General features: G+C 38.7%; 1 protein-coding gene and 1 long non-coding RNA gene across 3 annotated transcripts; both read right to left on the reverse strand.

Annotated features, from left to right (window-relative positions):
• Window positions 1-34,146: 34,146 nt before the first annotated feature.
• On the reverse strand, window positions 34,147-202,026 carry ZEB1 (zinc finger E-box binding homeobox 1). Of its 2 annotated transcripts, none has more exons than XM_037837942.1 (9): window positions 201,947-202,026; window positions 90,068-90,268; window positions 61,527-61,586; window positions 54,653-54,814; window positions 50,785-50,987; window positions 46,875-46,980; window positions 40,789-42,596; window positions 38,757-38,937; window positions 34,147-36,690 (listed from the first exon to the last, which is right to left on the reverse strand). In XM_037837942.1, the coding sequence occupies exons 1-9, from the start codon at window positions 202,002-202,004 to the stop codon at window positions 36,071-36,073; spliced, it is 3,399 nt and encodes a 1,132-aa protein (XP_037693870.1). In that variant the 5' UTR covers window positions 202,005-202,026; the 3' UTR covers window positions 34,147-36,070. The 2 variants fall into 2 exon arrangements, with proteins under 2 accessions (XP_037693870.1, XP_037693869.1); XM_037837941.1 differs by having other exon boundaries at window positions 61,527-61,589.
• LOC119535564 lies at window positions 125,173-160,953 on the reverse strand. Its single transcript, XR_005217207.1, has 3 exons — window positions 157,777-160,953; window positions 147,125-147,266; window positions 125,173-127,512 (listed from the first exon to the last, which is right to left on the reverse strand). It is a non-coding gene; the product is annotated as an uncharacterized LOC119535564 (long non-coding RNA).
• Window positions 202,027-288,358: the final 86,332 nt, after the last annotated feature.

Consider the following 288,358-nt stretch of genomic DNA (forward strand, 5'->3'; position numbering starts at 1 on the left):
CTTTGAGCAAATGGCTTTTCCTGCGGCCCAACACCTCATTCCCATACACCTCCCCTTTGCTACTAAGGAGCTTATATTTAGCTGTTGTTTTTCTCACATTTGGGGAAGTGCTGACTTCATGCCCTTCGGGTTGACAACAGGCCAAGAGCTGTCTTGGATATTTTGCTCAGCAACTCAGGAAGCTGTTGCATCTAAGAATATTTCTGCATGTGGAAAAGGAGGGAAATAAAGCCCTCTAGGATGTCCCTGGATTGTGGGGTAAGAGCAGCAGCCTATCTTATTCTTTTGGATAATCAGATTGTGGGTTCCCTGAGCAGGGGTGAATCCCCAGCACCATGCAGGGCCTGGCTCAGAGAAGGTGCTAGATGAATATTACTGGGCAAATGCAGAGGCACTGGGCTCACAGACCCCTGGACTAGCAGTGATTGGGCCCAGGAACCCAACGCATTTTGTGGGTGGGCACCCTGGGGCAGTGGCCAGCTGGAGAAGGGGTTCCCTACAGCACTGCCTCTGAAAGCTTGCACCACCTGCATGCTTGCCCCTGGCTTCCCAGTGCTGGATATGCAGGACGAGGAGGCTGCGTTTTCCACCAGGTGACGGGGATCAGGGAAGGCCGTGCCCCAGGGGAGGCCCTGTGTGTTTTGGGGTGATGGGCCAGAAAACTCAGGTCCTCTTCATTTTTGTGGGGCCAGCTCTGCTCCAGGTGATTTTAATCCCACTGACTCCAGCAACAGTAACAGTTGTCAAGATAAACAAGTAACAGAGGAAGCTGGGACCCCCGCCCCCCGGCCAGGATCTCGGCTCTAGCTTTGGGGGGATGGCCCTGAGGGAGATGGTCAGGGCCTGGTGGAGGTAGGTGGAGGCTGGGAGCTCACGAAGGGCTCTTGGGGTTGCTGGGCACCTGGGAGATGAGCACAGCTATTGGTTATCTGTAATTAAATTGAGCTAATTTCATTCTGTGGCACCGAGCTGGGGAATCAGAAAAAATGTTATTATTTATACTGTTTTGTGTCAGTGTCATCATGGCGCAGCTGGAGCGGGAAGAAAGGGCATTTTTGAGATGTTCCTTGTCCCTTAAACAGATTGCGTCCTGTTCCTTCAGCATTAGAGCTAATCTAAGGTCTGCAGGAGCTGATGCAGACGAAACAGTCCATGTCTATAATAATTGCACAGACAGACGGGAAAGTGCTTGTTTTCAAGATAAATCTAAGAACTGAGTGTGCAAGGGCTGAGATCAGACCAGCACGAGCCCCCTGGGGCCCCTGTCAGCCTCTGCTGATCACCCAGCTCGGCGGTTCCTCTTTCTAGGGTCGCCCCAGAGGGGAAACGACTGACAGAAACGGAGAAACCAACCCCCGGCAGCATGTTCTCGTTTTGGTCAGTGTCTCCAAGGAGCCGTGTGAATGCAGGCAGCCCCCAGGGACATGGCTGGAGAAAAGTCAGAGTTCATAAAAGGCGACCCCACAGCTCTTCTCAAGGTGAGTGTCTGAGACACAAGCGGGCTGCGGCCTTCACTCTGTGGCGTCAAATGTGGACAAACTCGGTCAACTCTTCGAGAGTTATGAGAGAGAGGCTGTCAAAACAAAACGAAGAGGGAGAGGCTCCTGCTGGTGGGCCCAAGGCCTGGCGGTGTGACATGCGGCCTGTCCCTGCGTGACTCCTTCTTCTGCCTTCAGCCTTCTCAGAAATCCCTCTCTTCTTCACCTGAAGCAACTCGGGGTCTTCCTCGAGGGAAAAGCCAGTCTCCACGCCCAAGCGCCCCTCGAACCCGAGGCCTGGTGCAGGCCTGGGAGAGCAGCTGGTAGCGGCCCAGGGTGGTGGCGTGTGCCCAGCCGCCCTGCCTGGGTTCCCGCCCCTCCGGCTCTCCACAGCGGCAGATGTGGCTGCTTCCCCACAGGCTGGGGAGTTTCCAAAAGCCCTCCTTCATGATGGCCTGGCCTTGAGGGATGGACAACGCTGAGTGTGCACCCACGGCAAGCACGGCACAGTTTTCACGGCACACCTACTGGGAAGCTCGGGGGGTTGCGGCACTTTGGGGGTCCAGACCGTAGAGGTGAATGAGCCAACAGGAAAATAGCCCACGCCTGTGGGGGGCCGGCTCGGATGCCCAGGACCCAACATGGCATCTCTGTGGCGTGTCCCTGCCTGGACCACCTCGGTCCCGTGCAATGGCACCTGCGCGTGTCGTGGGAAACGACGGACACCGGTGAAGCCCCTGCCTCTTCCCAGCATGGCCGCAGCGCAGCCCCAGCGCAAGCCGGGCTCGGAACCCCTCCACTCTCCCTGGCCCAGAGCCCAGTTTCACAGAAACGCACAGTGTGTGACTGGGAAGGACCTCACAGAGGATGTTCTATTTCCCTCATGGCACATAATTTGTAAATTGCCTGCTTTCATTTACTTGTAAAGATTATCAGTCACAGATGGGGCTGCTGAGGCCTGCAGAGGTTTAAGTGACTTATTGATGGTCACATGCTGACCCCTACCCCCATGACGGCCACACGCTGATCCCCATGACAGTCGCATGCTGACCCCCCCATGACAGTCCCATGTTGACCACGCCCCGTAACGGTCACACACTGACACCCCCGTGATGGTCACATGCTGACCCCCATGACGGTCACACGCTGACCCCCATGACAGTCGCACGCTGACCCCACCATGATGGTTACACGCTGACCCCCCCCGTGACAGTCACATGCTGACCCCTACCCCCATGACGGTCACACTCTGACCCCCATGACAGTCACATGCTGACCCTCCCGTGATGGTCACTCGTTGACCCCCACTGTGACAGCAGTCACACGCTGACCCCCGTGACGGTCACACACTGACCCCCCCCATGACGGTCACATGCTGACCCCCTCCCCCCATGACAGTCGCATGCTGACCCCCCCATGACAGTCCCATGTTGACCACGCCCCGTAATGGTCACACACTGACACCCCCGTGATGGTCACATGCTGACCCCCATGACGGTCACACGCTGACCCCCATGACAGTCGCACGCTGACCCCACCATGATGGTTACACGCTGACCCCCCCCGTGACAGTCACATGCTGACCCCTACCCCCATGACGGTCACACTCTGACCCCCATGACAGTCACATGCTGACCCTCCCGTGATGGTCACTCGTTGACCCCCACTGTGACAGCAGTCACACGCTGACCCCCGTGACGGTCACACACTGACCCCCCCCATGACGGTCACATGCTGACCCCCTCCCCCCATGACAGTCTCATGCTGACCCCCCCATGACAGTCCCATGTTGACCACGCCCCGTAATGGTCACACACTGACACCCCCGTGATGGTCACATGCTGACCCCCATGACGGTCACACGCTGACCCCCATGACAGTCGCACGCTGACCCCACCATGATGGTTACACGCTGACCCCCCCCCGTGACAGTCACATGCTGACCCCTACCCCCATGACGGTCACACTCTGACCCCCATGACAGTCACATGCTGACCCTCCCGTGATGGTCACTCGTTGACCCCCACTGTGACAGCAGTCACACGCTGACCCCCGTGACGGTCACACACTGACCCCCCCCCATGACGGTCACATGCTGACCCCCTCCCCCCATGACAGTCGCACGCTGACCCCACCATGATGGTTACACGCTGACCCCCCCCGTGACAGTCACATGCTGACCCCTACCCCCATGACGGTCACACTCTGACCCCCATGACAGTCACATGCTGACCCTCCCGTGATGGTCACTCGTTGACCCCCACTGTGACAGCAGTCACACGCTGACCCCCGTGACGGTCACACACTGACCCCCCCCATGATGGTCACATGCTGACCCCCTCCCCCCCATGACAGTCACATGCTGACCCCCACCCCTGCCATGCCCTATTGTCTTCCGTCATCCCAGGGCCTTGCAGCAAGCCAGCCTCCCACCCACCACTGAGTGCAAAGAGAAGTCCCCGCATTATGACTCATCAGGTGATTTCGTTAAAAAATCCCCCGCGGCTTTTTCGTGCAAGGGATCTGACGGCCCGGATACCCACGGCCCCTGCACACCCTCGCTCACAGACAGACAACCCTGGGGCTTTCTCCAGCGGCGCCAGTAGAACCCCTGCATCCTGGGTTCCTCCTCTTCCCATGGGCCTCCCTCAGAAGCTCTACAGACACAAAGACAGGATGCCTGGGACCATGCTCCCACGTGAGGCTTTCGGGGAAGAGGCAGGTTCCTGGGGCTCCCCCCGGCAGGTGTCCACAAGCCCGGGCATCCTCTCCCCGCCCCAGTGCGTGGCTGTCACCAGCTCCCCAGGGCTGGCCTGCATGTAGCTGGGCCTCAGCGAGTCACCTGCCTCCAGGAAGGCGGCACTAAGTCGGCGTGGGCAGGGCGTCTGCCTATTCTTCAGACCTGTCCAGCGAGCAGCTGCTGTCATCTGGGGACACAGTTGAGAGATGCTGGGTGGTGGCCCCACTGCCTGATGGCTTTTGGATCTGGCAGTGCAAAAGCGGCATGGGTGACAGCTGAGGGGCGTGTAAGGGCCCCGAGACGCCCAGAGGGGGCACCTAGATGGGCCCTGCCTTGGCAGGGTGGGGAGGAGCAGGGGCTGGGGTAGGAGCACTTCAGGCCCAGGGATTCGGGCCCTTCGGGTGTGACAATCAGCTGGAGGGGCAGGCGGGTCCAGCGGGAGCCTCGGCCCAGGGGTGTGGGTTTGTACTTCATCTGGACAGGGACACCCAGGCTTTCTCGTCCTTGTCCTTGGTGGAGCTGCGGGTCTGCAGTTGCTGTGGATGTCTCCTGTGGAGCGCTAAAGCCCTCGACTCTGGGTTAGAGCGAAGGAAAGCAGAGTCGCTCCCCCAGTGTACCCCACAGCCGGGGACTCCAGCCCCCCTCGCCCCGCAGGAGGAGTGCTGCTTTCTGGCCCAGGTGCTCCGGTCTATGAAACTGAGTGGCCTCGGAGGAGGCCAAGGGAACCTTTTAAATTGCATGATACTGGAGAGATCTGGCTCCTTTTAGTGGGTGACCCCAAAAGGGATGGGAACCTTTTTTTTTTTTTTTCATTTTTATTGAGATTGTTCAGATACCATACAATTATCCAAAGATCCAAAGTGTACAATCACTTGCCCCTTGGTACCCTCATACAGCTGTGCAACCATCACACTTAATTTTTGTTCAATTTTTAGAAACTTTTCATTACTCCAGACAAGAAATAAAGTGAAAGATGAAAAAAGAAAAAAAGAAAAGGAAACTCTAGTCCTCCCCTATCCCTTACCAACCCCCCTCAATTGTTGGCTCCTAGTATTGATATAGTACGTTTGTTACTGTTTATGAAAAAATGTTGAAATACTACTAACTGTAGTATATAGTTTGTAATAGGTATATAGTTCTTTCCTATATGCCCCTCTATTATTAACTTCTAATTGTATTGTCATACATTTGTTCTGGTTCATGGAAGTGATTTCTAGTATTTGTACAGTTGTTCATGGACATTGCCCACCATAGGATTCAGTTTTATACATTCCCATCTTTTGACCTCCAACTTTCCTTCTGGTGACATATATGACTCTGAGCTTCCCCTTTCCACCTCATTCACACACCATTCGGCGCTGTTAGTTATTCTCACATCTTGCTACCAACACCCCTGTTCATTTCCAGACATTTAAGTTCATCCTAATTGAACATTCTGCTCATACTAAGCAACCACTCCCCATTCTTAAGCCTCGTCCTATATCTTGGTACCTTATATTTCATGTCTATGAGTTTACATATTATAATTAGTTCCTATCAGTGAGACCCTGCAATAATTGTCCTAATGTGTCTGGCTTATTTCACTCAGTATATTGCCCTCGAGGTTTCGTCATCAACCCATTTTTTTTTTAATATGGTTTTGTTCACGCACCATAGATTCCATCCCAAGTAAATAATCGATGGTTTTCTGTATGGTCGTATATTTATGTGTTCACCACCTTCACCACTATCTATATAAGAGCATCTACATTTCTTCCACAAGGCAGGAGGGAGAGTCAAAGAAGGTAGAGAGGCAAAAGAAAGAGGAAAAAAAATGACAGCTAGGAAGCAGCAAAAGGAAAAATAACCTTAAATCAAAGTAGAATAAAAAATCAGACAATACCACCAATGTCAAGTGTCTAACATGCCTCCCCTATCCCCCCCTCTTATCTGCATTCACCTTGGTATATCACCTTTGTTACATTAAAGGAAGCATAATACAATGATTCTATTAGTTACAGTCTCTAGTTTATGCTGATTGCATCCCTCCCCCAGTGCCTCCCCATTTTTAACACCTTGCAAGGTTGACATTTGCTTGTTCTCCTTTGTAAAAGAACATATTTGTACATTTTATCACAATTGTTGAATACTCTAGATTTCACCAAGTTACACAGTCCCAGTCGTTATCTTTCCTCCTTTCTTGTGGTGTCTCACATGCTCCCCACCTTCCTCTCTCAACCGTATTCATAGTTACCTTTGTTCAGTGTACTTACATTGTTGTGCTACCATCTCCCAAAAATTGTGTTCCAAACTACACACTCCTGTCTTCTATCACCCTGTAGTGCTCCCTTTAGTATTTCCTGTAGGGCAGGTGTCTTGTTCATAAAGTCTCTCATTGTCTGTTTGCCAGAAAATATTTTGAGCTCTCCCTCATATTTGAAGGACAGCTTTGCTGGATACAGGATTCTTGGTTGGCAGTTTTTCTCTTTCAGTAACTTAAATATATCACACCACTTCCTTCTTGCCTCCATGGTTTCTGCTGAGAGATCCGCACATAGTCTTATTAAGCTTCCTTTGTATGTAATGGATCGCTTTTCTCTTGCTGCTTTCAGGATTCTCTCTTTGTCTTTGACATTTGATAATCTGAATATTAAGTGTCTTGGCGTAGGCCTATTCATATCTCTTCTGTTTGGAGTACGCTGCGCTTCTTGGATCTGTAATTTTATGTCTTTCATAAGAGATGGGAAATTTTCATTAATTATTTCCTCTATGATTGCTTCTGCCCCCTTTCCCTTCTCTTCTCCTTCTGGGACACCAGTGATACGTACATTATTGTACTTTGTTTCATTCTTGAGTTCCCGGAGGCGTTGCTCATATTTTTTCATTCTTTTCTCCATCTGCTCCTTTGCATGTAGGCTTTCAGGTATTTTGTTCTCCAGTTCCTGAGTGTTTTCTTCTGCCTCTTGAGATCTGCTGTTGTATGTTTCCATTGTGTCTTTCATCTCTTGTGTTGTGCCTTTCATTTCCATAGATTCTACTAGTTGTTTTTTTGAACTTTTGATTTCTGCCGTATACATGCCCAGTGCTTCCTTTACAGCCTCTATCTCTTTTGTGATATCTTCTCTAAACTTTTTGAATTGATTTAGCATTAGTTGTTTAAATTCCTGTATCTCAGTTGAAGTGTACGTTTGTTCCTTTGACTGGGCCATAACTTTGTTTTTCTTAGTGTAGGTTGTAATTTTCTGTTGTCTAGGCATGGTTTCCTTGGTTATCCAAATCAGGTTTTCCCAGACCAGAACTGGCTCAGGTCCCAGAGGGAAGAAATATTCAGTATCTGGTTTCCCTGAGGGTGTGTCTTAGAAAATTGCTCCACCCTTTGATGCATCGGGTCACTGTGCTTTTCTGCCCAGCAGGTGATGCCTGTTAGCCTATAATTCTTGACTGGTGTGAGGAGGTATGGCCGTGTTCCCCCAGGCTCTGGGGTCTGGTTCTGAATGGAAAGGGCCCCACCCCTTTCCTCCTAGAGAAGACAGACCCCCCAGGTGGAGGTCATTAGCATTTCAATGGTCTCGCTCTCTGCTTGTGCTGTCTCCACCCTTCCCAGAGTCACAGCCCTGGAAACTGAAAATGACTGGGGCTTTCTCCACTGAGCCAAAAAAGAAACAGATAGTCCCCTTCAGACCCAGTCCAAGGTGACCCTCCGGATCTCCCAGGTCAGTCGTCACCCAAAGCCTCTGTCTGTTTTTTGGGGATGCGTACCTGTAGTGAGCAGTTCACACTCGCTGAGCTATATTCGCTTGCTGGGAGAGAGCTTCTCTCTGGCACCACGCGGCTCTGCAGCTCAGGCTATGGGGGAGGGGGTCTCACGACTTGGTTCCGCAGGTTTTACTTACAGATTTTATGCTGTGTTCTCGGGCATTCCTCCCAATTCAGGTTGGTGTATGATGAGTGGATGGTCTCGTTTTTCCCCCTTAGTTATTCTGGATTATTTACTAGTTGTTTCTGTTTTTTTGTAGTTGTTCCAGGGGGACTACTTAGCTTCCACTCCTCTCTATGCCGCCATCTTGCCTGAGTCCTATGGGGAACCTTTTGTGACCAGTGGCCTGGTGTCTGCAGCCTCTGGGATGGCTTTTGGTACCAGGCAATATGCCGAGGCTGAGGTGGGGTTGGTGGAGAGGCTGTGGCCCAGCTGGAGGGACAGAGACCCCTTAACTCTGGGCGGAGCAGAGGCTTACCTATTTGATGAGCTCAGATGCCTCCTCCCTCAGTCCTGAAATTGTGAAATTAGAGGTTCTTAACCGGGATTAAGACTCCTTTCCCCAATAAAGAGAACATTTCTTCACTCTTATCAGATGCCTGCAGTCTGGAGTGGGTGAGCTTGGGTGACACTTTCCAAGAAGTGGCTCCCTGTGTGCAGTGGTGCTGGGTACAGAGGGAAGCAGGTGGGGGGCCACCAAGGGGTTGGGGACAGGAAGCAAAGTCCTGGTATGTGGGCCCAGAATTCCATTGGCCTCATGATCTGGCTGAGCTGGCGGGTTCTCAGCTTCACGGAGCCACGATGGGAAGGTGTCCGGGCCCGCCACAATGCCTGCCTGCACCCTGGGCACAGCTGGAGACTCCAAAGATTGCCAAGTGCCTCCAAGGAAACCGCATGCAGTCCTCTACTGGGCGACAGGCCTGAAAACTCTTCCTTAAATTGGTTGCTCTGAGCTCGCAATGCAATTCCCTGTGGAAACCATGCTCTGCTTGGTGGTGACATAGCTTCTTGGTAGGTCAAGAAGCATGACAAAAGCGGGAGGTGGCTGCAAATGAAGCTTGACTGACTCGCTCAGAGAGAGGTGGGAGCTGGGGACCCCCCTGGAGAAAGCCTGGGCCACAGAGAAGCGAGAGGGAAAAAGGAAAGGGCCGCCTCCATGTGCGCATTAGAGAGGGGGGAGGGGACAGGTGGAGGGGGGAGCCACACCCTCACAGCACACCTGGAGGACGGAAGTCAGCAAGGGCAGAGGCCGACACTACCGGGAGGGCACAAGGGAGAGGCTGGCAGTTCCCAGGATTGTGGGAGGCAGGTGTCTGCCCTTCAAGGGTTCTAATATGATAGATTTTTTAAAAAATATTTTTTCCTTTCTTAATGCAATTTTACTGAGATATATTCACACACCATACCATCCAGCCAAAGTATTCAGTCAGTGGCTTACAGTATCATCACATAGTTGTGCAATCATCACCAAGTCTTTTTTTTAATTTTAAGAAAAATTAACCCTTTTTAGTCTGCAGTTCTGAAGGTTTGTATATATACAGTTGTGAACCATCATCCCAATCAAGATATAGAACAATTCTATCATCCCCCCAAATTTCCCTGAGCCACCTTTTAGTCTACCCTTCTCCCCATCATGAGTCCCTGGAAATGACTGATGTTTTCTGTCTCTGTAGTTTTATCATTTCCAGAATGACATCTATATGAAAGCGTATAGTCCATAGCTTTGGAGCCTGGCCTCCTTCAGATGGTATGGTGCTTTGAGATTCATCCATGTGTGTGTATCAGCAATTTGTTCCTTTTTTCTATTTGGTTATTATTCCATTGTATGGATGAACCACAGTTCAGCTTGTCCTCTGTTGAGAGACATTTGGGTTGTTTCCAGTGTTTGATGATTACAGATAAAGCCTCTATTTGCGTACAGGTTGTTGCATTAGAATAGGTTTTCATTCACTTGGATAAGTTCCTAGGAGTGAGATTATGGGTCATATGGTAAGTGTATGTTCAATTTATAAGAAACTGCCAAACTGTTTTCAAAGTGGCTGAACCATTTTGCATCCCCACTGGCAATATATGAGAGTTCCAGTTGCTCCATATCCTTGTCAGCATTTGGTACTGTCAGTTTTTCCCCCATTCTAAAAAGTGTGTAGTGGTTCCCAGTATCTCATCTTGGCTTTAATCTGTGATTTCCTAATAATGATGCTAAGCATCTTTTCATATGCCCATTTGCCATCTGTATATCTTCTTTGGTGAACTATCTGTTCAAGGACTTGCCCATTTTTATTGGGCTATTTGATTTGTGAGTTTGGGGAGTATTATTAATTAGTCTCTGCATAAGTCCTTTACCAAATATATGATTTTCAAATATTTTCTCCCAGTCTATGGCTTGTCTTTTCATTCTCTTAGGGATGACCTTTGAAGAGCAAAAGTTTTAAATTTTAATGAAGTCCAATTTATCCATCTTTTTTTCTTTTTCTTTTATGAATCAGCCCTTTGGCATCACATCTAAGAAAACTTGGCCTATGCCAAGGTCACAAAAACCTCCTATGTTTTCTTCTAGAAGTTTTATAGTTTTAGGATTTGCACTGATGGTCTTCATGCATTCAACAATTACTTAGTGATGATGGAGAGAAACCAGTTTTCTTTTAACAAAAAATTGTCCACAGTTATGATCATTTTAAAAACGTGTAGACCCAAGGGCTTGAATTTGTCCATGTCCCTTAATGACAGGGCAACTCTGCTTTCAGCATATCTGTCAGACGACGCTGCAGCAGGCCTCCAAGCTCGAGTACAAAGTGTTGAGTTAATTCTATTCTTCAATTTTTGGTACTTTCATCATCAGTCCATGCAAATCCCTTCTCTTGATTTATTTAGTTTTCCACCTTTATCCACAATCCTAACTCCCAATTCCTGCATACAGTCCACATACCTGAATGTATTTGAAATATGCCCGGGTATGTACAGTGTGGTTATAAAGGTTTACAGTGAAACCTATAAACATAAACCTACACAGAAAATGGTTTATTGATATTACATTATGATACATGATATGCTCAATATATTGTCCCTCATTAGCAGAGCATAGTTCAATGCAAAATGACAAGGAGTGTAAAGCATTAAAGAGGCAGCATTTCATCAATCCCTGCCCATGTGTCCGTGATGTGCTGGCTCTGATTCTTGGTGTCTGATTTATATGGTATAGGCCTGTGCCTTTAGGGTTTCCAGGCCGGAGTAATCCAGATGGCTCAGTACATAAAAAATAAAGTCAAATATTTTCCATGTTTTCAGATTGTATGGCCACTCTATACATGCATCTTTGTAAAATATATAGATTTATATAGATTTATGTGTCACTTTTCACTCAACTCTGTGTAGTTAAGATTAACTTATGCCGCTGTCTGCACACTTAGTTTGTGGCTTGTAATACTGCGTAGCATTCGACACTATGCATTCCACGTTGTTTCTTATCTATTCCCATAGTAATAAATACCTGGATTTCTGGGCTTCCTGATACAATGCTGTGAACAGCCTTGCACATGTCACCAGAAGGGCCTGCGTGAGAGTTTCTCTGAGTGACGTACACAGAGGTGGGACTCCTGTGGCAATGGAAAGGGCATATTTGATTTCACTGGCATCAGCAAGGTGGCTGCACTAGTTAACTCTCTCATTGTAGTGCATGCGGGGTCCTGTTTCTCCACATTCTCCCCATCACTTGATTTTATCTGCCATATTTTTTTTCCTTAATCTGATAAATGGTATCTCATTTTTATTTGCATTTTCTTGATTAGTTGTGAGTTTGTGCATTGCTTCATCTATTCCCTAGCCATTTGGATTTCTCATCTGTAAAGTGCCTATTTATATTCTTTTTCCCAAATGTTTTTATAGGTTTTCCTCTTTTTTTTTCTTGATGATTTCCAGAGCTTTCTTATATATTCTACACAATAATCCTATTAAAGTTTTAGATACTGAAAATACATTGTCCTTGTCTGTTACATGTTGATTAACTCTGATTATGGTGTCTTTTATGATAAAAAATCTTTAGTGGTACGTAGTCAAATATGTCAAATTTTTTTTTTACCTTATGGTTTATTATTATGGGGCCTTGTTTAAGAAGTCCTTTTCCATCCCTGGAGCACAAAGATATTCTCTTACGTTTTCTTCCATTAGCCTTTTAGTTGTTATTTCCAAATTCAATAGTCTTTAATCCCTCTGGAATTAATTTTTGTAAACAACATAAATAAGAATCCAGTTTTTCTTCCAGGTGGTGAATCAGTTTTCTCAACACCACCTACTAAATAATCTTTCCTTTCCCTATTAATTTGCGGTGACAACTGTGTTGTATATCAAGTTTATGGATGCATATGTATACACTTCTGAGCTCTCTTTCCCGCTCTTTGTCTATTGGTATGTTCTTGCACCACTACCACATTTTTATTTCTATGGTTTTGAATTGTTTCACTATCCCGTAGGATGGGTTTCCCCTCTTTTTTAGGGGCACTGATGATGAAAGCATACCATAAAGGGACTTTACTACTTCTGCACTTTTATTTTTCCATAAACATTTTATACTAAGGTCTTTGAACTCCACAAAAAAATCTACCTGGAATTTTGTTAGGTATTGACTTCAATCAATAGATTAATATGTGAATAATTGATTTCTTTACAATGTTAAGTCCTCCAATCCATGAACATAGTACATCTCACCATTCATATCTTCTTTTGCATCAATTAATAATACTTAATTTGCTTCTTATGCATTACGTATTAGATTAATTACTAGGTATGTGATAGTTTTTGTTACTATTGTGAATAGTATCTTATTGTCTACTATGTTTCTAAGTTGGCTATTACAGGTCAATAATACTATTAATTTTTGTGAGTTGATATCATATCTTACAATACTGATGAACTCTCTCATTAGTTATAATGATTCATCTATTGATTTCCTACGTAGATTATCAAATCTGCAAATAAAGACAGTTTTATCTCTCCTCTTCCAATTCTTAAACCTCTTAGTTTCTTTTCTTACCTTATGATTGTCAGCACCTACAGATTTATATTAAGTTGCAATGGTGATGGTAGGTGTGCCATTTGGGATGTTTTATGTCCCCCAAAATGCCATGTTCTTTAATGCATTCTTGTGGAGGCAGATGTATTAGTGTTGATTAAGTTGGACTCATTGGATTAAGTTGTTTCCATGGAGATATGACCCCCCAACTATAGGTGATAACTCTGATTGGATTATTTCCAAGGAGGTGTGGCCCCACCCATTCAGTGTGGGTCTTAATTAAATCACTGCAGAGCTTGGTTCTGCAGCCAAGAGGAACATTTTGAAGATGGCCTTTGAAAGTAGATTTTTGCTACTCCAGAGTTCGCCCAGGAGAAACTAAAAGAACACCCCCAGATGCCTACAGAGAAACTTCCTGGAAGGAAGCCATTTTGAAACACAACCTGGGAGCAAAGGAAGAAGACACCAGCTATGTGCCTTCCCAGCCAAAGGAGGTGTTGCAAATGCCATTGGCCATCCTTCAGTGAAGGTACCCTATTGTTGATGTCTTATTTTGGACACTTCATGGCCTTAAGACTGTAACTTTGTAACCAAATAAACCCCCTTTGTAAAAGCCAATTCATTTCTGGTATTTTGCATTCTGGCAGCATCAGCAAACAGGAACAGTAGGCATCCTTGCTATTTCAAATCTTTTATGAAATATTTAGGTTTTTGTATAGTTTTCATTGATTGATTGCTTGTATGTTGATTCTTTGGAATATAAATTTTGTCTTATTTTGACAAAATTTTTGAAAGGTTTTTTTTAAAAACTATCAATGGGAGTTGATTGTTACCCAGTACTTTTCTACATCTATTCTCATGATCACATGACTTTTTTTTTTTTTTTCTTTTAGGTCTTAATGTGGTGAATTACATTGATTGGTTTTCTGGTGCTAAACCATTCTTGAATTTTTAGGACAAATCTTTCTTGATGATGAAGCATTATCATCCAATAACCACTGAACTTGTTTTAGCTAATGTTTTGTTTAGGTTCTCATGCCTATATTCTTCATAAGTACTAAGAATCTTTAGTTTCCTTGTACTCTTCTTATCCAATTTTAGAATCCACCATACAAGAGGGATTATCTTGTATATGGCAGGTATTACCTATTCCGTGAAACTTTGGTAGAATCCACCCATAATACCCTTTGGTTCTGAGTACTTTTTGGAAACTTTGACTCAATTTCCCTAATTCTTATTGTTCTGTTTGATGTTTCCCTTTCTTCTTGGGTCATTTTATATTTTTTCCAGAAATTTATTCATTTTGTCTAGATTTTATATTTTTGTTAATGCTGAGTTTTTCCTAATATTTTTATTATTGTTATATCTCTGTTGTGTTGTAGCTATGTCTTCCTTTAAATTCAGCATTTCTTTGATTTGTATCATATCTTTTTTTCTTGAGCAATTGTATAGAAATTAGTCCACCTGATTAGACATATTCCTCTTCTAATTAGTTTCTACCAGCCAAAGCAGAGCTAATGTTCTTTTAAAAATTAGCAAAGCCTTTCCCACTTTTTGCTAACTCCTGTTCTCTGTTTTCTTTTGGAACTTTCCAAACCAGACAACTTGTTGAGAGCCATATGAAAGAGTTTAAACTGTAAACATTAAATGTAATTTTGTGTATTATACACTAGCAAGGATACACAAGATCCCTCATCTCAGGGAGATTAGGGTCCAGGGGAAATTAGGCAACTATCAAATAATGATTACATAAAAATTACAACTGTGGCGAGTTCTAAGGATTGGGGCAGGGCTCTGAGCAGCTATAGGGAAGCACCGGTTCAACTGGGATAGTCAGGGAAGGTTTCTGAGTAAGTGACAGGAGTTCATCAGGTGAGGAGAAGGAACGACATTCTCTCTACAGGGAAAAGCAAGGGTCCTGGGGCAGGGAGCCAGTGTGACTGGGTGAAGAAAGAATAAACAAATGCATTTAGGGCCTCGTGCAGGGAAGGGTCTCTCTTTGATATTGTACTGAACCAGTGAGGCTGGTTGTTTATTTAGACAGAGAAATGTTGAGAAAAAGCCCTAGGTTCTAAACTAAAAGTATCTGCATTCAAGTTGGATTAGCCAAGATATAAATCTCATTTGCATCCTAACAAGGACGACTGCTAAAATGTATTTTAATAAATAAACAGATCCTCAGGAAATATTTTTCTCTAACTTTCCACAAGTTCCATAACAAGGGTTAGCTTTGGAACAGTTTGAAATTGTTCCTCTGTTAATTTGAAATAATTAAGACCCAAAATGTTGAAGTTTAAATTTTAAATGAATCTTCGGGATAATATAATCCGAGGGAACATGTTAGATCTGGAATGAAATTTGTTCAGATTTCCCATTGTGGAGTATTGAGGATTAATATACTTTCAACTTACAGAAGAGTATTTGTCCTGTATCTAATCTGAGTGAAAAGGTGCTGATCAGGAAATTTTTAAATCTGCAAAAATAAGCCTTCCGCAAGAGAACAAACTCAGCAGCAAGGCGTGAAGATGCTTCCCCTGCCCCACTGAGGGGGTGGTGTGCAGCTACCCACACTTATGTCTGGACTGTGCGGTATTTTGCCAGCTTCTTTGGCTTAAAGATAATACCCATGTGCATTAAATATCTCCTGAAGTGAACAAGCCTCAGGTTTGCTAAAAGGATATGAATTTTAGCAGCCCCAAAGATGTGACTGTAGGTTACAAATCTGAGACAAAAGAAGAGAGAGAAAATAGAGCAAGAAATTGAGGGGGTGTGATTTATAGTAACCATTGCAAAGAAGGTGATGCCAAATAATTTGTTCATCTAATAGGGTTTTAATAGATTCTTTCTCACGACACTGGTTGCAAACGAGAACATTAAGCCCGACAGAAGCCTGTTATGACTGTGGATTTAGTAATGTGACAAACAAATTGCCTGGGTTATAAAACTTGAGATGGCCTCATTTTGTTTTGCAGCATATGGAATTCTTCTTTGCAAATCATTATGAATACAGAATGTCTTTCTAATTAAAACTAGACATTCTCTGACACCATGTATTCATCATTTCTTGGCACAGAAACCTTCATGGTGTCATTTGATAAAGTCCAGTTATCTTGGCCTGAAATATGACTCCCCCATGACCTTCCTTCCTGCTTCCACCCCCTTCAGGCCCCTATAGAAACCTGAGGGACGAACAGCCCACGCACCTTCTCTGAGGTTTCTCCCAACTCCCTAACTCTGCAGCTTATAAAACGCTGCCCAGAGAGGCCTTCCTTTCCTTTCTTCCTTCTCAGCCTGCTGCAAACTTGGCAAGGCCTCTAGACTCAGCTCAGATGCCCCAGGCCTCCTGGAAGTTTTACCTGGTCTTCCTCATTATGCTACCCAAATCGAGTTCCTTGGAACATCACTCCTATGATCCAACTGGGGTTCTGCTTCCTGGAGAATCACAAAATAAAAATAGCTCTGTAAATGCTCTGAGGAGCCTCCCATAAAGACCTCTTTAGAGGGTTGCTTAGCTCAGCACTTCCTAAACTTATTTGACCACAGAACTTTCATTTTTTTCTCTTCAAATAACATTAACCCCCCCAGAGCACACTTTGAGAAATGGTCCCCCACTGCACTGTGATCTTCATTCTCCCATCTTTATTTATTCATCCACTTAGTCAACAAATATTTATTGATCAACTACTAGATACAGAGCGGGATATAAAAATGAGCAGACGTAGTGCCTTGTGGGAAGCTTAGAGTCCAGGAGGACAAACAGGATGGCAATGGTAGTCCTAGTAGGATGCATTACCTGTCATGAGCGAGATACTGAGAGAATGCTACGGAGTTCAGAAGAAAAACATTTCAACCTAGTGAAATGTAATGGTTTGGGCCCTTTGAGAAGTAGATACCAAGGCAGGATTAAATGGGCAAGGATTTTATTAGAAGAAACTTCCTTGATGAAATGGTGTGGAAGCTGAGAAAGACTGGGAGGGCCATCCATCCACCAGGCAAGAGCGACACTGGGGGGTAGCAGGAAAGAGGAAAGAGGGCAGGGTGAAGTGCTGTCCCCAGGAAAAGGTGGCAGGGCCGTGGCCAGTCCTCGAGACAAAGCCAGCCATCGGAGCTGTCCTGAGTCTCCCGAGAATGACCAGCCTCGGTATTTCACTGTCCAGGAGAGGCCCTGGGCGGGGTGGCCTTGGAGAGCCCAGTGGGCTGGAGGGTGATTTGTCCCCGGGGTTGAAGGTCTACCAGCAGCTTTCTCATGGCTCAAGGGAATCAGGGGAGACTTGTAGGGGAGCTGGTGTCTGTGCTTGGTGTGGCACTAGAACATGGGGACAGGGGAGCAGAATGTTCCAGGTAAAAGGAACAGCAAAAACAGAAGCAGGAAAGTATGGGGCTGTCTACGGACAATCAGGACTATCTCAGCTGCTACACGGATTCTGTAGTCGGGCAGCCTGGGTCGATACCCCAGCTGCCCCACTAACTCGGCATCTTAGTTTTCCAGAGCTGCTATGACAAATACCACACAATGGGTTGGCTTAACAACAAGAATTTATTGGCTTTTGGTTTTAGAGGCCAGAAGTTCCAAATCAAGTTGTTAGCAAGGCCATGCTTTGTCTGGTGTCTGCAGCCTCCTGGTGCTGGTTTGCCTGCAGTCCTTGGGGTTCCTTGACTTGCCTCTCTGCCTCTGTCACATGGCCATGTATTTGATCTCCTCCTGTGACTTTTTATGACTTCTGGCTTCTTGCTTCTGACTGTCTGGTTTCTGACTACATCTGAATTTCCTCTCTGTAAGGCCACCAGGAATACAGATTAAGCCCTACCCTGATTCAAACTGGCCACACCTCAACTAGTAACATCTTCGGAAGGTCCTATTTCCAAAGGGGCTCACACCCATGGAAACATGGGTTAAGATGAAGAACATGTCTTTTGTTGGGGGATGTGACTCAGCCAACCACGCTTGGGTAAGTCACTTAAACATCTCTTTGTCCTTATCTTTAAACTGGGAATATCTTCAAAACAGGCAGTGGCCAAACATGAATGGGGAGCTATAATCAGAGCTGTACCTAAGGAAGATTAATCGGGCAGCGTGTGTGAAATAAATACTAAGGAGAGGAAATCTTTTATTTATTGGGCACCTACCACATGCAGCATATGCTCAAAACACTTGTATACACATTTTCTCGTTCGATCCTCATGAAGGAGCATACTAAGTGAAGACTCTAAGGAGTGATTCCTAACATTACAAGGCTTAAACCTATGTCAGTCTGGCTGGAGGGAACCAGAAGTTACTTTGCAATAGTCAGGATGAGAGGTTGTGGGATTAGAAAGATGTGCATGGTATATAAGCGTGGGGAAGAAAGGAGTAGCCCCTTCTGGTGCCCCCCCCCCCATGCTGCTCTTCTCTCTGTGCAGACCAGTCTCCTGTGGTAGCTGAGACACCTTGCACATCCCGTATCCTTTACCACGCTGGCCTCACGATAGGGAACAGAGCTACCATTCAGCCCAAACAATGTGCCCGACCCAGTTCTATGTGCTTTATCTTCATGAACTCACTCAACTCTTGCAACAGCCCTGGAGGTGGGTGCTGCTAATACCTGAAGAAGAAACAGAAGCTCTGAGATGTTCACGACTTGTCCAAGATCATGGAGCTAGCACCAATTGATTGTCTAAGCTGGGGCATGGACACGGCAGGTTGGTTCTCTGCTCTTACCACCAGGTATCCTGCCTTCCAACTCGGTTCCAACACATACTGCATGAACTAAATGGTAGCTTTACTATCTGGTCAGTCTTGGTCTCTACCTTGTTTTTAACTTGTTTTATTGTTTGTGTCTGTAACTAAAATAATAGAGCCTATGGCAATCAGAAAAATGAAAACTGCTGTTCTTTCCTCTGAAAGGGAAAATAAGATGATTTTGTCACCCAGAGATATTCCACTGGGGAGAGGCTCCATGGCAGAGTGACTTCTTCAATGCCTGCTCCCTGATTCTAAGATTTTTGTTCTGGGCAACTAGGTGGATGGTGGTGGCTTTTACTGAGATGGGGATAGCTGGGGGAGAAACATGTTGGGGTAAGAGTAGGGGAATCAAGAGTTGTTTTGGACCTGGTTAAGTTTAAGATGTCTTTTGGCCATCCAAGTGGAGTTATCTAGCAAGTGGTTGGATACATGAGCCTGGAGTTCAGGTCTAGAGCGATACCTAGACAGAACAGGTGGTTAATTAACCAGAAAACCAGAGAGAGACCTAGAACAGAGTCCTGGGGTGTTCCAGCATTTCGAGGTCAGGTAGAGGAAGAGGAGCAGCAAATGCAAAAGAAAAATACCTATCACTAGTAAGTGACTATAGTAGGAATGAAGGGGTAAACCAGTTAATGTTATACAGTTTAAGATTACTAACTTAGGTGAGTCCAGGTGAGATGATTAAGCAGCATTAGCTGATTAAAATCATTCAAAAAGGTGACTACCTCTAAGCATCTTCCAATGTGGGAGAGAAGAACTACCAACACGTTAGAATTGCCCTATAAAGTAAGATCGTGTGATAAGAAATAATGAGCCTGTATCTAGTAAGAAGCAATACAAATAGAGTTGACTAAATGTTCTGCTAAACTATTAGGCTGGGACCAGAACAAAACAAAATCAAACAAACAAGGAAACAAAACTCCTAAACAGTTCATAACTGCTATTCCTTCTTCCCTGAAATTTGAAGCCAAATCATTCTTTTAGCATCAGTTCGTTTTTCCTCTCATCGGGGGATTAGAAATGTAAATATTGTTATAATGCAATAGTGCATCATCACCAGACCCCCAAACTGTGTTCCAGGGAGAACATCCTCTGTTCATATTTTGTAATTTTGTGACTCACCTTGATCAGTCATTTAGGAAGAGAAAGAACCCCTACTGTAAGTCCTTCATAATTTTCTATGTCTTCTTTTTTCTTATTTTTGGAGCAAGAATGGATTTGAGAATCCAATGATTTCTAGCTAGCAAATCTTGTCTCATTTCTCTTTTAGTAGGCCACTGCATATAGGCTAGATTTCTTCTGAAATACAATGACTACCTCAATGAAGGAAAGAAGTATATTACAAGCTTGTTTTGTTTATCATCACTCCCCACATGACACATGCCAGAGTGAAGCAATCTTGGCATTTAGCTTTCTCCATTAGTGATTTCTAGAGAGAGACTTAGGTCAAATAGTCAGCTTATGTGAGGGCCACACATTTTCCTGCTTGTCATCTCGTTCACTCAGTTTCATGAGATATTTTGGAGATGTCAGGCAATTTAAGGGTACTCGCTTCCTGCATGATTTGTTTTATGTTCTCCTACCCTGTTATTCAATTCTTAGGAATGTATACTGACACCCAGCACTGATCTCTATAACCTTCCAGTACTGACCTTGATGCCTGGTGTTTTGGTTTGCTAAAGCTGCTGGAATGCAATATACCAGAAATGGATTTTTTCAATGAGGTTTTAGGTTGCAAATTTACAGTTCTCAGGCCATGAAAATGTCCAAATTAAAGCATCAAGTGGAACATACCTTCTCTGAGGAAAGGTTGCTGGCATCCGGGGTTCCTCTGTCACGTGGGAAGGTACATGGCACCGTCTGCTGGTCCTTTTCTCCTGGTTTTGGTTTCAAGGGCTGTCTCCAAAATGTCTCTGGGCATTACTCTCTCAGCTCCTGTGGGTCCTTGCTTGTTTCTCCAGGGGCGTTTCTACGTTCTCTCTTTCCATGAGCTCTCTTAAAGGACTCCAGAAAAGGATTAAGACCCAACTTGAATGGGCTGGGTCACATCTCCATGGAAACAACCTAACCATAATGTCCCTCCCACAATAGGTCTGCCCCCACAGGGATGGATCAACAGAACTTGGCCTTTTGTGGGGGTACATAACAGCTCCAAACCAGCATACCTGGTGAGGACTCTATATTTCTATTTTGTTCAGCTTCTTTTTGCCTAGCTGAATCCAAGACAAGATTTTTTTTTCCCTGTGGGACTAAGAGACGTCCTTATCACTTGTTAGTTGTCAAACACAGTGTATGTTTGTGTTTATTCAAGGCTTAGAGGTCTACACGTAATTCTTTCCCAAGTGTACACATATTTTCCTAGATCTCACCTGTCTTTTAACACATCTCTGAGAAGTAGGTCAGACCAGGTAATTTCCCATCATTTAAGACAATGGAGGATAAAATTACTGACCAAAAGCCTCACTAATTGACACCAACACTAGATCCATGATTTGTTTTCATTGAGATTCATGGCCATTAGATGGGACTGTTTGTGCCTAATTCATAGGATTTCTGATGACTTTATATCGATGACCCTGGACACTTGCTAGGAGTTTATTTTGAGAAGTGGAGCTGAAAAACAATAATATCTTATGGTGCTAATATTAAATAGGACATAGACTACCATCATTAAAAATTAATTCGGCTCTTGAATTAAGGGTTTTCTTAAAATTACCATATTTCTAAAATACTGCTCTTTTGTCAAATGTTCAACCATCTTGGCTGAATGTGGAGAATCCTGTCCTCCCAGGCCTGCTTTAGTAGTCTGGGTGTTCAGAGCTTGGCAGGTGTTCTTGGATCTGGGCCAGTCTAGGGCAGGTCTAGAATGTTTGCCTAGAAAGATGGTTCTAGAACGTGGCTCTGCTCTGTGGTGGCACCACAGGAGGTCCTGGGCTTGCCTTCTACCCCTTCCCTTCAAATCAAGCTTCTCTGCCTCTAAGTGTTACGTGTTGAGTTTCCATTCTGCTTTTAAAAACATTTGAAAACCATTGCCCTCAAGTAGAACAAAACCTTTGGTCTAGTTGCAGAACTGACTTACCTTTCTGGACATTCTCTGGATTAGAGACGACATGAAGCCAAAACCACAGGTCTAGTTTTCAGAAATAGAACAACACAGCATTTGTGAAGATCCTGATGATTTTAAAAAATCTAACTTTTAATTTTCCTTGAATATGCCTGCATTTAAGAGATTCTGCCCTTCTTATTTTCTAATATTCTAAGACTGAAAGAAAAAATCAACCTAACAGAAATATTGAGTTACTCCACAAAAACTATGGCAACAAAACTCAAATACATAATTTTAACAGAAAACCAGTGCATGTGCTTTTGGTCTGCTTTCCATGAATAAAGGAAATAAGGGTTATGTGAAGTTGACATCAAAAAGGATAATTCTGCTCTGAAATAATAATAATAATTATTCTGATCCAGTATAACCATTCCTATAGTCCACATATTACATTGAATTAATTCTATTTTACTATAGCCTAAAAGCACTAAAAGCAGGTGTAGTTAGAATGTCTATTTTAGCCAAAATAAAATCCCAACAAATTATACTCATAAAATGCTTAATTTTGAGCAATGACACTTTTTAAGGGTAAACTGAAATGTAAATCAGAGTCATTAAATGAGAAAACTCATTGTATGGAATTATTATTTATAAACAAGTTTGAAGTTGGGAATGTTCTTCCAAGAATTAACTTCAGTTTTAGAATAAGTGATCTGCCTCATTTTGAGCTAAGAAAATGAGATAATATTTTGTAAAATAGCATTTGTACTTGTTTTCTTAGAGCAGGGGAGCTTCAGCTTTCTTTTAGTTTCAGAGCCTGAGTTCATTTTTTTGTCTTAATTCACTCTATTTTTTTTTAAATCAGCTTTGTTGAGCAATACCTTGCATGCAATAAAACATCAATTTAAGTGCCCAATTCAATGAGTTTTGACAAATTTATATACCTGTTACCACAACCGCAATCATTTCCTTCATCCCCAAAACATTCATTTGTTGCCCCTTTGCACTCAATCTTATTTCAAGTCTTTGAGTGGACATATGTTTTCATTTATCTTGGGTAAATACCAAGGAGTAGGATTAAGTATGCATTTAACTTTATAAGACACTATTTTCCAAAGTGGTACCATTTAAAATTCCCACCAGCAGTGTAGGAAAGTAACAGTTGCTCCACAGCCTCACCAACACTTGGTATTACTGTCAGTCTTTTAAATGTTAACTATTCTAGTGGGTGTTTAATGGAAGTGCTCTGTGATTTTAATTTGCTATTGGGGATGGAATCATGTCCTCCATTAAGACACATTCAAATCTTAGTCCACGTTCCTGGGGGTGGGTATGAAATCATTTGCAAATAGGACTGTTGACGTTGTTACTATTTCTTAAGGTGTAGACTCATTTGTGAATAGGATCTTTGAAGATTCTATTTAGATGAGGCCAAATTGAATCCGGGCCCGCCTTCATCTACATGGCTGGAGCCTTTATAAGGCAGAGGTAATTCAGATGGAGTCACGCAGAAGCCAGAGGTTTACCTGTTTAAAATGTACAATTCCATGGTACATTCCTAGAGTTGTGCAACCATCACCGTGATCTAATTTAGAACATTTTCATCTCTCCAAACCCATCAGCAGTCACACTACCCATCCCCATTCTCTTCCCATCTCAGCTCTAGGGAGCCACTAGTTTACACTCTGTTGTCTCTAGATCTTCCTGCTGGACATTTCATCTAACTGGAGTCATACAAGATGTAGTCTTTTGTGATGATTTTTTCACTTTGCATAATGTTTTCAGGGTTCATCCATGTTGTAGTTATGTACAGTACATTTTTATTGCCAAATAACATTTCGCCATATGGATATACCACATTTTGTTTATCAGCTGATGTACATTTCGGTTTCCACTTTCTGGCTACTGTGATTAATGCAGCTATGAATGTACATGTTTTTGTGTGGACATATATTTTCATTTCTCTTGGTTTGAAAATACTTTCTTCCAGTCTGTGTTTTCCCTTTTGATTTTTTTAACAGGGTCTTTTGAAGAGCAAAAGTTTTAATTTTGATGAAGTCCAATTCATTGAACCTTTTCTTATGTGACTCATGCTTTTTGAGTATTATCTATGAAATCTTAGCCTAACCCAAGGTCACAAAAATTTTGTTTTCTTCCAGTAGCTATATTTTAGCTGTTATATTTAGTTCTATAATCTATTTTGAATCAATTTCTGTTTACGGAATGAGGTAAGGCCCAAGTTCATTTTCTTGCATATGGCTATCGGAAAGTTCCTGCACCACTTTTTGAAAAGGATATCCTCTCACCATTGGATTATCCTGAGAGCTTTGATGGAAATCAGTTGACTTATGTAGGTCTTGTTCTTGACTCTTATTCTTGTTTCTTTGATCTATGTATCTATCCTCATGCCAATACCAACCTGTCTTGACTTCGGAAGATTTATACTAAGTCTAGAAATCATGTAGTTAATAAACCTTTGTCCTTCTTTTCCAAAATTGTTTTGCCTACTTGAAATCTTCACATTTCTATATAAACATAGAATCAGCCTGTCAATTTAGACAAATAAATATCTGTGATTTAGTTTGGGATTGCACTGACTCATCAGAAAAATTGATGGATAATTTGCCACTTAGTGACACTGAATATTTTGATCCTTGAACACAGTGTATCTTTCCTTTGTTCATCTTTCTTTCAGCAATGTTCTGTAGTTTTCAGTGCATAGGTTTTTCATATATTTTGTTAAATTTATCCCCAAGAATATCATATTTTTCATGGCACTTGTATTAGTTTCCTAGGGCTATGGTAATGTATTAACACAATCTAGGTGGCTTAAAACAATGGAGATGTATTCTCTCACAGTTCAGGCGGCTAGAGGTCCAAAAGCAAGGTGTCGGCAAGGTCATGACCTCTCTGATGGCTCTAGGGAAGCATCCTTTCTTTACTCTTCTTGGCTTCCTGTGGTGGTCAGCAATCCTTGGCTTGTAGCTACCTAACTCCATTCTATGCCTCTGTCTCTACTCTTCTCATAAAGACACAAGTCATATTAGATTAAGGGTCCATCCACCCTACTCTTAGCATGTCCTCATCATTGCTAATTACATTTTCAATGACCCTATTTCCACATAAGTTCTGGAAATATTTTGAGGTACTGGGGGTTAGGGCTTCAACATACCTTTTTTTGGGAACACAGTTTAACCCACAATAGGACTGCAATTTTAAAAAATTTAAATTTCAAATTTTCATTTTTACTACATAATAGTATTTGATTACTTTTCATAATGACCTTGTATCCTGTAACAAGGATAATTGAGCTCACTTTTTCTAGTTGCTTTCTCTGGGTAATTCTTTATGCATTTTACAAAGACAACCACATCATCTGCAAATAGACGGTTTTTCTTCTTGTTTGCTCTCCCCTAGCTTTCTTTTTTCTTGCCTTGTTTCACTGGGTAAAACCTCCAGTACAATGTTTAATGCAAATGTGAGAGCAGACATTTTTGCCTTGTTCCTAATTTTAGGAGGAAATTATTTACTCTTCCACATTTGAGTATAATGTTAGCTTTAGGTTTCTTACAGATGTCATTTATCAGGTTGAAGAAGTTCCCTTATAGTCCTAGGTTGCTGGTAACTTTTATCGCATCATGGTATTTAAGTTTGTCAGATGCTTCTTCTGAACCTATTGAGATGATTGTTTTTTTTTTCCTTCTAGTCTGTTAATCTGGTGAGTTTCATTGATTTTTGAATGTTAAACCAACCTTGCATTCCTGGGATGAATCCCACTTGGTCATAACGTGTGGTTTTTTTTTTTTTTTTTTTTTTCATATACTGTTCAAATTGATTTGCTAATATTTTGCTAAGGAGTTTTTTTTAATCTGTGCTCATGATATAACTTTTCCTCTCTTGTAATGTCATTGTCTTGTTTGACATCAGGGTAATTCTAGCTTCACCAACTGAGGTGGAAAGTGTTTCCTTCTTTTCTATTTTCTGGTTGAGTTTGTGTAGAATTGGTATAATTTCTTTTTTTTTTTTTGAATTTTATTTTGAAATAAATTCAAACTTACAGGTACAGTTGCAAAAACAATACAAACCCCATACACAGAACTCCAGCATACCCCAACTCCCCTCCACTGCTACCCCAGATCGACCAACTTTAACATCCTGTCACTCTACCGTTTCTTTCTTTCCCTCCCTCCCTATCTATCATCCATCATCTATTGCTCTGTCTTCTGAACATGTGAGAGCAAGCTGCACACATCCTTGAACAAACAATATAATTCACATATACATTTCCCATGAACAAGAACATTCGTTTATGCAATCACGTTAAGCGCAGCTAAGAAGTTCAAGAAATTCAACATTGATACAAAGCTTCCATTCTATATTTCATTTTTTTCTTATGTCCCAACTGTGTCCCTTTGAGCCTCCTCTCCTCCATCCTCAGATCCCATCCAGAATCATCCTTGGCATTTAATTGTCATTATCTATTTAGACTGTCTTTTTTTTCCAGTTGTGGAAACAAATATACAGCATAAATCTTCCCATTCCAACCCCTCCCAAGCATTCCATTAATGGGATTAATCATATTCACAATGTTGCAATGCCATCACATTCCCACCATCCATTACTAGAAATTTCCCCTCACCCCAAACAGAAACCCTACACTCATTGCTTATTAACTCCCCAATGCCCTTCCCCCACTTCTCGTAACCTGTACTCTACTTTTTATCTCTACGATCATATTCTCTGATACTTTCCTTGTGTTTACCATGGGGCTTAAATTTAACATCTTAAATCTATAACAATCTTGCTTTCTTTGATACCAACTTAACTTCAATAGGACACATAAACTATGTTCCTATACTCCTCCATTCCCCCACTATTATGCAGTTCTTGTCAAAAAGTACATATTTTATATTGAGTCCAAAACCACTGATTCATCATTATACTTTGTCTTTTAGATCCTGTAGGAAGTAAATAGTGGAGTTACAAATAAAAAATAAAGTAGTATTGGTATTTATATTTACCATGTGATCTTTACTGGAAATCCTTATTTCCTCATGTGGTTTCAGTCAATTGTTTAGTGTCCCTTCCTTTCAGCCTACACAATTTCCTTTAGCATTTCTTATAGGACTGATCTACTGGTGATGAAGTCCCTCAGCTTTTGATTATCTTGGAATGTTTTCATCTCTCCCTCATTTTTAACCTCCAGGTGTTTGTGAATCTTCTAAATCTCTGATGGTTATTGACTTCTATTTGTATTCCATTGTGGTCAGAGAATGTGCTTTGAATAAATTCAAATTTTTTTTTTAATTTATTGAGGCTTGTTTTATGTCCCAGCATATGGTCTATTCTGGAGAAAGTTCCATGATCACTAGAGAAGAATGTGTATCCTCGTGATTTGGGATGTAATGTTCTATATATGTCTGTTAAATTGCTCTATCTCTCTCTCTCTTTTCTTTGTTTCTCCATTGGTAGGGCTCCCTTTGGTATCTGAAGTAGGGCAGGTCTTTTATTAGCAAAATCTCTAAGCATTTGTTTGTGCAAAATTTAAGCTCTCCCTCAAATTTGAAGGAGAGCTTTGCTGGATAAAGTATTCTTGGTTGGAAATTTTTCTCTCTCAGAATTTTAAATATGTCATGCCACTGCCTTCTCACCTCCATGGTGGCCGCTGAGTAGTCACTACTTAGTCTTATGTTGTTTCCTTTGTATGTGGTGAATTGCTTTTCTCTTGCAGCTTTCAGAACTTGCTCCTTCTCTTCAGTATTTGACAGTCTGATCAGAATATGTCTTGGAGTGGATTTATTTGGATTTATTCTATTTGGAGTTTGCTGGGCATTTATGCTTTGTGTATTTATATTGTGTAGAAGGTTTGGGAATTTTTCCTTTGAATACTCTTTCCCTTTACCCTTCTCTTCCCCTTCTGGGACACCAATGAGTCTTAAATTTGGACATTTGATTTTATCTATTTTATCCCTGAGATCCATTTCAATTTTTTTTCATTTTTTTCTCCATTCTTTCTTTTGTTCTTTCATTTTCCGTTCTGTGTTTCTTGAGGTTGCTGAGTCATTGTTCAGCTGCCTCTAGTCTTATACTATGAGTATCCAGACTCTTCTTAATTTGGTCAACAGTTTCTTTTATTTCCATAAGATCATCTATTTTTTTATTTACTCTTGCAATTTCTTCTTTATGCTCTTCTAGGGTCTTCTTCATGTCCTTTATATCCTGTGCCATGCTCTTCTTCATGTCCTTTATATCCTGTGCCATGCTGTCATTGTTTGTCTTTAGTTCTTTGATTAATTGCTCCAAGTACTGTGTCTCCTCTGACCTTTTGATTTGGGTGTTTGGGATTGAGTTCTCCATATCATCTGGTTTTATCATATGCTTTAAAATTTTCTGTTGTTTTTGGCCTCTTGGCATTTGCTTTACTTGACAGGGTCCTTTTAGATATGAAGGATTATTGAAACACCAATCTCTAATTTGTCAGATCTACAGCTTTATGGCGTACACTTTCTCTAACTAAGCAGCAGATGGCATCCACAAGTCACCTATTCCCCTCAAGTCAGTTCTCCCCAACTTTGTCTTTGTGGTGTGCAGGGGTCTGATTCTTGTGGGGTTCAATTGGTGCACCAAGTTTGGGTGTGTTGGTGCTGTCTGCCCTGAATGTGGGGCGTGTGTCTGAGCAGTTAGGGAGGCAGGGCAGCTTTAATAATCAAATCTCCCAGGTGTTCCTAGAGAGTTAAGGCTGTTCCAAGAGTCTAAACCTTCAGTTTGGCCTCACCACCGATTGTCTCTGCTGCTGACCCACAAGTCTTTGGTATTGGAGTATGGTCCCTGGGATTTCTGAGTGGGTCCCTCTTCCCAGCCATGTCCTTCTTAGGGCTCTGCTGAGGGACAGCTGTGCTACACTGCAAGTGTGTGCTGAACCTCAAGGGAAGTTCTGGGCCGCTGGGCTGTGCAGGGTTGTTCCCAGTGTGCTTTAAGGATGGCTGAATGGAGTATTTTAATTTCCCCCTTTTCACACAGCTCCGCCTTCCCAGCTCCGGGACAATTAGCTGTGGGTGCCCTAAAGGCTATTGTCCACGCCCGATATTGTGGTGTGTGCTTGCGTTTCTGGAAACACTTTCTGTCACACTGGGTCCCTTGGTGCGTCTCTGGGCTGTGGCGCCTGTGCCCGCTGTGAAGATGGCTGCAAGGGGCATGGTTTTTTACCCTTTTTGCTAACCCCTATCTTCCTCGCTCTGAGACAATTAGCAGCGGGTGTACAAAAGGCTATATTCCACGGCAGATATTGAGGCGTTCACACAGCCCATTGCTGCTGTGCTTCACTGTGTGGTTCTCAGTCGTATCTGCAGCTGCTTTTGTTTTTTTTTTTAAAAAGAACTAGTCTGCCTCCAAATGCCAACCCATGGTTTCCCCACACAGCAACGCGGCCGCCAGACATGCAGCCAGCTCACTCACTCGTTTCCGAATGCAGACTCCCGGTTTCACCAACTGCACAGTCCCTGTGGATTAAGCAGACCTTGTCCAGCTGGTGCCTCACTGGAACTGGTGTTCTGGGTCATTTTCTGGCTTTTATCTAGTATTTTTCATTGAGGTGTTTTTTTGCCCTGTCTCACCTGGCCACCATCTTAGGTTCTGCCTAATTTCTTCTTTCAGTGCTTGGAAGAATCCACTACTGAAAACATCTGGGCTTTATGGGAAGTTTTTTTGTTTTGTTTTGTTTTGTTTTTTAAATTAGAGCAGTTGTATGTTTACAGAAATAATATGCAGAAAGTACTGAGTTTCCATTTACCCCATTCTCACACACAGACTTTACCTTATTGTTAACATTGTGCTTTAGTGCAGTAACTGTTAGAATTCATGAAACAATATTATAATTTTACTAGTAATTTTAGCCTACTGTTTACATTAGGGTCCACTCTGTGTTATACAGTTCTATGGTTTGGTTTTGTGTGTGTGTGTGTGTGTGTGTGATAATGTATATAAGACCTAAAATTACCCTTTTTATACCTTTTTGAATATAAAATTCAGTGGTGTTGATTACATATGCAAACTTGTGTCTCCATCCCCATTATCCATTGCCAACACGTTTCCATCAAGCCAAACAGAAACTCCATGCCAATTAAACATTAACTCCCCATGCCCTCCCCCCAGTGACCCCTGGTAACCTGAATTCTAGTTTCTGACTTAATGACTATGCATATTCTTCTTATTTCATATAAGTGAGATCACAGTATTTGCCCATTTTGTCTGACTTATTTCACTCAACATGATGTCCCCAAGGTTCATCCATGTTGTAGCATGCATCAAAACTTCATTTCTTTCCACAGCTGAATTATATTCCATTGTATGTATGCAACACATTTTGTTTATCCATTCATCTGTTGATGGATACTTGGTTTGCGTCCACCTTTTGGAAACTGTGAATGAAACTGCTATGAACAATAGTGTGCAAATATCTGTTCTTGTATCTGCTTTCAATTCTTTTCGGTATATACACCTAGAAGTGGGATTTCAGGGTCATATGGCAATTCTATGCTTAACTTTCTGAGGAATGGCCAAACTTTTCCATAGTGGCTCCACCATTTTACATTCCCACCAACAATGTTCAAGTGTTCCTAATTTTCCACATCTTCTCCAACAATTATTTTCCATTTTTAAAACAGTAATCATTCTAGTGGGTGTGAGATAGTATCTCATTGTGATTTTGATTTGCATTTCCATGATAGCTAATGACTTTGGGCGTGGTTTCATGTTTATTGTCCACTTGTGTATCTTCTTTGGAGAAATGTCTATTCAAATCTTTTTCACATTTTTTGATTGGCTCATGGATCTTTTTGCTGTTGTGCTGTAGATGTTCTTTATATATTTTGGATATTAAACCCTTATCAGATATATGGTTTCCAGTTTTCTCCCATTCTGAAGGTTGTCTTTGTACTTTCTTGATAAAATACTTTGCTGCACAAAAATTTTAAATTTTGATGAAGTTTCATTTATCTATTTTTGTCGTTGTTGCTATTGCTTTGGTGTAAAGTAAGAAATTGCCGCCTAACACAAGGTCCTGAAGATGTTTCCCTGTTTCCTTCTAGGAGTTTTATCATGTTATTTCTTACAAATAGGTATTTGATCCATTTTGAGTTAAAATTTGTATATACTGTGAGGTAGGGATCCACCTCCATTCCTTTGGATATCACTACCCAGAACTCCCAGCACCATTTGTTGAAGAGACCATTCTTTTCCCACTGAGTGAACTTGGCACTTTGTTGAAGGTTAGTTGGCCAAATGTATGGGGGTTTATTTCTGAACTCTCAAACTTGATTACATTGGTCTTTATGTCTGCTCTTGTGCTTGTACCATGCTGTTTTGATTACGATAGCCTCTTAACAAGTTTCAATTTCAGGAAGTGTGAGTCCTCCAGCTTTGTTCTTCTTTTTCAAGATGTTTTTGGCTATTTGGGGTCCCTTAATTTTCCATATGAATTTGAGGATTAGCTTTTCCATTTCTGCAAAGAAAGCTGTTGAAATTTTGATTAGGATTGTGCTGAATCTATAAATCACTTTGGGTAGAATTGACTTCTCACCAAGATATAGTCCAATCCATGAACACAGAAGGACCTTCCATTTATTTAGGTCTTCTTTGACTTCTTTCAGCAATGTTTCGTAGTTATCCATGTACAAGTAACTTAACACTGTTGGTTAAATTTATTCCTAGATAATTGAATGTTTTAGTTATTATTATAAATGGAATTTTTCTCTTGATTTCCTCTTAGGATTAATTTCTAATAGATAGAAACACCACTTATTTTTTGCACATTGTTCTTGTACCCCGCCGATTCATTTATTAGCTCTGGTAGTTTTGCTGTGGAATATTCAGGATTCTCTATGTATGGGATCATGTCATCTGAAAATAGGGAGAGTTTTTGTCTTCCTTTCCTATCTGGATGCCTTTTATTTCCTTTTCTTGCCTAACTCCTCTGGCTAGAACTTCCAACACAAAGTTGAATAACAGTGGTGACAGTGGGCATCCTTGTTTTGTTCCTGATTTTAGGGGGGAAGCTTTCAGTCTTTTGCCATTGAGTATGATGTTAGCTGTGGGTTTTTGTTTTGTTTGTTTGTGTTTTTCTACATGCCCTTTATCATGTTAAGGATGTCTCCTTCTATTCCTAGTTTTCTAAGTGATTTTATCAGGTATGTGTGCTGCATTTAGTCAAATGTCTGTTCTGTACCAATTGAGATGTAACTTTATCAGCATAAAGTTGTTCATAGTATTTCCTTATTATCCTTCTACTATCTGTAGAATATTTAAGGATGTCCCCTCTTTCTTTTTGATATGGTAATTTGGGCCCCCCTCCATGTTTTTCTCCTTATCAGGCTAGAGATTTATTATTTTTATCGATATTTTGAAAACATCAGATACTTATTTCATTGATTTTCTCTGATTGTTTTTCTGTTTTCTTATGTTATTGATTTGTTTCTTCCAGGCTGCTTGCTTTGGGTTTAATATTGTTTTTCTTTTCTAGTTTCTTAAGGTGGAAGCTTAGATGATTGGTTTGAGTCCTCTGTTCTTTTCTAATAAAGCATTTAATGCTACAGGTTTTCTTATGTTCACTGCTTTAGCTGTATCCTACAAGTTTTGATATGTTGCATTTTCATTTTCACTTAGTTCATCAATTTTCTAATTTCCCTTGTGATTTTCTTTTATCCATGGATTACTTAAAAATGTGTTGTCTACTTTCCAGTAATTGGGGAATTTTCCAGATAGATTTGTTACTGCCTTCTAGTTTAAGAAACTCTGTTTTCAGTCCTTTAAAATTTGTGATTTGCATAATGGCCAAGAATACGGTCTCTTCATGAATGTCCCACGTGTACCTGGGGGAAAGAATGTGTTTTCTGGTCTTGTTGGGTAACAGGGTGTTTTCATTCAGTGGAAAAGGGAGCTCTGATATTTTTTGATTTTTTTCTTTTATTTCAGAGACAAATTACTTATTTTGATTGTCCTAATATGTACTTCCAAAATCTTAAGAGGTGAAATCTGTTCTAAGTTTAAATTTCCATATTAACTTAATCATTGTACTTTAATAGTACACCTTAAAAGGCTAATTTCTTTTCCACCCTCCTATAAACTGACATTTTCTGTTCATAATTCCTAAGGCCTAGCCTGAGTTTCCATGTAGATAGCACAGGCTGTTCTTACATGAGATGTGCTACAGGCTCGCTGAGAGCATGGGTCTTGGAGTCAGGTAGGCCTGTGCTCAAATCCTCATTCTGCTGCCTGACATGTTGGTATCCACAGACACATGGTCTTTATTTATACTTTTTAAGCTTTTGTGAAAATTAACTTTCATCACTAGTGAAGTGCCTGTGTGAGGCACAAGTAAATAACACAAGGCTGTGGTTGTTGTGTGATTTGAGGGATACTGGGAAGGGCCCACCCACATTTTCCTCTTCAGAACTTTCCTGATAAAACCCAAATTCCTGTGTCAGCCATTTATCCATGTGCATCAACACTACCCTCTGAACTCTCCATTATAAATGGTTAGTGTGAACACCTCCAAGAAGGGTTACCGATTCTTGTTTCCTAATTCCACGGAGTGAATCTGTTTATGGTGGCTGTTCCCCATGACAGAAGGGACTAGGCAAAGTGACAGTGCCGAGCACCTAGGAGTGGAGGTGGGTCCTCACCCAGAGAGCGCCCACACCTCCCTGGGACAGGCATGTCCACGGGCCCTGGGTGCCTGTGCCGTGTACCACAAGGCTAAGTACCAAGAAGACGCCTACAAGTAAACGCTCAATAAATCAGAACAATGAGGCAACAGAAAAAGATGGATCATTTATTACTAGTCTATTATGACTATTGATGAATAGGTCCTGAATAAGCACAGTATTAAACTATTGGGCTCACTTAACACATATTTTGGGATTGGAAGCAACAACAGCAGTGAGAACACAGCTGAGCTCTGTTAACGCGCATGTGGTTTTCACTCCATCACTCTGCTGCATGTCCCAGGGCCAGCACTCTGCTAGGTGCCGGGGAGGAAGAGTGGCGATGGCAGACAAGGACCCTGTCCCTAACGCAGGGGGAGAAATAGAAACAACCGATAAGAGCCATGAGGAGACAGGTGTGGGTGCTCCAGGAGCATGGAGGCCAGGCAGCTGCACCCAGGCTCCCGAGGCATGAGGGGGCAGGAGTGGGGCGGACGGGCTTCAGGAAGAGGAGGCCTGCAGGTGCCAACCCTGGGCTTCCTGTAGACATTCCACCACAGGAAACCCCGGGACCTTGCACTGCTGGTGAAGGCCTAAAACATTTGGTTTGTTACCCAAACTCAGCCCAAAGTGCATCAAGCGCAGGACGAGAGGACAATACCCCGCATCACAGAGTTTTCCAAAGACAATCTTGACAACGACTAGAAGAATGACAGCAGGTCAGGCTTGTTGATGCATTTTATTGTGAGATGGGGGAGTCTGGTAAAAAACTAGAAAATGACCATGGTGTAACAAGGAACTTAAAAATGAAGAGTCAGATTTGTAACTTACATACATGAATACAGGAACAAATTGGCACAAAAATGTTAAACGTTGTTCCCAACACTGTTTATATAAGGTTATCCTAATTTGGCTCACTAAGGAAATGAGAGTTTTATGGTTAGGCTAATCTCTTAATAAAACTGCAGATCATCATGCTATTAGTCACTCAGTGAATTTCAAAATTTAAGGGTTTTATATTAAAAACTGGGTAAAGGTAAAATGATTGATTGTAGTTGTAAAACTAATACATTCCCATTTAAATTCTGTTCTACACACCAAGGCAAGTATAAATGTTAACATAACACTGTTAAATCAAATCTCAATGCAAGAGAACCAATTGCATCTCTACTTTAAATCTTATCAACTTTCCAAATTTTCATACTAAAATATATTATTGTATTAATACAAACTACCGTATTATACACTACACTGTGTAATAAATAAAGAAATATAAAAATAAGACACATAAATATAAAAGTTTTCTAAAACTAAAAGTACATATGTCAGTAAGAAGGGTATTAATACTGCCAGGTTTGAAGACATACAGTACAAAAATGTTGCACAGAGCTATAACTAAAAGAAACAAAGTAATACTGACAGGTAAAAATCAGCTAATGTTGTTAATACATTGGGTCCATAATAACTAACATTTGGAAACAATTATGCGCCAAATGACAATGACATGTCCATGTCTGAAATGCAAGTACGTGGAGAAAGCAGATTAGGAAATTTCCCTTTCATTTCTGTAGAGAAATTCCAAAAGTCAATTAACACAAAATGTATACTGAGGAATTAAAGGATGAAATGTCCCAGTGTTTCGGTTTCTCTGACGGAGTCAGTGGTTTTAAGTTTTATTTTGGAATTTTGAGACGACAAACAAATCAACAAATGCTAGTTATTGTAGGCCACACATTGAACAGAGGCAGCGAAGGGCCTTGAAAATACTGATAAATGGCACTTACAGCACACAGGTCTTGCTTAAGGCCAAAGGAGATACAAAGCTTCATATCATGTCCTTCATGTGTGTCACCACGTACTCAAACACAATTACAAACACTGATTCCGACGACTCTGCTGTCCTTACCAGTTTGCACAGTTAGTCCCTGCAATCAGAACTCAATTGACCATCTCTTGAACTACATTTTAAACCACATGAGTAAGAAACTTCAGTTCTTCTACCGGCTGCTTTCTTAAGGCTAACAATACACTTTAAATGATAATATGCTCTACTATGACACCTAAATATTATAAATCACTACCTTCTAGATTGAATTTATAAAAGGTAGTTAGCACGGTTTGAACTGCATTATACTTCTCTGTGAAGGGAATTTTGTAGTGCAGAAGTTCTCACATTTTTAAAAACATAATAAAATACTGAAGCGGATTTAGCATATGTTTACCAATAAAAAAATTATAAAATCTCTCCCAATTGTACAGCTCAAGAATAAACCAACAAAAGTGATAATTAATACTGATAAAATGAAACAATGCCAGATGCTTATCTAGTTAATCAGTTTCCTTTAACCTGTTAAATCTTTGCTTTCTGAGTCGCTAAAGATTTCTAATCTGCTTTATCTTACAAACTTGTTCCTAACTTTGAAAACTGCATGAAAAACTACTAGGTCTGAGGTTCAGGCACACCCGGATTTTTTTTTTTTTGTGGGTTTTTTTTTTTCGTATTTTGTATTTTTTTAAATTTTTACTTTACACAGTAGTGAACAGAAATCACAGTATACAGGTTACTGTGTTTTCGTGAAAAGCATGTATAACATAGAACAAACTTCATTACCAATTAGAATTTATTTTCCTTCTAGAAAAACTATTAGGTTTCATTCGTTTTCTCTTCAGACACTTGCCCACTACTCCCGCTCCCTTCCTCTTCCAGGCTGCTCGCCTGACTCACCGCTCCGCCATCCTTCAGGGCACCTTCCGCTTCCGTTCCTTCCGCCTCCGCCCCCTGCCCCCCCGCCTCCTCCCCCTCCTCCCCCCCCTCCTCCTCCCCCCCCTCCTCCTCCCCCTCCTCCTCCTCGTCCTCCGCCTCCTCCCCTCGGGGTCTGCCGCACTCCTTTTCCTCCCGCAGTTCTTCCGCCTCCTTCCCCTCCTCCTCCTCCTCCTTGTCGCTGTCCTCCTCCTCCCTGGCCAGGCTCTCCCGCTCGTCCGAGTCGGCCTGCGAGGGCGAGGCGCGGGCGGCCGCCAGCCCCTCCACCAGCCCCTCGCTGCCCGCCTCGTCCTGCTCGGCGCCGTCGCGCTCCTCGGCTTCCCTCTTGCAGTAGGAGTAGCGATGGTTCATGTGCTGAGAGTACGACCCGGAGTGTGAGAAACGCTTTCCACATTTGTCACATTGATAGGGCTTTTCTCCAGAATGCAGTCGCATGTGTTCGATCAAATGATGTTTGTGTTTGAAGGCCTTTTTACAGATTCCACATTCGTGAGGTCTTTTCCCTACAAAGTAAAAGAAGAGCTATGAAGCAAAATGGTGGTAGCTTGCAAGGCTTTGGGGGCATGCCAGGTTGTGGAAAGGCTAAGGTTATGGCTTCGTTTACTAAAAACCGCCTCGTCCCTACCTGTGCATAAGACAGTATTACGGTTTGCCGTTTGTATGAAAAAACTTAGCGTACATGCCTGGCTTTGCAGAAAAGGCCAAGGGGGATGAGCTGCGAGTGGGATGCTGCAGATGCAGGCGCTGTGGCAGCCAGGAGGGGACAGGAGGGCGAGGCTCTGGCGAGAGAGCACAGAAGAAGGTGGGCCCGGAGCAGGCTCCTCAGACTCGTTCCTTTCATTATCACCCCTCCTTAAGGAACTTCAACAGGCAATTTTTTTTTATTACAGCCTCCTCCCCTGCAATGACATCTGAGTGCCTCCAATCCTTTGTTTATCTGTGTAGGTTCCATGGTCCTTTGGGGAACCACAAGCCATCGTAACAGCTGAGCGTTTCCGGCCCCTTGGAGGCAGTATGGGCCCCACTGTGAACACGTGGGCTGGAGAAACGCTGCTGCCCCGGACCTTCCAGGAACCATCCAGTGCCAGCATCCCCATGCCAGGAGCACCCACAGAGGCAGACACCGTAAAAATTAGTTTTAGGCATGGCGCCGTTCCCACATAGGGATTTTGGCATTTGCTAATTATTTAATTCTGGTCCAAATTGGAAAGAGACCTCTGTAAAAACAACCAAATATGTGACAAAGGGCTTGTTTGGAGGGGCGTGACTCTCTTTTATGTAATACTGGTTTTTAACTCCAAGAACTGCCCACATGTCACTGCCTGTACCTGTGAATTACAGGCTGAAGGTGACAAAAAGGGCTTCCTGTCCTTTCTCAAAAGAGTATGAGATGAATTAAAATGGTTGCTAAGAATATGAAAGAGCAACGTGGATACTGGCGGTGCCATGGCTGCTGGTGGGGCAGGAGAAGGGAGTAGGGTATGGCGTTCACCACAAGCCCGAGCCCTTAGGTCATATCAGCCTTCCTCAGACAGCTGTGGTGTGCTGGTGCCAGACCCCACGGGTGGAGCAACCCCAATGCTCCCTCTTTTGGAAATTCTGCAAGCCGGTTAACCTCACCTTGCTAGATTGAGGTCAGGAATCTGCAAACATGCCACAGGAATCTGCAAACACTACAATTCAGGGCTCCCCTACCCCCCAAATAATCAGTTTTTCTGGTTTCCCAGCACACGACTGGATAGGAGTCAGGCCATTGTAGCATAGCAGGAGAGCAGCCACAAACAATATGTGAATAAATGGGTGTGGCAGTGTTCCAATAAACTTTATTTAAGGACACTGAAATTTGACTTACGAATGATTTTTACATGTCATAAATACTATTCTTTGAAAAAAATTTTCAATCAGTTAGAAATGCCAAAGCCATTCTTAGCTCAGAGGATGTGCAAAAACAGGTGGAGGCCCACAACTGGCCTGGGCCATAGTTTGCTGAGTTGCCTAGCTGGAAGGGATCTTAGAATCATCTAGTCCAACCTCTTAGGCAGAACTTCCTTGTACATCTCTCAGAAGACTTGTCTAAAACTGTGAAGTGGCCAAGCACCCGTGACTTCCCAGGGCAGCAGGCTGTCTTCTCACCAGGCAGTTTTTGCTGTTAATTAAGCCAGATCTCCTCTCCCTGTAACCTCAGGCCCATGGTCCCACATTTTGGGTGCTACATTTTTAATAATAGAGCAAAAGCTTACATTTACCTTTCTATTGACTTCTTTGTATTTCTGACATATATTTAACTATCAGGAATATAGAAATAAGGGTGACTAGAAGAACTGCTATGCCAGCTTGAAGGAATCAGTCATGAAAGGGACAGGAGAGCAGAAAAACAAAACCAAAATCATGGGGCTTAAACACCAGAGAGAAGAGTACAGACAGGTGAAAGTGGCAAAGTCAGAGAAGTGGGAAACCAAAGATTATCATTCTGATATAAACACTTCACTTTTTAACCTAGCACTTTTTCTAAATATCACATCATAGACACCTTTAAAAAGGACAATAAGTTTGTGATTCATTGCCATACCTGTGTGTTCATATTTATGTCTCAATAATGAGCTACTCTTTTGGAATATCTTATCACACAAATCACAAGCATACATTCCATTTTCTGTCTTCCGCATTTTCTTTTTGGGTGGTGTGGAATCAGAGTCATTCTGATCCTCCACGTTTGATACTCCTTCTGAGCTAGTGTCTTGCCTTTCATCCTAAAGGAAAAAGGGAGTAAGGATATTTAACTTGAAATGAGATACAAGAGATATAAATGAAAGGACGGGCTAAAGAAATACTTTGATTTATACTTTTGGCAATTGACCCCTCAAGCACATTGCACATCACAGCAGATGTGCTCGGGGTGGGGGGGCTGGGGGGCTGGGGCGGACGGAAGTGAGGCGTGGGCAACTCCATCACAACTATCGCAACGGCAGGCGCTCCACGCATACTGAAAGGGAAGGACACCAAAAGGAAAGAATGTTTCATGTAGTGACAACATTTCCTTGGTTCCATATGAATCACCACTTCATGAGAAATTGGCTGAATTCCTAACTACATCATTCTCTTTCATTTTTTCATTCTGGGTTTCACAGATTAATTAAGACCATTTTTTATAAGTGATCTTTAAATTGTATCCTTCATGGTATCCTTGAAAAGACAGAGGTTTGCACTAACACTTTTCTAAGGAGCAAGATGGGAACACAATGCAGGAGGGTCTAATGTTTCTCAACACGAACAGTGGCTGGTCAAAAACAATCTCTAGAATTACAGTGGAATAAAATCTTCAGGCAGTCTCTGGGAGATAATTTTGGGCAAGAGGGCTCTTTTGCATGTAGGACAGGGAGCCTGCAGTAGAATTGGGTCTAAGATCCCTGGGTCTTTTCTAGAGTCTTCCATTCTATTGCTTTTAAACAACTAAATTTTCTGTAAGTTCAAAGGTTTTCCCCAACATTGCTTATGGCTTGGCAAAGCACAAGCGGTGTTGCCACTGTACAGGTTTGTGAGCCGTCAACAGGAGCTAGAATAACTTGATGATGCTTTCACTGTTCCTCGGTCTAGTCATGAGTAAGTGAACAGCTGAGAGTGGGTCTTTCGCTAGTCAAAGATGTGAACAGTGTTCCATACAGTATAAATTTAGAAGAATTCACTGGTCGTGGGAAAGATTTTTTCAAGAATAACCACAATCAGAGGAAACCCAATTAGTAGCAATATTTAAGGAAAGAAAAGTAACAAATACATATATGAGCAGGAATTGTAATTATTGTAGCTACACTTATAGCAGATATTTGCATGAAAGATCAAACTTATCTCCAGTATTCACTTGATTCAATCATAAATTGGTGGGAAAGAGAGAGATCAAGCTTAGTGACATACGGAAGAAGCCTGGGAATAAGCCACAACAGCCACACAACACGGCTCTACTCAAAACTGTCATGGGTTTTTGGGGAAAGTGCATAAATCTATTCACAGCTGTATTTTCTCATATATATTAATCATGATGAAAAACTTTAATTTTTACAGCTTGTAAAATGATCAGGGTAAATTCACTAGATGACTTTCTGTATACTTAATTATTGTTTGTTTAATTAAAGCCTTTTATGAACAGAGGTGTTACCATATAAAATGTGATCACTAAATCTGCCTGGTGTGAAATGCCTGTGACTGGGAACATATTTTCATTTATTAATGTTCATAATCAAGGCAAAACCTATTTATTAATTTTGGGAATATAACTGTAAAAAAAAAAACAGAAAGCCAATTAGTGAGTTTTCCAATTCCCCCCCCCCCCCTTTTCTGTTTCCAGCTTCATACCTCCATGTCTTTAGTGGAGGCTTAAAAATCATTTTTTTGCAGAAGTAACACTTTAAACTTCAGCTGATTACTGTACCTTGGATTAATAAGCCAAAGATGTTATGCCACCAAAGTTAAAGCGAAAATTGACGTACTTCCTTTGAAAAATGCCAGTTTGTAACAACCTGTGTGGCTCTACAGCAACTGGTTTTTATGAGAAAAACGACAGTCCACTCGCCCTTCACCAGGCAGACCCAGCTCGGGGCGCTGCTTACCTGGGTTCCGTTTGGCTGGACCACTTTCAGGGGCGGCTCGGGGACGGCAGGGCTGACGGTGGTGGAGTAGGTGTAGGCCACCTGGGGAATCAGGATGGTCTGCTTATTGGCAGCAAGGGCACGCAGGCACGGGACACTGTTCTGGTCAGCGATGGCCACGATGGTGGGCAGCTGGGCAGTGACGGCAGGGATGGCGATGTTGATGGGGTTGGCACTTGGTGGGATGACACTGACAACTGGTTCTGAGTCTGTAATGCCAGTGTCCTTCTGGGGCTCCTTTTTTGCACAAGACAAGTTCAAGGGTTCTTCCTGGACAGAATAAACACTGTTCTGGTAAACACTAGTGATCGTTGACCTTTCCAATAACTCCCCCTGTTGCTTTGGTAGTGAAAGGTCGAGAGGTTCGACTTGTGGCTCCTCCTGTGCACCCTCTGCTGTGTACGAGAAACCCTGTGTACTTCTGGATGAAGAAAGGTTTAGTGGCGATGGGGAGGGTGTACTACTTCTGGAGCCATTGATGGCTGACCCCACTGGTAGCACTGGAGATGTAGTCATCTTCTGAGGACTCTGTGGATTTGTTGTGCTGTCTTGGGGTTCACTTGCATTTGTGGATTGAGGCTGGTCATTGTTCTTTGCAGGAACACTCCCTTTGCCTGATTCAGGAGAAGACGGCTCAGAAGACTGCACTACGATTTGTCCAGCTTGCATCTTTTCAAACCACTTCTTTACTACGTCCAGGGGTAGGTTTACTGAATCGGCAATTTTTGAGAGCTCCTCTGCACTGGGCTGTGCATTCAAAGCATAATAGGCTTTTAGAAGAGACAAAAGGTTCTTTAAAGGTGGCTGACTGGGAGACAAACTGCCGTCGCCAGTACCTGCTGAGACTGAGGACTCGGGCCTCTCGGCTTCCGGGGCAGCTGGCTGGGGAGGCTGAGCGGGCTGCTCTAGGTCATAGTGCTTTAACTCTGGAAGCGCACGGAGGTCTCCTGGACAGTCGTCACACAGAAGGCAAGTGCTATCATTCGCTCCCCCTTCAAAGCTTTTGTCCTTTTCAGATTTAACAGTAAGATCTTCTGGTAATTTTTCACTTTTGCAACTGTTGGTGGGGACAGGATTTTCTTTTTTTAAATTTTGAGGAACAACTTGAAGTTGGCTAGGCTGCTCAAGACTGTAGTTGATGATAATTTTGGTTGTTCCATCTTGATCAACCAACGGAAGACTGATAGCTGAAATAACAGAATGGCCGCCTTGCTGTATGGCTGAAGCACTGATTGTTTCTTGTTCTTTGGATGCAAGATTGGCTTGATTATTCTCCAAAACTTGCCTTATTACATTACTATCTACTGCCACTTTAAGTACATTCTGAATATCGCTTAAGTTGATACTTATGGGAGACACCAAACCAACCGTTGGCAGGACGACAGCTTGCACCACACCCTGAGAACTGGTTGCCTGTAATGGGGCACCACCGCTAAAAACCCCATTTTGCAAAGGGGTTGAACAGTTGATTCCTGAAGCAACCACTATGGGTTTGAATTCATAATCCACAGGCTCAGTTTTAATTTGGTTTACAGAAAGTTGTTCTTGAAGGGGTTTATTCTCTATCTTCTGCCGTATCTGTGGTCGTGTGGGACTGCCCGGGGATGCCGACAGAGACGGCGAGGAACACTGGGGCGTTTTGAGTCCTGTCCGTGGTCGCCCATTCACAGGCATCAAGCTGATGCATTTCTTGCTGCTTATGTGTGAGCTATAGGAACCAGAATGGGAAAAACGTTTCTTGCAGTTTGGGCATTCGTATGGCTTCTCTCCTAGATGAAAAAATTTTATTTGCTGAATTATTATATATACATTTTTTATGGATCCATGTTTTCCCAAAAACAAGCACTATCAATTTAAAAAGAGGCTACTAGGTATGTGTGTGATATAATTTTACTTAGAATAATCATTTTAAGTTGAAAACCTAAATAGGTGTTAAAAGCTTAGTAAAAGCTTGGTGTGAATTACATATGCTAATCGGTCAAGACATCTTCTTAGCATGTGTATATACTGTTTCTGCCTATCTTTATAACTTAAGTTATTCTTAAGTACCCAAAATAGTTATATCCTAGTCCTTCAAGGCATTTTTCTTACCTTTTTTCACCAAACCATATAATTTTCTATATTTCACTCTATCCAACCAGCTGTAGGAGAAATTAATATTAGGGGAAAAAAAAGTAGGTAAAATCTCCTTAAGACTTTACAAGACTGAATATTCATCCCTGACTGATAAATGTCCCATATCCATAAAGTTTCCTTGAAAGGGTCTCTCCTAAAAGAAAACTTTAAATATAAGGCAATATTATAAGCTTTGGCTGATTCATATGCACTCCTGGACACAAAAGGCAATGTTCTAGTAAGTGTGCAAAGCATCTTGGAGTTTCAATTTTACTGTCGGAAGACAATTGAAAACACTTTTATATTAAAACATGGATTATATTATGGAGAAAAATGCAACATTTATGTAAATTGGTGGGGAAACAGCCACAACCTCAAAGAAGCTTCCGGTTTGTGGAGGCCTCCTCCGAGCTGCTTCTCCAGACTCTCCCTGGCCACTGGGGGTACTCTGGCAGACAATGTTGAGAAGCACTGAGCTAAAGAGAATATTCTTGTACAAGCCTAGTTTTCTTCGCTTCTGCTTTAATTGGTAGTTACAGTTCATTCATTTATAACTGATAGGTTACAGACTAGAAGCTCCAATAGGGTGGGACCTTTCAGTCTTATCTGCCATTTACCCCAAGCACCCAACACAATGCAGGCCACAAGGATGCTCAGCAAACATTTTTCAGATGAATGAACAGCTAATTGCAAAATTAGGAAATGTGGTGATGCTGATTTAATATACTCAGTATCAAAATAAAGCTCTTTCCTTTCCCTTTTCTGTGAACTGAAATGAAAGCAGTGAGAAAGTCAACGTGAGCTCTGTTGGTCATGTAACTTCAGGGCTGTACAGTTGAAAAAAAATGAATTCTGTTTTCTGAGAAATGTGGTCTAGCCTTACCATTATTTGGGGTATCAGAAATTAGAATTGGAAGGGATGTAAGAAGTCCTCTATACAGCCTTCTTTCCAATGAAGAGTTGATTTGCTATCATCCTTGATGCAAGCTAGCTGCTGCCTAAACTCCCTTCGCGAAAGGGAGGTGACTCCTGCTGGAGAGCACCATGGAAGACGACCCTTCTGTTCCACCGGTTCAGTTCAAACACAACAGGGTCCAAACTCTGGCTCTGCCACATGCTATTTTCTTACCCTCCCAAGCCTCAGCATTTTTTCATGAGTAAATGTAGATACACCCTCACTGGGTTGGAGAGGGCGTTATCTGAGGTAACAGAGTAAAACTCAGTCTGGTCGCAGTAAATGCAAGTGATTTTTTAAAAAACTGCTTCTACTGAGACAGAGGTTGACACTAAACCAGTCTGCTTCCTCTCAGGGCCACTTCCCTATGCCGGTGCTAGTCTGACCTCTCTTCTAGACGCCCGACTTTTAAATTCAGGAAGAGCTATTACGTGCACCCTCAGTCTTCCCTCTGTGTAGGTTAAACACACCTCCAAGCATTCGTCAGAGGACATGGTTTTCAGAACCCTGGCTCATTTGTTAGCCCACCTGTGGACACTCTCCAGTTTATCAATATCTTTCAAACTGGGATGCCTGGAATAGGAGTCAACACTCAAAACATATTAGATAAAAATTTCCAATGGGAAAAAAAACAAAGAATATGTTCTAGTATATCTCTATTTAAAAATTCTTGTTGATTTGATACCATTTTTAGGTGAGCCTGATGCTTGTTCTCTTGCTAGAGACACTAGGAGGTTAAGGGTCCATAACATAGACTATTATACCTACAAACTGGGGGATAGAGCACAGAGGTAAGGCAATGGCTGACAGGAGGTAGTGGCAACGGTGAAGGACCAGTGGTTTTTTTTTTTAATTTTTAATCTACTGTGGACCAATATTTTCTAAAATATATTAAAAAGTCATAGCAATGTTTTGGTACAATAGTTTCTAAATGTCCACTCTCAATTTCTCCATTTACCTCCTTGACAACAAGTAACAAATGGTTTGCAGATGGGGTGCACCAGTCCTGGGATGACTTCAGAGCCGTGAGGGACCCCCTTGCATGCTTTTTCTGCATGCACTTTGGTGAAAAATCATTGGCTTCTATTGAAGAATTGTGTTAATTCTCTGCTGTGTTATTTTAAGGATATTACTGAGGATGACATGCATTTTGCTCTTACCTCTTTATGATGCTCTAAGGAACAACTTTCTCTATGAACTTGAATAATTGTACTGTTTCTAGCAACCAATTCTTTTTACTTGCAGACTCTCTGGGCCTTGTTCCTGATTGTAGTTTTCCCATTTCCTGAAGTTTGGAGCCTAATTTGTGGTCCACTTCTGGCACATGCATGGGATTTCATAGCACTGGTTTTTCACTTTGACCTCATGCTTGTCTTGCTTTCTTAACCTCTCCTCTGTTTTATGTATTTTAAAATTAAAATGTCTTGTTATACTAAATATATATATGAGCCTCATATTAAATAATTTTAAGAACAAGACAGCTATAAATAAATAATGGATGGACACTGGGTGTCCTGATTTAGGTCCATGATCTGGCCTAAATTTGCACTAGCTTGTAAAGCTGCAGCAGCCAGCCGTTAACTCCTATGAAGCTCTTGGCCAACTACAACCCTAGAACTTTTCTCTAAGTACTGCAGATAGTGACCCCCTACTTACTACTGAGGGAGACCCATGTCTGAATATCAATGCAGGATTTTATCTTATCTTCCTTCTTCTACCCTAATATTTCAAAAAATCTTGAACAATTCCAAATTGTCTCTGGTATGAAGGTAGGTTATTAAAAATATATTATTGATGAAAACTCTTCAATAGCACAGGATCTAAGAAATAGGATCCTATGGTAGTCTGCAAAAGACAACCTCTACTTTCTAGGGGTGAAAATAAATAAACGTGTTTTTTTTTGTAAAATGTTGGTTTGAATATTTTTAAGTGGTAACTTCATCATTATTTAACTCTCAATGAGCAGCACCATAAAACTTTTAAAAATGCATTTCTAAACTAAAATGATCACAAAGCCACCCAACTGTACTTTTCTGTAGGATAGTATGTTCGTAAATATAAATGCCAACACAACATTTTCACAAAATAAACAATGTGTAAACTCCTACAATTCCCTATTCAAAAGTTAACATTTTTTCATTTAAATTATTTAAATCTAAAATAATGCATATCAGCACTAACCAGGAGATGAACAGATTTCATAGTTCAGTGCGGGAGGCCACTAACTTTTCTTTAAAAGCTTTTGTTTGAGTAGAGCCTCTAAAGAAATGCAAACACAGCTCTGTTTATCATAAATTCATAAAAGAGATATAATACCTTTAACATACAATGATATTCACTTTGTAATTAATGATTTTGGAATTGAAGACGTGGAACAGAAAAGTAAAGAAGATGGGGTGGGGGAGTGGGGAACTAACACTAGTCAGTTAACACTAGTTGGTTCTCTCTCCCCTCAGGTTGCCTCTCCATCCCCCACGTCCATCCCCCATTCTCGTCTCTCAAGTTCCATTTCTATTTCTCTCATTTAAAGACTACCTTTACCTCCTTATTTCCGGGCAAATTGTACCTCTATTGCCCTTTTTCATTCCCTTAATTCTGCAAAAGGGCAAGAAAATTAACATTCATCAGAAAGCGGAAGTATTTTTAGGTTGTACTTCATGCTATATTATCTTCTGATTATGAAAGCTGGAGTGTGTCATATTATTTTAACTTGATATTACTTTATATACTTTTCCAGCCCTAACTTCACCCAAACCCATGGCTTTAAACAGCATGTATATGGTGATAACACCCAGATTTCTATCTCTGATAAGATGCCCATAAAACACCATTTATATAGAAAATTTTCTCCATATTAGTCTTTATCCTAAAAGAAAAGCAATTTCTGATTATGTGGATAGATCACATGTTATAATTGATTCATTTGTTATCACAACATGCTATGATATTCAGGGTGGAAAAGAAAGCAGATATTTACCACTGTGGATTCTTAGGTGCTCTTTTAGGTGGTGCTTGTATTTGAAAGCTTTTCCACATTCAGTGCACTTGAATTTACGATTACCTCCTGACTGCGTCACGTGCCTCTGTAAGAAAGAAATGGTATTTTATTTAGAAAGCAAAAGAGCTTTAGAAATAAAGAACATCCTGCTAAGAGTAATGCTTTATGTATGCTTGATGATTATTTTGTTTCTTATTTAAGGTCTTAGACTGTACAAGTTACAACAACCTAACACCTAGAATTATTACCAAAAAGGATGATGATACTGGGAATGGAATTTTGATTTAGAGAAAAAGCTCCATTTCTGATTTGAAGCATGAATATCATAATTTGTTAAGCAATCTAGTATTTAGCAAAAGTAAAGAAACATATATATGTCAGGAATTCAGAGATTATCTAATCTGCACTCTCATCTATAGAATAAGAAACCAAGGCCAAGACAATTTGGTAATCTGTCTAAAGTCCAGTCACCCAATAGGATGAAATCCCCTCCCCTCAGGCCAGGCTTTTTCCAGTTCTTTATCCTGTCTTTTCCATGTGTGACAGTTCTAAAATGCACTTTGGTCTGGTGACTTTCAAAAATACTTCCATCTTTTCCAGCCAAATGTGGATTGTTAAAATAGCTTTGTGTCTGGTTTATCAAATTCCTATTTTAATATATTTTGAAATGTATTCTGCATATTATTTTTAGGTTATTCTTGTGAAAGCACTGCTTTAATTGTATGAACCACTGCTCAGAAACCTCCAAAGGATCTCTGTTAATCCCCGAATCAAGATTTTAAATGTACAGATCCCCAGCTGATAGTTCCTGAGTCTGTAGGCTTGTTCTTTACCAGTTCTCCATAACTCTGTGCTTCAGTGATTAGAGAGCATTTCTTAACCCCACGTCTCGTCTCTATCTCCTTGCTCGGCTTTATACTAGCTCTTATTCCTTGGCTATTATTTCCCTAATTCTCCTTGAAAGGCTTAACTCTCATCCTAGTTGCTTCCTGCTCTCACCCCAGCTGGAAACCCCCTTTCTTTGTATTTCATACAGGAAGGAAAGCGATTGAAGATCTACTGGGTATCAGGCCCTACTTCACCCAAACCCATGGCTTTAAACAGCATATATTTGGTGGTAACACCCAGATCTCTATCTCTGGATCTCTCCCCTCGACTCCGGGCTGTTATGGCTAACTGCTCGCTTGATATCGCCAGCTGGAAGTCCAGTAAGTATCTGAAATCAGCACAGTCACACTGAACTCTTAACTTTCCCCCAGCAAATCAGCTCCTCCTCTAGTCTCGTTTTTGTGCCTAGCACCCTCATCTATTTGGTTACCGCTCAGATTCCAAACTCTAGAGTATGTCTTTGCTCCTGCCCTTCTCTCACACCTGTGCCCACCCTGTCTGTAGTCCACCTGAATTTACTCCGAATCCAACCATTCCCCGCTGTCATGTTCACTAGCACCTCCGCCCTGGATTATGGCAACAGCCTCTATATAGTCGCCTGTCCTCACGGTTGTCTCCTTAGGTCTATTCTCCACCAAACAGCCAGTGTTCTTTAAAAATAAAAGGCAAAATATGTGACACCTTCTCTTAAAATTCTCCAGAGGCTTCCCCACCTCACTTTAGACTTCAGTCCAAAGCCTTTACTGAGGCCACACAGCAGCCGGAACCGACCGGGCCCTACCTCTCTCCCACCACACCTGGCCTCCGTGCTCTTCTCAGAGAATGCCAGGGAGCTGCCTGCCTCGGGGCCTTTTCAGGTTCCCTCCCTTCTGCCTGGAACACCCTTCGCACAAGATCCCACACCTGGCTCCTTCAATTAATTCAGGTCTCAGTTCAGATAGATGTCTCAGCTTCAAAGAAGCTTCCCTACCCTGTGAGAACAGCTGCTCCCTTCACCTGTCCCTTAACCCTGCTTTATTTTTCTGCATATCACCTGTTTTTATATTTTATATTTATAGTACCTATTAATGTATGCTCTGTAAAGACAGAGACTTTGCTTGTCTTTTTCATTTTTGTGCCTTTAGCACCTGGAACAGGGCCAGACACAAATATATGTTGAATGGATAAATTATTAAGACATGGAAATGCTGCTCATCTATTACTTGTGGGTATAATTTTCAAGGACCTGCAAGATAGACATTTTATTCTCTGGTCTGCAACCTAGCAACAACTAAATTGTTCCCAATACCTCCCAATGGGATGTCTTCACATTGGTCCCCACATTTATCACAGATCCTTCCTGACCTTGTAAGTGCCTTGATCACACATTTTACATATAAAATCTACCTCCTTTGCACCTGTCAGGAGAATTATCATTAAAGTGGCTTTTATATTCATTGGAGATCTTGCTGTTTGTTTTTATAAAAGGCATCTCCTGCTTTCACCACCAGGTCTATCTGTCCTTTGATTAGGGCTCTTGGTGTAAAGAGGACATGGTGGCAGCAGGTGGAGGATGGGCCTGCTTCCGAATGGCTCAAGAATAAGCTCTGTCCCAAGGCTTGTTTGCACTGTGGTCACATCAGGACACTAAGCTGGAGAAAGCTCTCTTCTCTGCAGCACCCGATAAGACTTGGCATTGGAGCAAATGGTAAACAGGCAGTGCTTGCCTCCAGTAGTCCCTTCTTGGCACCAGTGTCTCCCTTCTCTTGGTGCCCTCTCCCCATTGCAGTTGCTCCTTCACGGACTTGACCATTAGCCCACCGTAAGGGGATCTTGGTCCTGTTCTCACTGATTGCCACCCTCTCCCCCATTATCTTGTTCTTTTGTGACTGCTGTTGCCCAAGTCCTGAAAAGATAGGCTGGCTCTACTCTATCACTCCGTTTGTCTTCACATTTGTGGTGTGCTTTAGGTACTGCCTTAACAGAGTCCAGCCTGTTCTCATGGCATATGCGCCTTACATCAGGCCTGTGCACAGGGGGGGTCCTCAAACATTCAGGAAAGCAATCCTCACAACCCCTTGGCATAAGACACTGGACATGACCCAGTGCAGCACGGACCCTGGCATACCCATGCAGGCGACCATGTAGTTGAGTTTGATTGCTTTCAATTTGATTGTTAACACTCTGCCCCTGACATTTATTAATAGAGCTCTAAAATTAGGGCATAAACCCTGGCTTTAAACATAAAAATTAGGGCATAAACCCTGGCTTTAAACATGATTAAAATTATGTTTACAGTTATCAGGGCCTTGTAAAATAAGGACAGCTGGCAAAAGCTTATTTGACTTTAATCCTTAAGCATACATGCAGCCAATAGTTTAACTGTAGATGGAAATTACACAATAGTCTTGGTTTATACTCCTAGAAATCAGGGCAAAATGACAGAAGTAGAATAAACCATATGCAAATTGCACCCACAGGAAAAAAACTGGTTTAGAAGAATCTAACCCTTAGATTCTTAGAGGAGCAACTTCCCTTATTGGAGGAAAGAATCCACAGTAGTTTACGCTAAGAATAAATAAAGGAATCACTGGGTCACATAAAGCTAAACTTTGTTATAAATTTGATTTTCTCCTCAAATTGGCCAGTATTAAGTCATGTGGCTTATGTAACCAATATTAATTTCTCCTACAAATCACATTAAACATTTTAGGAGAATGTATTTTGAAATTTACTAAACTTAAGAGAAATATTTGTTACAGTTAGGCAAAATAATTAAATTAAGATGAAAAGGATGTTACCCGAAAAAGAAAAAAAAAACATTCTAAAATAATGTTCATGTGTGCTTTTTAACTCAGAAATAATCAGATAATTCAAATAATCACTTTCATTTTTATAAGGCTATAAACAAGATACTGTCTAGTACATGATTTTAATTTTTAAGTATATTAAAACCTTAATCCTCTGTGAAGGTTGGGTTCTCAAAATTTGCCAAGTTAGTGAATTCAGCAAATTCACTTACTTGATCTCTTCCTGATTTATGTGATGTCATGTGACGTTCAAGCTGGGTTCTGTATGCAAAGGTGTAACTGCACAGTGAGCAACTAAAGTTATCTTCATTCTTTTCATGGCGATATTTAATGTGTTCTTTCAGAGAGGTAAAGCGTTTGTAGCCTCTATCACAGTACGGGCAGGTGAGTAACTGGGAAAATGCATCTGGCGTTCCTGTAAAAGAAAGATCATATATTTTAAACTTAAAACATGCAGAAAATATTACCAAAGCTATCACTGAGTCCCTGTGCTATTTTCCAGACACAGCGCAACCCACTTTAAATTCAATCCTCGAAACAATGCAATTATACTCTATTTTATCAAAGAGAAAACGTGAGGCTTGGAAAAGCTAATGAACTTCAAGTCACACAGTCAGTAAATGATGAAGCCAGGATTCAAATGTGCGATGTCTGACTTTGGAGCCCATGTCCTTTTCACTAAACCATAATTCTTCCTTTCCTTTGTATGGTTAACTAGATGAAGAAAACAAAAGTAAAATTAAGAAGGTAGGTTACATTTATAAATGAACACATATTGAAAAGGAGATTGTCCTCCCCAGTAGAATCTTTCCACTGGTACCAACGTCATCATTAAATGTGCGTTCCTTTGAATTTGAAAATGACACTGTAAACTTATTGTCAGTCAAAGAGTAATGTACCAGTAATGTACAATAATATACACAGACCATTTCCTAGACCCCCTTACCATTGGGTCTGGCCACAGGATTGTGTGCAGACCAAAAGAATACATGTGTGTGCTGGGGGATTGGGGGTGGGGGCAGTTCTAGGCTTGGCCCAGAGAGGCCTCCTGTGCACAATCTTCAGGTTTCTTCCCCTGATGAAATGCACTGACAAGTTTTCTGTATGATTGTACATGTATGACTCCAGGAAAGCTTTCAGACAATAAAGGCATTCTGGATAAACTGGAGTCCACTAGATGAACTTTATTTTTACACACAGAACCATCTTAAGCCTGACAATCTAAAATGTGATACTTTGCCAATTCATATTATTTAACTAAGAGTAGTTTTCCATACTTATTTTCTCAAAGCTGAAGTTTCTGAGTGTCATCTTCCTATAAACATCATCTCTACCTTCATTTTGAATTCCTAATAGAAAACCAGAAAAGTTCATAATAATCTCCAAATGCTCTGTAAACATACATCATTTTTATGGAAATTCAAGTACATATAAATTCTATGTCTTGCACAAGGACTGGCCTGCAAATAATAGACCGAGCACCTGACTCCTAATAGTTAAATACTTTGAAATATGTATTAAGTATATGAATAAAACCAAACAACCAATATCTCCAGAGTTCATGGTGACATCTTTAGTTATCAGCTAGCAAGGCAACTTGAACCAGAGACTCTTCTGTTGGGGATAACTCTAACATGACCCTCTTTTCGGGGAATAGATTAACCCACTTGAGGAAATATTTTGGAAATCATATTATGTTTTGCCCAGTATGAAATTTCCTATTTGTACAGACAAGTGGGGAATCAACACCTGGGAGCATCTCCTTGCCAGTCTGTCTTGTCCATCTTACTTGCTATAGCTTGTTACAATGGCAAAAATCAAAATCAACCATTGTGGGTGTTTTATTACTGGCACCATGATATAGCATGATTTCCATTAATCAGCTGCTTCTACTCCACACTGTCATAAAGCTGTCTGCTCTCATTATGCTCCGCTTCCTTCTTCACTTTCATGATTAATTCCTACATTTTATAAAGTACTAATAATTTTGAAAAATATTTTAACAGCAAGTTATTATTTTCATAAATCAGTATCTATTGAATTTTCTCTAACATATGGGGAATGAATTCATTCTTTGAGTCCACAAGCATAAAATAATGAAAAGTAAGAATGAATACTGGCATAGTAGGCAAGTTACAGAATGAGCAATTTTAAAAATTAACAGCAAAATTTTTTCTATTTTTGAAAAATATTGGATTTTTTTTTTTAAATACCATTGTTTCATAACGAAACTGTATTATGTAGGGAAAAATGTTTCTTCTAGAATTCCTACAAAAAACTTAAGGTGGCTTTTCAATACTTCCAAAATGCCAACCTAAGTTTGACCATTTCTTGAACTGGCTATAATTTCTTTTTGTATTTATGACCACGGATATGCTTGTTTTTTCAAAACAAAGTTCCTTACTTTTTGTATCCTAGTATTTCCTTTGGTAAGTGGCAGAACATTTCAGACTGATAGTACTACTTAATATAAAACCTTTAGGATATCTCATTTATTTGTTCCCTACTGGGTTCAGAATTTGTATTTTTCAACCTGCTGATGTAGAGTTTACCCGTTCACAATTTGTGAGCAAAAAGTCCTTGGCAACCTCAATGTATAAAACAAGATTGTGGGAGACAATGTTTAATCTACTCAGAAGTTTAAAACAAGAGCTTCCGAAGATAATCACTATTTGTATGTAAATAGATGTTACTAGTGTGACAGAATGCTTAACTTTGAAATACTTATGAGCAGTTAAATTATATATCTGAAACTAATGAATATTTGAATTAAAACCATAGCCCATAATTCAGACTTTTTTACTAATTCAGAATGGTCAGCTCAGCGTTTTTTTTTTTTTTGGTGAGATTTTACTGTATTGATTTATACTGACTTACATTGCAAAGCTTAACCTTACCAGATGCAACCCATGCAATGGAAACTTTCCTTAGTTTTCATTGTTTTCTTTCATTGAGATGTTTTGAAAGTCTTTTGTCACATAAAAATTTATATATATATATTTTTAAATTTCTTTCATTTCTATTGTAACCTACTGCTTCTTCAGGTGAAATGATGACACATTTGTTTTGAAACAAAAAGAAAAGACAACTTAGAAATTAAAGTGAAATGGCAGGGCCTTACAGCATTAGGATGCCAAAAATTACTGACTCTCCAAATATGCAAGTAGATCAACAGACCCCTGATATTTCAGCTGAAATTCTGTTTCCCTGATAATTTGCCTTCTTCAGAAACGTCTTCTTTCAGCACACTGGAACAAACTGTTCTAGCAGTGCCCTACTCCCATTTCCTCTGCACCCATTTAGTTACAGAAAATTCTATCTATCCTGGAGTCAACTTGTTTCTGCTCTTTTTCACAGCTGATTCCGGATTAAAGGAAGATATAGTTGACCCTTTGCAATTGAATTTATTTTGTTTTCTACTTCACCCTTTACAATTTCCTTAAAAAAACTTAAAAGTCGATTGATTATTTGAATATCAAGCTAAATCTATCCATCAGAATGGGAACCCTGGCAAACTCAAACCAGATTCTGAATCATAATACTTCAAGTATCCTTAAACATTTTAACTAACTCCCTAATTCTTGGTGCAGATCCCTCAAAATTTCTGAACACATTATTACTGCATTTTCCCACTCTTTATACACTGACTATTCACATCAGAATGAACTAAAGCAGATACAGGAAAACTTTTGTCTCCAAATTAGTACATTTAGAACCAGACAACCAAGTTTTGCTTGCTCCAAGAATAGTGGGAAAGAATCCAAGGGAAGTCAGGGTCCCCCTAGGCTCCGCTTCTACTGTCTGCTGCCCTGTGAGTGACTGGAAACTGGTGTCCAGACACTGCCCTGAGCATTTCACTTGCAGTGCAGGCATTGCCCTTGCCTGTGGGATCAGCCGTGATCTCATAATGCTCTACTGTTATCAAGGTCAAGGCCCTGTAATTCAAGAGGTTACTCTCTATGGGCACTTGTGACTAATGTTGGTTCCCAAAAGTGGTCCTAATAGTAAAACCGGGGCCCACAGATATAAAGAACAGTCCTTTGGTGATGAAAAGACAAACAACCGTCAAGCTCCACTTACCGTTTTCATCGTGACCGCTGGCTTCGGGCGTGCCCTGCCGCTGGTCCTCGTCAGGTGCCTCAGGATAAATGACAGCAGTGTCTTGTTGTTGTAGGAACTCTTCAACATTAGGATCATGGTTTTGTTCATTTTCTGCATCTGAGTCACATTCGTCATCTTTTACTAAAAGAAATGCATACTTCATAAAAAGCAATTTCACCACCAAGTCTTTACAAAGCTTTGCTAAATAAGGAAGTGTTTATCTTGAGAGAACACGACTGAATTGTAGGAAATATTTGCTGAAAACTAAAAATTAAAATTCACTCATTTTGTTGCAATCTATTAAGTCCTTTTGTTTTATAAATTCAAAGTGCTAAAGACATCTTGAAATTCTGACAATATTTCTTTAAGCTTTAGAGCCATACTTCTATTCCACTTCATAATGAACAAGATGTAGAGATGGTAAGAGTAGACCAGCTTCTTAATTTCCCAATCAATGGTAAAGCAAAGGAAAACAGGAAACCTTAGTTCTCAATGATCACCTTCCCAGTGATAAATAAAAATTTAGTAGGACCAAAATTGAGGCACACATGCTAAGCCCCATGCCAGCAAACCAAAAACCTAGGCTAGTTTCTACTTCCTATAAATGCCCAGTTTGCCTAAAAAACCAAATTTAAATACAGCCCATCAGTTATCACCAGCCTCATTCCTGAGTAACCACCTGCTCCCCACTTTGTAAGACCCTCCTAAGTAAAATGGAAACTTAATGTCAGCCAATTAGAACATTTCCACATTCACCCCATATAAGCTTTCAGTTTCCACCCCCGTGATGGATTAGAGCTCCTTCTGCTTTCTGAATTGGATGCTCCCCAATTTCATGGATCACTCAATAAAGCTGTGCGATCCTTAATTGCACACAATAAAAAATGTATTAAAAAAACACTTCTTTGAAATTTGCTCTATAGCTACTTATTAAATTGTACTTTGAAAGTTATCACCTTTCTATATATATCTTATATTTCACAATAAGTAAATCACTGAAATTGTGGTACTGTAACCCATAACATTCTTTGAAATTTGCTCTCTAACTACTTGTTAAATTTCACTTGGAAAGTTATCACTTCTATGTATATATGTTATATTCCACAATAAAAACACATTAAATGAGATATTATTCTCATAAGAACCACTCTGAAGTTCAGCTCAATTATGTTATTTCTTAGACAACAACTCTAATAATTATCTACAGTTGGAAAGATGTAAGAGTCAAAAGGTTATCAAATTGATAAAAACTTCTTCTTCCTACCTCTGGTATTCAAAAACATACAAGGCTATTCCTTCTCTCTTTCTGCTGGATAAATGTTTAATGGTGGGGTTAAGGAGGAGGTGTTTTTCTTGAGTTAGAAAGATTCAAAAGGTAACAGAATGTTTTCACTTTGAGGAGCAGCAGAGTGCTGCCGAGTGTGTAAACAAGGTGATCCCATTGGCTCCCTGCACACCACACCACCCAACCCCTTCCCCGGGCTCCAGAGGGAGGGGTTCCACTCCAACTAGCATGGCTTTCTCTGGCTCCTGGGTCTTCATGCTGACTTCTTTATAAAAATATAACAGCCAGTGACTCTGCACTGAGCTGTCAGTTCTAAATTTGTCAAACACCACTTCCCAGCAGCCTGAAATTGGGCCAAATGAAAATGGTGATGTATGGGCATCCTTTGGTTCAACAGTTAATAAAACAACCTTGCTAAGTCTCCTGCACAGTAGTGGTAATTGAGCTCCTTACAGTGGCTGCTGTTTAAAACCTCAAAGTCAGTGATACGTAATAACGGTGATACATAATTTTTTTCTCCTTTTCAACACAGCCAATAGCTACCAATTATTTAGCATCTGCTTTATGCTGAGAACTGTATTACCTAATTCATGCCAGTAGTCACGAAACTGGGGCTTGTGGATGCCGGGGTATGTACAGACTTTAAAAGTAAAGTGGGTTTAAGGGAATCATTTTCCATGTTCTTAACTTCCACATATACTCTCTCTCAGCACTCTGAAGCCCCCCATCCCCTTTTTCACAGTATCCTTTGCTCTCACTTTCTCAAAAGAAAGGAAAAGACAAAAGACAAATCCACACATATGCACACATCCAGAACAATAACATGGTGCATTGCCTTGAGTGTAAAATCCTCCTGGGAGCCAAAGGAGAAAAAGTCAAATTAGTGTTTGGGGAAAACTTTTATTGATTAATCAAGGCAACATCCATCCACTAAAGGCCTTCCAGTCTTCCTGGTTTATAATAAGGATTCTATTAAGGTGAAAGCATGACAACTGAGGTGGGATGATCTGAAATGAGCTATAAAATAATGTGCCCAGAGGGCATGAGGGCAATTTTCTTCTAATGACCTCACTGTTCCATCACCTAATTATTACTGAGAAACTCCCTGCTCTTCAGGAGGCCTGGTGAGAGCAAAGCAGAGGGCAACTCAATAATTATTCCCAGGATTTGTCATTAGCTGAAAAATAAGCATTTTTTGAACAGCTAAAGCAGTATATTGAGTCTTTACAATGCAACTGCAATATATTCTAGGAATCATATTTTCCAAGTTAAACTAGATAAAACTTATGAATGAAACATAATTTATGTGATTTCTTAGAGAGTCCATGTAATTTGAATTGACAAAGTCATTAAAACTTATTTTTATCAAATTAAATTACAAATATGTATTCTAAATAAACACTCTCTACCTTACAAAATGCTTATACTTTCCTACATCCAAGTTACAATTTAAAATACACATATGCTAGTTGCTGGGATGAAGAGTATTTAACAATATACATTTTTCAGAATTACATATTCTGTATTTTGTATGTAAATATCATTTCTTCAATAAGTTATACACTTACCTATACATTGATTCGAAATGTACTAATTTGGAGACAAAGAGTTTCTACAGCTTATAAAAATTTTATTAGATATGTATATCATCTTAATTCTGACTTTACTATTTGGTAATCTATTTTTATGAGTTTATAATTTATATATTCCTCATTGAAGAAATTTTATAAAATTTCTCAAAATGTGTGTGGACACATTAATTTGAATGGAAAAATGAAGTTAGGGTTTTTCCTGACAGAAAGTCTGATTTGGATGATTGACATGACGGTGATAGCTAGCTTTGCTAGTTAGGTTATAAGGGAGAAATTTTCTAGAAACTGAATGAACAAAATCTTTATCTCTGAGGTACTGATTGAAATATAGGTAGTATATGAGATAAGATAAAAGGATTTTTATAAAAAAATGCAATGGCAAAGTTCTCAAATTACTAATATTTCAATTTCCCCAATCATTTCTGAATATAATAAATTAAACAAGGTGACTCCAAGTGAGAAAAAAACAAATTACAAGAATACTTTAATAAGTATTGTAAAGCCTTTCTGGTATGATTCCCCCAAAAATGAGGGGATGAATAATTCTAACGACTGAGAAACACATCCTTTTGCTAATTGGATGACTGGAATTTTTTTGCTTCAACAAAACTGAAGGAGTGCTTTGAACTGTCACCTGACAGGACAGTAAAAATATTTACATTGATAGACTGACCATAGGTTTTTGGCATATAATTCTAAGGATGTGCAAAGAATCAAGCAACTCAGCTATAACAAAACTTTTATTTCAACTTTTAATTTATGAGAATGTTATCTCAGTGCTTACATCTATAAACAAAAAATAGAATTAAAGATGAACACTTTTCCTTTTAGAAATAAGTAATGTTAAAACTTTGTATGTTAAGTAACTGAAAAATAATTTGGCTCCTTTAATCTCATTTCCAATAATTGATTCTTTAATAATTATTTATTAAAATTTGTAACATATTTATGTTGTAATCAGAAATATACTACTAATAATTACAATGATAAATCAATCCATGGCATTTAAAAAAATATTTAGGTACCTTGTGGTTCCTGGAAATTAAAAAGAAACTTAAATTTCAACTTAAATGTATACTTTGGTTGCAAAGACATGACAGTTGATCAAAAAATGTCTTCATACAAGAAATATATATTTTATTAACATAAAATTCTGTAAAGTATGCAGAATGGAAGTAAGAGTTCAAGGAATAAACACTATGAAATAACATTTCTGACTCCCTTAAAGAAGAGCTTATTCATATTTTAAAAAAATGAATGGTAGGAATTAAAACATATGGATTTCACTGAATACTTGTAGGAGAGTGATGTTAAAATGCCAGCATTTTTAATATGTCAGAAATTAAATTCTTTGTAACCACTTACAATTAAAATGAAAAAGTTTAGAAGTCCGTTAAAAAATTTGTGAGACAGTACATAATCAGTTTACCTGCTATAAAATCTGGATGATAAAAACAGTCCCTCTTAGGGTTTTTGTGAGAGTTTAATTAATACAGTAATCTGGTCAGTACTACACCCGGCAGATATTAAGTGATTTTCTTAAGGTAGTCCTAGTATCAAGGGTCTGATACCAAATCCTGTGCTCTTTCCCCTAAACTATGCTGTCTCCATGAGTCAGCATTTGCCAAGCCCAGTTTTAAGCTGAGACCAGAAATTCTGCAGTTTCACCCATCAAATTGAAAGTGTTGAGAAATGCGCACCCACGAAAGCAATTATAAAGCAGATTCCCAAATCTTAAGACTGATAAACTTCGTACTTAAACATAACAGAGATACACAAATCCACAGAAACATGTAATGTTAATTTTGTTTTATTTTAGGTATGATGAAACTCAGAACCAATTTTAAAAGTATAGATTCTAGGATTATAATCACAAATTAGAGAGCGCTAGTACAAACAGACAAACATTTAGTATAAAGACTAAATTTTTTTATGTAGCCATGAATATTTTTCTATCCAGAGTAAGTACCCTCAAGCCTCCTCCTATTTTTATCCTCCATTTTTGAAACTTTGTAATACTACTAACTATACAAACAAAAAAGGGATGCCCAGAAGGAACAAAAGATGTTTTGGGTGAATTTTCACTCTGAATACTAAGCTCAGAGAACAGTTCTCTTAACAACTTCATGAATTGCAAAAGGAAGTTGCTATAGAAAGAGTCTGACAAAGTTCTAAACTAATGATGGTGACCTCTGTACAATGTTTTGTTTACTTTGTTAGCACATTATACTCTAGAAGTCAACGAAGTAAATAAAGCAGAGGCAAAACATAATTTTAAGGCTTAATTGTTTAAAAGTCCCAATCCTTCCAATCTCCATCCTTCTTTCCTTAAAGTCATACTTATTGGAGCGTTATTAAAATAAATTCGTACTTCTTATTCCCCACATTCCAGGGAAATACCGCAGCACGGATCTTCTTGGGGTAGGGGAAACACTAAATTTCAGCCGCAACTTTGGTTAATGACAAGGTTACTCTACTTTCCAGATGTGACCTTTTTTTTTTTTTTAGGGAATTTATGTACTACCCAGTCCTTTAAACAGAAAGAAATCATTTATTTATGTAGGGAAGAATAAAATGTGAGCTAAAATAAAGTAAATTTGGGACTGTGAATGGCTTTTTGATATTTCGTCAGAAGGGCAAATGGTCTGGTAATATATTTAAGAATTTACTAGGTAAAACAGTAATAAACAGCATTCTTCTGCATTCTTAAACACTAGTGTGTTACTAATAACAAAAATCCAGTTTAAATATTTTACATAATCTGTAGGATAGCATGACAAATATTTGACAACTAGCATATCTGAATATATTATTCATGCAAGTTATATATAACCAAGAGAAAGGCAGAATATAAAAACTTAGACAGTAGGCACCATAAATTATCTACTCCATTATTATTTAATTAATTTGGAATGCATCTTTAATAACAGCACAAAGATTTACTCTTTGTTTTATGGAACTACCTAGGAGTGCTAATATTTATATTATAGACAAAATCTATTTTTGACACTTATCACCATGAACCACACTCATAATCAAAATAATTTGTTAAGGCTTTATGGAATATTCCTGCAAAAGAAAAAGACCTATAAATGTTAAATCAAAGAAGAAAAGAAAGAAAATTTAATTAAAATTAATGACAAAAGTATCTACTTTATGATTGAATATATATAACACAATTATACTACTTTCAAATAGGGTATTTTGAGGGAATGTTTTAATAATTTGGGATTCATTTTTAAAGTTTGCATTTTAACAGTTCTAGCTGCCTTATGCAACATCATTAAAAGGTCCTGATAGCACCATACTTAAGATCTGGATTTAAGTTTTCCACTTACTCTTTTGCTTCTTAAATTTGATCTGAATCCATTATAGAGGAGTAGATTTAAGTCTCAGGGAGCATGCACTTTTAGTCACCTAGAAGCAAATTTCCTTGTTTACTACAATTCAACTTCACTTTGGCCTTTTCCAATCAGGGAAATTTCAAGTAAAACTTCTGAGTCTCTTGCTTGTTGTGACATCAATATTCATAATTCTTATCTGGTTTATAGACAACCTATGATTTTTGTCTATCTTTCTCTCTTCTGCTTTCTGTCTTGTGGGCAATGCAAAGCAGACTCTGGTAATTAATAATGAAACTCAAAATAGATTTGCATTTCTATAACTTTAGTAAAAGATTTACTAGAAGTTCAAATCATCACTCAAGCACTTATTTTTTGGATTATCTGTAGCTTATATATATTACCCTTATAGAATGGAAAATATGCTATATTATGAATCTTTAAGTTTATATTACTTTAAATGTAAATTTCTGACTTTTAACATAGCACCCTATATGTCTAGGTACTTAAACATTCAAGAAGGGCAAGATAAAAGAGGAAGAAAAAGACTAAATTCAGGACTCACAAATGCAAAAACCAGTGTCACAAGAGTTTACTCAAAGACTACAGTAAGAAGGAAAATGTCGAGAGAGTACCTGCACATCCCACTTCATCTGCTTGAGCTTCAGGCCCCAGGATTTCTTGTCCTTCCTTTCCTGCTGAAATACACATTCCAAAGAACAAAGGATTAAAACAGATCCATGTGTCATAAACATTTTAACTTTTAAAAATATTAAAATACAACTTTCAGTAGAGATTTAACTTGTGCTTTTTTCTTTTATAAGGATGGCAATGTGTCCTTGAAAATTAAAGCTTTTTAAAGCAATTAGGTAGATGGGTTTACCAAACTCACAAACATGTCCTAGAGAAGCAAAATCAGTGCAGGTTTATATATGATCTTGGAACTACACATATTTTGGAATTATAAGAGTCCTGGGACTTTAGTATTTTTTAGGAGAGGAGTTCTACCTATAGCTGGTAGGATTCTTTTCTCATCTCTAAGTTCTGTGCTAGATGTTTTATAAACTTTTTTCCTTTAACCTTTAAAACAACATATTGTGTAAGTTAAAAATAAAATACAACAACACTTGAAGCTTGGAGAGGTTAGGAAAGCTGCCCAAGGACAACCAGCTGTTAGGTGAGGGAAGTGGAATTTGAAGGTCTGAATGGCTCCAAAGCCCACTTTCCAGCACACCCTTGGTTGTCTGACTTGAGGACCAGAAAACTAGAAAGAAGACTGGGCCAAATTTCATTGTGCCCAGAGTAAAAACTTAAAGCACTATACTTTTTCCTTCACTCTATTCATTATACTAACTACTGATAAAAGGTAATAAACCATATAACTGATACTGAAAAATATTCTTAAATGTCTATTCCCCTGCCCTACCACTTCTATGTCCAAAGTGGGCTAACTGTAGAATTCTATACAGAAGAGGTTCCAAGTAAATATTTTGGCATATAAATAAATTCTTACTTTTTTTGGCAAGCAGAAAGTGAGCTTTATAAATTCAGCTACACTTTCTTTATTATGATAGTTTATTAAGAACATGTGCATTTTTGAAAGACATGAAAGAGTTAAAAATTGCTCTCTTTAAACTAGTAGGAGAGTATGTATCATAATTATGATCAGAATACTTATAGCTACCTCATACTAAACACAGCGTAGTTATCTGCATCCAAATCAAATTCCATTAAGTATGTCAACCAAAAATCTTGATTTAGATTTCTCCCAAGCTTGACTGTCAGATTGAGAACTAGAGCACTAATCAAGCAAAATCCATGCATATGAGTTAAAGCACGTTATTTCTTTAAGTGTCTTGGATTATTGAGTGGATTTATTCAGCAATTTTCTTTTTCATTAATTTTTACATTAGTACTTCAAGTTGATCACTATATGAAAAATAATTAAAATATGCATAAATCTCTTTAGATCCACATAGAAACATTATAATTTAAATAATCCTTTCAAGAAAATAAGAGAGGAACACTTCTCAACTCATTTCATGTGGCCAGCATGAGCCTGATACCAAAACCAGACAATTTTAATTCAAAAAAGAGAAAGCTATAGACCAATAACCCTCATGAATACTGATACAAAAATGTTCAGCTAAATATTAGCAATTGAATCCAGCAATATATAAAAAGACAACGACCAAGCAGGTTTACCCAGAAAATCCAAGGCTGGTTCAAGACTGATGAAAACCCATCAGTGCCCTCCACCATATTAACTGGCTTAAAAAGCAAAACCACATGATTATAGCAATTGGTGCAGAAAAAGCATTTGATAAAGGGCATCTACAATAAACTTACAATTAACATTACACTTAAAGGTAAAAGACTGAATGCTTTCTCCCTATGATTAGAAACAAGGGATGTCCATTCTCACCACTTCTATTTAACATCTTGCAACAAATCAATAAAAAGAAATAAAAGGCATAGAGATTGCAAAGGAAGAAATAAAACTTCCCCAAGTGCAAAGGACAAGACTGTCTATCCAGAAAATCCCAAGGAATTTACACAAAAATTTCTAAAACTAGTAAATCCACAGGATACAAGGTCAACACATAAATATCAATCATACTGCAAATATATCGTCAATTAATAATCTGAAACAAAAAATACCATTGACATTATGCTCCTCCCCCCTAAAAGACATTCTCTGATATAAATCTAACAAAACAATTACATGATCTGTGTCCTGAACCTACAAAATGCTGATGTCAGAAATCAAAGACCTAAATAAATAGAGAAACATACCATGTTCATGAATTGTAAGACTCAAAATAATGTAGATGTTAGTTTTCCCCAAATTGATCTATAGATTTAATACAATTTAAATAAAATTCCCAGAAGGATTTTAAAAATATATAGACAAGATTATTCTAAAATTTATGCAGAAAGGCAAAGGAATTAGTAATAGTCAAAACAATTTGGGGAAAAAATAAAGCTGGAGGAGTCACATTAATCAATTTTGAGACTTACTATAAAGCCACAGTAATCAACATCATGTGGTATTGACAAAGGGGCAGGCACATAGATCAATGGAACAAAACAGAGTCCAGAAATAGGCCCAAACAAATAGGAACAATTAATTTTTGACAAAGGTGCAAAGGCAATTAAAAATTAAAAAGATAGGTTTTTCAACAAATGGTTGTGGCACAATCAGACATGCAGATCCAAAGATGAACTTTACCTTAACCAGACTCACACCTTATATAAAAATTAACTCAAAATGGATCAAGGGAACTAATGTAAGATTGAAGAAAATATAGGAGAAAATCCTGGTGACCTGGTATTGGACAAAGAGTTCTTGGACATGACACCAAAAGCATGACCCATAAAAGGAAAAACTGATAAACTGGAATTCATCAAAATTAAAAACTTTTGTTCTGTTGGAAAGGAGAATGAAAAGACAAACTAGAGACTGAGAGAAAATATTTATGAATCACAAATATGAACAACTCTTAAAACTTAATAATAAAACAAATAACCCAATTAGGAAATGCACAAAAGATGTGAACAGATACTTCACCAAAGATACACAGATGGTAAATAAGCCATTAGGGAAATGCAAATGAAAACCATGATGTTACTACACACCTATTAGAATTGTGAAAGTAAAAAATACTGACAAAATCAAATGGTTGTGAGACTGTTGAGAAAATGGATCTCTCTCACATTGCTGGAGGAATGTAAAATGGTACAGCCCTCTGGGAAAGTGTCTGGCAGTTTCTTACAACGTTAAACATACTGTTATCATATGACTTAACAATCCTACTCTTAGGGATTTGCCCTAGAGAAGTGAAAATTTCTGTTCACAAAAAACATGAATACTAATATTTATAGCAGCTTTATTCATAATCTCCCCAAACTGGAAATAATCCGTATCTCCTTTGATAGGTGAATGGATAAAGAAACTGTGGTACATCCACAAAATGGAATCATGCTCATCAATAGAAAGGGAGAAATTATTGATGCATGCAACAACTTGGATGAACCACAAGGGCGTTATGTTGAGTGAAAGAAGCCAGAAACTATGTTTCACACTTTACGATTCCATTCATGTGACACTCTTGAAAAGACAAAACCATAATGTCAGAGAACAGATCAAGGCTGCCAGCGGTTGTGGTGCAGGAAGGTGTGATCACAAAGAGGTAGCCCGAGGGCGTTCTTTGGTGATGGAACTGTTTTGTAGCCTGACTGTGGTGGTAGTTGTAGGAACACATGTACAGGTATACGTGCATGTGTGTGTATGTGTGTGTGCTTATATATGAATGTATATGTGTGTGTTACAGCTCAGAGAACTGTTCTTCACCAACAAAATAGTCCATTTTAACTATGTTAAATTAAAAAAGAAAGATACCTGAGTTATAACACAGAAAAACAATATGATATTTACTTTTCTGGGTGCTATCTAATTCTATAAGTGGAAATGTGAAGAATTAATAGGGGTGTTCATAAATTTTTAAAACCATTTTAATGTTTCATCTCAGTTATTTGAGAAACCAATTGATAGTAATATATAATGTTTTTGCATTTAATCAATTCATAGAGTAATAGGAAAATCAAATTCAGCAATCCTGTGAGTACTTCTTTAGGAAAAGGAATAAGGAGGCGGCGGATCAGAACAAAGGCTTCAGTCAATTTGGTGTAGGGTAAGACCCTGGCGGAACCCTGGGAGAGTGACCTGCTCCCTCTTCGAGTTTCCACATCTGCAAACCTAGGACGGTACCTGCCGGGACTGCTGTGAAGACTGAGTGAGAATGTACCGAAAGTACTCAGCCCAGTGCCTCCCTAGCACAAAGCAAATGCTCAATAAGTAACGGCCATTACTATGGATTTGAGAAAGATATCCTACTGTTTGGAGACTCCCACAATTATCTTTATTACATGTAGTATGTGGAGATCATCTTGTCTCAAACATTTTTACCTCAAATTAACTCACTAAATTTTAAGAGCAAGTAAAAGTGGATTGCCCGTAAGGTGGATGCTTTAATTAACTAATGAATCCATTCATCCATTTGCCCACTCACTGTCTGAGAGCCAACCAGAAATTGGCCTAGGTGCTAAAATGCACAACTGAAAAGACTTCACTACCAACATTCTAGAACCTAGTTTAATGGAGAGACACACAAAGATAATCACACTAATACAAGTGCTACAACAGAGATATGTGCCCCTGAATTGTAGGATCACCTAATTACTTTCTCTTTTTCTAATAAGGTTCTGAAGGAACTAAGGTAACAAACATGACATATGTTCTTACTACAACAGGAATATCAAGGAAGTAAAATAAGCAAAGTAAATAACATGCATTTTCAATCACCAATACACCTGCATTATCATGCCTTTTATCTCTGAGCCAGCAAGAAAAAAATTCATTTACCTAAAAGACTATATATAGGGCTTGCTAAGCATTTTTACCCCTCACTAGTCAAGCAAATTGTCAAAAGCCCCAAATCAAAAGCTCCTTCAGGATTCTTGGTGATACAGAAGTTAATGGCCTGGCTTCCAGAGTTTGCCTGGGTTAAACCCCAGATGACACTTATTGGCAGCATCTCTTGGACAAGTTACTTAATGTTCCTCAGTTTCCTCATCCATAAAACAGGGTTATGGTATTGTGAGGATTAGATGAACTAATATCTGCAAAACATCGTTTAGAACATAGCTTGACACACAGAGAGTGCTCTGTATATAAAATAATAGCTACTATTATTATTAAAATTGGTCAGTGTATGTGGGTGAGTTTTTGCCACAGGGTGTATGTGATAGAATAATGCCCCCCCCCCCCAAGGATGTCCACAGACTAGCCCTTGAACCTGAGAATATGTAATCTTAAATGGCTAGGAACTTTGCAGAGGTGATTAAGATCTGATTACAGACTTTGAGATGGGGAGATTATCCTGGATTATATGAATGGGCCAATTAATCACAAAGGAGGAGGCAGAAGAGTGAGTTCCAGAGATGAAACAGAAGTAAGAGACAGTCGAAGCTCAAGAGGGAATTGCTGTTGCTGCCTTTAAAGACGGAGAAAGGGTCTCTTGTGCCAAGGAATGTGGGTGCCCTCCAGGAGCAGGGAACAGTCCTTCCTGACAGTCAGCAGGGAAACAGGGACCTTGGTCTCACAACCACAAGGAACTGAATCCTGCCAACAACTTGAAAGAGCAAGAAACAGCCGCTCCCCTAGAACCTCCAGAAATAAGGCAGCCCTGCCAACACTTTGATTTCAGCCCACCAAGACCTGGGTCAGACTTCTGACCTACAAAACTCTAAGAAAACAAATTTGTGTTGTTTAACCTGCTAAGTGTGTGGAAATTTGTTATGACAGCAATAGAAAACTAATATAGGTGGTTAATCTTTAGAGTAGAGAGAAGAATGAGGATCACAGCTATTTGCTGGCTAGATAAGGAGACTGCTGTGCAAAACTCAATAATTGTTTCCCATTTGGTACTTCAGTCTCATCATATAACAGGAATCAGAAAACCCCCAATCGCCTGGATCCTAGCCTTGTTGAAGGCTGTGGGAAATTCAAAGGAGCAGATGATCTAACTGCCCTCAAGGTGCTCCTAAGTCCAGGGGGTATGTACCTTGCCTATGAAAATCACAGATCTGAGAAAAGCTCATTTTAAAATATAAAAATGAAACATAAAAATATAAATAAGAGAAGTAACTGTGAAATGTAAAAGTAGAAATTTAAAATAAAATTAAAAATTGGAGATTGAAAATCAAATAGAAGGGGAAAGGAAGATGAAACAGAAAAGAGTTCAGGGCTTAACAGAAGTACCACATGATAAGGGATTTCTATGAATGGGTGTTGATACTGGTATGAAATTATCTCCCTACTATTCTGTGTAATTCATGTATGGATATATTTAAAGTATATATTTCTGTTGTATACCTATAAGAAAAAGGAAGCCACAAGGCATACATTGGGTTTGGAAACCTGGCTTTCCCATTTATTTAATGTGGTTCCATTTATTTAATCATTAAATTAATTATTTATTATGTCCCATTTATTTAATTTTGGGAAGATATTTATCCTCTCCAAGAATCTGCTTACTTATTTGTAAAATGGAGCTAATACCTATCTCATATAGCTGTTATAAGAATGAAAAGAAATAATAAATGGGAAAACAGCAGTAAGCCTGGTACAAGTACACTTAGCAGGTATTACGGGTTGAATTGCATCCTCCCAAAAGACATGTTCAAGTCCTAAGCCCTGGTCCTGATTTGTAAATAGGGTCTTTAAAGGCGTCATTAGTTAAGATGAGGCCAAACTGGTGTCCTTAGAAGAACGGGAGAACTGGACACAGACACGGGGAGAACACTGTGTGAAGACTGAGGCAGAGGTGAAGTTCAAGGATCTGGGAAACCACCAGAACCCAGGAAGAGACAAGGAAGGGTTCTCCCCTTTAGACTCTGGCTTCTAGCCTCCAGAACTTTGAGCCAATAAATTTCTGTTGTTTTAGCCACCAAGTTTGCAGTATTTTCTTATAGAAGCCCTAGGAAACTAAGATAGTAAGTATTCTTTTTCTTAGCCAATAAGTAAGAATTGGGAATGCAACTGGATGTTCATGTATACTGTCAGCCTTCCAAGTCCTCTCATTGGTTTTAGCAAAGAGGCATGTCTCTCAAAACCCAAAACAGAACCGAATAAAAAAGTCCTAATGAAAGCTGGAATTAGCCTGGATGATCCTTGCCCTCAAAGTGCAAGCCATTGAAAGCAGCTCTGAAATGGTGGGAAGTGATCTGCACCTACAAGAGGGGGCAGAACAGGAGGAGATACAGGAACTTGCCTGAGTCCTCTGGGGCTGGACGTCAGTCGTTCTATTAGACAGGCTAAGCCACGGGGCCAGAGATCTAAGATCAGTCCTATGGCAAGATGTAAGCTGAATTATTACTATGCTTCAGTATTACTCCTTTTTTTCCTATTACTATTTGTTAAGAAAAGCATTTCTGAAAATTTCAACTTTTTTTCAGGTATATTAATGGAACTCAAGAAAAGGTTGGTTTGCTTCATTTAAATCAGAATTCTTTTCTGACTTTTAAATTTGAAGCGATTTTAAACTTACAGAAAAGCTGTAGGAGGAGGACAGAGTACCTTAGCCCAGCCCAGCTCCCACTACGGAGAAGAGCTTACATAATCCTAGTACTATTGTGGAATACATGAAATTAACATTAATACAACACTATAGTTAATTTATAGACCTTATTTGAATTTCATCAGTTTTCCCACTACTGTCCTTTTTTCCTGGTTCAGGATCCAATTCAGGATCTCACAGTGCATTTGGTTTGCATGTCTTCACAGTCTCCTCTGATATTTGTCAAGGCAATTTGTCAGCTTTTTACAAGTTGCTTTAGCCTTTTTTTTTTTTTTTTTTTCAAATGACCCTGACATTGACTGATGCATGTGAAGAGTATTGGTCAGTTATTTTATAGGATGGCCACCAATTTGGGTTTCTCTGATGTTTTCTAATGATAGACTGAAGTTTGGCATTTTGAGGAGTATCACTGATGTGATGTTGTGCCCTTGTCAATGTATCATACCAGGGGCACATGATGTCAATAAGTCAGTTACTGAGATGTAATAACCTTGATCTTTTGGTTAGGGTAGTGTCTGCCAGGTGTCTTCACACTACTTAGTATTTATCTCTTTGTAATTAATAAATATCTTGTGGGGAAATACTTTGAGATTATGCAACTATCCTTTTTTTAATAATTATTCTTTCACCTACTATTTTTAGCATACATTAACAGTTCTTGCCTGTACCAGTTACTGTTGTGTTCATCTAATGGTGACTGTCGATTTTCCGAGTTACTTAATTTATAATTGGAATAATACTATAAAGAGGAACTGCTCCTTCTCCACAGTGTGTATTTATTTATTTATGTATTTATTTATTTACTTATTATATCAATATGGGCTCATGGATATTTATTTTATTTTATGGATTATAATCCAACACTACTATCATTACTCGTTTTGTTTCTAAAACAACATTTGGCCACTGGGAAATCTTTTTGACATGCCCTCATCTTTTTTTTTTTTTTTAAGCACTTTTATACTTAACTGGTAAAAGATACTTCTGTCTCAGCTCTGCAATCAAGCATTTCTAGCAAGGAACCTTGTTACCCTTCATTAGAGAACAGCAATTAAACTGCAGATCTGGGCACTAGTTGTGCTCATTGTTACTGGGTGTCCTTTCTTCTGTGCCTTCTCAGCAGAGCTAGGAAACATACATACATACAATGACACCTGTATATGCCCCATCTATATTTCTGCATCCATCTATTTTTACATATATTAAGAACCACGAGTTTATATTGATGACTTCAATTCTACCTGAACACCATAGGGTTCATTCTAGACTTCTGGCATTCCCTTATTTGTAACTTCTTTCTCTAACTGTGAGAAACGTGAGCCTCTTTATCCCTAGGGTATTTACTTATTTTTTTCAATTTTATGCCCCCCAGTCCTGTAGACGTTCAAGTCCTAACCCCCAGTCCTGCAGATGGGAACTCATTTCTATATAGGATCTTTGAAAGTCAGGGTGAGCCTTGATCCAGTGTGACTAAAGTCTTCATAAAAGAAAGAAAATCTAGATAGACACGGACGACTGAGGAGGAGACGGAAGGAGAAGATGGCCATGTGACGGAGGCAGAGACTGAGTATGAACTGCCAAAAAGCCTCCACCAGAACACTACTGACTTCAGAGAAAGCATGGTCTTGCCAATTCCTTGATTTTGGACTTCCAGCCTCCAAAGCAGTGAGAAACTAAATTCCTGTTGTTTAAGCCAAGTAGCCTGTGGTATTTGTTTTAGCAGCCCTGGCAAATTAAGACAACACGTAAAGTCACTTCAGAATAACACACATACTTCTGTGAGAAATACATTCATTGAGGAAAACTAGGAACAGGGTAGTAGGCTTGGGGGTACTGAAACTTCTCTGTTTACACTTCTGGGATAGCTTCCCTCTACAACCATGGTAATGTTTCCTATACACAAGATATAAATAATAATTTAAATCACCCAATAGATGGGGAGAAGACAAAATGGAATGCAAAGAGTATCAAGCGAACCTAACTGTATTACAAATGGATTACATAACATATTGAAAGGAGTAGAGAAGAAAAGAAATAACCTAAGTAACTTTGGAAAACAATATTTTGACTATATACTATAAGGCTAAAAACAAATATAACTGTGAACACTGTACTCTAGGTAAAAAATTTATTTTCTTGGGATTTTTAAAGAGGAAATGTACAAGTGAGGTTCAGCATGGGGGGTGCTGGGGACTGGATCATGTCCCCCACAAATAGCATGTTCAGGTGCCAACCCTTGGTCCTGAGGGTGTGACCCATTTGTAAAGAAGATCTTGGAAGATGTTATTAGTTAGAGTGTGCCCAAATTGAATAAGGATGGATCTTAATCCAATATGGCTGAAGTTCTTAATAAACAAAAGAAATTGGACATGGAAAGAGAGGCCAAGGGAGCAGCCAGAAGCCGCAAGACAAGGAATCCAGAAGAGAAAGGAGAGGCCACCACTGAATGCACTCCATGTGACAGAAAAGCCAAGGGACTTCAGAGACAAGGCCAGCCAGAAGATATAGACCTGAGGAAGAAGGAAGCTTCTGGCCTCTGAAACCATGAGCCCATAAATTCCTGTTGTGAAATCAACCTATTCTATGGCATTGGTTTCAGCAGCCAGGAAACTAAAACAGAGGAAAGCCCAACCCCCTTAATTCATGGCCTCTCTTGGAAGTGCTTAAATATTAGTGCTGTGTTTAGTGCAAATGGAAATGAATTCCCTTATAAGTAGATCTAAGTGAAACTCTGAGGATTGTCTGGCTCAGCTTTTTCATTCTACAGAGGCAAAAGTGGAAGTCAACAGATTCAGAACTAGAAGCCATGTGCTAAAATTTTTCTACATCACACTCCATTTCTGATTGAAAGAGGTCCAAAGAGGAGGATGAACTGAATCTTCAGGAATGAATATGATTTGATTCACTGCTTAGTTATATAGTGATTGATGCATTCTTTGCACAGATTACTTATCATATTCTAACCTATATCCCAAAAGTCTTATTACTATGGACTATAAAATCAGAGCTGTAAATATTTTTTTATCATAGAGAATTTCCCAATGCCTTGGCAGTTTTGTAAACATGTAAACTTCTGTAGAGTTCAATAAACTTCTTGTGAGAAAAATCTTGAAGAAACTATTACTTTGGACAATTTTTTAAACTCAATATAAAGACATTAAAGAAGTTTCTAATATGTTAAACCAATGTTTTATATTAGATTGGTTTTATATCTTTTGCTTTTAACTGAAAGTATGAGGGGCCTGTGAAACAGGTGTCTCAAAAGTAAGGGTGTATATATTAAAAAAAGGTTTAATTGAAACAAGCACGAGAGTTTCTGGCTGACCCACAAGAAGCCTTTGCAAGATGGGTGTAGATATGTTGGAACACTGCCGAGTTACTCTTCTTCCCTACAAAGAAGACTTAAAGTTGACAGCATTTTAAGAGAAGATGACTGAATTACCCTGTAAATTTTGTTATTTTGGGTTTTGAATATGTCCTAGTTTACTCAATGCCCACAATAAAAATATTGTTTCTTCTATACAACCTTTCTTTAAAGAACTTGATCCTGATTTGCGATGTTATTCACAGATAAGAATAGTTTTTTGAAGATACGTATTACATACCAAACTTTCAATAGCGTATTAGATTTCCAAAATCATCTAGACCTAAGATTTATTCTAGCCTACAGATCTGTGAATGTCTGGTTCATGTGCTGGTCTCCAGAACAGCTGAATGTCACTGAATAAACATGTCACTCCCGTGTTTAGTATTCGCCCTTTTGCTTTAAGTGCTTCTAAATCTTTAAAATAATGATTGGGCATACATGGTGTGATCCCCCTTAGCCAAGCAACTTTAAAGGCCCTTTGCCTCACTATCTCTTGCTCATCTTCAACTAACTAGACAGAAAACTCTTCACTGGGCAACTGGCCTTCTAACTTCCTTCTGAAAATCTAAGTTGCAGCTCTTCTTGCTTCTCATCAAAACATTATTTATCTCTTCTTTTAATAGCAGAAAATTTTACATATCCCTGTCTTCTGCAACTTATAATAGTGATATGATAAAGATATTTCCAACATTTTTTTTTCCCATTGGGTAGCAGTTCATTATCAGGATGCACAAAACAGTAAGGAACACAGGAAGAGCTGCACAGACAAGTCTCAAGAAAAAACAGAACCTGAAGAGAAGTATAAACCCAGTGGAGTGCTACCAAGTAAGCTGTTTCCCCCTTTAGAAGAAGCTTCTCTTGTAACTAAAGTTCTCTGTTTCTGCTTCAAGATCAGGTTGATTTGGTCAACCATCTCCAGTTTGACAACACTAGTTTTTCAAATTCAGCCATGAGGATCATCTTGAGGAGTGATGAATGGATTCAAGGATAGAGGTTCTTTCTAAACTTTCATTTGAATGTATGACTAAGGAACACTTACTGGTAACCAACTAAATAAATTACTACCAGTTATCAACCTTGGTATTCATAAATTAAAATTAATTTGCTGAGGATTCTGAATCAGCATTTTAGCAAGAAGTTTGGGTTGCTTTGCATCACTGGGCAATGTTGCAAATCTTTTGCTATGCTCATTTTCACAAAGATACTTTAAACTCTAGCAATGGGAAAGGATTCTTTTATCTGGTAGAATGCCAGAATTATCTTGAGCTTTTGTGGTTTTCAGTGGCTACTACTGATTTTTTATTTTGGTCAAAATTGCTTACTAAAGGGACCCAGTTTTGGTCCGGTCCAGTTGGTCAGGCAAGATCGTATTAAAAATAATGTGACACACTTGAACCTTTAATCTATTTTTTAATTGGAGGTGGTGGTGGTGGTAAAAGCCTAGCATTAACACTTTATATGGGTTTACAAATGTAGCCTATTCCTGAAAGGAACGAATCTTCAAATGGAAGTTTTTTTTCTTTATAAGCAGTTAGAAAGTTACAATTTTCAGTGCCTGAGAACGTTGTCTATAAAATTCATAGCATACTGCATGTTAAACAAAATGGCTCAAATGAAAATAGTTATCTTAAGGTAGGATTTAGTGTGTAACTCTAACATCCTTTGACTTTGGTATCAAATTTACCAAAAGACTTGGGCAAATATAACTTTTGGGGTAGGTTGCACACAATGTAAGTTAGAAAGTGTTGATGTTTATTACACAATTCATTCACTACCCATACTTATATATATTTTTGCTTCAACTATCAAACATTATTTAGAAAACTCAAGACGATAGTCATTCTATTGCATATGCCCATAATTTTACTTTTTCTATTGTTCTTTCTTCTTTCCTGTTGTTCTAAGATTTCTTTCTTTTAACATTTCCTTTCTGTTTAAAGAACTTCCTGTAGCTATTTGTTTAGGGTATGTCTGTTGGTGACAAATGCTCTTAGCTTTCCTTCATCTGAGAATGTCCCGATTTCCCTTTTGTTCTTGAAGGATATTTTCTGTGTATTACAGAATTGTGGGTTTTTCAGCTTTTGAAAAATGTTAAACCATTTCCTTCTGGACTGCATGGTTTCTCATGAGAAATCAGCTGCCATTCAAATTGTTTTCCTTTACAGGTATGGTATTGTGTCTCTCTCGCTGCATCCGAAATTTTTTCTTTGTCTTTAGTTTCCAGAAGTTTGACTATGATGTGTCATGGTGTGGATTTCTGTGGGTTTATCCTGTTTGGGGTTCACTCAGCTTCTTGAATCTGTTTACGTCTTTTGCCAAATATTGGAAATTTTCAGCCATTATTTCCTTGAATACTTTTGTCAGCCCCACCTTCTTTCTTTTTTTCCTTCTGGGACTCCAACAGCATAGATGTTAGCTCCCTATGGGTCCCTGGGTCTCTGTCCATTTTTTTTTTTTTCAGTCTATTTTCTCCCTGTTGTTCAGATTGGGTAATATCTATTGTTCTATCTTCAAGTTCACTGACTCTTTCCTACGTTCTCTCTATTCTGCTACTGAGCCCATCTATTGAGTTTTTAATTTTAGTTATGTTTCACAGTTTAAACATTTCCATTTGGTGATTTTTTTATATTTTCTATTTCTTTGATGAGTTTGTTTTTTTATTTAGTTTCAAGACTGTAATTGCTCACTGGAGTAATTGTGATGGCTGCTTTAAAGCTTTGCCATAGAATTCTAACCTGTGCATCATCTCAATGTGGGCATCTATCAACTGTCTTTTCTAATTCAAGTTGGTTCTTAGATTGGTAAGTGCTTCTCATTTGAAACATGTACATTTCTGTTATGTTAGGAGACATAGGTCTTAGACACTTGGGCCTGTTTTAGCAGGCCTCCTCTGACACTCTTCTGGTGGAGGACAGCAGGCCTCCTCTCATTACTGGCAAGTAGGGTTGGGAGTCCAGGTTCCCCACTCAGCCTTCATTTCCCACCTGGGAAGAGAGGCTGCTCATTACTACTAGGAAGGGATGCCTTGTTTCTGCTCCCCATGTGGCTTCCACTGACACCATGGGGTGTGTGGGTAACCTTGTCACCACTGGGCGGGAGTGAAGGTCTTGACTGTTCACTGGGAAGGGAGAGGGAGAACACCTTGTTATTGCCAGGTGGGGCTGGAAGTCCCGGCTTCCCATATGGTCTCTACAGACACTATGGAGCAAGGGGGAGACCCTTGTTCCACTTGGTGGAGATGAAAGTCCCAGCTCCGTACGTGGCCTTGTCTGACACTGTGGTAGGGGGTGGAGGTGCCTCATTTCAGCCTGGCGAGGCAAAAGTCTAGGTTCCCCACATGGCCTTTGTTGGAGCGATGGGAGTGAGCTGCTGTTTATCTGTAGTGTGTGGCTGGAGTGGAGCAAGCATAGACTGGAAGTCTTCTGTCTTACTAAGCTGTCCCGTTTCTGGTCCTATCACTGGAGAGAGCAGGGTTTACTTGAGGATTTTGCATGTGTGTTTTGTGTGTTCCTGTTATACAGCATCCAACTTCAGATATATGAGGCCAAAAGAAACCCCAGGGAACTCACTGCCACATTCGTTTAGGTTCAGAGGTCCCTAGCCTGTCTGCCTTCTTCTCTCCTCCTTTCAGAGTCTTCTTATGTTTGTTTTAGATACACTATCTAGGGTTGTTAGCTGCACTGAGCGGGAGGATTAGGGAAAAGTACATCTACTCCATCTTCCCAGAAGCAGAAATCTCTACGGTTCTTTTTTAAACCAGTGATAAAGGATTAAGTGATTCACTTATTTTACTACTTCCTAGAGGCAATATACATGGGCCAAGAAAACACTGCAATCTTTCCGAGTTGGCTGCATTCTCTAATCATGTTTATATAAGAAATGTTTCTTAAGCAAAGAAAGAAAAGTATGACACACAGGGAGTCTTCAGGTAGCTCATATTTTAAAAGTGTATTTACAAAGAGTAGAAAGAATGTCACACAAACAAGGATAAATCTAAGAGTTTAAACCCTGTAATGTTCAAATAGTGTCAGAAAAATTAAAATTGAAAGGGAAATGAGGCTCTCAAAATGCCTAAAGAAAGCAAGGAAGGGCAAGATGATTTTGAGATTGACGGTATAACTGCTGAAAGTTAAAAAATGAGAAGGGAAAATGTCTAACTCATTCATTCATTTGTAGAAGACTTCTTAAACATCTAATAGCTATTGGGCATTAGTGGTAAAAGATAAAGAGTTCAGTGAGATGTAATCTCTGCCCTCAGGGATTTTTTTAGTCTAGTGGAACAGTGTGATAGTAAGCAATCACAATACAGTGTGAAAAACCTATGAACAAGCTATGAACGATGGGAGCTTTGTATTCCACTTACTCTCTGTGTCTGAAGAGGTCAGGCAATGGCTCACTGAAAAGGAAGAGAAGGACAGGACAGGCAAGGAGGAAGAGGATATGCAAAGGTTTAGAGGAATCAGAAGGTATGGACAAGGGAAGTGGTGCAAGATCAAGTACGGGAAGACAATGCTGGGCTGGATTCTAAGGGTCCTTGTCTACCCATCATGCTAAAAATTTGTCTACAAATCTTGTAGGCTACCAGGAACTAGAAGAATTTGTTCAGTTCTTCCCTGCCAGGAATTATGATGCTGAAGAAGCAAAAGGGAGAACCAAAAACCAGAATAGATCATCTACCGTACAAAAATAGTTTGTCTCCTGGCTCATATAAATTAGAGTTCAGATAATATTACAGCCTTTGAGCATAAAGCACTGACCTGGTTATGATCTTTGAGAAACAGTGGATACTGAGAGAGAAGGATAAATGCCATTCCAATTTGCAAATTCTACCTTCAACCTCCTGAAAATGACAGACTAGAGATACTTAAATTCTATCCTGAGATTGTTTTCTAGAATAGATTATAAAGGTATTGTTTCTGTGCACTAAAGAAGAAAAACCACCTATCACTAGCATCCAGCATAGATTCACTGAAAGAAAAAAAGTCATATAAACCAGCTTCATATACATTTTTTGAAAATAGTACTAGACAAGTGAGTCTGGAAAAATTGGTGACCCTAGTATAGCTGGGCTTCATTAAAGAATCTGACATGATCTCCTATGGTATTTATTCTTGAAGACATCAATGGATTCAAAAGTAGTTCAATAAATTTACTTTAAAAGTGGTGGTTTACTGATGACAATGGAAGGAAGTTTGTATCATGCAACTAGTTCTGTCCTTGTCCCTACTCATCACAGCTTTGGATGAAGGAGGGAAATAGACATGATGGCTGGCAAAATCAGATTCTAAAACAGATACAAGTGGAACTGGTTCTAACAAAATAGTGAATAATAATAAATGTCTCATAATTAGACCCCCCAAACCTAACCATAAAATGAAAAAACTCTGGAATCATCCCAAACCCCTCTTTCTTTCACAATCCAGATCTAATCCATCAGCAAATTCTACTGACTCTACTGTCAGAATTTGATCCCTTCACAATATTTCTTCTGCTATCACCCTGATCCAAGCCATTATACATTATACCTTTATGCCCTTATACTTTATATGCCTATATGCCATGTCTATTTCTTAACAATAGGGATGTATTAATGTTAACATTAATACAATACACTGATCTAATCTATCATTTGTATTCTCATTTTGTCAGCTGACCCAAGAATGGACTTTAAGGCTTTTTTTCTCCTTCACAGGAATATCTTCAGGGTAAATTCCTAAAAGGAGGACTGCTGAATTGAAGGGTAAATGCATATTTAGTTTTGTTAGATACTACTAAATTTCCCTCTCAGTGTTTCTATCATTTTACATTCCCATCAGCGAAGTATGAGAAGGCCTGTTTTCCAACAGCCTGACCAACAAAGTGTGTTGTCAAACTTGTGAATAGTTCTGACAATCTGATGGCCATTTTGGTATATTTTTATTTTGCATATCTCTTATCATAAGTGTAGTTGAACATCTTTTCAATATACTTAAAGGCCATTTTTGTATCTCTTTTTTGTGTCCATGTCTTTTGCTCACCTTTCTACAGGTCTTGGTCTTTTCCCCTTCAAGTTTTACAAGTTCTTTATAAATTAGGGACTTCTACTGTGCCTGCCCAGGATTTCATTGATGCCATCAGCCAGTGACTGCTCTCTGTCATCAATTCTTCACTAGTCAATTGATAACTTTTATTTTGGCTTTTCAGTTTCTTTCCATACCTTTAAAACTAAGGGGTGTATAAAGGGGAAAGATGACTTCATTTTAATTTATAAGTTGATGGAACACAAAAACACACATCCAAACCTGGTGGATAAAAACTATGTAGCACTAGAATTACAGGACTTTGAGCAGGATGCTGAAACTGGATGGAACTCTGGAGACAGAAATGTGTTTATTCTTTGTATTCTTTGGGTGGGAAGAGGGCTGTAAATGGGTGTTCTGGTGTCTAGAGGGTGGACTGTGGTGGAAACTGCAAATTGTTCATCAAAACCCATGTCCTCATCTTCTTAGGCACACTGATAGAGGTGATCTTGAACAGCGAAAGAACATTAATGGACAAACTGGTAAAATCCAAATGTCTGGAGTTTATATTTTAAAATGTATTGAGGGTGGAGCAAGATGGTGGCATAGAGAGGTGTGGTTAGTTAGTCCTCTAGAGCATCTGATAAATAACCAGGAACCACTAGTAAATAATCTGGAACAACTGTTGGGAGACATCCATGAATGGACACACATTGTACACCAGCCTGGAATGGGTGCAGTGGCTGAGACTGTTGTACAGAACAATATGTAAGGTTCTGTAAACCTGGAGCTGAAGCCCCCCCCCCGCCCCCGACAGGGCAGGCCAAGCTGAAATACTGCCATGTGGGAAAAAGAAACAGATTACAGGGAAAGTAACTCAACCAAGCTCCAATTGCAGTTTTAATTAACACATATGGACTACTGAATACAAACTATAAGCATGGAGCAGGGAGGGAAGCAGATTCCTTCCAGCAGGAGGCAGAGCTGATGGGAAAAAATACATAAATAAATAAAAACAGAGACTTTCCAGAATACAGGAAGACGGCTGTGTCCCAAGAAAACTGAGGGACTGGGGACTGGCTCTGAAAAGGGGCTTTTGCTCTTTTCCCATTTTTTTTTTCCTCTCATTCTAAGCAGCCCATTAGAGGAAGCCTCAGGCATCTTCAATTCCCTGCTGACCCAGGCAAAGGTGGAGTTAAGAGAGCCAGAAAGACAAGGGAAGAATTCAAATGGTGAAGATAACTCCCTTGGGGGCATATCTTCCTTAAGAAAAGGGGCGATGGAACCAGCTCACGTGGCTGCCCTCCCTCAGAGAATTCAGACCTCAGGGCCTGGGGGAAAACAAACAAACAAACCAGAAACAACTTAAAGTTGGCTTCTGACACTCTCTGCCCCTTACCAGGTCAGGGTCCACTATGAATTAAAGGGACCACACATCTTTACACTGGTGGGAGATGCGGGCTGACAAGCACCATCTGCTGGGCTGGATAGGGAAAGCATCGAGTCTAGAGGCCTCACAGGAAAGTCTGTCCATCTTCTAGGACCCACCCTCAGGGAAACCTAATTCTGAATACACAGCCTCCTCCTGAGACCTGAGCCCCTGTGGTCTGGGAAAATCTTCTTGGGGCATTCAAGGAAATCAGATGCCTAGGAAAAAAAATCACACTAGGAAAAACGAAGATATGGCCTAGTCAAAGGAACAAACTTACACTTCAACTGAGATATAGGAATTGAAACAACTAATTATTAATCAAACAAATCTCCTAAATCAATTTAAAAATCAATTAAAAAATCAATTCAACAAGTTGAGGGAAGATATGGCAAAAGAGATGAGGGATATAAAGACGACATTGGGCGAAAACAAGGAAGAAATCGAAAGCTTGAAAAAAAAACTGGCAGAACTTATGAGAATGAAAAGCACAATCCAAGAAATGAAGGACACAATGGTGACATACAGCAGATTTCAAGAGGCAGAAGAAAAGATTCATGCACTGGGGAACAGGACATCTGAAACTCTACACACAAAAGAACAGATGGGGAAAAGGATGGAGAGATATAAGCAATGTCTCAGGGAACTGAGTGACAACAAGAAGTGCATGAATGTATGTGTCATAGTTGTCCCAGAAGAAGAGAAGGGAAAAGGGGCAGAGGCAATAATGGAGGAAAAAGTCACTGAAAATTTCCTATCTCTCATGAAAGACATAAAATTACAGATCCAAGAAGCGCAGTGTACCCCAAACAGAATAGATCTGAATAGACTTACGCCCAAGACACTTAATAATCAGAATATCAAATGTCAAAGACAAAGAGAGAATTCTGGAAGCAACAGGAGAAAAGCAATCCATCACATACAAGGGAAGATCAATAAGACTATATGCAGATTTTTCAGTAGAAACTATGGAGGCAAGAAGGCAGTGGTATGGATATATTTAAGATACTGAAAGAGAAAAACCACCAACCAAGAATTTTGTATCTGGCAAAACTGTCTAGTATTTCCTGTAGAGCAGGTATCTTGTTCACAAACTCGCTCATTATCTTTCTGTCTGAGAATATTGTAAACTCTTCCTCATATTTAAAAAAGGGAGCACCACAGACAGGAAAAGACAGGAGAGAGAGGTTTGCAGCACAATGTCATGAGATGGTAGCACCATAATATAAGTACGTTGAACAAAGATGACTGTGAGTACGGTTGAAAGAGAAAGGTTAGGGGCATGTAGGACACCAGAAGGAAAGATAAGAAGATGAAGACTGGAACTGTGTGGCTTAGTAAAACCTAGACTGGTCAAGGATTGTGATAAAATGTACAAGTATGTTTTTGTATGAGGGAGAACAAACGAGTGTCAACTTTGCAAGGTGTTAAAAAGGGGGTGGTTTTGGGGGAAAACACAATCAATGCGGACTAGAGTCTACAGTTAACAGTAACTAATATTGCAGTATGTTTTCTTTAATTGTAACAAGGGCAACACACCAAGGCTAAATGCCTATAGGAGGGGGACATAAGGGAGGGGTATGGTATTCTTGGCATTAGTGATTTTGTCTAACTTTTTATTTTATCCTTGTGTGGCTTTTTAGTTGCCATTTTTCTTTCTTTTTCTCTTTCTTCTGTCTTTTTACTTTTTTTTGCCTCTTCCTCTTTCTTTGTGGCTGTACTTTATCTTAATTTTACTTTTCCTTTTACCTTTTTATTATTCTTTTGTTTCAATTCTTTCTCTGAGAAATGTATATATAAGTGCTAATTGTGGTGAATGCACAACTATATGATGAACTTTAAACAATTCATTGAACACTGTGGATGATTGTAGAGTATTTGAATATATCCTTATAAAATTGCAGGGAAAAAAATAAACAGAGGGACATGAGTTCTGGAGAGAACTTGGAGCGAGAGATGTATGTATTCACTGTTGGTGGGGAAGTAGAATGGTGTAGACTATCTGGAGGACAGTACGGTGGTTCCACAAGAAGCTAAGTATGTGGGTGTCACAAGGTCCTGCAACCCCACTATGGGGTATATGCTTGGAAGATCTGAGAGCAGGGACACGAACAGGCATTTGCACACTGGTGTTTATGGCAGCAGTATTCATGCTTTGCAACGGACAGAGGTCTCGAGGGGTACAATGATGAACAGAATGGTGAACTGTGGGGTATGCATACAGTAGAATATTGAGCAGCTACAAGAAGGAATGAAGCTGTGAGGCACTCAACTAGGTGAATGGATCTTCAGTACAGCATTTTGAGTGAAGCACATCAGAAATGAGAGGACAAACATTAATGCCTCACTAATATGGACTTACGACAATGTGTAAACTCTGAGAATTGAATTTTAGGGCACACCTTATCAGGGGAATGCTTACTGTAATGGTCCCTAGATTATAAGCTCTTATAGCAGTCACATCGATTCCTGAGTTGTAATGGCTATCTCTAAATCCTGAGATATTGAGCTCCTTGCATATAACCTAGTCAGTCTCTGGAACTTTGGGTATCTGTGTGACATTCGAAACCTGGAGTTAGAGCTTGGCAGCTATGAATGTCAGTATTACCCCATAAGGCAACTGCTGAGAAAGCTGAAAAAGATTTCAGACTTCAATTAGAGACATGAATTAAGAGGACATGGTTAGGACTAAGGAAAATCAGGCCCAAGGGTAAAGGACAATACTGCCTGGGTTTTAAAATACAACTTTTGTGAGAGACCAAGGGAGGAGATGTTTATCTGATGCAGGATCTATATTTTCTGTAGCACTAGATAATTTAACCTGCATGATCAGTTTGTTTGAACACCATAGGTGCATGGAGCTGTGAAAGTGAAGTGGGACTTGATGAGTTTGTACAGGTTAGGGTGAAATCCCGAGACATCCCAGAGTGATACAGGCAGAGAGCAAAAGTGTATTTGCGGGCCCCTGAGGAACTGGGGAGAAATGCGGAAATGCTGGACTTCTCCTCCTGGGTTATTGCAGATTTTACCGCAAACATTGAGGACTGCCAATTTAGTGGGCACCAGCCCTCAATCTGAGGGCTTTCCCTTGTGAGGCTAGTTGCTACAAGGGAGAAGCTAAGCCTACTTATAATTGTGCCTAGGAATCCCCCCCAGAAAGCCTGTGTTGCTCAGATGCAGTCCCTCTCTCTGTAAGTCCACTCAGCAGGTAAACTCACTGCCCTCCTCCCTATGTCAGACATGACTCCCAAGGGTGTAAATCCCCCTGGCAATGCAGGGAACGACTCCTGGGGATGAGTCTGGACCCAGCACTGTGGGACTGAGAGGATCTTCTTGACCAAAAGGGGGAAGAGAGATGAAATAAAATAAGGTTCCTGTGGCTGATAAATTTGAAACGGAGTTGAGAGGACACTCTGGAGGGTATTCTTATGCACTATATAGGTATCCCCTTTTAGTTTTTAGTGTGTTGGAATGGCTGGAGTGAAATACCTGAAGCCGTCTAACTGCAAACCAGTGACCTGGATTCTTGAAGACTATTATATAACTTTGTAGCTTGCACAGTGTGACTGTGTGATTTTGAAAACCTTGTGGCTTGCACTCCATTTATCCAATGTATGGATGAATGAGTAGAAAAATGGGGACAAAAATTAGATGAAGAATAGGGTGGGATGCAGGGGATGGAAAGATCTAGGTGTTCTTGCTTGCTTTTATTTTTATCTTGGAGTAAGGAAAAGGCTCAAAAACTGATTCTGGTGATGAACGCAGAAATGTATGATGGTGCTGTGAATAATCGATTGTTCACTGTGGATGACTTAGGGTGGGTGAATATATCTCAATAAAACTATATTAAAAAAGTAAATGAAAAAATGGGGGGGAGGAAAGGGGATGTTTTGGAAACTTTTTATTTTATTTTTTTATTTTATTTTTTGGAGTAATGAAAATGTTCAAAGATTGTGGCAATGAATGCACAACTATATGATGATACTGTGAACAACTGATGGCACACTCTGAATGATTGTATGTTATGTGAATGTATCTCAATAAAATTGCATTTAAAAATGTATTGAGTTTTGGAATCCATAAACATGATATATTTCTCCATTTATCAAGGTATTCCCTAATGTCTCAAATAAAGGTTTATATTTTTTTTCATGTGGTCTTAAATATCTATTTCCATTTTATAACTGTTACTGATATACAAAAATATCTTTGAACTTAGTAAAATGATTTGTATCCAGTAAACTTATCAAAGTCTCTGATTCTAATAAATTATTTGTAGATTCCCTTTTATGTACACAATTGTATCATCTTTAAGTAATTTATTTTTAGTTTTGCTTCCAATCCCTACCTTTTATTTCTTTTTTTTTCTCTTTATTGTCTTATTGCACTGGGTAGTATCTCCAATAAAAGGCTGATGAAACTTCCTTGCCTTACTCTAATCTTAAAGCAAAAGCTTTTAACATTTTATCATTAAGTATGATGTTTGCAATAGATTTCTCATAGCCATACTTTATTAGTTTAAGGGAATACTCTCTATTCCTAGTTTGTTAGCTTGTATTATGAATGGCTACTGAATTTTTCTGTGTTTATTGAAATGAATTTCATTGTTCTCCTAAAGTCTGTTAAAGTGGTATTTAAATTAACTTTTAAATGTTACTCTGACCTTGTATTCCACACACATACACATGCATACATATATTGCATAGCTAGTGTCATAGACTCTGTATCTGTGTTCTGAGTGAGACTGTAATTTTCCTTTCTTGTACTTAACCTGGTTTGGTATTAAGGTTATGCCAGTCTCGTTTAAAGAGTTGGGGAATCTTCCTTCTTATGCCAGTCTTTGAAATAATTGCCAAGACCGGAATTATTGGTTCCCTGAATGTTTAATAGAACTTATAAGTGATGTCATCTGAGCTAGTTTTTCTTTGTAGAAGTATGTTTCTTTGTAGGAATACATGGAAGTACATATTTCTTTGTAGGACTATACTTTGAGGAGTATACACACGTATGTTTATGTCTGTGCATATAAATATACAGATAATCATACAGAAAATGTGTACAGTTCTATGAACTTTAAGTCACGTAGAGATTCATGTGATCACCACCACAGTCAGGATATAGAAGGGTCATCAACCCAGAGAGCTCCCTAGTGCTATCCTTGTGCAACATACATCACACCCTTCTCGTATGTCCAGCCCCTGGCAACTACTCATCTGTTCTCTATCACTATAGTTTTTTCTTTCTGAGAATGTTAAATAAATATAATTACACAGTATCCTACAGTGCTGGCTTCTTTCACTCAGAATAATGCCTTTGAGAGTCATCCAAGTTGTGTGTATTAGCTTAAAATTGGCTTGTTCCTTTATGTTGATGAGCAATATCCATTGTATGGGTGTACCAGTTTATCATTTCACTTGCTGAAGGACATTTGGGTTGTTTCCAGTTTTATGAGTAGAACTTCTATAAACATTAGTATATACATTTTTGTGTGAATATATGTTTTCATTTCTCTAGGGCAATCCCACCTACGAGAGATTGCTGTGTCATATAGTGTGTGTTTAACTTTTAAGAAACTGTCAAACTGTTTTCCAGAGTGATTGGACCATTTTGATTCCCACCAGCAATGTATAAGAGTTTCAGTTGCTCTACAGCTTCACCAGCTCTTTATGGACATACTTTTGACCACCAACTCAATGTCATTAGTGGTTAAAGGAAAATTTGTCTTCTTGGGCTAGTTTGGATTAAGAATTTCTAGTATTTTGCCTACATTTTCAAATTTATTGGCATAAAGATGTTCACAATATCTTGTATTAAATTGTCAATGTCTGTAGCATCACATCTATAGTTATGTCCTCTTTTTCTTTCTGATTTTGGATCTCTGCACCTTTTTTATCTTGATAAATATCATCAAGATTTGTTATAAAGTTTTTAAAGAATAAAGTATTGCCTATGTTGACTGTTTATATTATAGTTTATTTTCTATTTTACAACTTCTTGAGACAGATGCTTAGATGATTAACTTTTAGCCTTTCAGTTTTTCTAAAATATGTACTTAAGGCTCTAAACTTTACTACAAAAAATTTACTTTACATCCTACACATTTTGATATGTAATATTTTCATTATTATTCAGTTAAAAATATTTCTTCCTTTTCACTATGATTTATTTATTGATCCATGGGTAGTCAAAAGTGAGTTTCTTAAAATTTCCAAGTACAATTTTCTGTGTCTTATTATCTCTAGCTTAATTGTATGGGGTTCAAGAACATGCTCTGCATGATTTTTATTCTTTGAAATTGGTTGAGATTAATTTTATAACCCTGAATATGTTCAATATTTATAAATATTACATATAGCTTGAAAAGAGTATTTATTTTGCTCTTACTGAGTACACAGTTTTTAAGTACGTCTATATATCTCATGGATATTCTCAAATCTTCTATAGCCTCATTGGTTTTATGTGATTACTCTATAAATGACTAAGAGAAGTGTGTTAAATCTCCCACTATGATTGCGGATTTGTCTTTTCCTTTTTGTAGACTGCCTATTTTTCGTTATATATTTTTAAGGCTTGTTATTAGTTGCAAACACATTTAAAAGAGTATCTTATTAATGATTTGCATTTTTCAATGTATAAAATGATTCTATTCTTCTATAACAATGCTTTTAGCCTTAAATTCTTTTGTCTAGAATGAATTTAACTACACCTGCTTTCTTTTGGTTAGTACTTTCATGGGACATACCACGTGTTTGCTTATTTTTGCCCACATATTTTCCATTTTCTTTGCTCTTTTCACACCTTAGACTATCTATCAAGGATTTCTTCCCTCATGCCTAAAACACGTCCTTTAAATTTTGCTTTAGTAAGTGTCAACTGATAACAAATTCTCTGTTTTTATCATCTGAAAATTGTCTGAAGCCATAATTTCATTCTCTTTCATAAAAGATACTTTGCTAGGTATCGGAATTCTACATTAGCAGACATCTTTCTACTATTTTCTGGCTTCCATCGTCGTACCTGAGAATTCAGTTGTCAGTCAGTCACTAACTTAATCTGCCTTTTTTCTGACGTACTTTTAAGATTTTATCTTTGCCTAGGATGTTCTGCAATTTTACCATAAAGTGACCAGGGATAGATTTACTTAATTAATTCTGAAAAATCCGCAGCCACTATCTCTTCAAATATTGTTACTTCCTTATTCCCACTTATTCTGGAATGAGACATACATTGGATGCTCTGGCTCTACGCTTTATGCCATTTAAAACTTTTTTTCGTGTTTTTCCATTTCTGTCTCTCTAAGTTGCATTCAGTTTAATAATTTCTTGTTTTCCAATTCATGAATGCTCTCTTTAGCTCTGTTTAATTTGCTGTTAAACTTGGCCTTTGAATTCTGAATTTTTATTATTCTATTTTTTCATTTTTAGAAATTCCATTTGTTTCTTCTTAAAATCTGTTGGTTATATTTTATTCTATCATAGCAAGTTTGTTTTTATTTTTTTTAAACACAATAAACACTCATTTTATAATTTGTATCAGATAACTAGTAATTGCAGTCTTTATGGGTCAGTTTCTGCTTCCTATTGCTTCTGGTAATTATCATTCATGTTGCCTTCTTCTTGATAAATTATTTGGAACACTTCTATGTGCTAGGATGAAGGTACTGTACATTCTTCCAAAAAGCCTTGTGTTTGTTTCTGCCTGGTACCTATGGGTATTAGCGGTTCTACTTTAAACTAAATTATAGCTTGTAATTTATCAGACTATCCAGTAATGTGAATTTGGCCAGCAAACCAGGATACCACCACTTGTAACTGTTTCTCCTCAGAGACAATCCTCCATTCCCCATCCCCTGGCCACAATAACTGCTTGTGAGAGGGTCTGATTGTAGTTGAACTTTATATTATGGTATAATCCATACTGGGGAGGATCCACTATTAAATGTTCTTTGGTGGTCCTGGGCTTTGCTTCCTCTCAGAGATCTGAAAACCATATCTTACTTTACCCTGGTTAGGCAATGTCTTCAGGGTCAAAGACTCTTTTATGCTCTGCTCTGGTTATCAATATGGGTTGCTTTCTTGATTTAGATTTTGAACTGTTATTGTCTTACTATATAACTGACAAGCTTTCAAGAAGATTTAATTATGCTTAAATTCAGCATTACTAGTTGTTTTCAGTTGGAGGGTTAGTCCAAATAACCTCTCCTCTTCATTGAGAACCTCTTCATTGATTTATCATCTTTCTTTATCCTTTCATCTCTCTCATTCTTCTTGTTTCCTTCTTTTCCAGACCAATCATTTCCTTATTACTTCCATCTTAAGACTTTGGACCAATCACACTCAAGGACAATTCTGGCCATGGACAGAAAATATATAGACTCCTAGGTCCAAAAAAGTTCTGCATTAAAGTCCAGCATTAAAGTTTAACAGGGTAATAACTCTGTCATTAACTAGTTGTGATAATAAATAAGCAAGTTAACTTCTCTGGCTTCTAGTTTTCAGAAACCTGGCAATTATTTCAGTCCATCCTTCTCAGTTATCTTCCATATCAACATCAAGTCAACCAAATCTTAATATATTCTACTGCCTGCATTTCTTTCAAATCTCACCCATTTATCCCATCCCAAGGGCCACTGATCTCATTCAAAAGCTCTTGTCACTGCCTGAATTATCACAGTTTCCCTATTGAAGGCACTAATAACCACCACTAGACTCTCTGCCTCTAAAATTCTTTCTCCATATTGCTACCAGACTATTTCTAAAATACAAACTGAAGATGTTCTTCACATAGTTTCCAGGATAAAGTTCAAATTTCTTGATTTAGCACACAGAGCCCTTCATACTCTTTCCCTTGTTTACTTCTCTAATCTCCTTTTCTGCAAACACCCTTTGTTTAAGCCTCTGTGGCTTCATGCATGCTTCACCTTCTGTCTGAAGTACTTCTATTCCTTTTCCGTTGTCTAATTAACCTCTTCTGGTTCTTTAGAACTCAGCACCAGCACTGTCTCACTCATCTCCATCAAACTAAAATGTATTTGTTTTATTTACCTCTCTCCTCTAATAAGCTATAAACAATGTTCATAAGAGACAGTCTTATCCCAGTTTGTAATTCCAATCCTGCTGACTTTGCTGAATGGACAAGTGAATTGTGCTATAAAATGAGGATGCTGATTATATAATTTCAAAAGTCCCTTGTTAGTTATAAGCTTTGTCATATTGGAGAAATCTTAACTACTGTTGCCTTGTGCTTTATCATTTGGACTTTTATCTCAGCTTCTACATTTGATTATCCAGATTCTCTAACCTGCATGTCTGATCTGTTTCCCCAGATCTTCTAGCCTTAGCTTTGATATCTTGTTTAGTTGACCTCCCTGAGCCTGAACTCTTATTCGCACTTCTCCTTTGGCAGACCATGGATTTGATCTGTTTTTGGTCCTCTTTGCCATTGCCAATCCCTGGGTTCCTGACCCCCAACCCCTCTAATTCACAGGACTTGCCATTTCTACATCCTTCTATTCTGACACCACTGTTGCATAAGTCCTGGCAAGACAGGCTAAATAATCTTATTATTAGAAAAAGTTGACAGAAGAATTTTAGAGCTGTAAGAAAAGACTATTGTCCAATTTCTCCATTGACACATGAGGAAGAGGGATCAAATGCTCAGAATTTACTCATTGAAAGGGCAGTCAATAGAGGGTCTCCTTACTTCCCCTACTCCTTCCATCAAACCATGCTTCACTTCGGCAAAAGTAAAAACTACTTGAGTAAAAAGTTAAAGCAAGTGAAAGATCAAAAATTCTGAAAACAAACATTACTTACTGGATATAGTGTACAGAAAGGCTTACAAACACTAAAAATAATCCCATGATTTATGTTTTGCCCAGTGAATTGTTATGATTTTACTGCACCAAAATACACTTTTTTGGTTTCTAAGAAGAATCTTCATGAGGGCATATGAAATTAAATGTCGGTTCAATTATACCAACAGTACATAGAAAGCTTTAAGATCTTGGTCAGAAAAATCAATTAAAATTTAATATATTATAAAGCATTATACAAATGGTCAACATAACTTTCACTATTCTGCTCCATAATCCACTCCTAAGTGGAAAACACCTTCTACTGCTTAACAGACAAATAAACTGCTGTTCATGTCAAAGTTTTCATTCAATTTATCTTTTTAGTTAATTCATATTTTTAAAATGAATCAAAAGAATGGCATAGTGCAAAGAACCTGCACTCACCCTCATCCTCCCAGCAGCTCTGCGTGCCACCTTCCCTCTCGCTGCCCCCTGGTAACACTGTCTGGTCTGCTGGCAGGTCATCTTCTGGCACACCACCTTCACCATCTGCTGCATCTGTAACACTTTCTTCCTCCACAATATGGAGTTTGTCTTCATCATCTGAATCTGAATTTGCTTCTACCACAGTATTATAATTTGTCACTGTAATACAAACAAGAAACAAATCATCAAAACTGGCTGGTGTAAAAACCAGGTCATATACCTCAGAAAAACAGAAACTAAAAAAGGGTACTTAAAACAGATTGTAACTCAGCAATCTTTTCTTTTAGACCATAATATGCAAACAACAAATTTACTTGCTGACACACACACATACATAGCACTTACTAGGCACTAAATGGCCAAAATGGCAACTGGTAATAGCAACACTTACTGAGCATTTACTGTATGTACCAGTGCTTTGTAAACAGTAACTCATTTACTCCTTACAACAACCTTACAACACCCCTATGAAATAAACTACCTACCTACCATCTATTATGTATATCCCTGCTGTACAGATGTGGAAACCAAGGCACAGACAGGGTAAGAAACTTGTCCAAGATCATACATGTAGGAAGTGGCAGGGCCAGGATTTTAACTCCAGGAGTCTCGTTCCATATTCTGTGTTCTTAAACCCTACATTAAAATCCTCTCTCATCATAATGAACTTATTCTATGTAATATTGCTTAGGTAGAATTAGGCCTTCAAATCTTTAAAAGCATTACAATTTAAGAAAAGAGGTCATCTCTCATGATAAAATAGAATTACATCATCAAATTCACAAAGGGATTTTCAAGTGGTCTGCTGGGCTAATGCATTTCATACTAATCTCTCCATCCCACCTTGGCTTTATGATTTAAGTAATGTTTTCATGTGGTCTGCCATTCTGAAAAATAATCGGCATTTAGGAGCATTCAAATGGGCACCTGTTCCATAATTTTTAATGAAATTCAGTCAAATTTAACATCAGCATTACAAAAATATATAATTATCCTGAATGACTTCTATGCCTCATAGAACCATGAGCATTAGTTGAGAATAAAATTCTCTATAACAAAGAGTCCAATATAATCAATATTTTCCTTCAGAGTCCTTGTAATAATCACTCTAAATGGGGTACATTATTTAGTACCTCATTGGGTGTGGTCGCTGGAATGCCTCTTCTCAATTATTTGCAGGGTGATTCTTACTTGCTAAAATAAGACTAAGAAGGGAGAAAAGGGAGGCTTTGCTTTGCTTAGATAATTAAGCAATAATTATTTCCAGTTATTTTTTTCACTGCTTCCTTAGATTTTCTAACCACTTTTGCCTGAAGATAATCACCCACACACTTAAAAAAATATACACACATATCTTCCCCACCCCACTCTGCACATAAATACACCCACTCTTGAGAACCTGAAAAAAAAACTATATTCTGAAGGATGGTTGTATATGTCAGTGACCAAATACCTCCACCCAAACTGCTTTTATAGAGCTTGGGAAGACCTCTCTTCCCGAAAGGGAACCTGAGTTAGCATTCTGCTCACCTTAGGGACTGCTCCTTATCTTGTGTCAGAAGTAAACAGCAAGTCTTGTTGTGTTATTAATGCTTTAGTGTGAGTACATTTTTTCCAGATCTTTTCAAAAGAGCAAATGGTTTTCTCTCTTTTATTATAAAACTACAACATGTTCATTTAAAAAAAAGTTCGGACAATGCAAACCATATAAAGTAAGTAAAAGTCCCCTATTTTTCCTTTCTCCACTAACTCTCTAAAGGAATTTATTACTTCTCTTCACTGGTTGGCATGATACTAGTCACTTTATATATTTTACTCTAATTGCAACACGGACTCTCACCTTATACATATATATATATATATATCTTATATTTAATATAAATCCTATGCCACCCATATATAGATATATATGTCTATATTCAAAAACACACGTATGAGGTCACATTATACTTTCTGTTTTACCACTTAGTTGTTTGCCAAATAACATATCTTGGAGCCCTTTCTATATCAGTATATACTCTAACCAATTACCTGTTGATAAATTTAGTGTCTTTACAGTATTTAGGTATTAGCAACAATGTTATAATATTCTTGTAAATACACCTTTGAGTATTTGTTAAACAAATTTGTCAGATTAGCAGAGAGAGAATTGCTGAGTCAAAAGGAAAACTTATTAAGTAAACACATACTCTTAAATTGCTCTTCAGGAGTTCTTATTTAAATTTTCACAAATATTATCTAAGCAAGTTTGTTCAATATATTAACACAGCAAAGGAAAAAAAAAACTCCCTCTAAAATAGTAAAGGGAAAATACATGTCAATATGGAAACGGGGAATTCCTTTAATCCAGCCACACCCTGAGCAGAATGAACTGTGCGTGTGAGTAAGGGAAATGATTCTCAAAGGGGGATCCACAGTTGACCACAAAGGTTTCATGATGGGCCTTTAACTGGTAGGAAGATGGAAATACATATATAAGTTAAATTTTAATTAAATTTTTTTTCGAATGGGGACCCTTACTGGCAAAGGATGCACAATGCTATTGATTTTCATTTTTACCTACAAAGGCTTGTGATTAATAATCTACTAAATGATTTAGTCCTCTAAAGTAAGTATTTATATACTGTAAGGTAAAATTAGAACACAAGTAGATTACTGAGGATTAATCAATTCTGTAGTCCACTAGATATGGCCCCCAAGCAAGGTTTGGCCTACTGCAAAACTCTTTCTCTGCTTGGGCATGGATGGATAGTTGAAATTCCTATTTTATGAAGAGGCTGTAGTGCTTCTTCTGTGTCTTGAGGTGGCCATGGTTTTACACTGATGCTAATCTTGCCTTTTAATGATATAATATTGTAGTTTCACTTTAATATTATCCTTTAACTATTTGTAGGTTGCTTGGTTAACCCCAGAGTAGATATTTAACACATTTGCATCTAGAGTATTTGGGGCTTGAAAATTTTGCAGTTATTAGGCTTTAAGGTATATATGCATAATGGCTCAAATATCTGCTTGTCTGCATCACAGTTTTCACTGTTTTGGTTTTTTTTTTCCCCTTTTACTGTGGCCCAAAGTGCTCTTCAAGAATACCCGCCACTTTCCAGGACCCTAGCAAAACTCCGGCCTGACCCAGTATAAGCTGCCACTGTGATAAAGGCGTTTATTAGCCAAATATCCAAAACACAGGGACTGCATATCATTTATAGCTACCTTGTGAATTTTCCCAAAGCATAAAACTAGAAAAACCTACAAAGCATCTTACTGGCTAAGATGGCAAGGCCAATGACTATTTTCCTCAGCTTCCCATGGTCTTCTGCTTCGCAGTCACTTAACTGACAGAAAGAGCAGTGAAAACTGCTTCTACTGAATATTGTGACTGAGCTAATAGGTGCTCCTGTGTTTCAGGATCCACCTTCTGTCTCTGGATCTACAGAGCTAAGTTTAAAACAAGAGCCCTAGCACCAAAAGCATAAAGAATTATGCAGGTCTTTGATAAATTCTAATAGCTAATACGAGTTGCCAGCTATCCCAATTGTCTATCTATCTCCATTGCCATACCTCAATATTGTTTAACCTTTGTTTAAAAATACAATAAATTACAGTTTGTCCAAAGTGTGGTATGTTCCTAACAATCAGTTTATCCAAACTTCATCAAGACTCATGGTTCTGAGTCTTAATTAAAATGATAAAATATCAAGAAAGCAAGAATAAATGAAAATAGAAAGGTAAATATAGTTTTAAAAATCTTAACTTATACAATATGAATTTAAATTTTAATTGAAAAAGGTAACATTTCAGTGCGTCCTTACCGTCAGTGGTTGAGAACACACTGATTTTTTGGTGGTAGTTCTTGTTGTTGTTATTTGCCAACACTAGTGCAGAATATAACAGTACCCACTGCACAGGGCTGTTGTGAGGAGCTAATGATTTAATATATGGCTAGGGCTTACTGGCACACACTAAGGACTACAGAAGTGTTTGCTTTATTATAATTGTTCAGCAATAGCTTACCGAATCTTTACAACAACTCTGAAGAAATAACTATGATTATATCCCCCTTTTTATAGCAAAAACAAAGAGAGTAGCTGAGTAACTTGTCTGAGGCTAAATAGCCAGTTAAGTTGTAGAGCTGGACCCCAGCCCCGTCTGCCTGATTCCACAGCCCATACACTGGACTACTATGTACAAAGTCTCCCAAATGAAAACTGTTGCATTAAATATCAAGAGTCTTAAACTAAGTTTTTGTGTCCAGACTATTCTGGGGCCTTGGAATTCCACACTTAATTTACCACTGAAGACATCTTCAAGTAACTACGGAATTTTAACCATCAGAATCCCATAATAATACAACAAACAGCATACCAAGGGATAATATCATGATTACAGTCAATAAACTTTTAAAAGATGTTCACATAGCATGCTATTTTTAGAACTTGATTACATGTAGTATCATTTCAACTGCACTAAAGTCCCACATAAACATCTTTCTTAAGTAATGTCCAACCATAATAAATGAATTAGATAAATGAGATGCATATGGTTCAACAGAAGAGCAAAGTTCAACCAATTATATTTTTCGCTTTTATACAATCTCAACTTGAGTCATTAAGATCAAGAAAATCTGAGTGCTTTATAAAGAATCCCACCACAGACTGTTTACTGTACCTCTGAAAAGGAGGTGAGTCCTTTTCAGTATCTAGAAGAGACTGAAGGAGGCAGGGAAGGAGGAGGGGACAGATCAAACGTTATTCCCTCAATTCCGGCCCCATGGTAACTGTAGCATGTGTTGATTAAAGCTGCAGGCTGAGGCCTTTTCTTTCACATATTTTCAGGTGCATAAGAGGCTTTTCTTTCCAGGGAAGTTCTGCTTACATTTTGACACCAACACATGCCTAACTCCATCCCACCCATTCCTACCAAACTCCCCAAAGCATGTTCATCTGCATTGTAGAAAAGAAAGATAAACTCTTTCTTAGGAAAAGATAACAACAGAAATCCTTAAAAACCAACAGACTACTTCTGGAAAATTGTTCCATATAGATCAGACAAGCCTACTGTCATAATTTATGAAACAACTAGAAAACCAGATACAACAGTTGGGACCAAAAAACCATCACTTATGCCTTCCACGTAGTCGAAATAAAATTATTTGTTGAACTGAATACGGAGTCACATTGCTTTTTTTCTCACTGAAGAAACAAGTGAATATGCTGAAGTGTTGCTGATGTTTCAGGAAAATGGAGACAAAACTGCTGTGATAATCAGACAAAGAACTAGTAAATAAGCACACAAAATGGAAAGGAGGGGTCATCTGACAATTCATAGGATAAGAGAAAACTTCTGGATATAACATGGCTCCAGGAAAGTGGACCTTATGTTGTTAGTCCATAACAACACTCAGTGTTATAGCGTAAATATTTAATCTGGCTTTTGACCTAACTGATAGAAAATATTAACTTAGCATCTCTCTATATTTTATACTATATAATAAATGATGCAATAATATGTATACTTAGTGTAATATTTTATATAAGTAATACAATAAATAACATACAATGTGTATATCATCTTTTTTTAAGTCCTTTAAGAACAGGCACCATACTGGTTTTATAGTGCCCCAAGTACTACAATCATACTAAAAGTTTTAATAAATACTAATGGTTCAACAAAATTTGGGGGATGTTTTTTAAATCCCTCTTGGTAAAATCTGTCTTGGTCTAGTGTGCCTATTAAATTGAACAATAATCATAGACACACTCTTTTAAAAACATAACTGCAATGAAAATCAATGATTCTGAATTTTACCTCTGCAAAAGGTTGGTGGTTTTTAATGCCTTCAGATATAAGCTATTAATAGAATGAAAACTGAGAGGCAAAGGTAGGGCAGAAGGTTGCTGTCCCTTACAGATCCCAGTTCTTACTTTCTCCCCTCGCTGATCAAACAAAGACGACCAAGAACCTGTGGGATTTGCCTCTGGTGCTCTCTCAGTTCTTCCTGAGGCCCTTTCCTCATTCTCTCTTGCCCAAACCCCAAACAAGTACCATCCTCCCAAGTTACCGTCCCCTTTCTCTGTTTTAGGGAAACTCCCCATTCATTCAGTGAGCTAATGTCAGCCACTGTTAGTACAACTCACAAACGGGAAGACAAATCAGTGAACAGCAAAGCCCTCAGCAGATTAAATTCAGTCCTGGGAGCAGGCAGTTCTTTCGTGTAGGTGAGGGAAGCACTTGGACTAAAAGAATTCACACTAAGTTATTAATAACTATTATTTCCTTCATAGGTAAAATCTACACTTATAAAAAATAAGCTTTTTAATTTGCATGAATGGCTACTTATGAAATGCAAGCAGCAAGAAAAAACCCAAGGAAAGTGTGAAAACAGAATTAAAAATACAAAGCAGAAATTATTCAACTAAAGAATAAAGAAGCTGTGTAACTGGTAAATCAATCCAAAAGCCGTATCTTTTAAAAAAAACACTAAAATAGATAAATCACTGGCTCACTTAATACTAAAGAAAATTAAGAGGCACAAATATCCAATATTAAATTGCAACAGAAGTAACTACAACTGTAATGGAATTTAGGAAACATGCTTTATAAATGCGTATTTTTGCACAAATATAATAAGCAAATCAACTTCAAAACCTGGATGAAACAGCTTTCTATAGTAAAATGTAAATAGTAATAATTACAAATATAATTTTAAACAATTTATACAATTACAGAAGTGAGAGAAAAACTAGACAGACTATTGAATAAATGGAGAGAGACATCTAACAATTAACCACCCCCAAAGTACCAGATGTTTTCCCAGATGAATTTCTTCACATCTTCAACGGACTGATAATTCTGTTGCTTTTTAAAGAGAGATAAAAGAAAAGAGTCTAAATTATTTCTATGAAGCCAGTATAATAATGGTCAACTAAAATTGAGAGAGTAAACACACACACATACGCACTAGTGATCATCGACGCAAAGGTTCTTGATAAAATATGATTTCTATTAACAGTGGAAGGCATTTGATAAAATTTCCTATACCTTGTGGATAAATACTTTTTCATAAAAATAAAACTGAAGTCAGCACCACATATGGTACAAGGCATTTACAAGATTAAGATACTCACTATCATCAGTTTTAATTAACACTGTTGAAAAGGATAAGCTAATGCAATGTTTAGAAAGAATAAAACAAAGGCACAAATATTGGAAAGGAAAAGCAAAATAATTATTTGCAGGTGAGATGACAATTTCAGAAATCACTGAAATTGTGATAAGCAGTAAGAAAATTCGGTAAATGGCTAACTATGAATTCAACAGAAAAAAATTAAGAGCTTTCCAATAAACCAAAAACAACCAGCTAAAACATATTAGAAGAAAAGCTTATCAATCATAACAACACAAAAGATAACACATGACGAAAAAACTTAAAATGAAACATGGACGACCTATATAAAGAAAACTTTAAAGACTCTACAGAGGGTCACAAAAGACTTGAATAAATAAAAAGACATAACTTGTTTATGAAAAGAAAGATTTCATATATAAATGTCAACGGTACCTAAAATAATCTCTAAATGCAATGTAATCCTTATCAAAATAGTAAGAGGGTATTTTAGATTCTAAATCCAAATGATTTAGATCAAATGACTGTAAAGCTTTTCTGGAGGGTAAGAAGACAGTCTCTACAGCCAGGCTGCTTGGTTCAAACCACAGCTCCCCCAGCGACTGGTCGAGTCACCTTGCACATGTCACTTCATCTTCTCATGCCTCAGTGTGCTCATCTCTAAGATGAGGACAATAATTGCATGTCCCTAACAGGAGTGTCATAACGATGAAAATAATTACATACGTAAAACACGTAGTGTAGTACCACACATAAAGGCTCAATGAGTGTTGCTATTATTATTACTATTACCTGGAAAAATAAACACACAAAAGTATTTAGGAAAATGTGTAAAAATAGTAGTAATGATTGTGATAAGGGAACATGACCTAGCCATTCCAGAGAATAAATGTATGGTGAAGCTATAGAAATGGAAACAGACTCATGCTATACAGGTGTAGACAGACAGACCAACGGACTTGAATAGAATCCAGAAACAGATCCCCAAACATACAGCAGTCTTGCCAATCAGTGAAGGAAAAGATGCACTATTCAATAAATATTAATGGGAAAAAAATAAAGTCGATCCCCCTACCTCACAATTTTCACCAAAATGAAATCCACATGAATCAAAGATTTTCACTTCTAAAAAATGAAACCATAAAAGTACTAGAAGGAAACAAAGGTACATTCTTTTACAATCTTGGAATAAGAAAGGCTGTTCTAAGCATGACATGAAATCTATGATTGTACTTAGAAAACCAATGTAACTCAAAGACAACAAAGAGTTGCTTTCTTTATTAAATGAAGACTTTTTAAATATCTGTAAGAAAAGGATGAACCACCAATAAGAATATGCAAAGGAATTCACACACAAAATATAAATGGCCAATAAATATGCAAAAAATGTTCTACCTCACTAATTAAAGAAATAACAAGTTCAACCCTATGCCATCATGATCACTTCTTCTCATCTACTCTCAACTCTCATGCCCTTCCTGCACTTCAAAACCCTTATTCTGGTTAAATCTCACTTTACCCAAGCCCATGTCTCAGTTCCCCTTTACTGCAAAGCATCTGATAAAGTTGCCTTCGCTTGCCTCCAATTTGCTGCTTCCTATCCTCTCTTAAACCCACTCCAATCACATAGTCCACCAAACTGCTCATCATGATCATGAATGACTTTTACACTGCTAAATCCAAAGACCATTCTCCGGTCCTCATCCTACTTGACCAACCAGCAACATCTGACTCGCCCTTCCTTTTCAAAACACTCTCTTAACTCTCATGGTTTTCCTCTTAATTCATGGGATGCTTCTTTCCATTTTCTTCCCTTCATCTTCAGGACTGCAAACTGTCTCATGGCTCTAAATACCATTTGATGACTCCCAGATTTATATACCAGCCCAAACCTCTCCCCTGAACCCCAGACTTGAGTGCCAACAGCGTCTCCACTTGGATGTCTGTGTAATGGCAAACTTGCCAAGTCCGAGACCAAACGCCCAACCCTCTCACGGTCTTCTCCATGTCAGTAAATGGCAATTCCAGTCTTGCAGTTACTCAGGCCAAAACTCTTGGTGTCACTTTTTCTCTTTTTCTCTCACATCTCACGCCTAGTCTGGAGGGAAATGCTTTTGGCTCTACCTTAAAGATACACTCAGGATGTGACCACCTGCCAACACCTCCCCACTGCGACCTCTGCTCCAAGAATATTCTGGATATTCTCTCATCCAGAAGTCACCGGCTCCTAACAGGTCTGCCTGTGTGCACCGTCAGTTCTCAACACAGCAGCCGAAGAAATCCTTCTCAAGCGTTGGCGGAGTCCTGCCACTGTTCTGCCCCAGCCATCCCCGGCGCCCCGCGGGATCCACTGGAAGCAAAGGCCCCGCACGCACGCCGGTCCCCTCCCTGACCGCATCTGCGGTCTCACAGGCTCACTTCACTCCAGCCACGCGCAACTCCGCGCGCTCGCTCCCGGAGGCTCTGCCCGCCGGGCTCCACTTCCCCTCCTCAGGGAGGCTTCTTACGAACTCCCGACTGAAAACTGCAGCCCCTGCCACAACAGCACTTCCCGCTTTCTCCCAGGCTTCTCTTCAAAGTGCTTACCACCAACAGCCATATTATTCTGTTTGTTTATACGCTGACTCACTCTTCCCACTAGAATGTAAGTTCCACGTTAGCAACTTTGTTTTCTGTTTTGTTCACTGCTGTATCCCTAGCATTTTAGAACAATGTCTGCAAGTACCAACTGCTTAGTAAATGACGTTTGTTTAATACACTGGCCAAAAAAATCCTGATAATACATGGGATATGCAAGGGTTAAGGAAACAGGTACTCTTCTACATGTTGTTATAAGTGCTAATCTGGCAAATATTCATCAAAATTTAAAATGTTTACCTGTTGATCCGGCAATTCCTGGCATTTACCCTAAAATTAACTTGCACATGTGTGCAAATATACTTGTTTATATGCAAACTTGTTTTTAATTACAAAAACCTAAACAGTCATCCAAGGTATATCCCTTTGCACTGACAGAGAGAGATGTCCCCCAAAATAGTTCAATCCCATTCTTACCTATCATATACATACTCAGACCTGAAAATAAATTGACCATGGCTGGAAGGATAAACAAATGAGGAAATGAGTTAATGAAAAAGTCACTTGTCTTTTCCTTCTCTACTGTTTGGATGTTCACATTTATCTTTAAAATTACAAACAAAAAAAAAAAAAATGGTGAATTTTAAACGTGCAAAGGAAAAGCCTGAAATAATATTCGGCATACTGTTGCTAGTGATGTGAACTTCAGAAAATAAACTGGGATCAGGAGAAACATTTCCTTCTTTAATATTTTTATGTAATTTAATTTTCATAACAGTAGAAGGGGGGTATAATTAAAAACAACAAGTCCTGAAATGAAATTTTAAAAAATAATTAAAGGTTAAAATGGCATTTAAGAAGAAAAATAATATGTCGTGAATATACAGCTTGTGGATTTTGAAATAAAATATAGTTAATTGAAATTCTTATTAGAAAACAATAAGCTCCATGTTCACCTTTTCTAGTCTCAGCTACATGAAATATGGGGTACATAAAACGAGAAAGATGATAACTGCAAAGAGAGATGAGTGAAGACTGAGACAAGTCAGTCAATTTGGCTGCAGCTCCTGTCAGTGCTGGAAGAAGCCACCCCATTCTGCCAGGAGTTTTGTTATTGCAGAGATGCCTGAGGAAAGCATATGCTCACCCTTGTCAAAGGCATCCAATACCCCCAAAATACAGGTTAGAGCAACACACATATACCCATCATACATCATCAAGACATGGTTAAGAAGCTTCTATTATAGGAGTTGACATGAGTTTAAGTTTTTCCAATTTCACAAAAAAGTTTAAGAAATATTTTGTCATTTACCAATCCCAGGAAGCATTCTGGGGTGACAACACATTTAGAGCACTTTACTTTTTCCCCTGATTGGTACTGAGACCCACTGACTGCAGCTGAACTGGTTGTAGGAAAAAAACAAACAAACAACAAAAAAAAACAAGATTCAGGGAAAGGACAAGCCTCTACTCTAGTCCATTTCGTTTGGTTCTCTCAGATTCCTTTACTCTAGTGATCTGGAGTGTGTAATTCAGAACTGCTGGCCATGTGCTGGAGGCTGGAAGTCAGAAGGAAAAGGCCAGGAGCCCGAGCCCGGCGTCTGAGGATGGAGCTTCCTGTGTGTCCGGGGGAGCGGCAGCCTACAGCAACCCCAGCAAGGCCGAGTGGTCCCCAACCGGACCCTCCTCTTGGGGTCTTTCCTGAGGGCCACTCGATGACACACGGCACTAGTTCCTTGCTGCTAGGTTCTCACTGGCTAGAAATGGAAGGTTAAGGTCTTATTAGTAAAATCTGAATTGGGATTTATTTCCTAATGAAGCATTGAAGACAAACTATATATGCAATTTATAGTTTTACTGAGACCTTCTCAACTTTACAACATGTTACAAGCTGCGAGTTCTCACACTAGAATGAATATTTTACTTCCTCTGACCTAAGGGCTCTGGAAGGTAGGAGAATACAGACATAAAATCTCTATAGTCTCTGCTTCTGAGGTATTTGCAATGTTTATGAGATATGAGAAATATACATAAAATATTACAGAATGAAATGTGACAGTGTATAATTAAGTGCTAAGAGTGACATACATACAATAAACACTGTAGGAGTCCCTACTTCATTGTGCCTGAACTCTCTTTGATGTCTTGCTGTAACATGCTACAGAAACGAAATTCTGAATATTTTGTGTCTTTTTTATTTGAAATATGTTGGTTTCAAGTTGAATGAATATGAACTGTAGTACCAAAGAATTACTGGTATTTTGTTTTACCTGACTTATCGGAGAAGCAGTGGGAGTTGTAGTCATCTCTAGATAGAAGCTTTCCAGCAAATATAAACAATGTCCAAAAACCTGGAAGGTCATGTGAACTAGCCATCCTTACATTTTCTTAAAAATTTTATCTAAGAGAATAAAATGGACTGAGTGGCGAAGGAAGGGGACATTCTTGAAAAGACCCACACAAATGGCAAATGTAATACCATACACAGAAACAGTAAGGGTGTCTTTAAAGTATGTTAATCCTTACAGGAACCACATAAAGAAGGAATGGTCATTCTCCTCATTTTACAGATAAGGAATGCGAGGCTCAGCAAGCTTATGCAGCCTGTCAAGGTGAAGCCCTCGGGAAGAACTGCAGCCCAGGTTCCAACCCACACGGCCTCCACAGCACATCAGTGCCAACAAAAAAAAAAATCCACAACAGACAGAACAGGAAAAAGCAAGGCTCACGATCAATAGTAAACACTTCATCGACAAGTACTTAATCCACTTTCTCTGAAACTTCACAGAATCTAAGACAATAAAATAAAAAAAAAATCCTTAATTTTCTAGGTTTCAGAATAAGAATGGAGGACATACCAAACTTCAGCTCAGAGATAGTTACTGTGGTTTTTTTTCAGAGGTTGCTTTCTTCTCTTGATTTAAAACTTCTGATGGCTCTCCACTGCCTATACCCTCACCTCCAGGCTCCCATGCCTGCAAACTCAGCTCTTTGGATTGCCTGCTCTGCCGCTTCACTTTCTTTATTTTCCGTTATTCTGCTCAACATACTCTATTCTCCACAATCCCCACACTTCCCCGCTTCCCCCTTTGCACATCCTATCTTTCATCCATGTCTCCTCTGCTGCCAAATTCCTACTCATCCTGCTCATATCTAATCAATCAACAAATCCTGGTGGTCAGACCTCTCCATCACATTGCCTCTACTCTATTTCACCTAACAGAAGGAACCCTTGTCGCCATTTACAGAGCAGTAGAATATACCACTCCCAATGACTTCTCACTGTCCTACATGACTTGCAGGTTGCCCATGATCCAGCTCTCACCTTCCTTTCCTCTGTTCTTAGACATTCTCACTAAATTCAAGGCTCTTGGACCTCCTTTTTCTTCTCTGTGAATGGCAAGCCCTTTCTCCACCCCAAGCCTTTGTACTTGCCTCTCTCCAGCTCTCTGCATGCTTAGCTCTTTGCTATGTTCATTTCTTAACTGCAGTATCATAGCTTCAAAAAACCTTCCATGACCACTGAAAGTGTTCCATCCTCTACTCTCCCACATCATCACGTTTACTTCCTTCAAAGCATCCACTGCAATCTGTGACTACCTTTAGTTACCTGTTTATTTAGTTCCTCCATTAGTTTCCTATTGCTGCTGTAACAAATTACCACAAACTTAGAGGGTTAAAACAACACAAATGTATTACCTTACAGTTGTGGAAATCAGAAGTCCAAAATGAGTCTCACAGGGCTAAAATCAGGGTATCAGCAGGGCTGTATTCCTTCTGGAGGCTCTAGAGGAGAACCCATTTCCTTGCCTTTTCTGGCTCCCAGAGGCTGCACGCAGTCCTTGGCTAGTGGCTCCTTCCTCCATCTGTAAGGCCATCTATGGCCATGGCAGTCTTTTTCACTTAACATCACACTGACACTGACTCTTCTGCCGCTCTCCTCCCCATTAAGGACACGTGATTACACTGGGCCCATCAAGATAATCCACGATAATCTTCCTCTTGTAAGGGCAGATGATTAGCAACTTTGATTCTCCTCTGCCACATAACAGAACATATTCACAGGTTGCTCATAGACATGGCCATCTCTACAAGGACACTGTTCTGTCTCTCACACTCCTCCACCATTATAGGCTTATCAAAGGCACTTAAGACACCTACCGAATTAATGGAGGAACTAAAATCTTACCTCTTTGGTGATGTGATGCTCTTCCTGACTTTTCCTGATTCTTATTCTAACATATGTGCTCCAGTATCACTTTTTATACCTCTCCGCAGTAGTGCCATCCATCATGTTTTCATTATGTTCACATCTATCATTAGGTCTTTGGTCAAGTGAGAAGTGTTCTGATAATGTGTCAGTAAAGGATTAAGTGCTGTGGAAGATGTATTGTATCAATGAATTTTAAAGTGAAAGGGACATAAAAAGGTTTCAAAAAGTTTATGCTACTGATTTGGTAATCATTTTTTATGACTTCCTAATAAAGTGTGAGTGTTCTGATAATGGGTCAATAAAGGATTACCCTGCTGTGAAATATATGTTAAATTAATGAATGTGAAAGCTGAAAAAGATCTAAAGCTGTCTCAATCCTGTATTTTACACTTGAGAAAACTGAAATCCAAAGAGGTTAAAAAATTTGTATAGCCACACAGAAATTTGTGAGCAAGCATAAAATGCAGTGGTTTTCTGTAAAACCCACCTTCTCAAGTTGCCATGAAGATTAAATTAATACATTTAAAAGCCCATAAACACAATGTCTCACACACTGTAAGCACTCTATAACAGTGAGGATAGTAGTTGCTTTCATCACCATCATCACTGTAAGCACATATATATTTCCCTTTTCTCCACAATGATAAAAGTAATTTATGCAAAGTTGTTACTCAAATACTTGTTTAAGCAATGCATAAATAGTAAAATAAAATAAATATGGTTTGGTAATTTTTAACACGCTAAATGCTTTCCTGCTTACTTGTATTTTTAGAGGAAAAAGCAGGTAAAAGAGAAGGAACAAAGCAGATAATCCCTAATATGAAGCCTTCCCCACCTGATTCTATTGCTAAGAACAACTTCTCTCCTTCCTTATTGTCAATGCCAGCAAGTTCAAAACAATTTTTATAATACTAAGGTGTTATCTGTCTTTTTCACTCTGTTGATATTTGCACTGATGATGCAAAAGCAACAGTGCGTAGAACTGTTTGTGCCTTAGCATGAATCAAAGCAGTGGCAGCAACCTGTACTAGTATCACATTCTCTATTGTAACTCATTGCAGTAAGAAAAAATTGCTGGTTTCACTTAAGAATGTCCTTGATGAAGAAGTAAAAATTATCTTATTAAATCTTGACCCTTTAAGCCTATGTCTTTTTTATACTTTGCGTGATAAAATGGGATGTACACTTAAAACACTTCTGCTGGGTACCAAAATATGATGATTGGCTCATGGGAAAACATTTATGTAATTGTTTGAGTTGCCAGCTCAACTAGCTGCTTTTCTCATGGTAAACCAATTTTACCTGAAAGAACAACTAACAAACTATAGTTACTCAGACTTGGGTATTTGGCAAACATTTTATCAAAAATAAATGAGTAAGCCTGTCACTTAAAGGAAAACAACCAACCAAATTTGTTGCCAGTGATAAAATTTGAGCTTTCAAATGTAAATGAGAATTTTGGAAAACTGTAATTGTCATCATGAATTTGACAGCTTCTCAATATAAAAGAACTCCCTGAAGAGACCGGTGATGATACTGCTTATTATTATTATTTTTTTTGATAGAGTATAATGAAATATGTCAACATTTGGAAGATCTGAATAACTGAGTGAACCAATATTTTCCAAATGACTAATGCATGACGTTATGAAACCATGCACGGGTAAAATGTAAAAGGTCCATTCCAAGTGCAAGATAAACTACAAAAAGTTCACTGGCATGGTTTCATAATCCCACACTGCAACTAAACTTTAAGAAACTGCTACTTGATGAATTTTGGTATAATAATAAAAAAAAACTTCACATTATTTGAAAAGGCTAACGTCAACTACATATCTGTATGAGACTGGGATTCATATACTTCAACCAAACAACAAACTGCAACAGATTGAAGGAAAAAACAGGTATGAGAATCCAGCTGCCTTCTATTACGTAAGACATTAAAGAGATTTGCCAAAAAACAAAACAATGCCACTCTTCTCACTATTTTTTTTTGGAAAATAGTTATTTTTCATATTATTTATGTTAACATGCATGGCTTTATTAAAAGTCAATTAAAATGTTTTCAAAACTTCCTAGCTTTAGTTTAGGATATGGTAAATATTAATAGTTATAACCCACATAATCAAAAACACCCTGGGCTCCTCATTTTTTTTTAATCTTCATTTTATTGAGATATATTCATATACCATGCAGTCATACAAATCATACATTTGATTGTTCACAGTACCATTACATAGTTGTACATTCATCACCTAAATCACTCCCTGACACCTTCATTAGCACACACACAAAAATAACAAGAATGATAATTAAAGTGAAAAAGAGCAATTGAAGTAAAAAAGAACACTGGATACCTTTGTCTGTCTGTCTGTCTGTTTGTTTCTTTCCCCTATTTTTCTACTCATCCATCCATAAACTAGACAAAGTGGAGTGTGGTCCTTATGGCTTTCCCAATCCCATTGTCACCCCTCATAAGCTACATTTTTATACACCTGTCTTCGAGATTCATGGGTTCTGGGTTGTAGTTTGATAGTTTCAGGTATCCACCACGAGCTACCCCAATTCTTTAGAACCTAAAAAGGGTTGTCTAAATTGTGCATAAGAGTGCCCACCAGAGTGACCTCTCGGCTCCTTCTGGAATCTCTCTGCCACTCAAGCTTATTTCATTTCCTTTCACATCCCCCTTTTGGTCAAGAAGATGTTCTCCGTCCCACAATGCCGGGTCTACATTCCTCCCCGGGAGTCATACTCCATGTTGCCAGGGAGATTCACTCCCCTGGGTGTCTGATCCCATGTAGGGGGGAGGGCAGAGATTTCACCTTTCAAGTTGGCTTAGCTAGAGAGAGAGGGCCACATCTGAGCAACAAAGAGGCATTCGGGAGGAGGCTCTTAGGCACAATTATAGGGAGGCCTAGCCTCTCTTTTACAGTAACCGTCTTCCCAAGGGTAAAACCTATAGTAGAGGGCTCAACCCATCAAACCACCAGTCTCCTATGTCTGTGGTCATGTTAGCAACCATCTAGGTGGGGTAGGCCAATACCCCTGCATCCTCAATCATTTTTAAGACTATAAAAGTATTCTAAGGAAAAAACGTTTGAGGTTTATACATGTGCTGTTAAATAAAGTAGTTACTAGTCACATGTATATATTCACATTAAAATTAAAATTTTAAAGAAAATATAAAATTCAGTCCCTCAGTTGCACTGGATAGATTTTGAGCGCTTACACCCCATATGTAGCTAGCAGCTATTAAGAGAGAACAGATATGTGCGGATGTGTTGGACATCCTCACCTGGACTAGTGTTAACGTTGTCACAAACATTGGGACTGGCGGTTTGATGTGCTGAGCCCTCGAGCATGAGACTTGCCCTTATGATGCTCATTACCACAAAGGAGAGTCTAAACTTGCATGTAATAGTGCCTAAGAGTCTCCCCCTGAGTACCTCTTTGTTGCTCAGATGTGGCCCTCTCTCTCTCTCTAACTGAGCCATCTCGACAGGTGAAGTCGCTGCCCTCCCCACTCTGTGGGACCCGACTCCCAGGGGTATAAATCTCCCTGGCAATGCAGAATATGACTCCCGGGGATGAATGTCGACCCAGCATCGTGGGACTGAGAGTATCTTCTTGACCAAAAGGGGGATGCAAAATGAGACGAAATAGTTTCAGTGGCTGAGAGATTTCAAATGGAGTCGAGAGGTCACTCTGGTGGACATTATTATGCACTATATAGATAACATGTCTTAGGTTTTAATGTATTGGAATAGCTAGAAGTAAATACCTGAAACTACCAAACTCCAACCCAGCAGTCTGGACTCCTGAAGACAGTTATATAATAATGCAGACTACAAGGGGTGATAGTGTGATTGTGAAGACCTTGTGGATCACACCCCCTTTATCTAGTGTATGGATGAGTGGAGGAATGGGGATAAAAACTAAAGGACAAATGGGGTGGGATGGGGGGATGATTTGGGTGTTCTTTTTTCACTTTTATTTTTTATTCTTGTTCTGGTTCTTTCTGATGTAAGGAAAATGTTCAGAGATAGATTGTGGTGATGAACGCATAACTATGTTATCATACTGTGGACAGTGGATTGTATACCATGGATGATTGTATGGTGTGTGAATGTATTTCAATAAAACTGAATTTAATTAAAAAAAAAAAAGAGAGAACAGATATAGAACATTTCTATCATCACAGAAATTTCTGTTGGACAGTCCTTTTCTATACGATATTTTGGGGGATAGTTAATTAGCATCTTACTATGCATAACTGGTATAGTTTTTTCAGCATTTTTTCACACCTGTATTAACTCTTTAAAATAAATATATGTCTTTCGAGGGTAGGGGCTAGAATACTGACATGTTCTTAATAGGAAAACGCCCTAAATACACATTATTAGGAATAATGACGCTGAATAAGATATCTGTTGAACTGAATATTTACTTATTCAACAAATATTTACTGAGGCCTTATATAGGCCAGGCATTGTATGATTATATTTATCATCTTCCATATTTCAATGCTTTCCTGTCCAAATTTATAAGCATTAGGTTTTTACTTTTTCTATTCTTAATGTGTTTATAAAAAACTACTTTACCAACAGTCAACTTAATGCTTACACCACTTTATTTCACATTTCCATAAATAAGGACATAAAGACAACCTTTTCTTTTATATCTTTATATCTTCTAGTATTTCCAGAGTTCTGTTCATGTGGGTTAAAACAATGTTTTAAAAGCTACATTAAATCTGTAAACAACGGAATGATTAAGTTTGTTTTGAACAAATTAGTATCACCTGGAGTTCACAGAATCATTTTATTTACTGTACACCTATGTGGAGATCCTAACTGTGTCAACTTTTAGCACCTATTATTTTGATTTCAAAATCCTTATATCTTACTAAAAAGTAGTGAGTGGAATTCTTAAAATTTTAAATTTTTGTTAGCACTAAAATTTAAAATACACTTTATTTAAATAAATTTCTGAGATTATTTTTTATGTACTAAGATAACTGTAAAGTGCTTTAGGACACCAGAAACCTAGGGAGGGCCTACAGTGTTCTATTCTCTATCATGAGTGCTTAGGGACTTATAATGTAATGAAAGCTGCTTCTTATTTCCACTTTAGTTTGAGGCAATGTTCTCCGGCAAGCAATGCCACTTTTTTAAGAAGGGGAGTAACAGGAGAGAGATGTGGGCTTCTGGCCAGGTACTTCCCTGGTCAAGAGCCAAGATATGTACCTGGAACAAGGTGAGAGATTAGCTGCTTGTAAATACACCCAAGGCTTCTGCCAATTTAGGGCTGTACAGCATGCCCTCCATATACCCCTACAGATTCTTTTTGGAAGAGAAATTTTTATTCTTAAATCTACTTTTTGGGGAGAGAAACAAAATGATCCATAAAACTAAAGTACCTGTACTGCAATAGGAAGTCCTGATTTAGGTCTTACAAAATCACTCCTACTCCATGAAAAATAAAAATGTGTTTACTGTATGTTGAATTATAGGAATTCAACATACAGTATGAATGCTTTTAATGAATGCTTTGAATGCTTTTAAAAAGCATTCAAAAAAGCAAATAAAAATAATTGCTATTTAAAAGAAATAATTTTTGTAACCTATAAACTTTATATTATGCTAGCTACTAAAGCTCTGTTTTCAATTTTGTCTTGCTGTATAAGCTCATTCTAAACAACATTTCTGTAACTAGAGAGGCTTATGATCTGAATAAGAGTTAACATTTTCATAAACTGCTTTATTTTCCATAAAAATTATTTGTGCATATGTAGCAATTTATTTTCCAAATAACAATCTAAAGCTAAGGGCAAACAGTTAACATGGTATTTCCAATGGTAGAAAAGCTTAAAAAGTAAAACTAGATTTTGTGGTTCATATTAGTTTGTTAAATTTTAATATGGCAAAATCAGGAAATTCAGAAAAAAAGTCATATAACTAATTAAATAATTACTAAACTGGAAAAAAGAAACAATTTTAGTAGGTTGAAGTCATATTTATAACTAGTAGCAATCTAAGATACTATATTAAAAAGCAGTATCTGGCTCGCATAAGAAAGAGGTTTATTAAGAGAAGTCACAAAGCCACAACTTAACAATACAACAGAGGCTTTGGAGTCAGGTTGACTGGAATTCAAATTGTGCATGAAACAATGAATGGCTGTTTTTTCTTGGGCAGGTTACTTTTCTAAGTCTTGGTTTCCTCACATATAACAGGAAAATAATAACTGCTTATAAGATTGTTTTAAGGGTTCAATGAGGTAATTTATGTAAACTGCTTAGTACAGTACATGATACACAATAAACGACTAATAAATAACCCTATAACCACACCCCCACATACCCATACATACCCCACCACACCCACACACGAGTTTCCCAGGACACAAATATATTTACACACATTTCACCTTGGAGTCATTCCAGCAATCTATACCTAAACTGGTAAAAAATCTTAAATAGCATACTTTTTCAAATACCATTTAGAAGTTTAAATAAGAAATTTAAAAGATTTAGATTTCAAAATCATATGCAATTGCATACTAAGAGCATATAAAAACAGGTTCTCAAAATTTTGAGAATCCTCCCCTCAGATAAGGATTCTGTTCATAGTATTCCTAAGAGATTTCTTGACTGTTAAAGCAATGAGTTCAAGCCTTTCATATGTCAGGTGAAGAGAAACAGAAAAAGAGAGAGAGGGGGGTGGGGGGAAGTATGTGTGTGTTCCTGAATATAGTTTGAGCCCCTGGATCAATCAATGCCTGAAGCCATAACCCCTTGTACATTTCAGTTATATGAGCCCATAAAGTCCATTCCCTGCCCTTTCCCCAGTTTTGGCTTATACCTGTTGACTGAATTGGGGTTCCGGAACTTACAACCAGAAGGGTCTTTATTAATACACTAATTATGGGTGAGAACACAGCAGTTAGACAGAAGGGAGGTTTAATTTCTACCAGGCCCATTAGAACGCTTTAGTAAGGGGTGGACTAGCTTTTACACCCAGGCACAGGGATCCCAGTACCACACCCTTGGCCGCTATGCTGCACTAGATGGAGCACTATTACATATGTCGTCAAGATGTAACAATGGAATTCTTTTCTCCATTAAGACAAGATTACACACAGTTACCTGAATCTGTTTTTAACCATTCATTCTGACATCCTGTAAAGTGAATCCAAATAGCAAGAGAAACTATGATGACACAAATGGTATTCTCCTGTTCTCAGCAATTTAAGTAAGAAAATTTAGAAAGGCATTCTTTCTTTTCACAGAAAGATCTCTTCTATATTCATAGAAAGAGGTGGACAATTCAAAACCTACTGGCTCACTTATACAGACAAACAGCGCTGTTTTGTGCTTAAGGTCTGTCTTCCATCCAGATCATGGCTATGGAGACCTAACTGGGGAATGGTCTCATTAAATAATCTTCCCTCTGTGAGCAGACTCACCTATGAGAGGTGACTGTTAAGGGAGGGGGAGAATCAACACTCAAACAAGAGGTTTCTGTGTGGACGGTGCTATACAGTGGGGCACCAGAATTTCCACACATTAATCCAATTACTCACAAACAGGATACAGGCAGGAATAGCCTGTGCACTACGAACAGACAGATCACAGGACGTCCTCAATCAGAAAACCTAAGCATGAGGGTTTTCTGCACTACTCCAAGCTTATAAAGCTAAGACTGGTTCTATAATAAGAATCTTCTAATGATCTAAGACAGTTACAGAGTAGTTACAGAGTAGACATAAAACTGTCTTTCAAGAAAAATGTCTCAGAAGGCCAAAAATGAACTGGAAGTCAATATCCATAGGGAGCTCCCCAAACTGCCCATAGGGAATTTCCCGAACTGCTCTGTTTTCCCCAAGTGTCTTTTAACTAAGAACAGCTGTCAACCTGAGTCACTGGGGATGGGGGGGTGGGCAAGAGAGCCATGTTTTCTCTAGGCCACGTGTTTTGTGTTCAGCTTGAATCTAAAGGTTAATGACGAATACAACATCCTCAAACCTTACAAATCTATTGCAATTTACAAGTTACAAAGCATTTTAGCCAGACCATCTTCAGAACAATCTGAATAATGGTTACAGTTGGCATTACTATCATTCTTTTTAAGGAAAAGGTATATGAAGCTTAGTGAAGCGAAGCAAACTATTCAAATTCACAGAGAGAGTAATTAGGAAAGTAAGGATTGGAAACAGGTTTCTGGAGTCCTTTCCTGGTGCTCTAGGGAAAGTGATTACAAGTTACAAGACTCTTGCTAGGTACTCTGAATACATCATTCATTTAATTTTCACAAAACCTCTGGGGTATTTATATAAATATGCATGTACAATATTGTTTGCTACTTTCAAACAACTATTCCATCCTTTGGTAAACATTTGTACTTGAAGTTTTCAATACACGGATAGAAGGCCAGGTCTAAAAAAATATGCCCACCATAGCTGCAACACAATAATCTTTCAGACTTGCAAAAATGAAACCAGGAAAACTAGTGAAAAAATAAGTTTCAAGGCAGATAGTCAAAAAAAACCTTAAAAACAGGTAAAATTTACATAATACAAAACTGTGGTGGTGACTGCTGCAATAGATCACAACTGAGGAAGTGGTTTAAGCAACAAGTTATTTAGTGGAGCAGGTTTGACATGCTGAGATGTGTGGTTTGTTTTGAACTTATTATTATTATTACTTAGATTAAATAGTTTCTCAGATTTGTTGTGGAATATATATATAGTAATTTTAATTATTTCCCTAACCTTGGTTTTCTATGAGACCTGACTTTCTTGGCCGCAGTTTTACCAAGCACAACGTGCCAAGGGATAACTGAGTCGTAATATTAAAATGCATTTTAGTAACCCTTGACAGGACTTAAGAGTGTTACCAAATTGACAAAGAGCTCCAGATCCATAAAAACTAAACAGTGAGAATGCATTAGAGTTAATTATTTACTCAAAATTACTCAAAATTTTAAACTATTTCCCTAGATTTCCTTTTATTCTTAAATAAAAATATTGTCTAATCCAAATATGATTAATTCAAATCCATTCTTTTCTGGTTTTGTATTTAAAATCAATAAAGGTTTACTGAAATATCAAGTACACGTCTTTTCTTTTTTGGGTATATTGTGCTATTCCAAATTTCTTCAAGAGTGTTGACCTTCCTCTCAAAGAAACAACTGCTGAATATTAACCTACCAAATGTTTTCAAATTTTCTGTAGGAAAAGAGGTTTTATTTTTCCCATTAGAAAAATGAAATCTTGATTGCATTTATCTTGTTGGAGAGCTTCACACAGAAAGCCAATGTTGCATTTAAGAACCCATCCTCTGTCTAAATTGACTGCTAAGGTTATTGTTATTAAGCATAAAGCGTTGATTCATTAGGCTGAAGATTTAAAACTTAAAATAAACCAATAAAATACTGATATCTGGGAAACCATTTTAAAGAGAAAAACCTGCGAAATACACATAAACTAACAATCCACAATCAAAATAGATGTTCCCACCTAGCAAAAATAAGGTACATCCAGGCAAGATAAACGTTCTAACACTGGTTTAGCAAACCAGGAGCTGTCAACTTCCAATAACCTATTATTCACACCTCTTTAATCACTGCCACAGAGTCGATTATAAATAGCCTCATACATTTTTAAATAAGGTCATTCTGAAATGAAACAAAGGTAGTAAATATTCTTGAACATAAGCAATTCAAATCCTAAAGCACAAGAGAATTGTGTATTGCTCAAATGTTCAATGCAAAAAAAGCTAACAAAACCTTTTATTAACTATGTCAAGTATGAACTCTGTGGATTCAATGGAATAGCTAAATTACAGTACCATTTTAACATAGCAGCTTAATAAACCCCCTAATAATTTGCACTCACACCTCACATTACTAAGACCTTAAGGTCTTATTCATGGTATAATAACATACAAATAAAAGGTAATAATCAATTTGTTGATCTAGTTGAAACAATGCTTTGCAAAATCATGATGAAGAGCTTAGTCTACCACGAAAATTTATAGTCTTGCTGATGATGCCATCACTTATTAATTACTCCACAGAGCTGATAACCTAAGTGTATTTCTTCAGTATGAATGACGCTTTTACGTAAATATGTGTTAGAGAAGAAAACGTAAAGGAGTGGCAGAATTCTTTTTAGGAAAAAAATTTAAGTGAAAACAGAGTACCACTTAGATGGCAAGGATCTAAAACAATAAGCTGAAACCAACCAACCGAAAGAAAACAAAAAAAGAACCACCACAATTAACAACAAAAATCAAAGTAATGATCTGGCTTTGTATGAATAGTGTCCCTTATAACAACTGAGAATTACAGCATCTGTAAGAAAGATCTAAACTATCTCTATTATTCCAGAGTGGTTTTCTATCATTATGACACGCCCAAAGGTTACCTGCTTAAATGGGAGTAGTACACTCCTCAGATCCCTTAGTTAAGAACTTTAGGACTAACAGAATCCAAAGCTGGGCCTGAAGAACAACTAATTCCAAGTAACTATAATCGGATTTGCTTTTAATGAACTTAAGGCTACTTACTGGATGAACAAACTTGCAATAAAGTCAACTTTTCCCCATTTTTCTTCCTGTCAGTGTGCCTGCTTGCAGATAATCCAAGAGGAAGAGATAAATTAGAGGCAGTTACTGCACAGGTCCTTAAACCCCAATCCTCAGCATTTTCATTAATAATACAATCTTCTTGGCCTATACCTACTTTATAAACGTTTGTTATTGGAATAACTTGAACTTAGGAAAGAAGTCAGAAAAGCATGTATAACATTAACACATTTCACAATCTTTTAAAAAATTATCAGCATGTCCCAATTTTTACTGAATTATTCATTTCCCTCACCTGGTTTTAGAACTGTTTGCTTAAAAACGTATTTCTTGCACAATAAGAAACTAGTTACTTCCTGTATTCTGTGTTCCACACATAAAAGATTCTTTTTTAAACAAAAACTTGTAGTGGTTAATTAGGTATCCTTAGACAAGGAGGGTCTTTAGAAGAGGCCTTAGATCATAGAAAAAAATGACATAATTTCTGCCCACATTCAAGGGGAAGAGTTAAAGTTTTCTGAAATCAATGTATAATTATCCATATCAAACCCATTTAATATATTCTGATGCTACAGTCATCAATACTTTACAGCTATGACTCTCCTATTAAAAAGTGCATTTTGAATATGAAGCCAGGTTCTCCCAAGGCTATATCTCAATGATGCTACTGCACCAACTTTAATGCTGTTTTTAACAGTAAAACATACAAGAATCTTTATTGGAAATGATAACCTTGTGATACTATCTCTGACTTAGCTCCCTGCTCAAAGTATTAAATTGTCTCCTTAGTAGTTGGAGTATTCTACAATCTTAAGATTATTCTGTATCTACACCTTTAAAATTATACTGTACCTTTCAAAATATGGGGATCCCTGAAGACCTTCTTCAGTCCACACCCCATAGCTAACACAGCTGAAATGATGGTTCCTACTTTTCTATTACATGGCCTCAGAAAAAGAAGGATTATAATGAAATGTCTCTGTTTTTATTACATCCTATGCAATTTTCTTTTCCTCATATTCTCTGGAGTGATGCATAGGGCTCCAGAACAAAAAAGGCTTTTGCCTCAACCACAACATCTTTTTGGAAGACTGGTCTTACACTTTAAAACATGCTTGTCAGTGGGAAAGAAGAAAAGCAGAGAACTTTCCACCAGAGTAACTGAACTAGGTACAGGAATTCCAGATGGCCAGCACTCCAGATACATATCCATGTAGCAAAGTATGTGGCGTAACTGGAGGCAATATCTAAGAGAAGCAGACCCGGTCACTTGAAGTCAGGTGGGTGGGAATATTATGATTTGGGTGGTGCAATGGCAGATTCATTTTTTGCAAAACATTTATCAAACATTTGCTATATGTCAGGCACCATAGCTAAGAAAATGAAGAAATCTGTTTCTATCCTTAAGGATCTTATGAGGAGAGGAGAGAGATATGTAAATAAATAAATTTTAATACATTATGAAAGGTGTAATTGACAGAAACACCTACAACCCAGGTAGAGAAGAAAAAGAGAAAAGAAGTATTAACTCCTTCTCAAGGATGGACATTGAGGGCAGGTTCCTAGAGATAAAAAGGCTTTAGCATGGTGGTAATAGCTAAGCCTTTTTTCCTAAGACGCATTTAAATGGATAAACCAATCAAATAAAAGGAGAGATATAGGGCATTTAAGAAAGAGGGAAGGGAACAGCAGCTTCAAAGCAAATTCCACCAAGCTGTCCCTAAATTAGCTGAAGAAAAAGGAAAGCCTTATGTTATATGCAAGATCCCCAATTTTCTTATAGGGTAGAAAGCTGAATTTAGGCACAAGGTACACTTGAATAGGAAGTATGTATTTGTTTTCAGCAGTATAATTTGAAACCACTGGTGGGTTAATACCACGTAGTTGTCCCCAGCCCATGTATGTCTGGCCCCTCAGATAAAAGCCATGACCACAGCTCTACTCCTCTAAGTTACCTGCACATAAAGGGCCACCACTTCTCCATGCCACTGCTTCTGCACTCAACAGAACTCACAGCTGCCTGCCACCCAGTCTGGTGAGATTTCCCCATCCATCTCCAGGGTTCTTGCCGCCATCCATGAACTGCTGATCCTACCTTGAGTGGTGGAAGCTGAAATCAATCATGCTCCCCTGGGTTAGGGTTCCTCCCCTTTCTCCCCAAATGACCAAGGGTGGCAGGAAGTAGCATTCTAGGTTGCTTTTGTTTTACTCCTTATCTGGTGAGTTTGTGTTCTTCAGCAAGTAATTAAAGGAGAAAGAACCAGCTCTTTGTTTTATTTTAATACAAGGAAATTGGACCCCAGCCAGAGGAAAACAATAGGTGTAGGGTCAAGAAACAGGCTGAATAGTTGATGAACAGTTGTTGGGATTCTGGGGAACCTCAGCTTTTATGGAATGGAGGAAGAGAATGGAGAAGGCACTATCAGAGGCATAAAGAGAAGACATGCACACCTTGCTGGAAGCCAAAAGGTGTGAGAGGCAGGTGGAATTCTAAGTTGACCTACCCTCAATGAACCATGCCCTTGTATCATCCCCTCCCTCTGGGTGTGGGCAGGATCAGTAAATATGATGGGATATCACTCCCTTGATTATGTTAGGTTATATGGCAAAGATGAAGGGATTTTGCAGATGTAATTAAGATCCCTCATCAGTTGACTTTCAGTTAATAAAAGAAATTAGTTTGGTGGGCTTAACCTAATTAGGTGAGCCCTTTAGAAGAGGCCTTAGACCTTCCCTGAACTCAAAAGACTTGAAGCAACAGGGACTCTATTTTCTGCTGGCTTTAAAGAAGCTAAGACCTATGTTGTAAATGGCCTGTAGAGAGGGACTCATTCCTACAATCACAAGGAAATGAATTCTGCCAACAACCTGCTTGGAAGACGACACTGAGTTGGAGATGAGAATGCAGCTAGGCTGACACCTTGATTTCAGTATTGAGCAGAGGGCCCAGCTAAGTTGTGCCTGGAATCTTGCCCTACTGAATCTGAGAGAAAGTAAATGTGTGTTGCCTTAAACCACTAGATTTGTGATAATTTGTTATGCAGCAATATAAAATTAAAGAAGCAAGCAAGGTCCCAACTTTTCTAAAAGTAAAAAAGGAACTGGGATTCAATCTTTTAGGGTATCAGTTCTCTGCCACAGGTGTTAAGGCTTACAATGGACTGTAGTTTCAGCAAATATAATCAAAGTAGAAACCCAGTAGCATGAATTAGAATGGAAAAGAGGAAGATGCAGCTTAATTGAAAAGAAGGTCTCATAGTTCATCTAGGAAATTCCAGATTCAGAGGGTAGGACAGACAGGCTAATTCCAGACCCACTGTTTAGGAGGCATGAGGTCAATGCACTGCTTGCCTTGCTCAGATCTGGTTGATGGGACAAGAAGTTGCCTGATGGCAGATACGGTGTCCATCTTATGCTTCCATTCTACACTCTTAGCTCCCAGCCAACACCCAGTACGTGCTCAGCACTCAAGTATTTGTTGAATGAATGAACAAAGGTGTTAGTGAATGATACTTTCATACTGGGAAAGGTGAATTCTTTCTTGCAGAGATCCTCAATATTTATGGCTAAAAAAAAAAAAAAAAAAACTGGGGGAAAATGAAGAGAAGCAGTTCAGAATACCTTAACTTTTACAAGGAAAAATCAGTACAAATCAGCACCACTTGTCCTTTTCCTGACCCCTTGGAAATATTCAATTTAACTCATGGTTAAAGTACGAATGATTTGAGATGTTACAACAGTAGCAGTGCTATATTCATCATCCAGCTAATACACAAATGTCGACTGAGCCCTGCCTACTATGTGCCATAGCCTCCTGACTGGTGGCCCTGTACTCATTTTAGCTGCCCTCTCAATCTCTATCCATCAGCCAGAGTAATCTTTCAATAAGGTGAATTGTGCTATGTCATACCCTTTATCAAAACCTTCTGATGGTTCTGCATTACACTGAGGATAAAATCCCAGATCTTTAACTGGGCTCTCAGACACCTGGCCTCTGCCTTCCCCTCCAGCTCCAGTCCCTGCCACTCACCTAATCACCTCAGAGCAGGTGTGCACGGATCCCCTCCACCTGGAACATTTTGTCTTTGCTACCTCCTACTCATCCTTCAGATCCCGGTTTACACCACGACTTAAACGTCACTTACATCACTTCTTCAAACATCTCCCAATCTAAATGACCCCTTCTCCAACACATCATTTATCACATGGCTTGTAATTATGTTGTGTGATGAAGTTGTAATATTCATGTCCTCCATTATATTGGAAGCTCCATGATGTCAGGGGTTGTGTCTGTTTTGCTCAGAGAAATAACATCAGTACTAAGGACACTGAAGACATGTCTGCAGAATAAAGAGAAAAAAGACCTAGGAGACTATCTAGCCACAAATTATGAAAACTGTTGCTGCCACCAATTAGACCCACGGAGTCCCACGCAGTAAACATGAAAATGTCATTCTATAACAATTTCTGACCTCAGTGGAGTGCAGAAGCAAGCCCTCAAGACAACTGTCAACCTCCCTACCCACTCCACAAAGCAAAACAAAGTAAAACAAAATAAACCCTAAACAATACCAAAAACAAAAAGTATATCTCCTTTTATCTTTAAAAAAAAAAAAAAAAACTGAACTGTGTAAAATGTTAAGAATTCTACTGCTAAGAAAAGTTTTAAATTCACTGATTTAAGGGATCTGAAATGCCTTTTTGTGAAAGAATATTTTTAAAAGGAAGAAAATGTAGAGTAACATTTTTAAAAATCTGATTAGAAAAAGGTATGAAAAATAAAATAATCTAAACTGAGCTTAGAATAACTCTGTCAATTAAACAGGATCATGTCATTTTTCTTGAGTTAACACCTGCCAGTGGCTTCCCACTGTCCCTGGGCTGAGAATCCAGCCTCCCAACACGGCTGGTCTGCAAGGTCCTCACCACCCGGCTCCTGGCTACGTCTGCACCCAACCCTGGCGGTGCCTGCACCCCTCCCTCCAACTCCAACCAAATCTACACCCTGTTCTTGGAGAACGACTTCTCCCTCACTCTGAACTTCCTCTTCCTCTTTTTTACACGGTGTCTCTGTTCAGTTGCTCCTGGGGCCAGGAATGCTCTTACTCCTTGTCTCCTTTGGGATGGCTCCTACTTCCCTCAGAGGGAACTTCTCTGTGGGAAGGCTGAGAGGCGGCACGCTGGGTAGAGGGCATGCTGGAGGTCTGTCTGAAAGTTGTATTTGCATCGCAAGCACACGTTATTTTGATTATAATGTTCATTTGGTATAGTTTGAGGGATTGAAGGAGACTATCAGGAACCATGATTTCTTAATTTCCTCCCTGGTGCCACACTGCATCTCCTGGAAATGTTTGTTCAGACACCCATGGCACAGTCTGGTGGTTCCCCGTAATATTGTGTATTTATCTCTGTTGGGGAACTTGTTCTGTATTAGGTGGTCTACCTATCTCTTTCAACTAGCCTACATGCACACTGAGAACACAGAATGTCTTTTCACAGCTGTAGACCCAAAGCCTAGCATGCTCTCTGGCATGTAGATGCTCAATAAACATTTGCTGACAGAATGAATCAAGTATTTTATGAAAACCTATTATGTGCAAAGTATCTATTAGTTGTTCAGATTGGGAAACCAAGGCTCCTACTACCTAGTTAAAAATATGAAACATAAAATATTTAAAACAGCTTCAAATAAATAAAACATCAGCAAATACGAAATAGTAAAAGCCAGAAACATCCACCAGCCAGTGTCCCTATACATTTAAATTTCTGAGAAAGATACCTGCTATACCACCAAAGCAGCATTAAATACTTTGCAATATATTTTTTATGAAGTGAATAAAAATTAGCATTGTTAATCTAAGAATAACATGATAAACCGCTAATTAACTAGAATACTCAATTTTCTGTTTATCCTTCTAGGATCCAGAATAAAAGAGTGACCTCAGTCAGATATCTAAACCAACCTTACACAGTAGAAAATTTTGGCTCTGTTCTTAAAAATCTTAAGGCAGGAGAAAGAGTACATCTTTGAACAGGAAAGATGAGAGATCAAGGCATGAAGTGGGACTGGACACAGACTGTGCTGGGAAGAATAATAGTTACCAGAGAGACTATGTTGAAGGGTAAGAGTAAGTGAGACATGGAAAATTTTAAATTCTAGGCTGAGTTTAGTTTTGATTTGGTAACTTACTGGGAATTATAAGAATTCCTGACGTGGGACAGAATATATAATGTTGCTTAGGTAAAGGCTTGTCACATGGTAGGTCCTCAGATATACAGTGAACATGCAAATTAATGACTTAATGCCTTTGAGCAGTGTGAGACTGAAGGCATGGATTCCAGTGTGGAAGCTGATGCAGTAAACCAGGTGTAAACAGATGAGAGCCAGGACGAGGGCAGCAGCTGCAGAACTGGACAATAATGGTTTTGTCAATATTCTAACCACCTAAATGTCTGCCCTGGAACTGATTTCATTAATCAGAGCAATGCCACAAATAGAAACTTTGGGGCTGTTATGTACAATCAAGAAAATGTTTGCTTGATAGAAGCATGTTATGTGGCAAACATCTGCCCATGTTTTAGAGTCTTTGGATTAGTTATAAACTGTGCAAGTGAATTCATTCTTGTCAGGCACTTCTGTGTTTCTGTTGCTCTAAAAATAAGACTTAGGTACAGCTGTAAAATCTCCTACTTTATAAGGTGCTTTGACATATTTAGACAAATTCCATATTTTAAAATTTGCTTCAATGTCTTAAAGGAAAAACAACTAAAGAAGAACTTGAAGATCCAAATTAAACATTCTTAATTTCTTGTCTGCCATTTTCAGCAGCCAGGTACAGAACCATTATGCAGGTAACCACAGCCCAGGACAAGCTGGGAAAATACGCATCAACACACCATCAACACACCATCAACCAAGAGTAAGAAAGAATTTACTGTTTCATTTCATCCTGTACTGCAGCAGTGAAGTGTCATAAAGGAATATGCTCAATATAGTTACAAATTTCTGCTTAGAATTCTTCAGCACAAAAAGGGAAAAAGATTATTAAGAGCTCACTTAGAACTAAAATGTCTTTCTTCTTTCCCAAAAGATGAGGAATATTAAACTATAACTGTTCCGGTTTGCTAATGCTGCCTTATGCAAAATACCAGAAATGGACTGGTTTTTATAAAGGGGGTTTATTTGGTTACAAAGTTACAGTCTTAAGGCCATAAAATGTCCAAGGTAAGGCATCAACAAAGGGTACCTTCACTGGAGAAAGGCCACTGGCATCCGGAAAACTTCTGTTAGTTGGTGTTCTAGTTTGCTAATGCTGCCCGTTATGTACAATACCAGAAATGGACTGGCTTTTATAAGGGGATTTATTTTGTTACAAAGTTACAGTCTTAAGGCCATAAAATATCCAAGGTAAGTCATCAACAATCAGGTACCTTCTTTGGAGGATGGCCAATGGCATCCAGAAAACTTCTGTCAGCTGGGAAGGCACATGGCTGGTGACTGCTCCAGAGTTCTGGTTTCAAAACGGCTTTCTCCCAGGATGTTCCTCTCTAGGCTGCAGCTTCTCTCCAAAATGTCACTCTCAGTTGCTCTTGGGGCATGTGTCTTCTCTTTGCTTCTCCAAAGCAAAAGTCTGCTTTCAAAGGATGTCTCCAAAATGTCTCTGTAAACTGCAGTTCCTCTCTCAGCTCCTGTGCATTCTTCAAAGTGTCCCTCTTGGCTGTAGTAAGCAAGCTCGCTCCTTCTGTCTGAGTTTATACAGGGCTCCAGTGAACTAATCAGGGCCCATGCTGAATGGGTGGGGCCACGCCTCCATAGAAATTATCTAATCAGAGTTATCACCTACAGTTGGGAGGGTCACATCTCCCAGGAAACACTCAATCAAAGACTTACAATCTAATCAACACTAATAACGTCTGCCCCCACAAGATCACATCAAAGAACATGGCATTTTGGGGGACATAATACATCCAAACTGGCACAGCTGGGAAGGCACATGGCTGGCGTCTGCTTGCTCCCAGGCTGCATTTCAAAATGACGTTCTCCAAAATGTCAGTGTCAGTTTCCAACGGCTATTTTCAAAATGTGTCTCTCAGCTGCAGCTACTCTCTCAGCTCCCATGCATTCTTCAAAGTGTCCCTCTTGGCTGTGTCAAGCTTGCTCCTCTGTCTGAGCTTATACAGTGCTCGAGTAAACTAATCAAGGTCCACAGTGAATGGGCAGGGCCACTATGTCCACAGAAATTATCCAGTAAGAGTTGTCACCTACAGTTGGGTGATTCACATCTCCATGGAAACACACAATCAAAGAATTACAATCTAATCCACACCAATACATCTGCCCACACAAAGACTGCATCAAAGATAATGGCGTTTTGGGGGACGTAATACATTCAAACTGGCACAATAACCATTAAGAAAAATAAAAATACTTAGGCAAGATGGTCTTTGTGAGTACGTGTCAATAGTAAACAGTACTTCATACTTAAAATCTGCAAAAAAAAAAATCACTTCTCAGATAAACACTTCTGCACAGGAGATAAACCCTAAAAGAGGAACTAATTTCAAACATGTCGACACTTTTTATACCAGCAATGATAACAGGACATCAGCATTTTTTTTTTAATCTTCATTTTATTGAGATATATTCACATACCACGCAGTCATACAAAACAAATCGTACTTCTGATTGTTCACAGTACCATTACATAGTTGTACATTCATCACCTAAATCAATCCCTGACACCTTCATTAGCACACACACAAAAATAACAAGAATAATAATTTGAGTGAAAAAGAGCAATTGAAGTAAAAAAGAACACTGGGTACCTTTGTCTGTTTGTTTCCTTCCCCTATTTTTCTACTCATCCATCCATAAACTAGACAAAGTGGAGTGTGGTCCTTATGGCTTTCCCAATCCCACTGTCACCCCTCATAAGCTACATTTTTATACAACTGTCTTCGAGATTCATGGGTTCTGGGTTGTAGTTTGATAGTTTCAGGTATCCACCACCAGCTACCCCAATTCTTTAGAACCTAAAAAGGGTTGTCTAAAGTGTGCGTAAGAGTGCCCACCAGAGTGACCTCTTGGCTCCTTTTGGAATCTCTCTGCTACTGAAGCTTATTTCATTTCCTTTCACATCCCCCTTTTGGTCAAGAAGATGTTCTCTGTCCCACGATGCCAGGTCTACATTCATATTCCACATTGCCAGGGAGATTCACTCCCCTGGGTGTCTGATCCCACGTCGGGGGGAGGGCAGTGATTTCACCTTTCAAGTTGGCTTAGCCAGAGAGAGAGGGCCACATCTGAGCAACAAAGAAGCATTCGGGAGGAGGCTCTTAGGCACAACCATAGGGAGGCCTAGCCTCTCCTTTGCAGCAACCGTCTTCCCAAGGGTAAAACCTATGGTAGAGGGCTCAACCCATCAAACCACCAGTCCCCTAAGGACATCAGCATTTACATCCAAGATTATTACAAGCAATTCCAACTCAATTAACCAACCATAAAGGAGCCCATTTTTTTGAAACCCTCAAATATCTAACTCTCAATCTGGGTAGCTCTTAAAACACTGAAGAAATTCTGAATAACTTTTGTTCACCATGGAAAGGAAATTGACATTTGTTGCTAAAAATCATGTATAAATGATTATGAAACAAATTATACAATAAATATTAGTGTTTCTACAATACCCCTTATAAGACAAAAAGGCAACAAATATCCCAAATACAGGCTTTACATTCAAATGAATTTTTTCATTTTCTATATTTAGAACAAAACTCTCAAACTATATTCATAAAACTAATAAAGTAAGTATTGAGCAAATGGGAAAGGGTTCTATAAATATAAGTAATCAATTACATACAAGAAACATATCTGATGAGTTAAACAAATCCAATAAGATGGGATATGCTATTTTTTTAATTACAAATTTTTTGAAGCACATCAGAATCTAACTTTCACTTGAGAAAAATTAGAAAATAAAGGTAAGACTTTAAGAGATGTGTTTACAGCACTTACAGATAATGATTTTGGTAAACACACACACACACACACACACACACACACACACACAGGCATGCAATCAGGTAGAACTTTTTCTATATTAACATAGTAGTATTACTAACAGTAGCAGCAGCAGCATGACAATTCCTAAGGTGTCCTTGCTTAATTTATGCAATATTATTTGGACTAAACATTCCTACTGCTACTTCTCAGAAACATAATTTTTAATATACATGTATTATGCTGTTCCGATAGTGCTTAAGAATTTTTTGACATTTTAAGTTTCCATAATTAAACTTTTATTTTGACATTGTTTGAAAATTTTATTTCCATAATTGAACAAGCAAATTAAATAAATCTACTTGTACAGGACTATCTTTTCAAAGAAATCATGTGCTCCTTCTTGAACAAGTTAATTGTACTGAAAATATTGTGCATTCCAAGAGGAAACTCCAGGCATTGCATTCCACCATCAGCAATGCCAAGTAGATCGAAGGTCTTTTAACAGTGAAGAAGTAGGCCAAGTGGACTTTAAAGGATTCTGAATGAGAGAGAATGCACAACTGATAAAACCAGCCTGGATGAAATCTGTGATTCCTGATACTCAATAACCTTGTTTGCACTGGGGCTGACTCACTTACGCTATGTTTAAGTTCGTATCTTTCATCAACAGTTAAGCTTTACAAAGTACGAATAATGCTGTGCTATTCTCTGAGATGTGTGCTCCTTATGTAACGTATCAGAAAGTCTTGTTGACAAAACTGCTGTTTGTAACCAGGTGAGGACTGATGTTCACTTTGCGGAGGGGTCTTTGAAGATGGAAGGGAGAGAGTCAGTCATGACTGCCAAAGGATTATCGTAAAGATTATGAAGTGTCTGATATGATGTCACACAGGACAGGGAGATCAAAATCAGATACTCTGTGATGATTATTCTAGGTAGGTATGTGAAAATATTAACTTCTAATTCTAAAATCACTAAATCATCTGTGCAGATACAGAATTAGAGACAATGCCTTAGTTTGAGAAGCAAATAATTTCATAACTAAAATTAGAACTAAGTAGTATAACCTGTTTCATGTAGCAACTCCTCTCACTGATTTTCTTACTTTAATTATGATTTTATAGGTCCTCTGTAGGAAAAGGATACTACATTTCATTTTGCCCTAGTTAAATTTTTAAAACTACACAACTAAGGTAAAAGAAAAACACCTGATAGCCTATTGCATGAGAACAAATTCATACGTAATCCACTGTCTAAATACAAACTACAATTTTGGCAAAACCACAATTCATGTAAGTTTTTTTCTCCAAATTATCCCTTTTCAGTAGACTTATTATTGTCACTTGAGAAGAGAGGAAAAACAAGTAACTTTTGCTGCACTAAAACTAAACTACTGCATACCTTGAACTATTCTGGGTGCTTTCAAATATTAGTTCATTAATTCTGAAAATGGCAATATTAAGTTTTATTAGCCCCAGGTTACATATGGAAAAAAAAAAAAACTGAGGCTCAGAGAAATCAAGCAACTTGCAAAAGATCATGCAGTTATTAAATGGCAAGGTTAGTATTTCAAATGGCAATGAGAAGACAGACATCAAAATTGACTCCCAATGTGCTCACCCAGAGAGATGCAGTATCGGCTATAAGAGAACAGGGAAGTCTGGAAGAGGCAAGGTTTTGCAAGGGAAGTGGAGGGGGCAGAAGTGTGTGGCCAAGCTTTGAGACAACAGCAGGCAGCCAACAGTGGTGTCTTAAGGCAGAAAAGACCAAGGCATTTCACCCTTTTATGTCTGTGAATATTAAGTTTATTTTAATTACTATGCAATCATAAAAATGTTCATTCTACAAGCATAATTAAACTGTAATCAAATGTTTCAAAAACACCGACTATCTATGTATCACTCTAAGTGGCAGTCAAAATTTTTATAGGCATCCCTATATAGAGGCAGTATTTTGTCTCATTCACATTTTCTGCCCTAAAGGAAAAAAACACCAAAACTCCCAGCAGTGGACCCTGCGTCAGCTTTCTGTCCTCCGCTCCAGCACCCTTTATGTGTGTCTGTCTGTTTCCTCTCATGACAGATCTGTTCAATCTCTTTGCTCGATGGACTCGGCCTTCTATTTCTACACCACCACAAGCTCACCGCCCCGACGCCAGCAGCCAGCCTTTCCCCCTCTATATCTGCAATCACACATTGCCTTCCTTTTTCACTGCAGCATTTCAAAAGCAATTTCTCTCTTGTCATCTACACAGCACCTAAAATTCCACATCCTGTGTAAAGTGTCCCTAGGGTATAGAAAAAAGATGTACTTTTTGCTAGACTATTTCAGCAGAAACAAGGACTTCTCATTACCCATGAAGCCCAAAATGCACTTATGTTATTGATGTATTTATGTTACTTGTTCAGTTGTTTGTATGCCTTTTATACGTCTATGTTGATGTCCTCTGCTTTAAGCTTCTGGTGAGCATAGATTATACTCACTTAACTTCATTTCTAGTTATTATGTGGTACAATGCCATGCAAAACTATGTGTAGAACTAATGATTCTATTGCAGTTTATTTTCTACAGTCTAAATACATAATCTCGCAATTTTAGATAGAAATACATGTAATAAACCATTACTGAGGTGTTCATAAATTAGGAGTCTTTTTTAATATTTGTTTTTTTACTAATACCCTAATAAAATAAAAAGGTATCAACAGGGTATGGCTTTTATAAATTCCTAAATATACAACCTTTAAAAAATGTCCTCTTGCAAAGGAGAAACTGCAGGGTCAGTCATCTGGCTATAAGTTGAGGCTCTCTCGCTCTCAGCTGTTCTTCAAGGATGAGTGTCCCACCACTGTTAGCGGGCTGATAGCAATGCCACATGCTATACCTTTCAGCCTGCTGCGTCCTGATAATTTGTTTGGGATATGTAAAAAAAAAAAAAACAAAAAAAAAAACAGGAGAGACTTCCCAAAGGGCTAGACGTTACACTGAAGACAATGAGATCTGAAGTTGAGCCAATGAGTTCTTAAAATTCCTTAAGAAGTCTTAAAAAAATGTATTTTACCAATTTTAAAATAGCAATTCCACAAGTAGAATCATCTTATGAATGAAAGTATTGTTATTCCCTCCTTATCTAGTTTTAAAAGTTAGTTCTCTATTATATGTGAAAAGGGATGGGGAGAATGAGACACTTTATAAAAGCAGATACACCCTTTTACTAAATCTGCAGAGAGAAGTAGGGTTACCAGTATTTTCCCCACCCCTACCTTTTTTTTTTCACAACTTTGCTCCTAAAAAAAGGAGGGTCGCATCCTACATCCTGTGTTCAAACACAATGAATTCTGGCTGGGGTCTGTGAAATGGAATCACTAATTTTCAGAAGATCATCTCATATCTGGTTACCCAGGTTTGCAAAGATCCTTAGGAACTTAGGCAATCCCCACCCCTACCCACAATTGATTAGAATAAAAGGTAACTCCCATGTGAAAAAATGCAAATAAATTGTGTTTAATGTTTTAGCTAGGTACTGCAGTAAGTGAAATTAGCAAAACTTCAGCAAGGAAGAGAGATCTGGAAAAGGATTCTAGGTGTGATGCAAACAGTACCTTCTATTTTAAGTAGGCAGGTACTATATAGATACCAAACAAAATTCAGAAACTAACAGAGCTCCCTGAAAACCACAATATTTGGGACTTGGAATCTCTAAATTTTAATTTCCAAACTCTCTTAAAAATAAAGCCTACAAGCATTGTAAAGGCAAGCAACAATGACCACGTGTGAGATAACCACGGTATCAGGAGGAGACCGCCTGTGAAGCAGCGTCCTGCACGCGAAGCACCACGCTCCCTGGGCGAAGGGCGAGCTGCTCTCTGCGCATGAGCAGGGAGCAGGGAACTCAGCAACGCAATTCTGTAGTTCAATCACGGTTACTTCTCAAACTGTGTATGTTTATAGATTTTTACTTTGTGAAGTCTCCACTGAAAGTTGGACCACCCTTGATATTTTAGATAAAATTTTAATAATCTCCCACACCCCCATTCTAGTGATTTGGCAAGTGACTGCGTTCACCCACGAGCGCGCGAACACCTTTCAAGTTAGCCTAATTTTCCACGTTTTTAAATGTCCACAAGTCATCATTTAAAAAATAGTTTTCCAATCTGGCTACCCAACAGGAAGGAATAAGCAACTGAGGAGAGAGAAGAAATCTCTGATCAGAAAGAATTATGCATTTCAAACGGCGACAAGGGAGCCTGAGACCCGGCGAGGGCCCCGCGGGCCGCAGCCACCACGCCCGCCGCGGCCTCTGCCCCGGTCGCCTCCTCACCCCGGCGCCGTCTCACACCTCCTGCCTCTAGTCGGCCATCCTCCGCCGGCACTGGTCCGGGCCACCACTCCCTGCCAGCGCCACTGACTGCGGCAGAAAGATCCAGAGAGACGCAGCAGAACGGGACGGGGCTGGACCCTCGTTTACCACATACCTCCCAGGGCTCTGTCAGCTGTTTTCTTGTACCCTTGATAATACAGGACACCAGGGTCTACTGAATGGGTAGAAAGGTTACTTACTAGAACACTATACAAAAAGTAGGCAGATGTTAACTTAAAGTATGACCAAATATGCTAATTTTTTCAATAACGGTGGACAAAAAATCCTCTCAAGTAGGAGGTATACATTTTGCTTTTACAGTTATCAGTCAGTTAAGAGATATTTTTAAATTATCTCAAAGCCACAAAGTTGGTAACTTTTTCAATAAATTAATACTTGTCTACAGAAAAACAGGTTTATTCCTTTCAAAGATGTCATTTCTTCTTGCTTACTCATTTGTGACAACAAAATCACAAAGCTCACTTACAGCATAAAACTACCATCTTCTAGGACCTGAAGCTACAATCAAGCACATTCTTACACAACATTAAGACTAAAGCTTGCAATTCAATCAGAGGAGAAAAAATTCTGAACACTGTGCTTAAGAAGCTAAAATGTATAATGTATAGAACAATAGAGTTAAGAAACGGATTTCTGGTTTATTATCTGTTTTATCTTTTATACTTTTTCTTCTTAGACCAATCACATGTTGTTCTAACTAGTCAAAGTCTGGTTTAACTAGTCAAACTTAAAACTCACTTGCGAAGTAAACTGGTCTTTTATTGCACTTAAAATTTTTTTCACTAAAACTCACTCTTTTTGAAGTTTAGATTGGATTTCTTTTTAAATTAAAAGACTAAACCCATGTTTTTAATATTTCTTTAAACACAAATGTATTCTAAAGTTCATTTAAGTTTAGGTTTTGCTTGGTAAATTCAAACTTGCAGTTATCTTCATTATCGCCACACTTAGCAGAAGTTGAAGAATTATTCAAACTTCAAATTGTATTTCAAGTAGAAGAATATGTTCAGCAAGTTTCCAGTTATGACAGAAGCTTTTTATCACTTTGATATTATAATTGCAAATCTCATATTAAAGAACTCATGGATGCAGCTTTTTGTCTTGTATTTAATAGGCATGTATTATGGCTATGATATAAATTGAGAGAAAGGTGTTGCAACTTTAAGACAAAAATACATGGAATTTTGAATTCTGGAATTCACTTGGGAATTAAAAGAAAAAATAAACAACAGTAATATATACATAGGCAAGCAGGCATTGTGAATCGACAAGTAAAAAATGTGTAAAGGCATATAAGCAGACACCTGCACTTATTAACAAATATCACCTACTCTTTCTGAACAAGAAAGAGAGTTGTGTCAACTGAAAAACATACTTTAAGAGTAAAAAATAAAAAGAGTACACTGTAATCAGAGAAGCAACAATTGTGTTGTCACTCTTCAAATATAGCTGTAATAATAAAATAAATTTACTTCAAAAACATTGTTCCTGCTCATAAAAACATGATTTACTACTTTTAAATGTCCAAAATGATAACACACTGAATCTTTTATAATTTAAGTGGAAATTTACTATAATAAATATAGACCAGTTCAGTCAACACTTACACAGTTAATCCCTTAAAGACTAAGAGAATTTTTTTGTATCAATTTGCCTTTCATATTTTCTGCATCTATTATTTCTTCAGAGACACAATAGTTTCTCATATCATTGGCATTGGCAATCTGTTTTTTTTTTTTTTGAAATAAATTCAAAGTTGTAGGAACAGTTGCAAAAACAATACTAACCCCGTACAAAGAATTCCATCATACCCTGACCCCCCTCCCCCAAAAGCTCAATCCACCAACCTTAACACGTCACATCGCTATTTCTTTCCCTCCCTCCCTCCCTATCATCCATCATCTATTGCTTTGTCTTCTGAACATATGAGAGCTAGCTGCACACATCCTTGAACATACACTATAATCCATTTATACACTTCCCATGAACAAGAACATTCTTTTATGCAATCCCATTAAGCGCAGCTAAGAAGTACAACAAGTTCAACAAGGATACAAAGATTACATTCTATATTTCCTTTACCTTATGTCTCAACTGTGTCCCTTTGAGCCACCTCTCCTCTATCCTCTAATTCCATCCAAGTTCATCCTTGGCATTCAGTCATCTATTTAGACTGTCTTTTTCTTTTTTTTTGGTTGTGGGAACATATATACAGCCTAAATCTTCCCATTCCATCCCCTCCCTAGCCTTCCATTAGTGGGATTAATCACCTTTAGAATGTTGTAATGCTCTTTCCCACCATCCATTACTAGAAATTTCCCTTCACCTCAAACAGCAACTCCACCCTCATTTCTTAACTCCCCATTGCCCCTTCCTCCATTTCTCCTAACCCGAACTCTACAATTCATCTCTATGGTTACATTCTCTGATAGTTTCTTTGTGTTTGCTGTGGGGGTCAAAATTAACCTTTTAAATCCATATCAATCTTGTTTTTCTTTGATACCACCTCCACTTCAGTAGGACACATAAACTATGTTCCTATACTCCTCCATTCCCCTACCTTTATATAGCTGTCTAAAATTACATATTTTACATTGAGTTCAAAACCACTGATTTGTCATTAGGGTTTGTGTAATTTATATCATGTAGGAAGTAAATAGTGGAGTTACAGTTCAAAAATTATTGACTTCTATTTGTATTCCACTGTGGCCAGAGAACGTGCCCTGAGTATATTCAATTTTTTTTTTTTTTTTTTTTTAATTTCTTGAGGCTTGTTTTATGTCCCAGCTTATGTTCCCTTCTGGAGAAAGATCCATGATCGCTAGAGAAAAATGAGTGTCCTGGTGCTGTGGGATGTAAGGTACTATATATTTCTGTTAAAATTCTCTATATCTCTTTCTTCTTTCTGTTGTTTCTCTGTTGGTAGGGTTCCCTTTAGAATCTGAAGTAGGGCAGGTCTTTTATTGGCAAAGTCTCTCAGGATTTGTTTGTGAAAAACTTAAGCTCTCCCTCAAATTTGAAGGAGAATTTTGCTGGATAAAGTATTCTTGGTTGGAAATTTTTCTCTCTCAGTATTTTAAATATGTCATGCCACTGCCTTCTCATCTCCATGGTGGCCACTGAGTAGTCACAACTTAGTCTTATGTTGTTTCCTTTGTATGTGGTGAATTGCTTTTCTCTTGCTGCTTTCAGAACTTGCTCCTTCTCTTCAGTATTTGAGAGTCTGATCAGAATATGTCTCGGAGTGGGTTTATTTGAATTTAATCTATTTGGTGTTCACTGGGCATTTATGCTTTGTATATTTATATTGTGTAGAAGTTTGGGGAAGTTTTCCCCAACAATTTCTTTGAATACACTTTTTAGACTTTTACCCTTCTCTTCTCCTTCTGGGACACCAATGAGTGTTAAGTTTGGACATTTTATTTTATCTATCGTTTCCCTGAGATCCGTTTCAATTTTTTTTATTTTTTTCTCCATTCTTTCTTTTGTCCTTTCACTTTCTGTTCTGTGGACTTCTAGGACACTAAGATGTTGTTCAGCATCCTCTAGTCTTGTATTGTGATTATCCAGAGTCTTTTTAATTTGGCCAACAGCTTCTTTTATTTCCATAAGATCTTCTGTTTTTTTATTTAGCCTTGCAATGTCTTCTTTACGCTCTTCTAGGGTCTTCTTTATGTAGCTTATATCCTGGGCCATGGTCTTCCTGATGTCCTTTAAATCCTTTGCCATGCTTTCGTTCCTCAATTGTGTTTCTTTAATTAATTCTGCGAGGAACTTTGTTTCTTCAGGTAACTTGATTTGTGTGTTTGGAGTTGGATTCTCCATATTGTCTGGTTTTATCATACGCATTGAGATTTTCTGTTGTTTTTGGCCTCTTGGCATTTGCTCTGCTTGACAGGGTTTTGTTTCAGAATGCAGACTCTCAGTTTCACCAAGTATACAGCCCCTGGGAACTAGCAGATCTCATTCAGCTGGCACATTGCTGTAACTGGTATTCTGGGTCACTCTCTGGTCCTTATCTAGTGTTTTCCACGGAGGTGTTCCTTAGCCCTGTCTCACCTAGCCGCCATCTTGGTTTCTCCTCCCCAATCTGTTTTTACTTAAAGCAAAAGAAAGATTAAAAATCCCTAGTATATCTTTTAAAAGAGATAGTGTAAGCAAAAATCTATAGAATGTTCATATATTTTGTCAGATCTAGCAGATTATTAGCCTGAAGTAAGACTTTTATTTTAAAATTTTTTTCTTACACATTAGTCTCATAAATAATGCTATTTTTAAATGTGAGAAAGAGAAAGCCATTCTAATTTTATACGAACAATGTCTCTCTAAACAAAGGAGTGAATTTGGTGTTTAAATAACAGAAAAAAATTAGTCCAACTACCTGGGTCGAGGTCCTTATTTACCTCTATGGTGTAAACAGAAAAGAAAGAGTCACAAATTTACCCTGAATGTATGCAACGCAAACACTGCTAATTTTTCATTGTTCTGGGAGTAGAGTTTCCTCTTTTGGTCAAGTGCAGTGGTTCTCTAAGTGTGGTCCCTGAACCAAGTGCATCAGCATCACCAGGAAAGTTCTCAGAAACTTTCTGCACATTCTGGAACCTCATCCTAGACCTACTGGCTCAGGAACTTCAGGGATAGGGTCCAACAACCTGTGTTTTAACAAGCCCTCCAGCTGATTCCGATACAGCTAAAGTTTGAGAACTACTGGCATAGTATGCCTTCAAAATGTATCATGGGATCTTCGGAATAAAACTGTCCAAGTTTCAAGTCGTTTTTAATTGATAAAGTGTCTATCTGAGCTCCAGGCACACTTGCGAGAAACACGCTCTCCATTTTAACTTGTCTCTGTAAAATTAACAAGGCTTTTCATTTTTTAAAATAACATCTCCAATACCATGGTTGGAGTTAGTTCTCTAAGACTGCACTAAAATAGTATCCTAAAGGCATCTGGTTAAAGATAGGTCAAGATAATCACCATACAAAAAACTAGCAAGATATTAAAATTGCAGTGAAATTGGTGAGATAACAAATTATAGTCAGTTCTCCGGAATGCTTATTTTGAAAATGTAAATTTGTTTCAACGCAATTGATATATCAGAGGAAAATCTGAACATAAAGAGAATTTTGTTTGCTTACGCACAATTTCATCCACAAGAAACACTAGGTGAACGCACAGAAATGCAGCCAGATGAACCAACAACAGCCACTGCTCCCTCAGCTCCTGGGGCGTTTAGGAGCCACATCCACCCACACCTGGTGAGGATACAGTTTTCCTCCCGACTTCAGGTACTCCTCCTCCCACCACTTCACAGTAACTCCCAGACTGCCACCCATCCAACAGCTACTCCACAGGCAAACTTCAGATGTTTCTCAAGGTAAAGTCTTGTACTTATTATAATAGTTACATATTTCCTTTACCATTTAACATGTGTAAAATGGTTTTACCATCGTTATTAGGTTCCTATCTTTTTTTTTTTTAATGTGTTATTGACAAAGTTCTGGGTGTTGTGCCCCAACTCCATTTTCCCCATAAGCCCTGTGGCTTTTATGGCCTGGTTTGCACTGAGACGTGATTTTTAGGATGTGTTGTCAGTGTTACAGCAGAACTGACTACATAATTCTTTTGGTAAGAGCAAAGAACCCACAGTAATCTAATTCTGGATAATTTAGATAGAGGAAATAACTTTGATAGATACAAAAAGTTACAAGCACAAAGAAACTACTGTATTATCAGTAACAGTAAAACAAAACAAATAATCTTAAGATGTCCAATAGGAAAACAGTTTATTAATAATGCATCAAGATGATCTATGATGTAGTAATGATAATGGAGACTATAATGAAGTATGGAAAAACTTGTCATAAAGTTACAAAACAAAATGAAATGCATACTATAACAAAAATTATTTAAAATAGTTATGAATGCAGCCCAGACAGAAAATCAATATGCAAATGTGCAGACAGCAGTTATTTAGTGATTTTATAGTGGTTATTTTTAAAAATTATTTTTAAAAGCAATTAATTTAACAAAAGATATTCCTAGTCTGATTTAGTATTTGTCTTAAGCTTTGAGAAGCTTGTAAACTCATAAAACATAAAAAACAATTCTGAAGGTTTACGGGAACTCTCTATACTATCTTTGCAACTCTTCTGTAAATCTAAATTATTTCAAAGAAAAAAAAAAGTTTTAAAGCACTGAAAACAAAAGATCCCATACTATTATACTAAATAATTGATACTTTTAATGACAAAAAGATTCCCTTAAAAAACTCCACATTACAGCATACTCAATCATAACTAAGTGCAAATAGTCATATTTACATTTTAAAGTACTCCACACTTATAAAATTAGTAAGTGTCAAAACCAAGAATTTATTCAATAGCAAGTTCTACATATGCCATATCCATGCATACAGTCATATTTTTAATGCCTATAGTTCAATACATGTCATTTAACAAATAATCCAGGAGTTCTCAAAACCCCTGAGATTTTTTTGTGATGGCTGTTCTTTCGTTTTTGTTTTTTTTTAAACCACATTCATTCACTCAGTCAGCAAATATTAACTGAGTACATAGCATGAGCCGGCACCATACTTCTGTGTATTGAGGACAGGGCAGTGAATGAAGCAAACATAAATTCCTGTCTTTAAATTCTGGGGGAAGGAGGCAGAAAACAGACAGGAAGCCAGTAAACTATATGGGATGGCAGATGGTAATAAGGGCTTACCAGAAACATAAAGTAGGAAAGACAATAGGGGTGGGGTGGGGGAAATTTGCAGTTTTAGACAGAGTGGCCAAAGGAAGCCTCACTAAATTGACATCTGAGTAAAAACCCCAAGGACATGAGGGAATGAGCCATGCAGCTATCCAGGGAAGGAGTGCTCCATGCAGAAAGAAGAGCCAGTGCAAAGGCTGTGACGCAAGAACCTGCGGCGGGGTCGCGGGGCTGCCCAGAAGCCGGTGTGCCCAGCAGTGTGCCAGGAGAGAGGTGGGGGAGGGCAAGAGGGTGGAGCCCTGTGCTGTGTTTCATGGACTCTGGCTGTTACTCTGAGATGAGAAGTCACTGCAGCATTCTGATCCAAGAAGTGACATAATATGACTTATATTTTAATATAATTACTTTACCTGCTGTATTAAGAATGGGCTGAAATAAGTCAAGCACACGAGTGGGAACGCAAGGTAGGGGCTTCTGCAATGACGGAGGTGACCTGGATCAGGCTGGGGTGGTGGCGACGGCGAACGGTGACTGGAGTGTGGATATATTTTTATGGTAGAGATGAGATAATAAGATGACAGGGATGTGAGGAACCAGATGTAAGGTGAAAGAAAGAGAGGCATCGAAGATGACACCTTATAAGACTGATCAAAAAGGTGCAGCTACTTTTTACTGAGATGGGAGGAAGTTCTGGGAGTCAAAGCTACAGAGTTCAGTTTACAGGAGCACATTCTGGGAAGACTAACGGACTTCTGCTCCTGGGATGTGGATGGGCAGCTGAGGGACTGGATGAGATCACTGAGAGAGTGGATGTGAACAGGAAGAGGCCCAAATTCCAAATGCTAGAGCAGCCAGAGAGGTAGGAGGGGGAAACAGGCAAGTGTAGTGTCTGAAAGCCAAAAAAGGAAAGTGCTAAATGCTGTGGATAGGTCAGCTGAGAGGACTGAGAACTGACCACTGAGTGAGCAGCATGGGGTCATCAAGAAGGGCAGTTCTGGTGGAGTGGCAGAGGCTTCAGACACTGAAATCAGAGAGCACAGACATCTCTTTCAAAGAGATCAGCTGTAAAGAGAAAGAGAGGACAGTAACTAGAGGGAGAGTTGTGAAGAATTTTTTTTAAGATGGCAGAAAAACAAAGCATTATTTGTATGTTGACAAGATCTAGGAGTGAAGAAAAAGTAATGACACAGGAGAGAGAAGGTAGAATTTCTCCATTTTTTCACTAATTACAACATAACAATCCTCCATTAGAGTATTTCAATATTTAGCAGTATTTATCCACAAGTTGGAATCATAGTGTCTCATACATTAGAAATACATTACAAAGTCTCTCTCTCTCTATATATATATTTAACAGTTCTAAAAAAAGTACTGAATAAACTAATGACTAATATACTTTTTAGCAACTGTCCTGCCCAACACATTGCTGGGTTAAATGTGTATTTTCTTGTGCCTTTATATAATTCACTTGCTTTGGTAAGTGGTATCTTCAAAAGTAACAATTTTGTTTTAATCTTCAGTCATTTATCTGTATTATGGCTGCTCTATAACACATTCTGGAAGAACAAAATCTACTTTTACATTCACATAGTTCTTTGAAATGGATCACCAAGTCCCCATTTTATTCATAAACTTTCAACTCTTGACGTTGGGAAGTTGAACTACTAGCTGAATATCCAGATTAGAAAACAGACTACCTTGCTTAGTTAACTAAGCTAGAATTATATAAATATACACCCAACTTCAAAAATATTATCTATCCACAAGCAATACACGTAGTTTTAGAAGAACAAATCTATTTGGGAGAGCTTAAAATGTGAACAACTTTAAACCAGGGGTAGGCAAGCTTTTTCTGAAAAGGGCCAGATACTTAATATTTTTGGTTTTGCAGGTCACATATGATCCCTGTTGCATACTCTTCTTCTTCTTTGAAATCTTTTAAAAATTTAAAAACTATTCTTAGCTTGTGGCTCAAACAAAAACAGGCCAAAGCTGGATTTGGCCCATGGACTATAGTTTGTTGACCCCTGCTTTAAACAGTTGTTTTAAGACTGAACATGATACACGTGAGACCGATTTCAGGAGTCAAGTTGGACACTTATTAAAAATGCTTTATATTCTGTAGAAAGATCTGTGTTTGTCAAAAAAAAAAAAAGGAAGAAATTTCTATTTGAAATAGCATACTCAGAAGTATGCCTATAGTTAGAGAAGCAATTTAGATGTCCTTTTACTGAAAGACAAAGAATTTGTAAAATAGCCACTATCTTTGGTTACATAACTCAACTGATGTGCTTTAAAGGATCATCTTTTAAATATCATTCCAACAAAGAGTGAGAGAAAGAGAAAGCATTACAACATCTTATGTGTTTAAGTTTCTCTTTTTAAATTCCCTACATAAAAAAAATTAAAACAGAAACAAAGTAGTTAGATTCAAAATGTTTTAAGTCAGGAGAGTTAGAGCTATTTTATTAACTTCTCTTGGATTGTCAGATCCTTTGAGACACTGATAAAGGCAGTGGATCCCTCCTCCAGAAAAAGACATGCATGCACACTTTTGCCTCCGTGCCAGCCTCCCTGGAGCCTCGCCAGAGACTGCAGGTGAAGACTGAATTTAAAAAGCACAATTACTTCACTTGACAAATACAGAAGAATTATATCTACAGATAATCTAAAACTCAAGGCAGTAATCCATGTTCTCGTGTCTGGTGGACTGGCAAGTTAACTGGAGGCCTCTTACACCATCACATGGTCAAACCTTCATGAAGCTTTTTTTCCTCCCCTCACACTGGCTGGTGCTTTCTGCTGCAGTCTGGCCAGTTCTCCACTGTGCCCAGCAGATGCCATATTTTTTCCTGCACCCATTCTCATTATATTACCCTTGTCTGCAATGCTCTTGCCACACCTCTTCAAATTCTACTTATCCATTAAGACTCAGATTAAATTCCATTGCCTCCATCATTTCTTCTCTGATATCACAGCCTATATGCTCTATGTCCTGGACTCATTGCTTTTTCAATACTGTTCAATCAGTTAATCATACAATAATCTGCATTATCATACGGTTTTGTGTCCTGAGACTCCCAACTATAGTGCCAGTGACAAAAGATAGAAATACTTCTTTGTCTTGTCACCTTAGTCTATAGCACTATTATAAATACAGGAGGTATTTCTTAAGTAATTGCTAAACAAATGAATTTACTTCAATGACTTCTGAAAATACTGGTTTGGTTTCACTATGTAAACTTGAATTACAGGCAAAATTTTGAAGGAAAAAAAAAAAACCTCACTGAAATTAAATGGAGCATTTATTATCACTGATCACTGACAGAGTCCAAAATTCACCAAAACTCTATCAACTGAAGAGCATGGTCATAATCACCTAGCTGTTTTTTTACACAGACATTATGAGATAAGAATAAACTGACTTGATGTTAGTTCAAATTCTGTGGTTTTAATATAGCAGTGAATCCTAACTGATTGGTGTAAACTGGAGGAAGGGCTACCTCTGTTGGTATTCCACTATGTGTCCCAGGCATTTGTTTTATTCAGTGCTACCCTCGTTATTCAACTTTGCGGAACATTTCCCAGGGGCACAGCTGGTTCCAGGCAGCCTGTGAAGGCGGCTCCTCCCTGCCTTGGCACCGCATCCCTGCAGGTCAGGTGCTTCCACCCGGCTCTCTGACGCCCAGGGTGCTCCCCATGGCACCCTGCCCAGACGTGTGTGCACTGCAGGTCAAACTTCATCCCTATCTTTCTCTCCTTTCCCCTACCAAACTTAGTGAACATTTATTTTAGTTCATTAAAGTCTTGCCAAGTCATTAAGCTAACTTAATTTTCTGTAATGTGTGGTTATTGTGTTAATTAAAGGAAAGACTATAATAATGGAGAGAGATTTTTTTAAGTATGAAGGCCTTTCAATAATGCCTTTCCTATCACATATACAGGGAGATGCTCCTCTGCTTGCATGTAAGGTTGGCATTGATTTAGGGGAAGCTCACTCTATTGGAAAAAAAAAAAAAAAAGTGAAAAACACACAAAATGTGACAAAACCACTCCTGTAAACATCCAGAGAGGTTAACTGACGATCCGATGGGATTCAGAGGTGAAGAAAAGATAGTAAGAAGAAGACAGGAGTCACAGCTTTTCCTATGCAGAAAAGAGCTCCTTATTAGCATTCAGTCAATAAAATCACTTAGCTGTACGAAGCAGGATAAGGTTGTATAAAGCAGACCTGTGCCATGCAGTGTTTCACATGGACCTCAAACACATCTGAAACTGAATTTCACCCAAAGTCAAGCAACAATCCATTTCCTCTCCAGGGTTTGGACTAAATAAAGGGCACCACCATCCACCTCTGCACAAGGCAGAAACCCGTCAGCTATCCTTGGCGCCTCCTTATTCCACCCCCCACCCCATGCAATTAATCTCCACATCCTACAAGTTAAAATCCATAAATACCTTTCTAATGTGCCCACTTCTCCTCACCGTCTTCACGCTAGCTCAAGCCCCATTCTCCCTCTCCTTGACCACAAAGCTCACTGACTCTGCACCTTTCTCGTGCAATCCTGCGGTAGGTTCGTTCGACAGAAGCCATGAGGACGATCAGCAGCCGCACTCAAACAACATGGACCAGTCTCTCAGTCACAGTGCCGCATCTGGCTTCCTTCGCTCAGACAAGTATCTGCTGTATGACCCCATTTACACACGTTACAACCCAGGTGAAACCATCTAGGCGAGGAGCCGGGGGCGGGGCTGTTGCTGAGGAGGGGGTGACCGGAAGGGAAGATGAGGCCGCTTCAGCCATGGCGCGAATGTTCGGTTTCACTTGGGTGCTGTCACCTAGGCGTGCGCAGTCTGTGAGACTCCACGGAGCTGCGCACTAACAGTCTGCGCATGTTTGTACATGTGTTATGCTTTAATACGGTGTTTTATAAAAAATACAGATCTGATACTCCCACTGCTCTTACGCGAAGGTTCCAGGCGAGTCCCCGTGCAGCCTCCGCTCGTGCCGCTTCCTTCTCCCCGCAGCCCCCCTTGCTGACTGACTGACTCAACTAAAGGCTCGGGCACAGGCCACCTTTCCCTTTCCCGAGGAGGTCTTCCCGCAGCATCAGGTAGCGCCCCTCTAGCCCGGCGGCCCTCCGCACCTTCTGGTAGTCTAAGCTCTGTGAGGACAGGGAAGACGGTTTGTGTTCCACTCTATTCTCCCAAGTCTCTAGATTTTGAGGACACTGAATAAACGATTTACTGTACAAGAACATGGCAGGTAGTTGTGGAAAAGTTCCAAAGTCTATCTACCGTAACATAAATGGTGAAACTGCTAAAACAGTTTTTGATACACGAATATAAAGGAAATAAGAGTTAAACGGTAGATTGTTCATATGCAGAAAGATACAAACCATGAGTGCAGATACAGAAAACAGTCATTTTAATAGTTCTTAAGTTTATTTGAAAGTTCTATTTTAAACAATAACCTATTGTAATAAGATTCTGAAATAAAATTGATCAACAAACTTCTATTCATTGTCTACATACCGGTGTTGGACTATTATTAATCTCTCAGGAAACCCAAGGCTTCACCATGTATTTAGTTGTATAATTGAATTGAGTAAGAAAACAATTGCTTTGGTTTCTTTGAATGCAAAGTAAAGAGAATATTTAACATGTCTACCTCAATGATTTAAAAAACAATTTATAAAAACTTTCAAATGTTCTTAAGAACTTAAACTTTTTAAAGATAAAATAATCTGATGACTGAGAAGTAAAAATAGAACTTTTTCTTTCTTAGCCTAATTCACTGAAATAATGCAGGTGGCCTGTGAGCAGCACCCACCCACTGCACTGCCCTTCCTGAGTGAGAAACAAAACCTGGCCAACCTTAGAGGGTCACCTGTCTATAAAGGCAGGAGGGCAAGTGTACCAGCCTCCACTGGGAGTGATGGCTCCCAAAGGAGAAAAAAAAACACAAACTAGAACCTATTTCAGAAATCAATGCCATTTTCTATGATGAACATTTTAGAATATTAAGGCAGAATTTAATTTAAAGCAAAAATACATGCAGTGTCCTAAAATGTCTTAAGTTTTTTCTATTCCTGTTAGGGAATTATTGTTTTCTGTGTATCATCCCCCAAATTTCTTTTTATTTTAACATTCAATTAATGGTGTAAATTCACTAAATCTTGAACTAGGCAGACTTTACTGCCTAGTTTCAGGAAAAGAAAACAAAACAGTGGTATTTGTTTCCACAAAGATATGTTACTTTCCTTCATTAATATAGAACTTGCTTACTTATCATTTCTAAAATACTACTGCAATATAAAAAGCATCTTATGATAAAAAAGAATGATCGTAAAATATCCTAAACCACTAAAAACAACCTGAACCATGGACAGTCTGCTGCTGAATTTCTTTAACCAGGTTCAGAACCACAAGTCCCAACAATGCCCAGTGTTATGCTAATTAAGGCAATTAACTACTCAGTACTCTGGAGACAACAAAAATGGTATTATTCACTTTATTTTACTGAGGTTTAGTTACTCTTTTTGGAAGAAGGATTTGCAAGGAAAAGAAAAAAAGGATTTTAAATATAACAGATAATTCATTTTCTTTTTAATTCTCTTGAATTTTTTGTTATTCCCTCTGCCTTGTAAAGAGTCTAGAAAAAGTGCCAGAGCTGAAGAAATTAAGAAAATACTGGCAAATTTATTAACTGCTCCTATTTAGCTGATATGTTCAAGTTTTACCAATTCAAGTTAAAACTTTTTACTTCTAAAAATAAGTACAGTGCTTTTAGAAATAAACTTTTCACAAGTATTAAAATTCATATGAATGAAGGCATGTTTCTTAAATTCTTTAATTGTAAAACAAAGTTAGACTAGATCAGTGGTTTTTAAACAAATTTTTTGCTTTAAAACACTTTGAGAATATGATGAATATCTGATTATAATTTCAGGGGATTCACGACCCTCTGTGCTTCATCCATGGTTCACTGGTTAAAAACATACAGGTAGTTTATATTTAAGGTCTTTCGTTCCTTTAAATTTTGGTTTCAGAAATAAGGTTAAAGCATTTAAACAAAAGAAAGCCAGTCTTGAGAATAAAAGTGGAAACCCAAACACAATTCATTCATTTACTCATGGCTGTTAAAGACATTAGCTAGGAAAGGCTGAACACCTTACCTATATATAGACGTAGATGTTAATTTGACAAAATAATTCATACCTTAGACATTAGAAGTTAGGCAAAATAAGATTCTTATATAAACCTAGGATATTTCTAGACATGGAAATGTGTGACATTCACAGCTTTCAAATGACAGTAAGTTGTCTCCCCCCACCCCACCCTCCACCACCAAGTTCAATTCCTTCTTAGAGTGAGGAAGAAAAATACTAAATAATGAAGCCTATATTTGAGACATTTTAGATGACTTTTGTGGGGGAAAAGGGAATACTTTTAGATCCTGAAATTTCTCATTTAAAAATAATTGTTGGATAACTACAAAACACTTACCTGCAATTCTTGTTCTCTGAAGGAAATGCAGTAATTACAAACGTATCTACACTCTTGGGTACATTCTCCTAAGTGTGAATGGATTTGGAATGCGCCATAGCTTAAGCTCTGTACTGCTCAACTGCAACACAGCACTGGCAGATGGTACCTACCTGGCATCTACCTGCCTACCTGGTGGTGAGGCAGAGCTGTCATCCAGTCATTCAGCTCGTGAAGGAGTGTCCCCAGGAAAGGGAGTGTGGAGCTGGTGTAAGGACTGTCCTTAGAGAACACCAATTGTAAGTCACTTCTCTAGAGGCTAAGGGGGTGGGGGCAGGGTGGGGAGCCATACTACTAAAGAGTTTCTTCTGCATCTCAAAACTGGTACTAAATTCTTACATTGGAAAGTGCTGAAGAATAAGGGTGCAGGAGCTCTGTGCAAGAAGTCCTTAGCAGAACCAAGGCGCTGCTGACCGGGTCAGTATCCAATGGTTAACACCAGAGCAGAGAATTACAGGTACTTAAATTCTGGTAAAGTAAGCCTTCATCCTGACATTCAGCAATGTAGCATTTTGGGTTAATGCTTGCCAGTTTGCGAGTTATGTGACAGCTGCAGTGGTAATCAAAGGAAGGAAAATACCTTAAAATGCCCAGAACCCTAAAAGCTGCTGAGATTATTGCCAAGGGTGAATTATTTTTCATGCGATGAGGTATTAGCAGTGTGCTGTTAGACAAGTTATGTTTTATAAACTAAAGTAACTAATCATTAAATTTTAAAAATTTCATATGTCTTGTAGCTTAACATAAAAACTTAGATTTAAAATGTTTAAATATGTAAATCCCTACTGCATAAGTCCCTCTCCTGTCTTAATCTTCTTAAAGAATTAGGAAGAAATGGGCTACAGACAGTTTCCAGTTTGCAAACTGATTATCTGAAGGTTATCAAAATCCTCCACAGAGGAAAAGATTCTCCATCCTTTAGTCCAACAAGTTTCTAGGCAGCCTGCTGATGTCTTCTTTTGAAATTAAATCAGGTTAGGGCTGCCAGATAAAATACAGAGCACCCAGTAAATCTGAATTTCAGATAAACAACAAATTTTTTTGATTATGTCCCAAATAGTCCATGGAACATAACTTTACTAAACTATTGATAATTATCTGAAAATTAAATTTAGCTAGGCTTTCTGTTTTCTCTGTGGGTTTTTTTTTTTTTTTTTTTTCCTTTTATTATTGTTTGTTTTCCGTGAAATTGGCAATTCCAAATCAGGGGAGCTCACAGATCAAGGATGGACATAGTATGGATGAAGCTAAAGTGAGAGCTCCACTCTTGGTCTAGATCTGCACTGTCTAAAATGGTGGCCACTGGCCACATGTGGCTATTGAGCACCTGAAATGTGGCCAGTCCAAGATGTGCTATGAGTATAAAATATAACCTAGATTTCAAATACTTGGTATGAAAAAAAAAAGTAAAATAGCTCACAAATACTTTTATACTGATTAAATATTGAAAAAATATTTGGGATATAATGGGTTTAAAGGTTATTAAAATTAATTTTCTCTTTTTCTTTTTACTTTTGAAATGTGACTTCTAGAAAACCTCAAATTACAGATGTGAGTTTTATTTGTGGTTCACATTATATTCCTATTGGACAGTGCTTGTCAAATGGGCTCCAAGGAGAGGGTTGGGCTACAATTTCTTTGTTGTTCCTTCTCTAAAAAATCAGTATTGGAAAAACAGCTGCCTTCCTTACCTCTCCTTGGTCACTGGAGCAGGGACGGAGCATGACCATACCAAAGAAAGTCAATTTCTAGTAGGAACTGCTTCCATGGATAGGCTACAATCACTTACAGAACCATGGCATCTGAATTCTAGTGGAAGATAAGTCATAAATGTAATCTTTGATGAATCGTTCTTACACAGTTTAGAGGAACAAATGAAATCTAGTATGTATATGTATGTATAATTGAGTGTAGGTATACATAAAAATAAAATATTCTCCCAGATCTAGTTTCAATGGAAGAATCACTCAGTACCATTATGTTGGGTTTTCACTCTTACATATTATTAAAATCATACAATAATAAAGTTTATTTAATTGCCTAATATGAACTGAGGTGATATAAGTTATAAATAAGAATTGTAGGAACAAGATCTTATTTTTGATACTCTAGATACAGAAGGTAAGATCTTAGTGGTCCCCATTTTATATACATATGCTACAAAACTGATCTGAAGTTAGAACAATAGTTCTAAATGGTAAAATAAACTTTTGTATTCCCAAAATATGTTTCCAGTACTATCATAAGACAAAGCTCATTTTTAAAAAGAGTGGAAAGGTGGGAATCTTTTTAGATTAAAAATACTCAGTTATAATAAAGCTTTAGTTTTGTTATAAAATAACCCGTTATCTTTGTATTACACCTTACAATTACAGTAAGTTTTGCATTCTAATTCATAGTTTTTTTCTCACCTGACCCAAACAGTAAATGCATTTCTTCATTCTCTTCTATGGTATTAAAAAGGCAAAGGGCAAAAAAAAAAAAAATTAACATGCTCTCACAAATAAAAATAAAGAAAACTGTACATATATAATCTCTAAACACTCAATAATCTCTATTTCTTCTCTAATAACACCTATATTGTATTTATTTTGAAGATTTAAATCTTTTAATGTTGCCTATAGTTCAATAAACAAGACTTAACTGCTCAACTATTTATATACAGAAAGTAAACTGGTTTTCAAAGTTTTTCAAAAAAAGACATGGTGTGTTGTTTTTTTTTTCATTCTAACAGCAAACACAAATAGCAGATTTCTCTCAAATTTAACTATAAGAAATTTACATCTCATAGAACTAAAGTTCCCAAGTTCACTTTGAGATCTTTCAGAAGAAAAGAAGAATTAAACTGTAAATGAACAGATTTAACTTCTTCATCAGTACTTTAAGTCTTCATTATATCCTGGGGATTACTTTCCGAGGTGTTTTGTTAGACACTTAGTTTCTTGGTGGCAGCCAAAGTTACTCTTATCTAATACTGGCCTACTTCCAATCTTTATAAATTTTGAAAATCAGCATGTTTCTGTTCTTTTCCATAGTCAATGAATGATAGCCAAACGATATTTTACTTAGGACTGGTCATATTGAGAGCTGTCAATAAATGGTACAAGAGAACAATAAGGTTTTCTGATGTTAGAGTTTGAAAGTAAAGCTGAGTTATTAATATATTTATTCTTCATAAGGTTTCCTTGGTGGAACTAAAGTATATATTCTTCATTTCATGAAGATGGGGAAAAGTTGATGATTTTAAGTGACATTTTTTTTCAATTAGAACCTGAAAAAAATTTTTATGATCATATCTCATTCAAAGATTAAGGAAAACTTTGCCTCCATACTTTCTGAAGGTTAACAGAGACTATAAATTGTTTGAGGGACTTTCCCAGAAGTAAATGTATGGGTCAGCCTCAAAAAGATCATGAAAAGCAATCTTCAAAACTGGTTATATAGTTTAAGCTATTATGTCACCAGACTGCTGTAACGCTGTCACTGTCTCAAAATTCTTAAAAGCAAATCTCAAGATCCAAGTAGAGTTCTTGATGAGGGATCAACCACAGCAGCCATTAATTGATTTAAATGCAGACCAAACTGGAAGACAGGTTTTATTATGGGATGTTTTAAATAAAACAAAAACAAAACAAAAAACAAAGCAACAAAACAAAAAGTGTGCAACCATCTCTTGGACCTGCTTCACTCCTAAACAACAAAAACCACCTCTTGATGGATGTATGTGACTCCTGCCCACATGTGGCTACCTGGACTACCCTTCTGTGGGAAACTATGCTAGGCTCAAACCCTCCATGGAGCATTCCAAAACCAGTCCCACATTAGGAATGTGGGCCCAGGAGTGTGCACTCAATAGACAGCGCTTACCTTTAGAGAACAAGGTGGTTGACACAAACTGATCAAGTTCTCACACCCCACACCTCCAAGAACACTGAAAAAGATCTGCAGATCTTTCTTGGTGCAGGAGGAACCTCTTTTTAATCTTCTGTGATGGAAGTTTAAGATTTTCCTGAAGGAGGAGAGAAGAGTAAAAGATTACACTGACATCATGCCATATCATTTAAGTTTCTCTTTCCCTATTACAAAATTTAGGTTCTGAAGAAAAAAATTAAGATAAAACTGTGACTATTCCAAAAATCATTCTCTTATTTAAAAAAAAAATTATCTTCTATAAGGAATGTTGCATGCTTCAAACCCCAAAACCTTAAGTCGCTAGTTCAACTTCTGCCCATTATTAAACTATTAGTAGGGAAGCTGAGAAAAATGTAGAAAAATAACTGCATTGCTAAATGATCATAGTTATAAATTCCCTTAAGAAATTATTACAGCTAAACTCATTGAAAAAAAGTTAAGCACAGCTAATGGAAATTTTATCTTGCCTCTGTATTTCCAAGTAATGGCATATGCATTTGCCTGACAACCAACAGAAAGTTGCTTTCTGAGCTATGTTAAAAGGTGCAGAATCAAAAATGAAGCACTCTACTAGGATGTAAGCTCCATGAGGAAAGGGATGTGTTTGCCTTTCTTTCACACTGATTATCTGCACAGTGTTAAGTGTTTACTGTCACACAGAAAGCACTGAAAACAATTTGACAAACAGAATGACTAGTAGGCAATTAGTCAATATTCATGGTTGAAACTTGGCACAAAATGCAACAATTAGAATCCTACAATTAGAATCCTACACATATTCTGAGAAGTTTGAAAATGTGTTGTATAAAAATGATATTAACGATATCAACCTTTAATCACATATTAAATTACTGTTAAGAATACAATTTTTTAAAATGCTGTATCTTAAAATATTTATGATAAAGTGCTATAAATATATTATTGAAACCCAAACCCCTGAAAAGGAATGGAATAATCTGTCAAGATCAAGAAATTACACACTATGCCTTAATATATAATACCAAATATCAAATATAAGAATATTACTATAGATAAAATGTACATGCCTTCATAATACTTTAGTATCAGTTATTTTTCATCTTTTGGAAAGTCAGTATAAAGCAAGTGAAAAAATGGCTCTATATTCATAATTCTGCCTAAATATAGTAAATCATCACCACAGTATTAGCTTGAAATCAGAAGATGTCATACTATCAGGATGATTTTCATATGTAAGTAAATATGTGCATTTCATTCTATCTTAAAAGGAACAGAATTTAGACAAGAAATATTGACTGCTACTCACTTACTTGTCTTTCTGTAACTTATAGAACTGGTAATAAAAACTAAGTATTTCTTCTAAGTATTTACTCAACATTTTCCAAATTTGACAGATTAGAGACAGAAACTAGAAGATAAAGGATTGAAAGTGAATCTTTTTAAATTCCATATGCAAGAAGAAAAAACAGCTATTATACGTACTTGATTCAATTTGATCTTAATTCTACAAACATGGAATTAGACCTCAAAACCACCTCAGTAGTACGTATGGTGGCATATGGTACATGTGCTTTCAAAGAATGGGTTACCATTCACTGTACAGCCAAAACCACAACAAGGAAACAAGTAGTACATTAATGTCTTATGTCTATCCTTGTTTCATTAAAATAATGATTTTAAGTAACAGATTATGCCTTGATTATAGCAGTAAAAGGCTTTACACATTTCACAAATTATTCAATTTAGTATTTTCTTTCTCATATCAAGCTTAAATGTGATAAAGAGAATTTAAAACAAAACGTCAGATTAAAGAATATAAGTTTACTCAAAACCTCAAAATTTACACCAATTTTCTTAATTTGGACATCTTGCAAGCCTTTGAAACTAACTTTGGGGGGAAGGGGTAAAAGCAGTTACAAAGCACCACGTGCAGCAATAGGCCAAAAGGAGGAAAAAGGGGTAAAGAGCAATCAATACTGAGGTGGGAGTCCTGCTGAAAAGGAAAAGACTACCTGGCTGAGTCTACTATGAGGCCAAGGGGCTGAAAGAGGAAACACGCTCCAGAGATGGGGGAGCCAACAAGGAACCCCTTAAAGCCCTCATTTGCATGGTTTCCACTAGTGGAGAGATTAAGCCTAAGATGTTTACCGTATTAAAAAATTTACTGACCAATTTTTAATTTAACTTGCAAATATAGATTATTATTTCATACTATTATTTCATACTATTATTTCTATAATACTATAATTTCTATAATACTATAATACTATACTATATATATACTATAGTATATAGTATTATACTATAATACTATAATATAATATAATACTATAATATATAATTATATATTTATAATTATATTATATTATATTATAATTATATTTATAATTATAATTATAATTATAATTATATAATTATATAATTATATAATTATATATAATTATATAATTATAATTATAATATAATATAATACTATAATACTAATATTATATTAATAATATAATTATTATATTATTAATAATATAATAGTATTATTTCATACTATTATTTCATACTATCAACTCATTTTAAGTGCCTTACAAAGCTGACCCAAGCAAACTACTTTCTCTTTCATCCTGACCAATGTGTCTCACGCTTTCTGTTGTGCAGGACCATTTACTTTGTTCTCATCTCATCGTGGACTAGCACTGAACTCACACTACATAAAACCCTCCAGGCAGCTCTGGTAACAACCAGACTGAGCCTATAGATCAGGCGCTGGGATGATACAGCAGTATCACATTGCTATAAAAGTTTCTGAACAAGGATGGGGATGGAGAGTGAGCTCTTGGTCGGGGGCCAGCCCCAGTCCACAGATCACTCTTCAGGGAGACTGAGCTGGGCCATGAGCACAGGCTCTTCAGAAAGACTATTCCTTTATACTTTGCATTGCATCCAATTTCCAGCTTAATCCACCTGCCCCTTAGAAATTACTCACTAATGAATTATCAACATCTTGTTTCAGTATATTCTTTTTTTCTGTTCTTTCTGCAGTACAGTCCAATGGAACATTCTGCAATGATGGGAAAGTTCTATTATCGGCACTAACCAAACCAGTAAACACTAGCCATGGGTGGCTACTGAGCACTCGAAATGTGGTTAGAGCACCTGAGGAACTAAATTTTTAATTCTTTTAATTTTAATTAATTTACATTTAAATTGCCACATGGAGCTAGTGGCTACTATATTGAACAACGCAGCACTAGAATACTGCATTATTTTCATTTGATCTTTAAAAACTTTAGCATTTAAAAAACTCAACTATTTCCTTTGATCTTCCAACAAACATTTTAATTGTTCATATTACTTTCCACATGCACATATAAGTACTTTCATACTTGTAATGTGATCATATACATTTACTATTTTATCTTCACTTATACCAATGATCTCTCCATATATCTAGAGCTGCGCTGCCCAATACTGTAGGCCAAAAGCCCTAGGTGAGTATTTAAATTTAAATAATTAGAATTAAATAAAACTTTAAATCAGCTCCTCAGTCTCCTTAATCACCTTTCAAGTGCTCAGTAGCCAGATGTGGTTAATGGCTACCATAATGGACAGATGGACAGTGCAAATTACAGAACATTTCCATCAGCAAAGAAAGTTATATTGGTCTGTGTGATTCTAGAGCCTTTTTGCTGGTTTTTCCCTTCACTTTTAACTGTGTTAATGATCACTAAGTGATGTATGAGACTTTCCCCCATAATACCATAGCAAGCAAATACTCCCAAGAAAAAACTAGCTATTTTAAGGTTTTCTTATAAGCGTTAGACTTCTTTCATATGACTGCACTTCCTCCACCTAATTCTTAAGGTTAAAAATTATCCTTTTTCCCAAAATATTTACATTCAATGACTTTGTAGCATTCCAATATTTAAAATGTAGTACCTCACAATATTGCTGTTCTTAACTCTTCTATAAAGCCTGTAAAAGGCATCTATTTTACCTTTTTTTTCTCTTTATCTGAAAAATATTCTAATTATGACTATAGTAGCTTCTAGGATTTCAATAGGCATACCAACCAATTTCTAATGGTTAGTAGATCTATACAGCATTTTTCACCCAACATTCACTTAACTATTTGGAATATAACAAACCTATCACAGTACAACTTCTACAGCGCTAACTACAGCTGGATAATAAAGTGGTACTTCCTTTAGCAGCTCCCAAGAAGAGAAGCAACTTCTAATTACTGTTCCCCTCCTCTTCAGGAAGAACTAATGGTGTTTAAGTGATTGAGTGTGATCATTTGGTAAAGCAGACTCAAGTTATTTACACACAATATATATACACACACACAACACACACATCTATAGACACATACACACATTTTGTAATGCTTGTTCCATTTCCTTTTCCTTAAAATGCTATAGTACACTTTCTGGTGAATAGTAAATTAATCTAAGAAGTCACGACACTACTATTTGAAGAATCAGAAGTGACCTATAATATTATAAAAGGCAGAGATGTCAATGATTGCTCAAGTTATTTAAAACTTATTCATAAAAAGTTAGTCCAAAGGTAGAAAAAAACAATGTGGTACCTGTTGAAAATGTTTATTAGAAAAAGAATTGAATCAACTTCATGAATTTTAATTATCTAACAGGAAATCAGTTGGAACATTAGGCAGACTAAAGGAATTTTACATTTCCCTTGTGAAATTAAGGGATTCTACAGAATTTATGTGGAATATTTGAAAAGCCCAGATAGAGTATATATAAAAATTAATATATATTTTCATCTGAAGCCATCATGCAAATTAATTTTTCAGAACAGAATTCTTTAGTCAGTTAATTTTGACATTTTTTTGAAAACTCAATGAATTCTTAAATCTTCATTTCAGTTTGGCACATTATACATATATATATATAATGGGGAAACTGAGATGCTAAGATGGCATCAGAAGTTTAGTAGGTTCATATATCTAAGATCCCTCCATTTGTTAGTGGCGGAGCAGGAACTAGAACTCAGATTTTCTGCATCAAGCCCAAGTGTGCTTTTTATGGTTGTAGTCTTCCTAGGGCCTAAGCAGGATGATAGTATAATTCTTCTAGGCTACCGTAACACTATTGTAGGCAAGCTCTAGATTGCTAGCACGTTATTCATAAAAACTTGTTGACTGATTCTATTACAACTAATTGTACTTGTGGTCATAGGAAACCACACATAGTATTCAACAAATTTTCTTTTATTTAGCATCTTCAAATGAAAGACATATTTCTCTATTGCAACCCAAAAAAGAGAAACTGGGTTATAAAATACTTATTTTAGAGTTATTTCAAATATTCCATCTGAAAACAATGCATTAAGATACTTGCACTTATTATGATCACTCAATTGAACTAATCCACAAATATATAACTCAAAGAAAATGTCTAACTTTCATTGTGAACTGTGATATTTCATTTAAGACACTCTTAAAACATTCTGCTAGGATAGTAAACCAATATATGAAACCAAAGTCTACATAAAAGATTTTTTTTAACATTTTAATATGAGAAAAAAGTTAACATAAATTTTCACATAATATATGACTATCTTAAGATAAAAGATAATTTGTCTTCTAAAAAGACAGGTAAATTAACAAATAGTAGTACATATGATTGTTTACAAATATTACAAAAACAATGTATCACGATTATAGGAACAAATCCTTTGTACGAGTTTCTGCAGGGAAAAAATATTTAATATCGATACAGTCATTTCCTTCTCAAACAAACCACCTTGGTTTGGGTTTACTGTCCATGGGCTGAATAAGAGAAGATCTTTGCTACTTCCTTTCTTAGAAGAGGAGGAGAATCACTTCCATGAGGCCTGGGTTAAATGCTGAGATAACCTTCATCCTGGAGATGCATCTATGGAGGTCTTTGAGTGACTGTGAACTTCTGCTAAAGAGTTCCAGAACTTGGCTGAAAATTTCACTGATACTTTGTTTAGCAGGAATAATGATAACAGCTCTTTGAACTGTAATATAGAATTTTTATGCTCCTTTCTGAAACTAATTCATTTGACCCACTTTTGTGAACTAGGCAGAGCATTTCTGAGATGAATTTATATTGTTACTATTAACTAGGACAACATGTGAACCCCTTCTATGAGCACTTTCTATGTGCTAGGCATTAGTCTAAACATTTTATAGGTATCAAATGATTTAATTTTATATAAGGCAGGTATTCTTATTCTCCCCATTTTACAGCACAGAGGAGTTACCCAACTCCTTATAAGCCTCAGTTAATACTCAAGCCCACCCAGTCTGAATGTAGAGCTCAACTTCCTGACGTAAAACTGCATCATGATTTTATTAAATGATTTCTATGACATACAATACATGTGATAGGCATTATGAGTTTGCTCTGTTTATATTCACATTGTTTGGTGCTCAGAAACTTGAAGAATAAAATATTGTATAATAACAGATTATTATAATGAGCTGGACTTTTACCAGCTTAGGCCTATCGTGATGGCATATATAAAGAGTATCACCCCATTCTTAGGGGTTAATGGACATGTGGGAGAGTCTTGTTATGCAGGGCTAAAGCACAATGATACCCAAGTATTTACTCAACCATAAGCTGAAAAACAGAATGAGGTCCATAGCAAGGCAAACAAAAGTAGTTCCACTCTCCCTCCACAAATACTTTCTTGTTAATGCAAAGAGTAGGTGGACCAGATCTTCTCATAGAAGTTCCTTGTTTTAAATAAGCTATACAGGTAACAAGACTATCTCAGTCTCTACTAATTTCTAAGACCCAATCCCAAAGAATTTCTGTCCATTTTTATGTCAAAATGGCCTCATTTCATGAGGAAAGTAGACTGATATAATTAGCCTACTTCAGATTAATTCTCATAAAGCATCCTTAAGAAAGGACTTTGTTTATATAATATCACTATACTTTAGTATCACTGCTTGTTTAATGCCTAATTTCCCTGACAGACTCTAAATTAGAGGGGCAACATGAGTCTTATTCACGATGATGTCCCCCTGTGCCTAGCACAGTGCCTGATATACAGCAGGTTCTCAGTAAGAATTTGTAGTATGAAGGATTGGGATTTGCTCTTCTATCTTTTAAGTTTATTCAGTAAATGCCCCACCTTAAGTGGTAGTTTAATGTTGCTAGGAATATCCATTTCATGTAAAATTTTATATAATAGTATATTAATATTAATTCTTATCAATTCATTAATTTTTAAAGATGTGCCACAAATTTCCTCCAAATAAATCCTTGTGACTTACAGCAGTAAGAATTCCTTCTTCATAAACTGTCATATATTCTCAGGAACTACAATTGATCTTGAAAGGCATCCCATTTTATTTTCCACATTTAAAAGGTTCTTCTTTATTCTGAACTGAAAACATTTTTTTCCTTTCCACACGATAAATAACTTTAATGAAAATTTTCCTTTCTCATTCAAATTTCCAATTCCACGAAACTGTTAATTCCAATTCACTTCTTCTGACAGTAGTAGTATCAAAGTTAAAATAGTAGTCATTTTATTATATTCATACCCTTGTATGTGCATCCAATCAGACGCTGCATTATTCTCTATGCTGGAAAGTAATAGAGTTAAAAATTGATGACAACTGGTAGACCTGTGGTTGTTTAGAAACAAAAGTTATTTCTAATTTCGTTTCATTAAAAACAAATGTTCTGTGTTATCCTCTGTGATATTTTTGCATGGCTAACTGCCTAATGCGCCACCTGACATTGTGAACCAATCACAGCTAACTGCACAGGACCCAAAGGAGCTGCCAGGGAAACCTGAAGGTCACCAACACATTACCCAGCAAGGAACATTTCCCTAAAGACGTTCCTCGGTGGGTGCATGAGAAGGGCCCCTTTCTCCCCGCACTGACAAGTGGAACTGCCTAGATCTTTGAACTGCTATCCTGAAAATCAGAACGATGACCTCTTTTGAACATATCCAAGAAAAACAAAATTTAGAAATCAATATAGAGATTAACTTCAACATAATAATTTTGAAGAAAAAGTTAACAATAGACAATTTGGATTTTGCCATTTGAAAAAGATTTGTACTGATCTAATATTTTAAATAGCTTATATATTTCAATAGTAAATTAAGCTAAGATCATTTCTGTTAAGAAATTAAACTTTTCTGATTTTAGTTTCATGCTAGATTATATGCCCTGATTCAACTGATTTCTTTTATCAGCTGAATAGAGAAAAGCTAGTCTTCATTGAGAGTTTTCAAAAATGTTGAGAGTGCTAATGTGAAATTACTTACTTCATTACTTTTCAAATTTCACTAGTGTCTTTCCCTTAGACTAGATTCCCTGTGTCCTACAGAAAAAGTGTAAAAATTTAGGCATCCAAATACTCTACCATTTTACTTTCCAAAATTTAATAAATGTGTATGTTTTAGAGTAAATTTATGAAAAACGGTTTAAGCGATTTGTTTTAAAACAAAACTAGAACAAACAAAGAAAGCTAAATTTTGCATTCATTTTTTCAAAAAGGGATAAAAGTTGATTAAGGAAATCATCAACTATTTAAAAAGTCTGCATATAAAAATTTTTAATGATATAAAATGAGTGATGAATAAATCCCTGGATTGGCTTCATACTAGGATGGAACGGTTTACTGCGGAGAGAACTGCTGTTATTTTATGGCTGACACTTTTAAACTCATTTAAATCCAGATGAAGAAATCAAGATCCTCATTCAGCACAGTCATTCCTGATGTGTTAAAGGATCATATGAGAATTTTTCTCATTAGTACAATTCTCACATAATGTGGCTTTGACAAGACTTTGTTTTAAATTCTTAAGAAATCTAAAACAATGGCATAGCAGCACAACAATTTTCTTTTCCCCATGGTAAGAATTTAGTCTTTTCACATGCCTTGCTTAAATGATATTCATTTAAAATAATTATAAATTAAAAAGTTAATGAAATGAGTTATCAATTTACTTTAAGAAATAAACTGACACAATGTGTAGGTTCTATGCTCTCTATATACCCAGATCATATTGCTTCCATTCTCACTGCGACTTGCACCTGTCCAAAGCCTTGGTCCCAGGCGCACTCTTTGTCATTCCTTCATTCAAGCCTGTCTCCCCTTCTATACTAGAAGTCCGAAAGCAGTTAGGGAATAGCTCTGTCTTAACTGCACGAGTTTATCCTAGCACATAGCTGAATGGATGGCACACAGCAGATACACTATAAAAACGTGAATTAATGGAGAGACGGACTGAAGGTCGGATGTTGCCATTTAGAGTACTCCTTGTCAACATGCAAATGCTTACACGATTACAGGTGCCATGCTAGGTGTGTGTCACATGGGCTATTCCAGATATGCTTGTTATTCAGTTCTAAACAGAGCTAAGAACATGGCCAGATTCAATTAAACATCACTTTGATATCTCTAATAAGGACTAGAAAAATTACTCAAACTATGTTAATCTCAAAAATTATTTTTATCAACAGAATGAATAGAATTTAAATCTCTTATTAATATGCTCATCTTCATCAGTCATTACTCAGTTATCACAAAGCTATTATGTCCATAGAAACACCAGAATCAGCTCGGATAAACATCAATTTTAGATTTTAACCTCTATAACGCTATAACCTCTACTCATGTACAAAGTTAATGTAACCAATTACGAATCCAATAGGACACAGCTGTCAAATAAAGGGATCTGCAGGAAGGTAATGGGTGTGGATGGTGGTGAGGGTGGCACAATATTGTGAATATAATTAATAACACTGAATTGTACACTTGAAAGTGGTTGAATGGGAAATGCTGAGTTGTATATATATTAGTTCAATAAAAAGTAAAAAAAAAAAAAAAACCATAAGTTTAAGGTCATTTGAAGCATACAAAAAATATGGCCTATAGGAATTATTTTCTCACTGCAAACACGTATAAGGCAGAAATGTCTGATTTTATCACCAAAATTTGATACTGTGCTATACTATGAATATTGTTACTCTATTTTGGACATAAAAAATATCATTAATGTTCCGAGAATTTAAAATTTTGCCACAGAGGTACAGTGCCAATGACACATTTATAAGGGCCTAATATAAACTAAGTGAATTTTATAATATGATATACTTTCTTCTTTCCCCTATTTATAATTTTAAAACGAAAATAAAAAACAAAGCAAGATTTAGCAAACTACTTTATTGCAAAATTTGACGTTTACTCCTTTAATTACAAAGTACCTGTCAAACTGAACAAATATATTCAGTTTGGTACAAATTATTTTAAGAAGTTAAACTTTACTCAAGCAATATTTATATGCTGTTTTTAAAGATAATTAACAGCAGCAGAACTACAAAAAAAAACTGAATTTGCTAAACTGGACATGAACCATATAACTGACCTTTTATACTTTTATTACTATTTTCTCATCAACATTAAGTATAGAAAATCTGTTATCTATAAAACCATTCTTTGCATTTATTTTTATTAAAAACGTAAGTAACAGATATATAAAATTCAAACATTTGGCATTAATTATGTCCCATATTTTAAAAGCTCTAAAATTTTAATTCAAATACAAAAAGCTCATATGTTTTACACATACACATACATTATAGTTTAAATTAAAACTCTTACCATTGATTTCCTTTTGATAGTTAGTCACTCCATTAGTCTTTCTTGACAGGGCCTTCCTATATCAAGCAGACAGTAGCCAAATCACAAAATGACATGGGGATGCTCACGTCTTCTGCTAGGAGTTTTCGGCCAATTGCCAGTTGAGAATATAAACTGAAAACTAAATTACCCAAACTTTATTAAATTGTTCTCACAACTACCAACTGATAATGAGCAATGACTAAATGGAAAATAAAGTGACTGTTACTGATTTACGCCTTTCAAGCAGTCATAACATTTTGTTTGAGAAGAAATGATACCAAAAAAAAAATTTCATATCTTCAGAGATTAGTTTTAAATTAATCCCCCCTCAAGCTCTCTCAATCACCCTGTAACCCAAATTAACAGATGATAAAGATGGTATTTATTCAATGGTGATATTTATAAATTATGCAGTGACAAATTTAAATCGTCTTAAACATTGACTCCACCTAAAAGCTAATTGTAATATTTAGAAACACTCTGAGAGTAACATCTACGTTCACAAATTATTTATTAAATCATCACCCATCGTAGCAGTGCATACCATGACAAGTTAAAGGTTACAATGAAGAGATATGACATGTCCCTGCATGCAATATCATTCTTTGTATTGAGAAGACAAAAGTTATGGTTATATTCTTCTAATTACAGTCAAAACCACAGGCCCTTTTCTGCACCAATTCAGGCTCCTTTTCTCTTAATTATTACAGCTAATCTTCATAGAGCCTTTCAATAATATAATTGTCAACCATTAGGCCTTATGATCGTTGAGTGTACAGTCTCTGTTTTGATGCTTTTCAGATATTAGACATATTAAATCATTCCCAAATGTTGTTGAGGTGTATCTCAGAGCCCTTATATCATTTCTTCCCATCAATAAATTGGCTCCTGAAAGTAGTTATAGTATCATGATATATATATGTATATACATAACACATTATAGTACTATATTATAGCTATATAACTGAAAGTACTTATTTATCCTGACAATTTAATTTCAGTCTAGCATATACACAATAAAGCTAAAATGAAAACATGAAAGGAAACAAAACTATGACCTTATCTTCCCAAGACCCCAGGCTTACTGCTGATTAAAAATTGTTTTGGAATGTTAACTATAATAGATCCAGAATTAAATGCACATAACTAGAGAGCTAAGCAAGACTTAGATAATTTAAAATTCTAAACATTAAATGTACCCCCAAAGTCTCATACATTTTTACGTGCTGGTGCTCTCACACTCTCTGTCTCTCTGACTCTCTCTCTGTCTTTCTCACACACACACACAAGGAACACATGCACAGCTATCCAACTCACATCTACTGACAAAGATGCTCCCCTATTTATAACCTGAGACCAAAGTATGAAGTAAAAGAAAATATAAGGTGAATAAACCACTTATGATTAAATCAAAAGAAAATGACTTCAGAAACAAAGCTTAGAGTTTAATAAATCTGCTATGTCTTTGAGTTAATCACACTGACCCCAAACAGTTTGATATCCCAGAAACAGGCTTATTCCATTCTATCCAATAATTTTGATCCAAAATCCTTAATAGCAATAACATTTATAAACTATTCAGAGATTAACAGAGCTCTGTCCTGGGTGCTATGAGATACAAAGGAAAAATTAAGCTCCTTTCTCAAGGAGCTTATAATCTAAAACTTGCGACAGGGAAAACAGTGCATAAGGATGCATAAATGGCTAGATTTCCAAATGAGAAACAAGCACCACTGGGCAGCTTAAATCATCTGAGTAGGCTGTCACATGTGGGACTGATGTGAGAAGACTTTATGTCAAGGAGCATTTTTAAAGTAGAAGATGAACAATTACTTTATTTATGTTCAGCTGATAAAACCCACAAAGAAAAAGTGATCAAATATAGAGTACAGCTATGGAAATATTCATGTATTCACTCTGGAAGAAAATGAAAGATAAATTTCTTAGCAAATGAAATTACAGAACATGTAGATTAAAAAAATCAAGTTTTCTGTATAAGCAAAGCAATTGTAAATTTGTTCATGTTACTCATCTTAAAGATTCCAAACATCATGGTAGTAACTTAATTTTTACTACAGGAGAGATAATCCTAAAAGTCACTATTGGATTAACAAAATCACGAGTCAAAATGCACAGAATGATTCTCTCGATGTGGATAAAACTGCCAAGAACAGACCTATGCAACCAAGCCAGTCACATTCCCCAAATGATACGAGCAGCAAGTGAGCTGTCAATGTGGGTGTGTGTTTGTACGCAATCTTAATTATAGTCTACTAATCCACTATAAGAGTTTTAGAGTTTAATGCTGCCCCTCATTTTATAAATTAAGAAACAGGCCCAATAGTATGACATCATTTGCCCAAAGTCACCCAGCAAAATCAAGACCCCTTAAGAATGTCTTTTACTTTTACTGCAATCAAGGAGAGACATAGTCTTGCCTCAGAAAGACATACAGTTTTATTAAGAAAATTTCAGCTTTTTAACCTCTATGCCAAATCTCAAACATCCAGATCAGAATCCCAGAAAATGCAAAGAATCAATTCATAAAGACAGGGGCATGATTAAGTTAACCCTTCACCTCTTTCCCCCTCTTTAAACTACCAGCTTTAAAGTAGGCATTCAGTCTTACACTTACAGACTAAGAACATTAAAGTTTGAGGAATATAAAAAATTGTATTAAAACTCTCTCTTAAAAACAGACAATTCCCTAGAATTTGCCATGACACCAGATCACTTTTCTTTCCCTTCCTGGGGCCCTATTTTATCCAGTTTTTTTATAGGACTGCCTAACAATTTAAGCATGACACATGGATACTATCAGAAATAAAGTCCTATCTTGGCTGCTGCTGGTGATATAACTCATCCAAACTATATAAATGGGCAGCAAGGGAAGTTCCAAAAATCTGTAAACAGGAAATATAAAGAGGCTTAGTTGTAAGGATAAAAGTTGGCCACTAATTCAATTTAGATTCCACTGTCTATTCAAAGTCACAACTCACAAGCTTTTTCTAGTCAAGCACAACATGCTTTTCAGTTCAACTGATCTCAAAAGGCAGAGCTCACATAGGAAACACTTAAAATCTGTCACCCCAAACTCTTTTGAACACACAATGAAGCTAAACAAATTAGTTCCACCTACCATCAACTCCACCTCTACCACCACCTTCTCCCCCCACCGCTTACCCAGAACCTAGGAACCCGAGGAACTCTTACGATTTATTTTACCATAAAAATGGCTGAAATGAAATTTTTATTATCCAGAAAATTACTCATTGAGTGTCCAATGACGAAACTTGCAAAAAGTATTGTTTTATCTAGAAACATTCAGGAAGTGCATGTTATCATTTTATATTTATATATTTTAAACAGAAGAGTGTGAAATCAAGCATTATTAATTTAGGAAGAAAAACAATACTAACAATTGAAAAAGGTATAATAAAGTTCTTAATTTTAAGAAGCAGAAAACCATGGATACTGGATTAACACAAGCTGATGGTAAACTATACACCTTTCAAAATTAAGAGAGTATTTCAAAATGGAATTTTGGAACCTATAGCACTCCATAAAGGAGTGTGAAATTTTTTTGTTCCAATTTACTCCTCTTCTTAAGAACTGTTACAGCAGTTTCTCCAGCATTTGAAGCAGGGTTTCACACAATAATTTGCACTGTAGTAGGTAATTTAACACGTGTGACCCTTTGTACAGCAACAATTCTAAAACACAGCAGCCAAGAGCAGAACTATTTGATTTGTTACCTTGATTTAGGGGGAAAATAGACAAGAGAAGAGAAGTTTCATAGAAGGAATTAACACAGGACTGTGCAAAAATAAGAAAAGACAGTTTGCTTAAAAGAAAGCAAGTAACGAAAAGCAAAGACAGCACAGTCAGTCAAGTGAGGTGCGGGGACCACTCTGGCCTAGATTTGTCTGTAATGACCGTGTGACCCAGTCGCTAAAATGTCTGATTAATACTCATGAAAGAAATGAAATACACAGTAAGCTAGTTAAATATTTTAGGGATTTAAAATATTTAATTAGCATTTTTATTAAAATATTTAAAATCTTTAAAAATAAGTGTTTCTTTTTTGTTTTGTAAATAAACCCATAAATTATACTTCACCTTAATAAGCAGACAATAAGGATGATACTATTTATCACAAAGGTTATGACACAAAAGTCCTTTGGAGAGAAGCAAAAGGAGAAAACACATTTTTTTTAGATTAAAGCTATTTAAGGGGCTGTATTTCCCTAAACTTTCTTCCATTTATGGACAGCACAGTTCATCCTACACAGAGTCATCTATTAAACAAGAGAAGTTTGGGGGAATGATGCTCCCTAGTTGAGGAGCTACAGAAGTCCTGCTAATGAGCGCACTGGAACCCAGGACACGGGAGTGGATTCACCAGGGGCTCACCTCATCCTACCAAGCTTGAAAGGGAAGGTGGTGTGTCACATAAGTAAGAAGTTCAGATAACACATCCTCTCGGAGGTGCCTGTCCGACACCTGCTCCTTCCTGATGCTCCACTTGATTCCCACGTCCAAGTCCTCCCAGTGGCCCAGGACCCGGTGCTCCGGTGCAGACCACAACTAGTCCAGTCCACTAGTAAGCCCACCCCCTTGCCAAGGACTAGGTGAGGGAGACACCAAGCTGAACAAATTGAGGCCAATGAGAAGGAAGCTGGGGTGGGGGTGGGGGAGTAAGTCACATTATACTGGTTATGAGAAAGCCCAGAGAAGTGGGAGAAAACACATTATCCTGATGATTACCAGGAGCACATTCTACTACTTGAGTTGGGAGAAGGTAATGCTGGGTAGAAAGAGGAGTGGAGAAAGGCAAACCGAGCTCCTTAACTCTTATATGTATCTTACCTCTGGTGCTTCTTATATGAGCCAACCAATATCCTTTTTATTTAAGCCAAAATTAGACTGATGAGGAAATCTAATTAGCTAGCAGGAAACTGATTATGACAAGTTCTATGTAATTACTTTTAGAAAATTATGAAATCTATTTTATCTATCCCTGGCTTTAAATAAGTATTATATATAACTTTTTTGTATTTTCCTAATTTCCTACAATGATTGTACATTATTTGTATAATTGGGGTAGGGGTATTTTAAAAATCAGAGTATGAAAACAATTTAACCTCTTTTTTGATCAATATAAAAGTCAAATTATTTTAATGTAGTTATGCTTCCATAAACTCATGATGTATTCAGATTACCATGCTCTTACAGTTTCATTTCTCCCTAATACCTATGACTCATGCTTCTGCAGTACTTTATTCATAACTGTTTAAAAGAGAAGCACTAGACTCTCATTTCTAGTTCACTAGCCCTACCCATACACACTGCCACCCCCACCCCCCCCATTGAGCTCCCAGTTCTATAGAGTTGGATGGCTGATGTTGTTAGATGTATGCTCCGAAGCACATAAAAATTATTCTTGGGTCACTGAGTTTTGCTTTAAGCAAAAAATATAATCTGGATAATGAGTTTTGTTTTGTACTTACGAAAAACATCTCAGGCTTCTTTCCCTACTTCTTTCTTTCCGTCCTTTTTTCTGTTTCTTCCGTCTACCCAGAAATAATTCTGACCTTTGAACAGTGATTGAAGAGGTTAGAGATGGAGGCCCAGGTCAAATGCACTGCACAGGCATATTTTGCCTATACTCTGATGATCACAAAGTGTTTGTAGAACATTTTAATTAGCTACCAACTAATATGCATAAAAATGTGTATTTCAGGGTCTTTCTGAAGAACTGGAAAATATGGCAACGTGCAGCCTGAACGTGAACGTGAGCGCAATCAGGAGGAGCTGCCATCAGCTGTCCAGTTCCCCCGTTTAGAGGATCACAAACTCTCTAGAACCCCAGTCTCCAAACTATTTCCCCATATGCCTGACTCATTCATAGTCAAGGCCGTGAGAGGTATTTGACCATGCCACTCCTGACACAACAGGCAAGTAATAGCCACAGGTACCCAAGAAATACTGTTGGTAAAGAAAATTCAAAGGGAATCCAGGGAGGTATGCTTCCAAAACCTTTTCCTTCTTTATCTTCTAATTTAACTAGGAGTCCATCTCTAATCAATGATTCAACAATAAATTGTTATGATAATAAAGGAAAAAGTGGCAATAAAAGAATGCAATTTGAAACAAAACAGTATAAATTCTTTATCTAAGTATTAACCAGTCAACTGAGAACAGGAAAAACCTACTCTCCTTCTGTGATAATTCCGAGCAGGTATCAAACGCCTGTCTGTCAAAAGCCTTCTGGATGACTTTCAAGAGAAGCTGTTTAAGTTCTAGAGACATGCAATATAATTAGCAAAAAAAAAAAAAAAAAACAAAGCCAAAAATTTAATTAAATAGGAAATGGAATCCAAGGCACCATAATTCTTGGATATGCCCCAGAACTGTGCTATCAATCCTACAAGTGCCAGAGGTCAAGAGCAGCAGAACGTGGCTGTACAAGCCGATGGACAAAAGTAGATCAGGATAATCCTTAGAGAGAATGCCTCCCTCAAAAAAAGGTGGTTTTTCTTTCCATAAAGAGAGAAAAGATGCTATTAAATCAAAGAAAATATAGTAATATACATGAACATGCACTGCAAATTAAGTGCTATACAAACATACTTTTAAAGGTGTCCACTTTGGGTGGTGTACAGAAAAAAGTGTTTTACATAAAACTTAAAGCTTTTCCCCAAAATCATTTTAAAGTCAATACCTGAAAATAATAGGATGTCAATGTCAGTGCATTTTTCTAGAGGAAATTAAACATTCCCCTAACTTTCAATAGACAAACAGACTCAACAAAACTAAGTTCAATTCCTCTGCTCTGTTCTTACTTTCAGCACTGCCCACATAATCCACAACCCTGTATATGTTCAATTCTTCAAAATACCAAAGGACTATTCTCCTAGGAAAACTATCCTAATATCTAATTATTATTACTGCCCAAAAGTTTTTTTTTTCCTTTTATCTATCTCCATTCTTTCAACTGTCTGTTATACTTAAAGCAATATTTTCTTTGGTTTTGTCTTTTGTAGCTACTGATTAAAACCAAATCAATACCCTACTCAAACTGATCTTCAAAACCAAAGCAGGGGAGATGGAAGAAAATGCCAGCATAGAGAAGAGTGGAAGTTAGTTAGTCCCCCTGGAGCAACTAATAAACAACCAGGACCAACTAGTAAATGATCTGGACTAACTGCTGGGGGGTACAACAGACAACCATGACTGTCCACACATTGTGCACCAATGTAGATTGGGAGGAATGCCTGAGATTGCAGCACGGAAGCTGTGAATAGAAACTGCGGACCCGAGCCGGGAGCCCCCTCCCCCACAGCAGTCCAAACTGCAAAGCCTGGCTGTGATAGAGAGCAGTACTCTCTGAACAAGAGCATATACCTCAGTTCAGCTCTAACTGAGGTTTTAATTGGCAAATGTGGACTGCTCAATGCAAGCTACAAATCCTCAACAAGCAGACAGAGGCTTTTAGTGATGACTGACCTTGAAGAGCCAGGGGACTTCTCTGTCCTGGGAGGGGAACCCAGAGGACCAGGTACTATCTCTGGCCGATGGGTGAAACTGGGGGTCATGAACCGGCCCTGAAGGGAGCTTTCTGTCCCTTTTGCTCTTTCTCAACCTGAGCAGCTCAGTGGAGAAAGCCTCAGCCATTTTCAGTTTGTAGCTCTCTGACCCAGACAAGGGTGGAGATAGCAGAGTCAGAGAGACAAAGAACCTATTTAAATGCTGATAACTCTCTAGGGGGTATATCTTCCCTAAGAGGAAGGAGGTGGTGCCCAGCTCTACTATCCGCTCTCCATTCAGAATCAGACCCCAGAGCCTGGAGGAAAACAGCCAAAACAGAAACTACAGACTAAGGGGGCCACACCTCCTTAAACCAGTGAAGAGCTACAGGCTGACAGGCACCACCTGCTGGGCAGATGCGGAAAAGCACAATGGCTTGAGGCCTCACAGGGTGTGTCAATCTTCTAAGACACACCCTCAGGGAAATCTGATACTGAATATTTCCCCCCTTGTGACCTGAGCCTGTTTTGGTCTGGGAGAACCTGATTGGTGTAACCAAGGAAACCAGATGCCTAGAGAACAGAAAACTACCACCTATATTAAGAAAAACTTCCAGTCAAAGGAACAAACTTACACTTCAACTGAGATACAGGAATTTAAACACCTAATGTTAAATCAAGTCAAAAATTTTAGGGAAGATACGGCAAAAGAGATGAAGGGTATAATGAAAACACTGGGCATACATAAGGTAGACATCGAAAGTACGAAAAAACAACTGGCAGAATCTATGGAAATGAAAGGCACAACACAAGAGATGAAAGACACTATGGAGACATACAAGTGCAGATCTCAAGAGGCAGAAGAAAACACTCAGGAACTGGAGAACAAGACACCTGAAATCCTACACACAAAAGAACAGATAGGGGAAAGAATGGAAAAATATGAGCAACAGCTTAGGGAATTGAACGACAACATGAAACACATGAATGTACATGTCATGGGTGTCCCAGAAGGAGAAAAGAAGGGAAAAGGGACAGAAGCAATAATAGAGGAAATAATCAGTGAAAATTTCCCATCTCTTATGAACATTAAATTACAGATCCAAGAAGCGCAGCATACTCCAAACGGAATAGATCTGAATAGGCCTACACCAAGACACTTAATAATCAGATAATCAAACATCAAAGACAAAGAGAATCCTGAAAGCAGCAAGAGAAAAGCGATCCATCACATATAAAGGAAGCTTGATAGGACTATGTGCGGATTTCTCAGCAGAAACCATAGGGGCAAGAAGGAAGTGGTGTGATATATTTAAGATACGAAAAGAGAAAAACCACCAACCAAGAATCCTATATCCAGCAAAACTGTCCTTCAAATATGAGGGAGAGTTTAAAATATTCTCTGACAGACAAAGAGAGAGTTTGTGAACAAGATACCTGCTCTACAGGAAATGCTAAAGGGAGCACTACAGACAGATGGGAAAAGACAGGAGTGAAAGGTTTGGAACACAATATTGGGTGATGGTAGCACAGCAATGTAAGTACACTGAACAAAGATGACTACAAATATGGTTGAACGAGGAAGGTTAGGAGCATGCAGGATACCAGAAGGAAAGAGGAAAGATAAAGACTGAGACTGTATAATTCAGTGAAACCTAGAGTGCTCAACAATTGTGATAAAATACGTTTTTTCATGAGGGAGAACAAATGAATGTGAATCTTGCAAAGTGTTAAAAATAGGAATGTACTGGGGGAATAATACAATCAATGCAAACTAGGGACTATAATTAACAGAAACATTGTATTATGCTTCCTTTAATGTAACAAAGGCAATATACCAAAACTAAATGCATATGAGGGGGACAACAGGGAGGGGTATGGGACTATTGCCATTGGTAATGTTGTCCACCTCTTTATTCTACTTCAGTTAAATGCTATCTTTCCTTTTGTTGCTTCCTAGCTGTCATGTTTGTTTGTTTTTCTCTTTCTTTTTCTTTTGTCTCTCTGCTTTCTTTGACCTTTCCTCGTGTTTTGTGGAAGAAATGGAGATGTTCTTATATAGATAGTGGTGATGGTGGTGAATACATAAATATTTGACTATACAGGGAACCATCGACTGTTTACTTAGGGTAGAATGTGTGGTATGTGAACAGAACCGTCTTAAAAAAAATGGGTTGATGAAGAAAGCTTGAGGGCACTATATTGAGTGAAACAAGTCAGATACATAAGGACACATATTGCAGAGTCTCACTGATAGACATGAAATATAAGTTATCAGGATATAGAATGAGGCTAAAGAATGTGGAGTGGTTGTTTATTATGAGTAGAATGTTCAACTATGCTGAAATTAAATGTTTGGAAATGGATGGAGGTGAAGGTAGCACATTGTGAGAATAACTAACAGTGCTGAATGATGCGTGAATGTGGTGGAAAGGGGAAACTCAGAGTCACGTATGTCACCAGAAGTAAAGTTGAAGGTTAAAAGATGGGAATATATAAAACAGTGAACCTTGTGGTTGGCAATGTCCATGATTAACTGTACAAATATTAGAAATCTCTTTCATGAATCAGAACAAATGCATGACACTATAACTAGAAGTTAATAATAGAAGGGCATAAAGGGAAAAAAATACACTTATTGCAAACTATATACTACAGTTAGTAGTACTTTAGAGTTCTCTCATCAACAATAACAAATATACTATATCAATACTATGAGTCAATAATGAAGGGAGTGGTGGTTAGGGATATGGGAGGATTTGAGTTTCCTTTTTGTCTGTATTTCTTTTCTGGAGTTCTTTTCTAAAAATTGAAAAAAAAAATTAATTGTGGTGATTGATGCACAGCTGTATGATGGTACCAGGGGCAACTGATCATACATTTTGGATCTTTGGATAATTGTATGGTATGTGAACAATCTCAATTAAAAAAAAAAAAAAAAAGGCCAGAACAATAACAACCACCACCACCACCAAAGCAGGATGTGTGCTTTCACTTATCTTTCTACAAATAGCACTAGCTTTCTGGTGACCAAAACTATGTATTGGCAATGTGACTGGCTGGTGGTGCTGGTGACAATTTTGACTACAAAAAACAACAGATGACTCCTACAGAATCAAACCTTTGACTTTTCACTATTTAGTATCATTCTTTTTAAACAAAGAGTCTCCTATTTCTATACTCTTCTTACAAGTGACCACTGGAAAACTCTCTCTTCAGCCTTCTTTCTCTGGTTCAGTATCTTGTGCCTATGGTGTGGTACTTGTAAATTAGATCATAAACAAATTCTAAAGGCTGACCTAAAAAGACTTCTTAGGAAAGTCATAAGACTTTTCTACAAAATGGAAGGTAGAATAGAATGGAGAACATGTAGAACAATGGCAAATGGGTAGAAACAGTCAATTTGTTTAAACACATCTACCAGTCAGTAGCTCACAACATTGTAAACAACTTAAAGTTTATAAAGAACTCCAACATCAGATAGAAGTTTAGATTAGAACACCCGAAAATTATACGATTCTTATCAACTTCATCAGATTGTAATTACCAAAATATTTTGATGAGTGATATCAATTTTAGGTGAATTACTGTCATTAAAAACATACCTTTATATCCTATCATCACAAATAAAAAACTTAATCCTACATGAAGGACATTGGGAAGGGACAGAATGGGAGTAATTCCATTTCCAGCACCATACTAGGCACTTCCACAAAACGTATCCCATTTAATTGTCAAATAGTTATGTCAGATTGACATTATTACTACTGGAAAGACGAGAAAACTGAGGCTTGAGGCTAACACCTCTTAAGTGACTCTAGCATAGAGCCAGAACTCGAATCCACATATGCCTGACTGTGCCAATACCTGAAATGTGATCACAGCAAACACCCACATTCAGGAGAACATTTTATTTCCACGGAGACTTTCTTGTTTTCAAAGATGGTTGCCACAATACATCTTATCCCATTTGCTCTTCTGCAATGTTATCTTGCTACTCGTCTTGATCTGGGCTGGTCCTGTGGCCTGTTCTGATCAACAGAATGGGCAGAAGTAACTGGGTAACTCCAGAATCGACCTCAAAACAGCTGCAGCTTCTGCTTTTGTCCTCTGAAACATTCCTCCTTGGAATCCAGCTACCACGCTGTGAGAGGAAGCCCAAGTAACTTCGTGGAGGAGGCCCTCTTAAAGGAGAGCCAAGCCCCCGGTCAACCCCAGGCTGCACCCCCAGCTGGCTGCCCACATCCACAGCCAGCCATGCGAGTGGGGCCACTTTGGATCCCCACCTTCTAGCACCCAGCCAAGACCACAAGGAGCAGAAGACTCACCCAGTCAACCTGCACATCACTGGAAAAATGAATCACTGTGGTTTTAAACCACGAAACTTTGGGCAGTTTGTTACATAGCAAGAGGTAAGTGAAATACTCACCTTCCTCCTTAGAAATGTATTTCCACAATACCAGTTCAGCACTTAAAAGACCAATAAAACCCCCAAATATTTGGTTTCTGTGACTACTGGAAACAGAGCTATGAAAAACCACAGTAAGGCCTAAGTTTTAAGATCACTAAGTGTTACACTTAGTTTACATCAAAAAACAACGTTGTTCAGAGCTTCATAAAAATTACAATGACTTTATGGATAAAATTAATATTGACTGAATCATTAAGTTTTAGAATAAGACAATAAGAACACATCACTTGAAGTTCAGAAGAGAAAAGAAAATAGGGAACAGCCATTAAGTAGAAAAATGCCATTGAGTAAAAAAAATGGGGACAAAAACTTAGTGAAATATAGGGTGGAACGGGGGGGGGGATGGAATGTTTTGGGTGTTCTTTTTTACTTTTTTTTTTTTGGAGTAAGAAAAATGTTCAAAAATTGATTCTGGTGATGAATGCACAACTATATGATGGTGTAGTGAATAGCTGACTGTATACTGTGGATGACTGTAGGGTATGTCAATATATGCCAATAAAACTGTATTTAAAAAAAGGAGTTTATCACACCAGAGTAGAACATCTAGATTGGATTTATCAGTCTATGTATTACTGGTTATTGTCACATGAAGAATTAGCATACAATAAAATCCACAACCCTAGATTATGCCAAACATAATATTTGTCTTATTTAGAAACTTCTTTAAGGACAAACATCATTTTGGTGAAGTACAGGTTCACCGGAGAAGCTGCACAATATCCCAGTTAAATAATTCTAGTTGATAGAAATCTGGATTACACTCTATTGCCTTACTCTAGATTTCTGTTACATAATTCAAATATTTTATTATACCAAGCAATCTGCTGAATACACACAATGTCAAGAAAAATTTTTACATAACCTTTTAAGGATATAAGATACTAACTTATAAAAAATAAGAATTTAGTTTATTGATGAAAGATAACCATGATCTCCAAAGAAATTACTTTGGTATAACTTGTCAAAGAGAATATTGGGCTACACTGACAAATGCTCCAACCCAACAAAACACTGACTCTCTTATGACTTAAACAACAGAGAGGAAATAATCTGGCATAATGCCCACTTTGATGCCATATTAAGACAAAACGGAATTCCACATAAATACTTAACATAATTTTCATAAATCTTAGAAAATAAAGAACTCTAAAATACTTAGTAAAGCATAAAAAAAAACTCATGTTTTACCAGACTAATTCTGACAATGTCATTTTATCCAGAAAAAAGGATTCTGAAAAACTAGGAGTTCAGTGATTCACTTAATTTTAAAACCCAGTTTTGTTTTGAGGCAGAAATATTTCTTTCTATAACTAGAAAGAAAAATGTGTTTTGCTAAAGGAAATTTCCAGGGCACTTTACCATAAGGACAAGGTCCAACAATTTATAAGTACTACATTTCTTTCTAGTTGCTAATGGAGAATATACATGCAAGACAGATTTTTCATTCTGTTAAGTGACCCCAGATACTTGGCCAACACTGGGGCTGCAGCTCCGCCCAGACCCTTGCACATTCACACAAAGTTGCTCTTTGGCTGTAAAGGAGCCTTTTAAAAGAGAGAACGTGAATATAATGGGGAGAAAGGAATTGAGGAGAAAGAAAAGCCGCTTTGTGCCATATGAATTATTTATTCAGTCAAGCAATGAACTCACTATATTTCTAACTCTAACTCTATCACAGAACTCTAGTGAAGGCAAAACCTGATAAAGTTTAGAAATTAGTACAATTCAGTAAACTTCTGATTTTTTTCTACTTGAAAACATTAACACTGTAAATTATATTTTTAACCAATAATTTGCATTTCTCATTTATAAATTTTATAAACCAGAACAAAAGAGTCAATTTTAAAACTGACCAGAAATCAGCTAATAACTTTCATCATAGGGTATTAGGAATTGACACACTTCATTTTTTGTTATTCTTAACTCAGGAAGAATAATTACAGAAATGCTCACTTACCATCATTGTGTGTGGGTTTATCTGCCTGTTTTATAACCAAATACCTTAAACTGGTTCAAGAAAGTCTTGCTCCACTGTTGACAGTGCCATCAAGATTTATTTTACAGAAGCCTCTGGAAGCTAATTTTGGCTCTTCATCAGTATAGCCAGACTAGAGTCAGATTTCTCCCACAACCATTAATGGTGTTTGGTTGCCTAAATTATTAATAGAGATTAAGTCTCCTTTGAATAAGGGCAGAGATAAATTACTTGGTCCTTGAAAAGATAAATAATCAGGGTCTAATCTGTGCCCAAGTAACCTTTTCCTACATTTTGCGATGATGCAGAATTTCTGTGTCCTTTCTCATTACAAAATAATTTACTTTAAAAATAATGAAATACTTTTCCTTTTGAGGGAATGTCTAAATCTTTTAACTTCTTTTTTTCTCTCTCTCTCTTTTTTTCTTGGTTTGAATCATCTGGTAACCTAGAATCTACATGGCACACAACTTTCTTTGGAAAGTTATACAACTGGTTCCTTACACTTTCACGCTCTATTTAAAAATTGTTTGAAAATCCATCTCAACAGGAGTGTCTGTAAGATTGGATTTTGCTGGACTTTCTTCTTCTTAAGATAAAAAAACAACAGCAAACACTAAGGTCTGTTGCATTTGTTCTAGCTTCCTCCCTCCTCAAGGGACAAGGGATTCTCTCTGCTGCTTTCCTCCCAGACAAATCACCTAATGAGATCTCGGCACTGACCCTCCTTGATTAAACCCATCTATTGCAGAATGATAACTAGAGCTGGGAGAGAATGCTAATTCATCTGGTTTTACGGGGAGGAAACTGAGGCCCACCCAACCTGCATTACTAACCCAGATATGTACAACAAGTAGGAGGCAGAGCGGAAACCAGAGACCAGGTTTCCAGACACCATCTGGTGCTCTCTGCTATGTGTGCCTCCCCAGCCCCCCAAAAGGACCTGGAATTCACAATGGAGAGTAGAAACTGATAAACCTTGTGGAAGGCATTTTAGCAGTATGTACTGAGAGGCTTAAAAAGGTTTGCCCAATAATTTCACTCATGGGACTCTCCTATGATTGGAAAAAAGAAACCTGTCAGATAAGCTTTATATACAAATATTCATGTCAGTTATTTATAATAAAATTTTAAATGTAAATGTCCAACAATAAAGGAAATGGTACATCTGGTCAAAAAACTATAATGGAACAATTTGAAATGTTTATGAAAGTTTTATTGTAATGTTGTAAGAGGCCCTTTGCTATGTCAGGTAGTGGGAGAGCGAGTTATAAAAACTCATAATTGTGTGCAAAACAAGGGTTTCCATCAAACAAACCCCTAGATTTTCACTGAGAAATAATTTGATTTAATTTTCTAAATTAGCATTTTCTTTTTCTCTCACTTTATAGAATCACTATAGACTGGGAATAAAACGAGTTCCCTAAACCCCACATAAAATTCCAAGAACCTCCTTATATAAAAGCAGAACTTCATTTGACTTGGGAGAATTGAGGTAAGAGTCTTCCAAGTATTTTAAGAGATCAAAAAATGTTCTCCTTTAAAGCACTGCATCTCACTTACCAAAGCCTCAAACCATCCTCAGTAGTTACAGACCTTTCAAAAATAAACTCTTAAAATCTGCAAATCTTTTATCATCTTAACCCCAAGGAAAAGGCTGTGTAGCACATGTACAGCCTGAGGATGGAAAAATATTTTGTGCATTTATCATCAAACAGGCATTGCAAAAAAACATGCAAAGGATATTCAAATTATTGAAGACCCACAGGTCTGGTAACATTTATTTACTCAATAACCTATAGCAAGAGACCTAAAAATCGGTATCACTGAACAGGAATGGTTATACTTTTAAGAAAGAAATGGGAGTTATGTGTGCAAGTTGACAAGATTTATTAAGTTCTCTTTACACAATAAAATTAAAATTAAATTAAATTAAATTAAAATACAATACAATACAATAAAAGGGCAGTGAAAAAGGCTGACTTTTTCCCCAACAGATTTTTTCTATTTAAGTTGATATTTTATTACCCTCTTCAATAACGAGTCATTTATTGAGTTATCAAAGCATAATAGATGAGAACATGAGAATGCCTTATCCACCTTCAAAAAGAGAAAAAACAATGGATATACGAAAGTTCCATTTACATATTTATTTTTGCTTAGAGAAATATTATTACTCCCAAAGTCATGTAATTTAAGATAAACGGTTAAGAGTAACTGCTAAAAAAACCTCAGAAAGGTACTGTTTTACTCAAATTGATAAATACTAAACCCATATCATTCTACCTTTATTTCAGGTCTAAGGTTTCCATATGTCAACTCATAATATTCTCTTGCTATTAAGTCTTCCTAACTAGGACTTTGAAAACCAGCTTTCCAGTTCCTAGAATAACCCTGAAAGAACGGAATTGCCCAACTTAGCAAGAAATTTCCTTTAATTTGTATTTGTAGGGAAGTAAAGAGTCTTTCACCCAAGGCACTGAATACAGCTTTTTTTCTGAAACAAAGTGGATGAGGTACAGTGAACAAACAGTCAAGATAACTAGTAGTTCTTTTGTCATATGGTTCCCTACAACCTTCTTATATGTTAACAATGACCGTTCACACTTCTAACCAACTAAACCCAGTAAGGAAACTGGAGCTTCTGCTTCAAACTAGCTCTACAATCTAAATCAAATCACCTAACTTTTTTGAGGTTCTCAGTTTCTACCTACAAAATGAACCACAGCAAGATGGATTTCTGAGGTCTCTTTCCATTTTAAGAATCTATATTTCATTCTCTCTCAGTCCTTTTCAAATCCTTCTCAAAGGTGCTGAGAGTTAAAAAAAAAAAAAAAAAAAAGCATTCTCACCTTTTTCTGACTGCTTGCCCACAAAAATTTTCTAGGTTCCCCCAACATATTCAATACTTTCTGTGGGATCTAGAGAAGCTAACCTCCCTTACAGCACAATGCTCCCTATAAACGAATAAAGCTCTCTCTGCTAAAGGCCTCCCCCTGACCCTTCTTCTGTTAGACCACTGGCTTCTAATCCCAGCCAGGCAGGTTCCCTGGTGCCCTGCTTAGCCAAGATGAGCCTCATAGCCTGCAACAGGGTTTCTCCCCCATAAAATGTGTTAGACTTTCCTTTTATTTTGTCTTTACATATCTGTGGGAAACACGAAGGCTTCTGGAAAGCAGTTTTGTACATCTGGACAATTCATATCACTTTAGGTCTACGTTTACCATATTAGCTAAAGAATTCAGCAAACCTAGAGAAAAAAATAAATTTTAATTTGTCTACCTTCCTGTCACTAAAACCAGTCTGAGAGTCTGAAAGGTGAAATCAACACTTTCATTTTAAATAGCTTCAATAGGAGTTATTACACTATATAATTGACAAAAAAAAAATCTGTGATCTTCTATTACAATGTAGGCTTTAATCTCCAACTAAATGGAATTGTGATAAATGGAGTGATTTAAGTAGCACTGTAAATGAAAGATGTGTCAAGAAAAATGCTGAAAACTCAAAGGGTTTAGTGATGTGTACAGATTTTGGTGTTCAACATGCTATTTTGGCCTTGGCCACCACCCCCAACTCTCTTTCCCCCTCCCCAAATTGTCAAAATCAAAACAAGTTGTTTTTGTTTTTGTTTTTTTTCTGGTAGAAAACATCTCCTTCCTTCTAGACAAATCTTATCATCTGGACAGGTACTTAAATATTTTGATTTTCTATGTTCTCATATATCAAAATTACTGACTATCTCCACTGTGTAATATTTTTCATTCATTTAAATTTCAAATTAGTATTTCATCTTTATTAAAATAAGCCTATTAAAAGAGCATAAACTTCCTAAACTACTGATTCAGAAAATTAAAAAAATGAGTTAGTTAAGTTCTCAACTATTCCACGTCTCCAGCTCAATACATTCAAGATAAACCTGAACATGCTGAAATCTGCAAGTTAGCAAGAAATTTCTCAAAATCCATGTCTACAGGGAGGGAAACATCCTTTTTGCCCAAGGTACTGAACAGAGCTTTTCTTCTGAAACAAAGTGAACGAGGTACAGCGAACAAACTATAAAGGTAACTAGTTCTTTTGTCATATGGTCCCATATGACTTTCTTAAATTGTTAACTATCAATGACTGCCACATCTAACCAACCATAGCCAAGAAGGAAATAGTAGCATCTGCTGCTAAAAGTCAAGTGAGCCTATGCATATTCCTAATTTTCAAACAGATTATCAGAACCCAAACAAGAAAGTTTAAGAGAATATTCAAGAATTTCCAATTTTCATTACTGTAAGACTAAGATACTAATTAAATATTAAATACTTAAGTATTTTTTACTTAAGAGTTGATAAATTGCCCACATCACCAGATTCACAAAAATCTACACAGAAAAATACACAAATAATCTTTTAATATGTACTATACACATACAAGAACACATGAAAAACCTCTTATAATATAACTGTTGTGAGACAATCTAGTTTATTGATAAAGGGAAAACGAGACACTTCCATAGATGATGCTAGTGGTATATTTTGTTTACTTGATCTACTTTGTCAGTTGATATGCCTATTACATAACATAAGACCTTGGATCCAATGGGAACCACAATACCAACCAGCAACCTACCTAGTCTGCTTTGTATTAATGCATGAAAATCACCAGGGAACAGCTAGGCTGCAGGCAAGCGTATGGAGCAAAAGACAGCAAGTCCACCTACATTCCACTTGCACTTTCGGCTCAGAAAGAACAGTCACACCCCCACCCCCACCTCCAAGAACCATCTATCATAGAACATAGCTGTGGGGATTATGCTAAGTTGACCCCAAGCTTTGTCCTCCTCAAGGCACATTCAGTAAAAAGATCTAAACGCACATCTGATTTGACAAGCATTTAGGTTTACAAAGAACATGGTCACAGTGAAATCATGTTTGGGGCATTCATAGGTACTATGTCGAAAGTTAATTAATAGTATTTTGTGGCTACCTATTAGGATTTAAAGTGGACACAGCAGAAAAAAAACCCACAAAATCCTAGTCCATCTGCTCTAAAGGTACCCTTGGACCTCCTCCAACCTCTTCAGCACACAAACACGATTGATAACATATTCAATTACCTTTGGATGTCCAAAGAGCTACTCATAGAGTAATAATCATGTGTGGGAAAGACACACACATACTCAAACAACTCAAGCAGGTGAAACCATACAACCACAAAACGAAAATTTCTATAAAATCAAAGACTGCTTTAAATTTATCTCATAAATAATGAAATCTTAGGATTAATACAATCTTATAATCATGGGATTTTTATATTTCTCTGAAGTGAAATATCAGGACACAAATTACAATGCTATCAAAATATATGAAAAGAAATTAGAGTCTTTTAAAGCAACTGAAATATCAGCTACAATAATCTTAAAATGAAACGGGACTCATTCCTTAGGTTATCGAAACATTCTGAAAATGCTCCACCTAAAATGTTAACTACAATTCTGTGCTAAAATGAATTTTACTTTTTTTCTGTGCTTCAATATAATGTAGAAAGAAAGCTCCCAAGAGCTTCTTGAAACAAAAACATTAAAAATATGCTTTTGTAGGCAGGGAAGGTAAAAATGACAGCAAAGCAATGGGGGAACCAAATTACAGCCCACTGAGCAGAGGGAAAAGAGCAAGTGCATTTCCTTTTTACCATCCTTGGGATGTGCACCCAACAGCTACCAAACAAAAAGAAGTGAGCTGTGCTGCCAAGAAAACAAACAAAACTTTTGCTCTGAGACTGTAGAACAACAGTGAGTGAGCTTTTGGGGAGGAGGGGCAGTAGACAGAACTCTTAGAATCCATACATTAAGCATGACCGGTAGAGCAGACAAAATTTTAAAAACTTTTCTATTTATATTTGGAATACCGTTGAGGTTTACCACAAAATTATCCTTATTTGGGGAGGGAGTGGCAGGGACTCAATCATACTCACAAGCCAGAGCTAACCTCAACCTATGTTAAAAAGCTGGGACCCGTTAAAAAGCTGGGACCCGTTAAAAAGCTGGGACCTGTTAAAAAGGAGAAAGGTGACCTTCTCGATTCCACTCCCTCCCATTCCTCATCTATAGATCTCCAGACCGTACCTCCTCATTTGCTGAGGAATGTATCACAATCTTCCTCTCTAACCAAACTTCAGGTCAAACCTATGAGCTTTCAGCATCTGTATAGAGGCCCATTAGCTTCAAGAACAAACATCTTCCACCCCACTCCACTGCTAAGACCTGTCTCCTTGTCATTACCCAGAACACCAATTCACTTTGAAAAAAAATCATCAGCTCCAGCATTTTATTCTCTCACCATAATCTCGTCCCCTCCTACACATCTCATGCCTTCATAGCCACCACACATCAAAATCTCCAGCCCTAGAATCCTGCAATTTTCTTCTCCTGGGCTCACTTCCATCCCTACTGACTCGGCCGCTAAGAAGCTGTGTGGGCAAATTACTTAAGCTCTCTGTGCCAGTTTCCACATTTGTAAAACAGGAGTTAAGAGTATGTAATTCACATTCATTCATTTATTCTACAAGCATTTGAGTCTGTTCTATACGCCAGCCACTGAGAATACAGCTGATAACAAAATATACCTTCCTGCCCTCATGGCACTTAAATTCTAGCATCTTCTGTAACAAGTACGGTTGCTGTGAGGACTAAATGAGTTGAAATATGTATAGGACATAGAATACTGCACAGCACATAATATACAACATTCACCATAGGTGATCATCTGAACTGCTCTAACTTTAACACCTTCACTTCCCTAAACTCACAACTTTTCACTGTACCAGCCTGACAAAACCTCAACCCTGGATTAATGCTACATTCTTATCTCCATCCCTCACTTGGACTTCAGGGGGAAGCTACAGAAATCACAGCTACAGAGATTAGTCCCGTTAGCCAGGTGTGGTTTCTGATCTCAGTCGGATCCTCTGATCTGCTCACCAATTACTTTATTTGTTCTTGGTCAGTCTTCTCTGTCCCTTGTGTGTTGCTGCTTCTCTGCTGGACCCTGAAACACTGATGCTCTCCAGGATCCGGTCTTCTGCCCTTCTGTTTTTTCTCCTCAATCCACATGCGCTCCCCATAGATCCCATAGTTTCAATCACCTCTCACAAGGTGATCATCTCCAGCCCCCAGGCCCACTGTCACAACTTCAGATTCAAAAAGTAAACTGCCTTGTTGGACTTCCCCCACCGCTTACCTCCCTACCATCTTAAACTCAAAATATCCCAAAAGTAATGCCTTCTCTCCTCCTACACTGGCTCTTGCCCACACGTTCTCTCTTTGCCTGGTGGCATCACCATCCGTGCAGTCACCCGAGCTAGAAACTGGAGTTAACCTTGTCTTCTCCTTCTCCACCACTGGTCATTTCCAAGTTTCAAGTCCCACTGCATTAACTAATAAAAACATGTGGAATCCGCCATCTGTTCCTTTTTCTCCACTTCTATTAATAGGGTCCTAGTTTAAGCCCCTGAATCACTGTTTTATCCAAGCCAACTGCTTCCCAAATGACCTCCCTGCCTCAAATCTTGTTCCTTTCAAATCTATCTTCCACAGCAGACACCAGAATAATCTATTAAACCTAAATACCATCAAAGCAGGCCCCTGTTTAATGGCTCACCAAAGGACAGACCAGGAGATAAAGTTCAAGCTCCTCAACATGGCATGAAAAAACCCTCCATGATCTGGTTTCATCTCTTTCCCACTTCACCCTCTACCTCTCTCTGACCAACTCAGATGCGCGTGAACTTCCAGAACACATGGTGCCATTTCTCACCAACATGCTTGGCCCCTGTTCTCCCCTCCCGTGGCCTTCCATTCCCATTCCTCTGTCCCCTCGCCCCAATTCTCAGGCACACACACTCTCTTACTCACCCTTTACTATTCAGTTCAGACACTGCCTCTTCCAGTCAGCTTTCTTTGGTAGCTCTATTTCTTTATCTTACAGGAACTGTACTGTATTATAAAAATCTAGGTCTGTGACTGTCCCTCAGACTGAGAGCTCCTTGAGTGTGCGACCAGCTTTATGCATCGTGTATCCCTGGCAATGAGCACAGTGTCCTGGACACAGTCAGCCAGTAGTAAATGCTGCTTGAATTATACCATCAAATCTCGTAACAAGAATCACAAGTCAAGTGCCAAAAAGTTAAGTTACATAAGACTGAAATTAGGAAGTTAGGTGATTTATTTTTCCTTTCTTAATGCTAAGTGTTTGTTATTACTAAATTGTCATCAACAGGTCTTAAGAGATTATTAACCGTAGTTCCATTCAACGAAAACCAGACTTTTTACACTGCCACAGTTTATTCTCTAAATGGCTTCAAGTCTGTACCAAAATAACATGGTAAGTTAATAATTCAGAAAATGTTTTCCTAAGTGTTGTGATGTCTGAAAGAAAGATATCCTGGCCAAAAGCTGGACATACTTTGTAGGGGAAGTGGAGACGCGAAGCCACAGAATAAAGTAATCCTCCTAGGGATGCGTTTAATGCAGTTTTTAAAGGGAAAAATTTTAATACAAGTTCCTACAGTTGTTCCATAATTTATCCATGTGCATTAGTGTAGGAACACAGCAATCTGCATTCATTGTTAAGATATAATCAAGAGGTATTTCTCACTTTGAGAAAAGTTTCATGAAGGCTTTACCTGCAAATCTGTCAGGTATAATTTGCTGTCTTGTGCTGCATTTAGATAGATTAATCTAAAATAATATCAAATACTATATATTGTGACCCACTCTCCATTGTAAAGAATTTGGCAAAACAAATACCTGATATGAATGGTACATTGTCATAATTGCCCAGAACTCTTTGTGAACATCTCAAGTTCTCTGATTTAATGGTCATACCTATAAATTGCTGTACATTCATCTGAGTTCTTAAAAAAATTAATGCCTTTATTCAGCTGCAAGAGCTTTCTTATTTAGAAGTAAATAAATGCTTACAATATGCTATGGGTGTACTTAATCTTACAAAAGAAAAGCACTTCACTCAAGTAAATTAAATAGGAAATACTGTCTCTTTGAAGAATCTCTAAAAGTGAATTTAGACCACATACTTAGTTTCACTTCTAAAGAAAAAAGCCAGTAAGTTATATGTTCTGCCAGATAAAACTATGTCACTGAAAGTTGAGCTAGCTGAAATAGCTTTAAAAAAAGATGCACAAAGAAAAGATGAAATTCTTAAAGATGACAAATATGAGCACACAGTATAGGATAAGATCTCTCAAGTTAGAACCTTCAAAGTAAAGGCTCTAAATGGGAAGAGGTTGGGGTTGATTCACAGATAGTCTTCAAGGGGTTTTTAAAGCCTTTGAATTTATATGAGAGTTTCTGTTAGCCAATAACAGATTCTCAAAGGAGTGTGACCCCCTCCCCCAATGGGTAAAGAACCACCGCTCTAAAGGACCTGATTCTTCTCTCTTTACCCCACCTCATCCTGAGTGCATCACTTTCAACTCTTACTACTGGCCTCACAAATCAGTTACGATTGCCCAATTTTCTCTATTTCCACAATCTAACTCTATTATAATACTTTCCCAAAAGTATCATGGCAACATCCCTGAATCATATATCAATGTTCCCAAATTTATATACACTATTGTTAAATGTTCTTATTTGAAATTATGATTCATTTAATCCATCTTCAGAATTAAAAAGAAAGTTCACCATTACCATTTGTGTATTATGGCCATATCTGCAATTAAACTAACTGGTAAGTTTTTCTAGCTACATTTCTCATCTCATGAATATGTGGTCACAAATTTCATTTAAGAGTAAACTTAAGCAATGTCTAGCAACATATTATTTACCAATATTATGTTTTACATTTTTAGAAAAGGGAGGGGGAATTATATAACCATTCCATCCTCATCTGAAAATACCCTTGGCAAGCTTCAAAATGAGAACCCCATTTATTAAAGAATGTCAAGAAAGCAGGCATACTTCCCTTAAAAGTCTAGTTCACATGGTCATTTATAGCTTAGTCATTAAATGCACAGACTATGCAGCCAAACAGCTGACACTGGAATCCTGGCTCCACTTACTAGCTATGCAACCTTGGGCAACGACCTCTCTGTGCCTCAGTTTCCTGACCTATAAAACAAGGATAACAACATATCTTCCTCATAGGGTTGTAATGAAGACTTAGGTGATTTCATACCTTAGAAGAGCAGTGCCTCACATATAATGTTATTAAGTGTTTGAGAAATAAAACAGAATAAATTGAAATGAAATAAACAAAATAAAATAGAAAGATTCTAAAACAACATGGTATAACCACAAACGCAATTGTGAGAGCAAAAGGCATCATATGTGTTTTAAGTTAGAACTTAAAGGTAAGACAATACCTTTCTCAGACTTCTTAAAATGTGGTCAATTAATGGAATATATATGAAGATACAAACATAAATTGAGTGACAGGAACAATGTAAATGAATTGCCTGTACTCCTTGAAATAAATGAATACATCTCAGAGCATCTCAAAACTAGGAGTGGAAATTATTACCTTCTATTAAATACAAAGATAGTATAAAAAACTAAAGGTACCCAAAAAGACACTAATTACAATTAAGAACTCACAAAGACTCAATGTACATTCACAGGAAATACATAGCAAATACTACACTCTCCTTAAAATGAGTTTTATTTTTTCAGTTACTATTTTCATTTAAATGTTGGTTAGCAGTGATTATCATTAATTATTATCAGTAATTGTCAGCATTACCAGCAATTATTAATATTAAATTAAAAATTCCATAAAATAAGTTTAAGGTATAACAAATAATACACTAAATAATAGAATAATCACCATCCGGTTTAACAAATAAAAACAATTACTCTCACCTCTGATATCCACTCATGTCTCTCTCCCCAAACTTGTGTTACCTACTCGTCCCTGCATTCCATGTTTCTTATTCCCTTTAGAGGTATAACACATGTGCTTGTATCCTCAAACAATGTATTACTCAAATTTGCAAGTTCTTGAATTTCATATAAATGGAATGAACCATGCTGTATATTCATTCTCCTGTGATTCGGATTTTATTCCAATATATTTCTAAGATTGATCCAAGTTGTGAGCACGGTTCTATAATTCATTCATTTACAGTACTGTATGGATCCACCAAAATTTATTTATGTATGGATGGACATTTCAGTTGTTTTTTGAGGTTGTTTTGTTATTATGAGTAGTACAGTATGACCAGTTGCGTACATCACCTGGTATAGCGGTTTCTCTAAGAAATATATTTAGGAATGGTGCTACCAGATCATAGTATAGATGCATCTGCAACTTCAACCAACAATGTCAAATTCTTTTCCAAAGCAGACGTACTAATTTCCATTAGCACCAGCGCTGCGTAAGAGTTCCAGACACTCTATATCCACACCAATACCAATACCATTTGACTTTTTGAGCATCTGAGAGGTGTGAAATGCCTTCTCAACGTGATTTTAATTTGCATTTCCCTGATTACCCAGGAAGTTGAATATCTTATATATTTATTGGCCAAATGAGTTTATTCTTTTAAGAAGAGCCTATTCAAGGGCTTTGCCCAGTTTTCTATTGGGGTTTGTCTTAATTTCACTGTTTGGAAGGAGACCTTTATATATACTGATCCCCACTCTCTTTATGGTGTCAATTGGAAATCCTTAATTTTGATGTAATCATGTTTGCTAATCTTTTGCTCCATTTTATGTGTTTTGTATCTTGTTGCTCAAAGTCATGGAGATAGTCTGTTATCTTTAGAAAGTGTTAATAGTTTTATCTTTCTCACTTAGCTGTATAATCCAGCTGAAATTGATTTCTCTGAATGATGTTGAGACAGAGGGCCAATGAAATTTTTTCCTATTTGAGTAACCACCTGTCCCAACTACTGAAAGGGCCATCCTATCTTCCCTGATTGGCAATACCAGTGCCATCAGAGATCAAGTCTCCTTAATGAACATCCTGCTATTATCCTTCAACTTTTCCCTATAAGTTTTAGAATCAGTTTGTCAAGTCCCAAAAACACAAAAAAAACTGCGGATATTTGATCAGATGGCACAGAATATATGGATCAAACCAGAGAGAACTAACATCTTTACAATATTCATGTTTCCTTCCATGAACATGGTATATTGTATCATTTAATTAAATATTCTTTTAGGTCTTTCAACAATGTTTTATAATTTACCCATAAAGATATTGCATAGTGTTTGTTAGATTTATTCCTAGATATTTCATATTGTTTTATAGTCTTCTAAACAATATCTTTTATTTACATTTCTATATGCCAGCAGAGAGTCTGAAAATATAACTGATTTTTGTATAATGATTGTGTCCAAACTTAAAACTTTGAGTAAACCTGATAACCCACCTATAGATTTTTCTGGGCTACAGAGATAATCGTATCTTCTGCAACTATATCCTTGTATCTTTTTTTTTATTTTGTCTTACTGTGATAGATTTCTAGTACAGTGTTGACTAAAAGTGGCATTAGCAGGCACCCTTGTCTTTTATGCTATGAAAGGGAATGAATGCTTTCAATATATAACCATTAAGTGTGATGAAAGCTAGAAGGTTTTTTAAAAAAATCTTTATAAGGTTAAGAAGGGGCCTTTTTATTCACTGACCATTCTTTTCCTTTAAACAGTGAATGTGGTGACTTAACATTAATTGATTTTCTAATATAAAAACCTTAAAATTCCAGGATAAACCCAACTTGGTATGATGTGTTACATTTTATACACTGCGGAATCAAGTACGATGACATTTAATTTAAGAGCTTTTGTACCTACACTTGAGTAAATATTGCACTACAGTTACCATTTCTCAGACTTTCTTTGTCACACTAGCTTCATAAAACGGGTTGAGGACTGCTGTTTCTTTTTCCAAATTGTAGAATACTTTCTTTAAGCCTGGAAATATTGTTCCTTGAATGTTTTGTAGAACTTGCTAGTAAACCTATCTGGAGCAGGTATTTTTCTTTGTGAGATTTTTCCTTTCTATTTTAAGACTATTCAATTTTCTATTCCTTCTTGAGCCAGTTTAAGCTACATTTTCCTAGGAATGTGTCCATTTGATCTAAGTTTCCAACTGTATTAACATAAAAGTGTTCTTTTCCATTCCAGATACTGGTTTGTGGGCTTCTCTTTTTCCCTGATTAATCTTGCCAGTGGTTTCTCAATCGTTAGTCTTGAAAACAACCTGTTTACACTTTCACTGTTTCCCATTTACTTTTGTTTTCTATTTCATTAATTTATACCCTCATCTTAATTTCCTTTTTATTTTAAATGGGGGATTAGGCTGTTATTCTTTTATCTAATTCTTGAAATGGATGCATGGTTATTATTTCTTCAGCTTTTATTCCTGTAAAATAAACATTAAAGTCTATACATTTCCATAAAGTACTTTTGCTTTAGATACATCACATGTATTGATATGCAGTATTTATTATTGCTAAATTAAAAATATTTTGTAATTGTCATTACAAGTTTTTCTGTGACCCATGAGTTACTGGGAAATGCATGTCTTAATTTACAAACATACAGAGAAATTATGTTGTTACTTATATCTAAATTAATAACATTGTAGACAGAGGATGTAGTATGATTACCAATACACAGCATTTGTATTTGACTGGAATGTGATCAATTTTTATAAACGTTTCTCACATACTCAACAAGAACTCTGCAATTGAGGGATGCAGTGTTCCATAAATGTCCATTACAGCTTATTAATCTCTTTATTAAAATCTATATTTTTGCTGAGTTCTTTCTGCTTATTACAACATTTACTGACAGATTATTTTAAATAACCCACAATGATAGTGGATTTGCCTATTTCCTCTATTTTTTGCTTAATATATTTTGAAGTTACATTATCAGATACATACCAATTTAAAATTATATCTTCTTTTTATCACTATTTAGTAACTCTATTTTTTTTTTTTTTTTTTTGCCTCAAAGTCATCTTTATATGATAGTAACATAACTACCATCTTTCTTTTGGCTGGTTATTGTCAGGTATATTGGTTTTTAACCTTTTTACTCTTGAGCTTTCTATATCCTTTTTTAAGGTGTGTTTTCTTGTAATAACTGAATTTTGTTCTTTTATCCAAACTGATAATCAGTTTATTTTAACTGGGGCATTTGTTAGTTTACGTATACTGTAAGTACTGATACATTCGCATTTATTACTCTCTAATGTTTATTCTCCTTTCTATGTTTCTTTTCTTTCCTTGACTTTAGTTCAGATTGAGTAATTTTTCTCATTCCATTTCTCTCCTCTACTAGTTTGGAAGATATGCTACTATGTTTAGACTTGTATTTCTTATCCTTATGCATACTTAACTAACCAAAGTCTATAGCTAATCAATAATTTTACCCTCCTTCAAAATATTTGTTTGTCCATCTACACCTACCCCAGATCTGCCACTTCCTGGGTTATGTAGCCTCCTTGTGCCTCAGACCTCCCACCTGCAATCACGTTCCTCATCTTGTGAGAATGCAGAGAACGTAATGGTGACAGTGTGATCACTGACGTTACCCAATCCCGGGGCACCGCACAACTCAGGTGAACGTGCACAGGGCGGGGTCAGTGTGGCTGGGGAACCTCAGAAGAGCTAACCCTTTGCCTCCCTCTCCCCATGCTCAGTATACAGCCAAAGAACAGACTGTGGAGGTCTGCCTGACTGCCTGAAGCATTTCTGAAGCTGGTGTGATGAACTCCACGTCCATCTACTATGAAAAAAGGGGAAGATGATGCCCCCACACATAAAATCAGATTCACTTGGTGAAACTTATATAGTGTGCTATTTCTACACATGGTATATAAGGTAATTTAAGAAAATAAATAAGGCACAACAAGGTATAAATGAATAATAATTGAAGAGTAAGTTGCAAAGTTTGAATTTAAAAAAATACAGCATATAATGTATAAAAGCCCTTCAGTAATATGCAAATGAGAGCATACATGTGAAATCATTAGAAACCTGACTTACAAATAAAGCACTACTTTTCCCATAGGAATTATTAAACTTAAATGTTGAAACATGATAAAATTTCATCAGGACTTGGTTTTTTAAAAGGCACTGGTTTTGATGTTTATCTTGTAGCATACAGTGTAACTTCCAAAAAAATAAAGCCTGGACTTCTTATTCAATATGAAAAACATATACCAGACCGGAATTATAACTATTGTGAGCAAATAATATTCAGACAAACGAAGTTTTATTTTATTTGGAATCTGAAATCTCTGTGGATGCCTGGTTATTTTCAGTGCAGACAAGGACACTGCCAGCTTGCTTGTCGGCTCATGTCTCATGGGTGGGCTGGCACTGATCATGCCAGCTGAAAGCAAGGCAAAGATCAGCTAATCGCATTTTATGAGACGTCTCTAGCAGAGAACTGATATCCAAGTACGCATACCAGGCTCACAAGATGGAGCACTGCATAAAACCCTTGATAATCTATTAACAAATGCAGAGGATTTTACCTTTGGAGAAACATAATTCACGGCAGTAAAATCATCTTGTTCCACAGATTATAAGCCCACCGCACGTTTGCATGGGTTGAAATTGACCGATTTTGAAAGAAAGAAAGAAAGCAGCAGCCCACAACTCCTCACCAGAGCGCCCGGCACAGACGCCGGGGGGCCATGGCGCGGACTGCAGCCCCGCTCCCCGCAGGCCGCCGCCGCTCCACAGAGCCGCCCGCTCCGGACAGCCACAGAGGGCGCCGCGGGGCAGCGGCCACGGTGTGTGGGGTGTGTGGGGGGGGGGGTGGGGCGGCGACCACGGGGGGGGGGGGCGGCCACGTGAGCGGCGGCCACAGGGGGGCGGCGGCAGCACCCTTTCAGAGCCGGAGCTACGGGAATCTATCAAATCTATTAGCACTGGAGAGTAGAAGAGCAAAAACTCAAATGTCAGGAAAGCAGATGAATCAGCTTTTACTTCTACACTTTCCCGCTTTTAATGAAGCAAGCATTCATCTTCTTGAATTTTTAACCATTTTAGCATTATTTAATAGAGACAGAAACATAAAATGATGGATTCTGTATCTATAATCAGGTCACTCCCCTGCTTTAAGACCCTGGGCCATTTCCAAGACAAACACCAAACTCAGCACGGTGGTGCATGCAGCGTTGCCGTCCACCTCCTTCAGCCTCTCTCTTCCGCCTGGCTGTTCCTCCAACCCTGCACAGCCCAGTCCACCTGACTAGCATGTACACACGTGTGTGTGCAAAGAGATGCACTTGCACACCTCTTCCCTCTGCCTGGAATATTCTTTTCCACATCTTGACTTGGATGAACCCCACCCTTCCTTTCAGACTCAGTTTGAGCACCATCCCCTCCACGCACATGCAATAGAACAGCTATCACATCAGTTACCAAACTGTACTCCCAAGGTTTGCTTTCCTGTTTTTCTTCCCCACTGCACAATGAGCAACTCTGGGCAAGGTACCGCCAGTCTCCTCACCTCCAGCTGCAACACCCAGCATAGTGAGATTATATCCACTCTACAGACGAACAGACCTGGGCCCAGACTGACTGAATCACAGTCCTAATTTCACAGATCAATTCATAGCAGATCCAATATTTGCATCTACAACTTCTATCTCCCAGTTCAATGCTCTTTCCATAAATGCACCTAAGTATATCAGATCAAAAAGAATCATCCATTAATGTCTACAAGGTTCAAGGCTGACACAGAGTTAAAAGCAATATAAAAATGAAAATAAGATAAAAGTTAGTTTTATAGGATTTGGAAGGAATAGGAGTGATTTTATAGCTAATAGACTGATAAAAGGAAATAGAAAAGTCACATAGAAAAACTATCATAAGAATTACATGGGATTTAGTCCAGTGACGTCTACATTTTATAGGACTTACAAAAGATAAATGGGTGTAAATAAACGAATGTATCAACTTATCAAAGCTCAAAATAACTAGTTTTTTTCTTCAGCAGTAACAAAATGGGGCAGGGGGTAAAGTATACTGCTAAAAATCAACATTATCAAGCATTTATGCCAAGATAATGTTAAAAGTATATAAGTTACCTTTTGGGGGGGGGAATTCAAAGACGTAACATTATAACTTAAACAAAAACTCATCAATGTAAGAAGAATGGACTCAATTTCCAAATAAAAATAATACATCACCAATTCAGGTGTGTAAGCTTTTAAACATTCATGGAATACAGGAAAACAAAGCCTAAACACATCTTACTAAGGTCTTTCAAGTTACCTTTGGGGAGGAGGGGGACAGTAAAATTCCTCCCTCAAGAATCACTCATTCCATCAGCAATGAGGGCCCTCTGGGGGCCAGGAGCTGTGCCCCAGGCTGGGGACCACCAAGGGTCGCGGCCGAGACAGACCTCAGAGCCAGGCCAGCCTGACGCAAACACGCCTGCTCCACTACTAGCCCATAACCTTGGGTAGATTACTCAGTCTCACATCGCCTGTTTCCTCATCTCCAAAAAGGGTCAAAAATAGCATTTATTTAATAGGGTTACTGAGAGATGCAAATGAGCGAATAAACGCACAGCACGTGGCGCTGCGCAGGCATCTGAGGTGCTGGGTGCTGCAGGCGCTGTGCTCTCGTGACTGCGACTCCGGCTACCTGTGTGCCAGGATGGCCCAGCCACCTCCGTCCTAGGGGAGACCACAGGCGGGGGCGGGGGGTGGGAATGACAGTCAACAAAACCAGAACATGGCGGAACGGTCACAATAGAAGACACAGGTAGAACGGAAGAGAAAGTAATGAACTTTCTCTGAAAAATGGAAGCATTATGGAAGTCACCTTTGAAAATATACTAGAAGGCCTGGGGAGATGGGAAAGGACAGACTTCTCAGGCAGAGGGAACAAAGTGTATACAAAGGCCTGGAGGCAGGACAGCTGTTACAGGTACAGGAGAGGAGGAGTCAGCAGATGGACCAAGGCAGCAGCAGGGCCAGGGTCAAAAATCAGGGCCTGGGTGCCATGCTAAGGGTCTTGGTGTCATCTACAATGTCAACAGAGAGCCAGGGAAGGAATTCAATTGGAAGAATGACTGAATCAGGCTGCTTTTTACAGATGTTTTGGGCAGCAGCCTGGATGACAGAGAAGAGGGGGAGACCACAGGAAGGGGAGCAAATCAGCACGATAAGAGTGTAAGAGTTCAGGCAAGAGAGGAGAGGGCTAAGGCAATAGAAAGAGGGCAAGGGGCTGGTTTGAGAGGCACTCACGATGTAGAAATGACAGGTACGGTGATGATCAGGTCACAGCAGGGGAGCTAAACCCTAGGTTCCAAATTGGGAGCCCCATATGTTGGCAGTGGCAATGTACTGAGAAGAGGAACATGGAAGGAAGAGCAGGCTAGAGGAGATAGAAGGCATTTGTTCAAATCTGGACATATGAAGCTTTAGAGTCCAGTGGGATATACAGGTGGAGAAGCTGCACAGACAAGTGTGTAGACACATCAGGAGCTCAGTTTAGAGTCAGGGCAAGACACAAAAAAATCTGAAAACATCAGTAGCTAAAATTAAGAGAGTTGGAGCAAACTTTTAGGTAGGGGCTATAGAGTGAGAAGAGAAGCAGAATAAGGACATGGCCCCAGGTAATATGCCAAAGAGAAAAAGGCTCCTAGAGAAAAGAAAGGGAAGAGAGATGAGAAAATTAGAAAAGAGAAATAATATGGAAGTTTATGAAGCAAAAGTTTCCAGGAAGGCCAACAATATCAAATCCAGGGAGGTCAAATAAGATACGGATGGAGAAACGCTCATGGGATTTGGAGGGGAGGCTGCTGGAGACCTTTACCAACGCAACTTTGGGGGCCAATCGGGTGGAATCCTCACTGCAGTGAGCCAAGGAACATACAGATGGCTAAAGAAACTTTTGCATCAAACAGACAAAACTATGTCCCTTAAAGAACTGAAGATAAATAGGTTTAAACAAATTCCCCTGTGCACAGATAAAAGTTATGGGACAAAAAAAAGAACTGGTATAGTGCTAAATTCATTAAAATCATGTCAGAGTAAGAGACCATGAAGATGACATTCACATTGTACTTAACTGTGGCCAATCTCCCTGGGCATCTTTCTCTGAAACTTCACTCTTTTTCAAGAATGTTTCAGTGAATTAAAAATGTGCCAAGGACATGAAAAGTCTTGTAAACAATGACTGAGCAGGTGCAACGCAATTGCTTTCAGTTTAAAAGGTATAAAACCAGAGAACCAGGATCTATGTTCCTCTGCAATCTTCAGCTTTGGTTCTTTAGTTGGACCCTGAAAAAAATTTTTTTAATTCGAATACAAATTCTTATTCAGATTTGGGTGAGTCAGAGCAACTTTTTGCCTCTTGCTAATTACTCAAGGCTATCTCATACAGGTTTGTAGATAAGTTCAAGATAGGGGATAATCAAAAATTTACCTGAAATGGATCACAGACCTAAATGTTAAAGCTATATAAACCTCTTTTAAAAACGGGAGAAAACCTTCATCTTGAAGTGGGCAAAAATTTCTTAGGGCACAAAAAAACACAAAGCCTAAATGAATAAAATGATAAACTGGACTTCATCAAAATTTAAAAATTTTGTACTTCAAAGATAACATTAAGAAAATTTTTTTAAAAAACAAGTCACAGATTGGTAGAAAATATTTACAACAAGAACTGGGATCCAGAATACATAGAGAATTCTCACAACCCAACAGTAAAAAGACAAGCAACCCAATAAAAATGGACAAATGCTTTAAGCAGATATTTCACAAAAGAAGATCTAAAAATGGTCATTGGGCACATTAAAAGATGTTCAATATCATTGAGTCATCAGAAGTCCAAATTAAAAATAAAATTATACTACCTCCCGGAATGGCTAAAATTAAAATGAGGGACAACGCCAACTGTTTGCAAGGATGTGAAGCAACTAGAACTCTCAAACACTGCTGATGGAAATGTGAACTACCATAAGCACTTTGGAAAATAGTTTGGCAGTTTCTTACTTACTATATGAACCAGCAATTCTACTCCTTACCTGAGAGAAATGTAACAAATCCACACAAATATTTTTATGCAAATGTTCACAGCAGCGTTATTCATTACAGCCAACAACTGGATATAACTCGAATGTCCCCTGATAGGTGAACAGATAAACAAATTGTGGTGTATTGAAGCAACAGAATACTACTCAGCAATAAAAAATGAATTACTGACACATGCAATAACATTGATGAAGCTCATAAACATTATGCTGAGCAAAGGTCAGACATGCAAGTACACATATTGTACAAACCCATCTAAACTCCAGCGACCAAAAGCAGATGGTTGGTTGCTTGGGGCCAGGGGACAGGAAGGGTTGACTAGGATAGGATTTAAAGGACCTTTGGGGGTAAAGGAAATGTTATAAATCCTGACTGTGGTGGGTATAAATGCACCAAAACTCACCAAATGTACATGCATCATGGTACATTTACTGCATGTAAATTATATCTCAAACAAGTTTATTAGGATTAAAAAAACCAACAGGGCATGGTAACTTTTGTCTTATGATTTATACTGTAGGAACATAGCAAGACAATTGTCTCCATGAATGCTACTGCAAGCCAAGTGGATGGATTAAAAATCTGTGGACTTCACACTGCTTAGGCTATTCAAAGATAAAATATAAAGCTTGGCTTCCTTGAGCTTGACTTCTTTGAATTGTGCAATAGAGTAACACTAGTGTACTATCCTTTAAATTCATGTCAACATACATAAAAACGAAATGGTGGGGTCTCTAAATAATACCCCTTAAAAAGAGTCCAACACAGCCCCATCAAAGTAAAAGCCAAAGTAGCACTGAGTATTACCAGTCTACTAGTCTATTACCGATATAAAAAAATAGCCTTGTCTAAAGCCAGAACAACTAAGCAATGTTTAAGGACAAAGCCACAGAAAACAGTGAACATGTTTTAAAACATCCTTTTAGGTGGCAGTTATATTACAGTTAAAATTGGACATGAAGATAAGAAATTGAGTCAGCTGACAAAAAAATGTAGTTAAAATAAATACACTGAATCTAATAAGTAAAAATTTAAATGGCCATTTATTGAATGCTTAAAACATATAGTATACCCAGTGCTTCATATATCTTGTCTCATTTAAGCCTCCCATGCTGAGATTATCATCCCTATTTACATATGAGGAAACAGAGCATGGGGAGACTAAGGAATTTGGCTAAGGTAACACAGCTAATAAATGACAGGATCCACCCAAGCTCTTAACCACTGTTTGCTCCTCATAAGAAAGAAATGCTATATGTGAAGGGTGAACTCCAGATGCATTAAAGATCTAAATATGAAAGGTAAAACTACAAAATCAATATTGAAAAATCTAGGAAAATATCTTTGCAACCTATGAATTCAGAAGGATTTCTTACTACCCACAAAGTAAAAAACTTGAATAAATTAAAATTAAGGATTCCTGCACCATGGTCAAAGTTAACAGATAATTGGCACATGGGTCAAAGTATCTGTGATGTCTGAAACCACCAAGGGATTAATATCTCAAATACACAAGGAATTCTGGAATTTCAAAAGACAGAAACTGAACTGCCAAAAATGGGAAAAGGGTATGAAGAGGCAGGACACCAAGAGGGAAAGCAAATGGCTAGCATGGATATAAAGAAATGATCAATGAGAAACATAAATTAAAGCAACCATGAGATTCTATTTAATAACTGTCGAATCAGCAAAATGTAGGATGTTGTCCAATACCAAAGGCTGGTAAAAATGTGAGAAAACAGGAATTCTTACACACGGTTGGTGAGGGTAAAAATTGGTGCAGCCATTTTAGTAATAATCCGATAGTACTTAATGATATTAAGGATGTGACTAACCTATAAATCAGCAACACCCCTCCTGGATATTCATCCCCAGAAAAACTCTTTCACACTGACTTAGCACCTGTAGGAGGATGTTAGTTACAGAATTATCTGCATTCAAGGGATGGAGCTAACCTGGGCACCCACCATGAAGGGAATGGGGAAGTAATCTGCATTAGATACAAACCTCACAATACCATAACCGATTGGAAGAAATGAACTAGATGTTCATACACCAACATGGACCAATTGGCGCACAATGCTAAACAAAGAAAAATGAAATATACAGCAAAATAGCAGTTATGCAATTACAAAACACACAATGAACTACGAAGTTTTACGAGGATGGATACATAAACGAGAACATGAAAAAAAAAACACATTAGATTAGGTACAAGTGAGGGTTGGGAGAGACAGAGTGAGTGGGAGTTGAAATTGGGGGTTAGGAGAAAAATAAAAATCCAAATAAGATACAGGCCATGTACAGACTGGGAACCATAGCACACCTCTACGTAATATTAAAGCAACTCTGCATCTGAAAATGTTCTAAGTGATAAAGTCGTATAAACCATCAAATCTGACAGATTTGTACATATGAATCAGAAATCCCTCTTTCTGAGATGAATGAGCATTCTACAGAATATGATTTGGTTTTAACTATGAGAAATCTGAAAAGTTAATTCAAGGCATCTAATTCTTGCCTGTTACCTTCAAAGATAAATATGCTCAAAATGGTCTAATGAAAGTAACACTGAACTAGAAACCAAAAAGCAGTGACCCTAGTTCAAGCTAACTGGTAATATGAATTTGGCTAAGTCATTTTTCCTCTTTGAATCTGTTTCCTTATCTGCCAAAAAAAAAAAAAAAATGGTTTTGGATGATTCTCTCAAATCTCTCCAGCTGCAAAATTATTTCACTTTGTATTCTTTACACGTCTTTATTTAAGACTATTTCCTCTCTCCTCCAACTGCTTCCCCTCACCCAAAAAAAAAGAGTATCAAAAGAGGTATGGAAGAGTGATGTAGCAATAGAAGCAAATAGTAACTTAGTTTTAGGGTAGAAAGGAGAAAACATTAAGAGATACAGTGATTTTCAAAGCCTTTTGAAGTATCCAAGGCAAAGCAAGGTTACCTTGAACCCAGGTTCTGACAGGGATAATAGATTCACTATTCAACCTTCTATTGATGAAAACTTTAAGTACTTATTAGAGATATGTTGATATTTATAAAATATTATATTTATAAAATCTTATGTTAGAGATGCTACAATTTCATACTTTCTGACCAGAAATAAATACTGATGTACCAATAAAGGCTATATTTAAAAGTATGTCCCTACATAGCTATGATTTTTAAAAATCTGGATATGAAAAGTACAGGTAAGAAAAATCTACTCCTTGAAGGATTTTACTATGTGCTCTTCCATATGTCATTATATCCGCATGGCATTTCTCCTTCTCAAAATACATGTTAAAGTCTCTTCTGAAATTTCTACTTGAAGACCCTAAATTTCAGTTTCTATCAGTTTTCACATTATAAAATTATTTTGGACAAGAGGATCCCTAAATTTATATAAAATGTAGGATTCCAAAAGAATGATTAATTTTTAAATTAATAAACTAGTCAGACTCTGAGGAGTGTCTGGTTAACAAAAAACCAAGCATTCTGTTAGAACTGTGAACTAAATAGAACTGTGAACTAAACAGACCTTAAAAATAAAGGAAATCACAATGTACTACAAATTAGTGAACATGAACAGTAACTGAGATACCTAAAGAATAATGATATAACATTTCATTTAAAAAGTGAAATTAGAATATCTAAAAACATGAAATTAGAATATTTTAAAAGAGAAACTAAGAGGACTGTCAACATTCTTAGAATACAACAGCAAACAAGAAATTGTTAGCATTTGTAGATTTATCTTCCATTCACCTTTAATTTTAAAGAATGGGGTGGGGGTAGTTGCGAGGTCACAAGCATCAGTTACTAATAATTCCAGCAGAGACGTAAGTGTCACTGGGGAAAAAAAAAAAAAAAGATGCTGAGAGGTTTTCTCATGTCGCCACACTATGAGGCTTTGTACAGCAGTCCTAGCCCCTGCCTCAGCTCCATCTGTCAGGTCTCAATAAACACATAATGCTGACCGTGAGGAATGTGTATAGGGACAGTAAAGGCACTCTCTATGTAGATAGAGAATATGTATTAAACAAGAAGCAGCTGATTGAAGAAATAAGCGAGAGGAAAATAACTTTTTAGAGAATGAAAAAACAAGTCTCTAATAAAGCCTCAAACATATAATACAGGCATACACTTGAACTATGCTTTGTTGTTCTTCCTTTTGGAATCTTTCAATTTACCTAAACCTGTATGATACATTCCCAAGTATGGTTTAACAGAATTACTGAAGCAAGCTCTAAATATTAAATTTTTCTCTGAAAACAATCTTAGGCAATTTTTACTTAATAGAGAGCATTTTTCTCTTTAAGCAGTACATTATATTGCCATATTTTCAAGTAACCCAATTTCAGGTTAACAAACTCATCTCCATCAAAGTTAAAATCCAGATATGCTCACACCATATTGAAAGTAAAATTTTTTAGTGAAATTGATGAACTAAGAATGCTTCCTTTGGGGATAAAATACTCAGAACACTGTCCCATCCAAAAAAAAAAAAAAAAAAAAAAAAAAGATTATGCCCTATAGATCAGAATCATATTTTAACTAGGGTTGTTAAAAAAGTTTTTCTACTGGGTATCTATCAATTAGGTTTTATTTTCTACTTTCAATTTAGTTAACTAGTGATACATAAACATCTACCCTCTTGAGTATTTTCACAACCAGTTTATCATATTTCCTAATCAGGGCACTTTTCTGGCTTAAATGTTTAAAATCTTCTTTCAACAGGCACTGTCATTTTAGTTTATATCTCTATTAGAAATGAACTACATCCACTTTCTACATACATTAGCAATCATGCTGCAAAGTTAACTAAACGTTTTTCAGTCCTAAATACTATTCCTGCAATAACCTCCAGTCCTCTGAGCTCTCAGTGCACTCTGTACAACCCCTGCACAACTTTCTCCTCTGCAAGGCAGCACAGGTAGCTCAGGGCAGCCAGCAATGCAATTCCACATGAAACTGCAGCCGTGTTTACATCTGGCTCCAATCACATGCTTAGAAGTGATTTATACAGAGAAAAGCAAAAGGCAGGGGTTGGAGGGTGGGGGACGGGGAGGACGACACAACAGAGAAGCACAACTATGAGAACTCACTAAGCTGTTATTTTAAAAATATCATTCCCAATTTGACAGACGTTTTCATCACGTGCTTCAAAGCTACTAAAACTGCAAACACTGGAAGGTATGATGTTTAAAAAATATTGGGAACTACAGAGAGAAGAAAGAAGTATTAACCATACATTTTGCATGTTTTTGTATCAGTTCATCTTAACAAGTAACTGATGCTCTCAATTTGTAAATACTTTAACGTTTGCTCTGAACTACAATTACATATGTCAGTTTCATGATAAAGTTCCTCAGTTCATAAAAAAGTAAGTGAATCACACCTATTCACTACTAGGCCCTCAGGAATTAGGAGAACACCAAATTCAAGAAATATCCATCAGGACATGTTAAACTAGTTATTGATGTACATACCCATACTCAAAGAACCATGACACCCTAAAATGAGAAATTCACACAGGCTTATCTGATTAGTTCAGATAATTTCCACTTAATTCAATAAAAAAAGTATGACTATTGCATTATGGTATCAGTATTGGTGCATTTGTAGAAAGACCATTAAAATAATTAGGGAAATCGATACTAACATATGACCTCAGTGAAAGGCTTCCAAAAGTTTATAGTTATATTAACATAATTATATGTATACAATCCAAAAACACCTAACTAAAAACATTAACTCTCATGTAATTATTCACATATAAAAGTATTTCAAATTTGCATAGCCTGTTGAAAAGAATTCTTTGAAAACCATGCAAAAATTAACTACAAAGATTTTTTTGCTGCATTTAAAACCTCAAAACAAACTTATATGCCCTAATTTACAGTTAGTAAATTTCAAAATTATATACTCTCTGATTCTTAAGATAAGGGGGAAGAGGGGTAGGACAGTAAGAAATGGACTTGAAGGGGAAGGAAAAGATAAAATCTAAAAATCACTAACATCTGAGTGACAGACTGCTGGTTAACACCTTATTTAATAGTTGTCTGCCAACTCCTTTCTAGCTCAAGTCTACAGACATTTTGGAAAAGTAATTACATAATATTATCAATCAATTAATTATAATTGTCCTTATCATACTTCAAAATTTTACATCTTCTTAATGTCTAAAAATATATTTACATGGTTTTCACTAGGAATAACAAAGGAGATTAAAAACTGTAGTAATAAATACAAAATAAATATGGGGTCAGTCATAACATATTCTTCCCCAAGCCTAACAACATAAAACAAAACTCTTTTTTTTAAAAAGCAGTAATACAACTGATCTAAAGTAGCAAGACAATGAATAGCCATCTTAATTTAAAGATTTAAAGAGCTCAAATGTATAAAGTTGGTCAAATTAAAACATACCTACTTCTTTCTAGTCACAGAAGATCAGAAAATGCTTGTGCCTATTTGACCCAGGGCTAGTTTTAAATAGCAATAAAATAGCATTTTACAGAAGGTCCCAATCAGCACAGGAGAGAGAGGGCCTTGTGGCATTACCACACCAATAATCATTTTTGTTAGCGTCCTCTACCGGTGGTTTCCTGAGACAACAGGGAGAGCGGTGCTAATGACAGAAAGATATGTACCTGCCATTACATCTAAAGTGAATTAATTAGCATGTAGTCATTAGAAGCTGGAGCGCATGTCTCCAAAACATTAAGAAAATCAAAGAGACTAAAAAGTGGAAAACTAGAGAGGAGAGATTTTTACAATACGACAAACAAAACATCAACTTATAAACGGTAAAAATCAATTTAATCAATTCTGAGGCCACTCCTCTAGTGATGGCTAACATCATTACCATGAAGCCGCCAAACAGGCTGATGCTCTGGCCAAGCCTTGCTCCTCTGGGTTAGTCCTGTCAATTTACATTATTTGAGCCTCCCATGGACACTCTACCCTGCAAATATATTCCAGGGAGGAAATTAAAATGCTTTACTGGAAGCTTAGCAGTCAAATCTGCATACCGTATGTGAAAAGGAACAAAAATATTATTCACATTGAAAAAACAGAATAAAGTATCTTTATGAATATCACCCACTGCACACCTCACTTATTTCTTCACTAAAAAGATTTAAGGGTTAACATTTTTTCCCAGGCAAGTCTCTCCAATAAACATCTGCAACTTAAACATGACTGCGTTGCTAAGAAATATTAACCAGTACCTATCCTGAGGTTTCACAACACAATAGCATATAACTTCATTTTTGATTCGGAAAATAAAAGGCTAAACCACGTAACATGGCTATAATCATCAGCAATGGATAAAATGCATTTGAGAACAAAAAGAAATACAAAGACAGAGCCAAAATGATGAAAATGGAAGATACCTGTACTGGTACAGTACTATCTTAAACACCTTTTGTTTTCTGGGAGTAATGCATACTGCAGGCAAGACGTTTTCTGCTAAACAGCCCCAAATCTGTTTTTCTAATATTAAACACAAAGGAAAAACACTGACAGCAAGCGTGGTAAATAAATCCCTCCCTTGAGAATGAAAGCAGCAGACAGGAGGGGGCTGACATACAAGCAGGAGAAAACTAAACACCATCTTTTTTCTACCTGCACAAGTTGCCATTTGCTGCAGCGATCAAGAGCCTCTTTTTCCTGTTGATTTCAAGTCCCTTTCATGATAGCTTTTTCCCCCAGTAAGTCATCTGTTGATATGCCTTACGAGTGTAATATTCCTATCACGGGATCTTTATGAGAAAAATCCATTCTTTCCTGTTCAGGTAAACATGTTTACAGCAGCTGCACAGACGCAGGGTGGTTCAGACCCGCATGTCACACACATGTCGTCAGCAACAAGAAAAGCCCCTTTCTCTGGTGATAAACATTTTAAATAAGGTAAAAAGCGAACAGCCTTTTCCAAGCCAACTTACCTTTCATAAAGCCACATCAGCAACAGCAGCAACAGCTTAATATAGAACGCGCACTATTTGACGCTAAAACAGGAAATTAAAATTGCAATCGCCTATGCACCGCTCCGTGCTGTAACAAGTCATCGCTCTACAATGAGGAATACCAAATATACCTTTCAATCACAACTAACAGACGTCTTTAAAATTTCAGCGTTTATTCATATACCTGAAATCATTCATTAAAGCAGTGATTTCAATGTCGGCTCAAATATATTAAAAATACGTTTACAATTGGTAGGAAACAGATTAAAATCTTCGTATCTGCCTCCAGACAGGAAATCCCACACAAAATCTAAAATTGCCAGGAAAGGTTACCAAACCTCGCGTTTCGCATCCCAGAGGGGAGGGAGAAAGAGAGCAGGCGCGGGGGGTGGGGAGCGGCGCGCGAGAGTTTTCCCTGAAACACACATTTCCTTATTTTCTGGACGCCGCAGCAATTCCACCCTGCGCGCACGTATTTCCCCACTCCTAGAAACTCGTTTTAAAACCCAGGCAGGCCCCGGGGTAAGTCCCCCGGCCCGAGCCGCCCGTGGAATTCCTTATATAGCCTGGGCCGGCGGCAGCAGGCAGGGCCCGCGGGCCGTTACCGCCCATTATTATACAAACAGGTACCGCACGGGGACGCGCGGGGGCACCTCGCCCCGGCGCGCCCGCCGCCCCCGCGCCCCAGTCTCACCCCTCTCGCCCGACCAAGTCTCCAGACAATAAAAACCAGCGGACCTCGGGATGCTGGAGAAGAACGAGAGAAAGGACATCGCCGCCACCGAGATGAGCAGAGACGCAATCAACTTACAACGTCGCTCCAAACTGGAAAACGCGACTGTGCACCCACAAGCACACGTTCCGGGCTCTCGCGCTCTCTTTATAACTCTCACGCCGGCCAGGGTGTGTGTGTGGTGTGTGTGGTGTGTGTGGTGTGTGTGTGTGTGTGTGTGTGTGTGTGTGTGTGTTGCCCCGGCAAATCAGCACAAATCAGTAAACACTGCAGCGGCGAAAGCGGCGGGGACATCTGTCCGTCGGTCCGTCTGCCCCCTCCCCCACTCCTCCTCTCCACCCGAGACCGAGAGCGCCGGCCAAGCTCTATTATCCGGCTTCAGCGCTCCGCGCGTCCGGCCCAGGTAACAACTTCCCCAAAAACCGAAAGAGAAAAAACAGGCGTCCGCACTGAACCCTCTCCCCAAGCGTAGAGCGAATGTCCCCGGGGAGGGGGAGCTGTCCGCGATGTGCCCCGTCTCTACGACTAGGGTACAACTCCGCCAACACCCCCGGGCGCCGCGCCCGCCGCCCTCCCGAGATTTCCCAGGCAGCAGCAAGTAGGTGCCCATCCCTGCCCAGCGACCCTCCCCACGAAACGTGCGCGTCGCGGGGCTCGGCTGGGGCGCCCCGGGGCCCGATGGCCTGCGCGCGGGGCAGTGAGGGTGGGAGGAGAGCGCCCGAGGACCCGCGCCCACCGCCGGCCGGGCCGACCCCGCGAGCGCGCCGCGCCCCGGGTCACAACTTTGCCGCCGCCACCCCAGCCCGTCCGCCTGCGGCGCGCACCCCCGGCGCCGGCGCGCGCGCGCGCGCCCACACACACACGCGCGCACACACACACACACACATACACACACACACACACACGCGCCCCCGGACACGCACCCCGCAGGCCGCCCCGTCCCGCCCGCGCGCCGGGGCCCCGAGCGACTACCCGGGCAGCGCGGGGACAAGTTTGCTCTGGGCGCCGGGGCCTCTGCTGAGGAAGAATAAGGCGGACGGGCCCCGGGGGAGGGGACGAGCGGGGCGCAAGGGTGGGGGGAAAAGAGTGGGGAAAAGTGCGGAAAGAAGCAACAGCCGCTCCCCCCGGGACCGAAAAGTGCCCGCCGGCCTCCCGGCGCCGGGATGCGGCGCGGCGGCTAACGGTCCAGGGTGCAGCAGGGCGGCGGGAGCCGCTAGGCGGAGAGGCCAGGTAAGAGACATAACGGTTCAGGGAGAGCGAGCAGCCGCGGCGCGGCTCGGCAGCGGCAGCGGCGGCCGAGGGGGGCAGACAGCACTACTTTCTACTTTCCCACTCCACTTGGCCCGTCCCTGCCCCGGCAGCCCCCGGCCCGGCTCGCCCCCCTCACCCCCGGGGGCGCCCCGGCTGCCCGGCTCCCCCTGACTCCGCCGCTCCCCGGTCCCCTCCGCCACTCACCGTTATTGCGCCGCGGGTTCGCCTGCTTTCTGCGCTTACACCTGGGGCCATCCGCCATGATCCTCTCGCTTGTGTCTAAATGCTCGAGTCACCTCCTCCCCCTCCCTCCCTCCCCCTTCCCCCCCCACCCCTCCGCCTCCACCCCTCCCCCCTCCCCACCGCACCTGGTTTACGACACTCTGGGCTTTACGACATCACCTTCCTTACACCTAGAGGCACTCGCTCTACGGCCGGAACCTTGTTGCTAGGGAGAGGGTGGTTTGCGGCAACCGTAGACGCTGCGGAGTTTGAATCCAGGAAAGAGGGAAAAGTTTTCCTCAGGTGTCGTGGGACAGGGGGAGTTGGACGCGGGCGCCTGGAAGACGGCGGGGACGGGGTTGGCAGGGGAGGGTGTCTGGCTGTCGGAGCGAGAAAGGTGAAGGAGGAGGCTCGGCGGCTTTCCGCCTTGGGGCTTGGCCACACCCGCCGCGGGCATGTACGCGTCTGGCTGGTGGAGCTCGGGACTCCGCGCTGCAGAGCCGCACCTCGGCCAAGCTGAGCAACCTGCCCTCGCTCTTCCTGGAGGGCGGGCTCGGCTCGCATGGCCCGCTCGGCAGCCCCGCGCACCCCGAGCAGGGGAGAGAGCCGCGATCTGGGCCGCTCGCGAGACGGTGGGGCACGATCCGGGAAGCTGGGCCTCGGGTACAGGGACGCGCGGCGTCACGGGTGGGGGTGGGGGGAAGCTACCTGCCTCTCGCAGGCCTGACGCGCGCGCACGCTTTTCCCTCAGGCCACCGTGGTGGGAAGTGACTGCGATTCGACTGAACTTCAGCTGGACCGAAAGAGTGGCGAGAAGTTCCGCTTGCTAGCCCCCGCGGCTGTAGGGCAAAATGAGTAATAGCAGCACTATCCTTGTCTCACTTCCCCATCCGCACCGGGCTCTCACCTGCTGTCACCTCGACCTCCCCCGCCCCGCCCCTCGCCCTCCTCCCGGTTGTCTTCTCACGGCAGACCGAGTGGCTTGTAGGGTCAAGGTTTAGAGTTTAGGTATTAACTTGTAGTGATTTACTACCTATAGGGGCCGTTATCCCTGAGTAGGACCTTAAGGCAAGAAGCAGAGGCTGACAGATGTGGTCTCTGAGACTGATAGAGTGCTGATCTTATCTTAAGTCTTTGACTTCATACAAGTTGGGGATTTTTGAAGGAGCGTAGGGATAACACCACCCATACCAAGAAAGTCATGTCTTTCAGTATTCAGCAGGATTTAGATTTCACCCCTGTCCCTTCCCCCATTTCGAGTGAGAAAATACTTGAAGTTGTCTTTGAGACCATCTTTATGGAATTTATGAGCTAAGATGTATTTCAGTTAATGCAGTTATAAATAAGAGTTCTTGGTAAGGAAATCAAGAAAACCAAAACATGAGACATGCAGTAAATCACCTAACAGTGCTGGTACATTGTAGGTGCTCAATAAATTATACCTGTGATTTTTGCCATGCTTATGACAGGATTCTTTATTAGGTTAAAATTTATCTTAGAACACCCACCTAATCTCATCAGGCCTTTAAACTGAAATAAATTTATGGATAAAGTCTGGTAATTTAAAATTAGAAAGTCTAATCCTGAATATGGATGAAAAAATTCTCTCCCACATTTGCTTTGGGGTTTTGAGAAATGAATGTGTTATTTATTGGTACATGAGTGACAGTAAATATTCTTTCCTGTACATTGTGTTTGTATATCTGTTCTCATTCTCAACCCCAAAATTAGAATCATTATTCTTAATGATCGTTTTAAGTACAGGCAGGCCTCCGTTTGCTCATGCTTAGTGGCTGAAGCTTGTACTGTGCCAGCGCCCTTGCTTTTGCAAAGTTTGGTGGTAATTTTTTTCCCTTTTCTTTTTTAAAAAACTGTGTAGTGTTCAGTGGCCTTCTGAATCATGTCTTCCCCCCCTTTCTATAACTTTTTTACAGCTACCCTAATTTCTGGTCAGAAAGAAAGGGAAAAAATAACTTTCTAACTCAAGCACACATTTTACCTACCCTTAAACTTAAGAAGTATCACATATGCTACTTCCTCTTTCTCAAGTGCCGGTCCAATTCCACCCTACTAAGCTTCCTTCAGTGTTCATCCTCACCTTGAAATGAAATCGTACAGAAAGAAAGGAGAGGGATAAACTGGGTAGAAGTCATTTTCTTCCTTACTTTAGCTGTGACTGGGTTAATTTCCTCCCGCCAGACTTCAGCTTCATGTGGCGAGTCCTCTTTCTTAGCTCGTTCATTTCTGTGCCCTCTATACATAGCAGAGCACCTAGTCACATAGTAGATGCTCAACAAATATTTCTTGAATAAATGAATATTTATTCATTTTCTGAGCCTGTTCTTGGCTACAAACTGTGGGGTGTATATCTGCCTCCCTTAAATTAGTTCTTAGGAACTGTTGAGATTATGGATGCAAAAGCTATTTACTCTCATTTATATTCTGCCTTATTTCCCGACTAATTGTTCTTGAGTTTAGTTTTTCTATAATCATTTTCCCAAATTATTAACTGCTATTTTTTAAATGTACACAGAAAACATTGATAGCCCAAATCTTATAATAAAAAATTTCAATTTTGTAAAATCCTCTGATAATTTTATATATATAAAATCAAGTTGAATATTTGATGAATATATTTTATTTACTCTAATGCTTGGGAAATTATTGAAATCTAGACTGGTAAGAAAGCTGATGAGTAATCTCAGAATAAATTGCTGCTGTAAACCTGATACATATGTGATGGTGGTTTCTTATCTGTTAAATATAACTAAAGAATTGGAAAAAAAAATCTTAATGTAGAAGGAACAATTGCTTAGGATTTAGGTTCACTTAAACAGGTTGGGGGTTGGTGTTTAGTAATTTTCATGCAAGCATGCGAATATATATATATGTATATACTATATTCAGTGGAATAGTAATGTGTGCAGATTATATATATAAAATCAATTCTATAATCTGTGTAGTTGCTATATACTAGATCAGTATGTATCCTAATGCCTAATAGATTGACAGGTAAATACTGTGATAAACTGGTTTTCAAACTCTGCTTCTGGTACTGTATATGCTGAAGAAGAGGTATTCTGCTAAAAAATGAGGTACTGTAATCGTTTAAAAATTTTCAGGGAAAAAATGTAAATGGGTAGAACATTTTCAATATTGAGTTTGTTTCTATAAATTTTTCATAAACCCTTTGCACCTGCTGTTGGCTTTCCACAAAAGAATCCTGTGTAAGTTAGCATGAAATTCTACTTAAAGTTACCTTGTGTCAAACACTGATATTTCTTGCTGTTCCACACCTAGCGTATGCTTTCCATGCACCTCATTTTCTGACCAAGTTGGAAAAGTGCAACTTATGATACGATTCTATGATCCTTATCAAAGCAGAGAATTGTTACGTTTCTTGGAAGGATAACACGGTGTGGCTCTTAATTCAATGTGTAATTTTAATCTTAAAGCTTTGAAGAAAAATGATTAAATTATATATGCTATCCCTCAAAGGTACATAAGTTAGAGGTCTCCTAAAGTTGCTTCTCTCTTCCCTGGACCAATAGTGACTCTGGCCGCGTCACTGCCGCAGTTCACTGAGTTCTGCAGTCCCTGAGACAGGAAGGAAACCTGACTTACCGGGTGATGCAGAGCCAACAGTTGTCCTCAGGACCCACCCAACTTTTCTAATAAAGCTTCCCAGGAGGTGATAATAGGGACAAAGCCTTTTCCAAGCTCCCCATATGATTTTATTACATATTGCACCACAAAAGAGTTTTATCCCTTTGGAGAATAAGGCTTCTGTTCTTAATATGGCAATAAAATGGTAGTGTGTGGAGATTTTAGTTGAGGAGCAATTTTTCAGGTAAATGTCTAATAGAGATATAGGTGTAAATAGAAGCTTGTAGGATGTCAATAAACATACAAAGATAAAACTAATCTTTTCCATAAAATCACAATAATTAAAATAGTTTGCTTTCAAAAACTGCTTCCACAAATGATGGATTATAATTTTTATTATTGATATCACAAACGTGAGTAACCTTTTGTTTTTTCTTATACTTACAAATATAGGTAGGTAATTTGTACTAGGGAGACAACGACATGCGTATTTTGGATTTGAGTTGCATCTTAAGTAAGTACCATGGTGTCAGTGGTCAGAGATCTGGTTTCTACTGCTGTTTCCCCCCTCTTGTCTCCGTGTATTTCATTTCTTTGGCATCTTGATTTCTTTTAGCAGCTGACAGGTTTTGTTATGGAGGATGGCTATTTCTGTGACCACTAACCCTAGCCTTCTGTGTTCCACACACCCTCAGTTACAGTCACTGTCAGTGTTCCTTCTTCAGAGGATATGTATCTAAAATATTTGCAGTCAGTAATAGATTGTAGATATCCCACCATTGTGTTAAACTCAAATGAAGAAGTTGAGGGTAAGAAATAACCTGTGTGCAATTACATTCACAACTTCAAGCTCCTGATGAGACCATTCCCAATTCTTTCACCACATGTCTTTTCCCTTGCTCATTTTTACTTTTTAATCATTCTCTTCCTCTATCTTTGTTCTGGGCCTGAGACAGTTCGGCTTGGATCAGTTGCCCTTCTTTTTTTTTCTTAAGGTCTTTTAAATCATTCTAACTCTTTAAAATGCTTTTTCATATTATCCTGATTATTCTCTGTCCCTCAAAGTTCAGTCTCTACCTTTCCATGCTCTCAGAAGCTGACCTCTGTGGACACATCATCCCACCAACCTGGCTCCTTTGCCCTCTGGTTTCTATTTGATTTCAGCCAATGTGGAGCATTGGCAAATGATTAGAGGAAGGGAAGAGAAAAAGGTCAGGGAGTCTATTCTGCCCTTCCCACCCTTCCTCCTGCCTGGCTGCGATGTTGGCAGAAGCTGCTTCCTCCACCTAAGGCCATGCCTCCTGTCACACCCCATCCCACAGCCACAGGTCTTGCCATGTTCCAGACACTCTCCTCTTCCCATGTCCCTTCAGGCCTAGGGATGGTAATGGTTTCCTGTTGTTGCCGGTCCTTGGGTGCCTCACCGCCCCTTCTTGGTTCTCTTAAAACCTTCCCACACCTCTGTAGATTGTCTCTTCCTTAAACTGTCTTCAGTTAACCCTTTGGTGTGCGATCTGTTTCCTGCTAGGTCCCCAAATAATACAAATATAGAAATTAAAAGTATTTGCATTTTTAACCTCATTTCATATCAAACCAAGAATTCTGCTATTTATTTCCACTAATTACAAAACACTAAAGCTTGAATGCCAATGTAAATATCTTAATAAAAACAAGTAAATATTCATATTCTAATGTGTTTACCTGAAAAATCTAGCAAATACCTAGAAATGTTTCAAGGAGTCTGTTAAATCTTCATTATTCAATAACTACTTGTGGAATGAAGGCTTCTGTCCTAATTGATCTAAAATCGAGGTGAGGTTACCCTTAAATACCTAAAGCCATGAAAGAAAAAATTCACCTCTACAATATTAATTCTTTTCCAATATCTTTCTTTTTATAGAACCCTGCACTCATAACATGGTCACTTGAAATAATGATTCTATTTCCCACCTTCCTTGCCTATACATAGGAGCTACTATGTTACACAGTTCTGGCCAATGACATAGAAGTGGAAGCAGTGTGTGCAATTTCAAAGAAGTCCTTCAAAAGGAGATGATTTACCAATTCTTCCCTTCCTGCTGGTTGGAATCGGATCTAATGGCCAGAGCTCCCTAAGGAAGGCAGAGCAACAAGACTGAAGGAGGCTGAGTCCTTCTCACTGTGGAACACCATAACCAGTCCTGGACTTTCTACCTCCAGCCCGCTTTTATAAAGAGAGAAAGAAGCTTTCATCATGCTCAAGCCACCATGGTCCTAGGTTTTCTGTCCCGTTCATTATGGGTACGGGCATTAGCTACCTACTGCTGCTGTAATAAATTGCCACAAACTTAGGGGCTTAAAACAACACCATTATCTTACAGTCCTGGAGGACAGAAGTCAAAAAGGGTCTGAACAGGTTAAAATCGAGGTTTGGGTCTTGCCTTTTCCACCTTCTAGAGGCCACCCCTGGCTCGTGACCCCCTGTGTCCATCTTCAAAATCAGCAACATCACGCAGAGTCCTCCTTATGCTGTCACCTCTCCTGTTCTCTCTCCTGCCTGCGGATTCCACTTACAAGGAAGGGCCTTTGTGGTTAAATTGGGCCAACCCAGATGATTCAGGATAGCTCTCCATCTCAAGGTCACCTGATTAGCAAACTTAATTCCATTTGCAACCTTAATCTCCTTTTGACAAGTAACCCAACTGTGCTGGTTTGGAGCTGTTATGTTCCCCAGAAAAGGACATGTTTTAATCCATTCTTGTGGGTGCAGACCTATTGTGGGTGAGACCTTCTGATTAGATTGTTTCAAATGAGATGTGACTCCCCTCCCCCCCCGCCCCAATTCAAGATGGGTCTTAATCCTTTACTGGAATCCGTTGTGAGAGGATAAAAGGCAGAGACATTTGGAAAGAGCTCAGAGAGGGAGAAATGCGCAGAGAATCAAGAAGAACCCACAGGAATTGTGAGAGAGAGTCACTGGAGCCAGAACCCTGAAGAAAAGGACCAGCAGACATCACCATGAGCCTTCCCATGTGACAGAGGAACCCCAGATGCTAGCAGCCTTTCTTCAGAGAACGTATCCTCTTGTTGATGGCTTAATCTGGACATTTTTCATGGCCTTAGAACTGTAAATTGTAAATTAATCCCCATTGTAAAAGCTAACCCGTTTCTGGTATATTGCATTTTGGCAGCTTTAGCAAACTGAAACACCAACATATTCATGGGTTCTGGGAATTTGGATACTGATATCTTCAGGAGACATTATTCTGCCTACCCCAGTATGCCAGTTTCAAATTTCATGATTGAAAAATATGTACTTATTGATTTGTTCATATTTAATTTAGAAGAAGCTTTATAGCATTATGCTAATCAGTTATTATTCTTTGTATACATTTAGTCTTGTGCCATGTAGAAGTTTTAGTAATTATTCATTGATTCATTTATTCAACTAGTATTCTTGAGCATATTCTGTGTGTCAGATACTGCATGGGGCTAGCAAAATGCCTAAGATGGTCCATGACCTCCAGAAGCTTACAGGTTCATGGGAGAAAAAGATTTACAAAGAGGCTATTACACAAATGTCAAGGAGGTGTAGTGTACATAGGAGAGCCAGTAAGCTAAGCTGGTATCAAGGAAGTCTTCCTTATAGAACCGGTGGACTTTGTCAGAACTGGGTGGTGGGTGGGGGGAGTGTTAAAAGCAGAAGTCATAGCATCTGCAAAAGCCTCAAGGTGAGTATAATGCTGTTGGGGTGGAAATCCAATAGAATTGAAGCATTGAATGAAAGTGATACATAGCTCCAGTTGAGGCTGTGGAGCTAGATAAGCAGAAGTCAGGTCATGTGAAGGGTGCTAAGGATTTGGACCTTTTATTAAAAGCAATTGTAAGCCATGAAAGGGATTTAGGTCAGAGAGTTTCCATTTTATACAAGATGCTCATTGGTGTTCCATGAGGGGTAAGAAAAAGTGAACAGAAAGCATTAAGAGAATTTTTTAAATTATTTTTTTTCTTTTGAACAATCATTTAAAAAGGAATAACTCAGCTTGGAAAAGCAATGCAAATACGCAGTGTGGCTATCCATCAGAAACACAGATGAACAATAACGTTTTCTGAGTATATTAACAAGTAGTGTGTACTGTTGTTGAAAGTTAAGCAATATAAAGCATAATTAATATGGCCTGTATTTACAATATTGATAAAATTATTCCAGAAAATACATTCTTGTAGTGGTCTTTCCAGCTCCTCATGGTGCCTAGTACATGACAAGCCCCCAAAATTGTGTGATGAATGAATGAATAAGAAAAAGAAGTCTCCAGTGTACCGTTTAATACTTGCTTTCCACTGTTATGTTTTCCGCAGTTCAATGCATGGAAGCTTATGTGCTGGTTTAAATCTATTATGTACCCCAGAAAGCCATGTTCTTTTAATCCAATCTTGTGGGTGCAGACTCTGTGTGGGGGGGACCTTTTGATTAGATTATTTCCATGGAGATGTGACTCTACCCATTCAAGTTGGTCTGAATTGATTTATTGGTGTCCTCTATGAGAGAATAAAAGGCAGAGGCATTTTGAAGAGAGCTTAGAGATGCTTAGAAAATGCCCAGAGATATTTTGGAGACAGCCATTGAAACCAGAACCAGGAGACAAGCTAAGAGATGAAATCCAGAGTATGTCCCTGGGAAGCTAAGAGAGGGACCCCTGGGTGCTTAGAGAGAAATGCCCTTGGAGAAACAAGCAAGGATGCATAGGAGCTGAGCAAGAGAGCCATTAAACAGCAAACATCACCATGTGCCTTCCCATGTGACAGAGGAACCCGGGACGCCAGTGGCCTTTCCTCAAAGAAGGTATCTACCTCCTGATGTCTTAATTTGGACACTTTCACGGCCTTACAACTGTAAATTTGCAACCTAATAAATCCCCTTTATAAAAGCCAATTCATTTCTCGTATTTTGCATTCCAGCAGTTTGAGCAAACCAGAACACCTAACATCCTTTCCATTCAGATTTTGCTGTCTTTTAGATTACCTTTATGTATTTCCAAGAAGGTAGATTTGTTTTCTTTCCCTGGATTTCACATTATCACAGCACTTCTCCAGATGTATCAGAATTCTTGGTAATTAGATAGCCAGCTCCACAGAGCGGGTAACTTCCTCACCTACTTCATGGCACCTTGAACAAACCACTATTGAAGCATTTTGCATCTGTCTTCTCTCCCAGATTGAGCTTTTCATCATTGTCTTTCTAATACCAAGAACAAGGTCTGCCTCATGGGAAGCACACAGTAATTATGGAAAAGAGGGAAAGTTCCTGCCATTTGTGAGTCATTCAAGTCATGGGGGTTTTGTGAAGAGCAAACGAAGTATTGTATGTGAAGTGTTGGACATAGTGGCTGGCGAGTGGTAAACAGTAAATGATAGGTATTAAAAACAATACAACCATAAAAGCAGATTCTCAAGCAAAGATCAGAATCAGTATTAAGGGCATACACAATCCACTAGAACTAAAGAGTGCCTTTCTGGTCAAGGGCAAAGGATAAGATCATGTTTATCCCTGGAAGTGTCACTTCAGGCACAGGTGGAATGATTCTAATTAGAGGGCTAAAAGAAGAGATGATATTACTATTGTTTGGAATATTTTTTCATATCATCCAGAGATACAGTTGGCTTACATTATGTTATTTGTGGAATCAGCTGCACAATGAATAAACTTCCTACCCTAGGAGAAATAACATGACTTGCAATGCAATCAGATGGCACGTGACACTTGGTATTGTTACATAGATTCTTTTTAAAAATACAAGTTAAAGGTTGTTAAAAATATATAGGAAAATCTTAGTTTTATTTCTTGGTTTGCGTGGAACAGACAGCCATTCAAACTGGCTTAATCAAAAAGACAAGAATGTGTAATTAGGTAACTTTTTTTTCCTATAGAACCCCAGAGGAGGAGTGTAGCCAGGTCTCACAAGTGAAGAGCTGGAAAGCTCTTAGATATGCAGGAGGTACCTCTCTATTTCTTATCTCTGCATCTCTGGTGAATTTGTTCCATTGTCTTTTGGGGCTCCCACTGAGTGTGAAGGTGGTATTGTCTCAAAAAAGAGTGATCCAGTAGACTCTCAAATATGCGTCCATTATAACAGCATTATACAAATCTTAGAATTTAAAAAATCTCTATTCCTACCCTCTAACACGAGGAGTATTATTATGGAATCTTTTTTTTCACATGTATAGTTTATATAGTTATACTATGTCTACAAAAATGCATATAATTTAGTATTCTGTGGTTTTCATTTAACATATTACGCACGTTTTCCCATGTAGGTGCATAACCATATTTCTTATCTTTTTTCACTTGACTGCAGTGTTTCTTCACATTGATACACTATAATTTACTAAGCCAGTTTCGTACTGTTGAACATTTAAATTACTTCCAAATTTTTCATTTTTTGAAGAAGACTCTTGTAAGGTAGTTTTGGTTTTTGTTTGTTGGATCATTTCCTAGGGAAAATTCTCAAAATTGGAATTACTTTGTCAATGGGAGTGAACATGGTTTGCCCTTTAAAAATGTATTGTCAGCTTACTTTTGATGCCATTAAAAACGTATGAGTTTGTCTCACCATGGTTAAAAATTTTTGAAGATGGGTAGCTTAATTACACTCACTGGAAACGTTACATGAATTGCTCAATGTTTTGGAATAGGTGTGTAGGAAAACATTTAATCAAGAACATATGTAAATATGTAATAATTTCCATACTGGAGCAAACTAATGAATCATTCCAGCTCTGAATCTTGAGACCTCTTCAAGCTCTTTTGTGTGTGTATATATATCTATATCTATATTTATATCTATAGCTATATGTATATCTATATAGATGTAGATATATCCCCTTATTTGTAAAAAAAAAAACAAAAAAACTATGTCATTTGGGTTCAAATGAAGCTTTATCACTGGATTTTTTTTTAATCAAAGAAATGCCTTATAAAATAACTAAATTTAGAGTTTTGGGGTTGCTTGTTCTTCTAAAAGAATCCTTTAACTGAAAGGATCCTTTTTATATGCTAACAAAGGTTGGCAACTTCGAAACTCTTGAGGAAGAATATGTGACTATCAAATAAATTGGAGAGTACTCCAAAAGAGTTCCAAGGATACTGCTCACCATTTAAAAAGAATGAAGCAGCTGATCTAGAAAACCCTCAAAGATAATATTGTCAGTTAAAAAAAGCAAAGTAAAGAATGATGTGTACAGTTTGCTATAATATATTTGTATTATATGTGTGTAGTTTGTAATATATGTAAGTGTCCACATAGATACATGTGTGTGTATCCCATATATACATACACATTTTGGAAGGACACATGAGAAAGTGGTAGCAATGTTTGCCTCCAGGAAAGGGAAATGAGAGGGAAAAAATGACTTTGGACTAGAAATTGTCTTCTTACCTTTTGTAACAGAGCACATTTTATCTATTCAAAAAGTGAATAATAGTAATTTTTAAAAAATGGATTCAGAAGGCTAGATCCTCTTCCTGAAAACTCTTTGGAATATAAGTATTCTCATTAAAAGGGAGAGGGGGTGCTCACAAATTAGAAAGACGTCAGTACTCAGAACTGTGACAAAGTGATTCCATTTAAAGCTGTAAGATAGATATATCTTAGCCCCACTAATCACAAATCTCTGTTAGCCAGTATTTTTAATTTTGGTCCATATGCAAACCACACAATTTTGGCCAGTTTTCTGTTTTGCTGATTTTCTATGATAAATTCTTAATCTCAGATGGCTTTCCTTGTTCTCCTCTAAACAGCTTTCGTCTGGCAAAGGGCACTTAGGAAATGGAAAAACGGTTTTAATGTTAGCTAAATGAATGAATGAATGAAGAGTTGAGAGTCCACGCTCGGCTCATTACTTTGGGTGTAACCTTGAAGAAGTTCCTTCTCTGCAGAATAAAAAAACATTTTCCCTACATATTCACAGAGTTTTGGTGAGAGTCACATGGGATCATAAATGGGGAAATTATTTTGAAATCTAAAACATAGACTTAAACTTTTATTGTATACACTTGCTATATTATAAAATTCTTACTAAATTTCAAATATTAATGAATTTCAAATAATTAGCTCCATTGTATTTTATTAGCACCTCTGTAATGTTAACTCACTTCAGTAGCATCAATTGTGTTGACTAATTTGTTTTTAATTTCTTTCCTTTCTCTTGCTCACCCTCTGGTGGAGGTGCTTTTAAACAGTGAAAATGTCACAAAGACAAACATAGAAATGGCAGACTAAGAGGAGTTCTGACCTGAAATAGTATAACAAATATTTAACTATTCTATTAAATTCACCCTGATATGCTTTTCAAAAATATTTCCTTTTCATTTCTGAAGGTTTTTGCAAATGACTGGTGTTTGTTTTATGAATAATTTTGTCTCTGAAATTATCTGCCAAGGTTTTGGCCAAGATACTCTGTTAACTGTCAAATGCAATGGAAATAATAACATTTTTCTTCCTAGTACACTTTATAAGGTGTCCTTACAAATCATAAAAATGCCCACAGAGAGCCAAAGTATTATTTTATTCCTAGCTTTGATATTGTTTTATATTGTTCCTATAGAGGTTTAGATAATTATGTTGTTTCACTTTTAATAGCCAAATTTTAGTTGCAGGTAAAGTCATGCCTAGTTAAAGTCATGTCTAAAGCATACACATTTGGGATCAACAGTCACCATGTTTTGCTATTACTTGCAAATGTTGTAAATAGTTGTGGAATTCAGTCATTTTATGTACATTGAATTAGTGTCATTAAATAAATATTTTTCTCTCTAGTAGCTCAGCTTATTTCCTGAAGCCACCCATTTAATATCGTGCTTTTGATTTGGTAAAGCCACCAATGAATAACTGTTACATTATAGTCAAATAATGTCACAAAATATGGAAGATTTTTTGACAGATATTTTCATTAGCTAACTGGTGGCATTTTTGATAAAAGCAAAAAGTAATATATGAATACAGACTATCAAGCGTTGAGCGTGAACTTTAAAAACAGCTAAGATGATTAGTTGAAGAAGTAACCCAGATACTATTTGTTGAAAGCAAACAACTAAAAACATTGACTAGGAGAAAAATATAGGCTCTTGAGATGATCAAATAAAATTTTTATAGTTCTTTCCTGTTATATTTTATTTTCTTTGCCTGTACGAACCATGGAAAATCAAGAAAACAAATAAGACGTGAATTCTCTTTTTTCCCTGTTACCTAGTTTACTTACATTTTTGATCCTCCTTGAATTCCCTTTCTCCAGAAGTTGGGTATATTGTGGACATAAATCAAAACACTAACATCCACTTTTGGCTGATGGCAGTGGTTTGAAAAGCATGTCCCTTGTTTAACCTACCCTCCTTCCATTGCTACTCAGCACCAAGCTGATCAAAATGCTGTCAACTGGACAAAAGGATTTGATGCAAAGAATTTAACAACTCATTAGCCAGAAAACCATCCCCTGAATAACGCAGAATTGAAGCCTATCCCCCATGTGTAAAATTATTCTGTAGTCCCATTACTTTTTGCTTTTTCCCTTTGTATAGCCTTGGAAAACATAGATCTGTGATGTAGCAGCAAAAGATACCAAATAGGAAACCAGCATGTGGAAGATGCTTTGGACCTCTTAATTTCCAGGCTACTTGATAGCAGATACGGTTCATTACACAGGAAAATTGCTTGATCTTGGGAAAAGAGGGTGCTGGAGGTGACGGCAAATGAGTTATTCACCAGTATAGTTCACCTTGCAATTCCATCTTTTAGTTCTAACCAGAGAATGATTCTGCCGTCTACCACATAAAGAATGAAAGCTTTTTTTCCACAGTAAGATGGTGAATGACATATACCCCATGTTTAGATTCTAGAAAAGGAGGGAGAGGAAAGAAAGAAGGAAATATCCTATGTAAGCTAATGCACTGGTAAATAGAAAATGTACCCTTTGTAGAGTATTTATAAATCTAGCAATGATTTTGAGTTTCATCACAGCACTAATAGACATTATTTCTACCTTATATATGTAGAAACAGACACAGAAGGGCTACAGTCACACAGTTCAGATAGTCTAGAGGTTTAAATTTTGTTGTTGTTATTCTATTGTACTTAATAAACATGCAATCATATTCAGGGCTCTACCAAGACAAGACTCTAAAGCATAAAGGAAGTATTAGCATTCAGGAAAAAATTCATGAACAGAAATATTTTAGTGAATATTTTGTTACATGCCCAATATTTCTACTAATGTTCTCATAGTATATAAATTTTAGATGATTGTTAATTTTTTCTACACTCCCTCTGCTCTAGTTGGGCAATTCCGTGAACACAAGACACTCCTCCTACATCCATGTTTCACTTACCAAGATCCTTCCCTCCTGCTCCCCATTCCACTGCCCTACCATTTATTCTTGCTTATTTTAATTAGAGAAGGTGGAGGTTTACGAAAAAAATCATGCATGAAATACACATACCACCCTGTTATTAACACTTGCGTTGCTTTAGTACATTTGTTACAATTGATAAAAGAACATTTTTGTAATTGTACTATTAACTGTAGTCCATGGTTTGTATTAGGGTTCACTATTTGTGTTGTATAGTCTTACAGTTTTTTGGAAAACTTTTACTCTAGCAATATAAATGACCTAAATTTTCCCCTTTTAACCACATTTAAATATGTAATTGAGTGCTATTAATTATGTTTACGATGTTATGCTACTATCACCACCATCCAATGCCAAAAGTTCCATCATCCCAAATAGAAACTGTACAATTTAAGCATTAACTCTCTATTCCCTACCCCCATCCCAACCCGTGATAACCTGTATTCTAGTTTCTGGCTCTATGAATTTGCTTATTATGACAATTTCATATCAGTTCATACAATATTTGTTCTTTTCTGTCTGGCTTATTTCATTCAACATGATGTCTTCAGAATTCATCTATGTTGTCTCATGTATCAGAGCTTCATTCCTTTTTTATGGCTGAATGATATTCCATTGTATGTATATACCACATTTTATTTATCTATTCATAGGATGATGAATACTTGGGTTGCTTCCATCTTTTGGCACTTGTGAGTAATGCCGCTAGGAACATTGGTGTGCAAATGTCTGTTCGAGTCCCTGTTTACACCTCTTGTGGATGTATACCTAGAAGTGGGATTCTTGGGTCATATGAAAATTCCCTACTGAGCTTCTGAGGAACCACTAAACTGTCTTCCATAGCAGCTGCACCATTTTACATTTCCCACCAACAATAAATGCATGTTCCCAATCACATCCTCTTCAAAACTTGTAATTTTCTAGTTTTTTAAAAGTAGCCATTCCAACAGGTATGAAATGCTATCTCATTGTGGATTTGATTTGCATTTCCCTATTAGCTAATGGTGTTGGGCTTCTTTTCATGTGCTTTTTGGCCATTTCTATATCTTCCTTGGAGAAATGTCTATTCAGGTCTTTTGCCTATTTTTCAATAGGGTTGCTTGGCTTTTTGCTGTTGAGTGGTAGGATGTCTTTATATATTCTGGATATTAAACCCTTATTAGGTATGTGGTTTTCAAATATTTTCTCCTGTTGTAATAGGTTGTCTTTTTACTTTCATGATAAAGTCCTTTGATGCACAACATCTTTTTATTTTGATGAGGTCCCATTTATCTATTTTTTCTTTTGCTGCTTGTGCTTTGGGTGTAAAGTCTAAGAAGCCATTGCCTAATCCAAGGTCCTGAAGGTGCTTCCCTATGTTTTCTTCTAGAAATTTCATCATTCAGTTTCTTATATAAAGTCTTTGATTCAGTTTGATTTGATTTTTGTATCTGGTTTGAGGTAGGTCTCCACCTTCATTCTTTTAAATATGGACATCCAGTTTTCCCAGCACCATTTGTGGAAGAGACTCTTCTTTCCCAATAAAGTGTATTTGGCCCCATTGTCAAAAATCAGTTGACCATAAATATGAGGGTTGATTTCTTAACACTCAATTCGATTCCATCCATCTGTATGTCTTTTCTTGTGCCTGTATCATGCTATTTTGATTTAATGTGGTTTTGTAATAAGTTTTAAAATTCATAAGTGTGAGTCCTCCAATTTCACTTTTTCAAGATGGCTTTGGTTATTTGGGGACCATTACTTTTGCTTATAACTTTGATGATTGGCTTTTGCATTTATGTGAGGAAGAATTGGAAATTTTTGTTAGGATTTCATTGACTCTGTAAATTGCTTTGGGTAGAATTGACATCTTAACAATATTTAGTCTTCCAATTCAAGAGATGGTATGCCCTTTCATTTTTTTAGGTCTTCTTTGATTTCTTTTAGCAATGTTTTGTAGTTTTGTTTGTACAAGTCCTTTACGTCTTTGATTAAATTTATTCCTGGATATTTGAATCTTTTAGTAGCTACTGTAAATGAAATCTTTTTCTTGATTTTTTCTTCTGATTGTTCATTACTAGTAGGTTGAAACAATACTGATTTTTGCATGTTGATCTTGTACCCTGCCACTTTCCTTAATTTTCATTAGTTCCAGTAACTTTATGTGTAGATTTTTCAGAATTTTCTGTACATAGGCCTATATCATCTGCAAAGAGTGTAACTTTCCTGTTATGCTTCTTTCTTTCCAATTTGGGTGCTTTTATTTCTTTCTCTTGCCTAGTTGCTCAATCTAGAACTTTCAGTACAATGTTGAATAACAGTGGTGGCAGTGGGCACCCTTGTCTTCTTGTTCCTGATCTTAGAGGGAAAGCTTTTAGACATTCGCCATCAACTAGGATGTTAGCTGTGGGTTCTTCACATATGCCTTTTATCATGTTGAGGAAGTTTCCTTCTATTCCTAGTTTTCTAAGTGTTTCTATCAAGAAGCCTTGCTGGATTTTGTCAGATGCCTTTTCTGCATCAGTTGAGATGATCATGTGGTTTTTATTCCTTTGTTCTGTTAATGGGGTGCATTACATTTACTGATTTCTTATATTGAACCACTATTGAATACCTGGGATAAATCCCACTTGATCATGGTGTATAATTCTTTTAATGTGCTGTTGAATTCAGTTTGCAAGTATGTTTTTGTTGAGAATTTTTGAATCTGTGTTCCTAAGGGATACTGGTCTGTAATTTTCTTTTCTTGTGGTATCTTTATCTGGCTTTGGTGTGATGGTGATATTGACCTCATAGATGAGTTAGGGAGTATTCCCTTCTCTTCAGTTTTTAGAAGAGTTTGAGCAGAATTGGTGTTAATTCTTCTTGGAATGCCTTCTGAAATTTCCCTGTGAAGCCATCTGGTCTTGGGCATATTTTTGGTGAGAGGTCTTTTAGTATTTTGTGATTTTTTTTTAAGCATTTTATGTTTTAAATTAATGATGTTGTAGATTTACAGAACAATCATGCATAAAAATGGGATTCCCATACACCACCCATCACCAACACTTGCATTGCTGTGGAAAATTTGTTACAGTTGATGATAGTACTTTTTTGTAATTCTAGTTTTTTAAACAGTAGTTAAATTTGTTACAATTGATGAAAGATTATTGAAGTAGTACTATTAACTATTGTCCATAGCTTATGTAGGGGTATTTTTTCTCCATATTTCCAGGCTATTGTTTATCTTTTTTTCATGCATGTCTTTATTTTATTACTCATCTACTCATACACAGGATAAAGGCAGTATCAGTCCCAAGGTTTTTATAATCACACAGTCACAAGAAAAAAGCTATATAGTTATACAATCATTATCAAAGATCAAGGATACTGTATTATAGTTCAACAATTTCAGGTATTTCCTTCTGGCTGTTCTAATACACCAGCAACTAAAAAAAAAAATTATCTATATAATTATTCAGTAGTCATAATCATTTGTTAAATCCTAACTTCTCTGTTATAACTTCTCCCTCTCATTTCATCATATTCTCAATCTTCAGGGATAGCTGGGCAATCACTATTCTAACTTCATCATGCTGAAAAGAAGTGTCGACATTATGGGATAGAAGAATGAAACTGGTTGATGTCCTTGGAGAGACTGGTACCTCTGGGTTTCAGGGCTTATCTGGCATAGGAACAATCTGAAGGCTTTATGTTTCTGAAAAAATAACCTTGATAAGTAAAACTTTTATAGAGTCTTGGATAGAGCCCAGGGTATTCTTTAGGGTTTTCAGGAATACTGTTGGTTGGGGCTTGGCATACTATGGCGAATTACAATATCTGGCTGAAGCTTTGCATAAGAGTAACCTCCAGAATGACCTCTCAGTTCTATTTGAAATCACTTAGCCACTGAAACTATTTTGTTTCGTTTCTTATCCCCCTTTTGGTAAAGAAGGAATTGTCAACCCCATGATGCCAGGGCCAGGCTCATCCATGGAAGTCATGTCCCATAAAGGGGGGAAGGGCAGTGAGTTTACCTGCAGAGTTGGCTTAGAGAGGCCACATCTGAGAAACAAAAGAGGTTCTCTGGGGGTGACTCTTAGGTATAATTATAAGTAGGCTTAGCTTCACCATTGCAGAAATAAGTCTCATAAGGGCAAGCTCAAGATTGAGGGCTTGGCTTATTAAATTGGGAGTCTCTAATGCTTGAGAGAATATCAGTTCCCCAGGTGGGGAAGTTTAATAGTTCCACATCTTTTCTCTAGTCCCTCAAGGGACTTTGCAAACACTTTTTTATTTTCTGCCCAAAGTACTCTGGAATATATCAGGATATTACATTAATTTGTAAAGAATAACAAGGTCTCATTCCCTATTCTAGTTTCCATGTAATTAGGTTGTTGAGATAAACTGACCAGACAAGTTAAATTAGACAGTGTGCTACAGAAAATTTAAATTTTGGACAAAATGAACATCTCTTCTTTTGGTCTCAAACAGATGTTGAAATTTTAGCATACAGACACTATCATAGACCATTCAATATTTGTCCTTTTGTTTCTGGCTTATTTCACTCAACATAATGTCCTCAAGTTTCATTCACTTCATTGCATGCCTCACGACTTCTTTCCTTTCTGTAGCCACACAATATCCTGACATATGTATACATGTTGGGAGGTTTTTAATAACTGAGTCAATCTCCTTACTACTTATTGGTTTGTGGAAATCCATTTCTTCTTGAGTCAGTGTAGGTAGTTTGTGTATTTCTTGGAATTTGCCCATTTCATCTAGGTTACCCAATTTCTTGGTATACAGTTGTTCATAGTATCCTCTTATAGTCCTTTTTATTTCTGTAGGGTTGGTAGTAATGCACCCTTTTCATTTCTGCCTTTAACTGTTTGTGTACTCTCTCCCTTTGTCAGTCTAGCTAAAGTTTTGTCAATTTTATTGATCTTTTCAAAGAACCAACTTTTGGTTTTGTTGAGCTTCTCTATTGCCTTTTTCATTCTCTATTTCTGTTATCTCCACTCTAATCTGTGTTATTTCCTTCCTTCTGCCTGTGCTCTTTTTTCTAGATTTGCTAGTTTTGAGGTTAGGACTCTGATTTGTGATCTTTCTTCATTTTTAGTATAAGCATTTAGAGCTATAAATTTCCCTCTCAACACTGCCTTTCCTGCATCCCGCAAATTAAGTTTTGCTATACTGTGTTTTCATTTTCATTCACCTCAAGATATTTCCTGATTTCCTTTGGGATTTCTTCTTTGGCCCATTGGTTGTTTAAGAGTACATAGTTTAATTTCCACACATTCCTGAATATTCCTTTTCTTCTTCTGTTATTGATTGCTAGCTTCATTCCATTGTGTCAGAGAAGATGCATTGTATGATTTCAATATTTTTAAATTTATTGCAATTTGTTTTGTGACCTAACCTATAGTCTATAATGGTTAATTATCTATGTGCCCTAGAGAAGAATATTTTGCTCTTGTTCTATTTATGTCTGTTAGGTCTAGCTGTTTTACAGTATTGTTCAAGGCTTTTATTTCTTTATTGATCTTTGTTTAGATGTTCTATCCATTATTGAAAGTGGTGTATTTAAATCTCTTACTATTAATGTAGAGCTGTGTATTTCTCCCTTCAAATCTGTCAATATTTGCTTCATGTATTTTGGGACTCTTCTCTTGGGTGCATATGTATTTATTATATCTTCTTGTTGAATTGACCCCTTTATCAGTATATAATGACCTTCTTTGTCCCTCATAACCGTTTTTCACTTAAAGTCTATTTTATTTGATATTATTATAGCTACCCTAGCTCTATTTTGGTTACTACTTGCAACAGTATACTTCTTTCCATCCTTTCACTTTCAACCTACTTTTGCCTTTGAATTTATGGAATGTCTCTTGTAAACAGCATATAGTTGGGTCCTGCTTTTTTATCCATTCTGCCAATCTCTGCCTTTTGATCAGAGGTTGTAATCCATTTAATTTAAGGTAATTACTGATAATGCAGAACTTTCTTCTGCCATTTTGCTGTTTTGTCTTTGTGAGTCTTATTCCTTTTTGACCCCCTATTCTTCTTTTAATGCCTACTTTCATATTTGTTTGATTTTTCACATTATACCATTTTGAGCCCCTTCTTCTTTCTTTCTGAATTTATTTTTCATGCATTTTCTTTATACTTACCATGGGGTTAAAATTTAGCATCCCAAATCTATAAAAATCACATTTTACTTGATAGCAACTTATCTTCAATAGCATACACATCCACTCTTCCTATACCCTTCTGTCCCCCCACCTTTTTTGGGTACTTGTTACAGATTTTATCTTTGGACATTGTATGGACAAACCCATACATTTATCATTACTTTTTATGTATTTTCATTTTAGTGCCTGTAAGAAGTTAAGAACTGGAGATGCATACCAAATAATACAATGCAATAGTACTGTTTTTTATAATTACCCATATTGTTTCCTTCACTGGAGGCTTTTTTCTTTATACTGCTTTGATATACTGTCTTGTGTCCCTTTCAGTCTGCAGAACTCCCTTGAGCATTGCTTGCTGGAAGTCTAGTGGTAATGAACTCCCTCATCTTTTGTTTATCTACGAATGTCTTAATCTCTCCCAATTTTTGAAAGAAAGTCTTGACATATGAAACATTCTTGGTTGGCAATTGTTTTCTTTCAGCACTTTAAATATTTCGTACCACTGTCTTCTTGCCTCCATGGTTTCTGATGAGAAATGAGCACTTAATTTTATTGGGATGCCCTTTCACATAATTCATTGCTTTTTTCTCTTACAGCTTTCAGAACTCTCTCCTTGTCCTTGGAATTGGACAGTTTGATTATTACGTGGCTTTCTTTGAGTTTATCCTGTTTGAGCTTCATTGGACCTTGTTAAATTTTTAAAGTTTTCTGCCATTATTTCTTTGAATATTCCTTCTGCCCCTTTCTCTATTTCTTCTCCTCTGGGATTCCTATCATGCATATATTCATATGCTTGATGGTGTCCCACAGGTCTGTTAGGCTCAGTTCAATCTTTTTTATTCTATTTTCTTTCTGCTTCTCAACTTGAATCATTTCAATTGTCTTAACACTGGTTCTTTCTTCTCCCGCTTCCCATCTGCTGTTGAAACCTTCTGGGGAATTTTCACTTTGATTATCATGTTCTTTAACTCCAGGATTTGTTTGGTTCCTTTTGAGAATTTCAAAGAGATTCCCATATTGTTCAGTCATTGTTTTCCTCATATACTTTGGTTCTGTCTCCATGTTTTCCTTTATCTCCTTGAGCATACTGAGGATCATTTTTTAAGGTCTCTGTCAGGTATGTCCAAAGTCTGGCTTTCTTCATTGATGGTTTCTGGATTTTATCTTGTTCCTTTTGATGAGTCATACTTTTCCTATTTCTTTGTTTGTCTTGTAATCTTTTATTGCACACTGTAGTTTAATATTTTAAGGTGTTTACTCTGACATTTAGTCCCTGATCTGTCTGTTCCTTAAGTTTGTATCCAGCTAGTAATACAACAGAGATTTTCTTGAATGCCAGATGCAAACCAAAGCAAAAAGTACCTTTCAATGTCTTTAGAAATTGGCTTTGCTTTGGCTAGTGGTCTTCTTCAGAGGTTAGTCCTCCTGTCAAGAATATCACATAGCATCCTGTGAAATTTGTTCTATAGCTATTTGTTAAATTGTAATTTGAAAGCTATCTCCTTTTTGTATATATGTTATATGTCACAATCAGGAAATAGCTGAAACTGTGGTACTGTAACTCATAACAACTTTGGGAATTTCATATATAACTACTTGTTAAATCATACTTTGAAAGATATTACCTTTTTGTATATACGTTATATTTCACAATAAGGAAATAACTGAAACTGTGAAACTGTAACCTATAATATTTGAAATTTGGTTTCTAACTACTTGTTAAATTGCACTTGGAAAGTTATCACTTCATGGTTGTCCTGGAAGGGAAGAGATCACAGTTTACTCAGAGCACTGTTTAAATAACAGGGTAACCTTTCTGAAGAAGGTGCATTTCCCACCTTCTCATGGCAACCTGTTCCTTATGCCACTGTGAAGCCAGTCTCAGGAATTCAAGGTGAGTTTACTGATTACCACTAGTCAAAACCAAATGACTGCAGCATAGAAAGAAATCTCAGGAGCCTACCACAAAATAATTTAGGCTTTAAAAAAAAAAAAACAATTAATTTTCCACTACCACCACTAAAAAATGTTTTAGGAGATTTAATGTAACTATGTCTCAAAAGAAAGACTTTCTATAAGAATAAAGGTAAATTTACAAACCCATACACACACACGCACACACACACATACACAAGATATAGTGATTAAGAATATTAAAGTGTAAAATGAGAAACAAAAAGTATAAAGTGTGCATATTAACTGACTTTCCAAGAGAAATGATAATTATGATAAATAAAAAATTAAGAGCCTAGACACTCTAGGAATGAAAAAATTCTTGAAAGAATGTAAATAAATATATAGGTAATTATTTATACACAAAGAAATGTCTATGGGGAAAGAATGCCTTTTAAAAGTCATCCAAATCATGAACAAAGATCTTAGAACAAAGTATAAAGAAATGGAAGGATTGCTTGTGGAATTTCTGGATGGATCCAACTCTTGGTTTCAGTCACAGGAATGATTGTGCTTTTAGTAGCTGGGAGGTCAGTGTGGAAGGTCATTACAGAAAAGATTGCTGGGTTTTTTGGTTTTTTTTTAGAAAACTGGCAGAATCATGTGCCTAAATAATATAAAACTGAGATCAAATATTAACCCCAAAATGTCAAAGCATGCCCTTTAACCTTACAAACCTGGCTCAGAACCAAAGGAGAGCACCCAATCTTTTTGAAGAAGGATATTGATGAAGAATTCACTTGTTCATTCATTCATTCAGCAAATATTCTTGGTCTGTTTCTATGTGCCAAGTACCCTCCTAAGTCCTTGGGGTGCATTAAGGAGGCAGATGGACCAAAACCCCTGTCAAACAACTTACATTCTAGTGGAATCAGACAACTAGCTTGCGAACAATACAATAATTAAGTAAATTGTATAATATGTTAGAAGGGGATAGAGTACTGTGGAAAAACTCAGCAGGTCGGAGTGGCTGGAGTTGCAGAGGGATGGTGGTTTCCTGGTTCACCTGCAGTGGTCTCTCCCGTGTTCTGGCTCAGGCACCCCAAGAGTAGCCTGGCAGAGCACGGGTGTTGGGATGTCCAGTAAATGACTAGTTTTAGCTCCTCAGAAATTCTTGTTTGGTTCAAAGCAGGTGTCATAGCAGAAAGTAAGCTGTATAGTGCTCATAGAAGAAACATACCATTTTTCACAAATGCCATAATAAACAAATCTGTGCAGAGATTCCTTCCATTAATTGAATCCCTAACACCTGTCCCCTTTGTTTACCTTACTTTTGTTTTTCATTTTGTTAAATACTATCTCAAGGCTATTTTAAAGCAAAATAATTGAACATATGTACAGTTTTAGTCATCAAACATTTACATTCTTTCCATCAGTGTCAATGAAGATGTAATTGTCTATGTTTGCCTGTTTAAGAAAATAGGGATAATTTATTTAACTAGCACAAATGAAACCTGTATAGCTCATTTGTTTGCTCAGGGGGCTGACAAACATAAAAGGATTTAGTAACTTAGAGATGGGGTAGGGGCCTTTAGTTTCATATGGTTTTGGCTTAACTTTTAACATAACACTAGCATTACTGCAGTAATATTCCCACTAGGGGTCATTGTCAATGACACTTAATTTCAAGACCAGATAGTCACATGAACTCCTTCCTATCTTTCTCAACCTTGAAACATCATTAGAATGAGGAAACAAATGTGTTATTAAACTTCACCAGTAATGTTTTAAAAGAGCTTCATGCTCTTTACCAGTTAAAATCACACTTGATCCTCCCAGTAGCGTGAGGTCAGAAAGATTTTACCAAGGTCAGTAACCTAGCTGGGGTGGGGGTGGGAGTGGGGGGGCAAAAATGAGATGACTATACTGACCTACAAAAAAAAGAAGACCAGAAAAAGTCTCAAATACATTTAAGTGACGTGGTTTTATTTTGAGACCTGAAAAAGTGAGAGGGCTTAGCAGATCTAGATGTCTGCGTGTGTTGTCCAGGTAAGTGCTGGCATTTAATAACCAAGCATCTTTTTCTCTTGCTCCCAGCAGCAGCCCAGCTCACCTCATCTCACTCTTCCTGGGCATCTCGGGTGGGTAGGAACCGTGCTGCTGTAATCTCCGTGGAGGCACACACTCAGGTATGTACAACAATTTTGGTAGGTTTATTTTTAAATGTTACACTCAGTATTCAAGTGTAAAAATTTTTAAATGTGAAACAATACCTTTTGTATAGTAATTGTTAATAATTCCTGAATGTTTAGGAGTGAAAATTAAAATCTTAAAGAACTGGATATTGTAAAAATATTTTTAAAACCATTTTCTTTTTACTACTTTGTATGTAATTTATGGATCCAGGCAAAATTTTAGACTTCAAAACTGCAAAATGATTCTATTATTACAGAAGTAGAATTACTAAACACGTGGGCATTTTAGTCTTTTACTAATGATTGTCTGAAACATTAACTGCCACAGGCTTTGCCTCCAGTCTCTCCTTCTAACCTGGTCATTAACTAAGCTTACAAAGGAGAAATCCATCAGATTTTGTTTTATGAAACAATGACAATAAAATAATTACTACACTTGAAACCTGGAGAGGGTTTTTTTTTTTTTAATTCAGTTTTATTGAAATGTATTCACATACCATACAATCATCCATGGTATACAATCACCTGTTCACAGTACGATCATATAGTTATGCATTCATCACCACAATCTATTTCTGAACATCTTCCTTACATCAGAAAGAATCAGAATACGAATAAAAAAGAAAAGTAAAAAAAGAATACCCAAACCATCCGACCCTATTTGTCATTTAGTTTTTATCCCCATTTTTCTACTCATCCATCCATACGCTAGATAAAGGGGGTGTGATCCACAAGGTTTTCACAATCACACTGTCACCCCTTATAATCTACATTATTATATGATCGTCTTCAGGAGTCCAGACTACTGGGTTGGAGTTTGGTAGTTTCAGGTATTTACTTCTAGCTATTCCAATACATTAAAACCTAAAAGGTGTTATCTATATAGTGCGTAAGAATGTCCACCATAGTGACCTCTCAACTCCATTTGAAATCTCTCAGCCACTGAAAGTATTTCGTCTCATTTTGCATCCCCCTTTTGGTCAAGAAGATATTCTCAATCCCAGATGCCGGGTCCAGATTCATCCCCGGGAGTCATACCCTGCGTTGCCCGGGAGATTTACACCCTGGGTGTCTGGTCCCACGTAGGGGGGAGGGCATTGAGTTCACCTGTCGAGATGGCTCAGTTAGAGAGAGAGAGGGCCACATCTGAGCAACAAAGAGGTACTCAGGGGGAGACTCTTAGGCACAATTATATGCAAGTTTAGCCTAGAGAGGGTTTTTTGTTGTTGTTGCTCAAAAGATTTTTTGGAGAGTTTTTTTTTTTTTTTTTTTTTTGGGTGTGTTCTAATAAGGAATTAGTAACCAAGTTTACCTGCATATTGAATAATGGAACAAAATTTAATATTATGCCAGGGAGGTGCCCCAACCAGCTCCCAGGGAAAAAACATTTCATTATTGACAGACTATCTCTAAAGACTGGATTAACTCTACATCAGGAAGTTAAGAGGATACATAAACTGTCCCCAAAAGTTAAATTTCTTCTTTTGAAAGATTTTCCAGTGAGGAGACTTACAACCTCATTCTAGATTTTTCCAGGTTTATTAATATATTCTTCCTAAGTGCTCAAATGGCTTACAGCTTTTGGATTTTTGGATTTTCTTCTGCTTTTCTCCTTAACTGGCAATAAAGCCAGGTGAGCTCCTCTACTTGCATTCTGAATCTTAAAGCCTGTCCTCTGCTCAAGGACTTTGATCCTGACATCATCTCCTTCTGCGTGGGTATTGCCTTGGTATACAAATATGCTGTAATATTATTAAATCCTGTGGCTATTTCTCAGTTCTCATATAACTTGAGATAGCAAGTCTTCATAGTTGATCCTTTTATCCTCCTTGATATACTTTTTTCACCTGGCTTTTAGGACACCGTGCTTCCCTGGTTTTCCTAATATCCTTCTGTCTAATCCTTTTCAAGTCTTTCTTACTTGTTCCTCTTCCTTTCTCCAAACTCTATATGTTAGAGTGTTTGGTCTTGGACATCTTTCTATGTGCCTTCCCTAAGCGGTTCTATCCATTTTTATGGCTGTAGATTCTCTGTATTCCAGTGGCTCCGAAATAAATATCTCCAGCCTGGACTTAATCCCTAAACTCTAGGCCCATTTAATCAGTGGTTTACTTGGCTTCTCCATTTGGATGGATAATAGACATTACAAACTTACCCTGCCCCAAGCTGAGCTTCTGGTGTCACTCCCAACCCAGCCAGCAAACCTGCTCCTGCTGAAATCCGTCTCTTATTTCAGATTGTAGTAATCCCATTCTTCTGAATGCTCAGGTCAAAACCTTGAGGTATTCTTGACTCTTCCGTTTTTCTTAAACCCCTCATTCAAACTTTCAGAAAATTCTTATGTTCTACTTTAGAAAGGCATCCAGAACTTGACCAGCTCTCATCAGGTCTTTTGCCACCATCCTAGGCCCTGCCACTGCTGCTCACCTGGATTATTATCATCGCTTCCAACAGATTTCCCTGTTTCTGCCCTTGTCACCCTTCACCCATTCTCAACAGAGCCACAAGTTATCCTGTTTACACAAGTCAGCTCATTGCACCTTCTTTGCTCAACACCTTCTAAAAGCTTCCCTCTCAAGGTGTTAAAGCCAAGTCCTTGCAAAGTCTTCAAGGCCTGTGGGACCTGCCTCTGCCCCAGTCTCCTACAGACTCCAGCCTTTGCTCGTCCCAGCCACATCGGTTCCTCAGTCTTCCTGGAATATGCCAGGCATGTTCCTGCCTCAGAGCCGGGGTGAGACCCAAGGTCTCTCCAACTCTAAAGCCTGTTCCTAAGTCTAAATAATTTCAGAGACTCTCCAGAAATCCTCATCAGAGTGTTCTCATAGAAACATAGTACCTTAATCATATACTAACTTTTAAATACCCTTATTAAAAGGGATTCTAAACATAGTACTTCATTTTGCTTGGCTGTTTCCCAAAATATGATATAAACATTTATGGTACTAAAAAGGAAAAGATATAACAGAGTTCTGTGATGTCTGATATATACAGACTGTCTAATTATGAGTCATTCAACTAAAAGCATCTAAATACTGTCAACAAATGTTTATTTAGTATCTGTCATGTGCCAGCATCTACTGTGACCCCATAAATATCCAGCTCCATGTTAGGAGTACACAGTGGTACAGTGGTAAATGAGAGAGAGAGAATGAGAGAGAGAGAGAGAGAGAGAGAGAGAGAGAGAGAGAGAGAGAGAGAGAGAGAAGGACAAAAGGGAAGGGGAGGGAAGGGACAGGAAGGGAAAGGAGAAACTGGAGATTTTGCAAAAAGGGCTATAAGCATCGTAAGAAGGGTGACTTTGTCCAAAAGGGAGTATAATATATGCCCTACATGTACATGGAATTTTAATACCATAGTAGAATTTACTTATCCAAGCAAATTATACATTGTATACAACTATGATAAAATTACCCAAAAGCTTTTTGGAACTTATTATTTTGGAACCATCGTCGGGTTATAAGCTCAAATGACTTAAAAGCAATCTGATTATTTAATAACTGTACCAGTTTGTATATATTATGCCCCCAGAAAAAGCCATGTTCTTTGATGCAATCTTGTGGAGGCAGACATATTAGTAGGGATTAAGTTGGAATGTTTGGATTAGTCTGTTTCCATGGAAGTGCGCCCCACCCAACTGTGGGTTATAACTCTGATTGGATAATTTCCATGGAGGTTTGGCCCTGCCCATTCAGCATGGGCCTTGATTAGTTTCCTGGAGCACTATATAAGCTTAGACAGAAGGAGTGAGCTTGCTATAGCAAAGAGGGACACTTTGAAGAATGCACAGAAGCTGAGAGAGTAGCTGCAGTTTACAGAGACATTTTGAAGACGGCCATTGAAAGCAGACTCTTGCTCCAGAGAAGCTAAGAGAGTACAAACACCCCAAAAGCAACTGTGAGTGACATTTTTGAGGAACTGCAGCCTAGAGAGGAATGTCCTGGGAGAAAGCCATTTTGAAAACAGAACTTTGGAGCAGATGCCAGCCAGGTGCCTTCCCAGCTAACAGAGATTTTCCGAACACCATTGGCCATCCTCCAGTGAAGGTACCCTTTATTGATGGACACTTTATGGCCTTAAGACTAACTTTGTAACTAAATAAACCCCCTTTTATAAAAGCCAGTCCATTTCTGGTGTTTTGCATTCTGGCAGCATTAGCAAACTGGAACAATAACCGTATCGTTTTTTTATTTTCCCCAAGTAGAATTACCTAATTTAATTACTTATCATATCAGATGTGATATTTCAAAAAATCACCCAAATTCACCTTCAGATGAGGGTTTGCTAGCTTTGGGATATTCAGAAAACTATGGTTCAAACTTCCAAACACATTTTTCAGGGGCCTTCTGATGTCTTTCCCAAACTACCTTTTCCATCTTATCTTTCCTCATTTTCCCCAACTCATCCCATGTGCTCATCTCCAGCTAACTGTGCTTTTGTTTCTTCTGTTTGCTCTTCCTGGACTGCCCTCTTTCAATCACCCCATCTCTGTGTGACCTAATTCTCCTTACTAAGGCCTGAAACCATCAGAAAATAATTTTTCTCTTCTCAGAACTTTCATAGCACTCAGTATTTATCTTTCTTATGAGAGTTAACGTTTACTTCAATTGTATTATCTGCTATTCTGTCCTAAAATTTAAGAATCTTATCCTATTTATATTTGTTACCCGTATCATGCCAGCATCATAGATTTCAAAGTCTTGAAAGCCATGTTTGTGGCACTTGTAGCACAAACGATTGGGCAGTGACACTTGCAAGCCCTCTTAGCTTTCTCACTGAGTGGAATAATTATTTGAGGACAGAAATGGATAAAGTGTTTGACTGTCTCATTAAAAATAATTTCATCCTAAGACTAAATGCCATAAAGAACAATTTTAATTGGGTTCAGAATGTAAACAAAAAGGTATTGACAATAAGGCCTAATAAAAGACGTACACTGCTACATAGAAAACCATAAAATATTATTGAAAGGATAGGAGACCTAAATAAATGTGTATGCATTGAAAGACTCACTATTGCAAAGATCTCACTTCTTCCCAAATTCAGTAGATTTAATGCAATGAATAGAATGTGACAATCTCAATAAAATTCTAGCAGGTTTTTATGAAATTGCCTGCAGATAATTCTAAAATTGTGCTTTTGCTGCTCAGTCTGCAAATACCAAACATGTTGGAACGGCTTTTCAAATGGATAAGGGGAAGATTCTGGAAGAATTGTGAGGAGCTTGATAGAAAAGGCCTAAACTGCTTTGAAGAGACTGTTTGTGGAAATATGGACTCTAAAGATACTTCTGACGAGTCCTTGAACAGAAATGATGAAAGTGTTGTTGCAGGCTGGAAGAAAGGCGATCCTTGTTTTAAAGTGGCAGAGAATTTGGCAAAATTGAGTCCTGGTTTCAGACGGAAGGAAGAATTTGAAAGTGACAACCTGGAATACTTAGCTGAGGAGATCTCCAGACTACATGTGGAGGGTGTACGCTGGCTTCTTCTTGCAGCTTATAGTAAAATTCGAGTGGAGAGAGATAAACTTAGAACTGAACTCTTGGGTTCAAAGAAACCAGAAGCTGATGGCTTGGAAAATTATGAGCTTCCAGGGGGTGGAATCCCAGAAGCTACAGCCCAACGTGAAGATGTAACCAAACATGGAACCCAGCCGCCATTTCAGTACAAGCCAAGATTGGAGATGGAATTATCCAGAAAGGATTTGTGGAAAGTCCTATTGTCTGATGGCTTTGACCCCTGCATGCTTCATGTGAAGCCAACAGAATTTTTGTGAGATCTTTACAGACAGAGCCATTGCCAGTCTGGACTGGAGGAGACAGACAAGGAACAAACTGAAGGAAAAATTTCTTCAAAGACAGAGCCATGGAGGTTGAGGTCTGGAGTCAAGAGGTCTCGGGCTGGGAGAGCGGAGCAGCCCACATGCATGGAAAGGGTGAGTTTGCCCTGGAGGTCGAGGGCGGGCTTTCCGCCTTGATGCTCTGGAAGAGTTTTGCCACCTCAGGTCCCAAAGAGGGTGGAGCACATTTCCAGGGAATTGGGGAGAGCCTGGCTGCCACCACACTGTTCTGAAGGGGTTGAGCGTGTGACCCGGAGATGGAAGGGAATCCCGGAGCTGCCCTGATGTTTGAAGAGGGTGGGGCTGAGAAGGTGGTCTCCCCAATGTGTGGATATGTTGGAGCACTCACCCAAATGTTTGGAGAGGAAAGGGCTGCCATAAAGGCCCTTAGGAAGGGTTAGGCTCCCGCTTTCTCAAGCCCCAAGGATGCAGCCTCATTCTCTAAATGACTCTCAGACTTTGAAATCTAATGGAGTTTGTCCTGCAGGTTTTAGGAACTGTTTTGGTCCTGTTAACCCTGTTTTCCTTATGCTTTCTCCTTATGGCAATGGGAATGTTTATCCTATGAATGTCCTTCCTTTGTATATTGGAAGCATATAACTTGTTCTAAGTCCATAGATCCAAAGCTAAAGGAGAATTATGCCTTAGGACCCACCACGCCTGTAATTGATTTTGATGGGATCTTATACTTAACTATTGTTACTGAAATGATTTAAGTTTTTGTGATATTGTGATGGAATGAATATATTTTGTATTTGGAAAGATAATGTCATTTTGGGGTCCAGGGGGTGGAATGTGCCAGTTTGAATGTATTGTGTCCCCCAAATGCCATTATCTTTGATGTAATCTTGTGGGGCAGACGTTTTGGTGCTGATTAGTTTTGCTTGGAATGTGCTTCACCCACCTGTGGGTGATGACTGTGATGAGATATTCCCATGGAGGCATGGCCCCACCCATTCAGGGTGGGCCTTGATCAGTGGAGCCATATAAATGAGCTGACTCAAAGAAAAGGAACTCAGTGCAGCTGTGAGTGACGTTTTGAAAAGGAGCAAGCTTGCTAGAGAGGAACGTCCTGGGAGAAAGCCGTTTTGAAACAAGAACTTTGGAGCAGACACCAGCCACGTGCCTTCCCAGCTAACAGAGGTTTTCCGGATGCCATTGGCCATCCTCCAGTGAAGGTACCCGATTATTGATGTGTTACCTTGGACACTTTATGGCCTTAAGACTGTAACTGTGTAGCCAAATAAACCCCCTTTTTATAAAAGCCAATCCTTCTCTGGTGTTTTGCATTCCGCAGCATTAACAAACTAGAACAGGCGGTCTTGAGGAAGAAAAGGAACTATGGAGGAATCCATCTAACAAATATCAACATTTATTATAAAACAAAATAATTAATAGTGTGTATTGACAAAAGGATTGACAAAAAAGACCAACAGACCAGAAAAAAATAGTTCAAAAACTGATTTGTATGCATGTATGGACTCATGATATATATCAGGTGGCATCTTAATGAATAAATGGTATTGAGTCAATTGGCCATTCGGAAGGTAAAAACTGACCCTAACCTCATATCATACGCAAAACTCCATTACGAGTGGATTGTAGATAGAAACCTGAAATGTAAAACAATAAACTTCCAGAAAATAAGAGAGATTATTTTCTGGGCATTGGGATAGGCAAAGGTTTCTTAAACAGAACACAAAAAGCACTATCTAAAAAAAGATTGATTAGTTAGACTACATTATAATTAAGAACTTCCAGCCCCTCAAGGACATCATTAAGAGAGTAAGAATGAAAGCCACAGAGGAGAGATATTTACAACCTGTATAACCAAGAGCTCATATCCAAAATATATGCAGAACTCCTACAGATCAATAAGAAAAAGGCAACCAAGTAGAAAAGTGGGCAGGAGACATGAACAGAAGAATACGACCACTAAGTCTCTAGAAAACCAACATCGTTTCCATCCAGGGTAATGCAAATCAAAACCACAAAGAGATATCACTTCAAAGCCACCAGAATGGCTAAAATATAAAAGGCTGATGGTCCCAAGTGGAGAAGATGGGGAGAGACGGGTACTCCTGTATTGCTCATAGGAATGTAAATTGGTACTGGTAGTTTAGAAAACAATTTGGTATTATCTACTCAAGCTGAACAGGCTCAGACCGTATGGTCCAGTAATTCCACTCCTATGTGGAAATGCTTTCATATGTGCACATGCACCAAAAGACCTGCACAAGAAATGTTTTAGCAGCATACATGTAAATAGAGTAAAATGTCCATTCAAGTAATGAAAATGAACCAACCATTGTGGTTCTATTTATATAAAGTTCAAAAATAGATAAAACTAATCTCTGGTGATAAAGATCAAAATATTGGTTACCTTCCTGGTGGAGGGTGACTTTAGATATGGGGGGGACCTACAGGGGGATTTTAGGGTGCTGGTAATATTCTATTTCTTGACCTGAGTGGTTGTTACAAAAGTGTTCACTTTGTGATAATTCATTGGGTTAATGAAGTTATAATTTACACTTGACTATATGTCTGCTGTCTTCAACAATTTTTAAAACATTAAAAAAAAATCCCCATTGCAATATAGCAACTCGTACTTATTAGGTACCATTTTTACCTATTTTGTCAATTGATATATCTCTGTTACAGTGTGCTACAATTGTTGGGAAAGGTATTATAAAAACTAATAAAAACAGTTGAACCTCAGAAAATCATACCATAGCCCTAAAAATGGCTGGATATTTTGAGGTATCAAGTATAAGAACAAAGTTTTAAGAGGCACTTTATCAAGTAAATACTTTTAAAAATAGTATTTTAATTCAAAGTTAATAATTCTAATATGGTTTTAGACATTTGTCTATGCCTGTATTTTTCAAAACATGTAAAATATATGTAGTTTTTTAAAAAATGAAATGTGATCATGCACTGCATATTATTTTGTGATTTCTTTGTACATATATATTTAAAGCCTTACTGTATAGTCATTTTAAAAAGCAAGTATCTTATTTATTTTTATTAAGTAAATGTTAAGATATTGAAACTCAGAAGACTGTAGAGCAGAAAATAAATTACCCTTTATCCCTGTACTCCCACTTCCCTACTTCCCAGAATTAAACATGTAAATTAACGAATTGGTTTTTGTTTGTATCCTGCCATAAATTCTCTACACATATGCATATGGGTTTTTTGTTTGTTTACAGAATTTGAAATCATACTCTTCTGCAGTTTTCTTCATTAATATAATTTCAACATATTTACTTATCAGTACATATATATCCACTTGATGTTTTAATGGTTGTATAGTATTTCCACATAAGAAAACTTCATAATTTATTTAATCTTGCTACTAATGGGTATTTAGATTGTTCCTAGTTTTTTGGTCATTGTGAAAATGCTACAACAAACATCTGTGTTTGTGTGTGTGTGTGTGTGTGTATGTAAACTTTAGGTATTTGAGAGCATATATGTACAGAATTGCTGGATCAAGTATATAAGTATTTTTTGACACTGAAAATAATGCTGACCATACCTTTACTTTTGTGGATAGTAATTGAGAATTGGTGTAGCATCATGGCAAGAAAAGTAATTTCATCAAGAATGAAAGTAAGGCACCAATATGGGAAATAATGAGTCTATTAAGTCAGGTAAAATATATTGAATGTTAATGGTATGGGGTTTTAGAGGAAGGGAATACATAAAGGAGTTAATTTACCTTGATCCAAGCCCACAGCCATAAGATCCATTATTCCTTTAGTAATTATCAATAATATTAAATATAGGATGGACACACACTTAAACAAACTACAGCCAATATTCACAAAAAGAAAGTACAATAATATAATTAAGTAACCAATTCATAATACTAGTAGTGAATTTAAATCTTTCCCTCTAGTCCTTAAAATCAGAAATTGTCTTCTGAGGATTAAGCCACATTTACTCTGAAAAGCCATCATCATGGGTCATACTGTTCGAAGAATTGAGTCTTGTTCTAATGGAGGATTGTTGATCATTTAAATCTGTGCCTACTACTGACAGTGATTCCCAGTTTAACACCAGGATATGAAGGCACCGGAAACTCTTAGAAATGAAGCAATGGACATCATCTTTTTAACGTATGCTAAAGGTAGTTGAATAAAGAAGGAACAAATAATATCTCTTCGTTACAACCAGGAAATAAGTACCCTGGCTCCTTGTTCATTTCCTATTCCATGCATCAGAATGAAATCTTCCCTTGGAACAATACAAGACTGTTAATAGTAAGGGAACAGAAGAAGGGTGGAAATCTAGATAACTGAATGAGCTTTAGCCTTTGTGGATGATAAAAGCTGATACTTGAGTGCTTATTATGTGATCGGTGCTTTTATAAGTGCCTAACTTACATTATTTCTTTTATTCCTCAAAACAACCCTATGGGGTGGATGTTACAACAAGCTAGAAAGGCTAAGCAAGGTCAACATTTGGTAAGTAGCAGAGGCAGTATTTAAATCCAGGTAATCTGGCTACAGAGCCCCTACTCTAGTGAATTACTTCACTAGAGTTACAGCCTGGTTTGGTTAAAAATTTTCAAAGCCCCAGACTCAACATCTTTTCTGCCTTTCCCTGCTTGAGAACACAGAATCTCGGTAGGTCATAACATTTCCCCCTGCCACTGGGATTTGACTTGCTATTTTGTGGTTTAGGACTTGTGCATCTATGTACTAGAGAGAGATTAGTTTATAATTTTCTTTTAATGTCCTTGTCAGATTTTGGTATGAAGGTTGCGATAGTCTCATAAAAGAGGTGTGATCTGTTCGCTCTTTTTCTATTTTCCAGAAGACTTTGTTTAATATCAGTGATATTTCTTCCATACAATTTTTGGAAGAATTCACCCATTTCAAACTTGGGATTTTTTTCCATGAGAAAATTTCCAGTAATAAATTTAATTCATTCTTTACTATACATATAGGATTATTCAGAATTTATATTTGATTTATTCTGTCAGGTTTGGAAAGTTCTGTTTTTCAAGAATTTTTCATTTCGTCCAAACTGCCAAATTTAATGGCATAAAGTTTTTCCGCTTAGTTCTTAATATATTCTTTCCATCTATAAGATTTGTAGTGATGTCCTTTTTTTGTATTTTCAGTACTGTAATTTGTGTAAGCACTCCTTTTTTTTGTGATCAGTCTTGATATGCTTTCATTAGTTTTATTTAGTTGATTTTCGTCCTTATGTTTATTATCTCTATCCTTCTACTTGTCTTAGTTGGGATATGCTTTCCTTTTTCTAGCTTCTTGATATTGGAGCTCAAAAGACTGCTTTTCAACACTTATTCGTTTCTCATAAATGCATTTGAAGTAATTTTTCCACTAAGCAAGCTGCATCCCATCAGTTTGATATGTTATTTCTTTATTATCGTTTGGATCAAAATATCTTATATTTCCTTTTTTAATTTTCTTTTTTCCATATAGTATTTAGTAGTGTATTTTTCTAGTAGTTATTACTTGTTTGTAGTCAGTTGGGATTAGTATCAATTTCTAGCTGCATTCCTCTGTAGTAAAAAATATACTCTGAATGATTTCAGTCTTTTAAAATTTGTTGAATTTTTTTTATGATCCAGAATATGATTCGGCTGGTAAATGTTCCACGTGCACTTGAAAAAAATATAAATTCTCTCCTAGACAATATGTTAGTGAGATCAAATTTTTTAATTGTGTTTAGATTTTCTAGTCTGACTAAGGTTTGACTTACTAGCTACTTAGATAAGTATATTAAACTGCCCCCTCCCCAGTAATTATAACTTGGTTAATTTCCTCTTTTAGTACTAGTACTTTTGCTTTATATATTTTGAACCTCTGCCTTTGAGTGTGTATAGATTTAGAATTTTTATGTTGCCTGGCCCCTTTATTATTATGAAAATTCCTTTTAATCTCTGATAATGCTTCTTGTCTTAGAGTCTATTTATCTGATATTAGTAGAGCTAAATAATCTTTCTCCATAATTTTACTTTCAAACTGTTTCCTTTTATTTAAAGTGTATCTCTTGTAAATGGAACATAGTTGGAATGGGGGGGGGGTTGTGTATAATCTCAACCTTTTACTTGGAATAGTTAGTCCACTTACACTTATTGTAATTACTGACAATACTGGCTATAAATCTGCCCTCTTACATTTGAATTCTGTTTGACCCACCTGTTTTATATTCATTTTTTCTTTTCCTTTTTGCCTACTTTTACATCAATTCATTTTTTATTATTCTGTTTTCAATCTATTGTTATTAATTTTTTTATTCTTCTTTAGTGATTACTCTAGAGATTGCAACTTATATCCTTGACTTGTTACAATCTCATATAAATTACTTTTAACATTTCTGAGATAATGATAGAACCTGTTAACTTTTGTATTGCATTTATCCCCTCCAGCCTTTTATATTATTCTTATAATGTATTTTTTAATTCTTCATATACATGTAATTTGAACTCTGTAAGACATTGTTATTGTAGTTAACTATTATTATGTTGTTCCTGTTGTTGTAAGTCAATATGCAATTACATTTACCCAGAATATTTACCTTTTCTCTTACTCTTCATGATTCCTAATATTTTGTATTTTCAGCTGTGATCCTTTCCTGCTTTGTGAAGGGTTCCTCTTATGTATGTCTTAAACTGCTGGTCTGCTGGCAACAGATTATCTCAGTTGTCAGTTTTGTTTTGTTTTTTTTTTTTCCAAAAATTTTTATTTCACCTTCTATGCTGGTTTGAATGTATTATGTCCCCCAAAATGCCACTTCCTTTGATGTAATCTTGTGTGGGCAGATGTAGCAGTGTTGATTAGATTGTAATTCTTTGAGTGTTTCTGTGGAGCTGTGCCCCACCCAACTGTGGGTGATGACTCTGATTGGGTAATTTCCATGCAGGTGTTACTCCATCCATTTAGCATGGGCCTAAATTAAATCACTGGAGCCAAACCAATGAGCTGACAAAACAGAAGGAACTCAGTGCAGCTGTGAGCAACATTTTGAAGAGCAATTGAGAGTGACATTTTGAAGAGGAGCTACAGCCAAGAGGGACACTTTGAAGAACGCACAGAAGCTGAGAGAGTAGCTGCAGATGAGAGACAGTTTGAAGATGGCCGTTGAAAGCAGACTCTTAACTCTGGAGAAGCTAAGAGAGGACAAAACACCCCAAGAGCAACTGAGAGTGACATTTTTGAGGAACTGCAGCCTAGAGAGGAACATCCTGGGAGAAAGCCATTTTGAAAACAGAACTTTGGAGCAGATGCCAGCCAGGTGCCTTCCCAGCTAACAGAGATTTTTCTGGACACCATTGGCCATCCTCCAGTGAAAGTACCCGATTACTGATGTGTTACCTTGGACACTTTATGGCCTTAAGACTGTAACTTTGTAACCAAATAAACCCCCTTTTATTAAAGCCAATCCTTTTCTGGTGTTTTGCATTCTGGCAGCATTAGCAAACTAGAACACCTTCATTTTTGAAGAATTTTGGGGGAGGTTACAATTTTAGCTGGCAGTTATAATCTTTTAGCACTTAAATTATGTTATAATATTGGGGGTTTTTTGGTTCCATTATTATCTGTTGAGATGTCATAAATCATTCTGTTGCTTCTCTGAAGGTAAAAATTTCCTCTGGCTGCTGGCTGCTTTTAGGATTTTTGTTTTGTCCCCCCTCCCCCCCCCCCTTTTTTTTAGCAATTTTATTCTTATGTGTCAGACTTTTTTGTATTTCTTTTACCTGTTTGTTGGACATTTACACTATATGCCACAAGTATTTCACACTTTTTCTATATTTCCACTCTTTTTTTGCTATTACTTTTTATTGATGTTCACATTGAACTGCCTTTGAGTTTATTTATCATTTTAATGTCTTATATATAATCTGTTGGTAAATCCATATTTTGAGTTCTTAATTTCAATTTTTTCAGTATTTTAATGTATTTTGTCTTTCTTTTATTTCCTTCAAACATGATAATCATAATTATTTCAAAGTTCTTGTCTGCCAAGTCCAATTGCCAAATCATATAGACGTCTGTTTCTGTCCTGATTGTAGGTTTATGATCCTCTTGCTTGACATGCTGAGTAATTTTTTTTTACTGAAGTCTGGACCTTATGAACAATAGAGGCTCCAGAAAATGTTATCCTTCTCCGGGGAGCTAGAGTGAAGATTGATCACCTTAATGCAGTCAGGGACTAAGCTTAGTTCACACTGGGTTTTGGTAAGCTCCACTTACCTCAGAGGGTACAGTTCACCAAGGCTTCCAAATGGAAGGCTGGTATGTATGCTGCAGCCTTTCCTTTTGGCTACTCCTAAACTCCATTATCTTTTTTTCTTCTCAGTCAAAAACTCATATCTGCCTTTTGTGGACTTTGTTCTTAGTTTCTTAGTATCCCACCCTATGCAGCTTCAGAACTCAACAAATGTCAGGGGGAAACCCACCATGTCCCAACTCCACTGCTCCACCCCTCTCTTTTAACTAAGATACTATTCTTTCCAGTCTCCTGTTTTGTATCTCCAGCACTGCGAGACCACACAGAACTCTGCTGTTGCCTTTCTTCCCCAGTAGCCATCTGTCCAGGCAATTCCAAGATTCCAGGACCAAGAATTGGCAAATCCACCATGGAAAATGCACCTGTAGATCCTCAGCTATTCTGTCTTCTACAGACTATTCAGGATCTTGTCCCCCCTTCTTCCCGGTTTCTCCAATAGATCATTGATGCATTTAATTGATGCTTTATATATTTCATACAGGTTTTCTACTTTTTCTCACTTTGAAGCTTTATAACTCAACCATGTTTTAAGAGAGTCTAGTTTTCTAAGTGTTGCTGAGTGAAGTCAACACTATTAACTAAAGAATAAGCACTTTATGACAGATAGATTGAAGATAATTTGAAAGGAGTCTTCTGGAAATAGTTATTACTTAGAGGAAAGATTATGATATTTTTAATGTTTGTAATTCAAACAAGGCCTTTCAAAATGCTTTGGAAATTACAAATAATGTTTAAAAAGCTGTGATTGTTACAGGAAGGAGGTGCTACCCAATATATAGAAACTGTGTTGTATTATCTTTCTCTTGATTACTCAAAGTCAGCTGAGTATTCACCTAATCACAGGAGTGATGTTTACATCATGTTTACAGGATCTGCCTGCATTCAAGGGAAAGGGTTTATACAAGGGCATAACGTCAGGGGCATGAAGATAATGGGTCCATTTGAGAATTCTGCCTACCATACCCCCTCCTTTTCCCCATCTGTTTTGTATGTCTCACCCCAATGGTTGTCAAAATGTGATCCCTGGGCTAGCAGCATCAGCTCCATCTGGAAATTGTTAGAAATACAAATTCTTAAACCCAACTTAGACCTACTAAATCAGAAACTCTGGGGGCCCAGCAAACTGTGTTTTAACAAGCCCCCCCAGGTGATTCTGATGGATGCTAAAGTATGAGAACCTTTGGTAGCTGTAGGATTAGGGACAGCGAAACACCTGCCCAGTTACAGAAACCTAAGGAATTTTGCAGACTCATAGGGACAGCCACATTTCTATTGACCAGTGTGAGAAAAACAGTATGAGAATCTGCTATCCTTAGACAGTGAAAGCCGAGGAGATAAAATCCCTCTAAATGAAGACCAAATTGGCAATGAAGGATAAGCTGCTGGGATATAGATACAAAGTTAGATAAGGTGAATATAAGATGTTTTAGTACATGTAAACAGCTGGAGAAATATATAAGGTATTTCTAACCTGCTATGGAGGTTGCTTACTGAGTATAATGAATCCCTGTGCCTCATTTCACTCCTACCTGTATTGAAAGTCAAGGTAATAAAAGGCTCTGCTGCAATGCTGGACCTTTAAAAAAAAAAAAAAAAAAAAAAAAGAAGGAACTTGAGGTTGGTAAATCACTGATTTAACGTCTACTCAATGTCCTTCTAGCCCCACTGATGACCAAACGCAGTCCCCATCCTGACTCTCACTTTAGAATCTCTTAAAACTTAACTTCTCTGGCTGTATCTTCCCCTACTCCCTGACTGGGTTATACTCCAGCCCTACTAGACTGCTTGCAATTCTGTGCATTGTATTTTTTACACCTCTGAACCTTTTTCTAACTGGTCTCTTTCCCTGGAATGTATCCTCCCATCTTATCCAACTCTTTTGCTTTTCTTGACCATATCTCTTGTCTATGGTAATCTTACTTATTTTTTTAGTGCTCTCTCACATACCTCTTCCTCTGTTAGATATTCCCATTCCCAGCCAGATGTGACCTGTTATTCCTTTAAATCACTGTAACACTAGGTTTATGTCTCTCAGGATTTTTATTATAATCTTCCTGGCAGAAAATTGTTGTGTTCTTGTATTATCCCTCTTGGTCTCTCTTATTAGACTGTAAACTCTTGGAGGAACAGAAATGTGATTTTTTTTTAATTCACAGCAGAGCCCACCATTGTCTTCCAAATAGTAGTCAGTTAATAAATACTTGTTACATTAATTATGTGACACATGGCTCCCATAGGCGGTTCACAGCATGAATGTTTGCTTTCTTCAAGGCCAGCTGGAGCATGTCACTCTGACTCTTCACCAATTTTTAAAGGCTCACCTGATTAGATAGGGCTCACCCAGAGTAATTTCTTCTGACTACTCAGTGTCAACTGATTTTTTTTCCTTTAAACTTCTTATTTTGAAATAATTTCGAGCTTACAGGACAGTTGTAAAAATAATACAGACTCTATAAAGAGAACTCCAACATATCCCCTCTACCTCCCACCAATTAAAAAATTTTGTCACATACGCCATACTGTTCTTTCTATCCATCTATCAGTCCATCATCTCTCTCTCTCTCTCTCTCTCTCTCCATCGTCTAAAAATTTGAGAGTAGGTTGTATACATCATATTCCTTGAGCACATAATATTTCCATGAACATTTCCTAAGAACAAGGGCATTCACTTATGTAATCACCTTAAGTGAAGTTACGAAGTGCAAAAAATTTAACTTTGATAGAAAGTTTATATTCTATATTCCCAATTTTTCATATGTCCCAATAATATCCTTTTGAGGCTTTTCTCCTCCATTCTTAAAACCCAAGAAGGGATCATGTATGGCATTGAATTATCATTGTCTCTTTATTTTATTTTTTTTTAATTGTGGAAATACATATACAACATGAATCTTCCCATCCCAAACCTTCCCTAGCACACCAGTCCGTGGGATTAATCACATTCACAATGTTGTAGTCCCCTCACCACCATCCATTACTAGAACTTTTCCTTCACCCCAGACAGAAACCCTACACCCATTTTTGCATTAACTACCCATTGTGCCTGCTCTCTATGTCTGGTAACTTGTGTTCTACTTTCTGTCTTTGTGAGTTTGCATATTCTTTGATTTTTTTTTTTTATGATTACCATGGGACTTAATTGTAACATCCTAAATCTATAACAATCTCATTTAGCTTGAGACCAACTTAATAGCATACACAAACTATGTTCCTATACCCCTCGATCCCCCACCCTCAAGTAGTTCATGTCAAAAAATCACGTATTTATCCAGTATGAGCCCAAAACAGTTGATTTAATTACATTTTATGCATTTGTCTTTTAGATCATGTAGGAAGGAAAAAGTAAACATACAAACCAAAAATCTAATAGTACTGGCATTTTTATCCATTTCATTATCTTTACCAGAGATCTAGATTTCTTCATGCAGCTTTCGTCAATTTTCTAGTGTCCTTTGCTTTCAACCACAGAACTCCCTTTAGCATTTCTCATAAGACTGTCTAGTGGTGATGGACTCCCTCAGTTTGTGTTTATCGGGGAATGTCTTAATCCTTCCCTTATTTTTGAAAGGTGGTTTTGCCAGATATACAATTCTCAGTTGGCAATCTTTGCTTTCATCACTTTAACTATGTCATCCCACTGCCTTCTTACCTTCATTGTTTCTGCTGACAGGTCAGCATTTAATATTATTGAGGCTCCCTTATTCATGACACGTTGCTTTCCTTTTGCAGCCTTCCAAATTCTCTTATCTTTGGCATTTAGCAGTTTGATTATAATATATCATGGTATGGGTCTATTTTCATTTATCGTGTTTGGAGTTCATTGAGCTTCTTAGACATGTATATTCATATCTTTCATTAAATTTGTTAAGTTTTCTGCCATTATTTCTTTGAATATTCTTTCTGCCCCTTTCTGTCTGTCTTCTCCTTCTGGGACCCCTACAGTGTCATATATTGGCACACTTGATGTTGTCCCATAGGATCCTCAGGCTCTGTTCACTTTTCTTCCTTCTTCCTTCTTTCTACTCCTCAGACTGAATGATGCTAATTGTCTTATCTTCAAGTTCACTGATTGTTTCTTCTGCCAGCTCCAATCTAATGTCAAACCTCTCTAGGAAATTATTTTATTTCTGTTACTGTGGTCTTCATCTCTATTTGGTTCCTTTTCATAATTTCAATCTCTTTATTGATATTCTCTATGTGTTCCTCTATTGCTTTCATAACATCCTTTAGTTCTTTGTTTGTGTGTTCCTTTAGCTCTTTGAGCATATTTAGGACCATTTTTAAAAATTATTTTTCTGGACTGTCTCAAGTCTGGTCCTCCTCACTGATGGTTTCTAATGCTTTAACCATCTCCTTTGCATGGACCATCACTTCTTGTTTCTTTGTGTTTTATAATCTTTTGTTGAAACCTGGACATTTTGATATTTTAATGTGCTGTTGCTGGGATTTAGACTGTTGGGTATTTTTCCTTAAGCTTGTATCCAGTTAACATTATAACAGAGATTTCTTTGAATGCCAGGTACTAACAAAAAAAGGAAACAAAGAAAACACCTTTCTGAGTCTGTTCAGATTGGCATATGCTTTCCTTCAGAGCTTGGCTATACAAGGAATTTGGAGAACAGCTCTAGGCCAGAGCATAGGGGCTGCCCTGATCCTTTCTGCACATGTATCTTATCTTGGGCACACACACATGGCCCTAGGCATTCTCTTGTTTACTTAGTTACAAATGTTCCCTCTTCCCTAGGAAGGAGCATCTCCTCAGGATACTGGGCACAGCACTGTATGCCCTACAGGCTGAAATCCCTTGCCCCAGCCAGCCACAATTTGACTGCTCTCTCCTGGAGTTCTATACGAGAACTCTGAGAGCTGCCTTCTACACACAGGGCCAGTTCTGAGATAGCAAGTTCCTCAGGCCACTACCAGACAGATTGGGCCAGATAGACTTGCTCCCAGAATGTGCACAAGGGTTACTTTTCTCCCCCCAGAACAGGGGCCAGGGAGCAGCCCTGGGAGTGCAGGCTGGCACCACGCTGAGCCAGTGAGGGCTGGGAGAGGGGCCGGCCAGGGTGCCAGGAGATCCTACTGTTTTTGTTTCCTTTTTCTTGATTCGGTGCTTACCCTGTTATTGAAGTCCTTTAATTATTTTATAGAGCCCGAGAAAGATGATTCTGCCAGTTCTTGCTGGTTGATAAAACTTCTGTGGGAGGACGGAGCCCTGGAGTGTCTCACTCTACCATCTTGATTAGAGCAGGCCTCCAAAGTCAACTGATTATTAATCTAGTCACAGGAATGATATCCGATCATAGTTACAGGCTCTGCCTGCACTCAAGGGTATAACATCCAGGACGAGAAGATAATGGGGCCTACCACAGCCCTTCCCTTTTCTCCATCTGATTTGTATCTCTCCCTCCAGTGTTTGTCCAGCTGTGATCCCTGGACCAGAAGCATAAGCACCACCTGGAAACTGTAAGAAATACAAATTCTCAGTCCCCAACTTAAATTTATAGAATAAGAAACTCTGGGGGCCAAGCTGTATTTTAACCAACTCTCAAGGTGATTCTTATGCACACTAAAGTTCGAGAGCCATTGCCTCACCCAGTGGTCTTTTATTTTACCGGTATACCATAAGTAATTCCTCTATTCACTGCCTTGATTAAAAAAAAAGAAAAAGAAAGAAACAGTAGCCTAACCATATTCCTCTAACTGCCTTACTCCTCATGCAGAACTCAGAAGGAACATGGATTCCCACATTTGTCATCCCAGGGGCTCTTATCCTTCTTGTTGTCATTTGTCTTGCAAGGGGAAATAAAAGAATTCTGTATACAAGCAACTGGATTAATTGGATGATTCTTTGTCCATCCCTTCACACTTTTCCACCCCCGATGGAAAATCTGAATAATTGTCACAACTTTGGGTTTTTCGTTGTTTTTGTTGTTGTGCTATTGCTTTGTGGGAATAAGTAGAGATTTCTCAGTTGATAAATATGACATATCCTAAGGCTGATAATAACTAACTAATCTCAGACATAAGCACTGAAATTATATATAAACACCATGCTGCAGCGATAAAGATCTTGTTAATTCTAAGTAGAATTATAATAATACAGGGATTAACCTACTTAATTTGTAGGCTCTCCATGGTATAGGAAATAAGATGCAAAAATTGTTTGCTCCATAACCAAATCTGTAGTATAATTGAGTTGCCTGAATATAATGAAACTGAATTTCATTATATTTTAATGAAATGTTAACCCCATAAAATTAACCAATCTTCAACCCAAAGTTTTCCAAATAAAAAAAAAAATGTACACAGCAAATATCTGTATAAATTTCCCTTATTTTATGAAAACTATCTTACAATTTGGGTAGACACCACATTTCTATTTTGGAAAGTCTACTTTCACATTGAATTCCCATCCCTCAGCATCTTCCTCCCCAAGACAGGTGTTATGGATTGAATCAAATCCCCCACAAAGACGTGTTCAAGTCCTAAGCCCTGGTTCTATAGATATGAACCCATTTGTAAATAGGACCCTTGAAGATGCGACTAGTTAAGGTGAGGCCAGACTGAGTCAGGGTGGCCTTTAATCCAACATGTCTGGAATCCTCCTAAGCAGTGGAAATTTGGACACAGGAGGAGACAGGGAGAGAGACGGCCACGTGACGAGGCAGAGATTGGGTTAGGGATTGCCAGAAGCCTCCATCAGAATGATACAGGCTTCAGAGAAGACATGGTCCTGCCAGTAACCTTTATTTCAGGCTCCTTGTCTCCCAAACTGTGAGACAGTAAACTGTTATTTAAGCCAACTAGTCAGTGGATTTTGTTATAGCAGCCCTGGCAAACTGAGACAGTAGGTTATATGAAGGTAGGGCTTTCTGCAAGTTTGGGGCTGAATCCTCAGCCCCTAGAAAGCTGCTCATTAACTAGTTGTTGAATCAACATACTCTTTCTCTCAAGTTGTTAGCAAAGGCTTCCCATGGGGGGAATAAGATGGACTGAAGTGTCTGAGCACCCTCCATGACACACGAAGATGACAGGCTGCATGGATGAGAACCAGTCCCAGCCACAGCATGGGCTGGGTCTCAGCCATGGTTTGACCATGTCAGTGACCTGCAGGGCGAAAATTACAAACTTCAACCCAACCTTCACGACTGACAGCCACAGGTTTTCTAATGCAGAAGTGTGTTCCACATAGTACGTGTGTGTATATAGGTGTGTATATAAAGGAAATACGTTTCTGTACACATCTATGTTCATGTTTATCTTTGCAGTAATTAGCTTCCAGCATGGTGTTGGCAGAGATCACAGATCTGAGCCAGCTGGACAGCCAACAAAAGGCTAAAGCTGGAAGCAGGAGCTATGAGCTCTAAGGAAGACTCATGCCTTGATCTTCCTTTATATAAAACAGAAACTGTAATGCAGACTCAGAGCTTGAGGAGGAAAAATAATATTCCAGGCCAGGGCTTCTTTATTCCTAAAATCCTTGGGAATAAAATTAAGAATGATTAAAATAAATTACAGTATAAATTGGGAAATTAGCAGGCTGTATCTACACTTGCCTTATGGAAAAGCTATTGGCTTTTCCTTCCCATGTTCACACAGGTAAGGGGCTTTAAATAATGGTGGCATCAAAATGGTGAGTTTTGCTCCAGAGTCAACGTGTCACCTGGAGTTTCCATAGTTTTGTACAAGTTTCCCAAATTTCACTATGCAGTGGAGGAATGGGAATGAGGCTCTAAATATCATTTTACCCAGAAAGTCAGAATTTTGGGAAATTTATGTAGCACAAACAATTATTAAAATATGGAAAAAAGAAAGGATTATTAATTGATCCAAAACGTGTTTCCAGTTAGAAAAAAAAATAAACCACGAACCCAACCTCTCTGAATAGTCTTTTCCCCTCTGCCTCATTTGCCCTGCATCCTCCTTGTCCCGAGGAGGACAGTGTGGCTCCCCCCGGGAATCCCCCGTTACTCACACACCAGGGAAGAGCGCTCAGCCTCTTTGGAAATTTCTTTTTTCCTCTTGAAGTTCATTAGTTCTGCTCTCTGTTTTAGGCATGCATCTCAAGGCTCAAAAAAAAAACATACAAAACACCGTTTTAGTAACTAGTTTCAAATAGAGTTCCAGTAATTTTTTTTAAATGCTTTGTTTTTTTGTTTTGTTTTGTTTTGTTTTGGCTGTATGAAACCTTTTCCTTCCTCTTGCTTTCTGTTTGTGCATGTGGATGTCCACTAAGGCCCCTGTTAATCTGTCGTCTTTCCCAGTTCCTACTCAACAAATGAGCTTTCCACAATTCCTCAGCTAACAATGTTTACTTCTTTCCCAAGGTCTTTTTTCTAACTTGTCTGCTTTTCTCACTCTTTCCCCTCTTTACCTCTCTTTCCTTTACTGAGTACCTCTCATCCTTAATTTTTCTGCTTAGTTTCTATCAGTTTGAGGCATTAGAATTAACTTCCAAAATTCAGGTATGTTTTTTCTTTAAATAAAAAAAGCAAATGGTAATCTTTAACCATCACATTGGAATCACTTAATATGGTTCCGAAAGCAGCTCTTGAACTTAGTAGCATCTATAATGAAAATACCTACTCAAGACGAAACTTTTGAAAGTTTATTATTTATTATTTTTTGTTTTGTAAAGTAAAGTAATACAGGAATATATTACATATTTTGAAATTAAAAAAAAAAAGTCTTATTGTTGAAAAACAACACTCCCCTCCCTATCCCTTTTCACTCCCCAAACTGAGTAGCTAGAGGCAGCAAAGTTCAGTTCTTTTATCTGTGCCTCCTTATCTTAGGTAATATGCCTGTAGTGGGGTTTCTTGTTCTATGCATCTTAGACCCTATTGACAATACTGTGGTGGATGCAACTTTGGTTGTCTTATGCCTGTCCCTACACTTCCCACTGCCATTTTTCCGGTAGAGTTAGATTTCAATTTTGGGCTAAGTCAGCAGTCTTTGCTTGTATTAATAAGACTACATAAATCCTTGTTTATTGCTCACTCAGGTAGGATACTTTGTTTCCTTTTTTTTTTCCTAGAATTAATCATTGTCTTGCTTATATTTTTATTTGCTTAGTTTCTCAGTATTATTGTTTTTTAATGCTTTAACATATCTCTCAAACAACTAGAAATAACTTTTCTAAAAGCTCAGACACAGCAAATCAATTCAATTTTCTCCTCTCTGGAGAATTCCCGCTCGTGGCTTTCTAAACTCCTGCTCAAATATGGATTTGCCTTCCAGGGCTGTGCAGTCGTCATTCTGGAACATTCTTTCACTATCTCCTGGGAATTTCATTAGTCTCCTTCATCCTCTATTTCCTCTATCTCAAGTCTTCCTCTTTCTGCATTTACTTCCCCTTTTTCATGGGGCACATTCTCTAGTAGTTTCCTGAGAAAGAGTAGACATGGGAGGTAAACTTTTTCGGTATTTGAATACCAGAAAATATCAGAATTATTATTAATTTGTCTGAGTGTGATATTTTAGGTTGAAAATAATTTTGCCTCAGAATTTCAAAGTCATTTCTCCATCCTCTCCTAGTTCCCGGTGCTGCTTTTGGGAAGTTTGATGCCATTCTGACACTTGACTTTGTATGTAAGCAGTTTGTTGTTTAGTTTAGTTTAGTTTTGTTTTGCTTGCTTGTTCTCTTCTGCCACACGTCCAGGGAAGGCATTCCCTTCTCTTTCCCACGTCCTTTTCTCTACCCAGGGATACAACGCACTTGCCATTCTACAGCTCACTAGCGTTTATGGTGGACGTCAGATCCCAAACACCAGAGTGTGCAGGTCTCCGGGAGGTGCCTAGGAGGTGACCTGCCCTGAGCAGATCAGCTGTGCACTGTGTGGAGCAGCACATTTCCTACCTACTCTATTCTGTGGTGGTGACTTCCAGTTTGTGATGCATCAAAAGCATTGCAAACTGATATACACAGTGTGTGTTAAAGCAAGCAAGATGTGGTTCCTCTCCAGAAAGCATGAATGGATTGGCCCTCTGTGTTGTTTATGGCGCTCTCCCGAAGGACAAAGCTTCATTTGTGATTTACAGGCCTTACGTATATCTTCATAGTTGCAGAGTTCAGTCTCTTGAAGCTCTCCTGAAATCTCCCCATGTTGTGGCCGTAAGTCCTGAGTGCTGGGCCCCTTGAGCTCCTCAGCCTTCGCCCTGATGCAACCAGCCCCCTCTGTCCCCCGGAGGAGCATGTGGTGCTGAGCACAGTGGGTGCAATAGGCTTCACCTCTAATCCTGGAACTGGAAAATGTTCCTTTTTGACAACTTGGACACACTTTTGGACAGGTTCATTGCACTACATGACTTTTGAACCAGAAATAATGACATAAATTAGCTCAAGTAGAAAAGGACCATTGCCTTTCTCACCATTCAGAATCCCTTACGAATGTTGAACAGATGAAAAAAAGAGCAAGACTTGAAGAAGTTGGGGGGCTGTGTTATTCCTGTGGCCCTGAGAATGTGTCATAGAAGAAAAACCACCCAGGGCAAACATTTTAAGATTTTGAGACTAAATACGTGACAAAATTTTAAACACTGACCGATCTGTTTCCTTCTTCTACCTCATCCCTCTCTCACTGAGAACCCAGTTCCTCAGGACGGCCTTCCTGTTTTCCAACGTTGATGAAGCTGAGAGCCTGAAGGCCCAAGAACAGGCTGAGAGGGTGTACACCATTTCCATGGTGTGTGCTAGCTCTTCTGGCCTTTTCAAGTTGGCATTACTGAGAATGACTGAGCAGATCCATATTTAAAAAGCAGGTCAGAACCAGAAGAAGGGAAGGCACTGGCTGAGGTTGAGCACCTCCTATGAAGCATGCACACCTTGACCCTTTCCAGACATTTCCTATGTAATTCCTCAAAGAAAAACCCCTTTTCTGTTCTCATTTTCTAGGCGAGGGAATCAAATCATTTAGAATTTGCACAAAGCTACATAGCTTACAGAGGAGGAGCTGGAATTAAACCCAGTCTTCTGTTGACTTGGAAATCTGTGCTCTTTCCCTATATCTCATTTTCAACACATACACACACACACACACACACACACACACACACACACACACTCACTCAGCTTTTGCAGACCAGTGGGCTTATCAGGAACACAGCCATGGAGCCTGGCTGCCTCTGCTCACATCCTGGCTCTTGTCAGTTACACAGGTTGTGTGGCTCTCTGTGACTCAGTTTCTTCAACTGTAAAATGGGGGACTATCAGAACCCACCCCATAAAGTTATTGTAAGGTTTACAGACAATGAGTCCTACCTGAAAAATCATTGTAAATAATGCATGCACAGGGGAAGCATTCAACTATTTCTATAAATCCATTCTTGGAGATACTATAGATGACCCACATAGAGTGGTCATTGGAGCACTGGTGTTAAACAATGTGATTTTCAATATGGCAAGTTACCATTTATGTTTATTAATGAGATGGAAATAAGGCAGGGCCCGAGTAGCAGGGCCACACTGCATACATCGTATACCATAAAGGGCCAGGGACCACAGGGGCCCCTGAGACTTGGATCCCACTTGCCCTGGGTGAGATCCAGCAGGTCACAGGAAATAGCTGGGCTCCCACCTCTCCAGGCAGTAGCAGCCACAGTTCCTTGCAGCTCTCAACTCGCTGCGACTCTCTTTGGTGATTGTTTTGCTCCTTGGGCCTGGAATTAATCTGGTCAATCCAAGAAAGTCCATCTGGTTCTACAAAGATATACAGACGACAGTCCAAAAGCCCACGGCCATCCGTCATGGGCTTAATCCGGCTTGTCAGTTCCAGGTGGTGTGCACCGCCAAGGGCTGGTCCCGCTCGGCCAGCTCAGGGCCTCGCTGCCTGGGAAGACACGGAAGATGGACGGCCTCACCGTGACCTCTGCACTCCCTGCCCGGCACATCTTCATTATTCCCTTCGCTTCCAACTGTGACTCCTCTTCCTGGTCCCTGCCCAAGCAGCAGGAGGAATCAAAGGCAAATAGAAGATCCTCAGGCAAATCCTTTTGCTGTGACTTATTAAATTACACAATAGTTTTCCAAGTCCCTGTGACCTAAAGTCAGGAAAACTGGTTGTGTCCCTTACAGGAAAATATAATATTAAGGAAAATGCAGTCCCAAAGGTAGGCAGCGGGGAGGAAAAGAAGTTTCCATCTTGAATTCTAAATGTCAAGCCGCCATTTATCGGGCAAAGAATCATTATTTGCTGAAAATCATCTGCAAATAACAGTATTTTAAGGCTTTTAAGGAGAAAGTATTTGGGGAATGTATTTAACTCATTCTCTACTTAAAATTCACATTCGAACAACTATTTTAAGTACAATGAAATGCCATTTTAATAATTTCATATAACATTTTAGTGATGGATAGTTACTTTAAATTTACATGCCAGCTTTGTAAATGGCCTTAAGTGATTTTTCATTATCCCAAATCAAAGAATGGTAAGTAGCTTGCAATAGCAATGTAAGTGTAAAGCGGGCATGCCCTTTGATAGTTTAGCAAACTAAACAGATGCTAGCCAGCCATTGTATTTAGAGCAATATCCGTTGGAAAAGGAGATTGATTTGCTAAGGTAAAAAATTATTTTTTGGAGTAAGAAAATAAGAAAATTGGTAGTGAAAATACACAGTTATAGTTTCTAATGATTAGTTGGACCCCAAGAAATAATTGCACCCTTAAAGCACAGTAGAGAGGGACTGGTGGGAGCCATTTGTAGGGTTTCCTAATAGGTGGACTGGCAATTGCTTAACAACTCTGGTGTAAGCAAGATACTGACACTTCATGATAGGTTAAGTCTTAAAACTCAAAGTTTGTATATTGACATTAGATTCTCCACTCTATTTCTTTTGTTTGCGAAAATAGGCTTTTCACTGAAGCTTTGATATCAGAAGAAATAACATCAAAGTAAAAGTAACTTAACCATGCACAACAGCACAACTTTTTTAAAATCACCTTTGTGATTCTGTTGGTTTTCTGCCGTGAAAATTTTGACCTAGGTCTTTAAGTTAATTGCAGTTACTAAACGGTTGGTTAAATAACATTTAAAAGTAATTACATGTCTTCACACAATTTTTCCAAGGAATTCAGGATAGATTTAGGAGTTGTTTGGGGGCCAGATTTTGTCAGTAAGGAACCAGGTTTTGTTTCAGTGGAGGATTAAACTGTACGCTTTAATTCAATTTATATTGTTTACCTTTTATGAAACACCTATTTCCAGTTTATGATAGCTATGTTTTAGCTGATTTGGAAGTTGATATCTTTTCTTGGAAAGAAATATGAATTTGGATGCCAAATTAGTTTAAATGGTTAATCCATAACATCCTTGATTGTAGAATTTCTGAGAAAATGTAAGCTTATTATATCAGTGCCATCTTTAAGAGTCATTCTATTTTCTGCTCTTTTTACATTACCAACTTTAGTTTTAAGCATATTATAATGTATTAAAGCCAAACCTGGCAGAATATATTTTCTTTTGAGGTCATTAAAAAAATAAAAGTTGTCTGGAATATTAAGATTTAAAAACTTTCTCATAGGATTAATGTTACACATAGACAGAATCCATTCATTCATTTATTCAGTATTCATTCCAATAAACAGATTATTCAATATAAACCACTGAGCTAAGTAGTGGTGGGGCTACAAAGATGAATAAAATATAGCTCCTACTTCCTGGGGAGTACATTTGTTAGGCTAATTACTTGGCTCAGCTGCTGTAAAAGAGATCCAAAAGACAGTGGCTTAAATAAGAGAGAAATGTATTTCTCCCCGGCCACCCTCACCTCCCACCATACCCCACCCCCATCCCCACCCCCACCATTTTCCAGAGGTGAGTGTGTCCAGGGCTCCCAGGTGCTTTGCCAGCCTGAACAGGTGACTTCCAAGAATGCCCGTCATCACCATTCCCAACCAGCAGGAAGGAGAACTTTCAGACAAGCGCCTTGCTTTTAAGGAGGTGACCTGGAATATCACACATCATTTCTGCTCAGTCTCACTGGAGTGACTTTACTCTGAGAGCCACCCCTGGGAAATGCAGTCTCTAACTGGGCAACCACATGCCCACTAATACTTAGGGGATTCCATTACTGAAAAGATGATGGGAAACTGAGCAACCAAAGGCTCAAAATATTAATACATGCTATGACATGGTGGAATCTCAAAAACATCATGCTAAATGGAAGAAGTCAATCACAAAGATGATATACTCCGAGATTCCATATATAGGAACTCTAGGAAATGCAGAACTTAAGTGGTGTCAGATCCATGGGTGTCTGGGCCGGAGTCCTGGGGAGGAGATCAATGGCAGAGGGGCACAGGGAAGCTTTCTGGGTGATCATGGTTACACGGCTGCGTACAGTGACCAAACTTCATCAAGCTTTAGACCTAAAGTGAGTTAACTGTTGTCGCTGCTGTTGCGTGGGGTTCACAGAATTTCAAGGGAATAAGAAATATCCACGTCACCGGCTAAAGTTGGAATTCTTGAACGAAAAACTAACGTTCCTTTGTTTTGTTGGGATTGCTTTTTATTTAAAAAGAAAATCGGCAAGTACATGTTAAGATAATTCACAATGACTGTTCCACAGACAGCCCAAAAGCTCAGTAGTTCCAGTGAGAAACCCAAGGGAAGGCTTATTTCTCACTCACATCCCAGCCCTGTTGGTGGCTGCTTGGGCGGCTGTCCTAGCAACGTGGGATCGAGACCCAGCCTCTTCCACCCAGCAACTGCACGGACCTTCTGGGGCCTTGGGGTCCTGAGTGAGAGGGGAATCGCCCAGCCTGTCTGCAGCCAGCCAGCCAGCGAAGGGGGCAGGAGCAGAGGGTTCCTGGCGAGACTGCAGGGGCAGGCCTGGGTGTGGCTCACGTCACTGCACCAGGACGGGTCACCTGACCACACCTGGAAAAGCCCTGGAGGTGGAATCTTCCAAAAGGATTGTGCAGTGGTGTATGTGCACATGTAGCCTCGTGTGGGCCATGGGGTGCCTTATTATAGAGGAACAGAAACCAGTGTCCTCAGCCCCAGTCTAGAGGCCACCGTTAAGAGTCTGATACATTTTCTTCTAATCTTTTTAACACTGCATGTTAGCATTTTAACACCTATGGATTGTATACATAATTTTGTATACTTATCTTTCATTAAATATGACTATGCAAACATTTTTCTAATATTAAAAAGTTCAAATCCTATCTCTGCAGCATACTGGTTGGGTGAATTTGGGAAAGTTTCTAGGCCTCAGGGATTTTTTCTCTAATTTACAAAATTATGACAGAACCCATCCAAACAGGGCTGTTGTGATGAGTAACTGAGCCGACGTGCATGGAGCGCACAGCCCAGAGCCTGGTGCACAGTAGGCCTCTCATTCTGAGTTACTTGTTTTCGTTGAATTTGTGCATTGTTTTCCTTGCATGTAGAGCATACCTATTTAATCACTGTACTTCTATTATACCTTTGTCAGCCTTCTTTTAATAAAAGAAGCAAACACTATGTCTGATGGCTTATTCTTCCAGTTAAATTATAGAGTGATTTTTCCCCCTGTGCAAGTGTGTCTTGGCCTGGCTTCTCCAGAAAGCAGAGGCCACAGAGAACCCAGGCTTATTAGGGGGTGCAGCCCCAGGGCTCCACGAGGCACAGGGGAGCAAGCCCCTGCATGGGGTGCCCCACTGGCTGCTGCTCAGTCCTGCAGGCCCATCCCGTAGAAGTGTAAACAGCGTCTCGGGCAGTCCATCCTGGTGGAGGCCCTCACGTCCTCCTGGGCCGAGGTTCACGCCTCTGGGGGTCCACCCCCCACACTTCAGAGTTGCACCTGATCTGGCCCCTTATGGGTCCCCGTTGTGGTCACCCCTGGGCACCCAGCAAGCCCTGGACGGAAGCCCAGGCTGAGCTCACGCAGGGCCCCATGACCCAGGAGCTGGAGCCAGAGACAGGTGAGACCGAGTGCGTCAGATGAGCTCTAACAAAATTTGGGATAAATTAATATCATATTATCCAGTTTTTCCATTCTGAACATAGCAATAACATGTACAAAAGGATTTGTCCCAATGTAGGCCTTACATTCTCTTTGATTTGCTTCCATGGGGATCAAATTAACAAAAAAACTGAATATTACAAAGGTGGGGGGGGCCCTCCACTTAATGAAGAAACACTGCCTCCTTGGCAGCCTTGGAGGGAGCCTGATTTGGTTAAGGAGCAAATGCAGAGAAGCTGACATTATTTTTCAAGTCTGAAGGATTCACTGCTGCCCTTGAGGGACAGACCTCTCTCATTCCCTGGCAAAGGAGCAGGGGGCTGGAGAGCATTCTTCTGGCCTCCCAGTCACTTCTGATCTGCCTCAGGACAACCTCTCTTTTGCCCCAGATGCTTATCAAGGTCACTTGGAGCTCCATCCTTAGAGCAGTAAGCAACTCTTGTTCAAAAAGCGGTTTGTGGAAGTGCATGGGATAAATCTCCTCCAAAGTACCCTCTGCTTCCAAAATGCAGACTCTTCTTCCTGGACTAGAAATAACATCCCAACCACTGTAAGCATCTCTACTAGGAAACGGAGAGGACATCTGTGCCTTCTTTTCACGTGCTCCAAGTCCGAAAGCCAGCTACAGATGGTCACTGTGCATGCAGGGAATAGGGCTCCCCTTGAGTCTCACTGGGCCTGGTTTTTCCTTCCTGTTCAAAGGACTTTTAATAAGAGCCAGGTGGAAAGTCCCTGGCCTGTGTCTAATATGTATAGCAGATACCAGTTCTTTGCCATGGTGATGATTCCGGGACACTCTGAGCCTTAGGTTGGTCCTAGTTTACGCCTGGAATTGCCACATGCCTTTTGGAGATATTTTACTATGCTCTCCCTTGTTTAGATGTATTACTGTTATTATAGGATATTAAATTTCTCCACAAAATGCCATTCCCATTGCTATTCATTTATGTGCTCCAACATTATTATTTTCTGTACTTAGTCCATTTTTGTAGTGTTTAGTGACCTTCACCAGAAGTTGAGCATTCTTGGCAGGCTGTTTTCCCCTTGGCCACAGAGGAACCCGGCATTTCTCTGGATTCTTCCAAGAGATGGGAATGCAACAGCAGCAGCTGGGGATATGAAAATAACCATGAACAAAATAGGCATCGCATACAGAAAGATACTGGAAAAGAGTTTTCAGTGGAAGCAGTTCTCTTTTGACACTGAATCTTATACAGGATTCAGTGAAAAGTTGGCTGCCACATGGCTAAATTTGAACAGGAAAAAGAAAGCCTTATGTAGATCAATACGTGATTGCATATTTTAAACACAGATGATAGCATTCTCAGCCTAGATTTCACTCTTAGATCCCTGTGGGCGATTAATATCACACTCTGAAATACATGGATAGGAGAATAGCATAGAACAGAGACTTCTGATACATTTCCCTTTTAACCACACACAAGTAAAACTTGAGGACTTGACCAAAAAATGAATCTAGTGGGTGGATGATACCTGCACCTAAGTTTCACCAATTGGAAGCCCAAAGCTCACCGAGATACACAACATCTTCGAGTGAGCATTCCAAAAAAAATGAAAGTCTCATTCTGGATTGTTCTTTCTTAAGCATTCCTAGCTGACACAGCCCATATTTCTTTCATTATGTGTCCTGTTACCCTATAAGACTCTTGGCCAGTCCCACCGAAAAGCACTAATGTTGCTACATGGCCACGAACGTCTTCCCTGTGAGCAGTATTTTAAAAACAAAACAAGTGGGCGGCATGAGGACAAATGGAAGCATGCCCTGCTGGATGGATGGAAACATACACTTAGCACGTGGGTTGCTGGCGTCTCCTTCAGGGAGGATGGCAACTGCCCGAGTGAAGAAAGCCTCACCACAGTACAAGAGACCTCCGTAATCTTTGCGTTTGTTCTTTTGTTTTTCCTTTTTCCCCTAAGGCATTTTAATGCATAAAATCTTAAATCCAAAGCTGTCTTTGAGATCAGGGAGAAAGATTTAAACATTTGTGCATTCGGTTCATGATTCAGAGATTTATTTATAAGACTTTTGGTTTTGGGACACCCAGCTCACGCATTTAAACTGCCAAAGTGAGTCATGTTTGTGGGAGGTAATTACTACCAGAAAGTACAACTAACTTGTAAGCGTTTCTTTAAAATGTCCACTCACAATCCACAATTACTGTAAATAACAGGCTATCGGGACTCTCGCTCTGTTTTATGACTGTATACATTTATTAGGAGTGCATTAGGCAATACCCAAACAAACTTTTGTCACAGAAGAGTTCTTTGGGAGGGGGGTAGGAGGAAAATGAGCCCCTCTATTAGTATCCATATAGATTTCAGGGGATGTAGGATTGAAAAGACGTAATCTCAAAGTATCCCTTCCATTGTAGAGAGCAGAGAGCCCAAAGAACAGCTGACTCGAAAGAGTAGTGATGGGTTCCAAGCGGTGGAAATGCATGTGTATGATTTGTGCATCATGAACGATCAGATCTAACCAATTGAAAGTTTAGCAAGGACTTACCTCGTCAGTGATTCAGTGCCTCCCCCACAGGATTCCTGTGTCCTCATGGGATGCCCCCCAATTGCCCACTTATTGATGAAGCCCACACCCACCCTACCAATAGCAGGGTTGGTAGCTAATTCTAGGCCCTGACATTACAGTCCCTGAGAACATCCTGCAGTTCAAATGTCCATGACTCCTTCCTCACCAGTTGGTGCCTGAATTTCACACATCATGAGACCTCCAGAGAGTTGGCATTGCAGAAAGGAGAAAGAGTATGAGGGAATTTGGTGTTTAGAGTCAAGTGAAATAAAAGCCTGCCACTGCTGGGTGGGAGGCAAAGCAGCAGAAATAAAGGCTGGGATTTCTTTAGACAAACTGTAGTTGCTGGGTGATTTTATCCTGGCCTCGCCTTGCATGGCCATTTAGTTGACCTTGCTTAGCACCACACAGCTGTGACACTATGGCCTCGCAGGCTTCCCTAAAACTCCCTGGGCTCCTGAGCCCAACACAGACCCTTCTTTGGTGGGTCTGAGACTTTTAACCAACTGCGTAATCATGCCTTCTTAGACTGCCTATGACTCAACTGCCTTCTTGGTCCCATCTGCAATCATTCATTCATTTATCTTTCATTTACTCATCATCAATTCAATAACTATTTATTGAGTGTCCTCTCTGGGTTGATTGGTGTACTCCGTGCTGGAATCCATCCTGGAACAAAATGCCATCCCCTTTTGTGATGAGATCCTGTTCTGGGAAGCGTAGTTGATTCAAAACGGACGAGGCGGAGAGTAGGACAGTGGTAGAGCAATGGAAGAGGACGCTGAGGAGAATGTGAAAGACACTGTGTGCCCTGCTAAGGAGTGTGAATGTAAGGGGGATCCATCGAAGGATGGACCCATGGCCTGTCTTTCCTTTGGAGCAGCCATTAGTGCTTGTCCCTGAGCATACAGGCTCCACCCTAAATGAATCTGTGAACTCCCAACCATTGGACCAGCTTTCCTACTCTCCTGTCTCTCCACTGTTAGCCCCAGCTAAACAAAGAACACTTTCTGAGCCATCCAACTTGTGGCCCTGCCTGCTTTGTTCCACCTTCCTTTAGTTGCACACTCTGCTACTCAATCTTCTGATCCATCTGAGCCCACAACTTACCCCACAACTCTCTTATTTTATGTATTTTCATAGGAATGTCCCTCTTGCCCAGTTTTAACTCAAATTAAGGTCTGGGACATATAAAACATGGTTTTGAGCTTATCATTCACTCAACAAATATTTACTAAGAAACTGCTATGTGCAAGGAAATATTCCAAATAATACAGTAATGAAAAAAACAAAGTCCCCACTCTCATGGAGAGGACAACAGAGAAGGAAGATGGATAAGTAAATATATCATATGTCAGTCATAAATGTTAAGTAGAAAACTTAAGGGCTGCTGGAGGGTATTTTATACAGGATTGTAATTCTATAAAAGTATATTATATAAACCAATATATATACACATTATATATATGTATGATATATATATATATAGTTTAGATAGGTAGGTGCTGTTACACTGTAACCGTAATCAACAGGTTTTTAATGACTTTAGGATTCAACAATTAGACAATTCATTAACTAGTTTGAAATTAGAGACTCAGATAAGTAATGTTATTGTGACTTATAAGTTTCAGTTTTCAGGAATATTTATGATTTTTTAGTCTATCAGATTCTATGCATCATTATATTTTTAGCCTCATACTGTAATAGGATATTGAAATCATCTTATAGTCTAAATGGCACTGGCTTAAAATAATATGACAGTGTGTTTCTGAATTAGGATTTTACCTTAAGAAAATAACAGTTAAGCACTTTGCTGTTTGTATTTCATTTTAAGTTTTCATTTGAATGATGGAGAAACATTAAAGGCACAGTCTTGCATGCAGTCATGGGATTTTGATAGATGATGACACAAATTCTCCAACATGTCTAATAGGAGTAACAGAAAAGGGGAATGCTGAAGCAGTATTTGAAGAAACAAGAGCTCAGAGTTTCCAGAATTATAGGAAAGCATGCATTCTCAGATTAAAAGTACAATAAGACAAAGCAGAGTGAATAAAAATAAATGTACAATATACTGAAATTGAAGAACAACAAGAATAAAGAAAAAAAATTTAAAGTTAGAAAAGAGAGATTATATATAAAAAGCACTAAATAGACTGACAGTTGACATCTCATTAGTTACAATCAATGCACGAAGACAGTAATATCTTCAAGGTACCAAGAGAAATTAACTCTTGATCTGGAATTTTATACACAGCAACACTACTAAAATGCATAAATGAAAGACATTTTCATAATTACAAAGACTTGGAGAATTTGCCAATCATGGACTCTTGCTATAAGATGTACTTCAAAAAAAGATAGGGGCCCAAATAGAAGATATGGAATGCAAGATATCAGTGAGCATAGATGTTGAAAGAAACAAAAGATAGTATATTAACTACTGATGATTAGAAAGATCACGATTAACTTTTGGTGTTATACAACATAAAACTGAAGCTCTAAATAATAATATGGGGTATTCAATGAGAGGAGGTTAGCGTGTTGAAAAACTTTAGACTTTGTTAAAGAAGTGTATAGATAGGCATGTCTCTTACAATTTTAATAGTAATCACCAAAAAAAAACAACAACAACAACAACAACAAAATAGAATCTATAGCTTCCAGACAAGTAGAGGGGAGAAAAATATTGATCAAAAACTTTTTAATCCAACAGAAGACAGAAAAGGAGAAAATTATAAAGAAAATAATAGTAAATTAAAGTGACAAATGTTAGAAATACATTCAATATTTCAGCCATCACAATAAATATGAGTGGATTAAATCAGGGGTTGGCAAACTTTTTCTGTCAAGGGCCAGATAATAAACATTTTAGACTTTTTGGCCACATACAGTTTTTGCGACCCTTTAAAAGTGTAAAAACCATTTTTAACCTGCAGGCCAAATGAAAACAAATCATAGGCCAGATTTGGCCCGTGGGAGTAGTTAGGCAATCTCTGATTAAACTAGTAACAGACATACATTTTCATATTGGAATTTTTTTAAAAGCCAACAAGACTTTTCAAATTCTTTTTTTAAAACGCATAAAAATTGATAACAAAGGGATTGGAAAAGATACACTGTGAATAAGTCAACCAAAAGAAAGTTGTCTTGGTTTAGGTTTCCTAAAAGCAGACCTGCAGGCAAGGATCCTAGTGCAAGCAGTTTATTTGGGAGGCGATCGCAGGAACCACCAGTAGGGAAGTGGAGACGTGAGAAAGGGAAGGGGAGGGAGGCAATGAGACGCTCTATCACACCAGCTCAGGCCTGCGGGGGACTCTGGGAGGCCCTATGGAAGGTGCCTCAGAGATGTCCACCTGAGGGGCCAGGGGGCCTGACCTTTGCTGACCAGCTCCCATCCGCCGTTGTTGGAGGCTGGGCTGGGGTGTTGCCTCTCTAGCCCGTCTGACCTGCTTTGGGTGAGAGCAGAGCATTCTACCATGGTCAAAAACAAAGCAAAACCAACCAAACAGACAAACAGAAAGCCCAGAGGCAGAAAGTCACAGCTATTTGTAGCAAGCACTCTTTGCACATACAAGTGAGTGTTGACAGGATACAGGTGTAATTCTGAGACCAGGGAAAATAGAAGAAAACTAGAGACCCATTTCATTTATGAGCACAGGGGCAAAAAATTCTAGATGAAATAATGGCAAATCAAATTCAGTTGGATTCATGTTCAAGTTGGGTTTATCTCAGGAATGGAAGGAAGGGAATGAAAATGTTTTTATATGATATGCCATATTAAGAGATTAAAAGAGAAAAGCTTTATCATTATCTCAGTAACTGAAGAAAACCCATTTGATTAAAATCACTACTTATTGTGATTTTTTTTTTTAATTCTGAGCAAACTAGGAATAGAAGGAAGTTTTTTTTACCTAATTTTCAAAACCTACTGGTAAACCTGCTTATTGATAAGATTTTAGAAACATTCTCATTAAAATTAGGTGCAAGACAAGGATATTTTGTATCACCACTTCTATTCAACAATGTGCTAGAAGATCTAAAAAATCAGTGAGACAAAATTAAAACACAAGAGAGACAAGAATTGGAAAGAAAGATGTGACATATACTTATATACATACAAAGCCTAAATGAGAATATTATTTCCAGTAATAGAACCAATATAAAACTCTAAAGCTGATTTGAGAGTTGGTCCAGGTTTTTGGATATAAGCTCAGTGTACAAAAATCAGTAACATTTCCAAACACCAATTAGGAAAAGCAATAGAAAAAAGAGACTTTAGATGGTGTTCTGGTTTGCTAATACCACTGTTATGCAAAATACCAGAAATGGATTGACTTTTATAAAAGGGTTTTATTTTGTTACAAAGTTACAGTCTTAAGGCCATTAAGTGTCCAAGGTAAGGCATCAACAATGGGGTACATTCTCTGGAGAAAGACCATTGGCATCCAGAAAATCTCTGTTAGCTGGGAAGGCACTTGGCTGGTGTCTGCTAGCTCCCAGATTGTGTTTCAAATCAGTGCTCTCCAAAGTGTCAGCTCTCAATGGCCATGTTCAAAATGTCTGTCTCAGATGCAGCTGTGCAGCACTGAACTCCTTCTGTCTGAGTTTTTATAGGGCTCCAGTGATTTAATGAGACCCACCCAGAATGGGTGGGATAACATCTCCATGGGAAGTATCCAATCCAAGGTCTTATCTACAGTTGATTGAGTCACATCTCTGTGGAAACACTCAATCAATAGGTTCCAACCTAATCAACACTAATACTACTGCCCCCACAAGATTTCATCAAAGAATATGGCTTTTTCTGGGGGACACAGTATATATGAACTGGAACAGATGGGAAGGCTCACTAATAAAGATGGCAATTCTCTCCAAATTAATTTATAAATTCAATGCAATTCCATTTAAAATCCCAGCAGAGTCTTATATAGAACTTGATAAGTGTCCTTAATACTAACATGGTCGGAAAAGGACAAGAATGGCCAAAATAATTCTTTGAAGAAGAATTAGGCAGGGAAGAGATCAACACTTTTAGTAAAATTATTGTGATTAATACAATGTAATTTTGGCACAGAGACAGACAAAATGGCCATGGAACATACAGACCTCAATTCTGTGCATACGTGAACACTTAGTATCTGTCAGGAGTCACATTACAGATCAGTGGGCTAATAAAATGGTGGTGGAACGATATGGAAAAAATAAAATTTAATTCATCGCTCATTCCCTAGGTGGATTAAAAGTTAAATGGGTATGGTAACATTTTACAAATTTAGAAGAAAGCATAGGAGAATATCTTAAAGGCCTCAGGGTAGAGAGAGTGTTCTTAAAGAATACACAAAAGCCATTAAGGAAAGGATTGATAAATTTGACTCCATTAAAATGTAAAACTTCCTTATAAAAATGATACTATAAATGGAATTAAGATAAACTACAGACTAAGATATTTACAACACATACCTGTGTATATAATGATGTCCTACAAATTACAGAGAGAAAGAAGTAGCTCAATAAAAAGAAAGGCAAAGTTATATGAGTTGGCAATTTACAGAAGATTGCCTACCGACTAAAAAAAAAACATATGAAAATTTGTTCAACCTTTACAAGTAATTGGAGAACTGAAAAACAAAAAAATGTGTTGCCATTTCACATTATCAGATTAGAAAAATAACTAACCCTTGACAATACCAGATGTTGGCTAGGCTGTGGAACAAGGATAATGCTTAAATATTTTTGTTGGTATGATAATCCAAACAAAATATTTGGGAACTCACTTGACAATATCTGGTGGAGATGAATTTGTGTGTCCCCTCTGCCCAGCTTTTAGTCCTAGATACAGGCCCTTCCAGAGGAACTCTTGCAAATTTTACAAAAAGATACTTGTACAGGAAGGTTCACTGCAGCAGAGCTAGTAATGGTGAAAATCAGGAAACCACTTGAATGTCCATCAAGAGGGGAATGGATAAAAGAATTGGGATATAAGCAAGCAAAAATGGACAACCTGAAAACAATGAATTGGAGCTACAGGTAATCAACAGGGATAAATCTCAAAAACATAATGAAGAAGGAAAAAATATTGCAAAACGATATGCTGAATATGATTTATATAAAGTTTATAATCCTTCAAAAAACTATAATTTTGAAGATTCTTGAATATGCAGTAAAAGTACAAAAACTTGCATGAGGAGGATCAATACCAGATTATTGACAGCAGCTATCATTGGGAATACAGAGAGGTGGATAGGATTCTGGAAGGGTACATAGGTGACTTCAACTGTATATTTTTTAACTGTATATTTTTCTTAAAAGAAAAATCTGGAGCAAATATGACAGTATGTCAAAATTCGATAAACTGTGTAAGTACATGTGCATTTTCTATATTCATTTTTATACTTCCCTGTGTTCATTCATTCAGAATATGTGTCTAGTATATGCCAGACACTGTTTTAGGAATGAGAAATAGAGAACTGAACAAAGTAGACAAAAATCTCCATCCTCCATGTTATTTGGAATATTTCATATATTTTAAATGAAAAAAAAAAGCATAAGAAGAATATGAAGAAGTGGATTCAATGTTTTGGGGAAAGATTGATTGGAAATATTTAGGTCCCAGTTGCATTTGATGATCATTAATTTATAATAGTTAACAATCTGGGCATGGTTCTCTTAGAATTTATTCTGTTTGGGCTTCATTGGGCTTGTCAAATGTGCATATTCATGTCTTTTGTTAAATTTGGGAAGTTCTCTGTCATTATTTCTTTGAATATTTCTTCTGCCCCTTTCTCTCTTTCTTCTCCTTCTGGGACCCCCATAATGCATATATTGGTATGCTTGATGGTGTCCCAGAGGTCTCTTAGGCTATTTTCACTTTAAATATTTCTTTTCTCTTTCTGCTCCTCAGGCTGACTCATTTCAATTGTCTTGTCTTCAAGTTCACTGATTCCTTCTTCTGCCAGCTCCAGTCTGCTGTTGAAACCCACCCTGGGAATTATTCATTTCAGTTATTGTGGTCTTTAATAGCAGTAGTTTTATTTGGTTCCTTTTTAAATTTTTATCTCTTTATTGAGATTCTCATATTGTTCATTCATTGTTTTCCTAATATCCTTTAGTTTTTTCTCTGTATTTTCCTTCATCTCCTTGAAGCATATTGAAGTTTTTTTTTTCTTTTAAAGTCAAGTCTTTGTCCATTATGTCAATAGTCCAGTCTTTTACACTGATGTTTTCTGGATTGTTATCTTCTTCCTTTAGATGGGCCATCATTTCCTGTTTCTTTGTTTGTCTTGTAATCTTTTGCTGCATGTTGTACATTCTAATATTTTAAAATGTTAATTCTGGGATTTATTCCCTGAGATATGTTTCTTGAGTTTGTATTCAGCTAGTGATATGACAGAGATTTTCTTCAATTTTAAGAGCTAACAAAACCAAGCAAACCTAAGTGTAAAAGACCTTTCACCATCTTTGCAAATTTACTTTGTGTTGGCTGATGCTCTCCGTCAGAGTTCAGCCCTCCTATCGGGAAGGTCAGCCCAAGGTGAATGCAAAGTGCAGTGGCCTCCGTCTTGTCCTGGGCTCCTGCTTGCTAGTACCTTAGGAGTTTCCCTGTTTATGGGAGTTTGAGTGACCCCTCTGTCTTCCAGAAAACAATCCTTTTCCCTCTCCCCAGATCTCCCCTCTTGGGTCTTCCACTACCGGACTTAAAGCAGATAAACCTTTGCCCCAGGCCACTCACCTCAAATGTTTCTTACCCTGCTTTTGTTGTCTCAAGCTGCTTTTGCCTGGAGGGCAAATTCTGAGAGGGAGGGCATGCTGCAGAGGAGTTTTCCAAGTCAGTCTTTCCCAGCTGGAACAAGGCCAGGGACTCACAAAAAGAGTGCCACAGCCCCCAAATTGCCCTGGGGAGACGATGAGCCAGGAAGGGTGCCAGGAGCTCCTTCTATGGCTCCCCAAAGCTGCAGGTACCACCCTTCAGCTGTCCCCTGTAGCTCTGAGGAAGTGGACCATCCTGAAGTCCCCTCTGTGGCTTTTGCTCAGGGTGGGTTGGAGCAATGTCCACCTTCAGAGCTGGGCCCCCAGTGATCCAAAGTAGCTAATCAAAAAGCTGTGAAAAGCAATCGAACCACACCTTCCACCATCACCCTCTCCCCAATCCTACCCCACCCTGGTCTTGGGGAAGCAGATTTTTATGTCCCTCTCTGGCACCAGCAAGTTGCACCCAGGGCCAGACCCCACTGCTGCCGGCCATGAGAATGGGGAATGGGCACTGGTAACTGCCACGTGGAGAAAGCAGTTTACTTGTATTTATTGTGCCTCACCAGCCTCTTCCTCCCACTCTTCTTTGGATATTGTGCACTGTTCTATTGGTATCCTGAGTTTTGAAATAGCCAATCCAGACAGTTCCTGCCTGTGTTGTAGCTGTTCTGGTGGAGAGACTGATTCCTGGAGCTTCCCACTCCACCATCTTCCCACAATCAGGTCCTAATAATAGTGTCTTCAAGGGTCCTGTTTACAAATGGGCTCACACCTACAGGACCATGGATTAAGACAGGAACATCTTTTGTGGGAGACATGATTCAGTCCCCAACATTGTGATTATTATTTTAAATCATAGTAATGATATGCTGTTGGTCTTGTTTGAACTAATAAATTAAGATTCTTAGGCAAGTCCTCACCAAGACCCTCTGATGCTCTTGAGACCAGTAGAAGACACCCTCAAGGCTTGAGCTATGGATAGACCTGTGACACCTCCAGGAGAGGCACAGGCTGTGATCTCTGCCAGGCAGATAGCCTGCAGCTCCCCTGCACACTCGAGCATGTGGGAAGAGAGATCAGGAACTTGCCCATTAAAGCATGTGAATTACTTAGTCAATTCAACAGAATTTATTGAGCAGCTTCTAGGTGAAAAGAACGGTGTCAGGAATCGGAAATATAAAAATGCTCTCATAATTAGATGGGTACATAAATTATTATAATACAAAGTGAAAGCAGAGACAGATTTACTGTGAAGTTAATGAAGCCAAAGCATCAGTGCCCACAACTTATACAGGCCCCCCCTTCCAACTCTCTGGGAGAGCCCCTATAAACATACCTGTGTGGTCATATATTTTGATAAAATCTGTAAAAGTAAGAATTTTTTTTTGAACTGCAATTCATTAAACTGCCTCCTTCCCCTCTGGTTTTCCCCAGTGTTGAATGGCCAAGGACGTTTTTGAGATCCACCCAAAGCAAAGGTGTACAGAGGACACATTTAGTTGAGTCTATTGAAATATATATATGGGGCTCACAGATGCTTCCAAGTAGAATTAAGTTACTGCCAGCTGCTCTAGTGTAAGAGTGATTTCTGGAAATGTCCTACTACCCCCTGCACTTACTCCTTGGGTGTTCAGGACGTAAGAGCCCAGCACAGAGGCAGGCGGGTGCTAGAGAAGACTCAGCTGTGAAATGCACGGAGCCAGGAGCTAATCGGTGCAAAATTCAAATCAGTCATGCACAGCTGTAAACAGAGGATTCGGTTTTCATCAGTGCCTGGTCTAAAACAGAATTACCTGAAGTCAGGAATACTCTCAGTAACACAGCATAAATAGTTACACAACAGATATGCACCATACAGTTCCCCCCATTGGTAATTATGCAAAATAATAGAATGTATAGGTTTCTAGGGCACAATCCTGTAGCAGTACTATAAAAAGTAAGTACATCTGTTTGTGAAATTGTATGTTTTATTCATCCCAGCTATCAATGATAAAAGAAATTGGTGATTGAACATGGTAAGTTATTTTTCCATGTTCTCTATAAAAATATTACAATGAAGTAATAGTGGCATAGAGTTAAAAATGTTATTTTTCTAGATTTGGCAATGTTTATTATATTTACCAACTTTTAAAAACTTGACTTTTGTTGTGATTTCTTATTCTAAATAAACATTCATTTTATTTTTTATTTTTTTATTTTTATTTTTTATTTTTTTACAGTTTGACATATCCTTCTAGGTCCTTTATATGTATACTTTTATGTGGGTTTTGATCACACAGAATGTATCATGCTTTTTCATGAATATTTACCAATTCAAAGTCCCAAAGCCACGACTATTGGGATAACCAAGAATTTAATAATTTAATAATTTTCTATTATTTTTCTTTAAAGGGGTTCCCCCAAACTGTTTGTTTCAGACCCTACTAAATAACCTGGGTCTACCTTGGTACAAAGTAATGAGTATGATGAGAGAAGTATAAGAGAGTCTGAGGAGGAAGAAATTTTCAATGACAGAAATGATCAGCGGAGAGTTTTACTGAAACTATGATAGAGTGAAAGAATCAAAATTCAGAGATGTGGTGAATGGTGTTTGTTTTAGTTTGCAAGGCTGCTGAAAGCAGGTACCATAAAATGGGTTGATTTTAACAATGGGAATTTATTAGCTTACAGATTTGAGACAGAGAAAAATGTCCAAGCAGGCATCACCAGGGCGATGCTTTCTTCCCAAAGATAGGCTGCCAATGATCCTTGGCTCCTCTGCTGCACGGCAAAGCACACAGTGGCATTTGCTGGTTTCTCATTTCTCTTCCAGATTTCGCTACCTTCAGCTTCTCAACTTCTGTGACTTTCTCTCTCTTCATCTGAATTTCATTCTCTTATAAAGGACTCCAGTAAGAGGATTAAGACCAACCCTGGGCCACACTTTAACTGAAGAAACCTCACCGAAAGGTCCTACTTACAATAGGTTCATACCCACAGGAATGGATTAACTTTAAGAACATGAATTTCTGGGGCACATACAGCTTTAAACCACCACACTTCATGCTCTGGACCCCAAAAAGAGATGTTCTTTCCATATGCAAATGCATTAATTCCATCCCAATATCCCAAAAGCCTTAAATCATTTCAGTAAGAATAATAAGTACACTGTCTCATCAAAATAGGTTATAGGTGTGGTCTATCCTGGGGCACAACTCCCTGCAGTCTAGAGAACAAGTTATCTGCTTCCAGTATACAATGGAGGGATAGTCATAGGATAAACATTCCCATTCGCATAGGAAGAAATTGGAAGGAAAATGGGTCACTGGTCCCAAACAGTTCCAAAACCCTGCAGGGCCTACTCCATTAGATTTCAAGTTCTTAGAGTCGTCTATGGATGGATGTTTTCTCCTCCAGGCCCGATGGAGCAGCAGCCCCAAGTGTTTGCACAGCAGCCATGCTGTCCCGGAATACCGGGGTGAAGGTCCCACCCTCGTCAAGCACTGGGGTGGCAGCCAGTCTCTCCTCAATCCCCAGGCATCTAAGAAAACAGGTGGTAACACTTTTCCTGAACAATGGGGACAGAAGGCCTGCCCTCTGAGAGCTCTCAGGCAGACTCATCGTTTCCACCTACATGAGTGGGTCCTCTCTCTCAGCCCGAGATGTCTTCAGTCCAGATCTCAGCCCCCATGGGTCTGCCTTTGAAGTCATTTTTCCTTCAATCTGTCCCCTTTCTGTCCCTTTTAGTGCAGGCTGGAAGAGGATCCATTCATACAGATCTCGCAAAAAAACTTGTAGTTTCAAACTTCGGTTTCATACGTAGTATACAGGGGTCTAAGCCATCAGACAAAAGAACTTTCCACAAATCCTTTCTGGATAACTGCATCTCCAATCCTGACTTGCACTGAAATGGATGACTGGATCATGTACAGTTAAATCTTCACATGGAGCACTATTCTCTGAGGACTTGTTTTCCAGAGTCTCAGAATTTTCCAAACCATCAATTTCTGGTTTCTTTGTGCCCTGGAGAACTGAGTTCAGTTCTCAGCTTATCTCTTTCCTTTCTTTCCTATTTGGCCTCTGCAGAAAACAGATGGGTCTTGGAGGATGACAGTGGATTATCGTAAACTTAACCAGGTGATGACTGCAATTGCAGTTGATGTTCCAAATGTGTTTCTTTGCTTGAGCATATCAACACATCCCCTGGTACCTGGTATGCAGCTAATGATCTGGCAAATGCTGTTTTTTTCTCAATAGCTATTAGTAAGGACCACCAGGAACAGTTTGTTTTCACCTGGCAAGGCCAGCAGTATACCTTCACTGTGTTATCTCAGGGGTATATCAACTCTCCAGCCCTATGTCATAATCTTGTCCACAGGGTCCTTGATCATTTCTTCCTCCCACAAGACATCACACTGGTCCATTATATTGATGATATCATGTTGATTGGGCCTAGTGAACAAGATATAGCAACTACGCTAGACTTATTGGTAACTCATGTGCATGTCAGAGGGTGGGAGATAAATCCAACAAACACACAGGGCCCTTTTGCCTCAATGAAATTTCTAGGTGTACAGTGGTGTGGGGCATGTTGAGATATCCCTTCTAAGGTGAAGGAAAATCAGCTGTTGCATCTAGCCCCTCCTACAACCAAAAAATAAGCACACACCTAGTTGGCTTCTATGGATTTTGAAGACAAAATCCTCCTCATTTGGGTGTGCTAATACTGCCCATTTACTGACTGACCAGAAAAGATGCTAGTTTTAAGTGGGGACCGGAAGAAGAGAAGGCTCTGCAACAGGTTTAAACTTCTGTGCAAGCTGCTCTGCCACTTGAACTATATGATCCAGCTGATCCAATGGTCAGTGGCAAATAGAGATGCTGTTTGGAAACTGGTTTGGAAACCTATAAGAGAATAACAAGGCAGGCCTTTAGGATTTTGGAACAAATCCTTATTATTCTCTGCAGCTAATGATTCTCCTTTTGAGAAACAGCTTTTGGCCTGCTGCTGGGCCTTAGTAGAAATGGAATGCTTAACCATGGCCACCAAGTTACCATGAGACCCAAGTTGCCTATCATGAGAGGGCAAGCCATAACATGGGGTGTGCACAGCAGCACTCTATCATAAAATGGAAATGGCATATAAGAGACAGGGCTTGAGTGGGTCCTGAAGGCACAAGTAAGTTGCATGAAGAAGTGGCCCAAATCCCATGGCCCCCATTCCTAGCCCACAGCTATGGACTCTCAGGGAGTTCCTTACAATCAGTTGGCTGAGAAAGAGAAAACTCAGGCCTGGTTTACTTTGGCTCTGCATGATATGCAGGTACCAACCAAAAGTGGACAGCTGCAGCATTACAGCTCCTTTCTGGGACATTCTGAAGGACAGTGGTGAGGGGAAATCATCCCAGTGAGTGGAATTTTGTGAGCAGTGCACCTGGTTGTTCATTTTGCTTGGAAGGAGAAATGGTCAGAGATGCATTTGTATGCTGATTCATGAGCTGTCACAAATGGTTTGGCTGGGGGGTCAGGAACTTGAAAGGAACATGATTGGAAAATTGATGACAGAGAGGTCTGGAAAAGGAGAAATGGCTGGAAGTGCATTTGTATACTGATTCATGGGCTGTCACCAAAGGTTTGACTGGGTTGTCAGGGACTTAGAAGGAATATGATTGGAAAATTGGTGACAGAGAGGTCTGGGGGAGAGGTATGTGGGTAGATCTTTCTGAGTGGGCAAAAAACATGAGGACATTTGTATCCCACATAAATGCTCATCAGAGGGTAACTTCAGCAAAGGAAGATTTTAATCAAGTGGATAAGATGACCTGTTCAGTTGATACCAGTCAGCCTCTTTCCCCAGCCACTCCTGTCATTGCCCAATGGGCTCATGAACAAAGTGGCCATAGAGGTAGGGAGAGAGGTTTACATGGGCTCAGCAATCTGGACTTCTACTCACCAAGGCCGGCCTGGCCATAGCCACTGCTGAATGCCAAATCTGCCAGCAGCAGAGACCAACATATAGTTCCTGATATTCCCCGAGGTGATCAGTCTGATATCTGGTGACAGGTTGATTACATTGGACTATTTATGTCATGGAAGGGGCAGTGATTTGTTCTAACTGGAATAGATACATATTCTGGAAATAGGTTTGTCTTCTCTGCATACAATGCTTCTGCCAAAACTACCATCAGAGGACTTACAGAATGCCTTATCCACCATCATGGTATTCCATACAGCATTGCGTCTGATCAAGGAACTCATGTCTTGGCAAATGAAGTGCAGGAATGGGTACATGCTCATGGAATTCACTGGTCGTACCATGCTCCCAATCATCCTGATGCAACTGGATTGACAGAATGGTGGAATGGCCTTTCGAAGACTCAAGTGTGATGCCAACTTGTTGGCAATACCTTGCAGGGCTGGGGCAGTGTTCTCCAGGAGGCTGGGTATGCTCTAAATCAGCATCACTGTATGGTGCTGTTTCTCCAATAGCCAGGATTCATGGGTCCAGGAATCAAGGGGTGGAAATGGAAGTGGAAACACTCACTATCACCTCTAATGATCCACTAGGAAAATTTTTGCTTCCTGTCCCTGCAAGCTTAAGCTCTGCTGGTCTACAGGTCTTGGTTCCAAAAGGAGGAGCGCTCCCACCAGGAAACCAGGAGATAAGCACATTCCATTGAACTGGAAGTTAAGACTGCCACCTGGACACTTTGGGCTCCTCATGTCCCTGAATCAACAGACAAAGAAGGGAATTACTGTACTGGTTGGAGTGACTGATCCTGACTATCAATGGGAATTAGGAGGTAAAGAAGAGTTTGCCTGGAATACAGGAGATCCCCTAGGGTGTCTCTTAGCACTACCATGCCCTGTGATTAAAGTCGATGGAAAACTTCAACAACCCAATCCAGGCAGGACTACCAATGGCCAAGAAACTTAGGAATGAAAATTTGAGCTTCCCCACCAGGCAAAGAACCAGAGCTAGCTGAGTTGCTTGCTGAGGGTACAGGAAACATCGGTTGGGTAGTGGAAAAAGGTAGTGATAATTATGAACTATGACCATGTGACCAGTTACAGAAATTAGGACTGTAATGGTTATGAATATTTCTTCCTTGTTTTGTTATCAATAGGTTATGTTTGTATATGGACATAAAGCAAATATCTTGGTTTTCTTCCTTATCTTACTGCTTATCACATGACATGTTGTATTAGTTTCATGTTGTAGTATTTAAGTTATAAGATATCAAGTTTAAGAGTGAATATTACCCAAGGACTTGTACCCTATTCTGGGGAGCGTTAGTATGTTTCTGGTTGTATGCAGGACAATTGAGTATTGTTAGGTGAAAAATATGACTGTTACTGTTCTTTTTTTAGAGATTAAGTATGGTTTAAGGTGATGCAAATGTCTGCCAAGTTGACAAGGGGTGGACTGTGATGGTTAGGCTCGTGTCAGCTTGGCCAGGTGATGGTGCCCAGTTGTTTGGTTAAGCAAGCACTGGCCTAACCCTCACTGTGAGGATATTTCATGAACTTAAATCATCAGATGTTTGATTGCATCTGTTCCAGTTTGCTAAAGCTGCTGGAATGTAAAATACCAGAAATAGATTGGCTTTTGTAAAAAGGTTTGATTCTAGGTAGGGGTTCAAACTGAGAAAAATGGTAATTCTGTAATTCAATCCAAACTGTGTTACCTGAATTTTAAAGAGACAAAACAACCTTTCTTTCCTGCTCTTCAATTATGGAATAACTAAATTAGTGAACAGAAGTCAAAGAAAGCCTTATTTTCAAGTTTCATGCTGGATTCACCTTCATTAATGAGAAGGAAACAATCATAATACTCAGAAACCAAGGCCAGGAAAAGTTTCTCTTATGGAGAAACATGGTCTGGGTGTCTTATATACCTATACCTGTATACCTATATCTGTACCTACACCTACACCATCATTATATAACTATACCATTATGTACCTGTACCATGACTTGTTAAGGGTGTGTGTGTGTATGTGTGAGTGTGAGTGTGTGTGTGTGTGTGTGCACATGCATGCACAAAAGAAAGAACCAGAGAAGGAAAGAGAGACCAGCCTTTTTCTGCAAAGTGTAGAGGGTCCCTGAAAGGAGGGCCTGGCACTCGGGGTCTACAGTCTCTTCCTTTCCCATCTGGGGCCCCTTAGCCCTGCACAGGCCTGGTGGCTCACCAGACAGTTGAAGGAGCCCTCAATCCTGAAGTGACTCAGCATCAAAGAGCTTCCTATGAACCCAGCTGACAAGGGCCAGGGGAAGACAGCATTAGGGATGCAGAGCATCCGTCCAGGGGGAGGATAGCAGAGCCATTGCCAAATCATGTCAAGAACTGGGCCCTCCAACTCTTGGAGATGGGAAGATGGGATCAATGGATTTTGCCAATGACTTCCTTCTTGTCAGCAGCTGATGCTACAGGCCCTGTGGTGATGCAGCAGCCACTGCTTTCTGGGGAACAGCCTTTCCCTAACCTTGCACCTCAGATCAGGGACTGGGCTTCTGCTGTGTGTTCATGACTGATCTGCTCTCTACTCACTGCCTGCCTTGGTTCACGAGGCCCCTTAGGATTAGCATGTCAGCTTTGTGCTGAGGCTGTTACCTGCTGCCAGAATGTTTCATGCCAGCTCTTTGCAGCCTGCAGGGGTTCCTGCATGTGCTTCTTCATGGCCCCCAGCCCTGTGTTCTGTGAGCCTCCTGGGGCATCCTCCTTTTGTACGACTTTTATTGGAATGTAGAAGACACATCTGCACTTAACAACCACTTGTCGGGTGTTCCTCACTGTGGCGGCACTGTCATATTTGCTAGTTAATGCAATTTCTTTCTTACAACTGTCCTCCGAGACAGGTGTGATCATCCATTTTAGAGATAAGAGACTCAGAGGCTGTGCCTTATGTAGGTCACGTGGATTGTCTCTTCACCCTAATCTTATTCCTCTTTGTCCTATAGCCCTTTCCTTGCCATTCTTCAGAACTGGGGATAATACTGTCTATAAAATTGCTTTGCTGATTAAGTCCTCAATTTGAAAGTACCTAGCTCATGGGAGATCCTGAACAAATAGCAATTTGGACATGGTATATGGCTAGTACAGCACAGGGGCACATCAGAGGTGGGCAGTAATATTGGAAAGATAAACTAAGGCATAGTCACTGGAGGCCTTCAAATTCCATCTGAACACCTGATCTGCTCTTTGCTATATTTTTTCTTCACCTGCAGCTGAATCTCCTTAATTCATCCCCACCTGTCCCGAAGGACTTGCTTCTCTCTACTGTATGTGTCTAGTCTGCAAGTCTCAGGCTTTCCTAGCTCCACTGTACCTTTTCTTTTCAAGTCATCACCCTGATATTCTGGACTAAGGAGGCTGAATGAGTGAGAATGTGCTTAGCTAGATGAGTGGTCCTGAAGACACAGACTTGCTTAGAAGATGAAAGCAACACTCAGCTGTACTGTGGTGAGATCCAGAGTAAGGCCACCTGCTGGCTCAGCACCTTTCCAAATAATTAAGCAATCTACTGAGAGCCTGGAGTTTGAAATCACAGAAAAAACTTTGGATAGAAGTACAAATAAGAATTCTATAGATGCTTTTCCCCTCGCCAACAATTCCATTAAGGAAATTTATTTTAGTGTTTTGGAAGCCTGAAGATTTTAGTTCAGTCATGAGAACATCCAGCCATTACTCAGTCCTCAGTCAGCAGATTCAAAGGAAAAACCCAGGGCGCTGGGCCATCATAAGACCTGGGCCCAACAGCAGCTATGCCAGGAAGAGGCTACTTGGGACTGCTTCAATTCTGTTGAGCATCTATTAGGGGGTCATGAAAATGATCCCTGGTAATCAAGACAAAGATGGCCCCTAGATCTTGAATTGCTCTCCAAAATTAAAAATCTTGGAAAAGGATAAAGAAGTCCATAGGAAAAAAAAAGGCCCTAGAATGGGGAAGGATGCAGCAAACTTGTAATTCCCTGCCCTTAACCCTCCAGTGCCACAGCTGGGACCATTGAGTGACTACCTGGAAACTCAACTCTGTCCCAGGCTCCATGATCAATTCCATTTCTTGTCAGTGAGAATGTAGGAAGCCTTTAGGTACCAGTTTGAGGGCTTAGGATCAACAGACTTGCTCTAGTGCTCACTCTGACCTTGCAACCCTTGATCTGGTAAATGGAGTCTGACCTTATACTTTTTGATCAGGCCTCACCTTATGATCAGAAGATTCAGACCTGTGTCCTTGTTGTACTCTTACACACCTGAGCTCCTCCCTGCCTCTATATTTTCAGGACTGGAAGCTGGCCTTGCTCTCACAAGAACTTGCAGGAATCAGACTCTTCTGTTGCTTGTCAAGTCTCAAGTAGATTCAGCTCACCCAGAGCTGATATCTTCTAGGACAACCTGCTCTAACCCTGTGCCACTTTGAATGTATTATGTCCCCCAAAACGCCATTATCTTTGATGCAATCTTGGTGTGGGCAGACATATTAGTGTTGCTTAAGTTGGAACATTTGGATTAGGTTGTTTACATGGAGATGCACCCCACCCAACTGTAGGTGATAACTCTGATTGGATGATTTCCATGGAGATGTGGCCCCGCCCATTCAGCATGGGCCTTGATTAGTTTACTGGAGCACTATATAAGCTCAGACAGAAGGAATGAGCGTGCTACAGCCAAGAGGGACACTTTGAAGAAAGCACAGGAGCTGCAGATGAGAGACAGCTTGAAGACAGCTGTTGAAAGCAGACTCTTGCTCTGGAGAAGCTAAGAGAGGACAAACACCCCAAGAGCAACTGAGAGTGACATTTTTGAGGAACTGCAGCCTAGAGAGGAATGTCCTGGGAGAAAGCCATTTTGAAACCAGAACTTTGGAGGAGACACCAGCCAGGTGCCTTCCCAGCTAACAGAGGTTTCCTGGACACCATTGGCCATCCTCCAGTGAAGGTACCAATTGTTGATGACTTACCTTGGACACTTTGTGGCCTTAAGACTGTGATTTTGTAACCAAATAAACCCCTTTTCTAAAAGCCGATCCATTTCTGGTGTTTTGCATCCCGGCAGCATTTAGCAAACTGGAACAGATTTTGATACCAGAGAAGTTGGGTACTGGTGCTGCTGAGTTTGCAAATACCAAACATGTTGGAACGACTTTTTAAATGGATAAGGGGAAGATTCTGGAAGAACTGTGAGGCGTTTTATAGAAAAGGCCTTAACTGCTTTGAAGAGACTGTTAGTGGAAATACGGACTCTAAAGATACTTCTGATAAGGCATTGAACAGAAATGTTGAATGTGTTACTGCTAACTGGAAGAAAGGTGATCTTTGTTTTAAAGTGGCAGAGAATTTGGCAAAATTGAGTCCTGGTGTCGGATGGAAGAAAGAATTTGAAAGTGATGAGCTGGGATACTTGGCTGATGAGATTTTGAAACTAGAAGTAGATATAGCAGGGCTTCTCCTTGAAGCTTATGGTAAAATGCGAGCGGAGAGAAATAAACTTAGAACCGAACTCTTTGGTTCAAAGAAACCAGAAATTGATTGAATCAGTCTGTTTTTGCAACATAAACCCACCGCAGCTCAATCTGCCCTGACCAGATGTTTGGCTGAGCCCTGATCATGAAAGAGTAGAGTTTGGTGTGTTTCCCCATTCATGCTAACATTTCTGTCTGCTCGCAGGACCCTGGGGCATGGGCAGAGTTGCCAAGACAGCAAGACATCCAGAAGTCCTACGGATATCACTGAACACAAAAGAAATTACCACTTCTTCTGAACTAAAAACTGCCAACCATTCCAAGATGACTGTCTTCCAAGACCTGGGTATGGAACCGTATGCCTTCCTTTCAAGCAACTAGCTAATTAAGGATCTTAAACTGCTGTGAAGGAGTGAAAATTTCCCTGAACGATTACCATCTCGAGTATCACTTCCAAGACTGAGATTTTGTTATTTCAATTCAGGCATTCTAAATTAAGCCCTGGAGAAACATTTTATTGCTAATAAATAATCACTTGTTACAACATTCATTCTGGCCCAGAAAATAGATGTCAATATCTATTCATGTTATTGTAACTGGGAAATTAGGCCTGAGAATATACTCTGTGTCCCGATATTGAGGAAAAACAAGTATTAATTTTCATAGTGACATGTTTGGCTTAAATTATCTATTCTTAAATATAGGCATGCGTTCATCTTCAAGATAATGAATTCATTTGTTACCTAGCCACATTTGATTTTTATCAAATTTCTCTCTAAAACAATTTTAAATGATAGGACACAGAAGAGCAACACAGTCCATGACTAATCAGTTGATAAATAATACATTGACATTCAAAAGAGAGTGAAATTAAAAGAGACTGTTGAGGAAATCTTTACATTTTTAAAAAGGGGCATGATCATAGACTTTAAAATCTTATATTGATTTTAAAAAGCCTTAGCTCAGATTCTTGCATGTGTTTCCTCCCCGATGGACTGTATCTCAGATTATATACATATTATTTAATCCTAATTTCTCCATATGCCAATTTTTAACAAATATTATCAACTCTTTGGGTGGAGAGTCACAGCCTCCAATTGACTTAAAGGTTTCACTTGAGGTTTTAATCTACAAGAAGGGATTATTGGAAATTAATTACTTTTTCCCCTGTGGTTACTTTAGAGCCCTTTTTTTCCAATTTCTGATTGGATTGAATGGATCTGACCCCATTCTAGATGCCTAACAGAGGATAGGATAAATCCTCTTTGGCGAAAGATATCATCCAAAGCCATAACATTTTTTAATCACAATGTTCATCATTTAAAAGTTTTTTAAAAAACTTAGTAACAAAATTCATTTGTTCCAATAAATTTGGGTGGCATGAAACTCATGAAATAATTGGCTTCAGGAGAATCTGAAGTCACTCCAAGCTCTTGTTTCCAATTTTAGGATCAAGCACCTCTAAAGCCATATAACTGAGTGGGAATTATTAGGAAATGAATTGGCCGTAAACAATCAGTAACAAGAAAACAGTTTAGTAAAATGGTTTTCAATTCAATCTTACAGGTTGCTGGCAATAGATCATCCAGTGAGTTTCACAGCAGCTAAGATATAAATCTCTAATATCTAAGCATTCTAAATGAAACACTAAACCAACTGTGTTCTAGAAATTGTGATGTGAAATAAAAAAAGATTTTGAGTTTGCTGAACTTCGTAAGGATAGAACAGGAAAAGCATTAAGAATGGAAAACCATCCTAGTAGTTTTGGGTTTTCTTTTCAAACCAAAGAGTAAATTTTGGCTTCTGCAGTACCCAGTGCTACCACTGAAACAGCCAGGACTTGGAGGACCAAGATCCCAGAGGAAAGGGAAGTTCACTGGGGAAAGCTCGACATTTGACACCAATTTTTCTCTCTAAAGCATTTAATGAATTTTCAGCTGTGCAGGGCAAAGTCTAGGAAACTAAGCAGAGACAATTGCAATGCAGAGTGACAGTTTCATGGTGCTTTCACTTGGGATTTCTGGAGTTTACACAAAGCCTGGAGGCCAAACAAGCCTTATAAAGATTATAACACAGCTTTGAGTCGATTCAATTTATGGTTGGATTAAACAGATCTGAACCCATTCTATATGTCTAACAGAGGGTAGGATAAATCCTCTTTGAAGAAATACAGCATCATCCAAAGCCATAATATTTTTTAATCACAATGTCCATCATTTAAATTTTTTTAAAAACTTGGTATACCAAGAAATAAGATCCATAGATGACTCAGATACTGGAGTTATCAGACATGTATTTAAAAATAACCGGGGTTATAATGTTAAAAAAGTAAAAATAAAGATGGAAAATTTTACCAGAATACTAAATATTAAAAAAAAAATCAAATGGAAATTCAACAACTGCGGTCGGGGTTACTGCTTCTAGGGGGAGTGGCGGCCGGTAGCCGAGCCCTCAGCTCTCGGGGCTGCTTAAAGGGTACCGGCGGCGGGGGCTCTTTCCCGGAGGCGAGGGCGAGGCGGAGGACGTGGCCAAGGTCCTCGGCGAGAGGCGTGCAAGGTATGGAGGGCGGCGATAAGGACAAAAACACTCTTCATCCAGTAGGAGTATGCGCCAAAGAGATTTATTCAGGGGTGATTACAGGTTATATAGGCTGGTAAGAGGGGCAGGGCTGGAAAGGAGGTGAAGTAGCCTAAAATGGCAATATTGAAGGGAGAGGGGCTAGGATTGGTTCTGAGAGGACGCAGGAGCCGTTGCAGCGGGCGGGGGTTGTTCTGGCCACGGTGCATGCGCGCTGGCGGTGGCAGGAGTGGCCTTGGCACAAGGGAGTATGTGGGTAAGATAAGGAAGTGGGGAAAGGGCAGTTGGGAGAAAGGCGGTTTCCTCCAGCAAGCCTCCCCTGCCAGTGGCATTTTGGGTGAGGAAAAGGGAGCTGCCTTGACCTCGCTCCTCAGGCTCGGGGGGGCTGCAGAGGGCACTCACACCCGTACCTACTACCCTCCCCAGGGGGTGATATCAAGTCCCCTGGCCCAGGCCTGGTAAGTCGAGGCACAAGTTCAGCTACCGCAATTCCCCTTTCTTTTCTAATTAGAGGAAGAGGCTTTACCGGAGAGGTCCGCTAAGGGTGAGGGAAGGGGGAGGTCAGGGAAGGGAAAAAGGGGTTGACGGTGGCTCAGCGAGGCTGGAGCTCAGTGTTGGTGTGGTGCCCGGGCGCTTGATAATGGCTTCGCTGCAGCGGGCTGGGCGAAGGTGAGGGGTTTAAAGTTCAGGGGTTCAGAGAAGCTGGAACTCGAGGCGAGAGCGATGTTCAGGTGATTGAGAAGGGCCTCGCGGTCGACGGGTTGACCGGTGGCGTTGAGGTCGCGGAGGGTTGGCTGTCATCTTGGAGTGGGGAGCGTCAGAGGTGGCGAGTCGCTGATACTGGATTTGCACGAACGAGGAAAGAATGGCATCCGTTTGTTTTCTTACAAGCTGGACAATTTTGCGTATGATGCAGGGTCCTAAGATGAGAGCTAGAATAATTATTAATAGGGGGCCAAGAAAAGGAAGGATGTATGGGAGGATGGGAGTGAAAAAACTGGACCAATAACTGGTGGCTTCACGATCTCTTTTACGCTTTTCCAGTCCCTCTCGGACCCTTTTCAGGCTGTCCTCGACGAGACCTGTGGAATTGGCATATACACAGCACTCTTCTCCTAGGGCGGCGCAGAGGCCTCCTTCTTTGAGGAGGAGAAGGTCAAGACCTCGGCGGTTTTGGAGCACGACTTCAGAGAGGGAATTGACAGAATGTTTTTGGATGGTAAATAGCGTTTTGTAAGTGACGAATGTCCTCGTCAACAGCCGCCCTGAGGTGAGTTAGGGCGGAGCCTTGACTGGCTAGTGCAGCGATTCCGGTGCCAGCGCCGGCAAGACCTAGGAGGGAGGCAATTGTAAGGACGGTGATGGGCTCTCGCTTTTGCAGAAGGGCAGGAGCTGCAGTTCTTTCCAGACGGAGGAAGAAGTCTTCTTCGCTGTGGTATAAGACCCTAGGGATAAGGACAATTAGGAGGCAAGTTTCTTTATATTCACTGATGATATTCGTGCTGAGACAGGGGGTAAGTCCTGTAGAGGAGCAGAGCCATTGGGAGGAGTTATGAGGAATGAGAAATTTTGCCGAGCTGCTGGGAGATGAGTAGCTGGCACAGGCAGTGAGGTCGGGAGAGTTACTGGAGCGAGGGCGGACGCACTTTCCCGTATAGGAGACTGAATGAAAGGTCAGGGGGACGGCAGAGGTATTCCAATTGCATTCCGAGGGGCTGTCTTTTGTGCTTTCTGAAAAGGAGAGGTTGGAGGCAACGGGCTCGTACAGTGAGGAAGAGGTGGAGAGGCAGAGCCAGCAGGAGGAGGTAAAATTGGGGTTGGAGGAGTTCACTGAGGCAAAGGCGGCTTGGATGAGGCTGAGGAGGGGAGAGGAATAGCGAGAAGGGGGCAGAAAAGGTTGGGGTGGTGGGGTTGGCGATGCGCTGTTTGCATCTGAGGTGCAGCTGGTTGGAGCTGAGGTGCGGCTGGAGAGCTGTGGAAAAAGGGGGTTAATGACTTTATTGGGACCTATGCCAGAGGGTGTTTTTAAAGCAGTATTTTGGCATGGTTGGCTTATAGCCTCCTTTTTTATTAGAATAAGTGATCCTCGGTCGGCTCTTTTCTCATAGATTCTGAAGCCTCAAGTTTGACCGAGTAACCAGGAGGGATCAGTGGGGAGCTGCACTGTAAGATTAAGATGTGTGCAGGATCCCTTACTTTCTTGGCCGAGCCAGTTAATTGTAGGGAGTTTGCACCCTGTAGGGGTCCATTTTAAGGTAAGGTAATGATTAGGAACAGGAGGCTTTCAATTAGTGGCTAATGTTTCACACCCCCAGTATGCACAGTAGTACTTGTTGGGGGAATTGCAGTACGATTTTTCAGGATTTGAGGATGGGCACATGTAATATTGGGCCTGGGGATCACTTACCTTCCTGGCGCAGGTTTCTTCAACTCTGGAGACAAAGGTGGTGAAAGGCTTACTCGGCTTCTGGAAGAGCTTGGTGAATTTATTAGGCCGACAGGCAGAGCAATTGGCAAATGCTCGTAAGGCGATTCCCCAAAGGATAGGCCAAAAGGTGGCAGGTGCATTAATATAAGCAGACGCATTTAGAAACGCTCCAGTGCCCAAATAGGCTTTGGGGGGATGATAGACTCCAATGGCTGCATCTTGCTCACTTTGCTTAGCTGCTTCTGCCTGGAAGTGAGCACGCCAGTCAACAAACTGACCGGGGTTAAGAATGGAACGGGCAAGCGAGGCCCAGTCTTGGGGGATGCAATAGTTCATGGTGAGATCCTGCAGTATTTGGGAAGCATATGGGCTACCTAACCCGTCCTCCCCGACGGCCCTGCGAAGCTGCTTGATAGTATCTAAGTCAATGGGATACCAGTCATACGGCCTTTGTGGGGTGGGGGCAAGGTTAAGAGGAAAGCAGCGAAAAGCACGAGAGAAAGGAGGACACGCTTGCAGAGGACTTGGCGCGGGAGTGGGGGTAGGGGGAGCGTTGCCCCAAGGGTTGCCTTGAGGTGTAGAAGGTAGCCAGGGGTTGTTAGTCGGTGGGGTGGGAGGAACGGCGGCAGCTGCCGGTAGCGGCTCCGAGGGGGAGCTCGCCGGAGGGACAGGCGGGAGTGGGAGGCCCCAAGCGTCGCAAGATGGCGGCGCGGTAGGCGTGGCTAAGACACAAGATGGTGGATCAGCCCCGCCCTGTGAAAGGGTGGGGTTCAAGGCATAAGATGGTGGACTAGCTCCGCCCTGTGGAAGGGCGGGGTAAAGCGTATGCGGTTTCCGGCCCAGCTTAGGGCTGATGTCATCGCCAGAGCATTTCCTCCCCTCGATGGAAGAAGAAGGAGGAAGTTCGCCATCTTGGCGTGGCGCAGTGTTATTTTGCTTTTTGGGAGTCACCTCGAGCGCGTTGTTAATCTGCTCGACTAAGGACTCCGTGTCCGAGTCATGATTTGAATTAGTATCGCTATCTGAATCTGTTGGCTGGGTTGATAGTGCCTCCTTAGATTTAACGGGGCCTCGATCAGGGGGGAGGGAGCCTTGAAGGCAGGAGCGGATGGTTATCAAGGTGGGGAGCAAGCCGGGAGGGAAGCGCTTGCTCTCATGTTCCATGGCATTAGTGACTCGATCAATAAGGCGATCATAAGTAACAGGGTCCCAAAGATGGCAAGTGGTGAGCCATGGGTTAAAGGGCAGCAGGAGATCCCAGTATATCTGCAGCTGCCGGACAGACACTTTACAGCTATGCGTGTCTAGGAGACCCGCCAGAGCACGAACTTGAGGTGCCTGACATGTAGATATACGATTACCCATAGCTGAGGGGAGAGGAGGGGGAGTTGTTCCCGAGCCGGGCCGGCCGGCTGGCGGGGAGGAGAAGGAGGAGTAGTTTACTGAGCAGAGAGAATGAGATAAACTGTGGCTGCAAGGCCGAAGGAGACGGCGAGAGCAGAAAGCAGTGCCCTTTGGCAACGAGAGCAGTCAGGGGGGGCGGTTGCAAAGAGGCACACGGCACCAAATGAGGAAATAAAGATACAAAGAACTACAGCAAAGTAATGGAGGGGAAGAGGGAGAGTGTTAGGAGGAACGGGGGTCATAGAAGTGCGCATACAAGAGGACGAAGAGAGCGTGGGGGAAGGGAGGAGTTCCTACTGGATGAAGAGAGCGTGGGGGAAGGGAGGAGCGGCTTCGGAGCAAGGAACCTCCCACGGCTCCGGAAGCGGCGAGGGAGAGGCGGCCCTTACCTTGCAGGCGAGGAAATGGGAAGCTGGAGAGGTGTCCGGGCGAGCGGGTGACCTGCCAAACTGTCGTGTGGAGACGTTCCTCACACGGGGCACCAGTTGCGGTCGGGGTTACTGCTTCTAGGGGGAGTGGCGGCCGGTAGCCGAGCCCTCAGCTCTCGGGGCTGCTTAAAGGGTACCGGCGGCGGGGGCTCTTTCCCGGAGGCGAGGGCGAGGCGGAGGACGTGGCCAAGGTCCTCGGCGAGAGGCGTGCAAGGTATGGAGGGCGGCGATAAGGACAAAAACACTCTTCATCCAGTAGGAGTATGCGCCAAAGAGATTTATTCAGGGGTGATTACAGGTTATATAGGCTGGTAAGAGGGGCAGGGCTGGAAAGGAGGTGAAGTAGCCTAAAATGGCAATATTGAAGGGAGAGGGGCTAGGATTGGTTCTGAGAGGACGCAGGAGCCGTTGCAGCGGGCGGGGGTTGTTCTGGCCACGGTGCATGCGCGCTGGCGGTGGCAGGAGTGGCCTTGGCACAAGGGAGTATGTGGGTAAGATAAGGAAGTGGGGAAAGGGCAGTTGGGAGAAAGGCGGTTTCCTCCGGCAAGCCTCCCCTGCCAGTGGCATTTTGGGTGAGGAAAAGGGAGCTGCCTTGACCTCGCTCCTCAGGCTCGGGGGGGCTGCAGAGGGCACTCACGCCCGTACCTACTACCCTCCCCAGGGGGTGATATCAAGTCCCCTGGCCCAGGCCTGGTAAGTCGAGGCACAAGTTCAGCTACCGCAAACAACCCTAAAATATGATAAGTAAATTAAACTCTACAGAGAGGTCTTTTATGATTAACTATATATAACTAAAAAGAGAGGGAATTGGAAGCTAATTCAGTAGAAAATATCCAGATCTGAGAAAACAAAAAAAAGTGCAAAATACAGAATAAGAGATAAGTGTGATATGATGAAAAGTTCACTTCAGAATGGGAAGGGAAAAATGAGGTGGAAGCAATTTTTAAAGAGATGATGACTTAGATTTTTCCAAAACTGATTAAATAAATCAAGTCACCAATTTAAGAAGTGCTACAAGCTCTAAGCAGGAAAACACATACACAGGCGAGTGTGCATACATACACAGAACATCAGAGTAAAATGGCTAAAACCAAAAATAAGTGGCATATCTTACAAGGAGTAAGATATGGAGGAAGAATACACATTGCTATCAAAGGATCAACAAAAAAATTTGACTTTTCAACATATATGATGAAAAAAAGAAGGCAATGATATGGTAACTTTAAAGGGCTAAAGGAAAGTGACAACTAAACTGAATTGTATAGCAGTGAGAATATGCTCAGAAGTGAAGGAGAAATTGATATTTTTCTGGAAAAACACTAGGAAAGCTAATCTCTAGCTGATCAGCACAGAAATACCAAAGAGAGAAAGAAAATCATCCCAAATAGAAACACAGAAATTTAGAAGAAATGAAAAGCACAAGAAAGAAAAAGTAGTGGGTAAATCTAAATGAATATTGACTACCACCACCACCACCACCACCACCATGTGTGGTTTAAACTATATCTGAGAATTAGAAGGCATGACAACAAAAACACAAAAGGCATAAAGGCAGTAAATAAATATAAGTGTTCTAATATCCTACCATTATGTAAAAGGTGAAAATGTACTAATTTATGATTCCAGTGAAGTCAAGGAAAAAATGTTGTAATCTCTATGTTAACCACTAAGATACTGGCAAAAGAGTATTTGTCAATATTAATAGGAGAGGAAAGGAAACAACTACTAAAACTTGATTAATCCCCAAGAAGCCCAAAAAGCAGAGAAAAGGGATCACAAAATATGAAGAGTAAACAGAAAACAAATTGTAAGAGGGAGATATAAAACCAAATATGTTAAAAAATTATATTACATGTAAATGGGTTAATTACTCCTATTAAAAGACAGCTATTGTCAGACTGAATTAGGAGATTACACACACACACACACACACACACACACACACACACAGTCTACAAGAGACATAACTTAAATATAAGGACCTAAGGAGGTTGAAAATAAATAGATGGACAAAGATATACCACACAAACACTAACTGATAGTTTATGTAGCTATAAAAATATCAGATGAGGTAAACTTTAAAGGTGAGAAGTGTTTTTGAAATAAAGAAGTACCTTTCATAATAATAAAAGAATCACTCCAACAGACTGTATAACAATTCTAAATTTGTAGACACCTAAGAAAATAACTTAAAAGTTCATAAAGCAAAAACTGATCGAAGCAAAAAGAAAAAAAGACAAATCCACAAACAGTGGGAGATTTTAACATACCACTCTCAGTAAATGATAAAACAAGAAAACATAAAAATAAGTAAGGATACAGGAAATTTGAATATGATTAACACAATCTAATGAACACTGCACATAACAATGATCGCATATACTTTTTTCAGGTCATATTGTATACTTACCAAAATTGATTATTTGATAGGCCATAAAATGAGTCTCAATGAATTTCAAGGGATTGGAATCATTGTGCTAAAAGGATTGACATTTTGTTCTCTTAGCACAGTGGAATTAAGCTAGAAATAAAACAAATTCTAGAAAATCCACAAATATTTAGAAATTAAGCAACTCATTTTAAAATAAGCCTTGGATCAAAAAAGAATTCCCAAGGGAACTAAATGATATTTTGAACTGGATGAAAATAAAAATGTAGCACATAAAAATATGTCAGATGCTGCTAATGTGTGCTGAGAGAACTATTTAAAACCACTGTATGCATATATGAAAAAGAAGGATGGTTAAAAACAGTGATTTCACTATCCCTGTAAAAATTAGGGGAAGGAAACCCTGCAAAAGGAAATATTAAGGTAAGAGCTGAAATTAATGAGAGAGAAGAGATATGGACAAATATGGAGAAAAATCAACAAAGCTGAAAGTTGTTTCTCTGGAAGGCTAATAAACTCCTTGAAGACAAAAGGAAATCATTACAGATCATACAGACATTTAAAAGATAAGAGATATTGGGAATACAGTTAGGCAATAAATTCATAAATTAAGGTAAAATGGACAAATTCCTAAAAAGTATAATTTACTACAGCTGATAAAAGAAGAAATGGAGAATCTGAATATCCATTTAAAAATTAAATACATAATTACAATCTTTCCATTAAGAAGTCTTCAGGTCCAGATGACCTCACTTGGGAACATTTCCATACCTCAGGGCCTTAAGATACAACACCAATCCTAAAAAACTCTCCTCAAGAATAGAAAAGGAGGAAACACTTTCTAATTCATTTTTTTTTTAATTTTATAGACTGGAGTAATTTATTTAATAATTCTAATTCATTTTTATGAAGCCAGCATATATGGAAAGAAAGCTATAGGCCAGTTTACTCATAAATATAGATGCATGAACCTAAAGAAAATATTAGCAAATTGAATCCAATAATTTGTTAAAAAGACACACATCACAAAAAGTTGGATTTATTCAAGGAATGCAAAGTTGCCTTAATATTATAAAGATCAATAAACTGCAATCCACCATATAAAGGAGAAAAATAATATTGTCATGTCAATAGATGCAGAAAAAG

Source organism: Choloepus didactylus, chromosome 5 (assembly GCF_015220235.1).
Source record: "Choloepus didactylus isolate mChoDid1 chromosome 5, mChoDid1.pri, whole genome shotgun sequence".
NCBI classification, from domain to species: Eukaryota; Metazoa; Chordata; class Mammalia; order Pilosa; family Megalonychidae; genus Choloepus; species Choloepus didactylus.

Excerpts from the sequence above, each read along its gene's own strand:
- ZEB1 (XM_037837941.1), bottom strand. The coding sequence starts at position 202,004 with ATGGCGGATGGCCCCAGGTGTAAGCGCAGAAAGCAGGCGAACCCGCGG. Across the intron at positions 61,590-90,067 it reads GAGCTGCTGGGAGGATGAGG|CAGGAAAGGAAGGACAAGAA; the intron begins GTGAGTGCAGGT and ends TGTGTATTTCAG. Across the intron at positions 46,981-50,784 it reads ATAAATCAGGAAGAGATCAA|AGGCACGTGACGCAGTCAGG; the intron begins GTAAGTGAATTT and ends TCTTTCTTACAG.